Below are 288,358 nucleotides of genomic sequence, written 5' to 3'. Positions count from 1 at the left end.
CAGCACTCGATCTCACTCGCATGCTGTTTGGCTCATCAACACGATCATGTCAGCAGGATCCTCTGCGTTGTGACAGCCAACACTCGTGTGCATGTGTGTGGGTAAATGTGGGTGTTTTCAACACTTACTGTATCTGAAATAACGCCAGAAAACGTTTGCTTATCCACACATCAACAGCTTTTTTGTGAGTATGTGTTAAAGGCATGACATTTGTTATGATGAAAATAAATCTAAATCGCGTTTGTGACAAATATGTTACCAGTTAATGATGCGCACACATCTTTTTTTGATTAAAATGTAGCATTTGAACATAATACTCTTACCTGTGGGAGTTTTCTCATCTGAAATGGAGTGGGTGCTTCTATTTCTGTACAACTGGTATGACTGTTGTTGACTTCTTGATGTCCTTTCCCATGAGGTCATGTAATTGGCTGCCAGGATTAGTGGTAGAGGAAGTATTCAGATCCTTTACTTAATTAAAAATACTAACACCACACTGTAAAAATACTCCATTACAATTAATTGGCCTGCATTGAAGATGTTACTTAAGTAAAAATTAGTATCATCAGGAAAATGTACTTAAAGCATCAAAAGTATCTAATGATATACTATATCATGTACTGATCATGTCAGCTCAGTGCTGAAAGGCGTTCAGGCAGTAGTCATGAGGGTCAACCTTAGCTTGGTTAGAGTTAAAAGCAATGTTGTTATTAGTGTGTGGTGTGTTAAAGGAATAGTTAAACATTTTGGGAAATACACCTATCCAATTAGTTGAATAGTTTTTACACCTCGGAAAGAAGTGACGTGTTTATTAATGAGCTTTAGAGGTGCTGGTGGATGGATTTTTAAGCTTTTGATAGAGTCAGGCTAGCTGTTTCCCCCTGCTTTCAGTCTTTATGCTAAGCTAAGCTAACCATCTCCTGGCTATGGCTTTATATTTACTGTACAGACATAAGAGTGGCATCCATCTTTTCATCTTAACTCCCAGCAAGAAAGTAAAAAGCGTATTTTCCCAGAATGTCAAACTATTCCTTTAAAACATGGCCATAGTAAGCCCGCTTTTTCAGTTATGCAATTCAAGTTGTGGCAGGATGTAGGAAGTATACACTGCACATTTATAATTGTGTGTCCATATTAAGAAAATTTTATTTCAAAATGATTCCCATTTTTCACAAGAAGTGTTTTGCTTCCACGTTGTCAGTGACAAAATTCAAAATTTCTTCAAGTATGGAGGGCACCAGAGAAGGAACAGAAGGGGAGGGTTAGACCGAGCAGAGAGGGAGAAAGCGGCTAGTCATCGAGGAGACATCCGGTCTCTGGTCTGTGAACAAAGCCGTCCAACTGGGGAACAAAGCAGGAGTCTGGAGCTGAGATATTACAGACTGGTTGGCCCCTCCGTCTGGAAGTGTACGTGCCGCAGAGCAGGACTCCGGTTGAGAAGGGACATTGGGGGGCGGGGTGGGCTTTTTTGGCGATCTGTCTGTCAGCTGTCAGTTTGTGTGAGACCTGCATTTCACTGGTAGTATTTACTCACACATGTTTACTGTTCCCGAATGTTTCTGCTCACCTCAAACACACTCATTTGTCTCCTGCGCGTCTCTTCTATCATCTTTTACCTCGTCTCCCTTTTGCTTCTTCCTATTTGCTGTTTCCTTTTTCCTATTCTCTTCTGACCACCATCATTACGCTCCGTCCTCCTCCCTCCTCTCCACATGCCGTCCTTCACTCCTCCCCTCCATCCTTCAAATGTTGGTGGGCAGCAGAACAATATCCAGGGGGTCATGGTGACCGGCAGCCCCCTCCCTGTGGTCTCTTCCTGCTATTGTCCCTGGTCCTACTGCTGCTTGGCTCCTGCACTCCATTAACCGCACACATACTGGCTTAATCACCTCTGCACGCTGTTCTGCTCTGGCCTCGATCATGGGAGGAACGCTGGAGACTTGAGAACATGCATGAAAGCAGGATACCTTGGGAAATTTGTGACTAATTCCACAGAGGTATTCAATAATAGTTCACGAGTGACTTGATCTGTTAAATTTATCACATCCGAATACCAGAATATGTAAACATGCACAGACAAACAAGATTAACCAAATTTATTCTGTTACAAATGCATAATAATGAAATGCACCTTGTAAAACAGTTGATGATGGAAATAAAAAGGCCAAAAAGGAAGATAATTAGATTTTTATGCCCCTTTTTTCTTTAATTATAGAACTGATTTATATACTTGGCATATTACTAGGGTGCTAAATCCCAAGAAACAAGGTAACCTCCAGCCTGTGCCATAATTAAATTCATTTTCTATCCCTATTATCTGCTCATGATAGGTTGACTGCTGCCCACAGTGTCAATTTATGGCAATAATATAGTAGTAAAATCAGCTTGTTTCACTGTAAGGAGCAGCCAAAATGTCCTCACAAGGCTAGGGGTCATGAAATAGTCAGGTCTTCACAAACATAAAGCAAAGCAGAACACACGAAGCATCAGGCGTGATCCTGCAGAGAAGATGAGGTGACAATGTAATGTAACACAGAGAGCACATCTGATTGAAGTTTTTTTTTCCTGCTGCTGCAGCCGTGGTTGTCACATGATTACATTTCTATAGGGTACTACAGCACCCCCCCCCGCCCCCGACCCTTTGATCCCACAATGGCTGCATCTCCTCCTGTAGCTAGACCCCTGAGTTCTTTGATATACCTGTCTATCTGTCTTTGCTGTGGCCCCGGCCTCAGATCACTTATTAAATTAGACATGGATGTCAGGACCTCATATCTTTGCCTCTTATCACAGATCACCCACCATACCTGACTGTGGCGGCCTTAAATCTCTTCTTTTGATACTGTTGGCAGGCATCAGCTGCAGAGTAATATGCTTACATGAAAGGCCTAAAGTAGGGATCACGAAACGCCGAGCAAATCCTCCACTACAGGGATTTTACAGAAATCCTAAATGTTAACTTGATATCTGACATGAGAGAAGTAGGCGCTAGACACATCCAGGATCACGACAGCAGCATGTCAGTGCCAATATCGAATGGTATAGCGCTTCTTGTCACTTAATCCTCAGCGTAGGAGCACACATTTTTTTTTCACAATTTCTTTGATCAATTAATTATTATGAACAAAAAGAAAAACTGATGTTATTACAGCCCCCGTAGTGCTTATGAATCCTAAAATGTCACTTTTAACACATTTCAGATTTGAGCTCTTTACACAGGGTGCTCAGAAGTGTAACTTCCACTTTAGTACACTCCCTACACTCACAAGTACAGCAAAAAAATATTTTTTAGTACACAAAGTTGCCAATTTACTAGCTATACTTGTCACAAATTTAGACAAAGACAAGATAATCTATACATCTTAAATCATCTCTTCCTCCTGGCTGTTTTAAAAATAAATCAGCTTTAACTTAATGCAGCTTTAAATTGTCTTTTAAAACCGTTATAGTTAATGTTACAGCTATGTCTGATAATAAATGAAAGACATTTTATCACGGTTGCAAAACTCCAACATATAAAGAACAGAATAGCTAAAGCTAAATTTTCATACATCTCCTTGCCACATAAATGCCACATTATTCATGCGGGCTTGATAAGTGGGCAAAACGTCCCAATCATTTCAGCTTATGCGTTTGTGCTTCCCTCTCTGTGTTTTACGTGCTTGCTATCTTGTATTTACAGCCTCTCCTTGTCATACTTGCCCTCTCTCTCTCTCGCTATCTTCTGCTCTCAACAACCTGTCCTGTAATGCCACCCCTGGGGCAGTTTTAAAATGTATTGCTTTTGGCTGAGGGCCCGTGCAACATAAATAAGCCGAGAGAAACAATGGACTGACTGAATGAGCATCATACCAGAATTGTTACATATTAGAAGGGACAGGAAGACATGCACTCCACTTTCTATGCTACTGCAGAGAAAGTTCTATAATCGTTATTCTCTGTTTCTATTCTTCACATTTCCATCCCTGTTCGCTTTTCTCATTTCCTTACTTTCCTTCCTTGTTACTTATACCCCTTTCACACTAAAGCAACGTCATTGTTATGAATGGATCAACAATGGTATCTGACCCAGGTCAATGACCCTTCTGGCAAAACCCACGGAAAAATAGAAAAAAAACATTTTAATAAGTCGTAGAATTTGCTGTTTGGGAGTCAGGTCAAAACTTTTAGAAGCTAAATCATGCATTGCTTTCAAAGAAGATATGTTGTTGTTGCTTGGGAGCTACGTGGCTACGTGGAGTGATTGTAAAAAGGCCACATCCTCTCTGTCAGCATCCCAGGTAACCTCTCCCAGTGACCTGTGATTTTCCCTGGAATGCTATGAGGTATGTCAACTTCCTCTCAAAGCAGACGTGCACACCCAAGCACGTAATACAATGCGCACACAAACACACACCTCAATCAGGGCTGTGAAATTTGCTTTTTGGTTGAGCTGTGGGCTGTTGGCACACTGTGTGACACAGCTCCACGTACATGCATATCCGGACTAACCCTCTGTTGCTGTACACCTTCTCTCATTCTTTTTCTGTCGAGATGATCATTTTTAGTTGTCAAGTTACTTAAACACTGTTGTTGTTGTCCATGTCAAAATGATGTCTTTGGACTAAAATTGACATATTTTAGGATAGGCTTTGGTCATAACGAATGCTTCACTCATTAGTCCTGCCTCTACGAACTAACTCATCTGATAGCCAACACCACCCGCTCCATCATCCCCAACTGTCTCATAAAAACCTGAATGAAAACATTTTCTCACATTCAACTGTCATGAATCTGAAGTCATGAAGCACATGTGCTGATTCTCCCTCTGTGTTGACAGTTAGTCACTTTTCCGCTTGCTTTTTGATTCTGTTCTTTACTTCAGACCTTACATGAATCACTTCATCAAAACAATTTTTTCGTCAAAAAAACATCCACATCCATCCCTTTCCTTTTCTGCTCCTACAACTTTCATCCACCCATTAATCTCCGCTATGGTCTTTCTTCTGGACTCATCCAGAATCCTGTTAAGCGATGGCCAATCAAATACGTGCAAACAGGGTAATTCTAGTGTTTTACCTTGTGATGGAGGATAATATGACGGTGGATAACTTTCTGGATTTATATCATGTCACAGTGTTATTAACTGCTGTGCAGTGTTTTACTGTCTGATGGATTACTCAAACTGGACCACCTGGATAACATTTTATATTCTCATCTGTGACACATTCACACCAATTCTTTGAATGCAGCTCTATTTTCAATCTGCGCACCACGTAAAGACAGATCATAGGGTGAAGAGGTATTTTCCTGCCATCCCCAGCTTCTGAATCACTCTCTTCCTTCACTTTAGCAACTCAAACTTCCTCACCTTGTTTAAGAAAGTACTCAAAATACACCTCCACTGGTCTCTTGATAATCTTTATAGTCTTTACTCTTACAATCTCTTAACTCACAAATATAAACAAAACCACGGGCAAAATCTCTCTTTTCTATCTGCGCTCAGTCTCTCTCCCACTTACACAGCCACCCCCTCCCTCGCCATCCTTGTCACGTCCACAGGGCTCGCGCTGCCTGCCACGAGGTGAGAGGTCTTCTGGCTGGGGACCAGGACAGCACACGCCTCTCTTTGATCTACCCCGCGCTGGCTGCTACCTGCAGATAGCATATTCACACACACAGGGCTCTCCCTTTCAACCACAGAGACAAGACTTCATCTCTCGCTTCCTCCCTCTCCGTTTCTGTCGGATGCATTATAAACTGTGCACACAGTTATGGGTCTAGAGCTTTTCTCTATATGCTTTTGTTTTTTGATGTAGATTTGAACACCTCAAAAGAGCCATTTTTTTAATTTACAGATGCTTTAATGCAATCTGAAATAGTGATGGAAAAATACTACAAAGGGTAGTACTTAAAGGGTTTTGGTAAAAATGTGCAGTGTGCATCGTTTGACCCTTTGTGTGTGTGAGTGTGTTTGCTCACTGTCATCTGGTTACCATTTGAAGGCAGAATTACAGCTAATGATATCCTAGAGGAAAACTACAGTAGCTAAACATGCAACAGTTACTCCGTTTTTCTTCTTTCTCCACCTACTTCTTCTCCCCGTCAGACGGGGCCTGTAGTCAAAGTCTGGAAAGAAAAGGAGAATTTCATAGATATTAATACTTCAGAGTTTATACGTGAAGTCTTTTAAATCGCTCTGGTCAGCATGAAACTTTGTACAGACCTTTTAAGTTTGTGTTTGTCTGCCTTTTTTTGTATTACTGTGCCACACACACAGACACAGACACACACACACACACACACACACTTTCTGCCTCGCACATCTGGATTCAATCAGAACCCCCAGCAGCCTCCCTAAGAGAGAAGTAGGTTAGAGCAGCAGTGTCAAATATCAAGCTCTCTCTCAAACTCATTTGAATATCTGCAGTATGTGTTTCTGGAAGTCTGAATGTACAGTATGTTTGCGCAGAAGAGAAAATCAAGAAGATTTAGATATTTTAGACACTTGCTGAAAACAGAGAATCTTTACACTAATGTGTGTTTATGCAAAACTGTGACTATGCTGTGCAGATATGGTGTACGGTCTACATGTACACGTGAATGCTGTCTTTGTGGATCAGTAAAAGACTTGCAGACTTACAGTTTACAACCATTTTCTGTGCCCCTCATTTTCCTCTTTCTTTGCTATATTTAACTGTAAGCCTCAGTGAAAAAAATAATCTAGTTGAAGAATAAATAAGAGAGTTTTGGGGGTATAAAAAGATTGGCATAATCCAAATATGCATTGTGACTATTAGATAATTATATCATTATAGGGTGAAAAATGATTTACTGGTCATGAGACAAGATGCAAGAGATCAAACTCTTTGGTTTCTGTTTTTTTGTCATATAAAAAAAATGGAAGAACTGCACCACGAGTAAACAGTGTGCAGAGCCCCGCCTCCCTCTTACAGACTGTGGTCACCTCTTTGCACAAAGCATTGAGTCGAGAGTTTGGGGAAATGTTTGCATCAGCACAGCGATGACATTGACGTTAACCGACTTTGTTTGTTGATGGCGCAGGCAGATGCTGTCTTCAGGCTCACACAAACTCTTAACATTCACACCTTATATACTGTATATATCTTATACAGTTTCTGCTTGTAACATAATGTCTTGGACTTATACCTTACCTATACACAGCAGTTAGACAACACAGACATACATACATAGTCACATACATTTATGCACCCATCCTTTCCCGACACCATCTACCATTGCATACTGTATGCATACACAACAGCGCAGGTCCTAGGCCACCTGTAACCATGGTAACAGCAGCACATAATGATGCTGAGCAAAGGGGGAGTGTGCTGTTTGATTGACAGGGCTGATGTTTAATGGATGACAACTGGTTTTGTTTCCTTTTCACAGAATAATAATAATATCATATACCACCAACCACATGCCAATAAAATGCCATATGTGATCAAGTTAAGAATATTCGTCTTATGTGGCTTTTCCAGTTTTATCATTAAATATAGTTCCACTACCAAAGAATTGCTGTCACTTGTATTGCTAGACAATGTCTAGTCAGGAGTTTTTATATCCTGGGAAATGTTTTATGGACTGTAAAAAGCTCACTGCCGTTCACTCAGGAGCGCCACTGAAATATGCAAAAGTTAGGAACCGATAAGCAGCATCGAAATGCAGGCGTGTTATCGAATCTACGGTTCTTGGAAATTTTGGAACTGGTTCTTGATAACCAACCCTAGTCCCCTGTCCTTTCTCCTGCTCTCTCTTTTCCCTCATTTCATTAAATGTGAGAAGCACAAGCACAGTATGTATATGTTTTATTTTAAAGGTAATGCAAATAACCGTAGCTCAAAACTCTTCAAATAAGCTTCTTTCACCTAAACTGTAATACAGTGCAGACGCTTTTGTGTCATATGTTCATATGATGAGACCATTTATGACGTGAGATACAGTAGAATTACAACTGAAATTGCGTGGGACTGATGCGATCAAACGACTTCATTCAAAAAATGTTTTATTATTTCTGTCATTGTCCAAATTAAATCCAAACCCACACCATCTGCCTTTGGATGCGGATTTGTGGTGCTGCGTGTTCACATCGTACCGTTGGTGAGCCGTTGTTGTCAGGCCTCACTGTGATTGGCTCAGCTGTTTCAGAGCCATGAGACCAGAGATGTGACTGGCTGAGAGTGTATTTATTAATCGCCACCCCTTCAGATTTACATTCCACTTCACCCTGCATTCATTCACATACTGCAGATATCTTTGGCTGAATGAAATCAATGGAGATATACACTAATTCCACTGCTGACTGTAGGTCTTGAGATGTAGCTTGTTTATTTGCACAAATAACACATTGAATGAAATAAGACACAATTTTGTATAAAAATGTTTCTATTTTCGTATGAGGTCTGGTATTGGTAAATGTCACTGTGAACCGCTTCCTGAAGAAAAAGGCAAGAATTTGTCTGTTCTACTTGAGAAGCAAGCACTTCATGTGCTTTTACTCTTACAGCAGTGAAGAATTCTGTACATGCTTTGTAGTGATCTATATTGCTGGTCTTGACAGCAGCTGTCTCTTACTCTATGATTTGTCTCCAACAGGTCTTCCCACCCCTTCCTAATGAGGCTGAGATTGCGCACACCAAAAAGCTCTTCCGACGCAGGAGGAATGACCGACGGTAATTACGCATGCAAGCATGCACACACACACACACACACACACACACACACACACACACACACACACACACATTCATACCTACCTACCTCAGTGAGAGGGAATGTTTTTTCTGTTGATGTCAGATGTCAGTGCACAGCCAGTCCTATAGCCTTAACATCCCTCTTCAGCCAAAGCAATGTCAAGACAGGAATGTAGGCTCCACACTTTAGACTGCAGACAGGAGAAAAACACACTAAGGAGAAGTTCAATGTTTGTTCATGTTTAATAGGTCACTCAACAAAATTTAAGCCAGTTATTCAGTTGCCCGTGTTTGCTTACAATACACAATGCTTTGCAACATTTAACCTATGGTCCTAATCCTGGCACTAGATTTTGTCCCGGCACATCTGCTCTGATTGTACACACTACTGAAATCTAATTTCACCCAAGTCTGACTTCATTGAAACCAGGTCCTTAAGAGAGAGAGAGAGAGAGAGAGAGAGAAAAACATCCCTCTCTCTCGTTCTCTCGCTCCCTGCCCTGATGTCACTGGAAAACTGCTCTTCAGTTGCTAAGAGACAGGCAAAGAGAAAATATTTGGGTTGTATTTGTAGTTAAAAAGAGGAAATTTTAGCTGTGCCAAATGGACAAAAGCACTTTCATCCTTGTTTTTAAGTGCAGAGTATAATTGGTTCTGTCCAGAGCTATTGTGTTTATGTGCGATGGGCGCATTGCAGGCCTGGCAAAAAGAAAAGAACAAAAATATAAACTTGGACCAACAGCAGTTTGCTTGCTTTGTGAACTGGAAATATTAACAAGAGGCCATCCTGTTTTCTTGTGCACTTCCAAGCACACTTTGTCAGTGCTTTACAATTTGTATTAGAGGGTAGGTTTTACATGTGTGTGTGTGTGTGTGTGTGTGTGTGTGTGTGTGTGTGTGTGTGTGTATGTCTGGTGTATGCATATGTTGAGATTATGACATTTTAAGAGTGTGGCCCAAGAGTCTGAGGCTACTACAAAGAACTGTTTGTTTTTATCATTTCTTATGAAGTGACTGAACACCAACAGTCAAACAGGGTTCATGTGGATGTTTACCTTGTGTCAGAGTTGTGACTCTGACAGGATCAGATACACACCGACCAAAGATTTGGACCACTCTGTTTTACGGAGGCATGGCTTTCATCAAAGCATACCAGACTAATTTAACTTTAACTTTAAAAGAAAGTACTGTCTTACAAGACTTTCCCTCCACAGACACCCCAGCCCTTTTTGAATAATTTGGAACAATAGAAAAGGAAAAATGTTATTGCATAACAAGACACTGTCTAGGATGCTCAAACAGTGCATTCATAAAATGCAGTAAAAGGTTCAGAACTAATGGCAGAAAGATTCAACCTCTGAATAAGACTAAGAATGTATATTTGCACTGCAGGGATAGAGAAAGCAGGAAGAGGGTGGGGATGAAGAAAATCAAAAGAGAGATGAGGTAGAGGATAAGAAGACTGGACAGACATGAAAAGACAATCAGCACAACTCTATAAGCAAACTTTTATAAAGACAAAAGAAATGAAGCAGTGCCAGTTCTCATCGCAATGCAGATGTCAAGAGCTAAATCATTCATCACAGAGATCTATGATTTTTTTAAGTTATGCAACAATTCCAAAGAGAAACGGGTGACAGAAGTGAGGAGAGTAGAACAGAATACAACTTTGTCCACAAAGTTGAAAATGTGTCTTTGGTCCATCTGGAAGAACATTAAAACATTAAAACATACATGTATACACATAAAAACAACACTGACAGTACGAATATTCCAAGTAACAGAATAAGAAAAACGTCCACCATCATAGTTGGTAGTTAGGAAGGCTTTTATGCACGTTTACAAGGACCCAGGGAAAATATAAATGTAATGTGAAAAGGTCATCACGACTGTCCAACCTGGCCAAGTTTAAAGTAAACTCGTTGGAAGCCGATGATGAAATATGGAGATAAATATTGATCATTTGACTAAATGTGCAAAAAGCATGAGGGTTGTCTTGAATAAAGCTCAAGAAAGAGAAACGGAGTGAGACTGAGGGATTGGGTAAAGGAAAAGTGTAGGCTGCCTGTGGCAGGAAGGAAAAGAAAGGGGAGGTAGTGCATGTGTTTCTACTTTAGTATGCACGTCAAGCAGGGCTGAAATTAGTTGTGATTTACTGGAATGTGCTGCTTACCGCTCTGTGCTCCAGAACAGAAAAGGGGGCGCTAATATGCTCCTTCTTCATCCCTTTTTGCTCGTTTTATCTGACGATCTGTTCATTATTGAGGAGCTTTTACCCATCTAGACTTTATTCTGTCTTGCTTGTAAAAGTCTGACTGACCACTGAAGATGATTTTAACACCAAACACTGAGCCTACCTGCCTGGTTGAGCATCCAGTTTCCACACATTGTTGTTATAAAGTGATAAGCTAAGTGCTTATATATCATTTGAGCTGTTGAGTTGAGAGGGATAATTCTTTGTTGAGTGTGTGTGGCACTAAATGTCACCACATGAAGTACCAATTCCGATCTGTTTTATGATCACGATGCTGTCAGCTGTGTGTGTGTGTGTGTGTGTACATGCATTTATGTATAAAGTACAAATCAGATCCGCATGTTTTTCTACACCTACAATGAACTGCCTGCTCTTCTGCTTATATCTTCTGGCTGCGATGACTCAAAGGTATTGACTATAATATCTAATTTATGCATTCATGTATGCACACACATCCAGTATAAGTTTTGATTTTGAATCTTAAAACATGTTTTAAAAAAGAACAGTGTAGAGAGTAATGCAAATGTTCAGCCAGGCAGCCAAAACCTGTCTCCCCACAGTCCATTAAACCAGAGTGTTGTGGCCTGTATGAAGCCTGCAGACTTCTCTTCCTGCGGGCCAATCGATTTGCTAGTCTGGGTCAACCAGTTCTCCATCCACATACCCGTACAACAGCTACAGCCATGATCAATCATCAGTGTCCTACCTCCTCCCATGATCACATCTACCAATTCATTTCACCTTTTTAGTTACATCTTCCTGTAGTCCTATGCATGTTGTTTGAATGACGTAGATATCAACCTGTAGTTTTTTGTTTGTTTCCCTCTATGCTTCCCTGCTCCCTCTCTGTCCTCTATAATCTTATGTCTTCTCCTTCATGGCATCTACAAATATTCCTGGCCGCTTTCTACAAATTGTTCTGCCGCTTAACTCCACTCTTCATCTATCTATTCCTCGTCTCTCTTCCCATCCTTCCATTCACCTGCATTGTGGCACATCCTCCTCTCCTGCTTGTAGAGCGAATGATCAGTTCACCCGAGACCAGTTAACCATACTTCTGCCTACTGGCCCTGGGGGAAAGCGGCAAGTCTCAGCCAGGTTAGTGACAACATGAGCCAGATCCTGGGCACAAAATGGGCCTTGAATACATATGACACAGAGATTTGATTCATTCTACTCGATAAAGCCTACAAAGGTCAGCTGATAATTTGTGAGACAAGAATAAAGTGCTTCTCTTGTTTTTCTTTTTCATTAAATACTCTGAAATAAGAAGTAGGTAGAATGAAAACAGAGAGATTTAAAAAAAAAAAAAAAAAAAAAAGGAAACGCAGTCAAACACTAATTTAAATCTGATTGAGACCATGATGTTACCAGACTCATCACCTCAACCAAAAAAAAGCAGTTTCTCATTTGATTAGATGATTGATCGCGCTAGAGACGACCTGTTTCTAAGTAACAAGATATTGTGAGATAAAATTTCATCAGTGGCCCCCATCATTTATCCTTAATGCAAACATCTCCCTGGACGGTCAATCTGAGCAACACTCAAGCTACTGCAGAGCTCGCAGTCATTAAATATGATTAACATTTTATTACCGTCTCACTTCTCCGGATCTCCAGAAGATCAGGAGAAGGGCTTATTAGAGCTGAGCCTAAACTAACAGCTAGTGTAGAGATCAGATGAGTGAATGTGTGTCTGAGAGGGTGTCTCTGAGCAGTCTACGGGTTTAATCTCAACCTCTGCAGTCATATTAAATTACATCTCACAATGTCTGTCAGTCAGCGTTAAGCTATTATACTTCATTTTATGAATAGGAAAAACATCGGTTAAAAGCAGCTATGTAGTAATTAAAAGTTTGCTGCAGAAAAGAAAATAACAGACATTGAAGGATGCTGATGGGGAGTGCCAGACAAGAGGGTGTTCCCTCATCATTGTGTACTATAGAGCTTAGTTTAGTGATTAAAAATTTGTGCCGGGCTGATGAACATGTGACTGAGAATATTTGCATAGAGTCGGAGGCAGGCTGTTGGGTAGAGGAGTCAGAAGATGAACTGTCTGCCAACCTCCCTGAGAGAGTGGAACAGCAACACACACAAAAGAAATGCTTTAAATACACTTGGACACATTCACTTTCTCTGCTTCTGCCAACACACACACATTCAAATATACAGATAGATGACAATTTAAAGGAAAACCAACAAGGGCTGCCACTAACGACTATTTTCATTACTGATTAATCTGCTGATTATTTTCTCAATTAACCTTTTAGTCTATGAAATATCAAAACAAATGTCAGTCCAACATCTAAAGATATTCACAGAAAATCAGCAAATGCTCACATTGGGGCACTTTGAACCATTAAGTGTTTGGCATTTTGGCTGGAAAAATGACTAAAACGATTATTCAAATATCAAAATAGTTGCAGATAAATTTTCTGCACAGCTGCATCGATCTCATGCATGCTTGGCATCATTTTTCTGTCTGTATTTTTCCAGCCCTCAGAAGGCACAACACCAGACCTATTTGAAAATGGAAAAAATCAGACATGTGAGCGGCGATTCAGAGGTCTGGGACCGGCCTACTGTCCTACACAGCAGTTTAAAATCTCCCATAGGTGTTCTCTTAGGTTGAGATCTGACACTGAGAACGCATCGTCATCCTGGAAGAAGCCACTTCCATCTTTGTATTGATTTATTTCTGCTGGAGTTATATACTGGTTTATCTCTTGGCTCTTTTCATCAGGCCTCAAACTCAACAACTGAAATGTTTGTTGAGCAGAGCCCATGTCCATTTTTAATCCAATTTTGAATATTCTTTTTAATTTCTCCAATAAAATCTATTATCTCTGCCATGGGATGGTGCTGTCTACATTTCTGCAAAAATGTGTTAAACCTGCACACAAGAATATATTTGATTTCTTTAAAGGTCAAAGAACATTTCCAAGGTTGTTCTCATGTTAATTAATTTGGGGTGGAATTAATATTTTTTACAAAGGAGGTTTGCAAACACCTTTTGAGTGTTTTAGTGTCGCACAGTTCTCTTTCAAAAGGTAGAACAGTTTATGTGCTTTTGTAACGCAGTCTCAAAAATGTCTGGCTTGTTCGTTAAGTTTTCATGTTTTGGTCTAAAAATCAAGCTATTGAAGGTTTGCCAAATTTAAAAAGTGCAAGGAAAGGCTTTTGTGAGGAAAGATGAAACCCATATTGGCATTGATTAACTTTTTTTCTTTGCTCGTCAATCCAGCTTCCACAAGGCTTACATAGCTCATTGGCTTTTATGTGTCTTTTCCCTTTTGTGGTACCATCTCTCTATTAAATTAACTTTGTCACTAGTATTCGAAAAAGGGAAAAAAGCTCGACTGCGAGGAACTCTGGAGCAATTTGTGTTGTTTTAGCTTACAAAGACCCCCATCAGCAAAGCATTGTGTTCATGCAAACTATCCATTTACTGACACACCTCATATGATTATTTATGGTATGCAATTAGGATGATTTTATTGCTTAATACTGTGCTTTTTTATTTTGATGTTTCTAGTCATCTCACTGTCTGTGGACGTGAAAGTGATGCACAGTATGTGTGGCTGGAAACTGGTTTGTGTGTGTTTTCATGCACCAATGTCATGTTTCAGGTCAAGTGCTCCGTGTCTAGTGGAAGTGTTCAGGCCTGATTGTTTAAATCTCCTGGCCAGACAGACTAATGTCTGGCATTAAACATTTATATGTATTATAATCACTTAAATTCTGACACAAGTACTGTAGCTGCCTATTGATTTCAAACACAAGTACTGGATTCCTTTCCCCCAGTTTTCGATGGTTCATCTAATTTGTTGTAGCTTATTTAGTGGCTTAACCAGTTATCGGTCTGTCAACAGGCCACCACTTTTACTGTGTTTTTTGTTGCTCCGTTTCATTGAATACATTTGTCAGAGAGTGAATGAAGTTAGTGGTGAACTGCAGTGGAGATATCTGGCTCGACATGTTTGGCTGACAAGGTCTTTCTTTGTTCACCTTTCAGCTTTTGACTGTTCAAGTGGCCTAAAATAAAACTCATTAACCTTGACTGACAAGATATCACTCACTAATTATATACATCCCTATGCCCAAAAGACATCCCTATGCTCAATTTATTTATTTATTTGTTTATTTATTTATTTATTGTTGAAACAGGCCTGGGTTTCCTTAATCTGCAGACCATGTCAGGCTTTTATACACGTCATGTGCAATTTCACGGTGTAAAAAGCACTTCTAGAGTTGAGTGTATCTCAACAAAAGGCATGCTAGCTGCTGCTAGTTCCAATTTTTTGTGAGTTCACAGGCTGAGGCAGATAATAGGTTTCCTCCTCGGTGCCAGGGTGACTAATCCCTTTGACCATATGTCAGCGGCTTGTCAAGTCCAGAGCCAGAGCAGCAACAGGACAGAGCTATGCAGGACAGGAAAACACACTGTGCGTCCACATGTAAGCAGTCATTGGGCTTTTGAATGTTTAGTTACTTGAAGACTGTATCAGTAGATGATAGGTGTGTGTCTGGTTGTGAATTGTCATAGGAGTTTTTACAGAAGAGCATTGGTTAGTCACAGTGACTAGATAAGGAGTTGAAGATGGAACAGAAAATGGAACCTTTTTACTAAACTTTTGAGGGGAGGAAGAGGGGCAGGGAGGACACTGTAGACCATCATGGAGGTCAGAGTGGAGCAGAGCAGTTCAAGGTACAAGCCAGCTGCTGCTACATCACAATGAAGCTAACTGAAACCTGCTCTCATTCCAGGAGACAGCAGCGGCCTCAGGGAGGAGGAGGAGGAGGAGGAGGGGGCGGCGGAGGAGGAGGAGGAGGAGGGAAGAACCAACCTCAGCTGATACAACAACAGTCACCACAGCACCAGAGGGATCAAACCCAACAACAGTCTCCAAACCAACAGCATCAGAATCTAACAGAACTGGGAGATAACAGAAACAGTAGTGCTGGTCGGCCGCCTCGCCAGTATCAAGGAGGACATGGCCAGCGCCAAGGAGGACCGCCACACCACGGATATAGCCAGAACCGGCGTTGGCACCACAATCAGAAAGGTCAGGGGCATGGACAGACAAACGCTACAGGTGATAAAGGAGTACCCCCGAGAACAACCAAAGACAAAGAGACTGAGAATGTAAAACCGGGTGACGTGCAGATAAGACCATCCCAAGACTGGAGCAGTAAGAGTCCCAATGAATCACCCCAATATGAGTCAACACCCAGTACGAATGCTTTCCCAGATCTGACAGTTAATAAGGAATCTCTGCATCCACCAAGAAGTGGAAAGGCAAGCGAGGGCCGGTCGGAGCAGCCCAAAATCAGCTTGCTTCAGTCGTCAAAGGAGAGGCTAAGGAGGAGACTAAAGGACAAGGTACCGAAAAGCTGCTTAGTGCCTGTCAGTCAGTATTAAGGCAATCAGGACTAATGTGTATGTGTACACACACGCTACCATTTAGTCCATAATTACTTCCATTATGTTAACGCACACTCATACACTGTCATTAATATACAGACATATAGACACACACTTTTCTCACACTGCCTTGCTTTAGTCATTCATCTACTTAGTTGTACTTAGCATTCAGATTGACACACCCAGACAGGCAGGGAGGGGAGTACATGTTCTCACTAAGGAGGTGAAGAAACTAAAGAGGCATTAGCGTAACAGTTTTTGATGTTTTCCCACTGTGTGCACTAAACTGGCGAGTCAGCCAACTGTGTTGCTGCTCTCAGCTTCCTCATTCTGCAGCTAACTCTTTACCACCAGGGGTGGTTTGATTTGACAGCACGGGACTCCCCAACAGGCAGCAGGGCAGGAATTAATAAACATATCCTCAGTGACACTAGTGAATCAATGAATCCAGTCTAAGAGCCAGGTTTTGCTTGATTCTGTGGTAATGAACAAGAGCAAATAACATATGAAGTATTTATTTATAGGTATTTTCTAGGTAATTTTTCTTCAAATCTTTGAGCTACCATATTGGTTACATGTCACAAACCATTGATTGGGTTCCTTGTCATGTTCAGAGAGCGAAGTGTCATTTGTCATGTCTGAATACTGTACTATCACCACTCATGTCTTATCCCATCTCCCGCCTCAGGAGGAGGCCCGTGTGGAGGCGTCCGGCTCCGGGTCACAAAGCATGGACCGGCTGGTGGATCTTCTCAACAGCATGAGGAGCAACAGCAGCGGGGTGGAGCAGCAGCTGGCCTCTTTCATGGAGGAGGCTCAGTGCTCGGCGCGGTCCGAGGAGACCCTGGCTCAGGTGGTCAGCACCATCTACTCCAAGGCTGTGTCAGATAGGAGCTTTGCCGCCACCGCCGCCAAGCTCTGCGACAAGATGGCGCTGTTCATGGTGGAGGGGACCAAGTTCAGATCGCTGCTCCTCAACATGCTGCAGGTGAGAGCGATGGGAGGGAATGGGTTAGTTCCAGGTGCAGCGGTGGGGAGATGTCTGTGCTGCTTCAAGCTGTCCTCATCTCTTTTCCAGTATTTTCTTCAGTATTCAGGTGTTTCTAAATCAACATTGACTAGATGTGATGAATGGATACGGTAGGCACCAAGCTAGTGTAGTTGTCTCTTATAAGGATACAGTTTAGATGCTGTTTGAGTAAATATTAAAGCCCAAGCTCGCATATCTGTGACACATATATATCTGTGAGACAGACCTAATTTATGGGATTGTTATCAAAAATATTTGTTTGTGTTACGTGTTTATGTTTAAAAAAGGAATATCAATTTTAGTATCAGCCTTCAAAATTCACTATTGGTTGGGATCTCGTAAATACCCCTCTTTTATCGTAGTGGTGGTACATTTACTCCTGAGAAATCATTGTTTTTTATCTTGTTGCCAAGATACAAACTTGCATGCACAAAATATTATCCTGTGTGCGTATGATTAAAAAAAAAAAAAAAAAATCATGTTAGTACTTCTTCCACCTCTGCTTTATTGCTGACTGGCTACTGATTGAGCGATAAGCTGCGGTGTCGATGATGAGTCTCAGTGATTTTTATATATGTCTCATTCTGCTTTTGGGGAATTCAGTGTGTTGGCTCCATGACAGCTTGATGTGGGATCTTTCACGGGACTAGTCTGCAAGTAAACTATCAGCAGTGGATTCACAATTAGAAACAGTTTTGATATTCGAATCGTTTCGTCATTTATCATGCAAGAAGGTCAAATGGGCTCTTAAATTTTAGGATTTGCTGCCTTTCTCTGTTTTTATATAATTGGAAATTAGATATCTTTGGATTTAGACTGTTAGTTAAAGCTCGTTTTAAGCTAGCAGTGCAGTAGCAAACAAGTCATTTTATATGTTTTAACTAAATCCTCTCTGCAATTTCAGTAGTTTTATTCACCCGTACTTTCATGAGAAAGCACTTTCGGGTGGAGGCCAACTGTGTGTGTGATGTTGTAAATGTCAGTGGGCAAAGTAGCTAATCTAAGCACCCAGGGGAGAGAGACCTGTCCCCCCCTTCACCCTCCATCCCTTCACTTAACTGCACAGTTCCAGTCTCGCACCCATGATGAAAACATCCTCTCAGCCGTTGTATATTTCACTGCCTCTCTCTCTCCCCCCTCGTCCCTCATGAGCTCTCTATTACCGCACTCCCCCATCTTATCGCCTCCCCTCACCCAGAACGACACGGGCCAGTGCCTCGCTTCTCCTCCCTGCACACTTCCACTCTCTCTCTCCCCCTTTCACTCCTTGCCCCATCCTGAGAGTCAGACAGCCTCCAGAGCAGCAGACGGTCTAGAAGTAGGCAAACAAGACATACACGCTTTCTTCAGATGGCATTCAAGGTCTAAATGTTAACCCACGTGCTGCCTGTCCATGTCTCCCTCTTCTCCCTCCCTTCACTCCTACTCCTGTTTCCTTCTCCTGCAGATGCTCTTCTCGACTACACTCCTACACTTTTCTTTTTTCTGCTCCCTTCTGTTTTTGTGTTTTTCCATTGAAACACCTCTTTCTTTAGAGATTTTTATCCCTGACCCATCAGCAGTGAATCCTGCCTTCATTCTTTTACCCCCTTTCTCCGCTTTTTATTTAGTTCCCCTTTTTCACAGCTGTGTGGTCCCTCCTCTTCTTTTATTCCTCACTTTAATTCCCACTTCCCAGCCAGCGTGGACCCCCTCCTTGTCTTTGACATTTTGGCTTTTTGCTTTAAAACATTTTAAATGTCACAAGTGGGCTCATGAAGGCTGTCATTACCGATGTAGTTTCCAGACCCCTGGATCTCAATGTGGGGGCAATTAGTCTGTGACCGCTCTGCTTATTAAAAAGAGGCGTTTGTTGGGGTTTGTTGTTGCTTTCATTAAACGTAGCCAGACTGTTACCTATGAGAGATGCTGTTTATTTATCACGTTTGAGAGGAGCATGTGGTCTTTTTTTTTCTCGCTAATGCTTTTGGCACCTTCCTCCTCGTCTTCTTTTCTTAAGTAAGCTTGTCTTTTCTGTTGCTAACGCTTCAGACATCTTTTTTGTCTGCTTTGCTACATAAGTGTTTCTTGCCATTTTGCTGGCTTGTTGTTTAGGTGTCACATACCGTGGCATCCTTGGAGTTGTATAAGAGATTTGTGTAGTTGTTTTTGAGTGTGTGTGTGTGTGTGTGTGTGTGTTTGTTTTTGACAGTGTGAGGGAGGTTTTTTTTGTTGGATCCATTCAAGGCTGCAGATTCTGTGCATGTCTGTGTACAAGCAGGCTTTCAGTGTAGTTGTACGAGTCTGTGAGGATATAAGCTGCTCGTGTTTCCAGTGCACCCAGTAACAGGCAGGAAAAAAATGAGAAGCAGAGTGAGTTGCTGTGGCTGTTAATAAAGTTTCAGTTTAACCTGCCGTATAACATCTTTACAAGTGCGCATTAAGCATTAACCCATATTAACCCCAACACTTTTACAGCACTGACACAGTTCACTACCCTTCACTTTCAAACCAAATTAACATATTCTCATCTACTTCTGGCAGATAAAAGAAATTCATGAATTTATTTAATGTGTTTTTCAGCTGCTTTTTGGATTTAAGTACTTTAAGCTGCGAGGTTAATACATGTGCCACCTCCAAAAACTCCCATCAGAGAGATAGCAAAGATGTTAATGGTGATTACCACCACTGCTGATGAATTTATTTATGAAACACTTAAATATCCTTTTACCTACCGCCTACTTAGAACTTGCATTGCACATTTACAAAAGCTGGATAGACTGTAGTACTGCAGCGTATTTTCCAAACTTAACCTGCATCTTTTTTCTCGTTCTCCCCACAGAGGGACTTCTCCCGTCGAGAGGAGCTCCAGCAGTCAGATGTGGAGAGGTGGTTAGGTTTCATCACCTTCTTGTGCGAGGTGTTTGGTACCATGAGGAGCAGCTCCGGGGAGCCATTCAGAGTGCTGGTGTGTCCCATCTACACCTGCCTACGGGAGGTCTGTATCCAGATCTACACCTTTTTTTTTTATATCAATGTATGTCAATAACCAACCCCATCCACGCGTTCCAGTAAGAGGACAGCGTCCAGCTGTGTCTGTATATCTTGTTCAGATCGATCCGTGCACCAAGCCAGAGTTTCCTGTTTTTGGCCAGACCTAGTCTAGACTCTACATACCACAGTGGAGTTTGGTTAGTGGTGCAAAAAGCCAGGACACCAGTTTGTTCCAGGAAAGATTCATGACCCCAGGCTCAGTTCTCATCAGCTGATCATGTTCTTTTTTCTTTTACACACACACACACACTCCCTCAGTCACCATGGAAACCATACAGGGTAGCCACAGTAGACGCACGGCGATACAGAAGTGGTTAACGACAGATGGAATATTGAAAGGGGAAGCAAGCGATGTTGGGGGGGGGGGGGGGGGAGGTGAGAGGAAGCAGAGGAGACTGTGGTCAGGTTGACAGTTACTGCAGAGGAAGTTTAGTCATGGCATGACAGGTAGAAGAGAAGGGAGGAGGGAGATGAATTGTTTTTCATTTGTAGTTTAACAGGCAGAGAAAAAAATAATTGCGTGGTTGAGGCACGTGCCAGGTAGTTAGTTTTACCACCCACGTCCACACCTCCACCCGTCTGGCACTCAACACACACACTGCTTCCCGCTAACAAACACAACAATCAACTAACACCATCCGCACCCTGTCTGAGCGTACACCCAGGGCGTTATCTCGGCTTGTTAGAAGGCTCAGCAGCATGACCAAGGGTGTGGACGCACAGTGTAACCTGTCAGAGATACACGCAAACACACCTTCATATTCCAGCATCAGCTGTGTCTCATTTAGCCTGATGAGGCCTGAGGTCGGAACACACCTGGGAATACTGTCAAAATATTTGTATAATCATATGTGTGAATTTGTGTGTGTGTCCTTGTGGTTGCGAGCACATGTGCTTCTTCGACAATCTCTATTTCCCAGAGCCATTGTTCCTGATTTTTATCCATCTGCTGTTTTGTGTTTCCTGTTGTAACATGTAGTTGTCGGATTCCAGCTACAAGCTATGTAGCGATAACGTGTGTTTGCCTGTGTGTGTGTGTGTGTGTGTTTGCATATGAAAACATATGTGCCTGCACGTGTGTGTGTGTGTGTGTGTGTGTGTGTGTGTGTGTGTGGCAGTGCATTTTGCAGCGGCTGTCGTCTGTAGTTGTAGCCTGCAGAACAGGATTAGGTAACAACTGAGGTGTGTTCGGAAGTGTGTTTGGCTATACATGACAGCTGTTCATAAAGACAGAGCAAAGTAATGAACGGTGATCTCACACAACACAATCGTGTGTTTTTTTAAATCCACATAGATGCAGTTATGTTAGATAATCTCCAACAAAGCTGACATTGATGCACACCTTAAAATAATTATAACACACCCCATGCTCAAATGCTCACTTGCCAGAAATGTTAAACCTACATTTATTGATTTTTATTTTAGGCTACTCGTGGGCTGCACAACAAGCTGTAAACTGACATATCATCACTCTTTAAGTTGTTATGGCGAACGTGTTAGCAAACAGAACAAGACTTTAGTCGGTTTGGAGTCATGTTTGTGTCCACCTGATGAATGTAAGTCCAATATCCACTCTACTTTTAGCTCTGTTTTGCTCACCACCATCTGTAGCTACAAAATGCTACACTATGTTCACCAGGTAGTCGCTAACCTTTTTGCTGTTCGGTGGGTTTATCCAACTATTTCTGCTGAAAACAGCTGCGTACTACGTCTGGAAACGACGTTATGCAAGCAATAGGTGTGGATCAAAACAGTAAAGTTGCGAGCTGGACAGCAAAACTATGAGCTGAAACTGAAAATATAGATTATAGCCACTTTAAGTAATTCACATAGATTAAATAGATTAGATATTCCTCACTATACTATATGAAATTTGTGAAACAAAAGTTTTCGTGTCCTTTAAACAGTTTAAATACACCTACTCTGGCAAATCAGACATGAATGTTTACCGAGACCGTAGTATAAAAGTATGTAAAGCACAGCCTGTACTAGGCTGCACAGGCAAGATGAAAAAACATGATTTTTATTATAATACCTTACCTTAAAAAAAGACAAAAGGAACATGACAAACATGTCTTTCCTGCACAGCCTAGTAGTCGTGGAAAGTCAGAAGGCAGGTAGCAGGACACTTGAATTAACAGATGAAACCATCTTTCATATTGAAGCAAATGACCTGCATCCTTCATCAGGATATTGGTTTGCAGTTGCACACTGCAGAAAGCATGCACATACACTGTGTCTGGTGGTGACCTCAGTAGCTATTTATATTGTGCCTTGGTATCCCGCTTTGAAAGTCAGCCTGGGCCTCATAGTCAAAGACAATCAGAACATACAAAAAAAATATGTACCTTAAATCTTCTGAGCATCAAGCACTTGTGTTATATTTTACATTTTGTTTTGTTTATAGGCTTGTTTTATAGGAGTAATATTATGTAATGTAACTAAGGGAAGTGCTGGTCCTGACGCTAGACCTGCTGTTGCTATGCAACTATTGGAAACCTAGTTAAAGTTGAAGTAGTCATAATTTTAACTTTGAGCGCTCTGCGTGTCATTAGTATCCTGATGAAACGTGTTTTTCTCTCAGCGCTCGTACATCCTTTCTTTCTTTTAGCGAGCAGTATGATGACAGGTTTCAACGTGTACAAATATACATCGAGTAGTGAAGTCAAACTGAAAGACAGACGAAGCCTCAGCAGAAAGTGTAAGTGAATAAGGATGTTTTTCTAGTTGACTTCTTTGAGTCATTCAAGGTGCTGTTGTCATGTCAGATGCATTTCTTCCATTCAGTGCTGTAAGAGGATCACGGCTGTCCTAGTTTCTGTTGCTTTTCATGTTCCTGATCAAATGTCCTTTGAATGAAAATACTGTAAATGGAAATCACAAAGAATCCCAAGGTTTCCCAGCCCAGCAAGCTTTTGTTTCTTGATGATGTAACTAACCAGAGATCTGGTAGTTTTCAGCTTCAGCAGAGAGACTGTGTTAAGTTGTTTCTCAGAAACAGTCTTTTCTGCGTGTAATGGTGAGAGCGACAGAGGAGAGCTATCGCATTGAAGGGTTGGGTGGGGGGGGGGGGGGGGGACGCCATTGCAGTGGATAGGAGAACTGATTATAGATTAGACAATTTTAAACGCACTGAGCAAAAACGGCACTCTGGGCTCCCCGGAGAACTCATTATGAGCTAATCCCGCTGTCACATAGCTCTCCTACTCTGGGAACGACGAGACTTGAGTTCCCACATCAAACAGCCTCACTGTCACCACACCCGTCTAAGCATACTGAGGAGCTGACGTCTGCTGGGCCTGAATGATAGGTGGAATACCATTAAGCTTACAGTGTGGAAACAACAGGCCAGCTTGAGTGTGGATCAGAGCATCAGATGGTGGTTACCTTTGTTTCTCTTTCAGTTAGATTCAGATGTCATTTTCATGTTTTTGACATAGCTCTTTCGTAAGGCATACTTCAGTTTTTCTGTGTGTGGACTTCTACTGCAAGCGTTCTACTTTGGTTGAGTTACTGGCTTGTATGCATGCAGTAGGTGGACTCCCATCAGTTGGACACAGCACCGCTATATCACAGCAACTGAAAAACAAACACTCTGAGTTATTCATGTTGATCCTGTTCATTTAAACCTGCAATAACTGATGTTTTGGTTACTTGGATGCATATTTGCATATATCACCTTTTAAGTTAATATGGCGAGCTTGTTAAAAAACAGAAGTAACAGAGCAACTGTATCATTCATTTGGAGTTGTATTTCTGTCTTTACCAACTCCTGAGGGAAATATGTGGCTCTTTAGCTGCTAAATGCTCTACTGTATTCACCAGCTAGTTGCAAGTGGTGTTCAGTGGGTTTTTAGAGCTTTTTCACTGAAAACAGCTGCCTGTTGTGGCCGAAGATGACGCTATGAGTGAACCAAAACAGTTAAGTCGCAGGTCAGACAGATAAACAATGAGCTGAAAGTCGCTATAAAGCTCTGTAAAGCTGAGCTGCAGATCCAGGTGATAATTCTCTGTCAGGTCACCACTACAAGCAAACATCACAATCACAGATCCTTCTAAACAGTCACTCCATGATCTCACTTATATTTTCCCACAACTGTGTGCCTGCCTGTACCCTGCATTTATACCTTTTTTTTTTTTTTGGGGGGGTCTACGCTTCCAAGGTTTAATTAGACATCACTCCAGCAACCTCCCTGTCACTTCCTCTCCCTCCTTCGAGTTAATCAGAGTAGCACTTTGAAAACAGACGTGTGAGGACTAAAACAGCCTTAGAGCTCAAAAAGGGAGTATTTAACAAAATTCCTTTCTGCTGTAATCTGACGCTAGATGCTCAAAGTCTAGCATGGGAGGCTCTCTCTCTCTCTCTCTGTCGTTCTACGTCCCTTTGTCGCCATCCCTCCCTGCATTGTTTGAAGGCACCAGTTGTATGCCCATCTGTGCATGGGGCCAGCGTTGGGGAGAAAGCCAGCTAGCATGTTTACCAGCTCCACAGTTTGTTTTTGGCTACACTGTGTGTGTACAGTATGTGTGTGAGTGTGTGTGTGTGTGTGTGTATGGAGATATATAGTGTGCATAACGCAAGCCTGGATGTGTGATGGTTAGCTAGCTTGCCAGGATGAAAGCCTGGTGTGTTGACTTTCAAGATTTAAAATGTAAATGCAGAAAATATTTACAATCGCGATTAGGTCTTTTTTTCTTTTGTCCTTCTCTTGTGAACTGATTAGCACACACAAACACTTGCATTTGCTTAATCTCCCCACCCATGTGGCCTATATCCAAATATACATATATTTATACACTATATTGCCAAAAGTATTGGCTCACCTGCCTTGACTCGCATATGAATTTAAGTGACATCCCATTCTTAATGCATAGGGATTAATATGACGCCGGTCCACCCTTTGCAGCTATAACAGCTTCAACTCTTCTGAGAAGGATTTCCACAAGGTTTAGGAGTGTGTTTATGGGAATCGCATTTGTGAGGTCACACACTGATGTTGGACGAGAAGGCCTGGCTCTCAGTCTCCGCTCTAATTCATCCCAAAGGTGTTCTATCGGGTTGAGGTCAGGACTCTGTGCAGGCCAGTCAAGTTCATCCACACCAAACTCTCTCGTCCATGTCTTTATGGACCTTGCTTTGTGCACTGGTGCACAGTCATGTTGGAACAGGAAGGGGCCATCCCCAAACTGTTCCCACAAAGTTGGGAGCATGGAATTGTCCAAAATCTCTTGGTATGCTGAAGCGTTCAGAGTTCCTTTCACTGGAACTAAGGGGCCAAGCCCAGCTCCTGAAAAACAACCCCACACCATAATCCCCCCTCCACCAAACTTTACACTTGGCACAATGCAGTCAGACAAGTACCGTTCTCCTGGCAACCGCCAAACCCAGACTCGTCCATCAGATCGCCAGATGGTGAAGCGCGATTCGTCACTCCAGAGAACGCGTCTCCACTGCTCTAGAGTCCAGTGGCGACGTGCTTTACACCACTGCATCCGACGCTTTGCATTGCACTTGGTGATGTATGGCTTGGATGCAGCTGCTCGGCCATGGAAGCCCATTCCATGAAGCTCTCTACGCACTGTTCTTGAGCTACTCTGAAGGCCACATGAAGTTTGGAGGTCTGTAGCGATTGACTCTGCAGAAAGTTGGCGACCTCTGCGCACAATGCGCCTCAGCATCCGCTGACCCCACTCCGTCATTTTACGTGGCCTACCACTTCGTGGCTGAGTTGCTGTCGTTCCCAATCGCTTCCACTTTCTTATAATACCACTGACAGTTGACTGTGGAATATTTAGGAGCGAGGAAATTTCACGACTGGACTTGTTGCACAGGTGGCATCCTATCACAGTACCACGCTGGAATTCACTGAGCTCCTGAGAGCGACCCATTCTTTCACAAATGTTTGTAGAAACAGTCTGCATGCCTTGGTGCATGATTTCATACACCTGTGGCCATGGAAGTGATTGGAACACCTGATTTCAATTATTTGGATGGGTGAGTGAATACTTTTGGCAATATAGTGTATATCTGCTAGCCTTGTTCAGTTTTGCTCACTCACTATGCTGGACGTCTTCATACACTTTGATTTCTCTTGCTTTATTTTATTTTGTGCTGATCTTTCCTTTGCAGTGTTCCAGTCTATTCACATAGTGTCTGTTCTTGTCCTTTTTTAGCTGTTAGAGTCCACAGATGTTAAGGAAGACGCAGTCCTCTGCTGTTCCATGGAGGTATGGACCACACACACACACACACACACACACACACACACACACACACACAGAGACAGTTAATACTTGTGTCTTTGATTGAAGCACAAGGCCGAATTGAAATTTGTGTAAGAGCCAGGAAACCAAATTAAATACAGTAAAATATCTGAACAAATGTAAGAAACACATTATAACAACAGACCTATTGAAACCCATAAAGCCCTTATTTTATTTTAATGGAGTCGTCTCCAGCATTTACTGTAGAAACTGTGTTTATAACAATCTCAAACACACATCTTTGATATATCTAAAGGAGTCTCCTGAGGCTTATGAATAATAAAGCAGTGCAGGTGAAGTAGAATTATGGATGAAATCAGACTTGGGTCATTGTACAGGAGCAGGAAGCTCTCGCCAGCCATTAGAAAATAAGGCAGAGAGGTTAAAAGAACATAGAGCAAAGACAGGTGAGCTCTGGTTGGCAAACAAATCCCAGATGCTCACAAACACAACCACATCCTTTGCAGTCTTGATTACTTACCAACACGCGCACACACACACACACACACACACACACACACACACACACACACACACACACACACACACACACACACACACACAGCTCTATGGCCAGAGGGTGTGTGAACCTCTGCTGTCTGACTGTATCCACACTAACAAGGTGCCAGACGTTGTGTTTCGCTCCCAGTAAGGGACAAACACACACACACACACACACACACACACACTTTCCCTGACCTCCTGCCTCTCTCTATCTCTTTTCTCTCCTCCAGCTGCAGAGCATGGGGCGTCTCCTGGAAGAGCAGCTCCCCGAGATGATGATAGAGCTCCTAGCAGCCGTCAGGGACAAGATGCTTTGTCCGGCCGAATCTCAGCTGACCCGCTCTCTCCTCATGGAGGTCATCGAGCTGCACGCACACCGCTGGAGCCCCCTGGAGGCTCTCACCACCCAATACTACAACCGTACCATCCAAAAGCTCACCACCACTGCCTAGGTGCCAGCTCCACCAGGAGGAGAGGAGACAACCCCACCCCCCACCCCACAAGGAAAACCATTTTCCAGTTGAGCATCTGCTCTTCTAGTTTTACCAAAACATAGGAATTTAATAATGACGTCACTCTCTTACCTAAATAAATACATGCTTTACGTGGGTATTGAACTTAACTGTACAATTCGATAATTTCTCCACGATAGGCGACCACTGCCACAAACCAACCAGACACTATCCACCGAACAGGTGGCCCTGAGCCATCAAGGCAACACTACATGTGGCGTTCAAACAATGAAAAGGCGTATCTGTCACACATTGGAGGGAACAGTAACGTATATATATGGCCAGTAGGGGCGTGCTTGGCCACACAGCTCGCCTGGCTGTGTCTGCTGAGGGATAAAGGAGGGAACAGACAACAGAGGGGTCACACCGGGGAGAGGCGGAGAGGGCAGCAGCCTGCCCGTAGGGAATAGAGAGATCCGTACCCAAAGATGAATGGAGGATGGGGGGTCAGGGTAGTCCGTGTCAGTCTCTTCATTGTGTTCATTTGCCCACCACCCTCCCCTTCTCTCTGTCTCTTTCTCCTCCCCCCTCCTCTGTCTCTCCGTCAGCCCCTGGGGTCTGTGTGGCTGATAAAAGAGAGAGGAGGAGGAGGAGGGGGGAGCAGGCGGCAGGGAGTAGACACGGTGCTGTCTGTCTGGGCCGTCTGCCCCGCCGGGCCAGGGACCAGGTCAAAGGGCCTCGCTGTGGAGCTCCCCAGCTCCTCTCTGCCTTTGTCTCCCCCCTCTCCCCACCACCAACACCCCCCAGCAGGAGGTCTTTTTGTGGGGATGAGACAGCGGGCCTGCTGGGCCTGGCTGGGCTGAGGATAAGGATCAGGCTGGCTAGAGTAGGGTGACAGATGGCTGCTTGAGCCCATGTGAGACGACACACTCCTAACACACCCCTCTGGCACCCCAGCTCCCTGCTCCCCAAGCTCGGGCCGGTGTCACCAATAGAAGCAGTAGAAATATTGCAGTGGTGGTGGGAGGGGGGCAGCATTAGAAAAGCATTAAAATAGACACTGCTGATAATTATTTTGTTTTTGTCCTACAGGGGAATGTCTCTTCTCCTCTGTTAAGCCGTGCATGTCCATGCTTTGTTAACCACATCGTTGATATTATTTTTTTAATCATTTGGTGTTTTCATTGTCTTTGTTTCATGTTGAAGTCTTGTTTTTATGGTAAAATGTATGTATGAGGTATTAGTGGTAGGCCTTATTGCACAGGTTTGATTTGTTTTGCACTGGTTTGAGGCGATTTGCTTTAAAATTCAAAAAAGTTTGGATTTGAATCAGTGCTTGTGGATTAATATTGAAAATCTCAGTAGTGAGAGGAAATGGGTTGAGCATAGTGAAGGATTTTAGGATGTTTTAATGGACTGGTGGCCTTGTCAATTATCCATTTTTATAGGAGCTTTCTTTTGGGGGCCTGAGGCAGCAGAGGGCCTGAACAGTTGGGCTTATTCACATTGTTGCTGAAGATAACACATATTTGAAGAGGAAAAAAAAGTGATGTGACAACAAAAAAAACAAGCATGGCACACAGAGAAAAAGGAAGTGAAATGCTTCTTTAAAATGTTCTCCTTCTCAAGCCATTCTTTGCAGTGGACATTTTGCAAGTGTTTAATATCGACTGTATTTGATCTTGCTTTGTTTTTGAGAAAAAAAAGACAAACTATTAACCTGTGTATTTGAAGATGACAAAGACAAAAAGAAGAAATCTTATTGTATGACCTCATTAGCTAGTCATATGTGACCCTTATTCCAGCTAACGTGTGAACTATGATATTGACGTACCAAGCCAATCATGTACCATTTGTAAATGGGCTCTATATATAATCTGCATACAGTATATTTACAAGTATTTAAAAACATTGAAATAGGGGGGGGTAGTGCAACAGGGATGTTACACACAGGAAAACTGTGGTTGTGTGGCTAGAAGTTCCCATGCATTTCTATCAGGAAGTAGCTCATGGTTTGGGAGTAGTCACACACACACACACACACACATACACGCACACACATACTTAGTTTCCCATTGAATCTCTGTGGGCAGTTTTAAGTGTTTTGATATTATTTTCTCTGTCTTGCATCAAGAATAAAGATCCTGTGTGGTAGAAACACACCCCAGAAGATTAGTTAGACGAGAAGGGTGATTTAAAGCTCACACATGTTTTTGGAAGGTGCAGCCTAATCGTCTGTAAGTGTGTGTCTGCTTAAGAAGTGATTTGTTTTATTGTTTTTTTTGTCTCCTGTTGTCTTTATTTTATTTCTAGGTTTCTATTTAAATTATATTTAGCTCATTTATATATATATATAAAACCCACCAGAAGGGAATATATATATATATATATATATATATATATATATTCCCGTCTGGTGGGTTTTCGAGACATCCGAAACAGTTGTGATACCTAGCTTGCTGGCAAGTGTGTAAGTGTGGTATTACCGTGTTTTAGTTTATGAAAAGAAAAAAAACAAAAACAAAACCCCACCGGTGAGTTTCCATTATGCAAAGAGCGACTCGCTCGCACAGCAGATGGGGGCAGGTGGGGATCACCCCCCCATCCCACCCCGCGTCTGCAGCGCTGGAGCCTCCCCACCCCGCGTGCCCTTAGACCCCTCTGCTCGGGTCACATGACTCACTCGACGATTGAATGAGACGCACCTTCATTTGCATTTCCTCATAAATATTGAAAAACGAGGCTCCGGTCGGCTGATTGGTTATAGTGGGTCATCTGTGAGCTCTTGTTTGTTTTGTTTTTCTAAGCAACTGAAAAATAAACTAACAGGAAAAAAAAAAAAAGATGTGACGGAACAAACTGTGGTGTGTTTTTCTGTCTGCTCACTTTACAGCACCGTCACATGGACGTCAGCGTGGCGTCATAAAGATATTCAGACATCACAAAAGGAAACACAAAGGCGCGCGCACACTATTTCCTCTGCCGTCACCAGACAGACTGCGTAACTAATCTTGGCACCACAGTAGGTCATTATACTAACAATTCATACATGTGCACACTGGAGCTCCTCATCTACACATCTTCGCCTTTACATCGTCACACATTAAACAGACCACACTTCAGTATTTTAACAACCATGTGTGTGTTGCAGCACGTCCTTGGCCAGTGATTTGCCTTTGGTAAGCCCCGACACATGCCTGGGGCTCCCCGACTGCAGGCATCCCAACGGGAGCTCTCAGTGTCGGGGGTTGCCTCCCCACTGAGGGGCCCCATCCCTACAACCTATAGGACGTCCTTCAGCACTCGTCCACATCAGTCAACATAATCCCGTGTGTCAGAATATTTAAATGCATTTGACAGTTTGAAACACACTTTTAAATTTGCCATCAACACCACGAGAAGCTTTGTTTCTGTTTTCTCTGTTGTGTCCTTGGCTACATGGCTTTATGATGATCGTTTCGCTTCATTTAGAATCATAACACGTGTAAGCTCCTCTTTTTAACACTATACACACAGGGACAAAAGGGAAGATATTATACAGTAATAGACCAACTCTGGCAGCAAAAGCAGCAGCAGAATTCATTCAGCTGGTAAAGTGGAAGTGAAGTGAAGAAATAAAGAAATATAGGAGAAGATGTATATATGTGTATATATATATATATATATATATCTGTGTATATACACACACATACACACGTTTCCTCAAGCCATCTCCTATATTTCTTTAAAGACTGAATCTTGGGACAGTATGAGGCGCCTATTGAGGAATAAATGCAAATACTGGAAGAAAGACAGAACCGGCGCTGGCTGACAATTAGCATCACGGTTAATTTGGCTCTGTGCAGTGAAAACAGACAGTTGAACAGGCATGTTAGCCCTGAGGGATCATGGCTCTCTGGCTGGCTATGCTGCTGGAGCCAAAACCGGTAAGATACAGTAGCTTTGTCTCCAATTTAGAATCAGATTGCATTACAACAACATGGTGTTATTTGTCTATAAGCAAAGTGACACAATGAGGGAAAAATAAATTGTGCACTTATAGACTGAGGGATAGAAAGGACTGTAGGCTACATGGATCGATGTAGGTTGTTTCAAGTTTCAAGTTTCAAATCAAAATCTTTGCAAAGGTTAATGATATGGACTAGAGCTGAAACGATTAGTCAGTTAATCAATTAGTCATATTCACTGGTTTCAGCCTCTCAAATGTGAGAATTTGTTGCTTTTCTTTGTTATATATGAGAATAAATTAATATCTTTGAGTTTTGGACTGTAGAGTTGCAAAGTGGGAGGAGCTGCTGAAATTCTCCTTTAAACAACATCATTAATCTTATTATAGAAACATGGGACTACTGAATAATGCAACATGTATATAGGTTTAAGAGAAATCAGATTTTGGCGTCTAAATACGTCAATACCCATGAGCCTCGGCTGCTGTCGCTGTTCTTTCATCAAACAACCAGACATTTTCTAACACTTGTTTATCTTTTTTGTGATGGACATTTTTCACAATATTTTGACTAAACAAGGAAGCGCTTAATCAATAATGAAAATAATCGACTACAGGAGTACATTTAATCATGCGTGCTTCGTGGTGCCATATTATAACTTGAGCTTTGCCTGCTTTCCCTGCTGGCACTGACGGATGAATGGATTTGTGTGTGTGTGTGTGTGTGTGTGTGTGTGTGTGTGTGTGTGTGTGTGACTCACACCAGTACCGTCCCATTGTTTGAGCCAGACAAAAGCAGAGGCTGCATCTCAGTTGGCCTTGATGACGAACCAAAGACGAGGAGGGAGGACACTCGCATTAAGATAACTGCTTACACACTCAAACGCACTCACACACAAACTCAAACAACACAAGCGGCAGCAGATCCTGCGTTCAAGTACCTCCTCGTGGATGCGTCTCGTATCTTCAGTTGTCTGATGGCTCACACGTTGTGTTTTTTAGACCTTTATGTTTTTGTGTGTGCCCTCCCGTCTGCACAGCGCACATCTTTCTGTGTTTGATCAGCACACAAACAAACTAGAGGAGAGTGCTGCAGAATCTATTCTGTTTGGTCCGAGGGACACAGAGGCCAGATATTGTGTAAAACAAAGTGGAGTTAAAACACACAGAAGCATCCCCAGATGTTTTCCTACAGTACGCTTTGCTGTGGGAGAAATCAATAACTGTGGGCTACGAAGTGGTTTTAGCTCGCTCTCTTGACCTTTCCATCTCAGCAGCAGCTACAGCGCTGTAGTTTATTCCACTGCCCAAAAAACAGATTCTATCACAACTATATTTGGATTCAGACATTTTAGTTGGCCATCACGTACTGATTCTGGAGTCTAATGTGGATCTCTGGACTACATGTATTTATTAATAGTACTTTTAGTACCACTATTTCTTTATGGCTGCTTCCAAATTAAATCTTTGTGTCATTTCCACCTATATACCTTTAAATTTTACCATTTACTTATTTATTTAGTATGGAATATTACTCATTTCTCTTTGTTTATAAAATGCATTTACTGTGTCAAACTGAGCCTGACATTATCTGTTGTCCTGGCTAAAGTAACACAGATTCAATCAACAGAAGATATGACGATAAAATCTGCAAGGTGCCACATTTATTATCTGATCTAACCCTTTTTTGTATTTGGCGTCTCTGTAGCTTCTGTGTCTCTGTAGTGGTCTTGTTGCCGTTGTTAACTTGATGTGTTGTTTATTGCCCTCACCCTCGAACAATAAAGTAAAAAAAAACTACTTTTCTCACAATTAGAGAGTGACAGTAAGCAGGGCGTAACATAAAGTGCCTATTGATATGAAAAACAGTCAGCTGCGGCGCAATAAAACAAATATAAAGAAATGGTACAAACTAACTACTAACAACTAGCACAAACCTAAAAATATTAGTGGATACAGCAGCCCACACACACACACATACACACACACTTTTTATATGAAAATTGAGTTTTTCAAGGAAAAGTAAAACGTGATCCCAATCAGAGCGGAAACTGGAAAGCTGTAATCCTGCTTCCTGGACGGGCAGTGGAGGAAATGATGTCATGACCTACCAACTTCCTGAATGAACTGTTTCAGTGGCCCATTTGGTGGAAAAACTGCTGAGTCTGTAAATCAACCAAATTATTGGTTTCCGGGGCTTTGAATGGATCGCAGCACCATTCATTCATTTGCACCATCAAATACTGGGGATGACATTAGTTTTGCAGGTATTTGGTCATAGACCAAAATATTGGATGAGTTAAAAATTTGACCCGACGATCGCGCTAAATGAAAACGTCCGCAGGCTTCATCCTCTGGGGCTCATTAATGCAAGTACAAAGTTTCATGGAAATCCATCCAATGATTGTTGAGATAATTGAGTCTGGACCAAAGCGGTGGCCTGACCCAACAGACCAATACTGTTACTCAATAATGGACAATAATTACTTGATAATATGCAAATTATACACTGTACAGTGCGTTGTGGAAAATGTGTAGTGCCATCAGAATCACTCCACAATTTCATTATACAGAACGGACACAGAGAGAAAAATGGCCATGTATTATTGTAGTAAAACACAAAGACGGACCGAGGGACTCCAGGATGTGTTCTTGTTAAAGGCTCTGTGGTATAATTAACACACATTATATCAATAAGTGTATGTGAGTGACGCACTAGTCATTTCAGCCCAATGAATGCACAACACTCAACACACCTAAAACATTATTTTTGCTGCAGTGATGTGAATTGCACACTTTCATGTGCAGCAGTGACGGGTCTTAAAACAGCTTGCTTGTAGGTGAGGAAACATGACGTCTTTGTTGTTCAGGAGCATGTGTGCCCTTGCAGTGGCCTGGCTGAGAAGTGTGCTGCAGTAGGCTATTCTCACTTTGCTGCTGCCAGCAGCAACACACACGCTGCCAACGCCAACAGACGGATCTTCACACAGGGAGAGGAGAGGAGAGCGAAGGTGAGGGAGAGGGGGAAATAAAGAAAAGAAAGAAACTTCAGAGTTTCAGAGAGGAATCAATAGTTTATGTACAGAGAAAAACAAACAGGAATCATTAGATCATTCTCTCTCTCTGCCTTTATCTCTCTTACAAGGTTCATCTCAGCTAAATGCTATAATTTCTGAGGAATGGTGTGTGTGTGTGAGTGTGTGTGTGTGTGTGTGTCATTTCCGAGCCTGACCAGACCAGCCACCCAGAAGTGTGTCTTCCTTTGTGGCTGACAAGCCGGCGTGAGCAAAGCTTCCGCTGTGAGCTGCACTCAATGATCACTCAAGCAGAAATCAACATACAAACACACACACACACACACCACAATTAGAGACAGGAAAGGGACATGGGTAACATCAGCAGAGCCTCTGTTGCTCACTGGAGCAGAAGTGAACACACACATACTGTACACACACACAAACTGCAGCCGTTGGAGGTCGACAGAAGTGTCCGCAGACAAGCAGTGGGAAGTAACACCTGATGTCTTTGTTGCCAGGCTCCCGCCTAGCGACTGTCATTGTGGCAACCTGCTGCGACAAGCACGACCCTGTTGCTAGGCAACCTGAACTTCTGGGACAGATAGTCAGAAAGTTTTGTGGTGAGAGCGAAACTGAAAGACAGAAAAGGAGAGAGGACTGGATTCAGACCTTCATGAAAAGCAAAAAGGAAAAAAGGAATATAAAACACTAAGAAGTACATGAAGGTCTGTGGGCAGCTTCTCAAAGAACGCAGTGAAGCACAAAAACAGTAAGGACTGACATTTCAACCCGAGTGTGTCTTCACCAAAACTGCTGCATCTGTCTGCCTTCTCCTGGTTGTACGGACCCGCCGCCCTGCGTGCCAGCAGCTGTTTGATTTGTGAGGTGGCATGCTGTGCAAGGCGTGTTCCCAGTATACCGTGTGTGTAAACACACACATGAAAGAGCTCAGCGCACGGCCAGTGGATCAAAACACTGAATACACCTCATCTACACAACCTGCTCCTTCAAATCCTCCATGCTGAACCCTACATCTATATGTTGTGTCAAGTGTGTGTGTGTGTGTGTGTGTGTGTGTGTGTGTGCCTCCCTGTCACCCCAGTTTGTACCATTTTACAGCAACATGACTGGGTGCAGTACAACTCACACACTCACAGCCTTATATTTATGCACAGCAACTGTATATCCAGAAATACTGTGCATGAAAAAGATTTATCTGCATTTCCTAGCTGAAACTAATGACTTTAAACTATTGATTCATTTATTATTAAATCGATTAAATGTTAAGTCTGTTAAATGCCCAGAATAGAGAGAAATGTGAGTCACATTCTCAGTTAAGATGCTGTAAACACCAAATGATATATGTTATTTTCTCAAGGAATCACTTCATTGCTTGATCCATAAAACGTCAGAAAACAGTTTAAAAAAATGATAATCACAACATCCTAGTGCCCAAGGTGACATCCTCAAATGTCTTGTTTTGTCAAACAACAGTGCATAACCCAATGATATTCAATTTACTGCTGTGAAACCTGAAAATAAGTTAGCAAATACAAGCAGCAACAGGTGTGGTTTAGGTGTGACGACGGCGAGAAGCGACTCTTCGTTCAAAAACAACAATGGCGGCTCCTGAAGAGGTTAGCGTGGATGCTGCCACAGCATCAGTTATATAAGAACTGGAGATTATTTCTTCATTGAAAGAAGAGCGAAGAACGGCAGTGAAGGCTTTTCTCGATGGAAACTCCTCCTGACTGGCTCTCCTACTACCCTCCTGAGGGTTCATCCTCTGTGCGTCAGACTCAGATCCAAACCCTGAACAAGTTTTACTAAAAATGCAAATTATCAACCTGTTAGCACTCCATACTTCTGCAGCATCTCCCACAGTTTACCTCACCAGTGCATTCAAAAGCCTTCTCCAGACCCACAAAATACATGAGGACAGGTGGAGCCATTAGACCATTAGTCTAAAATAAGTTGAGATTTGATCCCTCAGTAGCTGATCACACCTCCAGTCAGTCAATTCAAACAGGTTGGTCACAAAATCCACCCGGCATTACAGACATAATGGACAATATACATAGCCTTCAGGATCAGGCAACATCTTGACACAATATAAATGACCTGATGGACCTCAAAGTATCCAAATTCAATAAGAACTACTAAGAACAACATTTCTCTGCCTTGCCTTCTTTTGTGAAGCTGCCAAAGGGTTCTCCAGAATTATCCACACCCAAGAGTCTTAAAAGTTTCTTGCTTTCATTTATATTAGTTGTCAACCATGTTGCTAAACTCACTTTTCATGGCAAGCTGAGAGAATCCAGGAGATCATTACAGTCAAGCCACTCTTTCTCAATATTTAGGGCAGTATGTTGAGGTGGTTTCTGAGGTAGAACATACTTTTCTGACTGGGAGGGTGACCCTCCGGCAGGCCCTGGATACACTGGATAGACTACATCTCCCTGATGGAGGACCTGGAGAAATAGTTTAGAAAAAATCGGAAAAAGAAAAAAAGTCCGGACCACTTTTCTCAGCCAGTTGTCATGGTGAAACACATGCATGTTTTTATATATGGATTTGTGTCCATTGCTACAGTGTATAATTGAATGTGCAGTAGGCCTGAAGCTGCATTGATCATTTTACATATAAACTGACAAATCCAGTGTTTATACAGTCGTGGTAAGTGTGGAGATAGTCACTGACATTTCAGGAGCTAAAACGAGTTGTTTAAAAAAGTCAGAATAACCTGACATGTTTAATAATGGCAGGAGGATGATTCAGAAGGTTAGGCGGTGGCAATGCTACACCCCTAAATATAACCGTTAGTGTCCAAACTCTATCATCAGTATTGGCACAGTGTGAATACTTGTGATGTGTGAGTCAGGGTGATTTTGACTGGTGAGTGTCAAACACCCACCAGTTCCGGGCATCGCTGTTAGTCTCTCTGTCTAAATGATGCTGCCTCACAGGGTGTTGTACTACACAATCCACTACCAGTAAGGATGTATTTATTTGTATTTGTGAGTGCTCACTTTAACAGGACTTTGATTATCATCCTATATATTATATATATTTTAGATGATCGATTCTAAAAAGAGATGGCGGTGAGTCTGTGCAACTTTTGCTTGGACCAAAAGCAGGAAACAACTTCGAGTGAGGTTATTACTTCTTATTTTGCATTTGTTATATTAGAGTGCTGCAGGTATGACATATTTTTGTAGGCCAACCCGGAAGTTAGCATTGCCCTGGTTCCCTCAACAAAAAGTCGATGGGATTTTCCCATTGGATTTTGGATTATTGCAGCAAATAAGCTCAGTGGCAAACTAATGTTTATGATACTCGCATGTTTTGTTCAAGACAATCTTCACAAATGAACACCACCAGATTTTTGAAGCATAAATGCAATCACCAGAACTAAAAAGCTAACATTAGGCAGTTGCATGACTTCAACCACTAAGCTCCCAACTTGTAAGAGAATATAGATAGACAGACAGACAGACAGACAGACAGATAGATAGACGAATTTATTTGTATAAAAGCCTGGTAACAGCAAACCTCATCCACACATCGTCCGCAACAACTTCTTTTTCCAGCATGCAGGAGGCTGCAGCCTATCACAGCATGCAGGGCAGCAACCAGGTAGCCAGTCCATCACAGTGCTAAGTCAGATAAACAGACAACCACTCACTGTCCCCACTGTCTGTCCCTGGCTTTCAGATCAAGAGCACTTCCTGACCTCTCCACCCCGTTTTCTCTTTCAAGATTTGATTATTTTCTATCATCAGCCTGAGACTTTGTAAAACATCATAGTAATATCCAGCAATGTAGAGACTGTTAATGAATGCGCTGTGGCTCAAGGACAATACAAAGAGAATAGGTGGCATAATTAGACTGAGCTGAGAGCTCAGTTAATTCATCTAATTAAGAGTATTGTTGCAAGCGTATCAGTTCACCATATTTTTTGCTTTACTTGTTCTAGCTGAGCTTTGAAGTCTGCTAACAAAAGAACAGTAAAAAGTGAATTAATAAACACAAAGCAATTGGCCAGCATGTGAATTATTCAGAAGGTCTTCATTATTTCTGTCTGTTTCCACTCCAGCAGGTTAATCTCTCTGAGGCCTTTTATCTTACAGTAGATCCAACACTGAAATAGTTGTTCTCTTCTTTTTTTCCCCCTTCATCTTCTCCCCACCCCCTCTTTCTCTTTACATTCCTGTTTCTTTTTCACACACAAACACAAAAGGCACACACAGAGATATTAGGTACAGTAGGCGTCTTTACATGTGTAGTCTTCTGGTCTCCTAGTAACCAAAGTTGGTGCAGCAGTGGAGCAGCTGCTGTTTTGTTAGCCGTCGTCTGTCTGGCGATGAGACCATGACCACTTTAGTGTGAATACATTTGGAAATACATCTCTTTCGAAACAAAGGTGATGTATTGACTGTCATGTGACAAACCTTTCACAAATATGGCTGACATATTAAAGGTGACAAATGAAAGGAAAGACCTGAATAAATGATTGGAAAACCATAAGAAATGCAGACGCTTCCAGTCAGGAATGATCTTACATATAGTAGTTTTTGTTGGTAGTGGTGGAGTCCGCCATTCCCCTGATGGAATTACCTAAACACGACGATGCATACATGTAATCCAGCGCAATTTCATCTAATTGATAACAGCCTAACTGTTTACTATTTGCTCTCGTTACCCTGTAGCAGAGTTAATGAAAACAGAACATCTGAAGCCACTGCTTCACATTAAAAGCGTTGGCTTTTATTGTGAAGCAAACAAATAAATTGATAAAATATATTTATTTGACAGTGCCTGATGAAGATCCCTGTTGCACTGTTAAATTAAATTAGCTGGGAACTTTCAGATCTCTTGTCTGACTTCAGTTTGTATTTTGATCCAGCATTGTAGAAGTTTTTTGGATGTGCATGCTCTGCACTCTTTTATTGTGAAGTAGCCACAGGAAATGCACTGTGTTTGTCTCTGTGGTTAGTGCTGATCGCATTCAGCCATCAAATATGTGTCGTCAAAACAACAGTAATTTTCTGCATTTTGTTCCGCAGCAGATCATTTTGAATTTTTGTAAGGGTGTCATATGGAACAAGAAGGAGCACTTACATAAGGTTATTTGGCTGCACTGTAAACAGATACACCAGCTGTAGTAGCTACTCAACGAGTGTTTGCTGTACTATTCAACCACACTTGCCGTTTCCACAGTAACCTCCGGTGTCACCAAATCAACCAGGACTGAACCGTTAAGGATTACAACAAGGACAATGTCTGTTTTTACAGAACTGCAGAAGTCACCAGCTTGACAGAATGGCGCAAATTCATTAATGAGTCATGGCTGGTGGTAGTTCAGCTGAATTGTGTGGACATTTTTGGACAGTAAAGATTACAGCTTAAAAGCTGTAAAAAAGGCAATAAAATAGATTGTTGGTGGACATCATGGAAATCTGGGGGGAAAAAAACAAGTTTCAATGACCTAAATACGCACACTGCCAATATTTAATGGCAGCTGTATGAAGTGGCATCAGAGCTTACTGATGTTTCATCCCTCTAGAGAGACTCTATGACAAGGAGCACTGAAGCTGTTCTGGTGGCTCATGGTGGCCCAACACCTTACTATGACACTTTATGTTTCGTTAGATTCGTCATCTATCTGTATTGCCAGCAATGATAAGATGCCCACTTCCTGTCTCTTCCTACTCTCTCTGCCGCCCCAGCTTATTTCGCATTTCAGAGCAGCTGAACCAATAATAGGTTTTATGATGATATATTTGTCTGTTTTGTGGTCAAAGCATTTGTTTGCTTGACAACAGAAACCAAGCATCATGTTAATGTGAACTCCATACTGTTACATAACTGTTGACATTCAATACGAACTATACAGGTGTTTTATCCCTCACTTGTATGCCATCGTCTGTGTTCCCCTGAGGCTTCCCGCCATTTTGACATTTTCATCCTCTCCCTGTGTCTCAAAAACAGCCCTGATGCCTTTTGGGAAACCCAGGCAGCACTGGCTCTCCAAATTCTGACTGACCCTGTTTCATGCCCTCCCACACACACATGCTGCACACTGTCCCTGGAGCCCGGCAGGCTGAAGCTCACCTGTCACACACTCTCTAACAGGGAAGGGTCACGGCAGCCACTCGCCTCAACTGGCTTTGTCTGATGTCAGCGAGTGGTCAGTGGGTCACCCTGATAGTCATGTGGTGCCAAAACCAGTCCAGGAGGTAGCAGGCTCAACAACAGCTATCTGGCTAAGTTGCTTTGTGACAGTGAATGCACCATTGTGTCAAAAACAATTTGTGCCTAGAGAGTCGAGATATCCACAACACACACACAGACTGTTGCTTGTCTTCTTTTTTCTCTGTTTATGAATTCCTTCCTTTCTCTGTCTGACGGAGAGAAACAGAGTGTAGCTTTTTTTGTCCCTCCCTGTACTAAGGTGGAGCAGACTTGTCTCTCTTTTTATCATGATGTTTTCAGCACAAGGACACTTGGCGGCGGTGGTGAAGAGACAATCCCCCCCACCGCCTTAAATTTCATTTTCACGGTTTTAAAGCTGGAGGAAAAATAACAGTATATTTTCAACAAGCAAGAATCGCATTTCTTTGTCAACCTGATAACAGGCCAACCTCTAAACCAATGTTAAAAATTTGATTTGTAGTGAAGCGTTGAATTTCCATTACAGCATCTTTATGACTTCCTGAGGTAACGATGTATATTACTGCGCCTTTACGACAATAATAACATGCTTAATGAGATCAGATATGATACACACTCTATACGGCCTGGTACTTTTCATCCAAGAGCCACGCTTTTCATTAAATATGTACCTTTTTTTTGACATTGAGCCATGAGTGAAATGCCAATACAATATATATGATAATTACAATGTGTGGGCTGGAGCATCTCTCACCTCTCTTAAGTCATTCATTATCCATCTCCCCAGGTCTCGTGTGTGTGTGTGTGTGTGTGTGTGTGTGTGTGTGTGTGTGTGTGTGTGTGTGTGTGTGTGAGGAGAGTGTGTGTATGCCAGTAAATGCTTCACTTAATGTAATCTGTATGAAAGACAGATGTAATGTTTCAGTCTGACCTCTACCCCACCAAAAGTATGCAGCAGATGAGTGGATGTTACAACGGTGTGTGTGTGTGTCTTTGTGTGTGTGTGCGTGTCTGTGTCAGAGCCTCCATGGCTGCACTTCAGACACGAGGCCCGCAGACAAAGGACCATTCATTGTCCCATTCAGGCGGTCGCGAAGCCTCTCTTGGAGACACTGGGGCTGACACCGAGATTGCCGGCACCGGTGGCACAACAATGGTGACATTATTTAGTGTCAGCACAACCGTGCCACGCTTCTTGGAAGAATGACTCGAGGCTCCGGCTCCGAATGGGCAAAAAAGACGCGCACGTGTGTAGGATGTGTTTGTGAATCGGTGGTGTGTGTGTGTGTGTGTGTGTGATGCAAACTCTTAGAAACAAAGTAAGACATTTGCCGTTTGGAAAGGGTTCAGCAGTCGTGATGGTGATGCTTGTTTCTCTTCCCAGCAGCAGTAGGTGTTTAGAGGCATGTTGTCTTGGTAACAGCATATTTCCCATCTCACTCAAGGTGATCAGCTTCTCACCTCTTCGCACATTCTCACAAACACTCATTGTTATTTTATGGCGCGCCGGTGAAGAGCACATGGTTCGACTCCCTAGTCTTTCACAGCCTGTGTTGTGTTTCCTGTGTGCTTCCTGTCAACGTGCTTACAAAACTCTGCAACTCTCAAGTTTCTTTTCCCTCACCAAGTGATGACATCAACCACCGATTTTAAAATAGCTGAGGTAGAAAAGGTAACACTTAGCGATAACGGTGCACAAAGTCCCAGGAAGCTAATGAGAAAGGATCAAAAACATCACGTTGCTCTGGGCTCGTTTGATCAAAAAAACAAAACAACCCATGTAGAAGTGTTGCACACAGAACAAACTAATTAGTTTGTAATTGGTTTAGAAAAGTCATTCAACTCACAGCGCCTTTTTATCGATCAATTCAAACTGTAAACCCTCAGCTTAATGACAAATATGAGGAATACCTCAAGTAAAATCAGCTGTGCTGACACACCCTTTAGACCATCAGACAGATGCGATTGATTTTTTTTTTTTTTTTACTGATTTGTGTATTATTGATACAGTCATGCTGCGCTTGTTAAAGTGAGACAGTATTGGACTTGATTGCTCATCATCAATTTGTGCCTCTCCCAGACAGATTGATTAAGTTCTTGATAGAACACAACCAGTGTGGCGAACAGCTCCTCTGGCATGTGTTCTGTCTTCTTCTTATTATTAGTAAAGCACACACCTCACACGTGCATTTTAATGACAAGATCCAAACGTGTGAGATGAAGGAGGCAGAAAGACAAAGAATGAGGGGATATCGATGATGAAGAAATGGGAAACAAAGAACAAATTATTTCACTCCTGATCTCCATGAGTCAGAGAAGGAGAAACGAGGAGAGCCAGAAAGTTGGAGCTGCTTACTTCCATCCACCCTCTCCTCCTGTGTGTGTTTACAGTGCAGTCTAACGTGTATGGGGAGTGACTGCCTGGCCAGTAATTAAACTCTGGTTTGTCTTAACACTCGCCTCTGAGCCAAGGGAAACACCAAAGTGTCAGAATTAACATACAGGTGTAAAAACGTGTTCAGCCCTCTGAGCCACAGGCTTGGCTGATATATCCATGTCAACACACATATCTTAAACTGCGGGCTAACTAACTGAGGCGGAGGTGTATTTGAGTGTGCATTTAGAAACCTTTTAAAGTGGAGTCAAAAGCTACACATTTGAATACCAGATGCAGAAGCAGGTAAATCAAGTGCCACTATTTTCTTTTCTTTGTACAAATACTGGTGGTTTTAGCCCATTAGCTATAAAATGTGTTTACTTTACATCGTTGCAGACCATTTTCAAAAGCATCTCTTGAGTTTTTAGATTTTAAGCAGTCACTGGTTTGCATTTTTACAGAATGAAAATCAACTTGCACCGTTTTTTGTTTACTTAAATGAGACAAGGAACGCATCCTTTAGTTTTAGTAAAAGTAAAAGTTACAATCACCATTTAAAACCCTCCCTGCTGTTGTGTTCAAGGACACTTTGAGCTTCTGAGAACTGGACTCATGGATGCAATGCTTTTTGGCATTTGACGATCAGATCTAAGGCGGCTGATTGTTCAGAGTCATCAGTCAATCAACAGAAAATTAAATCAGCAACTATTTTCGGAATCAATTCAAGCAAAAAAGCCAAACGTTCTCTGGTTGCAGCTTCTCTCTGTTTCATATCATTGTAAACTCAATATTTTTCTGAGGTTTTATAAGCCAAATAATGAATCAGTGACTCTCTGGAAAGTAGGGAATTAATCTAAGATCTTATAGTATGCTTTAAAAAAAGGATGCATGCACAATTTGTAGTTAAAGGGCTAAAACTTGCAATACCACAGGTCTGGTCCTTTAAATAAATCCTTAAGAATTTCAACTGAAAATTGAGTTTTAGATTTTGAATCTGACACAAGAAGAAGAAACTTGTGAAACATGATGACCAAGACAAAGATTTAAAAGATTATGCCAAGCTTCAACTTTCCTTTAAGATGAATTAAGACTTAAACTTTTGGTGGGAGCTTGTATCAAATACACCCAAATGTAATCACAGAGAGCTATGATGGAGCGCAAGCATTTCCCATCAGATGAGAATTTGTGAGAAAGAAAGTCAGACTAATGGGGGGGCGGATCTGTTTACGACGTCGGTGATGAGCTTAGAGATGCTGCTTTTTGGAGGTTAGGTTTCAGGTAGTTACGAGGTTAAGGGGAGAGCAGACGAAGGAGGAGGGGGGTGAGAGGAGAGGAGATTGGATTTAGGAGAGGCAAAGTGTGCAACGTTAGATTTAGATGAGGGAGAACTTGTTCCCTTAATGATAGAGACAGACATGACGGAGAAAGAGGAGACAACTAAAAACATCCTCAGTCACTTAGTTGATGTAGACCTCCGCCTCTTCATCCACCTGAGACACCTCTTTCACGCTTTTATCTTCACGAACACACTCTATCACCCTCACAGACAAAACCAAAACACTGGCCCTACATATGCAAAAAGTCATGGACCTTCCTTGCAATATGCGCGCGCGTGTGTGTGTGTGTGTTTATGTCTGTCTCCTTGCATTATCACCCCTCTTCTGCCTTGCAGGCTTCCTGTTTACGAGCAAAGCAAAAAAATAACTGTGAAGCAGAATGTGAGAGACACGCTGGATGAACTGTTAACTTCCTCAACCCACCCCCCATCCGTCTCACACACACACACACACACACACACACACACACTCCTGCACTCTGCTCTTTGTCCACGCTCTCTCCCCTATCTCCTCTATTCCAACCCTCTCTCCCCCCCCCCCTCTATTCAGCCTCTTTCCTCTCAGTCACTGCCTTTGACCTCGGCACCAGTATAAAAGCTAACCTTACACGTCAGAGGGAGGTCACTCGCACACAGGGAGGTCAAGGAGAGGTTACGTTTGTGCCCCGGGGCGCTGCCTCGGTCCCAAAGGACTGTGGGCAATGTGGCAAGGACGAGGTGGGGTGACAGGGAGGGGGGGTTCCCACTTGACCTCAGGGGGGTTGTGAATGTTCAGTAACAAATATACAGCTGTATGCTTCCAATGGCGGAGCGTGTAAGAGTTTTATTTTGTCACCATGCTGAATATGGATGTGCCATTCACAAGATTATTCAGGTATTTGAAAGAAATTTGAATTTTTGTTCAGTTTAAAGGCAAGAATGGCAGAAAATACAGCTTTCTATTCACATTTAGAGTGGATGTGTTCACTGTTTATTGTGATTTACAGCATCTATACCCAAATAAAAGTACTAACAGTCTTTTCTGCCCACAGGGAGCGGATATTTCTTAGCATATCTACATATTTTAAAACAGCTTGTCATGACGGGTTTATATTTCACATAGAAATATCATCCTTACTTTTCTCCATCCTTCATTTCCTGAATTATTCTCATTCTCTTTTTCTTTCCTCCCGTCTCTGGGGTGTGTGTGTGTGTGCGTGCATGCGTGCGTGCGTGTGTCCAGTGATTGTCTGTCTCCTTCAAACTGATCTGTCTTCCTCAGAGCAGGGTGACAGGTCCTTCTGTGTCTCACAATAGAAAGACAACCCCCCCGACACATACACACACACACACACACACACACACACACACACACACAAACACAAACACACACACAGAGTCACACTTACCATACAGCCAGATGGGCTTGTGTCCCCCATCGCCAGACAAATTAGGTTTGGGCCCCCAGATTAATATTCAGGCAAAGCACTGGCTCTATATAATTGAATCATGGTGCCATGAGTGTACAACAGGGGCTACTTTAGATGCAGCCACCATGTGCACACGCACACACACACACACACACACACACACACACAGACACACACCAACATCAACACTTGGCTGCCAGCTGCGCTCGGTATCCTGTCTGCTGGTTGGGGGCAGGTCATGAATACAGAACCGCAGTTCTCTGTGCACCACACGTTATTTTTTGGTGGATTTCAAGTCAAGATATACCACCACCACATTATGAAGAAAAGAGTATAAACGCGCATCATTTCCTAACCTTTTTCTGTGTCATCATGAGGCATGCCAGCCAAAAATTACACAAAAAATATATACAAAATCAAAAACAAGCTTGTTCGTGCTACTAATTAGAGCTAGACTGATCAATCTGCCAGGCACATATTAGTTTAATACAGATGTATCTGTATCTTTGTATATGTCGGCTGATAGGTTACGATAAATTGTTGTACAGAAATGCCAAAGACATATTTTAGGTATGGAAACAGTGTCAAAAAGCAGTGACAAGTCTATATTTAAAATGTAAAATGTTCCACTCAGTACATATCGGGGTCACAGTTCTTTAAATAAACAAATTTAAACACATTTATCTGGGAAAGGCTTTTCATTTCCTCAAAAGCAAGACCTTAGAATGTATTAAAAACTTACAGTTAATTTTAAATATTTTCTCTTGCCTGCCTTTGGCAGTAATGTTGGTTAAAATGTTTCTGTATTTGATTGCAGACTGGTGTTACACACACCTATAAACTAAAAATGGGACTATTGCAACAGTGGATTGTGTCAATTAGCACCACCAGATCTATAGTAAACGCTGTTACCACTGTTAGCTACAGTAGCAGGAAGCTCATTGTCTGAAAATGGAAAAGTGTTGATTTTAGCAAAAACTTTTAAAGTTTAAAATAATGTATCATTTTTTAATTGGTTAATCCATCCATTTCATGCTGCTTATCCATTTCCAGGCTGCATTCATTTAATTAAGTATATCATGAGGAATTATTGTTATGTACTGCTGGGAAATAATGAAAAAATGTGATAATAATAATAAATATGTTTTGGCCAAATCATGTCTCTCCTAAAAAAAAAAAAAAGGTCTTAAAAAATCTGAAATTTAACTTTGTGAATCTGCAGAAACCCTGGTTTATGTCATGTGTTTATATAAGAAACTCTCAAATATCAATATCTGTATCAGTCTCAAAACTGCAGTATGGGTCAGGCTACACTGCTCATTACTTCTGGCAGGTCGCTGCTCATTCAGTCCCCCCCATCACTGCTGGTATTGACATTGAGCAGCAGACACCAGCATTAGCTTATAGTCAATAATCTTGGCAGTGTTTTGTGTGAACAGGCTCCACTGTGTCCTCCCAGACGTCCTGGCGGGAGGTCAGGGAGCAGAGACAACACACAGAGGATGACTTCTTCTGTGGTGTATTAAAACTTATTTTTTTGTTGTGTTGTGGCTTAAAATGTTCTGTAAACTCAGCCCTGATTGCTGCCGTTCATCTTTATTAGACAAGGAACCAGCTGGCTAGTAGACCTCCAATTATAGGACTTGCAGCTTCAGTTAATGTCCCTGCGTCAATAATGCAATCGTGCCACCTTACGTAAAAAAAAAAAAGAAAAATCCAAACTAAAAAATTCCCTTGAACCTGTGATGTGTCCACGTATGCTGTTCACATATGCTACGTATAGCGAGTGTATGCTGTAGGTAAAAGGTATCAAATATTTAAGTTTCCTTTTCATAAAGATTTCTTTTTGATTATGTATGCTTTTTGAATGAAAGTTTCCTATTGTTTTTTTTGTCCAACACCTTTTAACAAAAATTAGTAATATTTTTAGTGCTGTAAAGAATCACTGAAGCTGAATTAAATCCATCCATACCACCACGATTTTACTTACTCATAAAAACAGTAGTGTGGAGGCTCAACAATGGTTCAGTGGCTCACTTCCTTCAAAGGCTCACATTCGGCTTTAATATTTATCTGGGAACTATAGTTTGGCTCCTCAATGAAAAGCAATTTGGTCCCATAGGGAACAACCAGGCGCTTCAGGGAATCGCTCCTGGACTTTCAAATACACAGCATGTATTGTAGCTATCACCCAATCAATCTGGTCAGTCATGCCTGTCATGGTTTAAAGGAAAGACAGGCTTTCTTAAGATAAAAGAAAAAGGGCATCTTCATGTAAACAACATACTCTTGATAATGGAAAATCCCACTTAAAAATCTACTTTTACTAATAAACTAACAATTACTGTTTAGGGCTGAATATATGACGATATATATCGCGTGACGATAGAAAAACCTCTCGTTTCATATTATGCTCTATCGTTTATTTCATTGTGTCACAAATCACACACTTCACGGCAATATTCTTCGTCATTTGGCTTCCTCTGCACGGCACCGTTGCAGGCAGGAAATATGCATGAAGGCAACACAAACAAACATGGAGGAGAGTGAACTTGACACAGAACGCGGTAATTTCCGAACAGCCAAGACAAAACGAGGAGCTCGTTTCTAAAAGAGGCGCTACTTCTGTTGCATGGACGTGGTTTGGGTATGAATAGCAATTTATGCCGCAGCCCACAACAGACTCAAACACCACTAAATTCGTTGACACAAAGGTTCGAAATAAAAGGAGAAAAATAATCAAATATGAGCAAGAATTCAAAACTGCTCTTAAAACCCATCTTCTTAAACTAGCTTACTCATTTTAACTGCATCAACTATCTTATTCTATACTACAATATTGCTCATTGCTGAGCTGTCTCTGCTCTGTTGCATGCTTTAGTGTTGATTGTACTGGCGTTTTATTACTGGTGCTTTGTTGTTTATTGTATGTTTTATTACTGACGTATATGATGTAAGTGAGTGCCATGAAAGGCACCATTAAATAAAATGTATTATTATTATCATTAAAATATTGATCCTAATAATAGAACAGCGTGCTAGTCTGCTCAGCTAGCTGCTAGATTGCCCACTCATCTTTTACCCTCACACACACACACACACACACACACACACACACTCGCACACTCACACCTCCACAGTCTCCTCTGCTTCCTGTTCTCTCACAGGCTGTCGCCCTCACAAGTTGTGGTGCAGAGAGAGGAGGTGACATGGACACACACACACACACACACCACTTCATTTCTCACCAGGCTTTTTCTGTCGTTCCCACACCACCTCTTCCTCCTCCTCCTCCTCTCTGTCTCTCACACTCTCCGTCACACTCAGGGTTCAGTTGTGGGTTAGCTGGCACAGTCGACACATATTGGATTTCATGTTGACTATCAGACCGATTTTCCACGTTTGTTTTCATCAGCATATTTCGTTAGGGTTTCACATGGTGTAAGAGGCAAACACTATATCGTCTTTCAATACTCTTCATGTACAGATAAGACTGTCAATAAATGCAAATTCTTATCTCTTTCACAAACAAAAACAGATTGAGTGAAAAGATCTGGCCAGTGAAGTGGTACTGATTCCCCATCTGCACCTTTTCGGTCATTTCATGGCTCCTCTTGACATCTCTTATGCCAAAATGAGCAAGGAGAACACTGGAGACGAGGGAAATCAGTGTCGTTTTGGCATAAACACAGCTCCTCCAACTATTCAAACCCGGCCTCAGCACAGACAGTAAGACATGCTAACCAAAGCTGTGAAAACAGCTTTACTTAGCAAAGACACTCCCACATACAGCTCTCCAAAATCACATCAATGCTTCTCTTTGTCAGTGTGATAAAAATTATTCAACTGCTAGACACAACTCCATGCACATCAGTGTGTGATAAAGGCCATAATGCCAGTGAGGCTGCGTCTGTTCTGTGGCAGAGGGGTATCTGACATCCACAGCTGTTTGTATGCAGTGTGAAACCCATCACTTTCACTTGATTAAATCCCCACAGTCATCTTATCTGAAGGCAGCAGGACAGGTAAGTGCGCTCCGCTGGCGACTGTTAATTTGAGGGATGTGCTGCACATTTTCTAAGAACTGCCCCAATTATTTACACCACTTCCCGTGTGGGTGCCTCGGTTAAATCTTGCACAATCAGAACCAGGCTTAACTTCTCTGCTTTTGTCGACACTAAAGAGGTTGTCCTGGTTCAGCACAGCTTATAGTTAATAGAAATTATACACAAGCACAAGATATGATTTTCTAAGAACACACAAATTCACATGGAAGCCAAATGGAGTGTGGGTTTGTCCCAATGCCCACACTTGCGATCTTGAGCACTTAAACCTGCAATAACTGGTATTTTTTGGCCACTCGGGGGGCAGCGGAAACAAGTTGTGAGCACAATATCACCTTTTAAGTTGATATAGCAAACTATTGCTTATTTACTCATCCAGCAGTTACAGAGAAACATTAACATTCATTTGGAGTCGTGTTTGTGGCAACGTGATGACTGTAACTCCAATATTCACTCTCCTTCTACCTCTATTTTGGTCTCCACCGACTCCTGAGGGAAATATCTCACTCTTTAGTTGCTAAATGCTCCACTATGTTCACCAGCTAGTCGCAAACTGTAGCCTACAGTGGGTTTTTAGAGCTTTTTCAGTTAAAATAGCTGCCTGCTGAGGCTGAAAACGACGCTAGGCTGTTGGCCTAAGGTGCGTCCAACCCACAACACACACATACAAACACTGAAGAAGAGCAAGCCCAAATTAACATCAACAACCAAAAAAATAAAAGAGCAGACCACGCTAGTTGCTCCATTTCCATAATAGAAGCCACACACACCCGTATACACAGACCTATGATCACAACAGCAGAGCCACTAATGACATGCTTCATAATGCCACACCTTTATTAACTCACACCACAACATAACTAACCAGAGAAGAGGCCTTTAAACAGCAATACACTCGTCACCCCAGACTCAACCTCTCCCCAAGGCACAGAGCTTTGCCACTGTAATCTACTGTACTCTCCCTGGCCAGATGAGGGTATTAGCAGCATGAATAATTAGGCCAGATGTCCTGTTCTGGGCCAGCGATACCCAGCTACTCCAGAGTTCAACGCAGACACACAGAGGGAGTCCTCACGAGAGGCGAGCACAGCACGGTCAAAGGCAAAGAAAAGAGAGGTGCAGATGAGATGTTGCCATGGCCACGCAAACCACAAATGGTTAAATATCATCAAAGAGAAGAGAAGACCTATATATCACTGCAAGCCCCTGCAGTCATGTTTTTCAATGTCTGAACCACTTAGCGAATGAGAGAGAGCGACAGAGACAGAAAGAGGGAGAGAGAGAGACACACACCACATCTTTCCAACACTAATGCAGCAGGGACAGCGGCAGCTCTGTTGAAAAGCACATGAAGCCCCAAGGCAGCTTTCTGGTCCTTGGTAATCTTCTCCAAATCTCATCCCTAATGCTCACTCACACCCAAACACCCATCTGAAACGTTCCAGAAAAAGGCAGACCAGCCGCCTGGATGGCTGGACGGCAGGCTGGATGACTGACTGGCCGGCTAATTGACTGGGTGAGTGAAATCAATGTTGTGAACTGGATGTGCTTTTCAGCTCCACTGACAGTACACTGGTTCAGTAAGAGTTCAGCATGCCACAGACAGTAGATGGAGGGGGATTTGTAGTGTGGCTCTGCTGGCAGGACACAGAATCACCGCCGTTACCGTAAAGAGTAAAGATGGAAATAACAAATTATACAACACACTTAGAATACATACCAATTATCTGATACCACTTGTTACCAGTCTTTATGCTAAGCTAAGCTAAGCTAACCATCTCCTGGTTGAAGAAATGAGAGTTTAATACAAAACTAGACCTTTACAGTGTAAACACTTCTTATTAACCAGCAACAGTGTTGTCCCATCATGATTGTGTCTGTGGATTTTTTTTCTTTCGGAATGAAGAAATTAAACGTATCACTGCTGAGCTAAAAGGGTGCTTTCAGTCTCCAATTAAATCTACTAATTCAGTCAGTGACACTGATGATTCAATACTCAATTCAGCTTGAGGATTCAGTGGTAAAAATGTGTTCATTCATGCATACAAGGAGGAGGAGGCAACACAAGCCCCACTTGCACAAAAAGGAAATTCCAGCCCTGTTTGCCCATTACTAATCAGATCAACACACAAGCAGTCAAAAAGCTAAAGCAGCTGGAGAGTCGGCTAAGCACTGTCATTCAGTATCTGTCTGTGTGAGGAGTTTGCTTTAATGAAGATCTAACAGCTACGAGTCTTCTGTTTTTCATCCACGCTAATTGGAGAGTCTTACAGTGGTAACAAGGCCACTAGTCTTTGTACAGCTCATACAGTAGTACACACACACACATGCCTGAGCACACAATCACAGACTTGAACACATGGCCTCGCTACATTTGGCCTCCTCTGCCTCACGTTTCAGGGCTGCAGTGGGATTTTCTTTCCCCTCATATACAACCCACCCACACACACACATTAACACACACATCACTGTTCAGCCGGGCTTCCGCTCTTACGTCCAGGGCACCTCTAAGATAGGCGCGAAGTTGAAATCAGTCCCCAGGAAAATTGGATCCCTTCCACTGTTTAAATTCCACGGACTTTGAGGCATGCAGTTGCTTAGCAACAGCCGAGCTGTATCCCCCTCTCTGATATCCATTTTGGTTTAGTTTCTGCATATTCCAGCTCTGACTTGGACCCAAGTTGAGGATCTGAAATAATTCTGGTTTGTGTAAATACACTTCAGAGGCATTAGACAACATTTAGCAAACTCCAAATTAAACAATATCAAGTTATGATTTGTCATGTTTTTATTTATACTACACTTGGAGAACATTTACACTAAATAAACTGATTTGCAGAAGGAAAAGAAGGTTATAAACAACCCCATCTCAGAATACTGAGTTATTAAAATGTACTCAAAACATTTGACTTCCCTGCATGTTAACATATCAAGTGTAAGCCAATATTTTACAGCACTGATATCTGTTTAACTCATTACATAGACTCATAATTAATATTTTGGTATTGTGTCCTTTGCTTTACTGAGCATTTATTTCCTTCCATACTCCAACAATACACAAGAGCACAGTAATCTGACGACAGTGTGTTTCTGCTCTGATGGAAGTCAGTTAATGTTTTGATTTCATGTCTGATGGGACAGTAAAGCTTAAAGAAACTGTGTGTGTGTCTCTCTGTGTGTGCCTTTTGTGCTCACTGCTCTAATCACTATAATAACTTCTGCTGAACATCACAGTCCCCAAGGGTGTTGTGTTTGTGCATGAGAGACTAGCGTACGTAGGCGGTGGCTGAGGACGACAGGACTGCATGATGGTTTCCGTTTGGAGGTCCCTGCGCGTCCCCCTATCCATCCAACAGGTTTTTTCTTCCCTCCAGCTCTCCACATGGTCACACTCAAAGAAGCTCTGTCTGGTGTGTTGCCAAATATTTGAGGCTTCACATTGGCCAGATAGACTCTGGAACCGTGGACAAATTCCTCTGCTAACAAAGGGGATTTAATTACATGAAGAGGATTTGCCATGTGTGTATATGTGCGTGCGCTGTTTAGAGTGAGGGACTGAATCAAGCCGAGAGTGGTCCAGTAAATCCAGTGTATTCTCATCAACACTGCTCACTAATCTCACCATGTCTGCCTCTGCTGTTTAAGTTTTCATGCGTTTCAGACGTCATCAGCATCAGAGGTTTGTTTACAACCAGCCTCATACTACACACTGTGCTCTCACTATCGCAGTGTGTCTGCCCCTGTTACAAATAGGTTTAATCTATACATCTTTCTGTTCTCCGTCTACATCTTCTCCTCCCTTTTCTCTCTCCACTGGATTATAGATAGTTGTTATTATGAAAGCAGTTCCATGCTTGAATTGTGTGTTGGTTATGAGGTGCTGGCAACGCCCACCACTATTCAGACTCAAAAGTCACCCAGTGGCACAACATAGGGAGGTTGAGAATGGTTAATCCTGGAGAAAACCAATCGCGCCTGTCTTGATTGCCTTTGGGAAACGGAAGCAAATAGTTGTTTTCTAATCCAATCAGCTCCGTAAAAGTACCTCAAACTAAATAGAAGAAAACCTGATCATTGCAGTCAATTGCTTGCCGATTCTCCATGGCATAACTTTAATGAGTCACTGTGACTTAAATGAAAACAAAACTAAGAGTCTATCGCCATTTTTCCGGCTCTCTGAGGCTGTACTGGCCCAGCGATGCCTTGAGCTAAGTGCTAATTACAGAATGCTACCATGCTCACAATGACAATGCTTACACTTAGTAAATATAATGTTTACCATGTTAAATCATCTTAGTTTAGCGTGTTAGCATGAGGCAGAGGCTGATGGGAATGTCATTGGCTTGGCAGGTGTTTTGGGTGTTTGGTCAAGAACCAAAGTGTTGGGAGAAGAGAAATTATGATGTGATGATGGTCACCTGAGGGGGACATGAACATCTGTACCAAATTTCATGGTAAGACATTTCACACAAAACCACAAATGTGGAGGAAAAGTCAAGGGTTCAGTGGATACATCATCTGGAAACAATGAATGTCTGTGCAACATTTTGTGCCAATGCACCTGATAGATGTTGAGATATTTCTCAGGGTAAGTGAAAGCTATGACCTGCTGGTGGCACTGGATGAAAAGTCAGGGGATCAGTAAAGACCGTAGGATTCATCCTCTGATCTCATGTCCGTTTAAACTTTCATGGCGATCCATCCAATAGTTGATAGTACATAATACATTGATAGTTGAGATATCAAGCACCAGTATCGCTGCAGCAGCAGAAAATTACGTGATAAATGTTAGAGACACCCATAAGCTTCAGGACTGTGAGAGGCAAGAGACAGCCTGCCACCTGGACCTGGATGGAAAGTTAAACGTTTTCTTTCTTTCACTTTACTGACCAGTTGCTCTAACTCTTCAAATTTCTATTTGATTTCTTTTTTTAATATATACAGTATATATAACCTAATCAGTAAATATAGTCTAGTCCATGCTTATATGGTTAGCAAACAAGAAGCTCCATAAAAAAAGCATTACTTGGAACTGTCTTGTTTTTACTGCCACAGTTTATGCTACATGGTCGCCATCATCCATCAACTCCTCCTGTATTTTCCTCTCAGACTAAATAGAGAGCCACCTGCTACAAGGTCAACAACCAGCCACATATTTCTTACAGCAAAGAATTGCCATCAGTTAATACAGTTCAACAAGGATGCATAAATATTTCAGAAATGAACAAAACCTCAGAACACAGATTATGTGATGTGGACACAAATGATTAAGATTACATTCCTCCATCAAAAACTGCATTGCCAGATGATACGATCACCACACAAAGCAGTTGGACTCGTCATTTTCACCTTTTGGTCAAGTGAGAAATTAAGCTATTGATTTTCTTGAAGGAATACTGACAGAGCTCTGCTTGTTTGCCATCTTACTGGGAGTTAAAAGAGAGGATCAATATCAATTTCGTCTCAGTTGTCAGAGACATGTTTAGCCTAGTTTAGCTCAAAGCAGGACAAAGATGTCTTCTAATATCATCTCTGTTGTTTTTCTAATCAACGCAAGGAGTTATTTGATTGAAAAATATTCCTATATGGAGCTTTACGATAGGAAGTTTCAATAAAAACATCCCCAAAGATTCCGCCAGTCCAAGTCTTGATTCCTCTCTACATCCTTCTGGACATATTTCAGTACTTAAGTTGCTGTAAAACACAATTTGATTGTGTTTTTGCTTTTTAACAGTAGACCTACGTGCTTATCTTATTTGGCTTTTCAATAAAATGTCTACTTTCCTGTAATGTGAGAGCTTGCAGTGAGTAAGAGTGGCAGAAAACTGGAATGAAAAACATTTTCTCAGGCTCTTTGCAGAGGGAGACCTACACATCATCACGCGTATAAAGCTTGTCAGCACACTTCTCTCTCCGTCCGTGATTGTTCTCAATAACCCTTGTTGCCCAGATGAATGATGGCAGGTACTGGATGAAAGCCAGCCTCTGCTTCACTTCAGCTAAAAGTCTCTCTCCGACGTTTCATTCAGTACCATTCAATATCAGGCATCGCTGCACAAACCGGAGAGTGATGTGTAATAGAGAGAAAATAAATGGTTTAAAAGATGAAAGAGCGCCCAGTTTCTCACGTATGATTAGCTCCATCAAGTGTGACCATGGCAGGGTAAAGTGAGGTGTTTGTCAATATGCTGTTCAAAAGCAGAAAAAAGTTTTAGGCAACTTTTAAAGCAGCTTCAGATTCAGCCCCACTTATCTTCAACAATGATCAAAACGGATGACTTTCAAATTCCAACCAAATGTATCAGCAGAGGATTTGTCCTGATCCTCTGTCAAGTAAAGTTGACAAGTAATTTAAAGCTACAATACAGTTAGACAGAAGCACAAAGAGATTCTCTTATGATTTAACATAAGAAAGTTTGGGGTAAAATGTCTATTCATTCTTGCTGATAACGTACCACAATATCCCTATCTACTGTCTGTGTAGCACAGTGCATACAGCACAGCTAAATCAAACTGTCTCAGGACTTTTTTCTTTCTCTGGTATCTCATTTTAACAGTCTCTCCCTGGTGGTAATTCCTTTTCCTCACTATCTTGATCATCTTGCTGCCAGTGTGTCTCTATCAGCCTCACTGTGTTTGTTTGGAGAGCACAGCTCGCCCAGTACGACGTGGAAGTACGTCAGCGCTGTTGGCTTGTGCTTCGAAAAAAAGGCAACAGGAAGAGACGACTCAGAGAGAAAGGAGACAGGAGGGGAGGTGAAGGAGAGAAGGGTGAAGTTGAGAAAAAATATAAAAGGAGGCGGGAGAGGAGGGAGACACAGGTGATGCACATTGATTACTTATTACATCTTAAAGATTTTTGTTTTATGTCTATTGAGTGCTCCTCAAGGCCCCTCTTCAACAGATTCATAGCTCTGAATTCTCTTTATAAACAACCAAAACTGTTATTGTGGGTGACTAAATGTCTTTAAGGGTTGGTTCACAGAAACACTTGCCATATTGGCCCGAATATCAGATGACCCTCTCTTTTTATCACCTACTTCCGTTTAAGCATTTAACCAAACTTTTGTGTAATGTCAGTTACTTACTCACACTCACCTCTCCGAAGCAAGAATAATTTTCTCTGGCTGTTAGCATTTTTCAGTCTTTTTGTCCTTTTGAGCATCTCCTCAAGACGTGCTCTGATTCTTGGCTGCTTGACAGGTAATTCAGTCCCCGGCAGAGATGTTTTCGCTCGTCTGCAATTTGTTTCCTCTGATGATGCAAAACACGTTACACGAGCCGTCAGAAGTTAAACTGGGCTTCATAAAACACTTTTAATGCTGATTAACTCTGAGACTTGAAGAAACCTGCTAGCCTAGCAACATTAAGGCTACAAACAACCCACAATGCAACACTCTCTGAACGAGCCAGTGTGACACCGCTCCTTGCTCCTTTCACAAAGAATATCGGTTGCTGTTATTATGTAAAGGTCTAGTCCTCAAATATATTAAGACCCCCACTTTTTCAAATATGATTTCCAGATAAAGATATCATCTATTTTATCATATCAGTAGCCATGCAGATAGTTTTGGTGTTATTTGCACAGGAAATCTGCCTCCACTGAAATACAATAGAGTCAAATGGAATGTCATTTGTGGTGTTCAAAGCATTGAAACATCTAAAATAGTCAACCATTTAAAAATGACTGTTACTCAATGATCTACAGTTTTCAAAGGAGCTATTTCTTTCAGTAAAAAAGTACCTCCAATGAAAACTGATCACAGTGAGGTCTGTGGATTGTATCAAGGACCGTTTCTGGAAAGAGACGTTGCTTTTGAAATTGCTTAATTGTTAACCGTCAAGGAGATTCGACTCAATTGTATCGGGTTAGCCGAAAGCTAAAAACCAACTGTCTTCATGCCTCGAAACCACAGAGGTAAATCTGTATTGTTACTGTCGGCCAAGTAGATGAAGACTGAGTCAGTAGCACAAGAGAAACTGGATCTTTACCAAGCTCTCAGTCGGGTGTTAAGGATGAATAGACGGCGGTTTCTGTGCAACTTGTGTTCTCCTGGCATTGAGCGAGGAGATAATTAGAGTGAAAGCAGAAAGTTATAGTCGTCGCTCTCTTTGTATGTCCTTCTCTTTATCTCTTTCTCCTGTCTGGATCAGCCCTATTGCTTTGATCTTGCTTTTCACATAACAAGGCCCCAGGGTGTACTATACAAGACAGTAGAAACTACAGTGTGTGTCTGTGTGCACGCGCCCATGCACATGTGTGTATGAGTATACATATAATTTAGGTATGTGTTGAGTATCTTCCTCAGACACTCGCATTTTCCCTCAGGGATTAATTCTTCATGAGGCTTTTTTTTTTCTTAAACGCTCGCTCCACTTTTATTAGTAGAGGATATTGCAGTCTATTAGTGATTTTCTTTGTCAGTTCAGTTCTGTGGATGCTTAATCGTCATGAAAGTGCCAATTAAGCATGTCTTAATTGCCACTGCAGAAGTTAATAAATTGAATGTCATTATGTTTCCTTACATTAACTGTAGAAAAGTAACGATGAAATTGGGGCAGAATTGATAATAGAAAGCAGTCATTGTGTATTTTTTTTTACTAATTTTCATTCCATTGTTGCCATTATCAATGCGTTTTATAAATGTAAACACTATTCTGAGCAAAACAAAGAACCATTTCAGGATTTGGGAGACTCTTAAAGTTGGGGAATGTCGATTAAATGTACAATGTTTTCTATGAATAATGACGAGATGCATAGAAACGTGGAAAGTTGCAAGGCAAGGACAGTATGTTCTCCAGCAATTAGAGCTGGTACTATTTCTGGTATTTGGTCAGATTTTGTTTCTCTTTGCTATTGTAAATAACATCATCTACCCCATCTTGTTTGTATCTCTCTCTCTCTCTCTCTCTGGTCAGACAGGATGTTTTGAGGAGGAAGACAGCCGGGTCATGGTCTGATCCAGAAAGTATGATAAAGATCAACCATTTCCTTTGCATCATATGTGTGTGTGTGTGTGTGTGTGTGTTTCTCTGTGTGTTTGTATCGCGCCTGGTCTTTTAAGTTTAGTAAAATGAGCATTATGTCTTGAAATACAAACACATACCATGTGTAAGTTGTTAATAAATAATTTACTAATGTTTTATAGATATGTAATAAGCCATTAATAAGGACAACTTATGCAGTACAACGTGTTATGAGCAAGCACAACTAATAGGCATTTTTCTAAAGATTATTTTCATTATTAATTACAAGATGACCTGATTATCATTACCCGTCACAACAACGAACAATGAAAATTCAGTTTACTATCACATAAGACAAAGAATAGCGACTGTTGGAATATTTGCTAGAAAAATTACTTTTTCAAAATAAATATAGTCTGTTTTTCTTTCAAGTGACCGATCGATTAATTCACCAACCGTTTCAGCTTGAGAGCAGTATCAATGCATTTTAGGGGCAGTAAACACACCACACAAACAAGGACAAGCAGACACAAATGTGACTTCTGGAGTGAGGGTGGGAGGCTGGACACTAAAAGGGCCAGGTCGGGGTCAAAGGAGGGGGAAGTTTTTAGGTCCCAGCCAAAGTGTCTCCTGCAGGAGGTGGTGTGTCGGCGTGGAGAGATTCCCGCTCCTCTGAAGTCTGGCAGTCGGTATCTGGTTACTGCTGTAGGTCTGCCATGATTACCCTCCACTCACATTCCACAGCCCTCATTTACTCCAGTCTACACAGGAATCTGACAACGTCTGCATTACACACAGACACACACATAAACACAGGGACCAACAAACCCAACAGATCGCCAGTCAAATGTTAAACTCAAAACACTGATGATCTTAAATGACCACATTCGTCGCCTCCACTTCTACAAATTTCCCATTCCTTTTCCTCCCTTCACAAACTCTTTGTCAATCGAAAAATGCAACACAACTTGAGAGTTTAGACAACGACTTTGACTGTAGCCAAGGTTTGTGTTGCCGCTGTGGTGCTAACCTGGTTGTAAATTGCCAGAAATGCTGTAATCCGCATGGAGGCGTTTGTCACCTCACACCAAACTGTGAGGGGAGCAGTGGTAATGTGGTGGTTTAGCCCCCGACCCCTGTCCGTTCCTGCTGGAAGGAATGCCATTAAAGACGGCAGACTGGGCGCCCTATCAGCAGCTCATAGGGCCACATGTTGCACACTTCTTCTGTGATACTGCAACAGGACGTTATGTTCTTTCACAGGGGCCATCCAATTCATGACATCAGTGTACACATATCTGGGTGCTCATGTGTGTGAATGGGAGCAGGGTATCTCTGGTGCATCCTGCCTTGTGTGCCTTGCCGTGCCTTCTGCCTCGATTGGAGAGTCATCTTGTCTCCACACGCTGCTTCCTTCTTTTGAAAATGAATTTCCCATTGCTTTATTAAAGTCAGCTCTCTGTCAGTGAGTCTGACATCAACGTTGTTCCTCTGTGGGGGGTTTTGGCCTCTGGGAGGAAGGCCCGATAGGAGGACAGTGCAATTCATAATCAAGAGGAAGGCAAGGAAATGGCTCTTCTTGTGTAACGTAATTGAAAAAGAAAAGGGAGAGGATATTGTAGTCATCTCAAGCTTGTCTCATGCTGATATTGCACCTATCAATCATATTTCATAGGGTATGTTCTGTGTGTTCACTGACATTTCCCTTGATTTATCATGGTAATAATACGCACATACTACGTGTATAAATATACAGAAGAGAAGGTGAATCGGAGAGGGAGCTGTATGTGATGATTTAATGTGATGTGATGTGTGTGTGGGTGTTGAGGGTATTATAAAATAAGGGCGTCTATGGAAGAATCGTCTTTTTATCAAAATTCATCTAAAGATTCCCGTCAGATTTGAGCCTGTACAACCAACAGAGTGACTCAAAAGAGAGATTTTAGGTGGAGTATCAGTTAACAAGATATTCACTAAAATAAAGATCAACTCTCTTTCATCCATAAAATAAAGAGCCAACTTCATAAAACTTAAGCATCTTTAACACACGGACATTACGCAGAGGACCTGCATGTGACAACGCAAATGTCCGAATCAGATGGACTGGACTGCCCAGCACCCGCTTACAATGTCCATGTAATGTCCGATAGTGCCCATGTGTGAATAGAGCATTAGGTCATTGTCCGGAGAATTCCCAACGAGCATGTGTGCGATGCAGACACGTTTCTATCATGTGACTGCCGGAAAACCAGAAGAATACGAAACATCTGCGGGTGAAGAAGAAGGGTCAGTTACACGAAGACGGCAACGAAAATGTCTCTTAACTGGAGAGACGACGGCAAGGGCAGACACCGAAATCGTCAGACGAATTCAAGGAACAACAAGATACTGCAATTTCTGCTGTGTACTTTTGCGACATTGTCCAGAGTTCCTTTGAGAAAAAGCCTAAAGATTGCTTAAATAAATCACAATCAAATCAGTCAATTATTGAGTTGGCGGGTTGTTTTCCTATTTGAGCTTTGGCAAACACATATGACTTTAACAGCTGTACAGACTTCAAAGTTAATATTGCAAAAGACTGAATGCTGCCAGAAAGATGCTACAGCTGCTTAAATTAACAATGAAATTTAGATATTGTATGAGGTCTCTCCCTAGGGATAGATAAACATTTAACATCTGATGAAGACAGAAGGAGAACGTCTTCGGAACTGGCAGTGATTCTCCACATCACTGTCTACTGTCCAGACCAAAACAACTACTTTTGTTTGAATCGTTCTCTGGTAATTCAGCAATTCTGTCACTTCATGTTTTAGTGTTTTGACTGATGCTGCATAATACATGTAGGGAATCTAGAGAAAATAATCAGCAGATCAATCAAGAATAAAAGCAATTGTTAGCCGCAGCCATATCTGAATGTAAATCTAAGCTATTGTTGAGCTGTTGAAAATGACAACAATGTTAAACTCAATGTTTTTTTTCTTTAGTGCTGATGTTAATAATCTAATGTTAATTACACTAAAAAACAAGGTGGTCACACAGTGGTAAATAAAGAACTTCTTCTTTCCGAACCCAATAAACACATGAAATTCTACTCATATTTTGTGAGTCAAGTAAAATTTGTTATTCTGGCTCTAATAACTGACAAAGATGGTGGAGTAAACTTCAAAACATTCCCTCAGAAACATATTAAAGATGCTGCATCCACGTTTTTCTTCTCTCTGTGTGCAAACCCATGTGGTGGCACACTAGCAGTGTGCATGGAGATGAATAAGTAGTGGCATCGAAACTCACAAACTCTAATTACAACTGCAAACAGTACACAGTCAAGCAGTCTTGTGCGTGACTGATCAATATTGGCTCAAAATTCATTACATGCAGGACTTAATAAACATTTTTAATGATGATCAGCAAGCTGTATTCTTGCTACTGTCAGCTAATTTTGGTTACAGTGGTTAATATAACATCTAAATCTTTTACTTAACCACAATGCAGGTTTGCCTGACAAACTATAAAAACTTTGAAATAAGAGGGCTTGTTTTTTGTAGCAGAGATCAAAGACACACTACTTTGTGTGTTTGTACATATGTTTCAGCCACTAAATGTGTGTGTGTGTGTGTGTGTGTGTGTGTGTGTGTGTGTGTGTGTGTGTGTGTGTGTATTGTGTGAGATTTTTTCTGGGATTCACTGAGGTTGGGAAAAACATGACTGCAGGCCATGCTGGAGCTAAATAAGCATAAGAATGCCAGAAGTGACTGTCCCCTTCTTTAAACCCCCAACTGACACATCCAGCTTGTAAACACGGCTAGACTGTCCCCACCCCACCACCTCCATAACCTCTCATCCTGGGCCCCAGCCCCCCTCCTGCTGGGAGCAGGCAGATAGACAGACTGTCTTATCTACCCCCCCAGGGAAGAGGAAGAGGGGGATGGGGGGTCTGGCTTTGTGTCTACCAGCACAGACGAGGACTTTGTGTCGCATCCACACATGCATGCATGCAGGCACGTGTGCAGGAATACATGGACATATATACACACACACACACACACACACACACACACACACACAAGTATATATTATATGACACAGCACGCAAATGCAAGGACAAAGCATACAGAATCCTTTGATCTATATATACTGCATATGTAGGATGTCTCAAACAATAATGCAGTTTAAGATGACTCACATTCCAGACAAATCCACAACACATTATTCAAACAACCAAGAGGATGTTTACATCAGATTCAATGTCAGCTGACATTCAAATTAGAAAAAATAGTTCCTGAAGTGAAAAGGTCAGGGCTCATTCACACACAAAGAACAGGCAGAAGCAACCCCCACTAACCCCACCTAGATGGGCTTGTAAGGCCCCACCTACAGACCACAACCCTGTTCATCCTCCCAACCCCCCCCCCCCCCCCCCACACACACACACACACACACACACATATATATATATATATATATATATATATATACACACACACACACACACACACATGCACAGTGGCTAACCTGCTGTAGACTGCATGGGTGTGTTCGCCACAGACAAACCGCATGCTGGTTTGACTCTTACAAAGGACTGTCCAGCAAGCGGGCTGATTGTATTTCATTATATTGTGGAATAAGATGGCGGAGCAAGCGTGGCATTTTTCCAACATGATACGGAGAGTTAAATGTTAAAAGGATAACATTCAGGTCTATTTTAATACACTATACATGCCCATACGGACACTGAAGGACTGTAATCATACTTCCTCTACATACTGGCCGTGAAGTGATCCCTTCCTGGGACGACTGCAATGTATGAGATGGGGGTCAAAATCCACAGTACACATTATTTGTAAGTAAAATGCCAAAATTCAGTGGATTCTCAAATATGAATATTTGTTGGGTTTTTTTGTCGTTTATGTTAGTCAACTGAGTATCTTTGGATTGTTTGTTAGACAAAACAAGGAGTTTGAATAGATCAGCAACCAAAATAATCATCTGATTAATCGACCATTTGAACTGCAGCCTTTCTCGTGTGAATATTGCATTAAGATAGACTTAAAATCCTATGATCCTTTAAAGACGCACACTGCAGCTCCACAAGAAAGTCACCTTTAGATTACAAAAGTAATCTGTGAGGCTAGTCTACATTGACTAGCATGTTCCAGTTACTTATTCAAGGTACGTACACAGTATATAACATCACTGAAGGAAAAAACCTCACATGCATCGACCAGACCGTCTGCACTGGCTACAGATAACCACATACAGCCGACAGGTGACTGAACAGTCAGTAAATCCAAGAACAAACTTCCTGCTCAAACAACTGACAGCCACACAGCAAGTAGTTAAATACACACATTTAAGCATCAGCAAAGCCAGCAGCAAGCAAAGACAGACACACTCAGGCAGAGGGTGTTAGCTAATTAGCCCTAGCTGATGATAACACTATCAACACTGGAGAACTAGCTAAGCGCTAACAAGTTAGAAAGCTAACTCTCCCGGTTGTTACACTTGAATGTTGCTAAAGCTTAAAATGTGTTAGTTGTGAGGCCTAAGAGCGGCTGCTTCAAAGTTCATATCGCAGTTATTTTCCCAGACACCTGTCCATTAATAGTCTCACAGTAGCGTGACCGCATCTGATTGTTTGACAGGTAACAGCTAACTGCATTTTTTGAATCAAAGGATGCCACCTTCACCTGGTTGCTGCTCAACGGCAGGCTCGAATGTTTAAGTGTTATACCCTTTTTCACCACTTACACTGATTAACATGAACCAACCGTTATAACCCAGAGGGGCGCTGTTTCCCCAATTTAAAGACACAAGAAAAGGTGTCTGTTTTGTGACAGATTATCATCATATCGCTTTATTAAAACAACAACGATAGTTAGATTAAATAAAAGGGTAGCCTTAGTTCCTGAGAAACAATACTACTGCATTTAAGGAGAACTGTAGCCAGGATTTAAAAAAATACTGCACCCACCAAAAAGCTCTGTATTTTATTCATTACTTAAAGTGTTGAATTATACTGTCTGTAAATGACAGTCAAAACTGTGTTTCAATGTCTTCATCGCACCCACCACAGCCAGAAACGCTTTATTTTCTTGACCTAAAAATGGTCAAATTCAAAGATTTTGAGTCTAATATAACTAGAACCAGCTTATAAAATACTCAAGTGTTTTTCTTAGAAGCTGCTCGCAAAAAAACAGCTGTCGTGTGTACATGCTGCTGAAATCTGTAATAGTTTTAATGGAATTATTGCTGGGCAGAATCAGGGTCACCCTGTCTGAGGGAAGTCATGGATATAAGGCCATTCCTCTCTCTCTCTCTCTCTCTCTCTCTCTCACACACACACACACACACACACACACACACACACACACACACACAAAGCTTCGAGCCGCTTTAGTTGTATTAGCAGGGTTAGGGATTATTGTTGCGAGGGCATGCAGACAGCCATGAGTTTAAAGTGCATGATGTCAAGGAACAGGGTCCCACCATGTGGTCCAACCCCTGTGGTGGTCTGTATTCTAGTAGGTTTTGGTATAATTTATTGATAAAGTTGTCTTTCTGGGTTTTATAAAATAAAACCAAACTAGTGTATAATATAAATACAAAGATACATACAGCAATGTATGTGCAGGGCACAGTCATTAATAAAACAGGAGGGAATGAATATAAACATGTGTCCTCCAAGCGTTTGCTCAGGGAGACGGGAGACGTATTTATCAATGTGGATTTATGTTTATTATCCTTAGTCTGAATTATAATATGTGTCAGCTAATACCATCCAAATATTTATGTATTACATAATGTCTTTTTTCAGTAATGATTTGGCGATTACTGATATACACAAGCAATAAACAATCTGAATTGTGCAGGGCAATATCTATTTCAGGGACAAGAAAAGTCCGACTTTTCTAAAGGTTTCCTTCATTATTAAACTCTTTTATAAAACATGGTTTTATATGGAGAGGGAGGAAGTACACACACGCTCCATTTCACTCCTGCCTCCACCACTGAGTCACTGTCAGTAAATATGTTGTTTTGTCTCCCGTATTCTAAATAAAATTCAAGGTTTTTCAAAGCGCTGTTGAACAGAGCGGAGGGTGGGGGTTGTATGCCGTGGAAAGTGGGTCTTGTGAATGTAGGTCTTTGAGACAGTGTGTGTGGGTAAAGCAGGCTTACAGTAGTAATCCTCTTCACAGACACCCATCTGACTAGAAACAGGACGAGGCCCAGACAGACACACGCAAACACATGCATGTACACACACGCAGAGAGGTTTTGTTAGAAGGAAATCTAGTTTGTTTTGTCTTTAGAAATATAGAAATAGGTGACTAATAGGCCATCGCCTCTAATCGCATGCTCAGGCCATTCCTCTGATATGTAAAATGGCTAAATGGCGTTGTAATCTTCCAGTAAATTTTCCAGTATGTGTTCATTTCCTCAGGAGTGGCACTAAATCCTTTGTGTGATTGTTTGATACATTACATTCCTTTGTTTCATCAGCCATTAAAATAAAGAGGCTCCTCCAGGAAGCCGGACCCTCTGTTGACTTTATTGGTTCCTGAAATTTGTCATTACTGCTTCCTGGCCGTGATGTCATCAACCGGCTAATGACAGAGAGGAAAAAGGACATTCGTCCCAAAATAACTCAGAAAAAAGACAATTTTAAAAGGCGTAATGAGCCTGTACGGACAGGGACAGTGAGTTATGACTCTGTCACAGTCTGACTCGTTTTGTCTCAAAAGGAAATGCTCTTACGATCCACAGCATGACATCAAAGTCCTTCAGTGACACAAAGTTAAGCCAATGTTGACTTTGGCAATAATGAAAATTGAAAAAAACTGAATGAAACCACCACAAACAACCAAGATAAAACAGAGACTGGACGAGAAATGTTATTTGTATTTTTTTTTATTTTGGCATTTCTTTGTTTTGCATTTATATTAAGCAAAGTGCATCTTATTTTCTTTTTCTCATCAACACATTGCACAATACATAAATAATGATGCATATAAAACGTCTTCATATTTACAATTAATAATATATTTATATATAACATAAAATACATTTTTCGCTTCTTATTTCATTTAATTAAATCTTAGTCATTTATTAAACAAAGTCCGTCAGAATCTTATACTTTCTTCTTCTTTTAAAACTTTTTTTTCTCTGTTTGAACCTCCGGAACAAAAAAGGAAAGTAGGTGTAGTCTGTTTGTGGGGGGGCAGAAGAGGCAAGGAGGGTGAAGAAGAGGAAGGCTGCTGCTATCGGGTGTTGAAAATGACTTCCAACCAGCACGGGCAGCTACTGATAAACTGTCTGGTGTAGCACTGTCCCCAGCCTTTCACAAAGCTTATCTGCACCGTGAAGCCCGTGCGAGGCTGCTGCGTGAACTCGTGGTCGTTCGGCCTCTGCAGGCTGCCGGCCTTGTCATAGTCAAAAGCTTTGATGGAGAAACCGGGGAACACCTTGTGCACCAGCAGCGTGCGCGAGTCCGGGTTGTCCAGTGTGGCCGACTTAATGAAGATGGGGTAGCAGCTGCGGTTGTAGACCCACACCCCGTCTGGCTCACGCGTGAGCTGGATGCCATAGCCGATCTTGGCCCGCACCATCTGCACCAGCTGGGACTTGTTGTCAGAGCAGAGCTGACCCAGGCAGAAGCCGTTCCCCTGAGGTAGATCATAGAAGATGTCCAGAGAGGGCTCCTGGACTGAGTAGAGGCGCCCGACACGTGTCTTCTCCTCCCAGTATGCCACCACGCACCAATGGGCCCGATCGCCAGACTCCTGCAACGCCAGGGAATCTGAAGAAGGAAACAGAGAGGCAGAGATGGTTAGACCTGTAGGAAGCCGCACAGCAAAGACATGATGACACTGAAATATTACACAGTAAAATACAAAGAGATCAAAGAATGAAGAAAAAGAGAGGAGAGGAGGAAAAGATGAGTGCATGAGGCTTTTAAATAAAATGCTAAAGGCTACACCAAGCGTCTCAAACATTGCCACTTCTTCACAACTTCTTCCTTATCCCTGTTTTGGGAAATGGAGAATTTGCTTTAGTCGGGAGCCAAAACTAAACCGTCATCCTCAATTTCTGCCAGACAGGAAAACCATGTTGGAATTCCTGGACCTCAGACAAGAGAAGCAACTCAGAGACACTGTCAGGCAAGTGTCCACATGCAGTACAATATTTGTCTAGGCATTAAATGCTTATCTTCTGTCTGGCTCGTATTTTTGTAGCGGCGTGGCCAACAATGTAGTGACGTCAACTGACTGTCCCGATCATCTCTCTACAAGCAACATGCTTCACCCCGCGGGAGGGAATTATAAACTATCTTTTGAATTTGAGTTAAAAGATACGAGGCCGCAGTAACTGAGCAACAGCAACGAGACAAGTTTCACGTAAACACATAAACCATTCCCTGTCTACGCTGAAGCACGTGGTGTTTAGGCCGATAACTCTCATACCCTGGTGTCTGAATTGGTGACAAGCTAGGCCTCTCCAGTCTAAAGTTTCCCCTGAGCGTAAAAGAAGTGTAGCATTGGCCATGCTCCAGTTTCCACCCCCCCCCCCCACCCCTTCCTCCCTCTCACGTCTCCCTTTAGTGTGCCTCCTGCGCCGTCCCTCTCCCCCTTCATATCTCTATTCCACAGAAATCTGGCTCCCAGCTACTCCCAGCTAGAAAAGTGGGAGCCAGTCAGGCGCAAGGGAAATAGAGGGAGACAGAGAGAGAGTGCGAGAGGAAAGAAAGAGGGGGCGGGGTGGGGAAGAGAAGGAATGCTTTTCATATATTTTGACTGTTACTTTTGCAACTTTGTTTCCTCTCCTGATTTTTAAGCGCCCCTTGTGCTTTTTCAGGTCGTCACCTAATTGCTGTGACTTCTATCAACTGCTCCGCAATCTTTTACACTTCCTCTACTCTCACACACACACACACACACACACTCAAATCCAGCCTCCTCGATGAAAGACACATTCAAGGGTTAAGAAAGCTTGAAGAGGGGAAATAAATGTGAGGGAAAAAATTAACAGAGCCCCTCTCAGAGCCATTTCAGTTGCCCCCGTCTTTCCCATCCAACCCCAGCCTCCCCCCGCCCTCCCTTCCTCGTTTCATCTGGCGGTAGCTGTGAATGTAACCGGTAATTTGGAAGGTCCCGTCTGAGACAAACTGCAATGTTAATGCGGCAGGATCTCTGCCGGCCCAAGCAGACTCACCGCGGCCTGTCATTAGCCTTCATTAGACGCAGGGAGAAGGGGGGGAGAAAAAGACAACACTGGGAGAGGAGAGACAGAAACACAGAGGAGGGGAGGGAAGGGAGGGGGGGAGCAAAACTGAAAGCATGCCTTCCATAAAACAAGAGGGGCTGTGTTCTTTGAAGTTGGTCAGAGCCGAGCCTTGGGGAGTTTATCGTAAATCCCTCCTCATGGGGTGCTGGGGGAAACTAAGTACCCAGCTATCTACCTTAGACTAAATGGAGGAGAAAAAGCATTTATCTTTGAGATAAGAGACAGAAAGTGTCTTTTGTGTCTCAGGCTGATGTCAGAGTCTCCGATCGTGGCCGAGCTTTGCTCTCTGGTCTGTTTTACATGTACGTACAGGAACGGCTGGGGGTTGATAAGGAGAAGGATGCTTTGGACTTTCTTAACAGCTGACAGAGGGCCTGCTGGTGGAGCTCACCTGTGGGGCCCTCTGTGTGTTTGTTATTGCTGAGAGAGACAGGGCCTGGCGTCAGAGGTCATTAGAGCGGCTGCCTGTCTGAGCCTGTCATTGCAGCCTGAAAACACCCTGCTATTCAGGACTACACTAACTGCCCCGCTTCCCCTCCCTCGTCGCCTCTCCTCTCCTCTCTTCTCAGAAACTCAGACTGGTAGCAAGTGAGACTCACAGAGGAGAGAAAACGGGGGAAAGATAAAAGCAAAGGGCTTGAAGAGAGACAGAAAAACAACAGAGGGAAATGTGATGGGCAGCAGGAAGGGTCAGCTAGTAAAGCAGTGGTGTATGTAGAAATACTAAAATACTAAAAATACTACATTACAAGTCCCGTCTTGCCAGAGACAGATTTAAAAAGAATGGTTAAAGTCAATAATTGGCTGAGATATCCTCACTTTTAGTCCCCAATATGGGTCAAGCTCCAAAAAGCACTGGATCCTACTTCCCACAACTCAACAACCTCTTTCGTTAGACCTGACTGTCCCTGACTGGTAAATGTCTTTCAAACTCCGTGCCCCCAGTTTGTTACACAGGCTTTCTGTTACAGAAAGTAACAGTAACTTTTTTTTCTGTTCAGTAGGTCAGCGGACAGAAAGCGAGACAGGCAGACTCCTCCATCTGCGGGGCGCAGCCTTGTGAAGACTCTGTTCACAGCTTGTCCTGACAGCAGATGAGCTTACACCTCATGAGTAATGCTGCTGAACACACAACCACACACACACACACACACATATATATATATAAACACACACGCTAGATGTGAGTGGCCCGTATGAAACGCACCTTGTTTTAAGTGCAAGGCTCATTTAACTGAATTTGAATATTTAACACATCGTGTGTTTGCATGCAAAGTGTCTGCTGGTCGCGCTCCTCATGTTACAGTCTGACACTATTTCAGGTGCTCCCCACATAGGTGTGTGTGTGTGTGTGTGTGTGTGTGTGTGTGTGTGTCAGACTGTGTCGTCAGAGTGTCTGCGCTGAGTCCGTCTGTCCTTGGAGCAGCGTGTTTCCATCAGCTCCAGCCCCTGAACACTTACAGAGCTGTCTGTACATCTGTCTGCTTTCTGGATGTCTGCCTATCGAAGCATTAGCTCGTCTATCTGTCTGCCGCCCCCACCTGCTCGTCTGCTCTGCACCCTTTCAGCCTGTGTGTCTCGGGCTTCTCCTCGCTGGAGATAAGCGGGCTAGCTGGCAGCCTGAGGCCATCTGTCACTCCGGCCCTTCCTTTCTGCTCTGCTCCAGTCAGTTGTCTGCTGCTGGTCTGTCCCAGTCTGGTCTGCCCCATGGGGCCCACACGAAAACCCCCATCCAAAAAAAAAAAAACTTTCCCTGCTGGTCCACTATGAAGCAAAACCCATGTTGCTGCTGAAAGATACTGGAGCAGATTGGTGTGGAGTGCGTCATGTGATCATGGATGATAATAATGATAACAGGCCTTGTTAAAAGCAATGTAAGAAAGTGCAAGAAGCAGCTGGTGAGGGCTAATGTGGATGTTAGCCATTAGGAACACTGTGCAAACAAAAACAACATATTGCTCCCATGTTTTCTAGGTATTTGATGGATGATCAGCTTATGGTCTTGTGAGGTGGGGGGCTGTAAATATCTGTGATTAAATAAACCCCATGTGCAATGCAAAATATTTAAACCATAGCACGGGGAGGGCTCGGCAAATAGGCACACACTGCTGGCTCCCCTGTGGATTTTAATGGTCCATGGTTTTAAAGAGTGGACGCCACGCTAGCTGAGACAATTGGACATGGCTGAAGGGAGGAGGGAACGGCTGAGAGGAAGGGGGGGAGGGGCAACGACAGACTGGGTGCTTCTCTCAGGGCCAGAAACACAGTCTGGAAAGGTTAATCATTACCTCTTTCTGACTCCACACACACACACACACACACACACACACACACACACACACACACACACACACACACACACACACACACACACACACACACACACACACACACACACACACACACCAGGTCGCTACTATACTTAGAAGTCAACACAGTCACAGAGTAGCACGCCTACACCCTCATGCACACACACACAATTTTCAACCTTCACTCCTGGACACAACACTATCAACATCGGTAAACAGTGAGGAGGCTCCTGAGAACTGTCTCGTATCGATCCCTGAGAGCCCTATATATGTGTGTGTGTGTGTGTGTGTGTGTGTGTGTGTGTGTGTGTGTGTGTGTGTGTGTGTGTGTGTGTGTGTGTGTGTTTGAGCCTCTCTCAGCTCAGACGTATAATGACCCTGTCGTCATCACACAGCGGCTCAGGAGAGGAATGGGAAAGGCATGAAGGAAACAGCTCAAGGGGGAAGGAAGGACTCTTCATGGTGCCTTATTTTCTAAGTCAACACCTTCTCTCGAGCCGGGGAAAGTCTATTCCAAAGGTCAAGGGTCACCCTGGAGGCATTCCTTTTGTTCTCCCTGCCATGCCGTATACGTTCAGCCCTGTATGCGTGTGTCTGTAAAGAAAGTCTGTGCATGGCTCTCTCTCTCTCTCTCTGTTCACAAAAGTATTTGGTCTCATTGATTTTTTGAGTTAATACAAGTTAGAGTCCTCAACAGCGGGCTTGTTGCTGGTTGTGTTCACTTCACTTTCTTCTGTGGGAAAGAAGAAATTCAATGACGAGCAACCCCTTCAGAAAGAGAAGGGTCAGCCGTTCTGTGCGGTGAAGACAGAGGAGTGTCATTGTCTCACGTCAATACATCAACACAGCCTTGAACGTTTAGGCCGACGACTGTGTGCACAGTCTGGTTCCCCCCACTGTTGAAAGGTAAATGACTCAGTCTGCTCTTAAAATGATTGTAATCGTTTACTTGTCGTGCAGAAGAGCATGCAGCCTGCCACCAAACTGTCATTAAATGTTTGAGATTCAGGTGTGTTATGCTACTAAGCGTCAAGCCTCGAGCAGAGATAAGGAGCGGGCTATAGAGGTCAGATAGCGGCTCACTTCTTTTTAACTCCACAAACCCCACATTTCTTTCATTTTCAAACTTGTAGTCTTCAATCCCAACCCACGAGGAAATTCATGAGACTTTTCGCAGCTTTGTCTGGAGCTACAAACGGCTTAAAACAACTTTTTTCAGTGCGGTTCCCCTTTAAGATAAGTAACAAAGAAGCAGACTTCAGCAGTTTTTATTAACCTGTAAAATGATTTAAAAGGTATGCTATGTGGACCTAATTTGCCGTATTAGTGCGTATTTTTTGCAAAGTGTCAACTTTGAAGAAGAAATAACACATTGCTCAGCCCTGGTAGATAAATAGAAAGACAAATAGTGGGTTCAGTAGCTAACAGAGGAAGCGCCTCTTTAGGGTGGCAGGTTATGTAAGAAGATTTGAAGTCCCCACCCCCCCCTTCAGGAAACCTAAATAAGCCCTGATGGCAGGAAAACCACACAGGGGAGTGGCATAGTTTCACTATCTACAGATCTGACTCCTCACAGAAACACAGATAGAGAGAATGAGTTGCAGACACGCCATCTCTAACATGGACCGTCCGGCCACAGCCGGGACGAGATAAGGAGAAGAAATGGCGCATGTTTTCTTCATGCCTCCCTCTACAGTATAATTTAGTCTGAGTGGAAGTTTTTGCTATAATTACATGGTCCACATGTCTTGATGTCGCTGAGGCACGGCGTTTTTCTCAGTTTGAGATAAAATACAGGAACGTTTCGTAATTAATTGTGCGGCGTCTTCCATTCGGATTATCACAAAACTGCAGCACGATACTTTTTCACTGAAGGACGTTTTATCCCCCTGGAACACCTCCTTCCTGCTCCTGCTGAGTTATTATTCCAACACTTCAACCTGCTGACCCTCACACACACACACACACACACACACACACACACACACACACACGATCCCCTGCAGCCCAGATTTCCCAGGGTGACAGGACAAATAAACACAAGCTAGTTGGATACAGGGTGCCAGGCGGGCTGTAATGATGTCATCAGCTCACTTTTGCAAACACACAAGTCAGAAGATCCCTCAGAAGATATCTCCATTTACATACACACACACACACACACACACACGGTGCTACGGACAGATGGACAGACAAGCCGAACAATCACCACATTGTTGTGGCCCTAAGACACCGTGGGAACTAAATAATACAAACATCACAAACAGACAGGCAGACAACCAACCAGCAGAGCCAGTTGTGTTCAATCTGGGCTTTGTTGTGTTGTGTCGTTACTGTTATTAATAATTATGCACCTCTTTATGTCTGTCATTGTGTGTGTGATTATGCCAGCCCTGTGGTCTGTGATAGAGATGTGGCTACTGACAGGGCTGAGTCTGTCGCTCAGATGAAAAGAGACACGCACCCCTCCGGTCTGAGCGCACAAAAGACAAACTGACTACATGAATGAGCAGGCGGGAGGGTGGAGACAACAGTACTGTGTGTCACACAAGAAATCTAACACACACACACACACACACAGGTTTACAGGAATGTGTCTCCACTTATTTCCATTTCCGTCTTTATCCTGCTAAAGGCTGGGGTTTTCTCCCTCCCTTCCTCTCTCCTTCACACGCTCTCTCTTTCATATCTTCATGCATTGAGGTAATGTCAAAATCCACTTCCACAGAGTGACTGCAAAACCAAAACAATGTTCATCTTGTTCTGGGCTTCCCTCCAGCTCTGGCTCGGAGCCAAATCTGCATAGCCCACCTTTCAATCAACTGGCTATGCTAAAGGTACACTAATGTTTTCAACTGTAAGTGCTATTTTGAAGCTACGCTAAGAACAACACAGCATAAAGCATCTCAGTCTGAGAACATCAAACACATGCAAGCTAGGCACACTGTCCTCTATCCTCTCTTCCCTTTTCCCCCCCCTCTCTCTCCATCCTCCACTGTCTCCGCGCTCTGTTTTTTCGATTTGTGCAGCATAATGACACAGGGTGGGGAACAGAGGACGGCCAAAACCAAAATTAAGTCCCTTGCCAAGAGGCGGCTTGGCTGCCGCGCAAGGAGAGGAAGTGGGGAGTAATGAGAGATCCTGGCCCGGCACGGAGCGGCCCGGCTCTGCTCTGCTCAACTCGCTGGCTGAACACACAGCCTCCAAATTACAGAGAACAGAGCAGAGCTGCCGGCCATCTCTCCCTCCACCCAAAGCCGCCATCTTCTCTCCCTCTCCATTCCTTCCTCTTACTGTTCAAGCAAAAAGGAAAATCAAGATTCAACCAATGCCAAAGCAGCTTTATGGTGAAGAAAGCGTCTCTTGAGCAAGTTTCTGTAGAGAGTCATCTGGCTCTAACAGGCTACATGCATTTCTCTCTTTGTAGATAGAAGAAAACAAATGCTCAATTTCTTTCTTTCTTTCTTTCTTTCTTTCTTGTTTTATTTAACTCCCTCCTCCTTTCTGGTTGGTGCGCTCCAGTGTTTGTTTTCTGTCAAGAAGAGGCCTCGGCTGCCTCCCTGTCCGCTCGCCTTTTCCTCAAAGACATGAGGTCATATCCTGCGCAGCCCTTTCCTTTCCCTGCTAACCCAAACAAGGCAGGAATGCCGAGAGAGAGAGAGAGAGAGAGAGACTGAGGGTGCTCTGTTTCTGACTCGAGCTGTTGATTGCTGGAAGATTGTGTCTCTTAACATTGGTGGTATGTAATTTAAACTCGACTTAATGTAAATAACTCAAGAAAAACAAATTCAAAAACAACACACAGGACTTTTCTCTCACTGGGTTTGCACCAAAAATGGGCCGTTTCTTCGGGCCCTTCCATATGACAGCAGAACTAGTTTGATTTAATGAGCCGAGGTGCCATGACTAAATTTAATCTGTGTCAGAGCCCCTGATGAAGGTTATACCTCCAGCCGATTCACTGGATGACTAATTGACTGACTGAAGGGCTGGCCGACTGTCTGTCGAGCGAGGTGACTGGCTGGTGGTATAAGAATACAACTCAGCCTAAATTTAACCTGCAGTGGGAGGAAGCGCCTGTGTGACAGTCGGCCGTGCGCCAGGGCTCGCACCAGGTCATTCTATCTGCCTGCCTGCGCCTATGTGTTGGTGTGTGTGTGTGTATGTGTGAAAACGCGCGTGTGTGCGTACGCGTCACCGCAGCCCGACTGGATCCTCTTACACACAGGCACTCCGGGTCAGTCCCCGATGGCACCAGCAGGCACGCCACCGACATACACACACACACACACACACACACACACACCAAAGCTACACATCCAATAAGAACCAGGCACAGACGTCTATGAGTTGCCTTTAAAGAAGAGTACATGCACGTACACACTATGGCTGGCTATTGATCCTCAACACTTGAGTGACTGAAATGTGTCCATATCACCAATTATCAAAAACAATGTCTGGTCAGAGTCATAATCCTGTTTACTTACTCTTTGATTATATCAGACTCAATTTAGGCACATAAGTAAAAAGGGGTAACCTGTCTTAATTTATCAAAGTCTTGTAAAACTCTTGAGCTTGACAAGGTGGACATCTGGCTACATGGAGGGGGGCTGCCTAAGCTGCTTCAAGTTTAAATATTACTTAACACTCCACAGATTCATAACCAACAATCCAGCGTCCTCTTAACCCTGACCCGATCTCCCATTTCCAAATCTCTTTCTTGATCTGTCTCTCTTCAGTTCCTGGGTGAACCTAAACCCCTGAGCTAAGCCCTCACCCCAGCTCAAACCAAGATCGGCACCCTGACACCCAGCTCCAGGCCTTCAGCCATCAACCCCCCTCTTCTCTCCTCTTCCCTCCTCTCTGCTCTGTTCCAAGCTGATGACGTGAGCCAGCGAGAGGAGCTTTGGAGCCGGTAGCCTGGCAGGCAGCCTAGTTTGCATTTGCGCTTGTCGTTGTCGCAGCTCACTTAACTCCTTACAGCCTGGATGATCTTGGCTTTTTCCAAGATGGCAGAAGAGGATGTTATCTGTAACCTCATCTCATCTGCTCCATCTGAACTGTGTGTTTTTTTTAGATGAATCATTTCTTTTGTGTAATTTTACGCTCTTGCTGAGGTAAAACGCCATAGCAGGGCTGCTTTACCGATACACTATCTTTTCCTAAAAGTCGACGAGCACTTAATTATTCTACAATACAAAAAACGTTAACAGTACAAGTCTTGCTGACTTCAAATATTTGCGTCCCTCAGAGCCACCCTCCTCTCTCTTCCTTCTTCCTCTCTGTAAATATGTCTGGAGAAGAACATAAAAAGGGCAGAGTGAGTGAATTAGAAGGTCAGCAGCGGGCCTCTGGGAGAGCCATGTTTCTTTTGTCAGGGCCCCAGAGGGAGGGAGGCTAGGGAGAGAAGGAGGGAGTATGAGAGGGGGTGAAGGAGGAACGGAGCAGCCTCTTTCTTTCTTTTTTTCTTTTTTTTTTTGGCTTGCCAGGGAAATCATGAGGGCAGAGCGCTCCGGCCATCCCGCCCCGGCCTTTCTACCTCGACTGCTTTTACTGAGGAGGCCCATTCACTGGAGCGCTGGCCGCCGCTGCCATGTCATCCTCGCCAGGAAGGAAAACAGGGGAGGAGGAGGAGAAGAAGTAGCGTGTACGCCTTGCTGAGGGAGGGAAGGAGTAAGGGAGGCAGCATGGGGGCGCCTGTTAAGACTCCAGTTCTTAGGTTTCACAGTTTGAACTGAGTCTAAAATGTGTCTTTAGTTAATGCACACAGGGAGGACTTTAGTGTCCATCTGAAGGTGTGGAGGAGAGGAGAGACTGATTTTTAGTTCCTCTCCTTCTTGTAAGCACTGCTGCAATCTCTTCCCCCATCTAAGGACACACACACACACACATGCAGGCAGGCTAACCCCCACCACCAAACAAAGGAGGGGGAAAAAATGGGCAGCCAACACCAACTGACATAAAACAGGCTTTAAAGGCCCAGTAATGAGAACCATCTGAGGCAAAGGAAAGCAGAGAGCAGCACAGAGCAATCTCAGGCAGCGGAGAGCAAACTCTCTCTCTCGTGAACACCATCTTATTCTGTAGCCTGCGGACAGGGCACTGGGTAAGGAAGGCAACACTGCCAAAGGGGATTATGGGAGAAAAGCTGAGGAAGCCCGAAACATGTCCTGCATGAGAGATGGAAGAAAGAAAGGCGCCTGTGTCTTGCTCTTATCCACACACAGAGCCCGAGAGGAGAGTTAACTGTCCACAAAAACATCCCCTGTACGTACAAACACACCCAAACAAACACTCGCATGTCAGTTGAAGCCTCTTTTTTGCAGCTATTTTTTTCTCTCTCCACAATACCACACGCACAGAGCATATTCTTCTCCAAACAACGGTTCAGCGTGTTTGTCTTCCATTACAACATAACACGGAAAGGGATGAGAGGGATAGGGGAGAGGAAGAGGAGAAGAGAGGAGCGTTGTTCAAAGAGCCAGGAGGGAGGAATTTATGTGGATGTGGGAGAAATACACCACCCTCCTTCACTTGGCTTTTTTTTTTATTACAGAGGGGAAGCAGGGGCCCCCACAATCACTGCCTCATCATCACAAGTATGGAGGGGAGATGAGTGTGTGTGCTGAGAGGAATGCACAGGAGAAGAAAAAGGAAAACAAAAGAGGAAAATAATATGACTGGAAAAGGGGAGGAAGAGTAGAACAAGAAGAGAAAATGGGTATAAATAAGAAATCTATTTGCAGGAGTATTTACCTGAAAGCCCCACAGGGGCCGAGTATGTCGTTCCCCCAGTATCACTGGATGACGGTCCAGAGTCTGGAGAATCTAATGGAGAGAGAAAGACTTTGAATTAGCACTGTGTGTGTTCCTGTGTGTGTTCCTGTGTGTGTGTTCCTGTGTGTGTGTGTGTGTGTGTGTGTGTGTGTGTGTGTGCGTGTGTGTGTGTGTGTGAGGGGAGAAGGCAAAGCAGCAGCTGTGAGACCGTCAATCACCCCGGTGAAATCAATGCCTAATGAAGACGCTGACGACGAAGCTCACACTCTCACACACACCACAGAGGAGACTTACAGAGGAGACTTTCTTACACCCCCGATAATCCCCCATAATCCACTGCTTCAGGAGGAACGTCAGCCCTGCATAGACAAGCTGCTGATCTGGAAGGAGCTGTATTCTTTCTGCTAATGACTGAGGCAAGGGTTTGGGCCGGAGACTTCTGATCGCTGCTCAATAATCAAATATAGATTGAATATTAGAAGACTGAGATCGGAATGTTTCTACCTCAAAATAAGTCATACATGTGTTTGCGGCTGCCTTGGCAGACAGAGCTTTGAAAGGCCTTGAAAGCTGTTCACCGTAAATTTTCTTAACGGTGCACTAGCAGGCAGACAAAAGAGAAGAACGACTCATTCTCTCTCCCTCTCTTTGCATTTGAATGCTTAACTCCCACTAAGACTTGTAATGTAGACTAGTTTCAACATGACACCTGAATGGAGCTTTAACAAAACCACTGTGTGTGTTGAGCGGAGCAGCGCACCGCTGGGAGCAGGCAAGCTCTGCTGCAGAGCTGCTGCTGGTAGCTTGGTATTCACTAATGATACATTCCTCTTGATGCACGTCAACGCTGCGCTACACCTACTATCCATTGGAACCACAGCGTGTGGTGGTGGTCACCTCCACTCCGACTGGATTATGACTCTAAAGAGCACTTTTTCAGATGGTTACATTGCAAGCCGTGCACACTGCTGTCGCATTAAAGTGGCTGGAAAGAGCAGAAGTTACCATTTAACTGTAGTTGCTCTAATTTGAGGTTTATTGCAACAACTACAGTGGAGGCAAACTGAAGAAATACAGCGAGAGGGGGCATTTAATCCACATATGGCACCGAGGAGGGGGAGGATGATATTTCGGTTGAATACTTCCACTCTCCAGCTAACACATCGTGTCAGTGGCCTCCTGTTTGGCCAAGCAGAGCTGCCATAGCCATAAAGTAATAAAGAAACAGAGTGGTTTCACTGCGAGCCCTCCTCCCTGCCACCCTGCCCCCGTCCGGACGCGGACCGTGCCGCTGTGGTCGCAGTAACGAGATGCACGGGCATGGCCTGGGCCTGCCTCGCTTTCATTGGCTGCCAGCAGCCTTGCCCTGGTCTCCCGGGCAACAGTTCACAGCTGACCACAGGGCTGAAGGGGCATCAGAGAGAAAGAGCTGAAACAGTGTGTGATTTATATCCCCCAGAGCTGAAACAAGGTAGCGTTTTACGTCTCGGCTGCTTTCATATTGACCACTGCTGCTGGAGCGGACAGGCACCCTGACACATATAACCCCACTTCCTGCTCACTGGAATCATAAAACCATCATCATAAAATCCATCGCTCTTCCGCTTCATGCAGATTTTTTACAACGTCTGATTGCCTTCTAAAAGTTAACCATGCAGATTTTCTGATGATTTAACACAGCCTAATATAAAGCAAATACTCAGAGTGTAGAATTGTATGATAGCCTCCTGTAATGGGAAGGAGTTAATGATTGACAGCTCCCCGAGGCCCTGGGGAAAAACCCCTGTCTTTCTGCATGATAAGCTCATCTGTCCTCTGTCTGTGTGTGTGTGTGTGTGTGTGTGTGCCCTCCAGCCTGCTCCATTGTCCTATTAATATTATGTTGTCTTTCACCCTCCTTCACCAACACACAGACAGACAGACAGGCAGACAGACAGAGTCTCCTTTGATTAACCACAACTGCAGCTGCACTGACTGAATGCTACCAAATGAGGAAATAGCAAAACAGATGAGCTAAAGACTGCTGCACTTCAATACTGAAAAAGAAAGGAATATTAAAACTTTTCTTTAAAAAGCATAAAAACCTGGGAGACAGACTAGCAACCTGATGATACTTCCCGTGCCTTGTTCTGTTCTTGCTGGCAACATTTAATTCCCACACAGTCAAACCTCTTCAAGTTATTTCACTTTGCTCTGAGAGGGGAAACAGGGTGGTAACATGAGTTGTATAATCATTTCCTTTGTCTGCATCCAGCGTGCATTTCCTATTTACCTTCTTGTTTCCTTTCATCACGGGAATGTTTCCAACTGAACTCATGCAAAGACGCTACGTGAGCTCTACCCTGACACAGAGCATCGCATCAGGAGAAGGTTGAAGAGGATTTCACTGTTGATCATTTAATTTTTTAGCATTTTAAGTAAATCCTGCTTGCATTTAAAAAGGTAAGGCAGGTAAAACAATATCGCTAACGCCTGGTAAATGAAGACAGACAGAGAGAAGGGGGGGGGCTTTGAAGAACCACTGCTGCAGCTGCAATGACTTCCTATTGTTTCCACTCACTGAAAGCCACTTTCTCCTGACTAACTGGCTGGCTGGTCATTGTTTAACTCTGAGCTTTTCCTGCACTGCATACAACAAGACTGCAAGCGAGCGAAGGAACGATGAGATTGAGAAAATGAAAAACTGAGGCTTTAACAGTCCTGCGCTCAATTGATGCATTTATATCTCTGCGACACGAAGAGAAACTGTTGAACAGAGCTATTCTGGTTATAGCCTGAAATTTAACACACTTCAAAACTGACTTAATAGGCGATGACATAAATTGATGCCACTTTCCCGCACTGAGGAATAGGATGACAACCACAGCGGCATGTGGAGCCTGACACAGGTGGAGGGAGAAAACAATTAAGCCAAAGAGCTTGTTATGGGGGGGGGGGGGGTAGCTGGAAGAAATTTACAGCACTACATACACAAATGCCCTCTCCCAGTCTTTAACACAAACACATCTAAACAGAGATGTGCAACAGTGACAACCCCCCAACACACACACACACACACACACACACAAGTCCTCAACCTTAATCTGTTGATTAATTCAGCTGATAAAGGCTGGCTGGCTCCAGAGACGCTGCTGTCTGTACTGCGATTCACAATAGATAGATGGACACACAAACACCCACACAACCCCCCCCCCATCAGACACACACATACACACACACTGCCCCTGGGTGACATGCCAGTCAGTCTATAGCTGGTATCTCAACTTTGTGCTGCTTTGCCCTGGCTGCCAGCCATGCTAGAACTGCCCAGCCAGCCAGGCGTGCCACTCTACTGCTATCATAAATCACAACATAACATGGAGCCATTTCCTACAAACACACACACACAAATGCACTGCAGGGGTAGTGTGTAAGACTATGCATATGTAATGTCAGATATATAGACAAACATTCATGAATACAAGATGGCCTTTTAGATGTGTATGTTTGCAAAACAAATGTGTTTCAGACAATACAAATATGCATATGCATATATATATATATATATACACATATCAAGCTCACCTGGTGGTTTAAGATAGTCCATGGGATAGCGCGAATATGGAGGAGGAGGGGACTCTGCATGGAGGAAAGAAAAGCAGAGGCAGAGCATGAGAAAAAAACAAGGGAGAGATCTGAACTGTATAATAAGAGTTGTCATTCTTCAGGGAAAAGGTTTTGTGTCTGTCAGCTCAGCCTGGAGAGGCAGGCAGTGAGGCCGGCCGGGCGGCTATTGCCTTTCATTGGCAGGCAGATAAACAGGGGGCCGCCTGGCGCCAGGAGGGCCACTATCAGCGTCTAGGACAAACTGAGATACGGGCCTCTTTTGGCCCGGGACGCCAAGCAAGCACACACATACACACACACACAAACACAGGCCCTGGAAACTGCACCGTGGAAAGACTGTAAAGCCCGGCATGAGTCGCTTTTCACTTTGGAAATGCCAATAGTGAAATGTTGAAATACCAGATGGGTTGTTTGTTTTAAAAAGCGGGGCTTCGGTGAAGTTGAAAATATCCTCCTCAAGTTGGAATAAACAGCTCTTAAGTGCTTTGGCGCCTCTAAAGTGCCAAAAAACAAGATGTTACAGTCGGGATGAAGCCCAATTAAGAAATGAACATATTTAGCATTTAAAAACACAATCAAGACAACAAGATATGTGATGAGACTATTTCAAAGTAACACGCCGGATTCAAATGAAGAGGACCACTTGGCACGCTTTCCACATCGGTCAAGTTTGACCTTATGGAAACTCAACACTAACTGTGCCAAGAGAGGTGATGTCATTTGAATTAGGCTAATTATCCCTTTAAGAGTCTGCTAATTCTCTGACACAATGACACGGTGTCTGAATCTGTGCCTGATTTAAAATTAGGCCCGACCACCAGAGAATTAAACGCCATTTCAGAACTTTTGTTGTGAGGTTATTAGAATAATCCAGCTCACCGAGTTCACAGAGTCTGCTCATGTGGTGCGGGTTGCAGCAAACGAGCTCTGGGTTGATTTTCCCGTAGGATTCACAGCAAGACAGCCTCTTCAGCTCCGAGGAATGCCTGAGGTCCGGCCACCTGAACACTTTGTAGAGCAGCATGGGGAGAGAGTAAGACTGTTGACCCACTTTGGCGTCCACTTTGCTGGGCAGGAGCAAGCAGGGGCTTCGGGCTCCCCCCTTGGACTCCACCGCCTGCAAAAGCACCTCTAATTGTTTCTCTTTGATCTTTTTCAGTATCGAGTGGGTCAACGCCTTCAATTCAGCCTCCGACCCGGCGTTGGACTTGTCCACCTTTGTCGTTTTGCCCATGCAGCAGCCCCCGGAGCCATGCGTCCCTCTATCCGCCTCCCCGTCGCCCTCCACGGGCGCACGGCTCCTCCAGAGTCGCCGGACGAGCCCCGATCGTTTGGTCCTAAACATGCGGGACGAAAAGAGGGTTCCCCGGCTAAAAAACGAGCATGGTGTCCGCAAATCATGAAGATTCCGGGATCCGAGTCCAGGCAATGACAAGCAGCCTGAGAAAATAGAGTGGAAAAGCTGGGAGCTGGAGAAGCAGAGGGAATCTGTAGCATACGCCAGTCTCTGTTGCCGTCTCCTGCAGACTTGATAGACGAAAAGCAGTCGAGGTTCACGGGACAGTCAGCTTGTCCTTCGGGGATAAATCACCATCACCTCCAGGCGTGTGAGACTCGCCTATAATAAAGAATCTAGCAGCTTATGGACCTCTGCTACAACACAGCAGCATGTAGCCTGGATGTGTTACAGTTACTCACTCGGTGATGTGCAGCCTAGCGCTGTGAGCTGACCCCTTTCAAACACCGATTTTCAGCACATAAACATTGTCAAAACATCTTTCTTTCCGTGCGCGTTAGCTGTAGTGGAAATGAGACAAAACCGGGGCCTAATTACGCCTAAACGCTTCCACAATTATCCCATGAAAACCGAAGCTCGCCGCCGTGTCTTCAAGAGCATTAATCCACAAAATCCTTGATCCGACTGCACAGAGCAGGGCTCTCTACCAGGCTCGCGGAGGCTTTTTTTTTTTATCCGTTATCGTCTAAATGTGCCACTCGTCTGCAGAGGATGTGGTCCGCTGGCAAGAATGAGCCTCGTCCTAAGAGCAAGGGAGCAAATCCAGGACTGAATCTGTCACCGGAGTTGAGTTGGGGAAGGAAAAAAAAAAGCCCGAGAGAAAGCGAGAGAGACCCTCGGGTTACGTCCACGCACACGAGCCTTGTAACCTATTTCAGTAGCCGAATCCCTCAAAATAAAATAATCCAACCTCGTATCTCACACGAAGTTTCCGCGTCTGAGAGTGGAAGAAAGCGAGCCGACGAGTGATCTCGAGGGGGGCAGAAGGCTCTCTGTCTGTAAATGAGGCGGATGGTTTGGGTGCCCTTGCTCCGTCTCCAGTCTCCAGTGCGCATTGACGCGCCCGGTCACGTGTGTGTCTAGACACCCTGTCGCTTAAAAGAAATGTGATTGTGTTGCGCAAACAACAGATCAAGCAGAGCCCACAGCGCGCGCACACACACACACACGCGCGCGCACACACAAAAAGTAGTAAAGTAGGAAAGTTAACATTTCACAGAAAAAAAAGTTGAGAAAGTGTAACGTTGAAAATAGGACGAGGTTGAGAAACTACAGCAGTTTGTCCAAAAGACACAAACTCTCAATTCAAGTCATTTCTGTTAAACTTCTGATTGTTTCATTAGTGGTGACATTCAGGAAGATACATCTCGTGGAGGCACTCTGTACATTATCAAAGCTTCTTTTCCACGCGTGTGCTTTATTCAACGGGCTTTAATTAATGGAAATTAAGAAAAAGGCCAAAACCTACAATTTTGCAGCTTTTGGCATTTTTAGTGTTTATAACGTCTGATCTCGTTTTCTCCTCACTCTGTTCATATTAAACAGCACGTATGCCATAAGTGTGTATTGATGGAGCAAGTCATTTTGCTATTGTCATGTTGATCGATCGGGATAGTTTTCCGTGTTTTAAATGAGGGGTATATGCCCTAAAATTGATCTCTCAGGCAGCGCTTGCGCCACCATTAAGCACTAATAACCAAATAGCTGTTAAGGTTTCAGTGGGACCCTTCATGTTAGGATTTAAGGACAGTAGTTGGGGTCTCCTACTAAAAGCGAGGGAGCCGGGAGAGGGGATATGTGCCTGCGAGTCTTTACTTAGGGCAAACAGGCCAAACGTCCCAAACACAGATGAGAGCGCGCTGCTGCCGCCCTCTGGGCGTTTAGCTCTCAGGTGGGACAAACACACACAAGAGTCCTTTGAGTTTGTCTGTCTTAATTATCAACACAACAGTTTCCACTCGTCTTTATTTATCCAGTAAAACGGTCCATCGGCTGAGGATCAATTTCCTTTCTTGCCTGACTGTGGATCTGTAACATGACCTGCCCACTTTATTTACTGTCTTTATAAGCTAAATCCATATTTATTACAATGGTCTGATTGAATCAATTTAAGACATTATGTGCAGTTTAAGAGACAAAGACGCTAACCAACAGTTTAGGCTATATTTAAATATATATTTAGACATAAAACCAACAATAAATGGGCTATATAGACTTGACAAATGGCGACACTGTTCTCATGATAAACTTATTAACTTATCAGCAATTATACATATCGAATTGTACCATAAATCAGACCCGTAAAACCTATAAAACACACCAGACTCAGTTGAAATAATCAAATTTTTACCAACAGAAGAGACCCACAACATCTGCGGCCGCAGCCATTCAGAAGACCTCAGACACATTGAGCTGCATCAGCATGAATGCTTTATTTCTAATACGTATGTGTGTGAGTCTCCTCCGCAGCCTAATTGTGTTCCCTAGACAGACAGTAGTCCAGGGGAGGAGGTGCAGGCAGCAGTATGTTAATGTGCCAGTGAGCCAGTGTCGCTGCAGGGCAGGGGGGTTGGGGGTGGCTGATAATGATGATGGGAGAGATGTGCGGGGACGGAGGGGTGGGGAATGTGTGTGTGTGGATGGGGGTAGTCAATAGCTCATCCCCACATTGTCCTAGGATCCCCCACTGGCGCCGTGCAAGAGCACAACGCAAGAGCCCGACCGGTTCAGAGGACTGCGCCGGTTTTTAAAGCAGTCTGGAAGCAATCAGTCAGGGGAAAAGGTCTGTCAGAGGGATTGTGGAAGTGGCTGCAGACGCACATTGTCCCCTCCCCTCTCTCCCTACATCTCCCCGCCCTTCCGTTGATGTCTGTGTGTGTGTGTGTGTGTGTGTGTGTGTGTGTGTGTGTGACTAGTCTCCAGACTCCAGGAAGTAGCCAATTTTATCTAACCGTTTTCCATTTCAGTGTGGCTGGAATAGTCTGTCTGCATTCTAGCCTTCATAAAGGTGCAGGACATGGTGTTATTCAACATTTTGCATCACCATGTTTGAGCCACCACGCTTGTTTCAAACCCCACCTCGCATTAATTAAATAGCAGAATACTGAATGGTGCATTCAGCAGCTGCTGACCCAAAAGCGGTTGTGGGCCCTTCATTTGTGGGTCTTGATATATAGACATATTAGCGACTGTATGAAAGTTGGTGAGGAGGCTGAACATTATGTTTCACTTTGTAAAAATAAGACCCTCCCCGGAGCTATTAATGTTTTCTTTGAAGCCTCCTCTTGACTGAACTCTCCACAAAACATGTCAGAATAATACAACAGTGATGAATTGGTACAACTTGTTTAATCGTGTACCCCAATTTAAATTGTAATATCTTAATGGAACTTCTAATGTGCGCCTCTCTGCACATTAATAAAACAAAGATGCAGGGACAGAACATCTGCATATGGTAGAGTGCACCTTTAAGAACCATAGTACGAATAAGTGTTGTCTGTGATGTAAATATTAATTATATTGCAAAGGAAAGATGAATGAAGTAGAAATTTAGGATAAGAAAAAAACAACACTCCCCAAAAAGACTACTCTACCTTCAGCCTAAAGAAAAATGACAATACCCTCCCCCTTTTCCGACCCCCTCTCCCCTAATAATTTCCCTCAGGGCTGGATAATATATTCTGTAACATTATATAAATTAGTCAATGGTCAGAGATTGTGTCATAACATTTATATCAAGGTATCTCTCCCTTTAATATCTCTGGTTGTGGGACATTGTTGGGCAATGTACCATGATATACATTGATATCACAGGATAAAACTATACATGTAAACTAATGTTTCAACACTACTGTGTCTTCATCACAGTCAAAATGGACAAAGACAAAGATGCACATACACATCTATAGTCAACCTGGAACAGGTGTACAATTGCCACTGGATGATTGGTTGAAGAGGATTTCAGATCTATTGGATGATGGATCCAAGGGTGGGAGTTGCCTTAGCCAATGTCCAAGTACACTGTACTCACATCAGAAACAAAAGAACACAGATATATCTTAAAGCAACAAAGATAGAAGTACAGAAAGTACAAGTACTGCATCCATCAAATATAATGAATTAGAGGAAACATGACAAATTCAATCCCACCCTTGGATCCATCATCTTCATGTCTTCGTTTATTTTGACTCTGATGAAGACACGGTAGTGTCGTTAGTCTGGTTGCACGATTAGAGGCTGCAAATCAATCAGTTTGCTCCTTTGTTTTTTTCCCTTGGAAAAAGATTGTATCTACATTGTCTCCTCCTAATGTATATATCTATAATTGATTTTGTCATCTATTCATCTATCTTAATAGATTTCAAATGGGGCCCTCCCTTGCACAGGTATCTGCTTATATTGTGTGTTACTGGGACTTTTTTCCTCACAATTTTCCCCTTTCGATAAATAATCTCACAAGGTTTTATATCTGAGATGATGTACTTAATCTCTATGAATATGAATATTTGAGAGTACAAATTTCAATGTTGTGTCCCAGCATAAAAAGTTGGGGTGCCCCTGCTCCAGTCTATCATGTGGCCCACAGAGCAGATTCAAACGAGGACATGCAATAGAATAAAACAGCATGGTAGAGGGAGAAGAATGATTAATATTCTAGATAGCAGTCCTGGCCTTTACTATAATTTATTGACACAGTGACTGCTTCCAGACAAGGGGTCATGCATATGCAATTAAAGAGGCTTATTCTGTCTGAACCACGGTGCTCAGAATAGGGTGAAGATGGCACACAGGGAGCTCCTCATTGCTAAGATAAGCACAATAAAAATAAGACAAGTTTAATTTAAAAGATAGAGGAGACTTTTCTTCTTCACCACTTGCACATTTGATATCTTGTCGGCAAAGAGCAAACATTGGTAAATGTCACTGCATAATTGAAAATTTTAAAAATCCTGGGGTGAAAAGCGAGAAGCTGCTTCTGTTCTCATTTTATTGTGTTAGGGAAAAAAAATCTACCATTTGTCAACATCTCCAGCTGTGGTTCCACCATAATGAAGGAGAGAGAGAGGAGACGATATGTGTCCTGAAACATTCTGTCGAACCAAACTGTGACCCAGATTTTACCCAGAATTACAATATTAGCCGTGGATCTACCTGTTTTACACTCATTTAGTTGACCTTTCAGTGAATAGAGGTAGAGGTCAAAGGTCACTTCACATTTTTAGGTTAATGACTTTTATTTCTAAGTGAGACGATGTAGTTAAGATTTGTGTTACTGAACAGTTTCCCCTCAAAGTGAAAATTTAATCTGACGTCACCTTAATGAGCTGCCACTGACGGCTGGTGATGAAGCCCATGAAGGTCTAAAAGCTCATCTCATGATATCACAGAGTGAAACATCTCGGTGTCGAGTGAACAGAACATATTGGTCTATGATAAGACACCTCAGGGTGCAGTGAGAGACTGATACCACAGCAACAAATCACAGACATTGTCTCAACAGCGGGGGGGCCCTTAAAAGAAAAGCAGCGGGGCAAACGATTACTTTCATCATCGATTCATCGTTTGGTCTATAAAATGTCAGAATTTCTTTTTTTTTTTTTTTTAAATGTCCATTGCAATTTCCAAAAGCCTAAGGGGATGTCATCAATTGACTTATTTTGTCAGATGAACACTTCAATACCAAAAGAAATTCAGTTTCTAATCATATAAGACAATAAAAGTAAAATGTAGTAGGATAAAATGAACATTAATATAACAACAAGAATATAAAAACTGGAGACAAATAAAATACATTTATATTTATAAGCAGAAGAACACAGATCGTAATTGTAAGATCTTAGCGATTTTGAGACAGGAATGTTTTAAATGCAAACTTCTTTAAAGGCTTTAAAATTCTAGTTACTTAAAATAGGAATTTATTCAAATAGCAAAGCACAATCCAAAAGCTATTCTAAGCAAGTGCTGAATGCAAATAAATCCTCGACCTTTATCAAATAAGTCTACATGCTGTCAGCTCCTGTGTTATTTAAACACGAACAGCAAAAGGCTTTATTTCGGAATCAAAAATATATACAGTCACAATCTTTCCCTGTAAGTTAAACGATGTAGAGTAATAAAAACATGTCCCAACAATGATTACCAGGTACATCTGTGAATACAGTATACACACATCACGAGGAAAATTCTTTTGCCTTTACCCTCCAATATGACTTGAAACAAGGGAAATTTGCATTATATTGTAAAATAAAAAATAAAGGAATAAAAATTACATAAAGGAATGTAAATGTAAGTATCATAAGGCAGTGGTTCCCAACCTGGAGGTTGGGACCCCCTAAGAGGTCACAAGATGCATCTGATGATCAATAATATAAGGGTTAAAAAAATATTTCTGCTATGGAAATTATGACTTTGATGACTTTTTACAACAATTGTCCTTACTTCATTGTAAAATGCTGGATAGTTTTAACTCTTCAGGCCTGGAAAAACTTTTCAAATGAAGCAATCCCGGAGGCCACATCACTCTTTGATCAAACTGCCCCAAACTCATAGACATAGGTATGCAACCTGTGACTCATGATGGGGCATTGATTAGCTTTAAAGCTAGACTATGTAAATTTCGAAGGAGGAAATAACACTTACTTCCTCTTAGAAATGAAAATTTGAATTCATAACAAGCAATAAAACGCTCCCTTGCTCAGTTCAATACACGCAGGGGTTTTGCTGCTCCAGTCTAATTTGGTGTGGTATGACCAGTAGCTTATGGTGGCTAATGTTAGCTAACTTTAGGAGAGTATTGCTGTGTAACTGACCTTCCTGAGGAACTTCATGATTCTTCTCTACTAAACGAACTAAACACATAAACTGTATGTGGGTGGGGGTCAGTTCAAAGCTTGAGCTTCAATCAACAGCAGCTCGGTCTGTAGTTCTGTTACATGTGAGATGGAAACACATTGCAGCCTGCAGACAAATGGATCAACCTCCAACTGATACATTTACGTACGTGTTAAAAATGAGCCGACCATCACAAGCAATTATAAAGTACATCGAAGTCGCTGACTGAGGGAGCCATTCAAAATGCCATGAATATACCAAAACCTTGTATCAGAGTCGTCACTAAGGCCTTTTGTTGCTATCCTTATAGCCTATAATTGTTTTTATATAAAAAGTATTTTATTAATGTCATTTCTTAACCTGGGCATCACAGTCTTTGCCTAGTGGAGGACCCTGTAGAGAACAGGTCATTTTACATTCACATTCCTTTAGTCTGGTTTTGTTCAGGGATTCAATTTGTGACACTTTATTTCAAGTAGCTGCAGGCCTCAGTGACCCAGTTCTCTTTATAGGCCATTAATGTGAAACAATTTTGATGATCTGCATACGTGTAATTGGTCTACATACAAGAGTGCCAAGGCCAAATGGTGACAGCAATGTCAGACAGTCTCTCCGTCCATCCAACACTTTTAATGTAATGGTGAGATTGCTTTTAAACGTGAACTGGAAGTTCATGGATCTCATGAGAATGATATCAGTGGTTTTGGTGACCTCTTAAACGTCCCCCTGGCTTCACCGCCATGCCAAAATATCTACTTGTACACAAGAAACATAAAAAATGTACATGGCAGATTGCCATGAAATGTAATGGGCACAGTCATGCTCCTCAGAGGATGAACCCTTTACTTTTCTACAAACTTTCCTCTTACAGCACCCTTTGGCAAAAATGTCAACTTTGCAAAAGACACATAATATAACCCCATTACTGTTAAAGCACAATTTAAAAAATGTTGGTGTGTTGTTTGTTCAGTTTTGGGGTACTAGAATATTTTTATCATGAACATTGAAGTAATGTTGCCTGCTAATGTCTGCATGCTGACATGCTCACATGTAGCAGGTAGAATGATTACCATGTTCCCCATCTTAGTTTGGCGTGTCAGCATGATAAGATTAGCACTTAACACAAGAAGTATTGGACCACATTAAGATTTTGATCTGATGATGGCTCTAGATGAAAAGTGATAGGATCACCAATATTATTACAGTTTGTCCTTATGGGGACATGAATGTACTAAATTTCATGACAATCAATCCAATAGTTTTTGGTATATTTCACTCAAAACCACAAATGTCAACCTAATGATGGCACTTAAGGAAAAGTCGGGGCATCACCAGAGTCAGTAGGATTCATCCTCAGGGGACCATGAATGTATGCACTAAATTACATGACAATTCATCCAACAGTTGTTTAGATATTTCAGTCTGGATCAAAGTGGTGAACTGACTGATGGACAAACCGACATTGCCATCCCTAAAGCCACACCGCTAGCATGGCTAAAAAAGTACTACCTTTCTCTTCACTCAACTTCTGTACCTCTCGTCGTAGACTGCTTTTATCTTGTTATGTGTTAAGCAGCTTCATGGAAAAAAAAAAAAGGTAAATGAGTGGCGACCTAGAAAGAATTTGATAGTAATTTGATAACTCAAAAACAGAAAATAGTTCCAGTGTAAAATATAAACACAAGATAAGCTACAGAAGAGTTATGTGACTTTTAAAGTATGTAAGTACACTTTCTGTAGCAGCTATCTTACAGACATCAAGAGCATTACAAAGTCTGGCTCTTCTTTATATCTCTTTGTGAATTTCGGTTTTGTTTTTCCATTGACGGAAAAACAAAGCTCGTTGAAACTCTATTTTCATTCCACTGAAGATTTGTAGGAAGGAACGTCAGCAGGTGAAACTGAGGGTTATCTGTTTATGTCTAACTCTCAGTGCTATTTGCATGCTGTGAGCGAGCTTCCCTCTTGCTGTGACCTAATCCTAAAACCGTTGAGCCTAACGACCTTCCATCGTTACCGTGGTGATCTGTCATATTAATGAGTTCCGTGTCACTAGGGGCAACCAGTACTTAGTACAGAGCCACTTCAGCAAACTGGTCTCCATTGCCCCACTTTTTACATCACTCAGTAGACGCTGATCTGGGTATGACCTCTGCATCTGGAGCCATGCTGCACCGGCAGACTGAAATGCAATCTTACCTAGACCTTGAGGAAAACGTACCTGCCTCCAAGAGAAATAAACTACCCATCCCAGAATCCCCTGCTCCATCCATCTTCCTGCTGTCATCTGAAACTGGAGCCCATGGTAAGGTGACCCCCCACGCCATGAAGGAACAAGGAGGGCCATGTCACTTTGTGAAAACCTCTCCTCAACCATCTGGAACTGCAATAATAGAGCTGGAAGCAGGTGAGAGTGGGTGCACAGAGAGAAAAGAAAGCGTCAGTCTGGATGGTTTGTCCTCGAGCTGTAACCTATCAACGACCCCATGTTGAAAATGGGCCATTCTTTACATCAAATTGCATCCATTATACTGTCCTTGAGAACGAGAGAATTTCAGGCATGAAAATCAATACAATAGAGACGAAAGGCATGAGATTCTCTTGGGAAGTGGGAGCTCCAGCGACACAGTGGGTACCATTGTGCCATAAACTTTTCCCCTCGAAGTGGTTTCATAACTGGTTTCTGCTGCCTCTGCATCAATGACCACAACAGGCAACAATGAGACATGAGAGACAAATACAGTGCTAAAGATTGTTGACAATCTGGGATGCAGATATTAACAGAATGTGACAGCTGGGGGTTTTGGGCTGATTTTTCTTTTGTGTTATTTGCTGTTCGGATGTAAGAGAGCACTGTCGTTGAAATGAGCAAAGGAGGCACTGATGAAGAGCAAAAAGAAAACAAATTGCTATATGTGCAAACGTACTTTTGCTACGCTACTGCGCTTTTTGGCTGAGAGTTAGATGAGAAGATAGATATTCCTCTCGTGTCTATGCTAAATACAACATTTTGTTGTTTTTACCCTCTTTACCCTTCTTTTATTAAATGAGATACATGTTAATTAGTGAGTTTTAGCGGTGCTATGCTAAGCTAACTGTCTCCTGGCTGTGGCTTCATATCTAAGAGACCTTCTCATCCAACTCTCAGCAAGAGAGCGAATAAGCGTATTTCCCGAAATGTATATTTTACTTTACAGGGTTGTGTGTACAGTGTACTGCTCATATTACTAGGCAGTATGAGAGAGGGGTGTGTTTGCTTCAGCTCAACAACAGGGAGCAGAGGTAGACATCGGTGAAGGACACATAGTATTTACAATAAAAATAGAATAAATAAAAGCTACCCAAAGATGCTAAAAAAGAGAAATCGAATATATTCCCCTTCATGTCCATTTTCTTACCTGAATGGTACAGTATTTCACGTTGTTTAATAACCATGTGACACCTTGGTTGCTTTGATTTCATATTTTTATTTAAACTCCTATTTTCAATGTAATATTCGCCACAAAATGACAGCTGTTGTCATATTATATGTAATAATATAAAGCCAGTTTCCCACCTGGGAAGAATCAAAGTATAGTACCACTGTTTTTCTCTCATTAGTAGTAGTCATTTCAGCACTACTACCGTTTACATTTTGGGGGGCTGAATATATATATATAAAAAAAAAAAACAATATACATGAAAATAAATAATTTAATACAAAGTCTCTAGTTAAACATGCAAAATAAAGTTACAAACCAAAGAGACAAATGTAATTATGCACAACAGGACAGGAGGTTTAATGACTTGTCCTAGTTTAAGTACTTGCCTTGGGTTACCATCAGGAAAAAAATGGAAACGACAAAGACAGGGTAAAGTCAAATAAATGGGCTGGAAGCAACAATGAAATCACAGCGATGTGGACTGCTAATATTATCCAGGGACTGAAATTAAGCATTAATTAAGCTGTAATTCAAGGTGGGTTGTTGGAGGTGGCCACCAAGCAACACTGGTGGACTCAAATCTGAAAACCCTGCATGTTACAACTAAACAGAGGACTTTCTGTTGGTTCTCTTTCTCTGACCTTTTTTTTTTTAGTTTATTTCACAAACAAATCTTGTATACAAACCGACTGTATTCAGAGAACAATGTTGGTCAAAATAAAACGCTGATTTGTGAGATACTTAAAACTCTATATCATATAAGTTATTCATGAAATGAATGTTGTGTTTTCTAAGACATGTGGCCTGTCTTGAATATTAAGTTGGTACTATTTCTTAGCATTCAGTGCAGCGGTAGATGAACGTTCACCAGAGCAGTGTAACACTTGGGTACATGTGTTTTAATTGACCTTTTCTTTATAAGCAAGAAAAACAAAGTAGGATTATCCATTGCCAGTGTCCTGAGCTCCTCACAATAAGAAAATGCTTTACAGCAGAGATGTAACTCGGCATGTGCTGTGGAACCAGGTGAAGCGGCTCAAATGTTAAATAGGTAACTCCCTACAGGACTGACTGTACATGAGTGGGCGCTACCGTGTGAACTGTTAACCAGTACAGATGAAGCTTCACAGTGTAGAAGCAGAGGAGTTATTATGATATGATGAAAAAAAAAGAGGTTGTGCTGCATAAAAAGAAAGAAAAGAAACACCATTCTGTACAAGGTTGAGGCACTTTCAAAGCAGCGTGCACATACTATAAAGGGCAATGCGCACACACCCACCCAAAACACAGACACACACACATGCCACCAGTCTTTTTTTTTTCTTCTCTATACGGAACGAGGATGAAGACACACGCAGGCTGCTGCTGCAGCAGGTGTTTCAGCCAGAGTCCATGCTGAACAGCTCGATGCCATGTGGGCTCCAGTGGAGGCCGACTCCAGAGTTGAAGACCAGGGACCAGACATAAGGGATGAAGAAGTCCTCTGGCTGGTCTTCCTCCACATACTTGAACTTGAGCTCCGGAAACTTCTGCTCACACAGAAAGAGATGCAAAGAAGATTGTTAGGATGCACAAGAAACATCTATTATTTACACCTGCGCATTTCCTACTGTGATGTGTCAAAATATCGTAGACCACAAATCATTATTCCCATTTGAAGTAAGAAAAAAAAAAAAGTAAAGCTCAGTCTCTTGCGTTGTTGTTTGCAACTACAAAATGGAACCATCCATCTGTGTGGTGCTTCAGCAATGTGGGCAGCCAATCACAACCCACCCTGAAATAAAGTCTGGCGTTGTTTTTGAATTTCCAAGTGAAAGTCGTGACAGTTGAATAGTTTTACTTTTAGCCACAGATATCTATATGAAGGGTAAATGGCAGAAAATGGCATTACCGTTAACAGCGGGCGGAAGCCAAAGATTATGCTGTTGAGAGAACTGACTTTAGGATTTTGAATAAGGAACAATTAGAAATGGGAATATACGGAATGGGAAGCATCTCACTGAAATGAAAGGGGCTGCAGTTTTTCCATACAGCGCTATTGTTGGTCTAAACATGGCCTAAGATGTCAACACCAACAAGACATTGGATATTTAGAAAGTGCTGTAACCAACAGGGTGACATTTCTCTCAGATGGACGGAGGTGCTGCTGTACAGGTAGGTTAACGTGTTCAGGCTTTTTCGTAATCACTCTTCATCAGGTACAGTTGCTCGCTGGCAGATGTAATTCCATCTGACTGTGAGGTAAAATTGCTTAAAGCTGCCTGCGGGACAGGTATCATTCTGTGGTCCGACCACTGACCTGTTAAAGGGCTGGTTAATGTGCTAACGTCACCTCCTGACCCCAGCAGGTGACTGGATATCGACAGCTAGTGTTTGGCGAATAAAGCAGCCTGACTGTCACTGTCACGGCTTGTTCAGAAAGTTCTCAGAGATAAATGAGAAAATAGCTCCGTTACAGAAGGGAGTTGATTTGCCTGACCTCAATACACAACAAGTAAATACATAAAGAACAAAAGGTAATGTAATAAACTGAAACCAAACATAAGGGTGTACTTTTACAGTGCAGTCCGTCAGCCATCGTGACCTTATTGTTCAGACCTGTGGAGAAGTGCTGAGTAACCTGATTACTTGGTAATAGCCACGAGTTAATGGACAAAACACTCAGTGAGCTGGACCGGGAGAGGTTATCAAGTTTATACTGTGGGGCCTCAGTGTTGATTATGTCTGAGGGGAGAAAGAGGCAACAAACATATGTGGCTGTGGATGTGGACTGTACTATCTTCTGCATACTTATTATGACGTATATATGAAATTTAGAGCTGAAACTATCAAGCAATTAGTTGATTAACAGAAAATTAATCAGCAAGTATTTTGACAATCAATGAATTGTTCCAGCTTCTCAAATTTGGAAGTGTCTTTTATGATATCAAATATCTTTGGGTTTTGGGCTGCTGGTCAAACAAAAGAAGTGATTTGAACAAGATGACTTCTGGACCCAACAGTTGATGAATCAAGAAAATAATCAACAGATTAATCAATTCTTTTTTTTCCCATCTGGACAGGGACAACGGATGAAAATGAGCCTTCTAGAGCAACCAAAAGTTACCTCTTCAAATGTCTCATTTTGTTCGACAAAGAGTCGAAACCCTCCCCAAAATATTTTCAGTTTACAGTAATATAAAACAAAGAAAAGCAGAAAAATCTTCACGTGAGAAAAATAATCAGATTATGGTTCATATCTTCGCTTGAAAAGTGACTAAAATGATTAATCAACAATCTTTTACAGATATTGAGCTTCTCTCTAAATCGTTTGCATAAGAAGATACTGGATGTTCACGTCTTTTTCCAAACCTGCTTGAAGCAAACACAAGCCCACCTAACAGCAGGTAGGTGGCAGAGGAAGAGCATCAATAATACAGGGGTACCTCATTATATCCTCCTGTCTACACACGCATGTATATGCACACACACGGCCAGTAATCAGTCGGCGGTGAAAGACAGACGCTGAGGGCCTTTATGCGATGGTCCCAGTCCGGTCTATTGAGCCCCGGCTGGCTCTATTCACAGCCGCACTATCGGTATCATAATGACACAGACAGAGGGGCTACGGGGTCACAGGCCATATGCCAGGCTACTGAGGCTAGACCACACACACCACCACCATTGTGATAGCTAGACACAATGCAGGAGCTGTATTATCTGGCTGGTATTTGTGTGTAGGTGACTGTCTCATAGACAAGCTGACCAACTCATCAAAAGTTCATATGACACCGATAGTGACAGTTATTCACTCACTTTTACTTACTAGCTTAAAGTATGTAGTATAATATTTAATTTTTCAGTTTAAGGTGGAAATTATTTTGTTTTTAATTAAGCAGCTTTGTTGACTCATAAGCACAAACAAAATAAAACAGTTGAGCTGATGAATGTCCTGCCATAATCATCCTGACAAATGAAACTAATTATGTCATTCAGATAATTAAAGCATTAATCAGCAAGTACTGCTATGTCAACATACTTGACATACACACTTGGAATTCAAAAGTTTCCCTCATTAATTTGCAAATATATGGAACAGTGCTCCAAACACTAATCAGATCATCAATATGAGGAACATGTGGTGTAAGCAGCAACTGCCACGTAATGTTTTAACGTTATTGTTTTCATAGGAACAAGTCTACAGACAGACATACGCCACTGTGGTAATATAATGTAGCACATTGCAGGTTTCTGTAGTGGCAGGAGAATAAAAGAACTGTATTTCAGTTTATATGCTATACTGGATTGCAGCTGAATATGAAGAGCACATCATGACCTCTGAATGCAGCATTCTCAGTTCACAGGAACAAGTGAAACAAATGCGCACAAGTGATTTTTTTTTCTAGGCCACTACTGCATATATTTGAACGCTTTGTGCCTTTGTAAATACAGATACGATTGATCTAACATCAACAATAAAGGCTGGGAATTCCTTTCAACATTTTGAGTGTTCTTCTCTCAGGCCATCTCTGGTTTATTGTGTCATGGAAAGGTTGTTGTTGGGAGATAAAGAAACATCAAGAATCACATTATTTCTCCAACTCCAACATCTAAAAACCTATCACAAGGTGCTGGTCTGCTGCCCATATTGACACCGTGAAACACAAATATTAACACAACTATGTTCCAAAAATATGGGCACTTCATACAAACATCATTTAGTATTTTACTGAAGCTTAATAAAACTGCCAACAAAAGAACATAAGGCTCCTAAAGCTGGTCCATTAATCACATAGGACTTTCTTTGCATCAAAGGGAAAGTTCTGCATTTTAGGAAATATGTGAATTCACTTTCTTGCCCAAAGTTAGAAGAGAAGATTGATACCACTCCCATGTCTGTGGTGGCCAGTGCTATCCGCTGTTGTATGCTGGGGCAGCAGGCTGAGGGTGGCGGACTCCAACAGACTCAACAAACTGATCCGCAAGGCCAGTGACGTTGTGGGGGTGGAGCTGGCGGATGCTGTCCAAGCTACGGGTCATCTTGGACAATGTCCATGATGTGCCGGTCAGGCACAAGAGCACCTTCAGTGAAAGACTCATTCCATGTGTAATTTCCTCCCGAGGATCAATAAAGTATTTCTGATGCTGATTCTGTGCGATCAATATGAAGCTACAGACAGCAGCCGGTCAGCTTCGCTTAGCTTAGCATAGAGACTGGAAACCGGGGGAAACAGCTAGCCTGGCTTTGTCCGAAGGTAAAATCTGCCTACCAGCATCTCTAAAGCTTATTAATTAAGACGTCATATCTCCCAGGTGAGAAGTCCAGCACATAAACCCTCTTAAAACCACAAATTGTCATTTATGAAATTCATTCTTTTGTACAAACTGAACCAGGATAGCTGTTCTCCCCTTGTTTCCAGTCTCTATGCTAAGCTAAGCGTCTCCTGCTCCAGCTTCATATTTATCATACAGATATGAGAGAGGAATTGATCTTCTCATCTAACTGTAAGCAAGAAAGCGAATAAGCGCATTTCCCAAAATGTCCAACTATTCCTTTAATGATAAAAGCTGTTAGTGTGTTGTCACATCAAAGCAGTGAGTACATAATCTCACAAGCTGTAACGAGACTGAAAAGTAAGTGAAAATGACGCACCTAGTGCTACTAAAACAAACATCTTATATCAAAATGAGAGTTCAATGAGACAAGTGCATACTGGAAGAAGACCTTATCAACTAAACGGCAGAAACACACAGTCCCCCCCGTGACACATCTGACCACCAGATACTGAGCACAAAATGAGAAAAAGAAAAATGATCCTTGAATCACATTTTTCCTCCTACTTCTATATTAGAAAGAACCACCAAGGGATTTGGTGCTGTGGCAAGTCTTGGATATCACTACATGCCTCACAGCAAAAATGTTCCTTCAACGCTCCAGTGCTTTCTGGGAAAAATCAGAGCATCTCCGGACTGCAGCTAATATAATATCTGTCCCTTATTCTGTCTATACTGTGGCTTCCTCTCTGTACATATCTCCTCTGGCTCTCTGTTGCCGTCTCTCTCTCTCTCCCCTCCCTCCCTCCTCTGTTTTGTTCTCAGTCTGGCAGCTGTCTGGGCCCACTTGGCCTGGGCTCATATCAGTTAGTTATGGGTCCTGGCGGGTCAGGCCCTCGCCCCTGAACACAGACTGACTGGCTGGCCTCATATCTTCACTCAGGACTCTGTGTTCCCTTCCCTCCTCTGCACGCTGCTGTGCTTTCAGGGCTCGGCCAGACAGAGAAGAATGCGGCCAGGGAGCAAATATGAACTAAATACACACACAAACACACACACACATTTAGATGCAGGTACATACACAAGCATTGAAAGTTTATATTTCAAAATGCTAAATATTAATCTTTGATAAAACTCATGATTATTATGTAGAAATTCTGTAATTCAAAATATTGTATCATTGTAAACAAAGTGCTTGCAATAGTTACTGTTTCACACAATGGCAATACAGAAAATCCACCCTAATATTTTCAGATGGTTTCATTAAAGTCCAGTCCTCATTTCCTGTCCACACTTGCAGTTATACTGATGTAATGGTGTGGATAAATATCAAGAGAAAATGCAAAAACATCAGAAATTCCAATGTATCAATCCATGTATCAATGTGAATTGAGTATCTATGGGTTTTGAACTGCCTGTCCACCACTTTGGTCCAGACTGAAATATCTTAATAACTATTGGATGAATTGCCATCAAATTTTGACCAGACATTCGTGGCCCCCAGAGGATGAATCCTGCAGACTTTGCTGATCCCCTCACTTTCCCTCTAGCGCCATCATGAGGTTCACATTTGTGGTTTTGAGTGAAATGTCTCAACAAGCACTGAATGGATTGTCATGAAATTTGGTACAGACATTCATGTTACCCTCAGGATAAAATGTCATGACTCTGATCCACTGACTTTTCCTCTAGCGTCATCATCAGGTCAAAAATTAAATTTGTACAATACTTTGGTTTATGACCAAATACCTGTGAAACTAATGACATTCACATCATCCTCAAATGAACTTTGTGCTCAGTGCTAATTAGCAAATGTTAGCATCCTAATAAAGTAATTGTCATTGTGAGCACGTTAGCATGCTGACATTAGCATTTAGCTCTGTGTACTAGCCTCACAGAGCAGTTAGCATGGCCGTAGACTCTTAGTCTTTTAACTTTTTAACATTTTATAGACAAAACAATCAACCCGTTGTGAATAAAAATAGTTCCAGCCCTATTGTTCATAGATAATTTCTTTATTTTTGGTTAATTTATGAAATGTTGATGCAAAAACTCTGAAATCATGTTCATGAGTGAATTTATGGGCTACAAGGTCTCACTAACTTCTACTATATGGCTACAATAATCTTAACCACAGTAACCCTATTATTATTACAGAAGCCTTGTCCACCCTAAATTTGAGTTGTGTCAGATGTTTGTTAAACCGAGGAGTTGTGAAGACAGGTTGTACCCATCGATACCATCTCAAACACAGATTTTTCTAAAGTTACTGCATCGGTCTGAAAGAGGCTTTAGAATGAGAAAATGCATATACCCTGTGTTGTGTGGGAAAGTAGTGCTGACCAGCCATCAGACCTATTAAGGCCCAGGTACTGAGTAAGCTGGCTAACAGCTGGTAAGCCCCCCCACCCACTCCGTCCCGTCCTGAGGAGCCAGAGAGTCTGTAGGCTATCACTGCTCAATAAGGCAGATTTCAGCTGGTCAGGCTAAACAACACATTCCTCAGGCACTGCCCATGAGAGCCACTCAGCCTAACACACCCTGAAACAACATACACACACGCACACACACACACAAAGAATGAGAGAGAGACGGTTGAGTGACGAGGCACTGAGGGTCGACCCTGGGGTATTTACCACCTTCTTTTAACCCTTTCTTTCAGTTGGGACCTCATTTGCATGTCTACGTCTTTGTGTAAATGCTTTTAACTCCTTTAAGTAAACAGGCTCTCTGTAGTCTTGTGTCTACAACGTTTCCCTCACCTAAAACAACATGGTTCTGTTTTGTCAGTAAAATCTAAACAAAATTATTTACTTTACAACTGCCAGCTCCTCCCAACAAACACATTTCAAGGCAACAAAGCCGTGTCCACACTGAAATGCAGAAAGAATAGGAAAAAAGCGAAATGTCTTCTTCTTTATCTTTACATGACAAAACTGTCTATAACAGCCATCATCAGTTGAAGAGTGGGACAGACACAGCATGGTTGCTCTCCTTGGCCTTTTTGCATATTTTTATCTTTTGTCAGACAACTGAAGTTTAAGTAATTTGGTCAAGACCATTGAATGTTATCTCGTTGACGAAGGCTTAGAGTATGTCCACGCTAAGCTGGTTTAATTTGCATTTCAGCCCTCTGTCCAGACTAAAATGGTGTTTTGCTTGGCCAAAATATGAGCTTTGCCAAAACTGTTTCCTGAGTGTATAAATCTTAAAATGCCGACTTGGTGATTCACTGTATACAGGAGAAACAGAGTTTTTGCAAAACCATGACGTAAGCTGGCCAGTGAGGGCCACGGGCTGTGTGGCAGTAAAGTTCAGAAGGACTTTCTGTCACCTCTAACTTTCTTTGTGATCGATCATTTAAAATGTCAATATAGCCAAACACACGGCGCAGCTGTAGTCATTAACCTGTGTGACTTTACATGGCAGCACAGCAGCTTGGAACTGATTGCTGGTTAACAGGTAGTATTTATGAGCAGTGGTTATATCACTATTTCATACTCATTCCACTGTCTGACAACAAATAGAAAATTATGTAAATGAGAACAACTATATTGTGATATTTAAACACAAAGAGCAGGCGGACACTAAATGGAGGGGTAAAGGGCCATCGTCACTAACTGTCTGTAATCATTTAATTTAAAATGCTGATATAACTAGTAATACAACCTGTAGTTATGTGAGTTTATCAGACAACGTCGTGACCATAAAATAATGATTTGGTCAGCTGAGCTGTCTGTCCCACACACATGTTGGCTGTGATGAAGTTTTGTTGTTTTGTCTCAACTGAAAATCAGACGAAGAAGAAGAGATTTAGCTGTTTTTGTGTTTCACTGTGGACAGAAGTCTCTACTATAATGGCCTGGACACAGCAATGTGGACATAAATCTTTTTCACGTGAAAACAGGGTTTTAAAATTTAGACAGCTTAATATAGACGTACTCCTAGCAGTTATGTTGCATACTTGCCTGAAAATGTTGGAACTGGTTGCTGGGTAATTTTATCAATGTGTTAAAGAAGTTTATTGCGTGTGGGCCTAATGTATTTATTTGACCAAGTTATTTTCCGTATTTAGGTATATTTATGTACACACTACAATGCAACACGAGCGTTTTCAGACTTCACTCTGGGGAGTTTCCTCAAAAAGCTCTGGTTTTGGTTGAGAAAGACAGAAAGCCAAAACAGAGAGAGAAGAGGATTTTTAAAATTTATTTAGCCAGCTTAGTGTCGACATGGCCACAACTTCAGGGATTCAAATTTCAACACAGCACTTGTAAGATTAATAATTTGTTATCTTGACAAGCACTGTGCTACTATTAAACGTGAAAATTACCATGGGATAGAATAACTTGAAAAAACAAGCTGATTAAGATGCTCAGACTCGACTTGTGTTTATTTTTTTAGAGAGGAACAAACATCTTTCTTGTCAGCCCTCTCCATGCACACACAACTAATTGAGACACCAATACTTTTTCTAGGAGCTTTTACTGAGTAATTACCGACTTATTGACGATTCCACACAACATTAATCCAACGTATGGATTTTTACATTGGGAGCCGTAGAGCAGAATGAGCTCATAAGATGAAGGGAAGCGAGAGGCAGAGAGACAGCTGTTTGTTTGAGTGATGGTAGCATCGAGCGGCGGGGACTTCTCCCCGAGGAGACATTGCCCAGATATTCTCTATGCTTCGCGTCACCCTGTAGAGCCGGAAAGCATTCAGATGGTGGAGAGTCAATGTGGAGGCTCAACAACACTTTTTGCACAGAAACAAAGACTGGCACACAAATGGCCATTTGCAAACACACACAGACAGAGGAAGACACACCACATACGCACATATTCCAACTGCATGCGTGCTACAGGTACAGCACCGTCGCTGAAGGACGTGGCAGGGTTATCCACATGTGTCCATGTGTAATTCTACGGCTGTATGGTCGACGGCTACATCAACGCTCCAAGGCGCCGAATGAGAGCGAGACTGAGGGAGCACATGGACTCGTGACCACGCACCATCCCTCTTCCACATCGGCAAGCGAGACAAATGCCTTGCAGCCAGCCGCCAAGTATAGAACATGAAACACATGATGAAACATGCAATTAAGAGCTCCAGTGCTGGTGAGGAGCGGAGTGGGGAGACCGCTGGTTACATATTTCCTCACTGATTAATGGAAGAGCACTGGGAAGGGCGGGGGTTAGCGAACTCGCCAGGAGTGTTCGGAGTGTTGGGTAACGAGGCGCGGTGGCAGATTTATGTCCCCGCCGCCCCCTTCCCCCAGATCTTATGTGCCCATGACAAAGTGCCCCCTAGTCCCCCATCCCATCTCCTTGAAATGTCATTACATGTTCGCATGTAGCAGGCCAGCAGAGATGGAATGAAGATAGGCATTAATGCTAATGAGAATTGGGCTTTAGCCTTTTGTCTCATGTCCCAACAGTTCTTTCCATCTTTCCCTCGCCCCCCAGTCCACATCCCTATCCCATACCTCTCCCTCTCTCACCTGTCCAGACAAACTAATTCTCTTTTCTTCATCTCCCCAACACCAATCCACCATAGCTCGCAGCCTTTGACAACACATTGCACCCTCTACACGAACATCTTGATGTCCAATATGTACCACGTCTTTTTTCTTCAGCCAGTCTCATATTTCATTATTCCTCGTCTCCATGGTCTCCCATTTCATCTGTCCCCCTACTATGTGTGTGTGTGTGTGTGTGTGTGTGTGTGTGTGTTTGTGTGTGTGTGTGTGTGTGTGAATGTGTGTGAGAGAGAGATTTACCTTCAGTCTGTCGTTGGGTAGGGCCTGGGCTCCTTTCATGATGACCTCCTGGACCCTCTCCACCGACAGGTCACTTCCAGCCTGCTCCAGACGCTGACTGAAGAAGCCGATCACCTGAAAAGGTCACACGAGAGGAAACAGCCAATCACAATACATGATTTGAAATGCAGACAAAAAGAATGATTATGAAGTTGGTTTGTGTTATTATTTTGAGTGGAAAGAACAATTTATGGAAATATGCTCACTCGTTTTCTTTGCTAAGAGTTAGATGAGAAGATTGAAACCACTCTAATATCTGTGTCAGTTAAAAATATGAAGCTACAGCCAGGAGGCAGTTAGCTTAGCTAAGCATAAAGACTGGGAACTGGGGAAAACAGCTAGCCTGGCTCTGTCTCATGGCTACAACAGTATTTCTATGTAAAAAAGAAATTGCAGAGCCGTAAACTGCAGTAGTAAATGTTTATGTATAGTCAACTGAAATTTTCCTTAACTAAAGTTCAATTTAGTGACATTTTCTGTTCAGAATTAACAGTTATCTTATAATCAGAATCAGAATCAGAAATACTTTATTGATCCCCGGGGGGGAAATTTTACAGTACTGGTGCTCCCATTCAAGATTAGAAAGTAGCATAAATTTAGAAATAAAAGTATGTACAAAATATAAAAATAAGAAATAGAGAATAAAAAATATACACATTTACAATATTTAAGTGAAAAATAAAAGTTAAAAATATATACAGCAGGAATGTATATGTATGTCTATATATATATTATATTCACTGCTACTGTCATCTCTGGCAACAGTTTATTGTTCTGACTGTAAAATATCTTTACTCAAACATATCTTTATAAAATAATGTTTGGTTATGTAAGAAAACAAAGAATATTGGCTGATATATTGTCATCATGTTGCTACTATTCTCAAGTTTCAATATCTGTATTACCCATCCAGTATCGGTCGCGCTCTAGTCTAAATCTTTCACCCTTAAATCCTGTTTCTAAATACACAGGATCTCATGTCGTCTTGATCTCATTGAGGTTTGATATCAACTCCCACTTCTGTCACGAAGCTCTTTGACTCTTCTAATCCCGCTGTTTGGAGCTGTCACATTGATATTGCAGCAGCCACACCCTTTATGATGACACTGGGTGCAATATGGAGATCAAAGTTAGAACAAAGTGGCATCATGAGGGTTTCATGCTGTCAACAATAACACTGGTGAATGTTCCAACCTGTTAGCAACATTATGTTGCTTTGCTACTTTTGCATGAACAGCCAACAAGACCTATCCATGGGTTGCCATGTTTCCTAGCAACAGTAAGTTGCCCCAGAAATGAGTCTATACTATGCAGAGATTCAGAGCTACATATAGTATAATTTATATACCAATTATATAACAAAACTGATTGTGACTCTTTGCGAATAAGTGGATAAATGTTGATGAAATGGCTATAAAACTGCATGAATTCTGCTTTTAGAGAGTGGAAACATGCACAAATTCAAAATGTTACTAACGTAGGCTCAGCTAATATGCCTGTGGGCCACATACTCATACAGACATACATACAGTATTTCAGATTACAAATTCACCATAGGGTTTGAGCATGTTTCATCCGACTTAAAATAAGCACTTCACTGGAGCTCAAATTATCTGATGCCTTCTGGGTTTAAGCCGAAACAAGAGATCAAGGAAACTGCGTTTCCACTGCTGTGCTAGGTTCTTTTCCCTGGAGGAATGTTTGATATTTGATAATTAAAGAACTCTAGGTATTACTGATTCTTTTTAATGCTCTTTTTTGTCAAACCAACAGTGAAAAATGCATCTACAGGCAATGTTTTTTCTGTTCACGTTCTGTGGTTGCTTTAGAGAATTCAAACACACCAGAGCCTACATGAGGACTGTGTGTGTGTGTGTGTGTGTGTGTGTGTGTGTGTGTGTGTGTGTGTGTGTGTGTCTACATCTATCTAATACTAATCTCTTCATTAACTCTGAAGGCCTCCCATATGGGGTTAATTTAGAGGAGCAAAGCAGCCCCTCATCCTGAATCTCATGCTCACACACACGGATTTGCAAGCACAGGGAAGGTTTTGGAGAATAGCCTTAGGGAGACTGACTTAACCGAGGGCTTCTAGATAGCATGCTCTCCTCATATTTATGGATAACAGCAGAGCCCATGGCAATGTATGCAGCAACCCCCAACTCTCACACATACATACCCATACACACACGAAAGCTTCCGTCCTTCTACTATATGACTAATTTAGCTATGAATGACAGCTTTCTCTTGCTCTGTTCCTTCCTCTCCCATACGGCAAACACTCTCAATGAATATTTGACACAGAGACCCTCGACACAAGGGGACTGATTAATTCATCAATACTACTTAAGCTCACAGAGCTCTCAGCATGCGGTACAGTCCAACTGCACACTATGTTAACGATGCAGTTCACATATGTTCCAGCGCTGCATGGCCTTTTGAAACTTTCCCTGCAGACGGGGAGGACATTCAGGGAACATCTACATAACCTTGATCTATGGAATAATTACCACAAATCAGCCAACAGCTTGAGGTATAGCTCTCCCAGGTTAAAGCTTCAGCTAATTCACTTCTGATATTTAAGGCGACTATCAGGGAGAAAGCCGACTGACCGTGTCCAGGTTCTGCATGATGTCCTGGAAGGATGGGTGCGTCCTGAACTGCTCAAAGAGCTCCCTCTTGTAGAGCAGTGCGTACACCAGGTTGGGGTTATGGTGTAGAGAGTTGCACAAGCAAGAGTTGATGATCTCCAGCATCATGCGGATCACCTCCTCAATCACATTCAGGTCCTGGGCCTGGGGGAGAGGGAGGATGTAAAGGTTAATTGGTTTCCCACTACAGTGGTTTCACTTATAATGGTGTTTTCAAATGATTGCTTCCTGATAGGTTGATCAGCAGGGGGGGGAACATAGAGGTGGAAGAAATAGCAAAACGATGGATGAAAGGAAGGATGAAAGATGTTACTAACTTGTCAGTCAAGGTCTTAGTGAGGGACAGAAAGGTGACCTTGTAAGCCACAGATCGTGTCACAGCATGTTTCCTCTCAGGGCAAAGACAACTGTCGCTAGTGACAGGTGACAGTATAGGAAGATAGGGGTGTGGGAACGACGAAGGGAAAGAGGAAGGGGGTGAGTGGCTGACATGATGAGTTATTTACAAAGTTCTTCACACAAAGTCAAATCACAATAAAAAGTGATGAAGTTCAGAAATACAGATATGGAGCAGAGAAAACAACACATCAAAAAGCTGTAAAAGGTAGGAACCTGTGTGTATGAGTGTGTTGTTGTTACGAGAGCTCAAGCTAAAATGTCAAAAGATATATTAAAGTAATAGTTTGACATTTTGGGAAATACGCTTTCGCTTTTCAGCTTTGAGAAGATCAATACCAGTTCCATGTCTGTATGGTAAATATGGAGCTACCACCAGTTAGCTTAGAACAAACACTGGAAACTGGGGGAAACGGCTAGCCTGGCTCTGTCCAAAGGTAACAAAAATCCGCCTCCCATCACCTCTAGCCACTGAGGAACTAAAAATAAAAATAAATGCTGAGTTTTAAATGGAACTTGAGATGCTTTAACAAGAAGGGTGTTGGGAATAGACCTGAGGACAATGTCAGGTCTTGGTAACTAACTAGGAATTGAGTGGACACTGTCAGCCTGTTGGTGCTACGAAAGCTTTAACCTTTGTACCACCAATTGTAGCTCTTAAAATAGTTAACCTACAGCCCGACTTTATTACTTTAAGGAGTTTTGGTAGTTCCAAGAAGATCACTCGTCATTAATATGGAAATCTAAGCAGCAAGGCATTCTAAAATCTCACCAGACCATCTGCTCTATTTGGGGAACCTACGGTTTAACAACAGAGATTCTATCGTTGTTCTTTAGTTACTGTGCTCACAACAATGTGTCTACATAGACAGACAAATAGACAGACAGACAGACGCCACCGTGACGAGATAACGTCCCACATGGCATGTCCCATGGTGGCACAGAAAGGAAACGGCAGAGAGACTGTGGGAAAATGAATAATCTTTAAAGAGATAAAAACCAGGCAGCAATGAATTTATGAATACAGTTCAAGAGATGAGATATGATTTCCCATGGTGTGACAACTGTGGGCAGAGCTCTGCAAAATCTATCATGTACTGATGGTATTATAGATAAGATGCCTAGATGATGCAGACAGTTTCCAAAAATAAAAAACAATGAACAGCACCACGCTTCATCTCAATGAAAAACACTGCTAGCAAAACAGACTTGAGGCACAATGCTGTGTTTTTCATTTGCCAAAAAGAAAAACATTTTGTCCAATTTATTGTAAGGGTATTTGAAAAAGTGTTTGACCTTGAGATATATCTACTCTATAAAACAGTATGCAAAGCAGAGCAAAAAGACCGACAACAGCTAAGAAGAAGCTGAGACAAAAATGCAGACTAAGAGTCAAGAACATTCAAAGCAGCTTAGCTTAATGCGATGGTGTACTAATGAAATAAGTCCAGTGGTAGAATGACCACCGCTGTAACACACACGGCAAAGATTCTCTGACCCTTTCCAGTGCTGATACTGGGTCTGTATGATTACCTGGAATAGCAAGACCGGGTCACATTGAAAAGCTGTATGTGTGTGAGTAAATGTGATCCTTTTAAACTTTTTTACATAAACATTTTTTTTATAAGATTATAAGAATCCCTTAAACTAAAGAATTGAGACCAAGATGCAAACTAGCCCATGCAAGAACTGAAGAAGTTACTTGAGAGTACGAAAAGCAGTCAATGAAATCCTGAAAATTTCTTTGAGGCTTTTAGTTGACTCCACTTTTGAATAAACAGCACTTAGGATCCGAAGACAAGATTTATCAAGTTTTCTTTTGCCTTCCTGGAGACGATGCACCTTTGCCCTCAGCTGTGCATTAGAAGTCCACTCACAAGTGGACATGATGTTTTCTCGACAATGATAAGAAAAAAATTAAAAGATTTAGTCTACATGACCGTTAATACCTGTTCAACACAGATGGATAGGCAGTGTGTGGGCATCACCTTACATACAGACCATACCATCACTCTTCAGCTGCTACAAAAACTGCAGACTGTGAACTATCTATCATGATGTGACAGTAGCTCAGGGACTGAATACCAATCAAGGACTGGGGCATTTAAATGACAACACTGGAACAAGAAAAAAAAGCGAAACATCATAACATCAGTTCAGCCAGTTGGTCCCAAAACTTTAATCGCCATCTTTGCTTTACAGGAAGCCTCGCCTTAGTTTCTTCCTCTGGGGTTACATCCTGCCTCATTTCAGGCTTTAAATGAGAAATGTGTATTCCCCAGGAAGTATTGTAATTCCTGTAAAATACATTAGAAGAAGATGCTGAGCAAGCCAGTATAATCTTTAATGTATAGATTTATAAATCAGTAAAGCTTTATGATAAAAAGCTTGTTTCCTCTGTGCCATGACACACATTTAAAATTTTAGAAAGTGTAATAAAGAACATTCATAAAATCTATTTGTTACCATGGAAAAACAAACAAACAAGAACTTTCATAGAGAAGAAAATGGGCCTTTATATTCTCCATTGCAAGGCTTATCCTAAATGATTCATTTTCATGACAAACATCATTGTTCTGATGATGACCTGTTTTGACCAAGAATTTGCTAATACCGGCTAAGACCAAATTCAAAACAGCAGCTCGGCGAGACTGCGGCGGCAAGCTGATTGGAAGCTGAGATTCCACCTCCAATCTGGGCTAACCATCTGTAACAGAACTGCATGTGGTAGCATTTTATATTCCATCTTCGGTGCCCTGCTTCAGAAACAAGTCCTTATCTTATAAATAACTTTGCTTGCTGTGTGGCCTTTTTTTTTTTTTGCAGTGGCCACACATACGCACAATCACATGCACATGAACACACAGAATCACCGCCTGAAAGTAGGCAGGGGGATTAGGATGATTGTGAAAAACTGTATTCTGTTGTGCGTTGACCATTGATTGATTGATTGATTGATTGATTGATTGATTTCCACAGGCTGGCTGACAAAGGTGCGCAGTGGCGTGGAGCTTTAACAGGCAGACCTGAAGAGACCAGTGGAAGGCAGGGGGAGCCGGCTATAATGAGGATTGATTGTGCGTCTGGAAGCAGAGGTGGCTCTCTGGGCTCAACTCTACTGCCTGCTCCTCTACTCTGTTCTACTGTGGCAGGCCATAATTAGACAGAAACAGGGACAGATATGGGAGACAACTGAGTAGGAGGAAGAGGAGACGGCAAGAAAAATGGAAGCAGAGTATGAAGAAAGTGAACGCGATGAAGAGGAGACAAAAGGAGGAGAGCCAGGTAGAGTAGGAGTGAGGGATGCCTAGTGTGTTTGTTCTCTAGCTCTGCATCCAGCTTAATGAGATTAGCCTGGCAGGGAAAAAAATGCCACACTAGGGAATTCAGGTCACATGAAAATAGGCTAGCTAGACGTCTGCCTGGCCCAGTGTGTATGTTTGTCAAGTGGATGAGATTAAGAGGTCCATGGTCTACTTGAAACCCAGACAGGATTTAAATATATTGGCTCCTCCTCCACTTCCCACTCTGTTCTCTCGCATTTGTTTTCCCCAAAAATATATCCACTAGACAGCCAGAAAACACCTGACATGTGTTTGTATGATTGCATGAAACCATTATTCTTTCTCCAGCTCCCCCTCCCCTCCCCTCCCCTCCTCTATTCTGCTCCTTCTCCTCCAGTCATGTGCTATTTTCCAGCCTCCTGCATTGTCATTTAGTCACAACCACTCATGCTGCTATTTAATGTCTTCTCTCCACCCAGGAAAACATAGGCCTCAGACATGAGCTATATCATTAGTCTCAATGATCCTGCCCCATTTTACTTGTTTCATCATTTACACAAATCTTATAGGAAGCCTGTGTGTGTGTGCGTATATGCCTGTGTGTGTTTGTAAGCTTTTCCATCTGCCTCATTCTGCTGCTAATACCTCAACATGCTGGGCACGAATGTGTTATGTCTGCAGGTATGTTTGACCTTTGATATCCGTCTGACAAGGAAAATTATAGAGTTTAGAGATGCAATCAGCGACTGGGAAGGACACTACACTATCTGTGTGTGTGTCTAGCCGTCCTATCATACCCATGCGTGTTCTTATGCAAGTGATTGTGTGTGTGGACAGGGTGTTTAGAGACACAGACATGTAAATCCCTGTAAAGTAGGAGCTGGCATCATTAAACCAATAGCTTAGTGATTCCCTGGCTGGCCCCGCTGCTCACTGCAGGCTGTTGCAGGGCAGACAAACCAGACATATTAAGAAAGAGTACTGACAAAGACAAGGGCATGGAGATAAACACAGACAGATACACATGAATGAGAGACAAACAGAAAGAGTCAAAAGCCACACCTAAAAGACAGCTTGAATTCTGTTTATACAGTGTCAGAATACAAGATAGAATATTTGCATTTTTATCCCTGAAGCAATATCATAATGGGCTAAAAAAATAGGGAAGGTTTGAATGAGAAAGATAGATGAAGGAAAGCCTGAAGAGAAGAAAAGAACACCACGTGGACAGACAGAGAGGGTCAGACTGGCTGAGTAGCAGCAGCCTGCCGTGTCTTTTGGGAGTTTTTTTAAATAGGTCATTGTCTGACCTGCATTATGGTACCACGGGCATCTCATAATCACACCATTTTGTAGAGCATTGTGCCAAGGTCAGCCTCTTATTACTCCATAGCCTCACAAAACATCCTGTGTTGCACGCACACACACAGAATGAGGCAAAAGACAGTGTTTGCCCCGAGAATTACAGCACCAACAATGTTGCCTGCCAGTCTGTGTCTAGGATCTGTTTCGGAGAGACTGTGTTGGACAATCGCTGCATCACTCTCTGTGTGGAGAGGAAATCCAGCATATTTGCAGACAGACACATTGTTATAAGCACACTAGCTCTCGGAGACTTGGCTAGCACTAACAGCAGGAGGGCTGGGGGGCAAAACAGCAGTGCTGTCGACGATGACGCGAGTGATAATGATAAAAAAGATGACGTCAACGGCGGCAACGGTACTCTGGCAGATAGGTGGGCAGTGCTAATTGATCTGCTGCTAGCTGTGCTCTGCTGTGCTGTGCCTCAGTCAGGAAAAGACCAGGGCACAGCGGGGCTGCCCTAATTACCATTTGGAAGTAGACAATCATTAGGACCCCAGAGCACCTGCTGCCTGCAGGGGTGGCACTCCTACTGCCCGAGAATAAATACAGAAAGAGTCAGAGCAATGAAGGAGAGAAGATAAGAGGCTGACAGATATACAGAGAAACAGGCCAACATGTAACCTAACTAGGCCTAGCATCGTCTTCACTACGCAGGTAAGGAAAAAAATTCAAGAGAGACCAAAAGCTCTCAGCAGGACACAACCTTAATGAGTGGAACACAAGGAGACAGACTTGACATAATGAGCTACATAAAGAGTGGCATCAGTCTAAGAGGTTACTTTAGAATTTGTAAAGCGCAACCTCATTATAGACCATTTTATTCAGTGTTAACTTCTATAAAGACCACCAAAGACATGGCAATTTAAACCTCAAGTTCAGTTCATTGAGTGCGCGTAAAAAAACATGGCTTTGCGAATTCCCCCCAGGGGATAAATGAAATATCTATCTATCTATCGTAATTAAACCTCATTTACTGGGGCTTGCTACTAACAACACCTTAGTGGGTGTGACAAAAAAACAGCCCTGTGTCTAAAAAGGGCAAGGGGGTGCATTGATGGGGGTGTGTTGTTCAGGTACCTGTGAGACAATGAAATATGATTCAGGAAGTCCAGTAGGTCCCTGATTTTCCCTGCACAGTAGTCTGTATCAGGAAGTATTTTTCTACTCTGGAAAACTATCGCAGCAGCCATCATTTTTATCTTCCATCACGACAATCACAAGGTAAACAGTAGAAATATGGAGTTCATGTTACAAAATAATCTACCAGAAATATGTGCTTGCATGTATTTGAGAGACCAACACAGGCAGACAGAGAGTAGCACAATACACTGTAGGCAAATGTTGCACTGATATCTCCCATTGTCTATGCCTGATGAAGATCTCTGTTAGGTAGAAACAATGCTTTGTTAAATAAAATCTACTGGGAACTTCCAGTACAATGTGTGAATCTTCAGTCGTACATTGGCCAACGCAGCGCCTTGCTGGCTTACGTTCCAGCAAAAGTTGAGCCAGGTTCAACTCTCAGTCTTGGCACCCCCACTGCGTCGATGGTCTGGTCCCATTCAAATGAATGAGGGAGCTGCATTTTTTCACACTGCTAATGTCTGTGAGAACAGTAAAAAATGACTACTACATTATTTCCTTCTGGTGTGTGAAAAAGAATGGCTTTGTTGGAAACTGAACTCTATTCAGTTTTTAAGGGATTAAAATGTTTAAATAAAATAATCATTTGTTTGATATCTTTGAATCGGATGTGCTAGTGCTAAAAAAGGAGTAAAAAGCTAGTTTCTCAGGTGCTTCTCACCAGATCATCAACTCAGAGGTACCTGATATAATAACCTAGTTGATAATCCTCATGTCATTATGCTAGACTCCAGACAACAAGCCAAATATATTAGAGGTTTGGTATGGTATGAAATTGAGGAAAGTGACTTATATAGGCAGCCTTTACCTTCCTCATTTTTCTGCTCATCTCTCCCCTGTGGGTATTTTCACATGAAATGACAAGAAGCTCCGTGTGTGTGTGTGTGTGCACTGTGACCTCTGATTTCAGGGGAAGCGGTGTGATAATGTACATCAGTCTTGTGGGGTGATTGAAAAACTTTCAGAAATATGACAGGATAATGTAACATTCACACTTCAATCAATCAATTCCTACTTCCACCTACACCATGTATGAAGGGAGACAATAATTCCTGTCCTTGCACATGATGTTGTCCCAGAGTCTCCATCAGCACCGTGGAATTAGATGAAATGGACATGTCAGCGTAAGGCCAGGCGATGAAACCGCCATATTTAACAATCTCAGAGACTGAGAAGTAAAAGTTGAAAATACATGAGATTCCCATTTGTGATTGAGCCATAGAACATAATCATTTCATATAAAATATGCAGAGGAGGGAAAGACCATGAGAGGATGGAAAAGTATGGAAAAGGAGACTGGAAGTGGGGAATACATTGAACAACAAGTCATTTTACAGTATGGGCAACACTTTACTTTAAGTCATTCATAAGCAGTGAATAAACATTTAGAAATGGTTTACAACACACCATAATGTAGTCGTAAGCAGAAATAAGTGTTTATTAATGTATATGTCAAAAACTATAACTCCTCCTGTATGGAGGCTGGTGGGTAAATAGATAACGAATGACAACACAGCAAAACACAGTAATATAAAACATGGTTTTGATACTGGATTTTTTGAGGCCGATACAAATATCCATATCTGTTGTATGAGTTCAAAAAATCTGATAACAAAATATCAGCTGGATACTAAAAAATTTTGACAAAAACACATAAACGAAAAATCTTGAAAGAGATTGTTAGATTTAAAAACTGAGAAATTAGATGAGAAACTATGCAACACCGTCTCTAAATTACCTCAAACATACTTCGGCATTTGAGTGCTGCAATTTCTTGTTACTTTGGCCAAAATATACTCCGATACAGCTGCAATAAGGAAAATATCTGCCAATTTATCGGTCAAGGTCCACATGGGACCCTTAAGACCGCATGAATCCATTAGCAGAATATGTTTGAGTCATCAACTAACAATGTAAAAGCCACTCAAGGCAATGAAAAATAACATTACAACAAAGCAAAGAAAAAATAATCTGATGAAGGCCACTTCAAATGAACTAAATAATCATTTTCAGCACAAACATGAATGCCACTTGATTAAAAACTCAAACAATAAGTGCTGTTGGTTAAAATGATCTTTTCACCTACATATTATTTCAGACTAGGTTAGGATTATCAACTTTAAAGACACAATTTCTAGTCATCTATGAGCTTGTAACATTAATAGACAACTGTGAATTCTTAAAAACAATCTTGTAGCCTAATAAGAAAGTGGCAAATTCCTGGAAGGCCTGATAACAAACAGAAGGCATAATGTTTATTATCTGTTGATATATCCTCGGGCTCTGCTTTTTCCCTAAACAAGAAGAATGGTGCTACAAAGCTAATGCATGTGTCTACTCTGGCTATTAAAAAGAGATCACAGATTGTGACTCAACCAGTGCACATAAACACATAGACAGGGTGGTCCAACATGCTTCTGGCTCTGTGTGTGTGTGTGTGTGTGCCTGTAGTCTCTTCCCAGAAATGTGCAACGGTAAACAGACTAAGAGGCAGAGAAGTAACATTACCACTACCACTGGCTGGGAGCATAAACAGTGACACACAACGCAATGCAATGCAACCCAGCACATACTTCCTCCTTTGTATGTTGGTTTGTGTGTACGAGTACATGCAGCATGTCACTGCACATATCTCAAAGGGCAAAAAAAAAAAAAAAAATCTGCAATCAGAGGTACAGAGAGCAACCGCGGGCCCCCTTGAGAGCTGCCCTGCTTGGACTGGGAGCCCCTGGCTGTCCCATGGGGGCTCAAGGGGCCCGAGCCCTTCACTCTTTCTTCCCTGACACTAACCAGACACAGCAGCACAAACACATACGAGGATGGGGGTGTGTGTGTGTGCTCTATGTGTGTATATGTGAGAGAGAAACATGGACCAAGAGGCAGACATCAAGAGGGAGAGAGGGGGGAAACGGAGGGGGAGGAAAAAGAGGGAGACATTAACACATAAGCAGAATGCACCCAGCTTTAACCCACAGCTTAGAGAATTTGACAACGTTTTTTCATATCCTCCTCTCAGTCTCCCCCTCTTAAAGAGAGCAATTACATGTCCAGGACAATCCCACATTAAACAAACATTAGTTCTCTCTCCAGAGCCAGACTCAGCCAAATTACATTGTTTCCAGATGCCCATCACAAACCCACCCTCATCTCCTCTCCTCTCCTCCTGCTTGTTTCTCCTCTTTCTATTGTTCTTCTTTTCTCCACATGTTCTGCTCCTCTTTATCTCTCCATATATTTTACTAAACTCCCTCCCTTCCCAATTTAAGAAGTGGATTTATGAATACCACCAGAGCAGGATGCTTTCAATTACATTAGTACTCGAGGAGGAGAGGAGGGCCAGAGACGAAAAAAACAAAGGAGTCGACACAATGAGCAGTGCTTCTCTTAGACGTCACATCTCCGAAACCACTGACAGACCTTAGCCAGTGTGTGAGGTCATTACAGCTGGCCAGATAAGAAAAGCTATGAGTAAGGTTTTATGTAAATTTCAGTTTAATATTCATACTGATGCCAGAGAGTAGAAATAAATGGCTGGTCAGCTAATGTTCCGCTTATAGATAACGTTTGCAACCATTAACTTCAGTTCTATGGAATATCCTTCGTTTCGTATTTGACATTGCATTAAACATTTAACTAGCGGTGTATTTTTTTTAATCTACAATCTCACCCCTCAGTTTATATGAACAAGTAAGCCGGATATTTGCTTAAGATTTAGTCTATATGCAAAGACAGTTTAAGCGCTCATTGTCACACACATTCAGAAATCACACAGCGTTATCATCCATGACAGAATCTGATGAAGATAAACAGTCCTATGTGAAATTCACTGCAGCATAATGGGTCACTTCTGTTGAAATGATCTGATCAGTAGAGCAAAAAATTCTCTAGTTTCCAGCTTCTCAAATGTTTTATGTGATAGTAAACTAAATATCTTTGGGTTTGTGAAGAGCAGCTTGGGAGATGGTGGTGAGTAAACTATTAAGAAAATGCAGATTAATTGAGGAAAATGAATTGTTAGTAGCATCCCTACATTTGGTCATCAGGTCTACATTTGAAAACCTCGATCTATGCCATACTTCAATGCAAATGAGAATTTAAAAAAAGACTAAGAGACACTAGCAGCTCCGTGAGGCAGTACTCAGCTGTGCTTTGAGCTCCTAAAGTGCTCACAATGACAATGCTAACATGTTTAGCAGGTACAATCTACAAAGTTTCACCGCAATCCACCCAATAGCTGTTGAGATATTTCAGCCGGCACCTAAGCGGTGGACTGATCAACAGACCGACAATGCCCTCCATAAAACTAATAAGAATAAAAAAACCCAGGGAGGATTTCACAAAGGCTGAAAATCAATGAAAACAAATGATAAACAGCCATAATCAAGGCCAGGCAGGAAGGTCCCCCTCCCTCAAACACACAAAAACACTGACTAAGACCAAGAAGTTTACTGCCAAATACATGGGAAAAGCTGATTGTGCTCTTGTGTGTGAGCTCACATGAAACTCAACTGCTGTCAAAGACACAATTAAGCTGAATTTATATCTCTAAGTGGGTGTATGTGTGTGCACATGCTCACAAGGTAAACGACACAATATGTTCCTTTTAATCAAGAGATGACAATAAAGCTAAAAGTTGACTTGTAGCTGTGAACAGTAGCCACGGAAACCCTTGTAGACATGGGAACCAATGTCACATTGAGTTAGTATAGTCTAAGCTCAAGGATAACAGCGGTATCAGAAAAGTCCAGACCAGCTCTGTCTTAAAAGTCTATGATCCAGACGGGATGTCAGACACTATTCTAGGAAAGAACACCCTTGTTGTAAAAATCCCATGAAATAATCACACTGAAAATTTGCCTTGTGCCTTTGAGCAACATATTGAAACTCTACTATACTCTACTAGACCTTACACTTTGACCTCTCACAGTGTATTTGTCTTATTATTGTTGTCACTATTATTACATTCACTCTGAGTGCACTCTCTATGGAGAGAACAGCTGGCAGGACTGATATCTTTAACAGAGAAGATTTAATCATGGCAAAGTAATCTCTCTTTATGTTGTTCTCTTCCATTTTACGTCATATGTATTGGGCATTTATGCATGTGTATAAATAAAACAGACCATTAAAATAAACCCTTAAGGAAGGAGGCATCAAAACAAAGCTGGATAATTGCATTTTATATGTTTTTATGAGCGTGTGTGTGTTTATGTGTGTGCATAGATGTCTGTCTGTAAGGGGCCTCATCAGACAGTCACTACACGGTTGAAGGAGCACTCAAAAACTCTCACGTTTCCTAAACACCTAAGGGCATCTATGGGGACCTCCTAATACATCTCCAACCCCCAAAGACACACACACACACACACAAATATGTTTACGCACACGCGCACTTATCTAGGACCATGCAAATCTAATGAGACAGCCAGACTGAGACGTATACAGACAGACCTGAAGGCAGAGATGAACACAAATACAGACAATTATACACAGTCAATAGTCAACAGAGTGCACTCATTGGTCAGGTGTGGCTACTGGTGAGATCCACAGATACTTGATTGCATTGGGACAACATCCTGATTAATCTATTGCTTTAAGCTCCGCCACTTAGTCACAGCAGTGGTGCTGTTAAGATTTCAATTTCAGATTAACGTGTTTCAGAGAAATTTCAATTTTACTGATTCCGACATTCAATTTTATAAACGCTCAATTCTTTCATCAAATATTATTCTACAAGTGGAGACTCCATTTCAGCACCAATTAAATGAGTGGGACGTGGGCTGGGAACCAATGAGAAGAAGAAAAAGGATTGGAGTAGACAGAGCTGCAGACTGCCACTCGACTGTGGGCCTGCAGAAACAGGCCTTAAATGTGATGCTTCCCAGCGGCTGAAAACGTAGAAACAACATCAATCTATGCGCTACATCCTCAGATGAATCCCAGTACTTAAACTGGTCAACATAATTGGTGCCAGGAGCAAAATGTGGAGTTGTCTCAGTCTTTTACAGCAGACAGAGAGACATCAAAAAAATTTAAAAATCCATGATGGAGGAGACGCTACAAGGCAGAAATCAAATAATACCAACACAACAGCTACACTGGCTTATGATGATTATAATTTAGATGATACATTTATTCAATAAAAATACAGTTTGAATTTAAATGCTATGACAATTGCTTGTTTTTCAAACCATTACAAAATGTTAGGGTAAAATAGTTAATTTAGACGAGAAGATCAATACCACTGTCATGTCTGTATGCTATGTATGAAGCTGGTTAGCTTAGCTTAGCATAAAGACTGGAAACAAGGGGAAACAGCTAGCTTGGCTCCATACAAAGGTGAAAAAAATCAGCCTGGCAGCACCTCTAAAGCTCACTAATTAAAATGTTATATCTTGTTTGTTCGATCCGTACAAAAATGGAGGTGTAAAAATGTACAATTTGTGTTTTTATGGGCATCATGCGCGGGACTATTTCTTGGCCAGGAAGTATTTGCTCCCAGCCAAAAAATGTTCCTGTGTATAGGCATAAGCTTGTCGTTTCTCCCCGTTACCAGTCTTAATGCTAAGCTAAGCAAATCGGCTGTAGCTTCATATTTAACGGACAGATTAGTATCAATCTTCTCATCTGGCTCTCAGCTAGAAAGGCAAATAAGTGCATAAGGAGAGAGAGAGAGAGAGAGAGAGAGAGAGAGAGTTACTCACATAGTCAGGCAAGGCCGTGTTGTCTCCCTGTCTGCCTCTCAGAGACTGTGTTGCCTGCTCCAAAACCTTGTTGTGCTTTTTGGAAAGCAAAGCAAATAAACTGCGGGAGAGACACAGAGAGGGGAAAAGGAGTGAGAGCAGCAATGACAGATAAATGATACTTCTACTAGCACCACAGAACACAAATACACAGTCGTCATACTGCACATGTTCACCAGTAATTAATGTGCTGTGTAAATACTCAAATAGTGGCCTTTACTTAGCTTTACTGAAGAGAGAAGCCTTTATGTAAGACAGATTATTATTAGAGAGGGGCCTGTTTTGCTTTCTAAACGAGGCCTTTAAAGTAATGAATAATAATTAGTCTTGGAATAACAAAATAATCATGAAATTGGCAAGAGACAGTTTTAGAAATGATGTGTCAAAATACTAAAAATGATGCTAAATTTACAATCTCAACTCCTTTTTCTAACCTGGCTTTTATTTGCCTAAACAGGTCACAGCCTTGCTTACTTTTCGAAAACATTTCCAGTATTTGTACATGTACGTGTTTGCTGTTGCGACTGTGACGGTCTGCCGTTTGATCTGCTGCTTAACTGACTTGCTTTAACCTTATTGTATGTGTTTGTGTGTGTACGGTTGTCTGGATGAGATTGCATGATTGCATGTGATGGATGGACACAGACACGTACATCAAGAGTCCTAGAGTATGCTTGGGCGACCTTGGGTGGGTCAATAGGCACACACACACACACCATTAATAAATAGTTTTGACGCCATAGTAAACTGACTCACTCAACATGTGTCGTCACACAAGAACTCAATGTCATTTGGAGTTGTTTTTAACTCTAAAAAACAAACAAAATATATATTTTTCTCTGGTTGAGCTCTTTATTAAATCTGATATTATTCATTACAGAGTCTTATTTCTTAGAGTCTCATATCGTATTTATTGCAGTGATTATTATTCTAATTATTAGTCACCTTCTGTTTTAATTACAACTTTTTAATAGTCTTTGTAGGCCCCCAAGGGTGTTGAATATTTAATTTGTGTGTCAATCAAGGAAAAAACTGCAGAATAAATTAAATTAAATGACAGCAAAGGGCTAGGGAAAGTCAGATGCAGGAACAGAGCTCAGCTAAGCCCCTTAGAGCTACACCTGTCCATCTGTCAGCACTGGAAAACACACACACAAAATCTCTCAGCATTCGTTATCCAGGCTAATTGGCCAAATGATAGCTGAAAGGAGATATCTGAGCAACTATGAGGAGGTCTACTTGTTATCTCCAGACCTAATGTCAAAGGCCCTATTAGCCACGACTACTTAATAGGACCTGTCATGCTATCATGTCAGTTTTTTCTATTTCAAATGAGAGACCACCGACCAAGTTCCACCTGGGAAGTTTGTCCACAAGAAAAGTACATTGAATAGTTGCTCTGTCGCTTATGCCGAAGCAGTGACGGACACGGCCCAGGAAACAGCGACAGAAGGATTTCCACACTGCTGGCCTGATCCAAAAATCAGTTATGAGGCTGAAGTAATGACAGACGTGGTCCACCCCAACACATTGAAGATGTAAAGGTGCTCTGTCTCTACCAGTTCAAAGGGTTCTTTCTTTATCTGAACACACACAGTGCATGGTTGTGTGCTGTTCTGTTCTGAAATCTGTACTTGGACATTTGCATGTATGTATTACGTTTCCATTAAAATGCTGCTCATGTTTTAAAAGAATTTCGGAAATGTTGTCAAAGTAAAATGTAAATTGGTGCATCAATCACCTTTATTGGTGTATATATCCAAGGATACGTGACAAGATTATGTAATCAGCTGAGGACCAGTAACTTATACATATGCCATGATACATCATGGCATTTCATTGCTGCTGCTCGCCAAAAATGGTATTTGTGTTTTTAAAATTAATTCATATGTCTCCTCTTTTCTTGTTGTGTCTTATCAGCTGCTATGTTGATGGAGAGGGGGATGACATGCAACAAAGGGCCCTCGTCTGGACTCAAATAAGGGGGGTTGCGGTTATGTATACCCTCAACACCCTAGCTCTTTTTCTTTCTTATTTTGTGTGCTTTCTGCATGCACTGGTGCTGGTGCTTATACTTCCTCTACAGTAGAAGATGCAAACGCAGGTACCGCAGCCTTTATTACACATTCATTAAATAAGCTAATTTTGTAATTTAAATTTTACGCTTTTGTCCAAAACAACAAAATGACAAAACCTTTGTACCTCAACAAGCGTAAAAATGTTTGCAATATTTTGTCATTCCTTTTTTTTGTTCAAATTCAAAACTGAAAACGTTTGCTTAGTTAACTATGGACTACAGTGAACTAGAGTTGAAACAATCAAATGGTGCTGAAATAATAGATTATTAGATCAATAGAAAATTAACAGGCCACTATTTTGATATTTAATTAGTCATTCTCGTCATTTTTAAGAAAAACATCTCTGGTTCCAACTTCTCAAATGTGAATATTTTCTTCTGAATATTTCTGTGTTTTGGACTGTTGGTCAGACCGAACATTTTAAGATGCCACCATCGGCTGATGGAGATTTTTTGCTATTTGCTGACCAAACAATTTATCAATTAAGTGACAGAGTAACTGGTGGATCAATCAATAATGAAAAGAATTGCTACTTGCAGCCGTATTGTGAACTAAACCGTTTGTGTTGAGTCTGCACACATTAGAGTAATCAGTGAATGAATGAGAGAGAGGAATAATAAGGAATAATAAGGAAGGATGCAGGTGGTGGAGGTAGTTCAAATCCACTGCTGCCTGTAAATAAACAGCACCAACTGTGATTCTCTCTGAGAGTCAATTAAGGAGCAGAGTTCAGCGTTGCCTGGCACACATTTGGAAATTCCTGGCGGGAAATTCCCTTTATCTAGCCAGCCAACCAGACAGCAAGCCAGTTTAGCCCAGCCCTGCTCATCATAGTCATCATCATTATCATTATCATCAGACATGGAGTCAGTTGCTCTACATCACTACAGCACAGACATGTACACATTCACAGACAGTGTTCCTCTCTGACTCAAAACACCAGAGAGTCACAGATATGGAGAGAGACATTGGCAGGAAGATAAGAGGATCCTTGAGTATGCGTGAACGTGTGCACATCTTCAGGGAAGGAAACGTTCCTTCCCGTGTGATTTTAACAAACAGACATGAATTACTTGATGTTTGTGTGTGTGTGTGTGTGTGTGTGTGTGTGTGTGTGTGTGTGTGTGCGGTTTGGACCTGGTCCTCTCAAGTCTTCCTTCTCCTCACGGGCCAAACCCTTTCCCTCAGTTACATAATGTTCTTCTCTACACAGGCACACCACTCTCTCAACATTTCATTCCTTAGTCTCTTCTGCTGCGGCCACTGCCAAGTTACTATAATGATAAATATTTCGTGCTGATTCAATGTGACTCATTAAAAATGAATGGGTGTGCTTGTGTGTGAATTAGAACGTCCACCCATGTCTTTGGGCATTTTCTGTCACTCTTTTGAATCAGAATCAGCTTCATTGGCCAAGTATGTGTACACATACAAGGAATTTGACTTTTGTTGCTTTCAGAGTACATGCACACAGTTCCAAGAACATTTTTCAGGAAGATAAAAATAGAGCTAAAAACAAGGACAGCAAAGCTGAACAAAGACATGTAAACATTTAACTATAACATACATACAAGTGGTTGGCTTCTTTGCTTTCCTTACACAGATGAAGATAGAAATACACACCAGCTAAGTGTGAAATACTACTTGTGCTGTTTGATTTCAGTACAAAAATGTCAGAAAGCACATCACTTTTTGTGCAATAGCTCTAGTTTGGGCAGACTTTATTCATATTCATGCTCTAAGGAATGCCTCTGGCTGAAACACATTGCTTTGATGGTGTGCCATCTTTGTCTACTTTATTAACTGATTTATATTTTTGAGGTTGAGCACTCAGTTTCTCAGAAAAGATGCATAGTCAGCACAGTTTAAAGTTGAGACAATATTGACTACTGTCAGGGATTTTGCCGCACCATTTATACTGCAGCAGTCATTTTATATCACCCCTAGGTGTATTATACCATTGTTCGCAATGTTGGATTTTTGTATGCATTTTACATCATTGTGATGAAGTATTTTTGATTTGTCAGGTATTTAATTCACTGAATTATCCATTAACAATTCCTCAATTTATTATATCAAAATATGTATTGGTATTGTAATATTAAACCATATATACTGAGGATTTTGTCCATATCACGCATCCCTAGTTAATTTAGACCAGTAAAGATAACATATTTAATGTGAAACAGGCAAAGTACACCATAAAAATAGATTTGGTCATTTTGCCCCAGTATTTGACACAATACTTGTTTCAAATCACTTTTAATACATTTTCAAAGGATAAATTTACTAGAATAAGACGAGAGCTGGAATAGGTCATATGGAAAATGGATGGATGGAAGAAAGACATCATACTCTGTTCTGTTCTGTCATTTGTACACCTACAGTAAATCCTCACCTGATAATGCGCTGGGCAGCGTACTGGTGGAGACAACGAAATTGGCCCGACATGTTAGCGAGTGCAGCCAGACAGTTGGTGTGGAGGTACTTATCCTAGAAAGGACGCACACAAATATACACGTTACCTGATGTTACTGTTAAACTGCAAATGGCTTTGTTATTTCAATATTTACAGCTGGATCTAGTGTCAATTGATGGATTTCTGAATGCATATCTGTTTGCTTTGCAAGTGCATAAACTGTGTGTGTGAATGAGTGTTAAACTTACCCTTGTCCGGGTCATGTTGAATTGGATGGTGCGGATGACCACCAGGATGAGCAAACTTCCAAGTGAGATCTCTGTCAACGTCCTCTCTGTGTACCATGAGATGTTCTTCAATACCTGTGAGAGGGAGAGGAACACAGAAATGAGACATTCCTGTTGAAAACATCAGGAATGATTCACAATTATCCCAACCACTGCAAGAAATGGAAGGTTGCAGTGGCAATAATAACAATGTGTATTAAACTGTGTCCACCCACCACTTCATGGATGGAGCGATTGAAGGCATCGTCCTCTGTGAGGATGAGCAGAATAATGAGGGCCATGTAGACATGGTGAGAATTTCTGTCCTCCACGTGGTAAAGGATCTCGAGGATGGGCAACACCTGGGAGGAAGAGTGGGAGACCAGGAGGAAGGGCTGAGCATGTGTGTAGATGTTGTCTCAGAAATTACATTGATTAAATCTTAGTTACAAGATCCACCATTGCAGTGTGTACTTCTGAGAATACTGGGGTGTTTAACATTGCTTTTCCTTGAGGAGCTTTGAGGTAGTGTGGGACTTGCCACAGGTCAGTTACATTCCTTATTCCTTGGTTTAACATTTTAACAAATACTAATTAACCACCTCATGTTGGGGCCGATTACTGTGGAATTGTGGATGTTCTAGCAATTTGTGAGGAAGGCCTTGGATGTGGCACAATCAAACAGCATGAGGGGACAAATTGCAGAAGCAACGGTGGAAAAAAATGTAAACTTCAATCTTGCAAAAGATACACATTCAAAAATGTATTATTTGTATTATTCTATTGAGCGAAAGGAAGCTTTTGGTGTCTTGCCAGGGGGCTTTGTCGAAGCTTAATCTGTCAGGTGACATAAGCCCAATAAACTCACATTATTACTTATACTACATAAAGGCCCGTTGTTACAGTAGTGTTTCCACCTGTGGTGTGTGGTGTGTGAGTACCAAGTAAACCAGACAATAGAACAGGAAAAGCAGCACTGCATTTGCTTGTTGAGGAGACTATATTTTACATCATGACTGCTAAACTATAGGGGGAGGCTGATGTTTTATTCAGATGTATGCAGAACAGATGGTAAAAGTGAGCGGCTAATGACAACAGTATGCAAAAGATTTAATTCTCACAATCATACTGTCAGAATGGAAGCAGTTAGTAGCTAGCATTGTGAGCGATGAACACAAACAGTTGCAGCGTTAGCTCATTACTCTGTCGTGCAGCTGTGCTTTATTGCTTGGCAGAGAAAGTGGCTAGACTCATTAGTAGCCCCCCTACATAATAAGCTCAATCTAGATCTGCTAATGATGATATTTTGTTATAGCAGCAATAAATAGGGAGTAACACAGAAATGTCATACTCATATCAGACATAATGGAATTTAATTGACCTTCAGTTTCAGAATATGATGGTAAATTGAGGTCATTTCCTGCGTATGCTTGGTTATTTTCATGAATTTATATTGCAATTAGTTTAGTTTAAATTGTAATTTGTCTCCCTTTAAACCTGGTACAAATGCTTAACAGATATACACGACTTTAACTCCTACTCCTATCCAATAAGACCAAATTATTCTGTGTCCCACTGCGTGAAAGAGCCTCAGATGTGACGTCCACCATACTCCTATGTGATACCATCTGACATGCTGAGCTAAAGATTGATTTTCATTCACTAAATGCCTCAGTACATTCACTCTGCTATAAAGAATAACTGTCCCATATGGACAGAATAGCACCAGCTGCCACTGCATACATCCTCGCTGTTTACTGAGCCATAGCATCGGCCCTAGATGAAGCGATTTCATGGCCATACCCATGTGGGCAAGGAAGGACTGCATAATGTGTTTTGTTGAGGATTAGCCAATCACACTTCATTCATTTTTAACGGTGCTTTTGCCTTGTCAATAAACTACACAAAAAATGTCAGACTGAAAAAGGAATGAATGTGCATGCATTTGTGTAGCACACTCGCTAAATTAACAACGGCCTTCACTGCTATCCTACCCACCAGATTGTCCATGTCGGTTCTGGAGAGCATGTATGTCCTCATGTTGGCGTTCTGGTGAAGAAGGGTGTACAGTAGTAGTGTGGCCTGGTCAGAGCGCTGTTGCTCACACAACGCTGTGTACAGACTGTTGAAATTGATCTGGAAAGTGTGAGGTTGCTCCACGGGAAGCGACGATGTGTCTACATGGGCAGAGGCGAATATAATCAGGGTTATTATTTCATTACATTACTTCTTTGCCGTCTGGTACAGTTCATACACATGAACAACTCTCAAACATGTACAATGGATCAAAATAAACAAATATTATACCTTGTGTGTTTCTGAAACACGTAATAGCCTGGCGGTAGGGGTTGGGCCAGTCAGGCCCATCTGTCAGATTGGCGAGGACAAGCAGTAACAGAAGGCTCTGATTGGACAAAGGTAAGGGGTTGTGTTCCTGGTCTATCCCGGCTTTGCTGCCAGCTCCACCCAATGTGAAGACACTCCACAGCCCACCTGCAGACAGACAGACACACAAATAGTACTTAGATAAAAATACACACACACACACGTAAATATACATTTAGTGTGTTGCACTCAATGCAATAATTGAGTTATATTGGGTTTTCTTTTTAATTTAATACTGCACTGCACTCAGAAACGTGCTTTGCTCATTGTTAGTTTACTTGTATGTTTGAGTATCATTGTGCAGAATTACGTATGTGCAGGGTTTGACTGTTTTCACATTCATCTGCTAAAAGGAGGATCGTTACTCTGTGCTCATCTTAAATCTGAGTTTAAGACATGAATGTACATTGATGTGGCAAAAAGTCACATGTTTACTCATCCAACAGTCATGAGCATCACTTTCATTCATTTGGAGTCATGTTTCAGTCCTACAGTACAGTCAATCTGTTTTAGCTATGTTTTTGGTCTCTACCAACTCATGAGGGAAATATTTTGGCTCTTTAGCTGCTAAATACTCCACTGTGTTCTCTGGTGATGAGCAGGTAGTGTACCGTGGCTTTTTAGAGCTTTTACTCTGAAAACAGCTGGTGTTCTCCAGGTTGTATTTCAGCACAGAGAGTTTCAAGACTGGCCTGAGAACTGCAGCTCACGGTTTCAGTACAACAGATGAGTAATCTGTGCAGGATCCAGTAATGAAGAGCAGTCAGGTTGTGTATGTCAACCTTTTTATAGAAAGCAATAAAGCATTCTCACTAGTTGTAGCTCTTGTGCAGCCAGACTGATGTAATCAAGGCCAAAATGGGCACAATGGAGTCACGCACAATGGTTTGCAGCACCTGAAATTTGAAACAACATAGACGGCGCCACAGAACAAAGAGAAACTGGAACCACTGGCCAACTGGAGTGAGGTTCGTTTTTCTTGTTGGGGGACGAGAGGGAGCTGAATTTCCTAAAGTCACTAAAGTGCTGGTGCTTTCAGGCGTCACGAGAAGCACGAGAAGCATGAACACCAAGGTACACAGATGACAGTCTCTGGCTCCTGCACGTCTAGCCACACAGAATGCACGAACCAAGCACAAGTGAGAGACAGTATGAGTGTGTTGCTGGTCCACACTGATCAAGCTACTGAATTTGAGGAGAAGCCAAATAGATTTGTTGCCATCTGGTGGTGAAGGTCGGAAGAGTGGAACAATTCTCTGACTGAAGTTGCACACACTCTCCTTGCTGCCAGAGTCACTAAGTCATCCAGATCCATCCAACTATGACACACGTAGGTCACCAGTTCACTTGGTTACTGAACCAAGAGAGATTTAAGTCAAGCGGAGAGGGAGGCATTAGTTTAAGACATTAAAAGGGATGAAATGCTTCATGTGCACTGACTGCTACTACATTAAAATGTATTTAAAAATGTATAACGTTTTAAAAGGAAGGAGACAGAACAAAAGGAAGAACTTGTGAATGATGAAGACCCTGTGAGGTTGTTTTAAACCATTATACATGACAAAATACTTTCTTTTCAACAACTTTAAATTTTTTAGTAACATCCATGGTTTATATATTGGTTTGCCTATAAATTCACTAATGGCTAGTAAAGAGCTACTCCAACAGTCAGTCTGACTTTGTGTGTATAAATGTGTGTGCGATCCCAGTGAGGAGGGGAATGAATTTGTTTAGATTTGAGCAAAAAGCACATCAACAAACTGCAGAAATCCCCAAGAGAGAAATTACATCATTTGCACTGGTCAGTCTGTCCCTCTCTCCCCACACACACAGGATACTCTTCTTTCCTCAGAAAAAGGAGTGAATGTGAGAGTGTGAGAGCAAACAAGATCTAGAGAGAGAGGGGGGGCAAGTTGTGACGGAGCCCTGTTCATCTCATCACTGGCACCACAGTGACTAGCCCAACAGTGTCAGAGAGCCCGGTCTGGCAGCCACATTTCCTGCACTCTCTCTCACTCACACTCACACACACACACACACACACACACACACACACACACACACACACACACACAGCTCTATTTTACCTTAGTGGGTGCTGTTTGTTATCCGTCTGGCTCAGTTCCCTCTGCCTGTCTGCCTGCCCACCACATAAACCCAATAATGCTACACTGCTTAGGCTGCTCCGGCCCTGGCCAGCCGCCCAGTGGAAAAAGAGGAGGAGGACATGAAGAGAAGGAAAGGGAAGGGGAAAGTGAGGAAAAGAGAAGGTCACACACGGACACAGAGGCTGGCACACTGAAACCAGAATCTGGGCTTTAGGACTCGGAGGCCGTGAAGGCATCGTACTGCCTGTATCCACAACAACCTTTGAAATTATTCTTTTTTTAGTCTCTCTACCAGTTTCCTCACAATATTTAGACACTGTGGATGCTTATTAAATTAAAACAGGCTCAAAAACAGACCATAAAACAAGTTTCTACAAGAGAACATGAGCTTTTAATGTTTGACTAAGCCTTGGTTTTAGAACAGAAGGCTGTGAGGTCCAAATCGTAGTCTTTCATAATGACCACCACCATCAGACATGGCTGCTGGCACAAAGTCAATTTCTGTATTCAAACTGAAATATCATCACACAATCAAATATCTAGTATAGTCTTTCCAAATGTTCTGACGCACGCTGAAAACCATTTCTTCTAAATCCACATCCGCCCCCTGACATCTACTTCACCAGAACCTGACCCCGTACCAAATACAGATTCATATCATGGGTATCATCAGACTCACACACACATACCATGAATGAAGCAATGAAGCACTTGATGATGCCGCTGTTATTACACTGTTGATTGGGGAAATATTATTACTTTACTTTCCTTAAACAGCGCTGCATTTCAGTCTTAATTAAGTTGGTACATACCCAGTTAATATTTGAGGAATGTTCACTTATTTTTCTGTTGAATTAATTAACTCTATGCAGCTGCTTCAAGTCACAAAATACACTCACTCCTCTATTATTATGATACGCTGTATTACAATGATAGAAAAAGGCAAAATGTATTTGGTCCTATTTCAATATGACATCCACAATAGTAGATAAATCTAGATGTTAGAAATAAGAAAGAGAGTAACTGGAATTACATACAATTATTAAACCTTGTCTACCAAGGGTAAAATAGGTTAAATGTCTGCTTTTCCATTTCACTGCCACATGCAACATACACTTGAACACCATTGTGAACATCTCAGTGGCCTGTGGAGACACAAGAGACGGGAGCTGAGGTGGGAAACAGTTTGTCATAGTTACAACTGAGAACATACGCTTCAGTGCAGACAGAGATGTGAACGCCGGGAGAACAGAGACAGACAGAATGTGCTACTTACTTATTTACTTGCATAACAGTGAATGAAATATGACATCAGGGCTTCAGGCCAATGTCTTGGCCGAGCACTTACACACACACACACACGCACGCACACACACACAACACACAACACACACACACACACACACACAAAACTCGTGATGATTATCCAAAAAGGCACATGGGGAAACATGCTGTACAGACAATAAACAAACACACTATTCTGATAGTCTCACACAAATCAAAATATATGCTCAAAGCACTTCTTCCCAAACCCAATCCAAAACCCTTCTAACATAAACATATACACAATATGAGAACATTCCACAGACTTACAATGATTTTCTAACAAATTATCATAATAAAAATGAGGGTTAAAACGTTAAATGAATCTTCTGCTACCCTTTTCCAGTGTGACTGACATATTTTCCGGTAAGTCAGCTATACTAATGAGGACCTAACCAACATATATGTTGACATAACAAGGTGTCTGTGTTTGTGGGGCTGTCGCCAGTTGACAGAGCTACTGTTAGCTTCTTACTGTTAGCTTCTCCGTGGAAGCAATGTGAAACATGAGGATTGTACAGGAATTATCATTATAATAATTATAATTATTATTATATTATTATATGTGTGTCTGCTTGAAGGCAGAAGAATGGCTCAAATAGTATTGTGCGTGAGAGAGAGCGTTAAAAGTTATAGGAAAACACACAAAAAGTGTGTGTGAGAGGAAAAGTAGAGTGTAGCAGTATAAAGGACAATAGAGGAGAGGAGTAGGAGTGGAGTAGAGTAGAGTAGAGTAAGGAAGAGTCAAGTCAAATAGAGGAGAGTGCAGAAGAGAGAAGAGTAGTGAGAGGAGTAGAGAGGAGAATAGAATAATGAAGAGGAGAGGAGAGGAGAAGAGAGGAGTGGAGGCTAAAAAGTTCTGAGTTGCCAGTCTGGGTGATAATCCCCTCTGCAGACGCTTGCTCAGACTCAGACAGCAGAGTGTGTAAAAGCAAGACAGGGGGAGATGTTTCGGGGGTCAATGATTTATTTTCATGCCGCACAGACATTAATGGAAACCAATGGATACCTAATGATTTGTAAGTGATTTATAATAAATAGGCTAAAACATGCAAAACCTCTGGTATACTCCTTTAAAAAGGATATCCTGACTTTAGTCCTGGTTCAAGCTCCAAAAATACTGGTTCCTACATTTCCCATAATGCAACCGATAGCATCTTTTTCTTACACCTTCACTGCCTGTTAAATGCCGAGTTTGTAACACAGGCTTTTCTGCCAGATAACCAAAATCATATAACAAGCTCCTCCAGAGCCACAGAGGACATTATCCAAGATGCTAACATGACTAGTAAACCTTTAACAAGCTGAATATTTTCTCATGCTGCAACACTAAAGAAATTCAACTAATATTTACTGATACTATAGAACAACACCAGTGCATACAGCCATTTTCAACATTCAGATTACACTTGTTTGTGTACTCTGTCAATCCCCAGTTGACTGGTTGCGTACGAGACAGAGAGACAGGGAAAGAAAACAAGTGTTGTTTCTGAGCTCCGAGTATAAGAGAGCTTGTGTCTTTGTTGGTCTGTGCGTGTGTGTATAAGGGAGGCGGCTGCAGACAGACAGGCTCTAGGGGATTACAGAACAGGACAGGGCACTATAACTCATCGGGCCGATCACTGGCCACAGACAGACAGGCTGGGTCAATGCTGATGGCTCACTGATAGGAATCTGCCACCAACAACCGACAAAGAGCATTTATCTGCGGGGGAAGCCCAGCCCTATTCTCACACTCAAACAAACATGCATTCAACACACACACAGCGCACATTACCAGTCTAATATACACATACTCTGTTCATTTTTGACTCATCACTTTCACCCACTCTGCCACGGCTGTCAGCGTGGCTCGCACTTTCATTTCTCAGCCTGATCATATTTCTCACTCGTTGGTTCCAAGGAAAAAACTGACATTCTCAATTATCTTTTTTACTGTCTGGCTCTTATTTTTGTAATTTGACCGTCATTCCTATAATTTATGATAACATTTCCACTCACAAGCTTAATTTTGATGTGGAGGATGTAGCGACACGAGAGGTCAAATAATGAGCAAACCCAGAGTTGTACCATATTATCTAAGCCAATGGCTCCCAGCCTAGGGGTTGCAACCCTTAAGGGGGTCTAAAATAAACCTAAGGGGTCACAAGATAACAAGGATAAGAAAGAAAAACATATATTTATCTTTCACAATATTACAGTTGATCTTTTCTGACATGGACCCTTTTTTTTCTTGTGAAATATTGGATAATTTCCCATCTTCAAAGCCCCTAAAAACATTTATCATTTAAATGAAACAATCTTCCACAGAGTCCACACTAAGGGCATAACCCATGACTAGAAGTCATAAGTAGCTTCATTTAGGTGGTCACAAGCCAAAATGTTTGGGAACCACTGACCACATAGTTAGAAAACACACATTAACAGCAACCAAAATGCCCATTATAGTCATCCAATGCAGTAAAAGTTAAACCAGGATGTAGCCTTCCAAACTTTTATACTAAGTTTAGACAACCATGTGGGATGTGTCTACTTGCATCCCAAGACCTGAGAAATACGAATGATTGACAAACTTATGATCCATGTGTTTTATCCGTGTGTGGATGTGTGTACTCGTACTTGCCACCCCAGATGCCAGGCCGTAAAGCAGGCCTCCCTCGTCTTTCGGCTCAAAGATGTGGGTTGCTGGAGGTGGACACTTCTCCTGCCTGATGAAGTTATAGAGCAGAGTCTTCACCAGCCGACTGGTTAAAGACAAACTGGGAAAAAGAGAGACAAATGGAAAGAGAAGGAAAGAGGTTTAAAAAGTCAGCTGGAAACCTTCATCAGTGCAACATTATGAAGAATGTTAAATATCTAAGAAGTATATTTCCTGTATGTCTCAGTGCACTTGATCTCAAGGCGTACACAGTTTCACACAGATTACCAAACACAACATTTAGCCAGACAACAAAACAAACACTACAGACACATTTATTACACCAGACATTACAAATAAGCAGCTGCAGTGCAATCCGTTTCATTACTTGCTTTCACATTCAGTGCTTAACCTACACAGATCTTAACAAGAAAGAGCACGTCTGGCCTTCTGAGAATTAGCCTGTAGTTGAACCATGTTTGCCAATAAGAACTCTTCAGTGTTGAATGCAGATGTAAAACCTAAGAAGAGAGCTCTAGCTGTACTTTTAGCTTTACCAAAATGCTTTAATATTGGGTCAATCTGCATCTTCAGTATTACAATTTTTCTTGTGTCCAGTTTGCCAACTTCAGACTTGGAGAGCTGCTGGATCACAACTCTTTCTAAATATTTTCATCAAAATAGGGGTTAATGCTACAGAAAGATAATAACTGGGCTCCTTAGGACATGCTTTCTGTGGACAAGGTATAATATTTCAAAGTCTTCAACATTTCAGGAATTATGTGAGTGTCTACAGTACTGGAAAATAGGCTGCGGCACAGGCACAAGCTCAGCTGCACACGTTTTCAAAATAAAAAGCCCTGAGGTTATCTAGTCCTGTGGCCTTCCTTTGATTTAAATGCTTAAAAGGTGTTCCTCACCTGCTCAACAGAGACATTAATTCTATCTGACTGCATAGGTGCAACTGAATTAAGAATATAAACACAATGATTTGAATTATTCCCTTTTGTTGTGTTCCCAAATGTGCAGTTCATTTGCTGCCTCATTATCTGCCACTAATACTTTCCGAGTGGTTGACAGTCCAGTCATGCCCTTCATAGTGGAATAAAAAGCAAAGCCAAGACACAGGACTTGTTCTTACATGTACATGTAGGAGTGTGTGTGTGTGTGTGTGTGTGTGTGTGTGTGTGTGTGTGTGTGTGTGTGTGTGTGTGTGTGTGTGTGTGTGTGTGCGTGTGTGTGTGTGTGTGCGTGTGTGTGTGCAGCCAGAGAGACTGAGATCCTATTCTCAGTCCACAGGAGTCCATATCAGGTGTCAATTTGAGACTCTACTCTGTCCTCATCCCATCAGCTCTCTCCCATTGAGTTACATACGTGTAAGTGGTCATGTACAATATCCAATATCGCTGCTTTTCTAGTTACACACAACCTTGCTTTCTCAATAGACCAAATGGCAAAACCATTTTAGACAGCCTTCTAATCTGTTTTGCCAACATCAGCTACTTGGAAGCTCAGCTCAATGGCAATTAATCCAAAGTGCTCTCGTTTGGCTCTTATGCTGTGAGAGCCCTAAAAGAAAATTACTTCCATCCTCTGTCCATCCATCTAAACTGCACTACTAGACTTTAAAATTCATTCAGTGTTACAGCATTTATCAGCATTTATTCATATTCAAGATAACAAGGAACTAAGAAGAATTGGGTTCAAACCATTTCATAAACCAAGTACAGGTCGACATCAGAAGGTTAAGTGTTGTTTTTATTCTACTTTTATTAGCATTTAGTAAATTGTCTTATCACCACATTTGAAGTTTATGGTTATTATCATCTTTTTAACAAACAGACTTGCTGGTTCCCTTTCAGTTCACAAGGTGACAAAGGAGACAAATTGGTTTCTTCTTTTTTGCTTTTAGTATCAAGTGAATACATTGTTTGGAACGTGATGAGATTGACTGGAAGCACAGTGAGAGGCTAACTGTATCAGAGTCACATTGGATTGGAGAAGACCCAAAATGATCTGGGCCTGTGTTCAACAGAGTCGTCAACAGATTGTGGACGACCCAGTTACAGAGGCAAGTGAGAGCAACTTGTACAGCAGTTGAAATGTTATTAAATTATTCCACTTGTTCTACATTTTCACTCCTATTTTTATGCAAACGTGACACTTAAATGTCTTGGTTGAGAAAGGCGTTACATTTAGCCATGTATTTTTAATAGTTACAATTACTGCTTATTGCATTAAGTTAATGGAAGTCTTCAGTGGGGTACAAACTGAATGAGTGAGTGTTTTCTCACCATCGTCCCTTCATAATGTGCTGGTAGATTAATCCATCTCGGAGGATGTCTTTGTGGAAGAGCTGATAGGAGAAGAACACCAGCAGCGTGGTCACTGCTTCAAACAGGATGCTATAGGTGATGTCACTACAGGAAAAGACAGATGCATGTAAAGTTAAAGAGAATAAGTTATAACTTCTGGTAACACAACTTCACAATTACAGTTACAATCCAAGTACAGAAGTCTGTTAGGGATTTGGAGGAGCTATACCAAAAGAATGGCAATATTCCCATCCAAACCAGGAGCACGTACAGAGGAAATGGGTCGACAGCCACAAAGTGGCGGAGGGAAGAAAAACAGGTAGTCTTGAAGCTTGGAACAATGAATAATGTTGGAATGCTGAATGCATTTACACAAGAGCCAGGGTTTGATGTGCGGAGACAACAGAAGAGAAGGAGAGAGGAAGAGGAAGAAGGAGAGAGAAAGTAGACTGGCAGCCAGAGAGAGGAGGACATCAACAATGACACAATACAGGCAAGGGAAAAGAGAGGAAAGGTGGAAGATGCTGCGTCAAGCAAACAGAAAATGTCAGTCATGTTTCTGTGAACTTGTTTTGACACTGCAGAGGAGGTTTTGTCTGCAGACACGTACGTACTGTTTCTGTCTCTCTGTGACAGACTGAGTGGCAGGCAGGAGATAAGTCCACCATTAATAAGTAAATACAGTGAAATTTTCACAAATTAAAGCAGTGTGTTAGCATGCACACCGCCCACTGGGAGTAAAGGCTGATAGCATTTTTCAATCATTATGTTCCCTCCACTCCCACTCATTGGCACCACTCCTAATCCAACTTTCATTTCAAGCCTTTTCTCTTCTTCTGAAACAACATTTTCTCTCTTTCAGTCCTATCCCTCCTTTTTATTTTGTCCCTTTGCACATGTTGCCAGCTCAGTGCTCCGGCACGTCAGTCTGGCTGAGGACGCTGGAAGTGAAACATATGGACATCTGAGCCTAACCTTGTTCCCATAATGGATTTCAGCTTCTCTTGGTTAGTGAATCAAGGAGCGAAGTGGAGCACGCAAAGAGAGACACATACAAACGTTTCACAAACTGCTTTTCATTAACTGCTCAATGACTAACATCCTAGACACATTAACAACCAACAAACATGAATAAAAACAAGGAACTAAAAGACAGGCTGGGCTGAGAAACTGCATAAAAGTCACCAATACTTGATGTTTTCATGTGAATATTATTATGTTGATAATATAATGTCAAACAGGTGATCCTGAACAATTAACCCTGTGACATTAACAAATTGCTGTGTGAGGCGGTGTGAACAACCTAAATGTCACTTTACAGTGTTGTATCAGAATCAGTCTTGTATGTCTGACCTTTTCAGTGTATGCAAGACACCATGGGGGTGTCTAATTCAACCTTCCTCTCACACACACGTTCATACATACTCATATATACAAACAAGGGAGATACTTACAGCAGCGGCACTTCAACGATCAGGTGAACAAGGTTGGACAACAGCTCCTCAAGGAGGTCCTGGCTGCCTGTTTCTACACAACACACATTATATGAGACATATATGGCAGCTCCCTGTTGATCATAGTCAGTCTCCGGCTCCCAGTGTACCAATCTCAGTCTCTATCCTTCCCATCATCTGTTCATGCTCACCGTACAGTGGAATGGCATTGAGGGAAATTAGCTAAAAGTATGCAAGAATGATGGACAACCATTAGGAACGATGTGGCCTAGAATGCTAAAGTGTGAATTGCTAAAGATTCACACTTGCCTATTATGGAATGACGAGCTTCCTGCTACTAGAGCTAGCAGTTGTGACAGTGTTTGCTACAGTTCTGATGGTACTGACTGAAACTCCACAAAAAGGATTGAACAGCCTCCAGCGAACACAATCCACTGTTGCAACAACTCCCCTTTTTTTGTTGATAGTGTGTATAACAATCGGACACAAAAACATTTTATAACTATCATTACTGTCTTTAGCAGACAAGAGAAACAATGTAAGACTTTACCTTCTAAGACCTTTTTTTGAGGAAACTGTGCTCAATGCTTTGGAAGAGTTTTCAAGATCTGCAGATGGATTATATTCTCTCTACCACTTTCAACAAGCTGTAATTAGCTCTGTGTCATTTTGCAGGCCAATCACCGAAAGACATTTTTATAACAATCATCTAACACAGCAGATGTAACCCAAGGTTTGTATGGAGCTGTGAGTGAGTGTGTTGCTGTCTTTGTGCAAGTGAATACTGGTGATATATAATGGTATTTTCATTATCTCTGTGAGTGAGCACCACAAAAAGTGTTATTTACATTTATCAAGGTCGTAAAGAGGGCACACATTTGCACAGTGTTTATTGAGGGACTGAGCTCAAACAGGGCGAGTGTTTGAGGCCAAATTCAGATGCAGATTCAGACTTTTATTAACAGAGTCTCTCAGAGACAGCTGATCCAGGTCAGTAACCATGGGTATTTGTGCTCAATTAAAAAGCCAATTTCTTATCTCTCTTTAGGTATGATGGGAAGTGTTACACATTTGACCCTTGTGGCTATATTATAATAACTCACCTTATGAGTCTACAGGGAGCCAAACACTTTCTTGGATGTTTTTCATGAGATTTCTCAGCAGATGATGTGGATTTTTTATGTAAAGTGCACTCACCTCCACAGGAGCCTGGTGCCCTCTCCTGGTAGGAGAACTGTAGGTGCAGCTCCTCTTCACTCATCTCCCTGATGAACACCTTGAGCAGGCAGCGAATCATGAACAATGCATTGTGGGCCTGCCAGATAAACAGCTGACTGCAGAAGAGAAAGAAGAAAAAAGGACACCGCATTCAAGGTCAAACATAGAACTGTGACAGAAATAACTGCCATGAAGGGGCTGGCTATGTGCCATTGGTTTATGTCCTAAATTTAACAAGGACAGCTTGGCTGACTGCGTATGTTCTTCAGTAATATGTTGCATCCCCCTCTGCTTCTAAAATGACACTTCCCCTTTTATATTGTATTTTTATATTGCCTCGTGTTTCTTTTATATCTTTTCTTAATGAAGCCTTGTTGTTGAAAGGTGCTATACAAATGCTAACTTCACTAATGGCTTTTGAGTTACGGTACATCCGTATGCCTATCTGTCTTTAAAATGGTGGTGATGGAAATAAAGAAGAAACTACTTTTCTCATAAGAAAAAAGAACAACCAAGACAACTGTGAGAATGCCTTCACCATAGCATATAATGATACGACACAAGTTACTATATATTCACAGAGAGTCGGTGAGAAACAAATGAAGAGGAAAACAAGAAATGATTGGAACCATACAGTGCAAGCCACAATGTTTCACAACCACTTAACGCCAACACGGGGGTGTCTAATCAGTCCCACAAATTGACAATTTGCACATGCCAATTATGTCAGACCCAGAAAATGTTTGTTTATGGGACAAAATCTGTTCTGAAATGTGAGAGAAATAGATGGGAGTGTATGGGGAGCGATAACTCCAAACCTCTAATGATGTTTAATAGAGGATGAGGAGTTCCCAACCGAAGCATTTGGTGACTTGGGCAGGGTCAATCTCTGTGGAAATGGAGCTTAGCAGTGACTGCAGAATAATGCCACATGTGTGGATGGTTATACCTCAGCAGTTTTCTCATGGGAAACTACAACCACTTCAGCATTTCCCCCCCTGTAAAAAAAGATTCCCTGCCTGCTTGTGATCAAACAATAACTGGCCTGCACTCCCGCACAGTGAACAATGACATGCAGAGGGTCTATCATTACTGACACAGTTCATTCTCCCCTCTGAGGTTCCCATACTCACTCTTGGCATTCTGTAGAGATTTTCAGCTCTTTGGTTCTTCCCAGGAAAATTCTCACAAGAGCGCCAAAGTTCCCCGTTCTGGGATTGTTTTCAACTTGGGAGAAAAAAAAAGGAGGAGAGAACTTATCAGCAGCATTACATAAGCTACAGAAACTTCATAATTTGATAGTTTGGCATGTAAACAACAAGAAATAAATATTTATTTTTTCATCTAAACTCTGGAGAAGTTGATTTTCATTGTGACCAAGGTATGGAACAGCAAAATAAATATATGCTTCATTTATATTATAGGCAACGTACTGAGGATCTTGGCCAGGGGGATGACAGCCTCTTCCAGCAACTTGGAGTCTCCACTGTTTTAAAGGAAAAACAGGGAAGAAGACAGTTAGAAGGAAAAGAAGACGATACCTAAAATATATGCAAGAGAAAATGGATCAGAGGAGCTGACTGCTTGAATCATCTGTTCTCTATTGTTATGCTAGAAAACTGCAGTATAATCAAACACTAATAACATTCAAATAGTTAGAGTCCTGCAGTGCCAGAAAATAGACAATCCAAGTTATATAAATGCCTAAAAAAGTCTGAATGAGACGTACAGGGACATTTTTATCAATGTTTTATGATATCGTTATGACCAATAAATATATTTACTGGTTCATTAGATCAGTTGGAGACATTTGTGATTTATACTAACTAATGTATGCCATCTATACATTTTGATTGGATTTCAGTGTAGAATCTTTCTTTCATTCTTTTCCGGTGGACAGCTCTGTCAAGTGCAACACTCTGTGTTGTAAGTAATTCTTTAAAGCACTCGAATAGTCCACTTTCTCATGTTTCCCCCAATGCATATGTTCACTTTAAGCCTTGTGTGGCCACATTTTTGATTATACCAGTAAAGCACAGCCAGTAATGAGCAGGATCGGTGCATAAGCGCACAAGCTCTGTTAACGTTACAGAGATCGATGAATGAAACGCCCTTATTTGGTGAATATTTAACATCAGTCACAGACCAGCAGCAAGAGGAAATGCAGTGTCTTTACTTATCAACACTATGTACAAAGGAACTAAATGTTAACTAGTCTATCTATTTTCAGCCAAGCAGGACAGTAACCCTGTTGGATCATTACTGAGGTGAGCTCCGCAAACATCCTGCCTACAGTTTAATGTTGGATCCTGGCTGGGAATCTTGAAGGACTTTCTCATTGGAAAGGTTGTGTGGCAAACATCTGTTAATAGCATACTATAACTCTTGAGTTAAATTGAGGAATTTTCAAGAAGTTGTTATAGCTGTCACTCATAGTTTGTTGTTCTCCAAATCTTCTACACCAGTTCCACAACTTTTGCTAATGTCAATCAATTTTATCTCCAATTTGTTTCCCTTCCTGGCTTCTTGTTTGGTTTATGCTGGGCATGTCAGAATTTCATCTAGGAGATGCAACTCTCAGTTATTCATTATTAGTTTTTTTTCAATGTCAAGTTATTCGAAATTAATCTGATTTTTCCTCTGATGATTTGGTCTATACGCTCTTGACAGGATGGCCTGGTAAAACGTATTCAAAGCAAAAACAAATCTTTTTAAATGTACTTAATTAACAGCAAAACACCAAAAGCATAGAATGTGAAAGTTCTTGACCTTGGACATAGTAGTTTGGTCAAAAATCCTTAAAACAAGGTCTACTGACTAGCATTCTCCTGAACTTTCAACTGTATCTTATGTTGTCATCATTGTGAGATGAGGCTGAAAGCTCTGGAGAAAGCTAGTCAGTCTGTCTATTTTTTTGTCTAAGAAAGCATTCACTTCATAATGACACCAAACAGAGAATAGCAACATTTCTGCATCTGTGAATCTGCAACCAGGACGTTTTTGGTGCTCCAATTATCATTATTTGTTGGATTCTGCAATTTCAGATGGTAAATAGTGCTGCAGTCTGAGAGCATTGTACTACAACAATGTGGCACATAATCGGACACATGTCTAACAGAAACTTTCTATGTGTGTGTTTGTGTACCTGCTGGTGGGACTGATGAAGGTGAAGGAGATGAGCTGATTCCAGAAGGGGTCATTCTCCGATATGGACTCCGTGCCCACCAGGGCCTTGAGGCTGGGGTTGTCGGAGAGGTCACTGACTTGGCTGGTGTTGGCACCCATCTCTACTGGCTCCACTCAGCCAGACTCACCGCTCTTCACTGCTTTTTCACCAGGCATATGCCAAATCCTGGGGCAGAGGAAAAGCTTTAATCTGTGGATTAATTATTAACTCAATACACAGCACACACGCCAACTGTATTTCCAGAAAATGTCTAATTAGAACAGTAAAAACAAGCAGTCACTACATCCAATCTAATTCAATGAGCATACACTAATGACTGCCTTACTGGAGAACATGACTTTTCATTCACCTGGCGCCCGGAGTTTAACTTCTCTCTTAAATACAGCAACCTTAGTCCACCAAAATGGCTAAAATAGCCCCTGCAAACAAAAAAGGCCAGTAGGAGATGTAACTGGCACAGAAGCAACATTCATTGTATCACTTGTAAACATAATTACAATTCAGATTAAACATCACCTTTAACTTTTACTACTCCTTGGCAAAGATGCATCACAGGTAGCACAGCTATCAGGTGTGCATTTGGTCTAACTGATAAGCAATACAAGAAGGCATGCTGCCATGGGAACTAAAAATGTGGATCTCTAACCTCCCTATCCATGTATTACAAATCAACTCCAACACATACATTACATACATTCACGAGAGATGCCAAGTTCACTGCAGGATGTCACACAAGGAACTAGGGCATGTGTTTTGTTTACTTGAAATGACACACCTTTGTCACACAGGTGTAGCCAGCGAGCCAAACATTTGCCCAAGTGATTTAGAGCACAGTAGAGATAAACCACAGAGGATAGTGTGTGCCTCTTGTGTATTACTGGAATGAAAGAAACAAACCAGAGTGATAATAAAGTACAGTACATGCCACCAAGACACACTCTTTTCTTATGTTCTTAATGTCACCGGTGAACAGCCTATTATGACCTTGGCAGAGCGAAATATCGTTTCAATATTCAGTGTGCCATCTCATGCGTCTTAAATTAGCTGTATTTGCTCATGATATGATTTGCAACTGCTGCTTCAGTTAACCAACTTGCATGACGTTAGCTAGCTCATCCTGTTTCAAGTACACTGTGCCTCGGCAGTTTTGACTGTCAACACGGTACACTGAGAGTCCCAGGTTAGCATGAAAAGAAAGCTAGGTAAATGACTGATTCGTGACCGTGTCCGGTTAACCGGTGGTTAATAACTCACTGTCCCAAAAAGCAGCTAACGTTCACTGCTTGTTTGCTATCAGCTGACCGCTCGGCTTACCTGTCATAAATGCTTCTCGCAGTTTCCGCGGCTCTCTCGGCTCCCGGGGCAGTTAAGATACGACTGTTTTTTTACACCAATCCGCCGTTTTATCCAATTTGTTTATTAGGTGTAATTTACAAAGGCAAACACTTGAAACGGTGTGGAATTTGAGACAATTAAGTTTACTCTACATACTCCTCGCCTCCATGTTTTCCACGTCGCCACCCCTTGCGTAATGACGATTTGTGGGCGTTGATTACGTATGTGACGTTGCAGATAGAAACAGGGCTTGTAGATCCCGAGCGCCTGATCTAAACTTTAATTTTCTATCTACTTACAAGTTCGTTGAAGTCATTACAACATTTTGTGACCATCTCAGGGTGTATTCATTTCACACAGGGACTGCTATAACATTTACACTGTCTGAATGTAAATATAAATATAAATATGATCATTAATGAACCTTTTAAATAAGCAAACTAGGTGAGCTGGAGCACTTGTTAGTAGGGGGGCAAGATTTACTTTTATTCACTGATTAATTTGACGTCGGAAAACTATTCTCTGTCTGATCTACTTCCAATTTAAATGTGTCTCATCATTATACCATCTACAGATTTAATACTTCCACCTCTCTTTCTCATGGGTCTGCCTCTTTGACAACCATGAATAAAAAAAACACTACCATGAAAGTCAGTGTTGTGTGATTGTAGTCATTTATGTATGTGTCAAACAATAGAAACATACTGTAAGCCAAGGTGCCCATGCCCAAAAATCAATACTAGAATGCAAGTGAATCACACATGACAACAAACAACAAAACTATCAAAAGTGACAACAAAAAACTAAAAATATAAAGGATGAAAAAATAAATAAATGAACTAATCTATGAAGATCAAATAGTTTAATCCAATGTTTGAACATCAAAAACACTACAATATTATTATCCAAACATTTTATATACTATCAGTTATAGTTTATATATTTATATTTTGAAGTATAGCTGATCTTTTCAAGGCCTGGTATGATATTACCATGACCACTGTGCCTACTGAGTCTACTGCTAGCGGCTCTGTGAGGCTCTGTGAATCTTATGAATGAAAGGTGCTATACAAATTAAGTTTATTATTATTATAGATACCCTGCACTTCAGATGCATTGAACTAAAGTAAGGATTAATAGGAATAAGCATTTCAGTGGGCAGAGAAGAGATCGGGACATTGATAATGGATGGTTATCAGTAAACTGTATGCAGTGGTGGAAGAAGTAGCAAGATCTTTTATTTGAATAAAAAGTAACAATACCAGCGTAGAAATACTCTCTAACAAGTAAAACTCCTGCATCGAAATATCAATTTAGGTAAATGTACAAATGTATAAGCATCAAAATATACTTAAAGTGGCAAAAGTAAAAATATTCATTCTGCAAAATGGTCCATTTCATTTATAATTAGCCAACATGCATTAATGTGTGCATCACTTTAATGTTGCAGCTGGTGAAGGTGGGGCTCATTTTATATGCTGCTGGGTGGATGCATGTATAATAATACATTATAATGTGTTTGATTATATTTACTATCTGAATCTGTGAAGTAACTGGTAACTACAGCTATCAAATAAATGTAGTGGAGTAGAAGTATGAAGTAGCACAAAATGGATATATTCAAGTAACGTACAAGTACCTAAAAACTGTACATTAATGTAGTAAATGTACTCAGTTACTTTCCCGCCACTGACGGCCCTCTGACCGAACAGAATATTCGGACCCATGTGTGATGTCATAATGGACATTAGGGTTCTGTTCCACGTTAGAACGTGTGATGTACAACTAGTGAAGCCCTTTAGCTCATTTCTCCAGGAGACCGCATCGTGGGAACACTTGAATCGTCGAGGGAAACTGAAGTCCACATCGCAAGAAACATTCACTGAATTGTTAGAATTGTTGGTAAACTCAACCGTCAGTGAACGCCGTAGAAATAGCTAGCTGTTTAGCTCGGTTTGAACGTCTTTAAACGCAGGTAAACCATCATTCTGCAGACAGAAATGCACTTTTCACTCTCAACACACAAATACATAACTAACATGAGCTGAATGTTTTTTTCTGTGGACTGTTAGTTGTCAATACAAATGTTAAATGTTGCATACTGTCCAGGTAAAACCAATTAACAGCTTTATATATAGTTGGGTAGTTCAACAATGCATCACATTTTATAAACTGATTATACGTTAAATAAGCTACATTATCTGCGAAGTAAGTAGTAACTATAGCTTGTAAAATGTACAGTATTTTCTTCTGAAATGTAATGAAGTAGAAGTAGAAAGTAGCAGAGATGGAAATACCTCATAATTCTACTTTTACAGTCATTACTTTGGCTGATATTTCTAATTCTGTTCTTACCATTATTATAATTATTATTCAGGATTCTCTTATCACTCAGCCAGAGCTCCTGGCTGAATTCATTGGGGACATTTACTGTCCAGCAATGTTTTTGTTTTCAATATATTCGTAGTGCTTCCTATGGCAGCAGTTACACAAACGCTGCTCCTTCTCGTCTTGACTCTAACCAAGAATCTAGTTTGCACCTGGGGCTTTTGTCCCTGATGTTACTCCCTACAAAAGCGTCTCAAAAGCAGTTTCCTATCAATGTGTGTCACAGACAAGAGTCACTCTTCTGCCAAAGAGATGGATCTGTGTGCAGAATTTGAACGTGTCGTAACGGAGATGGATTGGGAAGACGTGCTTTCCACTCTCCGGGAGGTGGTCGGTGAACTTCCTGAGGAAACAGCCAATCCTCCACCTCCATCTCCTCCTCCTGTCCCAGAATATGATGGACGCATCCCCCTGGAAGCAGCTGTTAACCTGTTCACTCAGGCAGATAATAGCCAGATAGAGGTACGATACCAAGTGCAGGTTAGGGATAGGTATCATAAGAGCTTTATCAATACCTGTATCAAAAAAGATAAATGTCAGTTACAGCTGAAAGTGCTTTCCACTCTCCAGGTGACGATCAGGGAACTAATGGGAGACGAACCCAACCCTCCATCTCCTCCTCCTGTCCCTGCTGGGCTGATGGGATTCGAGTCAAGTTACCTCAACAGTCAGGCCGATGATAGCCAGATAGAGGTACGATACCAAGTGCAGGTTAGGGATAGGTATCATAAGAACTTTATCAATACCCGTATCAAAAAAGATAAATGTCAGTCACAGCTCAAAGTGCTTTCCACTCTCCAGGCAGTGATCAGGGAAATACTGGGAGACGCTCCCAACCCTTCACCTCCATCTCCACCTCCTCCTCTTGTCCCTGCTTTGCAACAAAATGTCACGCAGTCGGGTCACCTGAACAGGCAGGGAGGTGTTTATAGCCAGGGACAGGTAAGCTACTAATTAAAGGATAGGGCTAGGTATCATAAGACCTTCATCAATACCTGTACCAAAAAAGATACGTATCAGTTAGAGCTGAAACAATTAGCCGATTAATTGATTAACAGAAAATGAAACTGCAACTCTTTTGATTAATTGCATTATTAAGGATAAATGTCCATAACTCACTGGTTCCAGTTTTTGAAATGTGAATATTTGCTGGCTTTTACTATTATTGAACTGAATATTTTTGGGTCTAGGACACACACACACACACACACACACACACACACACATATATATATATATATATATATACAAAAAGAAAATAGATTGAGCTGGGAATCATATCAGACACAGTCTATTGAACCAGACACAGGTGACAGTGAAACCAGACAAAAATGCATTTGGCGCGCATGGCGAAGATGACTTTCCCATCCCTGTGATACACCTCTAATTATTGCTTTGTACAGTATATTGGTAATACAGTCTACTGCTCCTCCACACCCAGTAAGACCCTGGTTAACCACACAAACTCTGAGCCATCATCACTGTCTGGTTGTAGACGCAGTGCAGTAGACAGCAGGTTTAGTAGCATATTGTTGTGGGAAAATGATAGCAATGCCTGGCCATTTTTGATAGCAAGTCAGAGTTAGAGGTAAAATGTTGTTTTAATGAGGTTGGCGCTCATTAAATGCTGCATTAATAAGGCTCCTGCATAGCTTTTTATAAACACACTCCTGAGCCTATTTACAGCTGCTAGCATGACTCTTAGTCTTGTTTCCCTACTCGCCACTGCAGCTCATTCAAGCAGTTGCTATAACTAAAAGAGAGTGGAAACTCTGACACCTGGTGGACACATGATAGCATTGCATCTTGTCTAATCACATGTTCTGTGTGTGTTTGTGTCTCCAGTATAATGGTGTGCCAGTGGTGGGGATCCCTGAATGCACGGCACAGAACCTGGCTCCTATTGGAGTGCTGTACGTAACTCACGCATAAAAACAAACACACACACACACACACACACACACACACACACACACACACGCACACACGAGAGAACACATCTATTGAGCTTCTGTTTGTTTCTTTAAACTTTCTGTCTAAAATATCTCCGTGTGTCTTTATTTATGAAGGAACGGAGAGGTGGTTTACAGGGTTGCAGGAGATCCATTCGCTCCTTCTTACTCGGTTGCTCCTCCACAGAACATCCTCATGTCAAAGTAAGCGAGCTCTGGACAGTTTGGGTTAAAATGTACATTTCTTTTCTGTGACTGGCTCATGATCTGTGGCAGTGATCAACTGGAAGACCTGTTTCCTTCTAAAGTACTTCTTTCCTGACCGTTTTACGTGTGTCTTTTCATAGAAAGAGAAAGCGTGACAACCAGATGGATGAAGATCGGCTGTATGTAAAGAAGCCGCCAAATGCTTTCATGCTGTTCAGGAAGGAGCAGAGGCCAAACGTTGTGGCCGAACTGAACTTAAAAGATAGTGCAGCGGTCAACACTATCCTGGGACAGAGAGTAAGTATGTTTGCTCTGTTTGTTTTTAGACATTACCTGTAACTCAGTGTTACAGGTAATGGTAAAAGATAGTTTTCTGCAGTCTTGTTGTTTGAAGAAATTATTTTCATTCATTGTCACATGACCAGAGAACATATCTAAATTTAAACTGGGGATTTCCAGCATTTTATAAACAAATGCACTGTGGGACTCAGTTTAGGATGAATGTGGATCTGTCTGCACATTTATGCATCTGTTAGTATGTTTTTACGCTCCTGCATGTGCACTAGCCGGCCTGTAGTTGTTAGTCGGTGTGTGCTGACAGCATGTTACTGTCTGTCCACAGTGGAAGTCGCTGACAAATGAGGAGAAGGCGAAATATTATGAGGAGGCGGACAAGGAGAGGCTGCTCCACTCACAGCGACACCCCGACTGGTCGTCCAGAGACAATTATGTATGTACACTCTGCTCACATACAACTCACACATGTTTACACCACTACACTAGAGCTGATGAAAGAAAGTCACTGAAAAGAGTCTTGTGTTTGTTTTTGTGTAGGGCAAAAAAAGAAAGAGGAACAGGAGCAAGGCCCCCACCAATACTGAAGGTAAGACAATATTTCTACCCCTTGTCAAACTACTTAAATGCTTTGGAAAGCATTGGCGATAGTGGGGATGAAATTAGGACACTTTTAACAAGAAAGTTATGGTTGTCTAAAACAGTGTGGTATGAGACCTCCTTTTATCTTCAACTAAAATTGTGTATTATTACAAAAGAGATCTAAACAGAAACACAAGTTGTAATCTTTTCAAATGAAATGTGACTTTATTCAATATTAGTACCAAAATATGATTATATTTATTGTATTTTTCATCTTGTTTTGAAAGTTATTAAGTGGACTAAGTGGACTGACCGGTGTTTTTGTTTGTTTGTATTGCAGCGTCTGCATCTACACCCGGAGAGGTCACTCAACAAGCCAAGAAGCTGTGTGTGAACCCGGTGGAGACAGTTATGATGGTGCCTTCCACCTCACAGATGGGTGTGACGACGCCGTCAACCTCACAGACAGCAGTGATGCAGCCACATCACACACAGACTCCAGTGACTCTACCTGTGTGCAACATGTGTCACCTGCCACAAGTGTACGAGATCTACTGGCCGGGCTCTCCAATGACAGCGTCCACAGCACTGGTCTCCCCCGCTGCACCAACTGACACACAAACATCAGAGTCCAGCCACTTGTTCTGATGCTGGAGCAGCTTGAGCCCCCTCCCCTCACTGCACTGATGAATGTGTTTACTACCAGTTCTAGGTAGTTTTTAAGCTCATAGCTTTTTATTGTCTGTGTGTAAAAAAAAACCAGTCATAATGAACTGAAATAAACGGAGAATGAAACCCGAACTTCAAGAAGCCATGATTTGTTTTATTATGGTCCATCCACCTTTCATTCACTTTCCACTTTCAGATGTCGACAGCCAAGACAACAGCTAGAAAATGTCGGCTTTCTTAAACGTCTCTGACACAATAAATACCTATACTCTATGTAGATAAAGTGCAACAGATGGACTTTTAGCATATTTTAGTTTTAATAGTCTACCACGTTTTTACAACACTTACGACTTTTTCTCTAATTCATATGAAACAGACTTTGAACAGATTGACTTTGCATAAACTAGATTTTTATAAGTTATTCAAATCAAATTTAAGGGCAGAAATGTTTCTGAAGTTCTAGATTTAACCTGAGCGAATGTATTTAGTGAAGCTTCCATAATAATAAGTTTTGTGATTCCACATTTATTTTTTTCTTGCTTTTTGTACCTTTGTTACCTCACCTATATTATCAAATAATACTAGTATAATACTTATCTTCTGCTCTTTTTATGTATTTTGAAGAGCTCATCAATCTTTCTACATTTTAAAATGTTTTTTGTTTTCATTTTATGAAAATGGTTTAGCGTGTTAGCATGGTATCATTTACTAATAAGCACTTAACACTAAGCACAGCTGTGGTGGATGGGAATATCATTAGTTTTGCAGGTATTTGGTCACAAACCAAAATACTGAATGACCTTTTGACCAGACGTGGATGAAAATTTGGGGAAAAAAACCCATTTAGCTCTATGAGTCATGAGTCATAATGTCAAAATTGTCATGAAACTGCTAATAATGTTTTCTTTCACATTTGTGATAACAAATCGATGAAAATTTTACACAGGTATGATATTGTTTAAAACATAAAATACAAACAAAATTGATTCCTCAATGACTTTATAATATGAAGTGAGCAAACTAGTTGAAGTGGAAGCACAGATTAGTGTGGAAGCAATAAATGAACATTTTTTTATTTGAAGCTAGACTTAGAAAAACTATTACATGAGATAGAACATTCAATAAATGCATGTATCAATTCATGATTAAAATAGATCAACAATAACAATACATTACTGTAATATAACTGAAGAAAATAAAAAACAAGGTACACCCAATATGGAAGGTTATAAAAACCATTCCAAGAAGACTGGTAAGTTAATTAATAGTTTCTCTATATTATATTAATGAAATATTTACAGAGGTTAAGATGCATTACAAACATGTAGAGCTGTCAATCTGTCTTCTTATCTGCTGCTATCGTAGATCCATTGGCAGTGGTGTCACCATTGCTTTCAGCCTGAAACACACATAAAAAACTTGCTGTCAACAATATTCATGAAACCCAACTTAACCGACAAAACTTAATCACTGAGGTCCATGATGTTAAATATGACAAAATACATTAAAAATTTCATTAACTTACCTTGTGACTTCCATTACTCTTTTGACTAAGTTTTTGGTCACTAGTGCCAGTCTCCTGGACCGCTTTTTTGGTCCAGAATGTGTTAATAATCGGTGAAATGAAAGGATAGAGGAAAGGCTCCAGGAACCTCTTGTAGACCCACAACAGGACAGGAATCACAATACAGGGAATGCACACCATGACTGTGGCTCAGATGGGCTGCTGAAAATGAAGAACCTGAAACAGAGAAAGAAGACAGAGAGACACAAGTTCTCAAAAAAATATAATAATGTGTCTTCATCTTACTGACCACAGGTTTGTAAAACGTTTTATGCCCATTTATTAAGAAGGGCAATTTATAGTGTTGTCATTGGAGAACACATGTGACTGAATTGTCAATATGGATGGGTAGGTTAAAAGGTTTGGTTAAACCCCCTACCTATCTATATTACAGCGGGGTGTACACAAAATCATGAACACCTGAACAATCTCAAGAATTCAACACAATACAAAAGGATTTAAATTTAGTGATCCTGCCTGAAAAAGTGTCTTTGTATAAAGTGCTGCTAAATGGTTTGTAGGATATTACTAGATGGTTACGAAGGTTTTGCTGGATGGTTGCTATGTGGCTGTTTCAATGACGTGAGATATTTCTCAGAAGTTTTCATAGGGGTGCTAGGAGGTTGATGCTTGGAGGTTGATAATCATACAATCGTTTTATAAATAAGATCCATGTATTTTTTTCAGCACCGTGAAACAGAATTGAAATCCAGAATTTGATGTCTGACCAAAACATTGTGTTGTGGGAATGTGCATTAGACAACAAAAAACTAAAACTGAATACTACAAACCTGAAGCAATACATTTCAAATAGTGGAGACCCGTTTATAGTTTGTAACAATACAAAATCACGATCAATCAAGATCCAAAATTACAATAAGAGAAATACCATCTGACAATTCTGTTTTAACTGATGCCGTTATGATTTGTTAGTTTCTGAACCAATATATCCACAAGATGAGAGTTAGCATTTATCCAACCACACAATGATAAATCCTATAGGTGATTTGTGTAGTGTCCAGCTGCAATGAAAACCTTCACTGGTCCTAATGATAATCTGGTAGAGCTGTGGTACAAAGATGAATATCAGCCGAATGCACTGTCGAGATCTTCACAGGGGGTCGACAGTACAAGTAAAAGCACAACAAGCAGAATTCAAGTGTAAAGATGAGAACTGTATCTGAAAGTTTATTCTCCATATCACTTTAGCAAGCGCATTTCTGCTTTCCCAAGCAGTGTCACCAGCGAATTTAAATAACAGGCTACTGAAAATCCCCTAACCCCACTATCGTCGACCTGTTGAGGTCATGTATGTTAAAGAGGCCCCTCCTGAGCAACGTGTATGTGCCATTAACCTGTCTCGTTAGCGATCAGCTAACGCTGTAAACACGTCATCAGGGCGACTGTTAGCTAACGCTAGCTTCCTGCCAGGACTCGGTGGTGAACGTAACATATATGATGAATTGTAACTTAAGTACAGACTAAACAATGTTTTTCTAACCACAGCACTTTAACTGAGTAATAATTCTCACCTACGTGGAGCACAACAACAGTGTTGTCACGTACTGCCGATGAAGACAGGATATTTCTCTTGTTTTGGCCCCTGCTGCGAAGTCTCTGGAATGAGATCACACATGCGCAGAACTTACTTCCGTAAGCAAGAAGCGGAAGTTGTGACATACCGGGGCGCCTTTCTTCAAAACAGATCCGCGTGAGTATCTGAATCACAACGTTGTAGGTTAATGACCCATAATCACAGTTGCCTGTTACATTTCTTAATAGTGTATTTACAGGGGATGCTAGATAGTGTAATACATGGTACTGAAATTAGCAATAGTTTGCTATTTATGTTGTTTTCATATCTAATTACATGTGATTCGCTGCTATATAGCCTAGCTTAAAATAGGTCAATAACAAACGGCAAAATTACAGTTTCGTGCGTGTATGGTACAATTTACATGAACCCTTTTTTGCTAACGTTAAGCATTCGCTCTTGATTTAAAAAATGAAAATGGTAGTAGTAATGAAAGAGACATGTCTGTTACGATATTTCGACTTTGAACTTAACTGCTATTTTATATGTTTTGTGCAGTTTGTACCCTCCTGAACATTTGCCGTCCAAACGTCTGCGTGTCTTCATTTCAGTGCTGCCCGCAATGCCTCTGTCAACCCAGTCGCAAGCCGATGATGAACAATACATTTTAGTGGCCAGTTTGGATAATGCTCGCAATCTGTCCAACATACTGAAAGCCATCACCTTCAAAGACCATGCCATCTTCAGCGCCACCCCCAACGGCCTGAAGGTCACCGTGGAGGACTCCAAATGTTTGCAGGCCAATGCCTTTATCCAGGTGGGTTTGCTTCACATATGTGATATTGAGTAAACACAGAGGATCAAATTGAATGCAGCATAGTCCTGATTTCCCAAAAATTTAGTTTCTGTTAAAGGCATCCCCTATAATGGTGATACTTGGAAGAACAGACATGTCCTCTTTTTATTCCAGTCTGAGATCTTCCAAGAGTTCACCATAAGGGAAGATTTGGTGGGTTTTCAGGTCAACCTCACTGTTCTGCTGGACTGTCTCAATATCTTTGGAGGAAGCACAACACCAGGTAAAGATAAAGGAAACCTGAATGGAGAGTGAGCTAAACAAAAAATGAAAGCAGGTATAATTATATTTAAACACAGCTTACTAAACGTGTTAATTTTTAGCCATAGATTATTATCCATCTCAGATGTGACAACGTCTTCATTATCTGCCTCGTGTGATGTTGCAGGAATATCAACAGCCTTGCGGATGTGCTATAGGGGGTACGGTTACCCTCTTACCCTGTTCCTGGAGGAGGGTGGGGTAGTGACTGTGTGCAAGATCAACACACAAGAACCAGAAGAGCCAGTTGACTTTGAGTTCTGCAGCACAAACGTCACAAACAAAGTGGGCTTTCACTATTTCATATAATGGAAGAGATATACATACATTTGGCAGATTGAAAAAAAACAAACTCATATTTACCTCTGGCTCTTTTCAAAGGTGATCCTGCTGTCAGAGAGTCTGAAGGAAGCCTTCTCTGAGCTGGACATGACCAGTGAGGTGCTACAAATCACCATGTCCCCCAGCCAACCATACTTCAGGTGTGTTGTCAAAACTAAAATAGCTTTTTAAAGCATCACTTCTTTGTTCTACAGAATAATGTATAATGTGACTCATGATTATATTGCTAAAATCAAGAGTTCATGTAACCTCCGTTCAATAATTGAACTGTCAAATCTACCAAGGTGAAGGAAGCACACTTGAGTTCTTGAGTTTATTATTTTTATTACCTTTCAGTTACATTGTTCTTTGGTTTGTCTTCAGGTTGTCTACATTTGGGAACTCTGGAAATGCCCACTATGATTATCCCAAAGACTCTGACATGATGGAGCTGTTCCGGTGCACCAAGACACAAACCAACAGGTTAGCACAGAGAAATAAACGATAACTGTTACGACCCTGAGGTGGACTAGGGGAACTGGAGACAGTAACACAACAACCAGAACAAAAGAATGGCAGAGACAAAGCAGTGGATGGATTAACATTAAATGTGTGGTATTTTTTTGATTAATTTAGTTGCCTTATGTTGCTTTGTGAAAGTGGTGGACTGTATTCCCATGCCTGGGAACTGGACATGCTGACTCACTAAATGACATGCAACCATTAGTAGTATTATTAATTACACCTGTGTTTTTTCCGACTCTGTCATGTCAAAATATCTGCTATAAAAAGGCCAATTAGTTCACATGGTCTTACATTATGTCTGCCTTTAGTTAATACCACACACTGAGGAATATTCTTGTGTATATCTTTCAGTAATTTTATTAAAGCTCCACATTCTGTGCTGTCCTCTCTGCTAACTGTGACAGGTACAAGATGTCCCTGCTGAAGCCGTCCACCAAAGCCCTGGCTTTGTCCTGTAAAGTCTCTGTGAGGACAGACAGCAGGGGCTTCCTCTCTCTGCAGTACCTGGTCAGGAACGACGACGGGCAGATCTGCTTTGTAGAGTATTATTGTTGTCCTGACGAAGAGGTAGAGGAGGAGTGATTACAGTCCACTGAACTCCCCTTTAAATAAGCATCTTAACTTCAGTGGTGGTCAGTCGCTTTGAATAAGAATGGCACAGTCTGCCAGAGGAGAAGTACAGCCAGTGGGGTGCACACAGGAAGAGAAAATTATGCGGAAAATGATTGTCTGTACAGTCGGCGCATTTTATATTGTTTGTTACTATGGAGACCAGAAGTACGTCAACATGTAAACACTGCCTGTAACTTCACGAGTCTACATGGATTGTAGTCCAACTGCAGCCATGATCTGTCTGCACTCAGTACTTGGTCTTTCCAGAGCTTCTGAGTTTTTTTCGTTGACTCATGCAGTGAGCTGGTCGATGGCCCATGAAATAAGACAAGGCACATTTTTTTCAAGGTGTCTGATGAAATGTGTCCCTTATGTTGAATGTGTATGCTGACACCTTTGACAACCGTTAGTTTGGAGTATACATCAGATGATACTGACAGTATGGTGGAATTGTTTTATTTCCATGACATAGAAAACAACTGTAGTCACTCAAAAGCAATAAACAATTTTGTTTGTTTGTTTTTTTACACTGTTTGAATATTTACTTTTATCAAAAAGGATGGGCAAATATAGTTTGCAGTATTGTAAAAGCTGAGACCTTTATGGCAGCTACAATCTGCACAATCCTCAAAATATATATTGTGTGAATCCACAAAATATAGCAACAAACACTGAACATAACGTTCATCATTAAGATTTTCTCTCCTATTGTCATATGCGATAATTAAATGATGACGTGTTGCACAAGCTCACAATATTGGACTTAAGGCCTGACTGCACTGCATTATCACATTTTCTTAAGACAACATTGAATCACAGCAGCAGTAGGCCATTCGCTCAGCTTAATCCAGTCCATCCAGTTACCTGCGTGCCATCCTTTGTCTTTTGAAAGCTTTGTGTTTGTTCTTCTTCACCACTTTTGGTGCTGGTGCTTCTGTCTGGATGTGGACAGGCTTCTCCTCAGCTGGTGTTAAGAAGACGTCAGCTGTAACGTCTCTGGCCAAGTCCTCCTTCGCTTCAGCCCTCTTCATTTTCTGCATCTCCTTCACCATCTGCTTCTCACGCACTCTGGCTGCTGCCGCCAGTCGGATCTCTCGCCGGTGCTGTAGGTGTGTGAAGTAAAAAGTTACTGATGATGTAGCATGGTTATGTATCAGGCACATTAAATGTAATTCAGTACCATCACATGCTTACAGTCTACTGTAATCTAGCGTGCACTGGATCTTACCATGTTGGGAGACTGGAAGGTTGGGTTTTCATAGAGTGTTGACCCTCCAAAGCTCCCCTGAAAGATCTTGATGAGGTTGAGAACAAAGCGAGGCCCGATCTCCACTAGAGAGGCATCCTCCTCGATGATCTGAATGTGGCACAGAGAAAGTGTTGAAAATAAACACTACAAACAGAATCTCTGAACACTGAACTCACAACAGAAGAAGAACAATCAAATATTTACTAAAAACACTAATGTAGGCCTAGAAGATTGCAACATTACCTGGTAGTTTCTAAACCATATCCTGTTGTCTGCGATGGTGAATGTGATGACGTGGTCCACAAAAGGCTGACTCTTAGGGTGGTAGCGTGGAGTGGAAAATGTCTGGAACAGGAAAAGGTAATGAGTACTTCCTTTACATTTAACAATGTAGATATGTACATAACATACTCAGCTTTCAAACCAAGTAAAGCTTGCTTACAGATACACTGACTGCTGGATCTAAACAATGAGCACTGTTGACACAGTCCAAATCATATTACATCAAATAAACTTGGAGTTTTAGCAGTTTAATCCAACGGCGTCAAGCTCAGTTTAAATAACACAATGTTAAATTGTCGAATGCTTAGCAACACTGATCAGCTCCGTCTCAGATTTACACATTGTCAATTTCTGGCTACAGTTTAACAGAAGGTCTACTTTGCCAGGATGTTACCAAATGTGTAGCCTGGATAAATGCATCTGGTATACACACACCTGGGTGAAGAGCTCCTTCAGTAAAGCATAGTGGGGCTCCTTGTCGAATTTCTGTAGGAGATAACAAATAGTAGAGGACAGAAAAAAAAGGTTCAGCCCTTGTTCAGGTTCTGACGAGTTCTCACCTTCACTGATCCATCAGCCGTCAACATACATAAATGCATATTCTGGGCAAACTGGAGAATACAAGGCCGCTCATTACTCCAACCAACAATGGGAAATGAATGCGTTTGGTCTTCTCACGTTGTATATGTACTGAATGCAATTACTGCTTACTTGATTAGGCAATCAACAGAAAATGTATTAACAACCTTCTCATTACATAATCAATTAATAATAAGTCATTTATTCTGCAAAAATGCCCAACATTTGCTACTACCAGCCTTTATAACACGACTATCACACTTTAGTTTTATATCACATATCATACCCTTTTAAATTTAATATCTTTAGGTTTTAGAATGACATCACCCTGGCATTGGGCATTTGTGATGGGATGGACATTTTTTAGATCAAGCGATGACTCCAAATCAGTAAATAATGACAAGTTGAAGTCCTATTTGTGCTAATCATTGAAATCATCTGGTGTCATGTTTGGATGGAATTACAGGTCTTTGTGGCACACAACTCCCCATCAGTGAGATATATATATATATATAATTGACAGAATTACTGACAACATGTGCCGGTGCAACTCACGGGATCAAACGAGAGCAGCGGCCGCGATCCTTTGAGGCAATTTCCTGTCATCTTGAGTTCAGCCAGTGTATGAACTGTGGAGGAGACAATAATATAAATCAGTTTTTCCCATGGCACATGAGTTCTTGTGTAGTGCACTTCAGGACTATAGGACAGAAGTAACTCACTGTTCTGAACCAGAAACTTGGCAGAAGGTCCATGAGGGCTGTTTGAGATCCTGTAATGCAAGAACATTATTGAATTTACTTTGAATTTGTTCAACAAAAGCCAGCGTAATGTTTAGAGAATGTAACAAAGATCAAGTACTCACCACATATAGAGGTCCTGCTTCTTCTTGGCCTCAAAAAAGAGGCATTTGTTGCAGTTTTTGATTTCACACACCTGGAAACAAAGCAGATCTTCAGCTATGCTGTAAATGCATGTGATTATGTACAAAGTGTGTCCAAAATGTAAACAACAAACTCACCTCATTAACAACAAACAACTTGTCCTTCCTGTCCATTTTTGTATCTGACAGACAAAAGAAAATAATGACAGTTATCATGACAGTAAATCTGACAAACCTATATATATATATATGCTCAACATAAGTAACACTCAAAAACGTACATGAATGACACACGATACTAACCTGCTTTTGAATGAGGCATCAAGGTCCTCAGGTCTTGCATTAAGTGTCTTGTTCTGAAGTTGATGCCTCTTGAGGAGAAAATGAGAACTCTTTCCTTGTTGGTCCATTTACCCTGTTTAGAGAATTCATTTTCATTACATCAAAACAAACTAAAACACTCATTATTATGTACATTTCCCCAGTTCATCCAGATGGCATCTTCATTTATAATGCTAGTTTTGTGAGTGTTGATCTCAGACTGGGTATGTTGTGATTTAACGACTCTCTTTCCCATGTTACACATTAAATTACACAATGAATGTGTTTGTTATAGCTACATGTTGTTAGCAGTTTTAGGATAACGTTAACAATGGGATTAAATAACATAAATATACCCCAGGTGCATTGGTGAACTGAAGTTAGCTAACTAGCTTCCAGCGTCTGTGGCTAATAACAAGCACGAGCACTTACCAACGAAACCGGTGCTGGAATCGTGACTTCATTTTTCTTCTCCTGTTCGGCTTCAACTGCATCTGCAACAAATTTTACTTTCTTTGCATTTTTACCAACAGCAGCCTGTCCTCCACGTTTTCTCTTGAGCGCCGACATGTTTGCACGCCGACACAAATCTCGCGCAGCCAGAAGTCCAACTGAAACGACACACGTGCGGACGGAGCAGAGGGAGAGACCCCTAGGGGTGCGGAGGAGGTACTACAGGTAACACACGGCGTCACATCCAAAAACACACACGACCAATAATATTTTTAGGGTTTTATGGGTTTTACCACGCAAATTTCATGACTGAACTGTAAATTCCTGCAAGATTTGTGTACTTAGATTGTTGTGTTTTATTATTAATGTTCTTTTTAATTATTAATGAAAATAATTGAAGTGGATTCACCTCCAACTCAATATGAGATGTGATAGATTTTTGTTCTATCGATATATAGGCCTAATGTAACATGTATATAATGTATTACAATGTCCTCGGGGGCGTAGTCAGGATTTTAGAAATACTGAAGTCACAAGTCTGCATATCACACCGCCCCCCACAAATTAACTGTTTGTTTATAACTTCACCACATTTCCTTAACAGATTCTAAGCCTCAAAGCAGCAATAAAATACTGGTGAAGAAATGCTGAAGCCTGTATTTAAAACCTAGATTAGACCTAATTACGATTGAAGGTTGGGCAGCTGGAGGCACCAGTTCAGGAGACGGAAAAATCTAGATGAGAGGTGTGTGAACCTGGAAGATTATAACTGAGATAACTGAATATAGAATAATTTTATTTCACAACATTGGTCTTTTCTGAGTAGAGCCTGATATCGATCGAATAAGATCTTGATTTAATTTCGAACTATAGAGGGCAGCAATACGCGATTATAGCTTCAAGTCTTCCGAAATTATAAACGAAAGAAGAACAATTATCGCGAGATTTAGCGGCACCACACAGTAAAGACACATAACAACCGGTCTTAAATCAACTTATCGTATAGAAGCTGTTTCTCAGCGATAAAGGACATTGCATGGATTTGAATATGTAACGCCAAAACAATACAATATTGTTGCTATCACTTGAGAAGTCTGGATTACGTAAGACATAGACGAGAGATGCTGCCCGGTCGCTAGCATGCTCCAGTCAGCTACAGGCTAAAGCTAGCGTCGCCTGGGACAACGCGAACAACATTTCTATTGAGTATTTATCCTAGAGACACGTTTCTCTTTACAGTTAGCTAACAATGAAGTGTCACTATGAAATCTTGGGTGTGAAACGAGACGCAGGAGACGACGATTTGAAGAAAGCGTATCGAAAATTAGCATTGAAATGGCATCCAGGTAAGTTGTGGTAGAAATCTCTTATCTATATAAGTATAGAAGTATTGTTAGTCCTGGGGGAAGTATCAGAATTGAATAGTAGTCTTTGCTGAGAATGGGGTGACATTTGACACTGTAGTATGATGGTAAGTTATTATATTGGCTGGTGTAATGCCCTAACCCCCCCCTGGGTGACCTAATGTGCCTTTGATACATTTTCTCTGAGAGAATTGTATGCTAGAAACTGCATTTTGCCAAATACATTTTTTCGCTCTAACAACAGCTGTGGTTTCCCCCTGAAATTTCCCAGATAAAAACTTGGACAATGCTGAGGAGGCGGCGGAGCAGTTCAAGCTGATTCAGGCAGCTTATGATGTCCTGAGTGATCTGCAGGAGAGAGCTTGGTGCGTACAAATTTAATTTAAACATCTGGAAAGAGTTCTTCCTGACTCACAATATCTTTACTGTTTTATGTACAAACTGTGTTGGATAAGTACATCTCAGTTTGATGTCTCCGTCTCCTTCTGTGTGGCAGGTATGACAATCACAGGGACGCTCTGCTGAAAGGAGGACTGAGTGGAGATTATGAAGATGACAGCATTGACCTGCTGCAGTACTTCACGGTCACCTGCTACTCTGGCTACGGAGATGACGAGAAGGTGAGTGTTTGCGGTTGTGTGTGAGGATCATGTTGCTCAGTACTCACAAACAGTTACATCAAACCTACAACCAGGTCTTTTCAGTCCTCTTCTTCAGTCAAGGAAAATGCCAATAGAAACAGGATCTCAATCTGACAAAGAAACTTCTTTCAAACATCCCCTGAGTCTCATTTTGTGGAGGATAAATCAATTATGTTATCAAAATAGCCCAATGTCAATGGGGAGGAAAAGAAAACGGTTGAGGTTTTGGAAAGCACTTAAAGTTTTTTTCCTTAAAGATTTCTGTTATGAAATATCCTTGAAGTTGCTTAAATACCAAACAGTACAGGTTTATCCACAATACGCACAGATACGCACAATACTTAAACTCAAAACACAAACCACACAACTTGATTGGATGACTCCTGATTTTAAAACGTCAGTATAACTCAGTAGTTGTGGCACCACTCAAATAAATAACAGGTCAGACTGTCTGTCCTCGTTGGATCAGTATACAACTAAGAGGAAGGACAAATGAGATGATCAAAAGGCAGATATCTATCAACATCTATCTCAGCTGCAGGACTGTGGGCAAGCTGGAAATTATACCCCACTTAAAGAAAACGTTCAGGCTCCTTTTCGGTATGCAAGAACACAGCCAGTCCACCAAAACCACCCACGATTTGATGAAACCCAGTTCGATTTTTTTGCGTTGCCCTTAGAACCACAAGAGTCCACCACCTTAACGACAGCACTTGCTGTTCACATTAGTGGTGGCATCTTCATCCCTCGGGTTGTGGGGACAGAAAGTCTTTGTGCATCACAGAATGTTTATTTTCTCATTTATTATTCCCTCTTGTTTTTATACACTCTCTCTCTCTTTCTCTCTCTCTCTCTCTCTCTCTCTTTCTCTCTCTCTCTCTCTCTCTCTCTCTCTCTCTCTCTCTCTCTCTCTCTCTCTTTCTCTCTCTCTCTCTTTCTCTCTCTCTCTCGCTCTCTTTCTCTCTCTCTCTCGCTCTCTCTCTCTCCCTCCCTAGGGCTTTTACACAGTCTACAGGGATCTCTTTGAGTCCATTGTTAAGGAGGAGATGGAGCACGGCAAGGTGGAAGATGAGGAAGAGGAGGAGGAGTTTCCTCCCTTTGGAGACTCTCAGAGTGATTATGATACAGTAAGCCAGCCCCACACTTAAAACACTTGTCTCGAGGTTGTTCCTCTGTTGGATGATCTAAGAGTTCTTTATACAATTCAATTACATGAATAAAACAGTAAGCAAGTCTTCTTTATTTCTGTGCTGCTTTCTCTGAGTAAAAACAAGACAGGAATGTTGATAGTGAACCAGTAAAGACTTTCAGTAGGCTGGTGTACTTATTCAGTCTCTATTTCCATATAACAGGTAGTGCACGTGTTTTACGGCTACTGGCAGAGCTTCTGCACCCATAAAAACTTTGCCTGGAAGGAGGAGTATGATACGAGGCAGGCCTCCAACCGCTGGGAGAAAAGGGCCATGGAGAAGGAGAACAAGAAGACCAGAGAGAAGGGTCGAAAGGAGCGCAACGAGCTTGTGCGGCAACTCGTGGCTTTTGTTCGCAAACGTGACCGCCGTGTGCAGGCCCACAGAAAGCTGGTGGAGGAGCAGAACGCTGAGAAGATCAAGAAGGTGGAGGAGCTGAGGCGGAAGCAGAAGCTCAGCCAAGCCAAGTAAGTAGTGGATGGATAGTTAGGTAAATGTGACATTTATTTTATCGCTGTTTCTTCCTCATACTCCTAATACTGTACGTCCATTCCAAGACTGGCAGAAGAGTACAAGGAGCAGAGCTGGGCGGCCATGTCTGAACTTGAGAAGGAGCTGCAGCAGATGGAGGCTCAGTACGGAGAGGAGTTTGGAGATGCATCAGAGAGTGAGGACGAAGAGCTGGAGATGGACGCACCGGAGAAGAACAGCGAAGAGGGAGGAGGTCAGTGAGACTGTGTGTTTGAGATTTAAGCTGCATTTATACGTCTGCATTAAGGGAATGTACTTACAGCAGCTACATGTGTCAGCTCCTGTAGCCACAGTTTCTGATGCCAGTAGAGATTGTTGAGAGTGAAGGCAACTATCTTCTTCTTAGTCACACACATCTAGCAAAGCCATCTGCAGTGCAAACCTTCAGCTCACTGTAGCTCTCTATTACGGTGGGTGAAACAACTTACTCAGACTGTACAGAAAAGGCCAATATTCATTAATGAAACAAGGCTATCCATCGTCGCTCGCATTTTCTCGACGTACACCCTCAGGCGAGCCAGTGATGTCAGCAGTTTCCACAGATTTTAATTGGCAAGTGATTTTAAGTGATGTTTAAATAGAAGTTGATTGTCAGTGAGGTATAAAGTACTTCTCTTGTTTTTGTGTGTGTGTGTGTGTGTGTGTGTGCGTGCGCGCGCGTGTGCGCGTGCGCGCACTGCCTGTAATTATTTTTCAACGCATAAATATTCATTCACAGATGCAGAGCAGCCTGATGGAGACGAACTGACAATTGACTATTATGACGATCTGTACTGCCCAGCCTGTGACAAATCCTTCAAATCAGATAAAGCGTGAGTAACCTCCCACCCACTCCACCTACCTGCTATCCTCTGGAGCTACATGCTAATTCACCTCGTAAAGCTATGAGCGATTTTAGCAGCGTGTCATTGGCACAGGATCTAGATGCAGTCGTGACAACCTCAAATGCATTCGCACATTGATTTCCGTGTATTTGGCCAGGGAGAATAATAAAACAGAAGTAAATTCTTGCAGTTGTGGACATGTGTTTCATTGAAAAAGGTTTTTTTTTGTTTCCTCTCTGTGGTGAAGCGATTTTGTTCCTAACAATACGTCTGAATAGTGGAGACAAACTGTAAAAGTCAAACTTGAATGATGAAGGTTAGTCGTTGTCATTGTTTACACGTTAAAAAGGAATTTTCGTTTTGAATTGATTCAGTTCTGACTCATCAACTTGCTCAGAGCTGTTGAAGCTTTTGTTCGTGCATTTTGTGTTTTCTTACTTTTCATTCTCACTGCACACTTCAGACAGAGGACATGGTTTGAAAGGATTCATTGCTGTAGTAATTTAGCATTTCCATGGGGGAGTGTCATTCCTTATTATAAATTATTATGTTAATACTGGTTGGTGATAATTGTACATATCTGCAGAGCTTTTATGCACCTCACACTCTGTTAAGTCTGTGTTGTTAAGGCCTTTTACGTCTCTTTTCATCGTTTCTTTCCTTTCCTCTCTACAGAATGAAAAACCATGAAAAATCCAAAAAGCACCGGGAGATGGTGGCGTTGCTGCGGCAGCAGCTGCAGGAAGAAGAGGATTCACTTGGTTTGAACCCGGACAGAAAGGACGGAAGAGAAGAGGAAAATGAGCAGGAAGGGGAGGAGGAGGAGGAAGAGGAGGAGGAAGACAAGCCAAGGCAAAAGTGTGTAGCTGGATGTGATAATAGAAAATAACTTACTTACTTTTCACCAGGGTTGTTTTATATAACTTCTTAGTTGTTTTTACGGACATTTTTCGTTCCACCTACACAGGCTGTCCAAAAAGCAAAAGAGGAAAAAGAAACAGCAGAAAGTCGTACGTGTGAGTAACATCTTTTACTTTCTTTCAGTGGCTGTGCCTGGTCTAGTGTACTCTGAATGCCTTCTCTATTCATGCTCTCCTCCTCCACAGCAGAGTGCTCCAGATGAGGAGGAGGAGAAACCAGCGCTGACCACCGAGGAAGAAGCCCCTGAGAAGTCAGCGGACCCTACAGAGCCTGAGAAGCAGGATGATCTCCCTCCCACAGAAGTCAAGAGGTCAGTCCAGTCTCCAGATCTGTGAATGGTTCTTCATGATACCAGATACAGTCACTGGTCTGGTTCTCTGGATTTGTTCAAAAGGGAGCATTGTGATGGTTTCAGTGATGCCACAAATGAATTCTTATTAGACCAGACTTAAGCCCTCTCTTGTTTCATGACAAAATTTTTAATTTGGCAATAATGACTGATGATTATACCCCATTCTACTGAGGGGACCAAGAAAATGCCAGTTGGCTGCTGTAGTGCTGAATGTTTAAGCTGCATTGATTAATAATTTTGGCCACTTGGGGGCAGCAGAAGAGGCTGAAAACATCTGACATATTCTGACCTTGGAAAGTTGTTATGGCAAATTGGTTGGCAATCAGTTGCCTTTTTACGCATCCAGCAGACACAGAGATGCATTAGCATTCTTGTGTTTCTGGCAGCCTGATGAATATAAGTCCAATATTTACTCTCCTTTTAGCTCTGAGGAAAACTCCTGAGGAAATACGCAGTTGCCTAGCTTGCTCGGTGCTCCACTATGTTCACCAGTTAGTCTAACTTTGTCTGTTGGCTATTTGGTGCTGGGCAGGTTGTGTACTGTTGGTTTATTAGAGCTGGAAACAGCCTCACTGCATTTAAAAGGTGTTCTCATTCAGTTCTTGATGTAAAATTCAAATCAGAGGAAACAACCTTTTTGGAAAAACAGGAACCTCATCTCGACATTTGTGAAGGACTAACAGTTAATTCCTGAATTGAATTAGACAGGATAACATGAATTATTTGAGAGTTTTAAAATGTATCTTTAATTGCTTTGCACTTTAGAGTCTGATCTTTGTTTATCTGTCATTTAAATGTTGTCTCAGCACCTCTGGGAAGACAAAAGGAAAGAAGGGAGGAGGAAAAGACAAACCGAAGAATGACAAGTCAAACACAGGAGGAGAACAGTTTCCTGAGGTTTGTACAGTAAAGCCCAGAGTTTAATGATATTGTATGTGATTATTATCCATTTAGTCCTTTTTTATTATTACGAATCTCTTCTGCCTCAGTTTGGCACTTTCTGTAAGAATATTATCCATATTTGTATTATTAAATCTCATATCCCCGTTTCCACTTCCAGAATGAAGTAAACCTCCGCTGTGTGACCTGTAACGACGAGTTCCCCACAAGAAACAAGTTGTTTGACCACCTGAAGACCAGCGGCCACGCCTCTGCAATCTCCTCAAACGCTGCTCACAGCTCCATGAGCAAGAGCAAAAAAGACAAGAGGAAGAACAGATAACACATCTTTCATCTGAAAGAGTTTGACTCTGCAGGGACACAGGAGCTGATGCTCTGAGACGACAATAAACGAGAAAAAGCCTTTGAAAGTGGACTTTATTGGAGCAGATAGTTTTAAAAAAAATCACACATTCATGTTTGGGGAGACAGCCGTGTATGTGTGAGAGATTGAGACTCCTGTTGCTGTTATGAGTCTTCCACTGAAACTTTGAGCAGTTTTCTGTACTGATAAACCAGTGGAGAAAATACAGGATGTGCATATGCTTCACCGTTAATATCCCTCCTTTACTGTTTTGGGAATCGTACCTCTTGGTTTGTCATGAAGCGCTCTGTAGTGGTATTACTGCATCATAAAAGTGATACTGCATGTTTGTATTTATACAACAACTCTGGAATATTTGCATTAATGCCTCAAGTAACCATGTTTAACAATAAATTACTATGTTGGATATGTCTATACAAAACATGCGCCTGTACCTATTTGAGCAAATATGTAAAAGCACAAATAATTGTTTCATCAAACATAATTATTACACTCATTTAGTCAGAGCCAACTGACTGCTGATTCAGTTGATCTAAACAGCATAATATATATATGTGTATATATAAGAGCAGTGCTTGCTCAGTGTATTGATTAATTGAGTCCTCACTGTAAAAGAACAAAATGACAGTGTAGGTGTCTTCATAATGATAACGTGCAGATCATAGTTACAATGGAAATAACGCAGTCAGCAAAATTATTAACATTACATATTTAAAGTTTTAAAAGATTTCTAAAAATGCAGTCCACTGCTGATTGGGGTCGGTCCTCGGGCCGTTCATTTTCTGTCCATGTAGCTGCAGATGGCCGTGTTAAAAACTGCCAGGAAGAAATCGGCGTCCTCCTTTGTGATGCACATGGGGGGCTGAATGCGGAAGGCCTGAAGTGGTGAGAAGAAGAGTCTTAATGAGCTTCTGTCTTTTTTTTAAGCATTTTCTGTTATCCTTTCATTTTCACTTGTGGCCACAGTCGCGGCTGTTTAGTGAGTTACACAGTCTGCTTTAAGTGCCGGTAATTGTGCACATACTTAGCGAGATCAATCATTTCTTCTATTTGATAGGACAGTACAGAGAGAGATGACATGCACAAAGGGCCCAGGCTGGATTTGAACCCTGTCCATACCTGTCCATAGACTCCTCCTTTCCCTATCAGGACTCCCATGTCCTTTATGTCCTCAAAGATCTCACTCATGGCCTCAGGAGACAGCGGGTCTCTGCTGGCCTGTGGATGATGAAGAGATAAAAACGGGTGGATGTGTTATATAAACTAACCACTTATACTAAATGGCCTGAGAGGCTAAACATGTGCACAAGCTCCAAGTACACAAACACAAGAACTGGCTGAGCTGTTGTCAATGAAAGCACCTGTATCGAAGTGTTTGCAAGAAAAAGCTTAGTGAACTACATCTATAATTTCCAGGCTAATAATAACCAAGGGGTAGAAAGCAGGCAGTTCAAATGATGATGATGGTAATGGTTCCTCCTCATGGTCAATCAGTTATTAGTTCGAACTGTAAAAAGTACAAAAGGGCAGACAATAGAGTTGTATGTGTATGTCATTAATAGTGTCAGATATTGCATATGATGGATGTGATGGTCAAAGTGGTAACTTCCCCTTATATTACTGTGGGGGGGACACCTATAAGTGCTGGACAAATTAACAGAAACAATTGTAAAATAAAAATGAAGGTACTACTAAATGGATGAAGCGAATAATGTTGTGGACTTAACAATTAAAGTCCAATCAAAACGTCCATAATGTAATGATCAGATAATCATGAAGTAACAAAAGGACCACACTGTAACTACTCAGTATGATGTACCACTTGACTTGAGGGTGCACAAACAGAGTAACTAATTATTAAGTAATTAGTAATGATTACTTGTTCAGAGCTAATCAAGAAGAACTTATGAAGACAGTGGTCATTATTCTGATTGACGGACGAACTAATCCTTACCTAATGATTCATTAATAAAGTATCTCCCAGTCTGTTCTTTAGTAACTCATCATTATCTATTCTATAGTCCTCAATTCGGAGTAATTCAGGAACTACTCATTAACGACTCATTAATTATCAGGTGTTTCCTGATTTGATCTTCTCTCGCTCCTTAGTAACTACTCACATGTTTGTGTACCGTATTGTAAAGTGTAATAATCCTCTTTACTAATGGGGTCATCCAGAGTTTGCTACAAGTGATCCAGATTTTTGAGATCCTTCTGCTTGTTGCTACATTACAATTTTGTACTACTACTGATGCACAAACACTTCTAGCAGAGCATACTGTAAATTACAAATACAAAAGGCAGCTAAGTGAGTGATCTAAATGTTTCCAGGTCAAAATAAAGCAAATAATAGAAATAGACAGGGCAGAAAGCTGCTGCCTAATTCCCACAAAACACAAGAAAACTGTATTAGCAAGAGAGGAAGAGTCTTTCAAATTAGACCCTAACCCACACTGACTTAATGCCTCAGCCGGATATTTGCCAGATGTCTGTTCCCTTTTCAAATAAAATATCTGCCAGATTTGACTGAATAAAAAACATGTCAGAACTCCAGTCAGTAGTACATGTACTGCAGCTGAGATTGTCGTCCTCACAGTTACAGACGGTCACTGCTGCTAATGTTTAACTGGGGCGCTGCTGAACCATGGCCGCGGGCAAGCACGGCGCTGACACACATGCGAGGAGAGGTGAGCGCCACCTCTGTTAAAAACTCAGCACCTTGTCTTTGACCATTTCCACGCCGATCTGCAGGCCTTTTCCACGGACATCACCGATGATCTCATACTTGTCTCTGAGTTTTGCCAGTTCTGTCATTATATAGGTGCCCACATTCAGACTGTTCTGCTGTATGCCATCTTCTTTGATAGTCTGTTGAGTAAAAATATGTCAGTTAATGTTAAAGTCCAAGTGATATCACATTTAATCATTAATAATTTATGCAGTCAAATATAATGTCAGTGTTTATGAATTTATTGTCAATAGTTTTTATTATTAAATGCCAGATGAGGTTATATACTATACTAGGATTAGTTGGTAGCTGGCAGGCTAACTGCTAACTAGCCATCTGGCTTCTCTCTGTTTTCTCTCCACTGTACTGCCCCCCCCCCCCCCCCCGTCAGATTTCTTTCCACACACAGGATGTGATTTATAGAGCAGATACGTTTGCTGTAGCACAAAACAAAAAACATGCAATTTAATTTCAGTTGGACTTTAAACATTATAAATGAATTTGAATTCAGCGTGCTTGAGTGATTATGGACTTTAACCTCAGCTACAGTAATAAAAGACTGGACTGTGTGCTAATGTACAGGACTGATGTAGAAAGAGAAGATTAAATCTTACATCAAGCACTGATGAAGCAACGGCACAAGCAAGAGGACTTCCCCCGAAGGTGTTGAAGTGGTAGGCCTTCCCAAAAGAAGCAGCAATTTCTGGAAAACACATGAACAAACAAGCTCACACCTCCACTCACTGCTGCTTCAAATTAAAACTTAAAATATATTTCCTCAGACTATGTGAATTTTCTGAACATTCATAGAACGGCCACCCAGTAGGATTTTACAGGGACATGAAAAAGAAAACGGTGGGCTCTTTGAGTGAAGTACGTGTTAGAACATCTAAAGTTGATTACTAAGAGACAGCTATGGCAACTAGCTACCTCAACAAATAAACCAAGGTAACACATGTTTTTCTCACGCATGTAGAGAACATTTGAGCAGACCAGGCAGAGATCTTCTTGTGTTACTTGAATCTACCACTCAGCCTTTTTGTTTTTATTGTATTTTATGTTTTAATGAGTTAAGCAGATTTTCTATCAAGGTTTTTATGTCTCACAGTATTATCTCACCTGGTGTAGTAACAATAGCTCCCATTGGGAATCCATTACCAATTCCCTTCGCCATTGTAACCATATCAGGAATGACGTCATGACCTTGGAAACCCCAGAAGTGACTTCCTGTTCGGCCAAATCCAGTCTGGACCTGTCGGGTGAAAAACAGATTAGTGTCTTTACATTTTTTTTTAAATTCAGATTTCATGATATATGATGCAAGCATTAGTGCTAGAGAGATGGAAACTGGCTCCTCCAACTACCTTGCTATCATGTTCTCACATTGACCAATGGGGCCTGATCTTAGCCTTGTTGTATGGTGTTTGCTTTATATGCTTTATTTTTGAGCATAACATAACTTTGTGTGTCTAACCTCATCAGCAATGCAGACCCCTCCTCTCTCTCTCACAAGTTTGTAAGCCTCCTTCAGGTAGTTTTTAGGGTACTGCACAGCTCCTCCCATTCCCTGTACAAAAAAAACACCCATCTTAATTAACTCAAGCAGTTGCATTAAACATGAGAAAACAAGGACTCAACAAAGTTCTGTTTCCAATTATTCAATAAATTCATGTTTTTATTTGCAAATATCACATCCATGACACACAGTGAATCAAGTTAAGTCAATACTCCACTACAGAATACAGTACCTGAATCGGCTCTCCAAAGAAAGCAGCAATTCGACTTGGGACACTCGTAGCAAATGTCTCTTTGAGCTGTCCAATGTATTGTTCATTTGCCATGCAATGACCTGTGGGACCAAAGAAAATTGTTTTGGTGACAAACCAGCAGGTATAAATGGAATATTGCCAAATCAGTGCTTATCACTTTACAGCAGCTAAGGCTGAGTAATTATTATGGTCTTCCCATACAATAGAATACAATAGTATTAACAAATGTCTCATATCACAATACCATGATTCACATTTCTAATCTCTAAATGATAAGTTAAATGTTACTAAAATCTGTTTCAGCATGAGATTTTAAATACTTGAGAACAGGCACTTTCTAAAAGGTATCTAGGATTTAGTTCTAATAAAAACCATTTGACTCCATGGGATGAAGATGAATTCAAGTTCGTCTGATTTCAAAGTAGACAATGACCATTTCCAGCCAGACTCTAGTTGAGACACAGACATACGATACAGCTAAAATTCAATTTCAGGAAGTTTACAGTGGAAGTTGAACAGATTGCATTTGTTGTAGGAATATTGCAGAAGGGATTGTAATGCTCAGACCCACAGACGATGGTGATGAGTTTTGCCTATTTATGAGAGCAGCAAGAGAGATAACCAGAGTGTGTTGAGCCATAGGTTCAGGTGTTAGTGTACCTTGGGCACAGCTACACTCTCTGATGGTCTGCACAGGAGAGTCCCTGCAGTGGCTTCCTCCCCACGGACCTCTGAACACATCAGGACACATGGTCTGTTTATGGGGCAGAAAGCTAGTCAGCTGGATTGACCTCACAGCAACCGTCACTCATAATTAAACACAGCACAAAGAAATAATCATGAAGCTTGGAACGCTGCCACAGCATTAAAAAGTTAGTTAGCGAAAAGTTAGTATTAATGTAGAGCTCATCCTTTTTATTTGTTTTTGTATTATAACTAGTGGTGCAGCCTGTGGCATGCTCTTGTGTAACGCTAATGCTAAGCAGTTTTTGGTAACCGTTAGCTAGCTGGTAAGCTGCATAGATAGTTTCATTAGTGGTGATGTCGTGTTTGTCTGTCTACATCAAGAGAAGAGCGTGCTGGTCAAAGACTGAAGAGTTCTACCAGGTGGAACAGCTACTATCACCACTAGCCTTGCAAGAGGACATCACATCTCGTTAGTGCAACAGTATATTCATTAAAATATCAATTATGATGTGTTTTAATGTTGTGTACTGCTGCATATTGTTGTGGACACTACATTAATGCATACATACGTTTGTGCAGCCTGCACTAGTGGCGATGGGGTATTTATATGTTGAGTTGGAGGTAAGACCCATGGTCTGTTGGCTGCCACCGTGGTATGATCCCCTGGAAGAGAAAAATCAGAAACCCTCTGAACATTTAAAAAATCACAAGGAGTATGCTTAATAAATCCATCATGCTTCTACATACCGAATGAATCATGAGAATATAAAATGTTCACAATGACAGTCAAAAACAAGATTTTTTATAATGGAATCATCAACCTTATGGTCTTCAGTTTACTCAAACAGTGTGCCTCTTCTATCTATGGCCCATGAAAGGATCTATTTTTGTGTAAGTGGAATCTTGAATTCATGGGGAGGAAAAGGCCAATAAAAAAAATCCAGGACAAACAAGGCCTGGAAAACATGCCTGTGAATTTGAGTCTTTTACAGTATTAAAGCTGTGTCACAGAGTACTGTTACTATCAAGCATTGCTAAAAAAAATATTTCATGTAATCATGAAGCAATACGGTCCATTCATAATTCATAAAAAACACCTGAAAGTGATGATGTCAAAGTTGCCTGTGTGAAGTCGAGCCATCAACATAGCCAGGTCATTGGCTTCTGAGCCGCTGTTAGTCAGATATACAACCTGGACAGGGAAACACAGACCAGCAGACATTTTAATTACAGCCTACATATTAATCCAGGCTCCTGCTCTCAGGTGATCAATCCACCACGGTACCTTAAGAGGATCCGGTAAGTGGGAGGCTAGTTTCTCACAATACTCATGGAGAGGAGGATGGACGTAGATGTTAGTAGTATGCCAAAGTTTCTTCAACTGCTGCTCTGCTGCTGCTGTCACCTTCCTGTATCCACAGAGGTCAGAGTCAGAGCAACAAAGAACAGTCATTTTTGACTGAAAACTGTACATCAGAATAAAACATGCTATCACTGTGTGCCACAGTAAAGAAAAAGGACCTTACGGGTGGCAGTGGCCCACACCGACTGTTGCCACACCAGCAAACAGATCCAGATATCGCCTCCCATCCACATCCCACAGCCACTGCATGTGTCCCTGGTGGATGAACATTGGTTTCTTATAGTAGGTAATCTTCATGGTCATGGGGTTGCAGTTCTGTCTGCGGATCTCCAAAATCCGCTCTTTGGACATACCCTGAATAGACATAAATACACAGGAGAAGAGTTACAGTATAGGAGGATCATGTCTTTTTTATTTTAGTACTCTGGACAGACCTTCTCGATAAGATATGGGTTGTGTGTGTTTTTAGTTCTGAGTGAAATGACTGAGAAACTATTGGATGGATTGCTATCACAGTAGTAAAGATGTTCAAAGTCCCCAAAGGATGGATCATTTAGTTGACCCCCTGACTTTTCTTGTCGCGCCTCCAGCAGGTCAAAGTTTTCTCTTAAGGCCTGGTCACTCACTATGTCTGGAGTGACCGGATCTTTAACCAGTAAAATATCTCAACAACTACTGAATAAATGGATTATGACATTCATGGTTCCCAAACAAACTATCCCAACGTCTTTTGCGATCCCTTGACTGTCCCTCTGGAACGACCAGTAGGTTGACATTTTTGGTTCAGAGTGATATTTCTATTGGATGGATTTGCCATGAACTTTGGTACTGACATTATGTTCCTCAAAAGGATGATGACAAATATTAACATGCCAACATGTTAAAATGAAATGGTGTATGTAAACATGTTAAATCAGCTTGCAGTTTTTTTTCTTCCCCTTATTTATTTGTACATTTCTACCTTTTACAGCCACCAGCAGTCCATATGCATTATACCAGCAGTAATGATGCGCCACCCCTGTTTGTGTTTAAATTTTTTGTTTATGATGGTACAACACATGACAAAAAAACACTGCTGTACAGCGCCACCAATTGTCAAAAGCTCCACAGGGTCCCTTTAATTACTATCAAAATATTGTAGTGTGTGCACTGTATTATTGCTGATAATTTAAATTTCTATATTTTAGTGCGCCACCTTTGTGTGACAGAATAACATTTTAGATTTTTTACTAAAGCCATTATACAATATAGAGCCCAACAGTGCAAGACAGACACTGTCTGGATGCCACATCACTCTTACTTTGTATTCCTCTGGTTTGAAGTTGCATGAGGGCATCTCTGGGAGGTCTGCCGGACGGTATTTGAGGGCTGATTTCTGACATACTGCACCTGTGACATGGTTGAAATTTGATTGAAATTCAGAAACAGATAATGGATTGGCATTTGATTTTTGAAGAACTCCATAAACTGATCAAAGCCTTCCTGTGACATTTCTGTGATTTCTTTCTTTCTAATCTAGACCCTATATTGTAGCTCGATAATCAGATTGAACTGCCATTTGTTAGAAGAAGAAAAAAAAACACAGGTTACTTATTATCTACAGAAAAATACACATCTGATGTGAATGTTCATTATGGTTGGACCTTCTATTGTTTATGACTTTCTGAATTATCTGGTCAATATCTAATCTGATTAAAACCTGGTTGATGTTTTAACCATATTACTTTATATTGTGCAACACAGGAAAAACTACTTCCTGTTTTTCCCCGGTTACTGATGGCTGGAAAATGTCAGTTAGAACTGGTTTGACTGGCAGACAGCCTTGAATTGAATGCTGTTACCTGAGGAGACATTTCATTTGAGCACAGAAAAACGTACTAATTATATACAAAACTAAATAGCATGTTCTTAACTCTCACAATGCATGCTCCATTTAACCACTAATGTTTCAAATTAAATATGGCTAAAAGTATTTAATGCTTTAATGTGTGCAGAATGACATCTTTGCAATTTTTTCCGCTGTAATTTAATTTGATGAAATTGCCTTCATTTTCATGTTGTTTCATAGCAGTGAATATATAGCTTAATTTATTCTTTTCTTATTTTATCTATTTCATCTATTTCATTTGAAGTTTCTGTTTATTTGTACTTCTGTCTTTGTGCTGCTGTAACACCTGCATTTCCACTCCGGCAGATCAATAAAGGATTATTGATCAATAAAAAAAAAAGTGTGCGCCAATTTCTACTGCAGCCTATAACGACACAGTTAAACTAATGTTTATCTTTGAGTTCTACAAAGACAGATTATCTTGTCCTAGAATTATATTAGCTAATTAATTCATGAGCTAACAAGCTGATCAGATTTAACAGGAAAAAAATGATGCTCACCTGAATCTCTAAACATGTGACAAACATAAAAATATACCTCCTATACAGGCTGTGTAAGCATCAGCAACATCCATGGTAACTCACCACTTCCCAGGTGAAATTTGGCCAAACCAGGTGAACAGCAGGACTGTCCCATGAGACCTGCACAGCGGCCACTTACAGTGGAAACAACTTTAAACATGTTGAGTAGGTTCAGAGGGCACACAGCTATCCTTCACTGTCTGACTCTCAGCAGCAGACTCACTTCAGGCTTTTCTTTTACTACAAAGTCACAAGGATGGGTGGACAGTGTGCAGCCAATGGTCCCCTGATCCCACCAAGCTACAATGATTTCTCTGCAACGTCACACATAAATATATAACCAGTGGTCACTAGATTTCTGTCACAGCTGGTGCAAACAGGGTAACTGGACCACAGGGGATAGTGGATACAGGTAAGTGAATTTATTAAGAAAAGAGGAGGCAGTCCAAAATGGAAAACAAATCCAACAAGGAACAGGCAAAGTCCAATAACCAGGCAAAGTCCAAAACAGGTGGGTAACGGGTCACAACAGGGTACAGAAGTTGAAGACATGAAGCACACAAATTGACGCAACAATTTGGCCAGGAACAAAGGAGGTGGACAGGTATATGTAGAGAAGGATGATGAGGGAAATGAGAACAGGTGTGTGGGTGAAGTGCAGTTGAAAAGTCTGAGGGCATCTGGTGGACGGCTCGAGGATGGCAGGTCTGGAGAGTGGCCAGGGAGAAGTGAGCTGGGGCTGAAGACAGGGACTGATAGAGAGGGTGTGGCTGCAGGACGGGACTTAGAGGGAAACTGTCAGTTTCCACTACATGCTCATTGATTGGGAGCTGAGTTTAGAAAGAAGGCCAGCTATGTTGGATGGTGGTTCTTTCCTGTTGGAGGCCAGAAAAGACACCGGTCTCACTCTGAAGTGAGTGGGAGTTTGATGTGTGGCAAGTGTGGGTTTTTCACATTTGTATGTCTTTCTCTTATCAACCTTGCTTACCTGTACGCTACATGCCCAGGCACAAATACAGCCATCCTGTTAGGCGTCAGGTTCAGCACAGTAAATAATACGGCCCTGACCTTTGGGAAACCCTAGTTCCACCAAAAGACAAGTAGGGGTCCAAACAAGCAGAGGAAAAACAATTAGAAGCAAGAGTGAAAGGGAATGGGCCAGTATATCTACTGCAAGGCTAACAGGAGTGCAGGAGGGCTGAGGACAGATGGGCATGGCGGGAACAAGGGCTACTGCAGGGCAGGAGGGGGGTGGCAGGACCTGAAACAACAGAAGAGTTAATATATGACAAAGGCAGACAGCGGATAGTAAATGTGGCACAAGAAGTAGGCTGATGTGACACTTTTCCAGGAATCAAGTACATAGAGAACGCTGGCTGAAGCTCAGTGGTTTTCAACCTTGGACTTGACCAGTTAGTATATTCCGGTAGAAATGGCGGAGACAGATAAGGAAAAAACAGCATTTTGCACCCCATTTGGTATACCTGAGTTCAGTTGTATGCTCTTTTGGCTACGCACTCCTACCTGTACTCCTGTATTTGGACAATGTGATCCTCTTTTGTGCAACAGCATGGTGTTTAGTTTTTGCTGAAGGAGTCTCTTATTATTGAAGATTTATTGCTGTTCACTCTGTCAAGTGGTGTCAAAGCTGACCCCCTTTGGTAGAAAATGCAAAATACCTGGAGTCTTCAGACTCCAAGTGTGTGAGGAAGCACCAACTCCCTCACCAGCTATTTGCTAAACCCCCTCTTTGGTTAAGAAAGGTGGAAAGAATTCTCATATACAATTTTCTTAACAATATATTAAGGCATGCTGGCAAAGCCATAACCTGTTTGAGTCCTTTGTGGAGGCCATCTTGAGCTGGTGCTTAAGGAGGAAGCACGCCTCAACTATAGCCCTTTTATGTGGTGTATGAAGTGGGCGGGTTCTCCAATTTGATTGGTCAAAGGATGTGTGATGAATGACGGGTAATTAAGACAAATATTGTATGATGTTCAAATGATTTGCTTACTTTGAAGGTATAGCATTGATGATAAACATATTGAAGAATGAACTGAGGCTTGGTTGGTATGAGCAAGCTAAGAGAAACATTGTATATATTTATTAACCATGTCAACTCTCTATTATGCAGTGCTGACCTGATAGGCCAGTTTGAACTGGCAAGGCGGGCCCTCATACTATATATGATGAGTGCAATGAGAGGAGGGACTGGTTAAGGAAGAGCAGCACCGGAATTGTTTGAGCTGTGGATGAGTATGAAGTGTTTCTGCTAAATCTCTTTTGTTTCATTTTTGTTTGTTTTTCTTTTGTTTTTGGAGACTGAGAATAAAAGTCTACCTAATTTTTTCAGCATAACTCCCTGCCTGTGTGATGTTTTTGTCCACCATGAGTCCCACCATGCTTCCCTGCACCTCACCTTGCAACAAAGTGTAAGGACAGTTTTCAACCCCTGTAATAAGTAGATTTTCTGGAAGTCATTTGTAGCTCTATGAAGCTCGAACTAGTAGCCCTTAAGTGTCCCGTGGTTAGGTCATCCCTGTACAGTCTTCGCAGACTATAACCCATTAAGCCATTTGGACCCTGCAAAGCTCGGCGGTATGGAATTGATCTGCTTTTGATCCAGAACCAAGAGAAAGGGATAATCTTAATAGAAGATTAAGGGATTAAAAAAATAATTAAAACCATAGCCGTTCCCCGGATTCCTTACCACAACAAATAGGTAGGACCTGCAGGGGGCAGTGTGACCAATGTTTAATAGTACGAATGGTAGTTCCTCAACCTCACAGATTCATTATTATTACATTCACATGACATAAAACAATCATAAGTTACATTTGAGCATGATTCAGCAGATCCAAATAGAGCTAAATGAACTTCAAGTCTTCTAATTACAACAACATAGTTAAAAAGGTTCCCTGTTAAAATTTCTGTGTAAATACAATAACAGGGGTGGTCTTCCTCTGAGAATGATTGATTCTGACTTTTTTAACATTTTAAAGGACGTACTAAAAATGCACTCCACTGTCTTTGTGGGTTCCAAGTTTGGTCCTTGACATTGAGCGATCCAGCTGACCTTTAACTGCCTTTCATCGTCTTTCCATGTAGTTGTGGATGGACTTGTTAAAAACTGCCAGGAAGAAATCTGCATCTTCCATCGTGATGCACATGGGGGGTTTGATGCGGAAGGTCTTAAGTGGTGAGAAAAACAGAAGACAAGAGGGGAGGTTATGGAGCGCCAGATATACTGATTACCAGGAAACCATGCGTAACCAGGTCAGGTGCTTTATTCTGTCACATACTGATGGCAGAGCAGGCACTACAGACATTTCTGGAACACATGTTAAGCAGAAGTAATATCAATATTCATAAGTTCAAGATTAAAGGTAAAGTAAATGAACAACCAGTGAAAGTGTTTTTGGAGTGACAGATTATTCCTGAATTCAGCGTGGTTCTTGGGTTTGCACTGGACGTTTTTTGTGTGAAAGTTGGGGCTCATGTCGTTTCTGTGAACTTGACTTTGTTCCAGGAGATACTACAATTTAGAAACAGCCCATATAGCTATTTTACATTACATTTAGTTAGCCGACGCTTTTATCCAAAGTGACTTACAATAAGTGCATTCGACCATGTGGACACAACCCAAGATATGAAAGAAGAAAGTACATCAACTTCATTAAATATGCTGAACTGCTTCAAGTGCTACATTTAGAAACAGTTTTTTTAAAGGAGATGCAGTCTGAACCGATGAGTTTTCAGTCTGCGGAAGATGTGTACAGTTTCTGTTTCCCGATTCCTCGTTAACTTGCTGTTTTCAACAAAACAAGAAGCTTTGTGATGTAGTTGTCAGCTGTGTTTACACAACATGCTGACTCAGCAAAAAATAAACTGACAAGAGGGACAGAAGGTGAGTGCCGTTACCTGTCCGTAGACTCCTCCTTTCCCTATTAGGACTCCCATGTCCTTGACGTCCTCAAAGATCTCACTCATGGCCTCAGGAGACAGCGGGTCTCTGCTGGCCTGTGGACGACAGGGAAGAGGTGACAGGATGAATGAGGCTGGGTGTGTTACAGTAACCATATTCCAACTGCAAGTGTCCAATAATTATCTGATTGTGAGTCAAGCACCTATCGTCTACATGCTAATTAGCTTGAGAGGCTACACATCTGAATACTGACAAGGCCAACCTGTGCTTAAGATTTCTACTATTATTCAGGCACATCTACAATTTTCAGGCTTTTTATAGCTGTTGTGTAAAAAGCAGGCAGTTCAAACTTGGCAGCAGAAAACAGTGTCCTCAAGGGATAATGAATCTCTGCTCAATCTAAGTTACTAATTTGAACTGTAAACTGGTTATATTTTTCACATAGAAAATGGAAAGAACATCCAAGAAACCAAGATAACCTCTCCTTTCTTTGTGAGTAGAAAGTCCATAGTTCTTTTTTAATAGACTTGATGCTCACTTTTGAGGCTGTAGTTTGTAGTTTTAGACTGACTTCCTTTCAGTCAGTCTTGGTGTATGTCTAGATTTAACCTCATTCCTTCTTGCCATTGCAGTTGTCCTGTGTTTACTATGGCTTATAATACGTTTTGAGATCATTCTCCTTGCTACTTTAAATACTTTTGTTGTGTTTACTGTTGATACACCGGCACTTCTAGCAGGGAATACTGTAAGTGTTACCAAGTACAGAAAAAAAGGTTATTATGGAGTTAAAAGAGGGGCCAGACTCCTTCGAAGTCTCACAAACCATGATGACATATGCCAAACACATAAAAAGTGCATCAGCATAGAGGAACATTTGTCAAAATAAGACCCTTAACAATTGTACTGCAGCTGAGATTGTTCTCTTCACAATTACAGATGGTCACTGCTGCTCCGGCTAATGTTTAACTGGGGCACTGCTGAACCATGGCCCCCGGGGGGCACAACACAGACACACACGTTGTTCAAGCATGTGAGCGTCACTTCTGTTACAAACTCAATACCTTGTCTTTGACCATTTCCACACCGATCTGCAGGCCTTTTCCACGGACATCACCGATGATCTCATACTTGTCTCTGAGTTTTGCCAGTTCGGTCATCAGATAGGTGCCCACATTAAGACTGATCTGCTGCGCACCGTCCTCTTTGATAGTCTGTTAGAAAAAATATATTAAATTGTAATTCAGTGTGCAGTCTACAATAATAATGTGCAGAAATACACTGACATTTTGATCAAATTGTCTCTCCTGATGAACAGGATTGATGAATCCTTACATCAAGCACTGATGAAGCAACAGCACAAGCCACAGGATTTCCTCCAAAGGTGTTGAAGTGAACCCCCTTGGCAAATGAGGCCGCAATTTCTGGAAAACACATGAACCCACTATTGCTTCAAATCAAAACCTCCAAAGCCAAAAACACATTTCCTCAAAATTACAAATGATTTGTGGTAATATCAAAGTGTTTTCATGGCGTCCTCGAGGATTAAGTGGTGATAGACAGAGAATCTATAATTTCATTCAACTGAAATGATCAACCCTATAATTACTCAGTTATAAGTAAGTGTATAAAATATACTTGAGGTGGTGATAAATTGCCTGCAACTAGCAAGCGAGGGACTGAATGTGTGACTATTACATGTTTTTTAAATAAGAAACTGCTTCATTTAATCATTCTTCATTATTCATAAATCCGTTGAGCTGTGTCATTGTTGTTTTAAACTTGTTTACTAGAATGAGTCCAAACTCTGAACTCACAAAATGAATCTGTATGATTCATCACAAACCAGACACAACTTGCCTCATGTCTTTCCACGCATCTTGCCAATTCAGTAGTGGAAACAATGAAGAACAACACACCATGCTCACTATTTGTAACTGTAACTTTTTATGAACATACAAGCAGATGTTCAAAGAAGGTTTCACAGTATTATCTCACCTGGTGTTGTAACAACAGCTCCCATTGGGAATCCATTACCAATGCCCTTTGCCATTGTAACCATATCAGGAATGACGTCATGGCCTTGGAAACCCCAGAAGTGGCTTCCTGTCCGCCCAAATCCAGTCTGGACCTGTCGGGTGCAAATTGCAGGGAAATTTCATGTTTTATGTGGATGTCCAATCAGTGCTGATGTGTTGATGCTGTATATGCCTTTTTCTTGGGAATAAAAAAAGCAACTTTGTCATGGACCTGTAAGCTCACGTGCAGAAATCCTTATCTTTCAAGATAAGTAATGCTGTCAAGATAAGCAATAAGCCGACTCAAACATTGACTTGTTGTAACATCGGCAGTCAGTGTTTCACTTTTCTTAAAGCTGCATAATCAATATCTTTATACTAGCAGTGGGTAAAATGACAATGTGTAATGTGAAGTCGAGGAGTCGCTCGTGGTGACAAACCAAGAGTTTCTTTACTCCAAACGTACAATTTAAACAGTGAAAACCTATTATTGTTCACAAAAAATAGAGACACCATTTTTTGAAAGAACATCTGTGGATCTGTTAATTCAGTGCATTTTAATGCACATCGATAGATTAAATTGTAAATAAATCCATCTAAAAAATATATTTAAAATATAAAAAATGTTTATCTAACCTCATCAGCAATGCAGACCCCTCCTCTCTCTCTCACAAGTTTGTAAGCCTCCTTGAGGTAGTTTTTAGGGTACTGCACAGCTCCTCCGACTCCCTGTACAAACCAAACACATTCACATCCCACAATCCCATCTTTAACAACAATAATTAACACAAGCACTCGTCACACTGAACACAAGGAAGCAATGAACACGGATGGCATACTAACTAAGGACTCATTCACTTGCTACTATTACTGTACATTCATGACATACAGTCCATAATGTTAATATTCAATGTTGCAAAGCAACAGATCAGACATGCAAAAGCATTTACAACATGTTGACTCTAAGACTATGTTTGCTGTAATTCTCCACAACAGAATACAGTACCTGAATCGGCTCTCCAAAGAAAGCAGCAATTCGACTTGGGACACTCGTAGCAAATGTCTCTTTGAGCTGTCCAATGTATTGTTCATTTGCCATGCAATGACCTGTGGGACCAAACAAAGAAAAGTCCTTCATATTAAACTAATACAGACATCAGCATGTGTTTACAAATGGGGAAATACCAAATCAATTCCTTGGCACAATTGGAGCAATTGTTGAATATATTGCTTATCATCTTTCCATAAAATAGCATCACATGAAGATTCTCATATTACTATGGTTCACAGTAAATGAATGTTGAAGCTTGAGTTGAGTGAATGAATGAGTTAAAGTCTACCACAATCAGTCACAAATACTTCCTAAATACTTGGGAACATCTTTTGTTTTTATTTGACTCTTTCCATGAGATTTTGAATATTTTTGTTATTATTTTGTATTTGTTTATATTGTTTGTAGCACTAACAACTATATTCATTGACTGATATTGATATTATATTGCAGCATACCGGTTGTTTGTTTTGTGTAAACAGTATGTATGTACAGTGCATCCGGAAAGTATTCACAGCGCTTCACTTTTTCCACATTTTGTTATGTTGCAGCCTTATACCAAAATGGATTAAATTCATTTTTTTCCTCAAAATTCTACACACAACACCCCATAATGACAACGTGAAAAAAGTTTTTGAGATTTTTGCAAATTTATTAAAAATAAAAAACCTGAGAAATCACATGTACATAAGTATTCACAGCCTTTGCTCAATACTTTGTTGATGCACCTTTGGCAGCAATTACAGCCTCAAGTCTTTTTGAATATGATGCCACAAGCTTGGCACACCTATCTTTGGGCAGTTTCACCCATTCCTCTTTGCAGCACCTCTCAAGCTCCATCAGGTTGGATGGGAAGCGTCGGTGCACAGCCATTTTCAGATCTCTCCAGAGATGTTCAATCGGATTCAAGTCTGGGCTCTGGCTGGGCCACTCAAGGACATTCACAGAGTTGTCCTGAAGCCACTCCTTTGATATCTTGGCTGTGTGCTTAGGGTCGTTGTCCTGCTGAAAGATAAACCGTCGCCCCAGTCTGAGGTCAAGAGCGCTCTGGAGCAGGTTTTCATCCAGGATGTCTCTGTACTTTGCTGCATTCATCTTTCCCTCTATCCTGACTAGTCTCCCAGTTCCTGCCGCTGAAAAACATCCCCACAGCATGATGCTGCCACCACCATGCTTCACTGTAGGGATGGTATTGGCCTGGTGATGAGCGGTGCCTGGTTTCCTCCAAACGTGACGCCTGGCATTCACACCAAAGAGTTCAATCTTTGTCTCATCAGACCAGAGAATTTTGTTTCTCATGGTCTGAGAGTCCTTCAGGTGCCTTTTGGCAAACTCCAGGCGGGCTGCTATGTGCCTTTTACTAAGGAGTGGCTTCCGTCTGGCCACTCTACCATACAGGCCTGATTGGTGGATTGCTGCAGAGATGGTTGTCCTTCTGGAAGGTTCTCCTCTCTCCACAGAGGAACTCTGGAGCTCTGACAGAGTGACCATCGGGTTCTTGGTCACCTCCCTGACTAAGGCCCTTCTCCCCCGATTACTCAGTTTAGATGGCCGGCCAGCTCTAGGAAGAGTCCTGGTGGTTCCGAACTTCTTCCACTTACGGATGATGGAGGCCACTGTGCTCATTGGGACCTTCAAAGCAGCAGAAATTTTTCTGTAACCTTCCCCAGATTTGTGCTTCGAGACAATCCTGTCTCGGAGGTCTACAGACAATTCCTTTGACTTCATGCTTGGTTTGTGCTCTGACATGCACTGTCAACTGTGGGACCTTATATAGACAGGTGTGTGCCTTTCCAAATCATGTCCAATCCACTGAATTTACCACAGGTGGACTCCAATTAAGCTGCAGAAACATCTCAAGGATGATCAGTGGAAACAGGATGCACCTGAGCTCAATTTTGAGCTTCATGGCAAAGGCTGTGAATACTTATGTACATGTGATTTCTTAGTTTTTTATTTTTAATAAATTTGCAAAAATTTCAAAAAAACTTTTTTCACATTGTCATTATGGGGTGTTGTGTGTAGAATTTTGAGGAAAAAAATTAATTTAATCCATTTTGGAATAAGGGTGTAACATAACAAAATGTGGAAAAAGTGAAGCGCCGTGAATACTTTCCGGATGCACTGTAGATATGCTAACATTCTGCACTGACCATTTCCCGGTAGACACTCTAGCTGAGATGCAGTCATACTATAGCTAAAATTCCTAAAAATGGTAAAAGGTCAAAAGAGGTAAATGATCAACAGTAGGAGACTTTGAACTCTATACATGCAATTCAATACTTCTTTTGTCTGGATTTTCAGGGTTACAACTGTCCTGTTTTACCCTCGTGATGTTTAGGCACATTTTATAGAAAGAAATCCATTTTGTGAAGTGCAACTACATGCATTCATTAAAATACACATCCCTTTAAGCTATTGCGGAGGTCTGTACAGAAATATAAAACTGGGCAGACACTTTAAAATGTTTTTTCACCTTGGATAAAGACAGAACACTCTCAAAAGTCATTCACTCCAGTAAAAGATGCAGTTTCAGGTTGTGCTGTACATTTTTTATCACTGTGCATGAACGTAACCCATTAAATTACAGTAAGGTTAATGTGTCATAGGAATATTGCAAAATGCTTAATCTCACCGACCACGGTCATGTTTTTTTCCTGTTTTTAAGAGCAGTGTGGGTGTGTGGAGCCACGGGTACATGTGTTTGTGTACCTTGGGCACAGCTACACTCTCTGATGGTCTGCACAGGAGAGTCCCTGCAGTGGCTTCCTCCCCACGGACCTCTGAACACATCAGGACACATGGTCTGTTTATGGGGCAGAAAGCTAGTCAGCTGGATCGACCTCACAGCAACCGTCACTCATAATGAATGCAGCACAAAGAAATCATCATGAAGCTTGGAACGCTGCCACAGCATTGTTCACCTGTATTTCTATTGAATCTACACAAAAACATAAGTCGAGAAGCTGTTTAATGCGAAACGCCCACACAATAAAAATATTCAGAAGCATTTTGCCTGAGTATTGTATGTGTATGCACTCATTTTTAGCACAAGACAGCTTCCCCTCTGTCTTCTGAGAGATGTATATTTATCATACATACATCTGTCCATCGTTAAATTGTGTGCTTTTCTTATGATAAGAAGCATTGTAATACATGAATGCATACATACATTTGTGCAGCCCAAACCATTGGCAATGGGGTATTTATATGCTGCGTTGGAAGTAAGACCCATGGTCTGTGGGCTGCCACCGTGGTACGATCCTCTGGAACCAGAAACATTTAGATTACAGAGAATAATCAAGCTATCTAATGTTTGACCCGCTGAATGAGTATAAGAATATACACACATACACAAAGACCTTTTTTTCATAGGAGCTCTAATTATTAACCTTGTAATCTGTTGTTTATTCAAACTGTGTGCTTCTCCTATCTTTGCTTCATAAAAGGATCTATTTTTTTTCCTTACAGAATCTTGAATTAATGTGGAAAAGGACAAACTACTGCAAAACCAATAATAAAACATATGAACACGGTGGGAAAAAATGTAAAAATGTAAAAACAATCAATTAATCTATTAATAATTTGTAAAGAGATTTGTACCTGAAAGTGATGATGTCAAAGTTGCCTGTGTGAAGTCGAGCCATCAACATAGCCAGGTCATTGGCTTCTGAGCCGCTGTTAGTCAGATATACAACCTGGACAGGAAACACAGACCAGCAGACATTTTAATTACAGCCTACATATTAATCCAGGCTCCTGCTCTCAGGTGATCAAAATGAATAAATAGTCCACCACGATACCTTAAGAGGATCCGGTAAGTGGGAGGCTAGTTTCTCACAATACTCATGGAGAGGAGGATAGACGTAGATGTTAGTAGTATGCCACAGTCTCTTCAACTGCTGCTCTGCTGCTGCTGTCACCTTCCTGTATCAACAGATGTAATTTTGGCATTTTTGACTGAAAACTGTATATCAGAATAAAACATGCTATCACTGTGCGACACAGTAAAGAAAAGGGACCTTACGGGTGGCAGTGGCCCACACTGACAGTAGCCACACCAGCAAACAGATCCAGATATCGTCTGCCGTCCACATCCCACAGCCACTGCATGTGTCCCTGGTGGATGAACACTGGTTTCTTATAGTAGGTAACCTTCATGATCATGGGGTTGCAGTTCTGTCTGCGGATCTCCATCATCCTCTCTTTGGACATACCCTGGACAGAGACAAACACACAGGACAGGAGGATCATCTTTGTTTTTCTTTCGACAGCTTTTCAAAGATCTAGGCTATGTGTATTGATCAGCATATTAATTACTGAGGTGATTACAGAATACAAGGCAAGATAGAGACACTCTGCGCCTGGAGGATATTGCTCTCACCTTGTATTCCTCGGGTTGGAAATTGCATGGGGGCATTTCTGGGACGCCTGTGGGAGGGTATTTGAAGGCTGATTGCTGACATGATGCACCTGTTCAGACAGCGAGATAAAAGATATAAGAGATTATTTCTCCATGAGCTGACTGCGTTCCTTGGCTGAGGATGATCAAAGCTTGACAGTGACATTTGGGAGTCACTTTTGAAACAACCTGTCAGTGACATTTTACCCTGAGGTCTTACAACTCTAAACCTTCTTTCTACACCCTTATGAGTCAGACACACATTAGACATAATATTTTAATTAGCGTTGATGCTTTTATTGTTTTCATAACATTCAGATTTGTCTTTCTAGTATTTAATCAGTATAAAAACCTGGCTTACACTGTAACCACATTAAGTTCACCTTAGACCTCAAATTGTGCAACGCAGGATAAAGCGCTGCCTGTTTACCCTCGGTTGTAAAATGTGAGGTAGACGGAGCAGTGGTCTGGCTGGAAACTCTTCAATTTGTTTGACCAAAGCAAAATTGAATGCTGTATTTCAGCCCCCAGAGAAACATTTAACTTGTGCACAGAGGAGTGAGGATTATGTAAAGGTCTGAATAGTATTCCCTCTTCATATGTAGCTTCAATTTAACCAGTCCTAGTGACATAATATAAATGAATGTCTTGTATCTTGTGTTGCAATTGCTACCTTTATAATGTCACCCTATCAAATATGCCTTGTTTATATTCCTGAGTCAGTTTTACAGTGGATATAGTGTGTTGCACTGATTTCTACTGTTAACATACAACTCAAAACTAATGCAGTGGCCCTGCAATAATGTTAAGTTTTTGTTTAAAAAGAGAAGTGTTAATTCCACTGTGTGGTCATTTTGGAGGCTGTGGTTTGTGGTGCTGTTGAATTATATTACATTATACAGAGGGGTGGTTCTGTTAGACCACACATACACACATGCAGTTGAATCAAAACCTCTCTAACTGATTTACGTTAGATTAAGGTTAATTTGTGCTAAAAACTGGGCAATTTATTACAGTACGTTTACGTTAGCAGAAAAACCGTTTTGCTAATTCAAAGATTTAGCTAAAGCTTATAAACAACTGCTCCGTTTCTACATTAACTTACTATGACAAACATAAAGGCTAACTTAGAGTAAGTTAAATACACCCCACGTTCAGGTTGTGTAAATAGCGTTAACAGACCATAACTACTTCTGGATTTTGTTCGTCTCCATGGTAACTCACCACTTGCCAAGTGGAATTTGGTCAAAACGAGGCGACAGCAGGACTGTCCTGTTAAAACTGCACAGCGGCCACTAAGACTGGATACCAATTTATACATTTCGAGCAGGTACAGAGGGAACACAGCTATCCTACTGACTCCACCGTCTGACACTCAACAGCAGGTTCACTTCGACATTTTCTGCCTCTAAAAAGTTTAGGGGATGGGCCGCCTCTGGGACGTCACAGGATGCGTGCGCACGTACGCAAGTCGCATTTGTAAACAGTGTCACGTGGCCTATATGCTATCTGCATTAGTATAACAATGCATTCTTTGAAAAACATAAGAAAACAACATTTAATTGACAGACAGATCATTAAAGTATAGTATAGTTTAATTCTTATCCCTCCCCGGTTATTCATTAAAACAAAAAAAAGGCACAATTAGCTCCCAATTTACTTTCTGTACTTTTTCCAGTGATATCATTTATGATAACTGGAAGAAGAGAATTTCCCTTTTTACATGTCTTTTGCCCTTTGTTTCTTTTGTTTTCTAGTCATTTTTTGTTAAAGAAAAAACAGTAGAGAAACAGCGGCTGTCTAGATTCAGGGGTTATTGATCAATCACAGGTCAGTAATAATATCACACATGTAATAATAACAGGCATATAATTATCAATTTACAATGTAAATTTATTACGAGCATAATTCATATGGCAAGCTTTCCAAAAAGATCTGACTGCTGTTTCATACTGCATTTAGTATATGGGTGGCTCACTGTTTATAAAGCTATATGTTTACATGCAAAAGAAACAAATATCACTGTTAAACAACAGAGATGGAGTCACTTAAGGTTAGTGTTTTATCATGACACTCTTTTCCCATCCAAAAAAACTAAACATCTTTTTTTTAATTTACCACTTAACCGATCAAAGCAGTATTAAATGTATATACACAAAATAGACTCTGAATGAAAAATAAAGCAATACATTCCCTCAGTTTTCTTCATTTTGACACAAAATGCCATATATGTATGTATATATTATATACGGGACCCAGCAAGCAGCTGTAAGATGTAGTGTTGTACAGGGAGCATACAAAAATGTGATGTTTGAGCTTTCTGCAATTTTGATTTTACACAAATAATTTTAACAGATACTCTCATTATATTACATTCCTCATTACACCAGTAACATCAATATATTTTATGAAATACATTAAAAAAGTTTATGACATAAAACATGTGCCTGTAACGGATAAAAAGATTAGAGAACAGTAATTCTGTGACAGCAAAATGTTGTCTTTGCAACCATTTTTCAAGGAGTCATCCAGGGTTTAATGTTTTTGTTTTTTGTCTCAGTCCCAGCCTAAAACAGGTCTCGCAATGTCCCAGACCTGGCAGTTGGGCTTATGGGAAATCTAGTAAGAGGGCAGTGTGAAAATGGTGGCAGTGGCAACATAATCATTCACTGCCAGGACCATTTCGTCCTGGACCGGCATGGCAGTGTGACTGCAGGCTGTAGGTTTCTGTGCAGCGGTAACAGTGGACGATGTGTAGCAGGTCTCTGTCACTCCATTCGTCTCCAGGCCCTCACAAGGGCATCTGTCTTCTTCCATCACCTCTCTCTGAAGCAGCAGCATGTTGTCACTGTTCACCCCCTTCACCTTGCTGTAGTCCTCCCCCTGGGGCATATGGGGGCAGCCTACAATGCGGCCACGGCCTGACACAACAGGCTGGAGAAGCACCATGTCCTCCTCGATGACCCTCTGGACTTCAACGTACTCAGTGGGCCGGAGAGCCGGCGACTGCAGCCCAGCAGGTGCCTGTTTGCGGCCGATGCTGGAGATGTTGACATCGCTGTGGGCCTGGAGTTGCCGGCGGGCCTGCGTCTGGGGGTGGAGCAGGTGAGGTTGCTTGTTGCTCAAGCAGAACCCCCAGTAGTTTGTTCCAAGAGCCTCCTTGGTGCTGTAGCCAGGCTGGGTGAGGTAGGAGGACGTCGAGCCTGGGGGGAGCAGGCTGTCGGAAAGGCAGTGCTGTTTGGCCATCTCAAGTGAGCTCCTTTGGTCCTGTGGGTTTGAGCTGTACTGGGGCAGTGGAGAAAACACAGACGGCCAGGTTTTCACCCTCCCACTGGACATGTACGGGCTAACCATGCCTTCATGAGAATAGGTCAACACTTCCTCCTCCCAGTCCTTCTGGTGCCTCTGTGCCTCCATCCCCATTCGACTGCTTTCCTGATCTGTTTGCCTCTCTTCTTCTTTTGCCTCTCCACATTTATCCATCAGCAGAACGTGGCTGTCACAGCTGCCCCGGCCGGAGTCGCTGTCAGATGTGGAGCTCTCAGATTTGAGGCAGCCATCATGTAGATCCTTGCTTTCCTCCAGCATCAGCTCCTGCTCTTCGGGAACATACACCTCTAAGTACTCCACCAGCAAGTCCTCGTAGTTAGATGATGTGGTTGGAGGAAAATCAGACACCACCAGTGCACTGAAGACCTCCTTAGACTTGCCATTCTACACACAAGGAGGAAAATTCAGTCTTAGAAAAGTAGTGACACAATCAGTCAGAAGTCTCTTTTGTTATTTAAATATGATTATTTGTAGCAGATTAGGAAAGTTATTATATAAATCAAAACATTGTTCCACATGTTGCTGCTTTACCTTAAGAAGCTGGTTATCAAATCCTTTGATTTTAGGACCAGGGACTGGTGGCAGAATGCAAAGCTTCAGACTTCACACATGAAAAAAAAGAGATCCATGTGAGCAGCAGATAAAATCAGTAAATCTGTGATGATACTAAAAATCAATACAGTTTGCATCAGACAATTTGCATAAGGAATTCATGATCATTGTTTTACCTGTGGCTGTTCATGTGTAGCAACCATGTGAGGATGAGGAAGATGAAGGCAGAAAAGACCGTAATGAGGATCCACACCGACCTCTCCCGATGGAAATCTTTAAGACACAACATAACGTGAGTGCTACAACACAACATACAACCTTATACTGTCTTATTTCTTCCTATGTTGATTAGTATTATATGTATTATAGGAGTTTAATTCATAATTGCATCCTGCTTTTATGCCATTATCATTAATTAAAGGAATAATTCACATTTCCCAAAATGTTGAACTATTCCTTTAATAAATGCAATATCTCTTATAAAAAACTATATGTTATATACTGTATGTACTGTGTAGTGTAGTGTAGTGTAGATAATTGTTGGTTGATGTCTTACAGTCAGGAACTTTGATGTAGGAAGTGGAACTCCATTCACTCCAAAAGCCATGATCGGGCTTACAGCGCACCTGAACCAGGTATGTACCACCTGACCGCAGGCTGAAAATGTTAAACGTCTTCTGCTGGCCTGCAAGGTGCATCTGGAAAGACAACACACACACAATTGACACAACATGAGCAATCATGCACAGTTGCGTCAGTCCTTCAAGTTGTCAACGTATAGATTATAAATGTTGTGTAGTTTGGTACACAAAATAAATTTGATTTTATGAGGAAATTAATCAGAAACATCCTCTGGTGAAAATGCGTCATACTGTTAATATCCACTAAGAGGCCGCAGGTCAAAGTATAATAGCACCTGTTCAATGACTAGTTCACTAACATGAGGCTTGCACGAGTTACGTACCTCCGAGTCATTTTCCCCCTCCAACTTGACGCGGAGCTCGTAGATGAGGGTGATCCAACCGGAGCGGGTGTCAGCCTTATGTGGCGGTTCCCATGACACCCGGAGGAAGGGCCAGCCCTTGTCCTCCATTACAGTCACTGTTACGTTCTCTGGAGGATTAGGCATGACTGGAGAGGGACAGAGAAAATGTGAATCAGAGAGGATGTGTTTTGTGTGTGTGACTGAGAGGAAGGAAGAGGAAAAAATTATTTTAAGTGAATAATAATGTTTCTAACAAAGTTTCCACTGTTTCCGATAGACAGGATTGTGTCCGTGTCTCTTCCTCTATGTAATAGTAAACCAATGCACACCTCCAGCGGATGGACACCGTCATCACAGGAGTGACTAAATATTTGTTGAAGCATGACAACGTGGTTGAGATAAATGTTAATGTTTAGGCTTTAAGTTATCTTCTTGGAGACACATACTTGACAATTGTGAAGTAAGACAGACTTAGGACAGATAACCAAATCAGGTCAACGCAACTATTAGGGACAAGTGGAAGACGAGCAGCCTCAAGGGCAAGGCGGATACTTTAAGTCTTTTAATTCTGTGGGTTTACACTGCCTTTTGGATTATTCATGAACAAAACATGCTTTTGTGTTTAGCAACATGACAGGATGGGACTAATTCCATGCAATATTTATATCATGTTACATAACGACGTACATATACACAGTATTTATATTTAATCAGATGTCAGATAAAAGGAAAAAGCTGGAATTCTTCTGTTGACAACAAATACCATGAAAAGTCCAAAAGCAGCAGTGTGTTAGCTCATCTCCCAATACTTTCAAACTTCCCTACCCTGACTGCGACTCTCGTCCCCAAGCCCCATTTGTACCTACTTTTAAAATGGGTCACAAAGATTTTTTTTTATTTTAAAAAGTAATTTCCTAAAACAGCAGGGAACTGTAGATTTGAAAAAAACATCACTCAAAGAGGAGAGAATAGTGCAGTTTGTCGGGAACTATTTTCAGCCACGGATTAATATGTATTTGGTGCTCTAATGAGTATTTCCGTCAGCAGGACAGTGTATGTGGGACTAACTCAAAATATACAACAGTGTGATCCGTGGTGATCTTAATGATGGAACATGTCACCCAGTGCAACAGTGTGGCACTTTTATCTGTTTTGGACAACAATTGAGGTCTATGGCACAGAGGAATAGGCTATATTAGGCTTGGGATAGACAGGCAATACTATTTAGTATGTCCTTTAAGTCACTCAATTTCTCTTACATTTGGTTTTATCTTAATCAACCTTTATTCAGCAGGCTAACACAATGCTCACTGCTTTAAAATGGTGACCTTCAGCGCGCAGTTGGAGCTCCCTCCACAGCTGGAGGGAGAATAAGTACACTCAGGGAGCATTAGTCCCAGTGTTACCCAGTGTGCCATTGAGCAGCTGTGTGAGTGTGTGTTAAAATACACTGTTTTAATCCTCATGGGGAAATTGTGCCTCGAATGTCACACTAAACCACGAGAACAAATATAACCTCCCAAAAAAGTAGCATGCGTTGCCTTACCAATGTACACCACATCTATATCCACGGGGTCGGAGAAGGTGCTGCCCAGTGTGTTGGTGGCCACCACAGTGATGTTGTAGTTGACCCAGATGGACGTGTCGTTCTTGTTAAAGAAGCAGGAGTTCTCTCCAGCTGTGCGGTAGTCGGGACACTCGTGCACTATCTCAGAGCTGCAAGAGAGGCAGGGTAACAGCATGTAATGGCGTGTGTGTGTTTGCATTGTTACATTTCTGAAGAACAGCATGCATTCTTCATGCTACAAATCCTGAGACTGTATGTGTGTATATGGGGAACAAGATGAGACAAACAAGAGGAGAGGGTGATTGCAAGATAAATGATGGCCATGTTTTTTCTGAATTGCAGACAGAAATGAAAGAAAATGTTCAGAGCCATTAACGAGATGAGTGGATGATACCAGTGGGTTTAATTTCTTTCCTATATCCTCTCAATTCGCCCTTTTGTTATCTGTACTTGTTTTATGCTTTCCTGTTACGCCTGCACCTTGTGTATCGTTTTCTTTCCTACTACAGGTTTGCTTCGTCTCTAGGATGTTCTGTTTTCAAGAAGACATCGAAAAAATGACTGTGATGCTGACATGTTGGCCACCCCCACAGACACTTGAATTCAAATCCCAGTAGACCTGGGTGCTTTAATGAACACAAATGGGAGTGTTAATGATAAGAAACCAGATGATTAGAAATGTGTCGTCGTTGCTGTAGCAGCGACTGGTTAGTCAGAGGACCTGTTCAGTAGCGGGTTGTTCTCTGAAAGATGGTGTGAGAATTTTAACTACAGTGAATTTGTTGTGCAGCTGAAAGCAGAATGGAAGGCAACACACACAAATATGCTAAGCTAAGCTAACTGACTGCTTTCCATAGACAGACATGAGAGTAGTATCTCCTCATCTAACTCTCAAGAGCAAGAAAGCGAATAAGCCTATTTCCAAAAATGTTGAACTACTCCTTTAATACATGCTTTATATTTTATGTAAAGTATATGTTATATATAAGCCAAAACAACAGCCTTTAACATTTTCCCCAGCATTAACTTTGTGCTCCTCTCACTGTATCTGCTCTGCCACCCTCACCTCCATTTCCATCAGCCTCCAGCTTTGTAGGTGAACAAAAATGTTCCAGTCCCCCTCTCCTCTGTCTCTGCATCTGTGTCTGTTTTAACCAATTTTAAAACCCACATCCACGGGCACAACCAGAGCCACATAACTCTCTGCAAGCTTTATCCTCTTATACCTGTCTGCTGCCCTCAATGCTGCCAACCACCAAGTAGGCCGCTCACTGACAACTGTGCCGACCTTGAGAATGTAAAGATGTCCACTAGTGTTTGCTGTGATTGCTGTACTGATGCTATGCTCTATTCTTCTTCCTCATGTATGTTGAGGTGACATCCTCATCTTTGCTGACTCCACAGTCCACAGAAATCAAACCAGGATCCTACATTAGACCTCTCTCTTGATGATGAACATACTGGTGACTGCTAGCAATCCATTCTTGTTTCTCACTGAGCACAACAATCCAATTAAGTGAATGTGTAACTGCATGAAACTGGAAGCCACTCACTTTTCTTTGCGATAGTACAGGGCGTAGGTGGTCGGCAGTCCCCCATCAGAGCCTGGCTCCCACCAGCAGGTGAAGGTCTCTTTTTCGGGAGAGCGACATCTGGTCAGTGCGGGCTTCCCTGGCAGGCTGTAACCTAAAAGACAGACAGGAAAAAGAGGAAATTAAAGCAAATAAAACATTACATACTAAACAGTGTGTATTATGTAACAAAAATAGAGAACAACAGATGTGGCTAGTGAATGATGTGTAATACACCACAAAAATATCCACAGTTAAACAACACTATTACTTATCACCTATTAATTGTGCAGCTGTGGCTCCTGCTTCCTGTGTCAACAGCCTGGCAACCAGACACCTATCAAATATCTTAACTCATTGCCAGAAACTTAAGAAGATACTGAGACTGTGTGTCTGGCTATATCCGAAACACTTACTCATTCCCTTCGCATGCAGCGTGAACAATAGCAGCAACAACAGCGGGACAACTTCCAAGACTTTCTTCATCATGGCACCACAAAGCCTCGGCTGTTGGATGGAGAAAAAAAACAAATGGTGAGTGTGTGTGAACTGTCTGATCTGAGCTCTTGACAAATCACATGGTCCACAATGTTTGATGCTGTCTGCCACAACAGCGGAACTGTAGCACGTCTTATATCGATATTATATATTATATTGTACTGCCCACTGTAGTTGAGATGTTTTCTTATGTTATACCGAAATGAATTTAAAGCATAATTAGGAAGAGACAACATAAAAGGTTGTCATTAGTAGAGGAAAAAAACCATGACGAAATATTGGATACATTACTGCCGAGATAAAGAATAACATATGCATGGAAAATGTATCAGCAGTGACACAGAATAGACTTTAAAAGCAATTTGTTTGATTACTGAATTCAACTCATACCCTAAACAGACATGATAAATATTAAAATGAGACAAAATCTACAAAACTATGATAAATGTGATGAACTGAAAGAGAGAATGTTTGCTCTGTCGCTAAGGATTAAAAAAACATCCTCTCCGTTTCTGTCTACCTCTACCAGCTGGCACATGCGGCGTAACTGATTGCATAACCTGAGTTGGGGCTTTTGCCTCAACAACAGAGTCGCTGCCGGCCAGCCCGGCTCTCGTACACATGACTTGGACATCTGCATTTCCCTCGCCATGTGCAGATGTTTGACTCATTACTCGGCATGACCCTTTCTCTCTGAACTCACAGAGAGGACAGGGAGAGTATGGAGAACCGCAGGAGGGGAGATGATATAGAGGTTAGATAGACGGGAGAGATGATGTTGCATCAGTGAAAACTAAAAGCTGGCAGAAAGCCCTTCCCCTCACATGCTCTCTCACGTGCTCTCTCTCTTTCTTCTGATTACTGATGATGAATAGCTGCCGTCAGTTTAGGATTTGACGTATTGATAGAGAGACCTCTTGACTTGAATCTAGTCCACCAAGGCCAGGAAAAAAGTGTGGACAGATGCATGTTCACATTCTCAGTAGGAATTTTCTTATATGCTACAGCAACACCCCCAAAGCATAATTTTGCCAAAAACAAACATAGAAAAGGGATGCAAAACAAGGTGGTCATCTGACTGAACAATGACATGCTAATGACGTAGGTAACAGGAAATGGAATCCAAGAAATGCATTTACAAACGTTACAAACATTACAACACGATTATGTGACTGGATTTTTGATTTAAGCCAAAATTTTGATTTCTCTCCAAAGAAATAACATATAGCTTGAAGGGAAACTCTTTAATTTGTATCTAATTTGTTATTTTGATTTGGAGCTTTTCTAGTGTGCATGCCCCACCTGCACCTTTGCTCCCGCTGTCCCACAGGCCTGACATGGCTCCTGGCTGGCTACGCTGTTTTCTTGAAAGCTTTGTTTAGTGGAAACATGGGGGAGCTACAGTGAAATCGAGGAGTGCAGGTGGTATTTCCATTTAACACCTTGTGTGAAACACAACAATAGAGACAAGTTTCTGCTTCTCACTAACCATCTGCTTTTGAATTTCTTTGCATTTCAGGAGACGATGTAAGCCTGCAGGTAAGGTCTGCTCAGCGGCCACATGGTGATTAAAAAAACAACATTTTCCCACTTTTGCAGGCAGCTTGTACACTTCCTGTCACAAAGACTTTGGGCAACCGATTGTTATCAACTCTTCTTGATGGTTCTTTAATTTCATCACCGTCACCATGATCTGATAATTGGCATTAAGGTCAAGGCACTGGATTAGCCTTCTGCTGCATATAGCCGTCTTACGTAACCAGCAGCCCAAACTGAATAAGCTGCTAAGCTGAGAAAGTGCTGGCCAACAGTGCAGAACTCCTCCCTCACAGATAATATTGGTCTGAATGTTATGTTTAAAGTAAATTATATCGATTCTCTCGAGTACATTTTCTATTTTGATAAACCTTTTTTAAGTTTTACCTCCTCTTGCCTTGTTTTTTTTAACTTTACTGTATATCTCAACACATTTAGGGTCATCATAGAAAACACATGTACATTTAGCTGCTTGCTCGCTGGCCCACTGCTCCACAGTTGTACATAGGTTCAACACGGTGACCTCATGTACAACACAGTTAAAATGACAGACGTACACTTTAGAAAAGTATATTGAAGCAACCAACTAAGTGTGTTGAAGAGTGCTAAGTAAAGAACACAACATACAACAAATCAGAAGTGAGTCCGCCAGGTCATCGTGAGGCTAAGGCCCAGATCCAGACAAGTGAATATGAATCATTCATGACTTGTGTCCGTCAGTGGCCTCTCAATTTCAAAAGGTGAGGAGGGGATGTGTCAAATGACATGTTGAGGTAAAATGTGAGCAGTGAAGCAAGATGTTCCCCTCGGGCATGTTTGTACGACGGCTCACCTTTGCAAAAGTGATTAATAAGGAATGTTTCTGTCACAGCACTGAGGACCGCAGCAGCAGAACAGTACAGCAGCCCTGTTTGTAAGAACCTGGCCCTCTCTTCTGGAAGTCCACAAAGTACACAGTATATCCTCAGTGATTTACTGCACAGTCACGTATTTCAGTTTTATATTAACTTACATGCAGCGCAAATAAAATAAGCTAACAGGACTGTTAGCTTCTAAATCATACTTGATTTAAAGATAGAAAATATATAATATATATAGACAAGGAAACAGTGACAGTCTCTTCCGACTTTGTATTATGTAGGAACTTTGTATTCACAAAGTGGATCAGCAGGTGTGGCATGACAGAAATGTCAGTTTCCTCGAGTGACACTTTCATATCTGTCTGCTTATTAGAAAATATAGATGGTATACATTACAAAGAAGTGAAGGAATATGTTTCCAGGAATCTGCTTTCATATAAAAACCTTGACCTGTATTCCTGCTCAGACTGGAACACACCAGACACTTCCCAGTACAGTAAAAAAACGGTTTGATCATCAGCACCAAGCATTTTTTTTTCTTATGGTGGTAGTCAAGGGCAGAGAGCCAAAGAAAGGCTAAGTAATTTTGGAACAAATGCAGCAAGAATCAGTAGAGTTAATATTTGTACACTTATAAACTAATTTAAAATGGATACTGTAGACTGACAGGCTCGTACACGCAGGTCTGAAACTGTATAAACCAACATGATAATGATATAAGAGAGAGTTAAATACCAAGGTTCAGTTAAAGCTTGTCATAGACAACGTTCAAAACATAATTCACTGTATAAGCAGCGTTCAAGATACACAGAAACTAAGCCGAAAGAACAATGTGACACAAACAGTACATTTATGACGAGAATAAAACTGTCACAACACCTTTCACTTGACAAACATTAAACCATTTACAGCTCTCACTCTCAACTATAGACATTTAACCATAAAAAAAAAAAAACCAAAGCACAAATCATGCGTCACCTATTTCGGCACCGTTCCAGCTACAGTAACTGCAACACTTCTTACTGTAAAAGTGTTGCCTGTGAAATTGAACTTCCTCTATTGTCTTGGCCAACCTACATCCTGTGCCCTCCTGTATCTCGGAAGCACTCACGCAGTGGAAAAGACATGGCTTAAAAGGACAGCAGGCAACACACCCTATAGTAATAATGATCTGAGTGATCTTCAGCCGTACGGAAGTTAGAAATAGGTTGGTGAGATAAGGGCAACAGCGAGGATACCTGTATTTATAGTAGGCCACGACAGTTTACTGTGGTTCCTGTGTGTAGGAGAGCGAAGCAATATTCCTTCAATACATGTGATTTGGAGAGTGGCTTCTAGTAGTTTAAGTGATTTTTAAGTGTTTTGATGGTGAAATAATTACAGATTTCATTGCAGCTGCAGGCATGTGCTTTCTCTGATGGTGGGCATCATAACATCCTAACTCACCCCCATCTGGTTTGTCCTCATCAAATGGGAACACTGAGTGAAATAGCTTCATCTATGTGCACGTGAGAGGGAAGAATTAATACTTTTTTTTGTCGTTTAAATTATAGAGAGCGCATTAGGAAGCAAATGCCTTACAAAACAGCACTAGTCATGAGGTTGTGAAGTGAATTTTGTATCATGAGTTGCCACTTATTTTGGTTTCTATGTATGGCAAAGCAACACTTTCCACCAAAGCTGCTACATTATAAATGTTAATATAATGTCAATAAAGCATACAGGTTCAATGCTAACACAGATTTGATGTGATATCTGTCATGTGTACATGCGGACCTGTACAGAGAATACTCATATTACAGTACATATTCTGTTATATCAAACAAGCATTTCTTGTTTGTGTTTTCAGTAACAAAAAGGCCAAAGCCAGCGTTCTCTTTCTGATCTGGAGAACTGATCAAACTGACATGCATAACTTTTCAGAATTGTACCCATTAAGCATGAATAACTCGTTACTATTGATAAGTAAGAATTTCAAAATACGGGCACAAGTGATGTACTGCTTTAAAATGACTTTTTTTTAAAACAATCCTAGACAGATTTTATGCTTCAACCAGGCTGAGCTAACAAGTGTGTGTAGTTAGCATGCAATGCCCAGCACTGACTATATAAAGCCCTGGTGCAGGTCTAACAGTGGAAAGAGTCAGTAAGCTGCAGGCATCCAACGTTATAATCCAGTATTGAGTTGATCAGCTTGGTGCTATAAAGGCAGACGGCCTCTTTGCCTTTTCCTAGCCTGACTATAAGGCCAATAGGTACGCGGAGGAGGAGCACATCATGACTATGGAAATCCCATTACACCTCTGACATCCCAGCATCATCATCCTCCTACATTGAAGGACATAACCTGCCAATCAGTCAGCGGTCAACCAAACTGTGGGAGTCATTTTACGGAAGACATTACATATATGTGTAAATTGATTCAGAGTCAAGTTGTCAGTGTTGTGACAAATTAATTTGATGCCTTGCCAGTGAGACAACTGTAGACGTCAAATGTGGAAGTCTGACATAGATTTAATTTCAGCTATGGGCAAAATCACTTGACTGTCTCACATAATCCAAAAACCTTAAATCACTCTCAAAGATGTTCATCCAAGAACCAACCATGCTTCTTCATCTCCATCTCTCAACTGTGAAATTAATAAATAATAATTTAAAGCCCCCTCCACACAAAAACTTGTTTCTTCTTGTTGGGTGTTTGAGCTGCAGGATGGTATATGTACAAATAGTTTGGAAGCCACATCCTGGCCCAATTTGCAACTTATACAAGTGTGATGTAGAAAGTTGAAGCCGCCAATGCACAAACACTTTTTTCATTCAACTTTTTTTTTTTTGTTGGCATGGAAAGAGGAAAGAAGTTACCCTTTTACTACCCCCCACAAACATGTATGTGCACACACACACACACACACACACACACACACACACACATATATACACACACACACACACATGCAAGCAACAGGCAACAAATTATAACGGCAATATAACGATAAGCACACGACGACACGGTCCTCAGGTGTTACCTGCGCCATTAGGCAGCTTGCAGCAGCAATAACCAGATTTGGACTTTACAACATCCTCTGTGACGTTCAAAGTGAGTGATATAAAGTATTCTCAGTGCTGATTTATAGGCTACATGGTTGATACGACCGTCAAACAGTCCACCATCTGCAACTGGACTGAACTGAGTGGAGTGACATCTCCGTGATCCCTCTCTCTGGTCTGGGTTCATTCAGACCGGTCCTGGTACTACAACCTGTCCTGAGAGGTCAATGCATATCTTACCAGCAGCTGACAGGAGTTTTCAGTCTCTCCCTCGGTGCATTGGCCGTGGTGACTCCGCTGCCGGCACCCAGAAGAGCGGGCTTACCGATTTGTGTAACTGGTCACACGCATTACCGACCGACCCGGGCGGCTCAGCTGTCCAGACAGAGAAGAAGTCGCCACATCCACTCTCAGCGCGTCTATGATCCTGGGGAGGGCGGGGCAGAGGAGCCCGCCCCCCCCCCCCCCCCCGCCGTGTAAAACGCCGCCCCCGGCTCTTGTTGCAACAGAACAGGGTTTCGAGGAGGCTGGCCGAGTATGACATCCAGCAGAAGTTCGCCACAGGTGAAAATAAAAGGGAGGATTGGGAGCTTAAAACTGTTCAATGTGAAATCTTGTCTTTTAAATGAACTTAATATTCCATTTCATTATATGTGTGTTTGTGCGAGTGTGTTATGGTAAGAGATTGGGATACACGTCTAGTGGTTGCGGTTAAGGTAACTCTCCAGGAAGTGAATGGCAGGCTTTCCTTGCAAGTGTGTGTGTGTGTGTGTGTGTGTGTGTGTGTGTGTGTGTGTGTGTGCGCGCGCGCGCGCGCGCGCACTGTGAAAATACTCCACTACAAATAAAAGTCCTGCATTCAAAACTTTACCTTATTAAAAGTATGTAAGTATCCTCAGCAAAATGTACACAAGTATCAAAAGTAAAAATACTCATTGTGCAGTAAAATGGTCTCTGCCTGTGTTTTACTATTATATATTATATTACTGGTGCACTAATGTGTATGTTGCATTTTACTGCTAATTGTAACTACTTTATGTACTGTTGGGTTTAATCTACAGCGCTGCATTAACTAAAGCTGTCAGACAAATTTAGTGGAGTAAAAAGTATAATATTTGCCTCTGAGATGTAGTGGAGCAGAAGTTGCATAAAATAGAAATTCTTAAGTAAAGCTACTACTACTACTACTCCTCCACAGAAACCTACTTATCTGTTATACTATCAGAAATGTTGTGAAATGTGGGCTACTAATGTGGTGGGCCTGTGGTACATCAACACACTGTGCCCTTGCTGTAAGTACATTCATTGTGTGTATAAAAAATATCTCCTGTGGTTTTTGCTGCTACCTTAGTGACTTGTACTCACTCTACGTATGAACAAATATTGTAAAACACGTTGTGGCAATCAGAAGGATGTGCGCTGCTAAAACAATGTTTATACTGTCACTGGTTCCTCTTACTGGGAGCTGTAAACATAGTAAGGTCTCCCAGTATTTGACTGACTCACTCTCTTTTATTTATGCATTCATGTGTGTTTATCTATATGCAAAGGATTAATACACTCCTTTTATGTAGGATTTAATTCTCTAAAAGGAAAAAAACAGCATACATTTAGTTCCCACTGAAAAGACTGTATATATGTATCTCTATCTCTACATGTTTCCAGGAATCTGCTTTCATATAAAAATCAAAAACCTTGACCTGTATTCCTGCTCAGACTGGAACACACCAGACACTTCCCAGTACTGTAAAAAAAAAAACTTTTGTTATGGGGGTAGTCAAGGGCAGAGAGACAAAGAAAACAAGGCTTAGAACTTGAAGTAAATTTCAAGGAAATGAAACTGCTAGCACTAAAGAATCATTAGAGTTAATATTTGTACACTTATAAACTAATTTAAAATGGATACTGTAGACTGACAGGCTCGTACACGCAGGTCTGAAACAGTATAAACCAACATGATAACGGTGTAAGATCCCAAGACAGAGTTAAATACCATGGTTCAGGTAAAGCTCTCTGACATACTACATTCTCCATCTTTTGTTCCATAATATAATAATTTCTCCTCATAGACAGACCTCATGTACAGGCAGCGTTCAAGATACACAGAAGTTAAGCTGAAAGAACAACAACATGACACCAATTCTGCATCTCTTCGTCTCTGTCTAAATGGCATAAAAAGGAAGTCTTGATGTGTAGATGAGGTTAACAGTTCTTTTTCTGATATTCTGTATGAACAACAATGAAAGACGCGCTCTTTCTGCAGATACACAACATGTAGGCTGTAAAGGATCAAACATTTCAGCTGTTGGAAATTCACAATGATGAATGAATTTCAGATTTCTTCAGGGAACCTGTCTCTGAATCCGATCATTGTCTCCTGAACCGAACTTCCTCTTCGCTCATTGTGTGTGACTTTGTGGGAAGCCACACCTACAGAGACGTGAGGCAAACACACATATGATGCGTTCGTGTTAAAGATGAGAAATTCCTGGAAAACAATGTGCGCTTGGCATTAAAATGTAAACTATCTTCAGGTTAAATCAGGTAAAGAAATAAAAAACGATGAAGAAACAGTAAAGTAAAGCATTGTTCAGATATTCAGTATAATACTGTATTGGTCTCTATCAAAGTCATAATAGAGGCAAACTTGTTCTCTGCATGCCCTCTAATATATTTTATATATATATATATATACAACATATTTGTCTTGATTTGTTGGGGCTTGCTTATTGATTAGTGATAAGTGCATATTCTTCTTAATGTGTGTAATAAATGTAATTATTTGGGAATAAGCATACAACCATTCTGTGTTGAAACAAGCATTTGGGTGAATGATGGCCTTGTATCAAGGGTGGCCCTCCTCTTTTCAGCTCTACTTAGGAGCAATAATATTATATAACATGGCCATCTGCTCTTCACATTGATTTGAAAGTCCCATTATGCCACATAGCCATGTTGAATGCCAGTGAACGTTTGAACAAGGACGCGCTTGGTGGATGACCTCAACAGGACAAGTTCAAGAGTGCAGATGTAGTGCCCGATTTTAAAAATAATTGTCTCCGTCATTCATAGTGAACGTTTTCGTGTTGGGGGCGTGCGTGTGCGCAGCAGGGGATGAGGTTTCGGTATGACAGCTCGTGTACGTGTGCTTGCTCGCTGATGCTGTTGCACAAGAAGAGGACCGAGGCTCGAGCTGCAGTCAGAGGTGAAGGACCGAGCTTTAACTCTACATCAATAAACACAGTTTACAGCGTGTAAGTGCCATGTCTGTGTGGCATCTCAATCACTGGACATCTGGAATCAGTGGGATACAGAGACAAACCGGGACACACGATGATGATGATGATGATGACGACGATCATGACTATGTAGTGACATCTAGCGGCGCTTTGGGGAACTGGTTAGACATGTCAGTCTGTTGAACGAACCAACCCCAGGCTCTCGGAAATATCAAGGAAATTGGGATCTATCTTTATTGATTGAGTATAGGTGTTTCGCCTACGTGAAGAAAGCCAAATAACTGCAGGCTGGGGTAGATTCCTCTAAGAGTATGATGATGTTATTGATTGGAAAGAAAGAAAGAAAGAAAGAAAGAAAGAAAGAAAGAAAAAATTGAATCTGATGTGACATTTTTGTATGTTTTAAATGTGTTTATGTTGGCTGGTAGAATTGAATTTGGTGCAGAAGACGTCGATAGGCGGCAGTATAGCACCGGCGATTTAAGAAACAAACAAACATCACAACATCACTTGTCTCTCGATATGTTAGCGAGCTATGAATGAATGATGAATGGATGAATGACAAAAGGGCATCATCAGTGTGAGTCATCCCGCATTTGCTGCACATATTATAGCCTATCCATTGCTTAAACTATATAAACAAATAGATTTATTTTAAATAAATTAACAAAATAATTATGTTGTGCAAGAGGATTACCTCTGAGGCTGAGTGTGAATGGGAACTCTTCACATACAGGACCAAGGAGTTGTAAGTGTCTATATGGCCACCTGAGGGCACTGAGTTCATGTCCTGCATATTTTTTCATCAGGTTATGGTAACCTTTATTTTTAGAATAAATAGTGTATTCGGCCTTACAGAAAAGGTACATTTGATTATGTAGTATATGAAACACATATGAATCACATGTAATGAATTCACATTTTAGAAACAGCATTTCACATATGACAATCGAACAAACAAACAAACAAACCCTCGCAACAACAACAACAATGATAATACACATTTAGTGTGTAGTACTTTAATGTTAATCTTCATTATTGCAATATGTTCTTATGGATTAAATGTTCATCCAGTGGGCTACATCTCTGTTATTAATCTATATGCTTTAAGTATTTTCAAATACACTATTTAAATCCATTTTGGTCATTGTTTATATACCATTCATTTAAATCATATGTTTGCTGAGCAAGAGAGAGCTAGATTTGATTTAATTTCCCACGGTGACTTCTCTAACTTTTGCCGCTGCATCGACCTAAATTCGTGATGCGGATCAGTTTGATCTAATCTAGTTCTTTCTGTGCATGTAGCCTGTGATTGGCTGTGGGTTACAAGCCCCGCCCCTAACATGAACGCGCTCAGGGCTGAATGTTAATGCACAGTGCGAGTAACCACATTCACGAGGCCAGTTAGCTGGATATTGTGATATTATATATTATAGAGAAAAATCCTGACAATGTTAAACTTTGTTGCTTTGCGAGACACAGCCTCACACACCCTGAAAGAAGGGGGAAAGCACACACACACACACGCAGACACACACGACACACCCCAGCTCCACGCCCTCTGCATATTTTATTGGCCGGTGAGAGGCTTTGGGGTCTTCACAACGCACTTGATTGGTTGATTTGACAGCAATCACGTCTAACCGGCACACGATTGGCTGTGCTGTTAGGAGGAAGTCAAGTGTCAAAACGTTTCGGAGGATAAGCTCGGAGTTGACAAAAGCGATCTGTCTCAGTTGAAACATTTTGGACACAGTTTTTTTTTAATTTCCAAGTTGTGTCCTGGACGGACCACGCTGGCGAGGATTACGTTATTCGGCTGCAAACCGAACACCCGTGCCGTGCCAAGGACTTGGTCTCACCGTGGACTTGACCACCACCGCACGACAGAGAGGGGAAAGTGGGACTTTATTGTCCAAGGCTAGCTAGCTAGCTTTTTGCCAAGCGGCTTGTTTTTGTGTGTGTAGCGTGGACCGCAGGCTATATGGCTGCGAATTACGAGCCAATATATGGACTTTCAGAAGATGAGGTAAGCTTTAATCTCAACAAAGCTTTGTTATGTAGACTGCAGTCTTGAATAGCTGTCTCAGACAGGGGGTTCAGCCTGAGATGGCTAACACCAACGTTAGCCGATAGTCAAGCTAACAAGCCCTTACACACGGTAACATTCCATAGTAATGTTCAGGCAGCTGTCAGTGTCCTGCCCACTGTCTGCGTGTCCATTAGTGTACTCACCTTAATTTCAGCAACAACTGCACGACTTCAGAGTATTGAAATTAAAGCTGAATAGCCTCGCTGCATCCTTTATTTGAATTAAAGTGTGAACGACTTGTAGCTCCACTAGTACCTCAAAGTGCTATTTTGAAGCCCAGATGTGCAGAGGGGAAATTAATTAAATTTGCAAGCATTACAAGCGAACTACTCTGTCAGACTTAAACACCGCCTCTTGTCAGTAATCAGAGCTGATGCTGAGCTGACCACTAAACTAATTTGAAGACCGAAGCTGAAGCATGTCAACTGAGGTCGATATCCACATTAGTGGTGAACTCTGTGTCGCCTTTTAACATTCAGACTTACATCAATAATGTAGTTTAAAGTAATCCTATAATGCAAACGTTGTCCTAACATTCTAGCACGATAGTCACGAGTCAAACACGATGACTCTACTGAGTGACAAACAAAATAATTTGCTCACCGAGCAGCTGTCATATCAGTCAGCTACCTATCAGACATTACTAATGCAGACAGAAATAGTAAGGCTGGAGATTTCTTTTGGATGATCCAGGTGGATGATTAAAAATAATTATTTCATATGTTTATTAAAGGTCCTCAGAGGAAAATAGGGGCGTGACTCAGATTGTTGAGTTTGTCCTCTGCTTTCATCCGTAGGCTAAACTGTCACTCTATTACCAGGATGCAGGAGAGGATTTGCATGTGGCCTTTTAATGCTGATTTAGTGGACAATGGCAGATACACTGAACATTGAACTGCCCAATATTCAAAACCCAGTAAATTTGTATTTCTGGCATTTAACATATTTTCATTGAGCTCATAACATGTAATGATGAACGTTATTTCACGGGCTATGAACAATCTAACTCAGCCAGTGTTTGCTCTGTGTCTTGACGAGAAACTTTTAACTTTCATAGCTTTGTGGTGCCCTGTCTGTCAGTTATTATGGGAGGGGAGGTGTGCCTGTAACAAAATTCCACACACTGCAACAAAGGGGACTTTGGAAAGGGTTGGCTAGTTTTTGGTTAACATTTACCATATTACAAACTTTTAATCACATCATATAATCTCCACAAGTAAAGGTTTTGAGACAATTGTGTGTCCACATTCCTTGAAACACTGGACTTCCTGTTACCATGAGGTAAACGTTCAGTAATGCTACACCCTCTGAACAAGGCCATGGCCTAAAGTAACAGCTGGGTTGGCCTGGGCTCCCACCCCCACTCCCTCCTTTGCTTTATTCTCCAGCACTTGTTATACAATTGTGATAGAATTTGTTGTCAGGCTTTATGTAAATGTCATTAACTCTACTCAGACAACCCACCAAGAAGCAGCGTGTCAGTGATTTTGCTTTAGACCCCAATTCAAGTTGCAGTGAAGAAGAGAAAAAAAGAGTGTGTGAAGCTGTAAAGCAAGCATGGAGTGAGGTGGTTTAACTCAACCTATAGTTCTGCAGGAGGTGCTGTGGGATTTAGATGCACACATTAACTAACATAATGGTCATAAAACACAGGGATAGTCAAAGTAAAATTGTTGAGCAAACATGCTAGTAAGTCTACATATTTTGGAATGTTGTATTGCTTTATAAATGTTTTCCTCTGCAATATTTCTATAGCTTATGTCATCTTTTAAATGTTGCGGTCACCCAGGACTGAAAGCTTTTCAGATGCAACTCATTCAATTTCTAGGTCAGGGTTATTGGCATAAAAAAGGCAGGTTAGGTGCAGCCAGCAGCTTGAAATGTTTGAAGTGTCTTGATTGTGAGGTTATGTGATCATTTTTTATTAAATGTTTTGATCCATCATCTCTGTCTTCTGCAGCATGAAACGAGAGTGCTGCGGGTTAAGGTCATTGCAGGAATTGATCTGGCAAAGAAGGACATCATTGGAGCCAGGTGAGCATCCCAGGATTTAGGACACACCAGAAGATGCTGTTTTCATCAGAGGTTTCTTAGTAGTTACACTGTTATGCCACTTTCATGTCATCACTGTGAGATCGATGTGTAGGCCTGGTCAGTGTACCTGCTGTGAGCTGTCCCTGGTATTGCACCTCTTTTGGCCAAGCTAGTCTTATATTTTAATATGTTGGCTGGTGTTTGGCTCTCTAAAGATCGCATACGTATTGTCATTTTTTGTAACTATTTAGTAACATACATTATTTAAGCAAGGCACTTCAGTCAGCAATAATGATTTGTCAGGGATATTTATATGAGAAGACCAAGTACAGAACCTGTAGCTATGTCATTGCATATAACATCCTGCTCTTTGATTTGGAGGGGCTTCGTTCAACCGTGGACAGCACAGCATTATGCCCTTTCACTAGATTCCTTTTCCTTGCAAAGACCTTGAACTCCAAGTGTTAATCAATGATTACCTACCTGCCTCTCCTATCCTACTCATAACCCACCTCTATTACAGTTTTTCCAGATAAAAGCGTTTGACTAATAATTATACATACCACATACTTTCTCACATGTCGGAAGACACAGATGTTAAACTTTGAGGGTCCTTGAAGCGTTCTGTCCATCAAGGGGCCTTTGTCTTATGCTGTCTGGCCTCCTTTCCCCATGTGTGATTCTGTGATGAAGTGCAACCCACTGTTATCACAACTTTTATGCGATATTACATAATATCCCTCTGTGGAGTTATATTTGAAGTCTGTGTTTAGTTTTTTTTTTGCATGACTAAGCGCTGTGACTTCTGCCCTGAATTTTAATTACCTACCTCTCTGTACCTGCAGTGCTGGAACACTGTGATTAATTAATGATACACCGAGTGACCATCAATCACTGCTAAATCTATATCATTTTGTTCATGAGCTAAATGGAAGTTCTTATGAACCTGCTCCTTCTTAGTCCAGACAAAATCCATCATTCTGTCAGTCAAGTGCCTAACTTTAAGGATAATACCTGTTTATTTTTAATGGGCTTTGAATTAATGACTGAACACATTCATGTACTTGCTTCAGTCAGAATGACCAACCATCCTTTCTGCTGCAGATTTGTTTTACCTTCACGAAGTCATAGGCTGCCTTTATTTTTAAAGACACATTTAAAACAGTTCAGTCACATACTGCCGGATTTTCCTTGCTAGACTAGTATTGATGTCATACGCCGGTCTATAAATTAAATCAAATGTATAAGTAAAACTAAAGCTTGTCAAAATACAGATTATATCTAGGCATCTGTACATGTAAATATAATGCAAATACATGTAGCAGTACGACAGTAATGCCATCCCAGGAAATGCTCAGAACAGGCTGCCTCATTGAAGATTTGCATGTTATCATTCTTTAACTGCATGCTCATCAGTAACTTCAGCTTAAAATTATAAAAAAAAAAAAAAAATGATAATCTCAGGTACAGTTATTGGGGAAAAAGATCTTTAAACTGCACTCATTATGCGGCTGAAATCTCCATATGACTAATGTAAGCTTCATCTGAATCTGAACACTGTTCCTACTGTTGTTTATAGTAATGCACTGTATCTGAGTTATGAGAAAGCAGACATTGTCCAAGAAAGAGCCTGGCATGTTTAGCACTGTGTGAGTGCTGCTCACATGCCAGAGCGCATGTGTTAGTATCCTGATGCCCTGCTGGCAGTACAGCTCAGCCTGGCTCAGGAGAAATCTGAACTGTAATGAAGAAAAACTGAATGAGGTCTCGATGTGTGGCTAGCTACCACAGGAGACAGTGCTGACTTGGCAGTCTGTCACCTCATAAGATGCTCAAACAGTGCTGGCTTGTTCTTTTCTTCTTTTTGCTCCAAACCCGTTCCTGTTGCTCCTGTGTTCTGTAATACAGCTACTTTGTTCTATTGTGTTCTGCTTTGTTATTTCGGACTAAGTGAAACACCCCTAGGCTTTGTTTTTGTTGTTCTTGTGAGGTGTTGATAGAAACTGGAGGAACTCGCATGCAGTCAAACAACAAGTGGACCGTGCTACCATTTGAATCCAGTGGGCCATGCTAGCTTTCATCTCCCGGTGTTGACCTAAAGTAGCCTGTCTTCACTCAGCAGGATTTTTGTTGATAGAGGGAAGGAGACAAGAAGGAGTCTTAGTGCACTCCAGATACAGTATGCCCATTGTTTTTGTTTAGTCACAGCACATCACAGAACTACACAAACACACAATTATAGGCTGTGGGGTTCCTGGAGTTGTTAATTAGCAATCAAGCTAAGGAGTTACACTTGGGGTACGTTTGCAGCTCATATTAGCAGCTAATATTTCCCATTCCGTCCTGCCCTTGTTCTTTTGCTCCCTCTCAACTACTTCCTTAGAATCAATGTAAGGCTGCGTGCCAACTGGCAGACCTAATCTAATTTTGCGTATTGCCATAATGGAATTATATTGCTGCTTATATCAAGCCTGGAAGGCGAATAATCCCATGGAAACTGATTATAAAACACATTCATAGATGGTTTGAAATGTGATTTGAATCACATTTCATCACACGGTTAGAAATGTGATTTCTAACCGTGTGTGTTAAGTCTAGCCTCTGCAATCAAAATGTCATCAACTACACAGGAAATGCAACACGTATCACCAACTTCCCACCCAGAGCTTGAGGTAAAGAGCGATTTTAACTTCACTACAGACAACAGGAATACATATACATTTGTAAAAATAAAAATAAAATGCAATCCTAAAAAGCAGTTAGACAAGTTTGGTTTTATTGCAAAAAGTTTCATGTAGGGATGTGCCAAGTTACTGATTAAAAAATGTGCACTGTCACCACACACACAGACTTGTGAGAAGTTCTTCTTCAAAGGGAGATTTTGGAAAGGTTATAACCTGACACTGTACCTCGCGTTGCCTGTTGGGACTGAGATCAGTCGAGTAATTGGTCTGCCTGGTGAATTCTGCAGCTCCACCTCTCTATCTAGAACTCGTTGGAGATTTCTACCCTGTCGGCACCTTCAAATAAACCAATTGGCTGTTTTTCAATAGCACAGTCACGTACACTCAGCTTACTATTTGCGCTGCCCACATCAAAATGTTTTGCATTTTCTATTTTTAGCATTCTGCTTTCTCAATAAGACATTATAGCCTTATCTCACAATACCCAAACGCAAGCAGTTTTATATCTGCTGGGTTGTTCGGGGGCAGATTCAGGTTTCAGGTCTGGAAACGAGCAGAGCAATATGGGCTCAGGCACCCGTGTCCACAGTTCATATAATGTTAGATTGGAAATAGAACTAACTAAGGTTAGGCACACTTGGCTGTACGGTATATTGCATTTTTTGTTGTACTAGCTGGGGATCCCTAATTCCCTTTTAAAACCTAAATGTGTGTCTTTGTGTCAAAAATGGCCAAGTTGCCTTTAAATGCTTGGCTTTAAATTACAATTTTGTTACTTTTGTTCATAGTATTTTGGCTTATTTTCTAAAATGGAAAAAAACGTTTATTCTCACTAATTGGAAAAAATATTGTTTTGGTATCTGTACGGAAATGTATGTATTCTGTCAGCAATACCATCTGTGTATATATATATTTGAAATATTACTGGGTAAAGATATGGTGTATTTATACACTGTAAGATTTGTAAATAAGGCTCAAGATCACTTTTTTACCACTAATTTTTGTTTTTATTCCTGTTTTGTTTCTGCAGCGATCCTTATGTCAAACTTTCCCTCTATGTCGCTGATGAAAACAAAGAGCTTGCCTTAGTGCAAACAAAAACCATTAAAAAGGTAGGTCCTAAGGTAAGACGTGTCCTTGATGCATATAGTTGCTCCTTCCTGTGTTCTGCACAGACCTTTGGCTCGTAGTTTCTTACCTAATATGTCTTTGCAGTGTATCAGATTGGCCACTCATGCCACAGTAATCTCCTCCCACACCTGCATCATTTACTGTACAGCCTCTTAATGTGGCTTTGTTTATTTGAGATCACCAGATCCTCCTAATCCCACCCCCAACACTACCACCACCCTTCCTTCAAATCAAGGCAATCTCATATCATCTTAAAAGATGGAAACCACAGGAAGTCTCCAGAAGGCAGTGCTTCCTTTCCTGCTCAGTAGAGCGTAGAGTGAGACATTGGGCAAGCTCTTTTCCCCCAGTGGCCTATTTTGGGGAGGAAATCTATTCACAGCAGGGGGAGCTATTACTTGCTATTAGGTTAAACTCCATTTAGAAGATATCTTAATGTCAATATGGGCTGTGTATGTATTTTGAACCATTTGTCCATATTCATTGCTGACATTGTGGAATGCTCTGGGCTATATGGTTTAAAATTAAGTCTTTATTCACACGTAATTGTGTTATTCTCCATTACGTGTTATTCTCTGGCTAGGATTTGTGAAAATGCATGATATGCAGCATTGAAACATGATGTAGCCTGACTGCACAAGCAGCTTCTTATTTCTTTGCAAATTTCTCCTTTTCTTGGTGAGTTCAGCTACATGTAGCTGCCAGCCAACCCTCTGCTGGAGTCAGGCAGCTCAGGCCTCCATGCAGGCAGACATATGCTGCCAGTGGCCATGGTTGTCTTATTGGATATAAATAGCTGACAATGCACTGCTATGTGGAGCAGAAAAATCACTGCTCGGCTCCTCTATGGGCTCTATGTGTCTTTAAGTGGGACACCTTTGATGGCATCCTTGATGTTGAAGCTAAGAGTTTGGCTTGTGGCAAGATGGCATGAATAATGACAGAAAATGACGACCCAGTCTGAGACTAACATGAGTAACTAGAAGTTATCCTGGGCCTATATCAAACATTTATATTTGACAAACTATTCTGGAAATTTTCATTATTTGATCAATCAGAATTTGACTTTAGAATTTGATTTTAGCATTAGATTGGCTTTTTGTCAAAGGGCAGTGGGTTCATTTGTCACTCTGGTATGTCAGCAGTTTAACAGAGATGTTATTTTATCGCTGCCGTAAAATGTTGCAAAGTGTTTATTAATCAGAGTGACTTGTGAAATTAAGGCTTCATTGACATTCTAGTGTTTAAGTCATTTCAATCACCGAAGGAATTTTAATGAGATGTGTCACATAGTTCCCAGTCCAATAAAATATCAAATGTGTGAGGCAGAAGGAGAGAGTCTGTGCATCCACATACTGAGCTCATCCATCCAGAAAGTGGATGAAAATCCTCATGGCTGTTAATCTAGGGACTAACGTCGATCACTGGGACATGTTGGTAGCTACAAACTTCCTCTGACAACGTAAGAGGATCATTGACGCACAAGATTGAGCCTAATTTCTCACTTGGGCTCTCTTCTCTCAGTCTCAGAGTTGGATAGGTTTCATACATCTGTTCTTTTTTTCTGTGTACACTAATGATGGTGTCTACTCTGCTTTAATGCACAGATAATTAATTATTTGTCTAAACATGACTATACTTTGTGTTTCAGACCCTCAATCCCAAATGGAACGAGGAATTCTACTTCAGAGTGAGTTCACTATGTGTCAGATTCCCTTTCTTCCCAGTATCCTCCACCATGATGGTCTGTTATTGCACTTGTTTACTCTAGAGTGGTAGTGTTAGAGTTGTTAATCTTTGGTTGCAGTTTAACTCAGAGCCGAGTCCCACCTCCACCACTGTAATCAAACAGACCATATTAGACTTTAGAAGCTTCACTACGAGTGTATGATTACTCCTCACTGGTTATTTCTAAAATAATTATAGTTCAGTCCTGTGTTATAACGATTAGAAGACTGGCTGCCTTCTAGTCGCAGTATTTGTGAATTATTGTGACACAAAAGCAAGCAGGCAGTTACCTACAGAGTGTTTGTATGCATGTAAATCTGCATTGGCTTTGCATGCCACATAACCACTGGATGACTGCTGTATTTTCTCATTTTGTTTCCAACACAGGTGTGTCCGCAGAATCACAGGCTGCTCTTTGAGGTGTTCGATGAAAACAGACTGGTAAGATTCATACTTCACTCCTTCTGTTGCTTATATCGCACATTACTTTTAATTTCAGTCTGTCATGTTTTGACAGTTTGCACCAGCAGTTGATTTATTTAGTTCCACCCACTGCAATCCTCATGCCTCTTTTTTAATTTATGTCATGCAATTTGTTTGTACTTCATTTAGACATTGTATTGTATGGCATCTCATTCCATTTCCTGTGGTGATAATGAGCTTTCCAGTAGCACTTTCTTTTATGGCTAAGTCTCAATTATGCCTATGAAACATTGATGTGCCGCCAAATAAAATGTGATGATTGGTGAACTGATATTGCTGCATACGTGTATTGCTTTCTAAGTAATTTTCCCAGAATAGTTCTGCTTTCATTTCACCACAGGGATCATCAACAACCTGGAATGATTTGTATTGACTTTATCTGCACCCCCGTGTCTTCACAAGCTTCTTTTTGTGGACTCCCTGACACATTTCCAGATTTGATATAGCAAGATTTCAACTGTAGGCTCAGTCAAAAGAAATGCATGGCGGTACACATGGAAGAAAAGTGGACAGAGGCAGCGTAATCTGCTGGTGTCATTGCTCTGCTTTAAGGCTGTAGTCCCCTAACAGCTACTACATTCCTCTTATGTCAAATTTCTCAGATTTCCCCCACAGACGAGAACACTAGCTCCCTTGACTTGTGAAATGAAGCCAGTTGTAGGCCCTCAGTTGCCATGACAACCAGATTAAATGTCTGCACAGTGTCGAGTTGCAGCAATTAAAAACGGCACGAGTAGGTCTTGATAATCAATTCATTAATTCATGCTTATGTATAACCTTCACCATGGCGAGCCATCTTCAGAGGAGGCGTGCAGGGAAGTGGCTGTTGACATAATGAAGACGTTGTTCTGTGGAAGAAGCTGAAGGCTTCCCTGAAAAGGGGCTTAAGACTGCAGTGATATTTGTTTCTTGTGACTATTCAGTAACTATGGGGTCTGTATCTTGAGTTTAATGTTTGATAAAACAAACAGCAGATGCAGCCCAACAGAGTATTGATGTTCTTGGCTGGATAAGGCACATTCAGTCTGGGCCTCACAGGTTCAGGGCTACTGCTTTTGTGCATGCAGGACCGACGTGGGCGATTGAAAGATTAGAGCTTGTGGATTGTCTTTTTCTTATACCACATTCTGTAGTTTTCCTGATAACTTAATCAAGAGAAGATATCTCTTTAATGTGCATGTTTCATATTCTGATAAAATCAGTGTATACAACGGCGTGTGTTGTGTGTGAATGTTCTACACGCCCCTGCATGAAGGGGCAGCTCTAATTTTTCCCTCAGTACAGTGGGAGCTCTCTGTTGCCGTATAGAAGAGGATGACACAAGAAAGCACAGCACAGGCAGCCTCAAGCTCAGTCCTCTCCTTATATGTCTGAGGAGGTGCTTTTCTGTCTATCTCTAGGTGCATGCCAAGGCAGCTCCTCCACCACTGGCCAGTAAGGGGCTGCTCGTTCTTTTGCAATTTATGGTTTATTTGTCAGAGGAGATGAAAAGTTTGACTAAGCTTTGTGCTATAGCACGTGTGATAGATTGTGGTTTACTTGTCGTGTACTAGAAATACTAATACTCTAGATACACAAAATGTTAACTGATGTAAGTAAAAATATAGGAGAACTATATATGAGACTGACAGTTAACACAGAATGTAAAGGAAGAGGTTGAATAGGCCTACAGTACAGCGTAGTGCTTTTTTGAAGCAGGCATGTTATGTCATTTGGCAAGCTGGGCTTGCTGCCATTGGACCACACATTGGCATTTTGTTTCTTTTATACAGAACATTCTCCATAACATTTCACACACACATTTATTGACTGTGCCTAACACTGTAGGCAGTGTGTCATCACTAAGTGTAACCGGCTGCCAAGCCAAGATTTCTTCTTGCTCTACAGTCTTTTCCTTTTGGCTGTTTCTTTGCCTCCAGTCAATATCGCCTGTCTCTTTGATGCCCTCTTGTCCACAATGGAGAACTTTCTTTTTTTTGTTTTGTCCTCTCCTTTTTTTTTTCTCTTTCCCACTGTGATGCATCATCAGTGGCTTGGCTGTCAGCTTGTTGCAGCTTGCCTTTTGAGACAGATAAGGTGACGCACTGGAGGGCTAAACCATACAGTTGAGGCCAAAATGATTAGCCCCCCTTGTGAAATCAGACAAAACCCTTGATTTCTCCATGGAAATGACAGTTAACAACAAGTGTTTATAGTTTATTTGTTTCCAAAATATCAAAGACAAAATGTCCACTAAGTTTGATTAGGATATTTTATTGATGCACTGAGTTGAAACAAGAAAAGGCAAAAATTATTAGCCCCCTGGCCATTAATAGTCAATAGTGTACCCTTTCTGAGCCACAACTGACAACAACCTCTTAGAGTAGTTCTTTACAAGGTTGACACATGTCTCTTGAGGGATTTTGGCCCATTCTTCCATTGCATATTGTTCCAGCTGGTCCAAATTGCATGGTTTCTGAGCATGGACTTTCACTTTGAGCACCCGCCACAGATTCTCAATAGGATTGAGATCTGGGCTCTGTGCGGGCCACTCCAGGACCTTGGTTTTGGTGTCCTTTAAGAACTGTTGGACCAATTTTGACGTATGCTTTGGGCCATTGTCTTGTTGGAAGATCCAGCGATGACCTAAGCCTAGACTAAGAGCAGATTTCTTCATATTATCCCTCAAAATGTCAACATAATTTTCTTTTTTCATGATGCCATGCACCCGAAAAAGGTTGAGGCTGCAAAACAGCCCCACAGCATGATGCTCCCACCACCATGTTTAACTGTGGGAACTGGGTTGAAGGCCTCTCCCTTTCTTCGCCAAACATAAGCAACATCCATGTGCCCAAACAGTTCCAGTTTAGTCTCATCAGACCAAAGGACAGACTTCCAAAACTCATCTTTACCTTTCATCCTCTGATGTGCCGCTCTTTGAGTAAAGGGGTTCTTCTGGGGTGATGGCCATGAAGCCCACCACGATGAAGAGCCCTCACAACTGTGTTCCTTGAAACATCAACTCCAGCAGAGGCTAGGTCAGCAACAATCATCTTGGCAGATTTCCGGTGCTTCTTGCTGACATCTCTGACTATTTTCCTCTCCAGAGTTCTTGAAATCTTGCGCTTTTGACCACGCCCAGGTTTGTTTCTTACAGAATTTGTCTCCTTGTACTTAGCAATGATGTAACGTACAGCTGTTCTAGACACTGTACAACGCTTGGAAATGGCAGTATAGCCTTCCCCCTCATTATGAGCCTCCACTATCTTCTTTCTGAAGACTGATTTCCTTTGTCTTTGGCATGGTGAGTAACAGTAGTCCCTCTCAATAATGTGTTCAAGTGCCCTGAGTCCCTTAAGTACAGGGTAAAGCTCAATGCTGATTGAATGCTCAGGTGTTGTTAGGAAGCCAATTGACTGCACAGGTGTGGTTTGATAGCTGATTGGTTGATTAGGTGTGTTTTGAAAGCAAAAATTCACATGGGGGCTAATATTTTTGACCACCCCATTTTTCACTGTATTTGATATAAAGCAAGCCTAAAATTTTATTTCACATTCCAAAATGTACCAAAAGCTACTAAATAGCACTGGTGAATGTTTGATTATATCAAGTTTTATCAATGATGCAAACATTGGGCAGAATTTTAGGAAAATGTTCCATAATTCCTGGGGGGCTAATAATTTTAGCCTCAACTGTAGGTCAAACCAGTCGTAGAATTTGGATGATACAGTTCTGAAAGGCCAAATTATTATAGGGGCTTTGTCAGTTCTGTGCATGGAGGCAGACCGCTCCCCCACTAGCTCTGGCTTAAAGGCAAAGTAGCCTAAAACCCCCATTTTCACATGTTGATCCACTGGTGAATTGCTTTGCTTTCTAGCAGTATAAAGGATGCTCTCATGAATGTACAATATGTTGGAAAACATCTCTCTCTGTTTTACCTTGTTCTGTAGTCAAATAGTATATTACAAGTGCTTAAGCATCATAATGTGTGCGCGCCTAATTTCAGCATTGCAGACTACGATCACAGCTGAGTCGTATCTTGGGTGGTTTTTGGATGCAAACAGAGTGGCCTATAAAACCACCAGACACTTAAGTGTTTGGCTGTGTATGGGAGACAGCGTAGTCTATTCCGTTTGAAGATGACTTGGATATCTATCTCCAGAGAGGACTGTGCTGTTTGTCTTATCAAAGCTGCAATCTGTCAGATATTCTGCTCTTCACTTTGGCTGCTGCCTTTTTTTTGCTGGTCCATTTTTAGCAACAGCTTACTTATGCTTCTTTTTTATGTTTCCAAGCTACAAGAAGGAACGGGGCTCAATTTGTCCTCCAGATTTGTTGGGGAATTTTGCATTTTTAGTGGGACCATTTAACAAGGAAATCTTTACTTCATGTAGTAACCAGTGCACCTGTTGTAAAAGGATATGGGCGTCGTATTATCTGTTTGTATACAACAGATTTATGCATCTATTTCTTCTGTCATTTCACCTTCTCTTTGTCTGTACCTCCCCCCTCCTGGGTTAGGGTTATGGTGGGATGCTCTGGCAGATCAGAAACAGGATAAATTGTGATGTTATGGGTATGAGGAGGGTAGAAGTAATATTTACCAGTGATGTTTTAAGATAAGTTACTTGGTTATCTTTTAATGATAAAGACAGGGTGTTTGAGGAAGATATTTAGTGCTTCGACAAGAAACTGAGCTCAGATAACAGTTTTAGATAAAGGGATGAAGTGGAAGGCAATGGAAAAATTAAGAGGTAATTTATTGGGGTTAAAAACTACCTGCCTGCATCACCTGATGAGTGATGTGGAGGCAGGGAAATGGGCGGGGGTGAAAAAGAGATCATGTAAATGTAGTAAGGGATGGACAGTGGTAAGTAGGATGTGTTTGGGGGGCCAGTTGGCACTTGAGGGCAGCATGGGGTTGCAAGAGAACGCTGTGGGGACATTTGTAGTCACATGACTGACAAGCAACGCACTGTCACCTCGGAAACCAGGATTGCCGGCCACTCTTATCCAATCATGTCTGGAATGCTGGCTGTCACTCGGCTCAGGCTATTTCTGCTGTCTGTCGCTAGTGCTTGGTAGTGGTAAGAGTCCGGCATACAGGGATCCTCACCCCCACCTTCCTCTCTTTAGCCTCCACTTTGCCATTCCTTTGAGTGCGTAGTGTAAAGTTGTCAGCTCTTTTGCAGTGGCAGTTTAGTCTTTGTGGTGTGACTTCTTTCCTCTGTACAGTTTACTGTGAGAAGGAAAGTTGTGGAAGAGACTGGGAGAGGGTGGGAGGGGGGGGGCGAGAGAGAGTGGAAGAAAAAAAAGGGGATCAGTCATCTAGCCAGCCAAAGGAGAGAAGTGGGCGACACTAAGAGACCGGGAGCTAGAGGAGAGAACCAAACAGCCAGTCAGAGAGAAAGGGAGAGGGAACGGGAGCTGTGGGACGTGAGGTGAAAATGGCACAACGTCTGCGTTTGTATTTTGGCTCAGGCCGCAGTAACACAGCCCCGGAGATACTGGAAGGAGACTCCGAGGAGCAGCAGGGAGACAATGATGTGGTCACGGCGCTCCGCATTCAGACGCCTCCGGTATCGAGGCCTTCTCAGGATCCAGTTGCGCAGCATGTCCCATCAAGAGCTTTTGGTTCGCGGCCGGAGCCTTCGCTTAAACGCAGCTCCTCCATGTTCATACCCCAGCTTGCCGCCTACGCTGAGCCGCGGCCCACCAAGAGCTCCTCCATGCACATCTCCCTCCAGCGCTCCAATGGGTCAAGTAATGGAGATTCCCGTGGTCTTACCGATGATGTCCTGCCACCTTGTTATACTCCTCCAGGACCAGCGCCGGCCTATACCGAACCACTGGTCCGCGAAGACGTCCCACGACAACCGCCTCCTCCATACTACAGCCCAGAATCTTTAAACTCACCAACGTTTCTGACAGAGCCAAACCTGCCCAAACGCAGGGTCTTTAGTATTGGTTCCAATGGCCATAGCATGTATAGCAGAGGTCAACCTGGTATCAGTGTTGGTGGTATTTGTATCCAGAGGAACTCTCCTGACTGTTCTGACATCCAGCATTTCAGAATCCTCCCTTATGGAGGTACTAGCTGGTCTGTCCAGCACCCGAGCTCAGACCAGTGCTCTGTTGTTAATGGTGGAACACAGAGACTAGTGTTTCAGCTCCAGCAAAATCAGAACCAGGATCAGAGCCAGGGCAGGCAACAGGCTTCTGCATCCCAGGAAGAATGCACAGATGTTTGCTTTGCCAGCACAAGAGGTAGCGGTATGGTGCGTTACCCCAGAATTCGACTGGAGAGGAGCTCGTCTCATCAGAGGCTGCTGCTGGAGAATCAACACCAGAAAACTGGTGCAGATAGCCAGGCTACAGAGGAGAACCAAACAGACATGGAGACACAGAGAATGGAAGCAAGAAACAGATCTAATGGTTGTACTTTCAAAATCAGTGGGGATTCTTCCAGAAGGCAGCCTCATTTCAAGATATATTTTACCCCAGGCGGAGGTGGAGATCAGGATGTGAGCCTTGGCAATGATTCAACGAGGAATAATCCCAAGGTAAAGATTATTCGAAAACTTTAGTTCCACTGCCTGTCGCTGAAAAACTGTTTAAATGGAAAAATATTTTATAAATAGTATAATGACATTTGACAATTAGACTTGCAGGTTTTTTTTAGATTTAATGATGAAGAAATGAATTTTAGAATGAATAGTAAATAGTCACAGCAAATAGTGGAAGGGTCATCTCGCTCATATGACATTTAGTTGAACACATGATAGCTTGTTTGTAGTGTAGCCAGAAGAAGGGGAGACATTTAGTAGAGCCACGGACATAACAATTGAGAATCAGGGTGAAATTTATGCTCCCTAAATTATGAAAACTTTGTGGGATGTCTTAAATATTTCACATCTAATTTGTGAAGTTGCTAGTATTTCACTTAATTCACTCACCAGCCCAGATGAGGAGAGATCTGTATGGTGCAGGAAGAGGGTGGTGTCATTCTGGGAAGTGAAAAGCACAGACATGGTTGCTGAGCTAAATCACACACACTGGCTTTGTTTCACTTCACAACCACAGGCATTTGAAATTTTACACACATCGGCCAATTCAGTCATGAAGGGAAAACAGGAACAGGGTTATGGATGAATGGATAATTTCTCCCTGTGCACTTGTTGCCTTCTGTTTCACAGAAAGGTGACACTTAAGTTTGGCAATACCCTTAACTGCAGCCAGTGCTCTTTGAGAGTTGGCTGTTTCTATCTTTAGTCTGTTTCGAGCGTGGTTGTTGATTTTGAGAGCGGCCAGACGGCATGTCTTCTTTGGCCCTAGGCTGGTATGGATCCATATCCTCGCAGCTGCTACTTGAGTGATTAAGAACTAAGACGTCTTTATGGCCCCAACGACGATCGAGAAGTTTAACAAGCTATCAGTATATATGTTTCTTGAAAGCCTGAAGTTTTTTTGATGTTGCTGTCTGTTCCCCTTTCATGTATAGCTCAAGCTTTGGAAGCAAAACGGATCTAAAGGTTGCACTTTCATCGGTGTGTCATATTGCCTAATTTATCATTCACAAGCTTCTTCTTAAATCACTTTAGATATTGGACGTTTCAGCAGCAGTATGTTCTGTACCCTTCAATTTTAAATTTAATAATCATAAACTGAAACTTGAAGTTGCAGCTGTAAATAACAGTAGTATTGTATAGTAGATATTTAAATTATAGGGCTGTAATTGACTATATAAGGATTACTTCCAGTGGTTTCTCATGAAGGGTTTGCTGCCAGGAGTCTGCAGGGATTCTTTAAAACAGAAACTTAAATATGGTGCGAGCCTCCCACCTTTTCAATGTATACAACCTGGACATTTGTGGTTCCCAACTTTTTTGGCTTGTGACCCCTAAAAATGAAGCAATGTCTATTTATAACATCTTGTCACAGCTTGTATGTATACAAGTTGTGACCAGTTAGCCAAAGAATCATTTTTGATTATTTTTTGAAGATTATAGCAAAGTCTTTATTTCTGCTTTCCTACCTTGTTAATCATCTCATGACTCTTGCGACCCCTTGGGGTGTCCCGGCCCCCAGGCTGGGAACCACTCTACTACACTAATGAATTATAATGAATCATACTCGAAGGTACTCTGTGGAGGTTTTGACCTGACCTGACCATTAAAGCTAGATAACAAGGATATCTGCAGTATGCTAAGAATTGCTAACCTTGAACCCAAATGTTGTAAATCCAAAAACGTGGTAAGATTTGGAAAAATATTTTCTGGTTTTGTCAAAGTCGAAGAGTTGGAGACCTGAGGTATGATTAGACCTTCAATGTGATTGGCTTGCTAATATTGGCTCTTCTACACTAATGCATCTACAATCTTAAATATATTTTTAGTCATAGTTTTGACAGCGCTTAGGCTATACGTGAATGCATGTTACACACCCTCTCCTTTCCCTTTTTTAAGGCACGTGGTGTTGTGTTACCCCAGGGCATCCCGTTTCTCATGCAACAAGGAAATCCTCATTTAGACCATAATGACAGGTCTTCCCCAACTGGTAGCCTGGAGCTGGAGTGCCCCTTTTTAAAGCCCTGCATGGGATACTACGAGTGTGTGTTTTGTGTGTGCCAGCTAGACTATCTGCAGACAGCTATGCCCCTGCCCTGCCTTGACACCCCCCAGTTGCCATTCACAAAGAGCTCTTGCAGGCCACTGGGTTTGCTATATTTACCTGAGATAGGATTGTGGATGGGGCTCTCTCTTTATTTTGGTCCAGTAGCATGTGAGAGGGATTCATATTGCTATTGTTGTGAAGGGCTTTTCTCTGTCATCTCTGATCTCTCAGAGTTGCATGGCATTGTAATTCAGTTGTGTCAGCACGGAGACTGTTGAGTAGGTGAGACAACCTTTTCACACTTCAGTGCCAGCCTGGACTTGTTCCAGGTTGCTCTATATCACAAACTCTCAGTTCGTTACCACTTCTTCATGTAGCTTCATGGCTAGTTAGCTTTGCCAATTCTTATCACTTTAGCTGCTTTCCTACTATCCTGAAGGATAAGTTCACCCAATTATATATATATTTTTAAATCTCACTTATTTCTTGTGGTAGTTTTGGTTTTATTTGTTCAGGTCTAATATGAATAAATGGAATTTAATTTGTGGTGCTCACAGCATTGAAAAATAACATTGAAAAAATTCAACAGCAATGGAAAACTGTTGATAATGCGTTCTGTGGATTATGGGAGAGTAACAGGGACATTGTTTCTGGAAAGTGAATGTTTTTCAATGCTGTGAGCACCACAAATTAAGTTGCATTCACCTCCACTGTGTTGGGGTTGCGGCAGAAATCAGACAGCTATAGAACACCCAAAACTATCTGTACACGTATTACTTGTTTGTGTTTTATTCTCCAACTTTACAATCCTTCATCTGCCTCATGCCCCCCCCCCCCCCGGAGTGTAACCTGGCCCTGAGAGGCAGCTGCAGGCTCAACTGTGACCCTTTGATGACTGCAATTATATCCCTATGCATACACATACCCACAGCTTAAAATGCTTGTTATTGTTAAGGAAACAAAAAAAAAACATGTGTCCTAGGAGTACATGTGCCATTTCATAGGTTACAAGCTACAGTGCCACTTAATTATTTATGTATTTATAGGTTTAAGCATGACAGCAAATGAGATTTCCAGGTGAAAATGAAATGCTCGTAGTGACTCATCAGTGTTGAAAGTCTTGGGTGGTTTCCGACATTCATTGTAATTCTAAACTTTATTTATAAAGAACTTTTCAACACAAGGTATGTAGGTGACAGATCAACACACGTGAAAGAGTGTAATATGATACTGTCATACTCATGAGTGGTCCAGGTTGCTTTTGTTACTCTCTTCTAGTTCAGATAAATGTCATGACTCACTGTTTTGAATTACTTTGGAGTTAATTTCATTTAGTTGTCTTGTTGGTTTGGGACATGAAAGCAGATACTGCTGTAATTGACACAGTAGCTCTGGATTTTCCAAGAAGAAATTGTTTAAACTGTTCGTGCCTGTGTTTGAGTATAGGTGTGTGAGAGAGAGCGAGAGAGCGAGAGAGCGAGAGAGAGCGAGAGAGCGAGAGAGAGTACTCATGCAGTCACAAGTGTCTGTGGAACGTAACTGTGGATTAATAACTCAGCGTTTTTATGTGACTCATTTGTAACCTTTCACCATTGAATTCCAGGTCTGTTAACTGTGGTGGGAGCCCAGTGCACTCACTTCCCCAACACTGCTTTTACTTTTTCCTTCTGATAATAAGAGTAAACCAGTGTGACTGCTGTATACCTTTAACCATGTATCAGTGTGAAAAACTGGGACTCTGCCAGCATAGTTGTAAAAAATGTCTTGTTTCTTTCTTTGACATAGCAAAACTACATTTGATGAGATTTAAGGAAGCGCTAATGACTAAAGAAGTGTTTCAAATCTTCTTTCACACACTTTTTCTTCAAAGCTCTTCTTTGCTGACTCAAAGTTAGAAGCCACAAATATCATTAAATTTCATTGTCAAGTCAAGTTGATATACAGGGTTCCACACACTTAAAGTTCAATTGGAAATTGTTTCCATAACTGCATACTGAATTTTTATGTGCAGCAGTGACGCAGTTTTTACAGATACCACAGCGTTGAAAATGTCTTCTGTTGTACATTATAGCTTGAAGAATGAATGAACAATCTTCAAAAGAAACTATCAGACTGTCAGGTTGCTCTTTTATTGAGAGGTAGTCTTCACTTGACAACAATTAGTTAATTTTTTTTTTTTATTGTTGACTCCTTGGCAACCAATTAAGTCTTCGACAGCCTACAGGTGGATCATAACTCAAACTGAGAGACACAAGACAAAGAGAAGTACCACACATTGTTTCAACTCAGCCTTTCCTGTCAAACCAGCGTCTAGAAACAAACATCTCTGTTAGTTAATGCCTGTTGTCTAAATCGGTTGTGTCCCACACACAGGCTTCTTCCAAGAATGGCCTTTTCCATCTCACACAGGTAATCGCTGCTCCCACTGGGGGCTGCTGCAGCCCAATCATCCGTCAATCTTCCCCTTTTCCTCTCAGTCTGCATTAGTTATGACAGAAGGATGGACAAATCTGCGGGCCTCTTAAATCTGAAACACAAACCTTCCCTGGTTCTCCCCTGTTGTCACCTCTATCCTTCTCTCCCTGGCTGACTTGGCTTCAATCTGGTGGCAGTGGATGTTATTTTTCCTTGCTGGGTTCACGGGTTCTTCTCCTATGAAATGATACCAAAGGCCCGTCCAAAAATAAAGCCCTAGACTGAGCCTTCTGCCTGGACACTTGTGGAAATCTGTGCTGATTGGTAGAGAATATAAAAGCATTGTTGCCTGATAAGCCGCAACAAACTAGAGCAATTAGTTGTATAATTATTTCAGTAACATGTTTTATAGAAAATGTCCAAACATAATTCTACTTTATGGTTTTGCAACCATCTGAGATTTTCAGACTACTGCAGGTGTTCATTAAAAAGGCTAGAGGTTATTTCTGGATGTGGCTTTCTGTAAAATGAAAATCTTTCACACTGAATGTGACAAATACACACAAAATGCTGCTGAAGCTTACAGTGCGTTTGGTAATTCACCTCAACATTGTGGTTTTTCCCCTCTCTTTCCTTGCTGGAAATTTCGGTATTCCCCAGACACTCTCAAAAAGCTGTTACTTCTAAAACTAAATGCTGAAGGTGACCTTGTTTTCTTTCCTAGACCAGAGATGATTTCCTGGGACAAGTTGATGTTCCTCTCAGTCACTTGCCGGTGAGTTATTTGCATCTGTGTCTGTGTGTGTGTGTGTGTGTGGCCAAACTGACCGTCATAACACTGTTTTGAATACTCAGCTGTTTCTTATCTTCAGTTTTGCTCTGCCTGATTAACCTCTGTGAAGGTCAGACAAAGAGTGTGTTTGTGTGTGTCTGTCTTTGAGTGTGAGAAAGTGCTAGCCACACTAGTAGCGTGTTGTTGTGATCAAACAGCACACTTCTCGTTAGAAATGGAAAGCGGCTGTCTAGAATGTAAACAAGAGGTGACTGTCCTGAGGGCGGGCTACCCTCAGAACCAAGTGGAAAAAGCTACATGATTTCACACACTCGCATGTGCTTGCTTGGAAACTGCAAACTGCTGGGAGATAACAGCGTTTGGCAACAATAACAGAACCAGTGTGTGTGCTGTTTGGGAAATCAAAAGCAGCACCTCCTCTACTCAGTCGAGAGCCCTGCTGTCAGACTGGTTTGGCTCTCTGACGTTCTGTTTAAGTTGTGAACCTTTTTAAAAGCACATCTGTAAAAAGGTGGTGGGGTTAATTATTAATGTCCTATTTGGCTCCCATAGGTCCAGGAAATTAGAAGCAGATAAAAGCCACAGCTGAGTCATGTTGAGAGTTGAAGTCAGTGGACGGGGTAGAGAATATTTGGTCCTGATGCAGCTAATGCTGAAAATCAAAGCTGGTGTGATGTGCGTTTTATGTGTGTTTTGATTCGATTCATTAGTTTTATGCATGACTACATGTTGTAAGAATTATTATTCATAGTTAATGAACTTTATTTTGGTCCTCACCTTTTTTCTGCCTCATTTTACTTTTCATACTGACACATCTGAAGCAATCTGGTAGCTACATTTGACTTGTGGAAGTTTCATGCACCATACAGCATAAAACCTTGTGCCAGCGCATGTACCTAGTCCTGTTTTGTAAGGAGCAGGGAACATGATGCTTTAGGCTTTTAACAGCAATGTTTTCAAAGAATTATTTGGATGCATTATATGCACAAAACTTGATATCAATTCTTAATGTCTAAGATGTTAAGGACAGTTTGGTCCCAAAAGCTTCATCACATCACACACCACTGATATGGAAACTGACAGTCTGATTCAGTGGTACATTACAGAGGTTTATGAACTGGTTTGGCCGAGTCAGAGAGCAGTGGGAGATTGCTGTGAATTACAAAAGACAGCTTTGCTGTTCAGTATGTAACAGGAGAAGCTCACCGTTGCATAATGATCCTAGGATGGCTGTGGAGAGAGGGTTCCAGCCGTGCTATAAACCCATGACTCTGATATTTTGATACTGTCTAACGTGTATTTGCTTGTGCGTTCAATTGATTACTGTCAACAAATGCCTCCTCTTAATTTGCAGACAGAGGACCCTGCCATGGAGCGTCCCTACACATTTAAAGACTTCCTGTTGCGGCCCAGAAGGTTAGTTTCTACCGGACGTGACAAACAGGATGTGACAAGTAAACAATGAAATTGGATACCAGTAATTAAACTTCTTAGGTTAAGTTGTGTTTGGTTTGCCCCCATTAGTAAGTGGAATAGATATTGACAGATTATTAAACTCATAGTGACTTTAATCATGGTTTGCAACACTATGTAGACCCATGTCAAAACACCAGAGAGCAGTAAGTTCATGTGACGGTCAGTTAAACACTGAAGGTGAAAGACCATCTGGTGCTAATAGGCAGTTTGGAAACTCCCCTGCATTTCTAAGCATTAGCCTACTAGGGGCTCTGATGGTGCAGGCCACCTGGTTTTGATGTTCTGTTTTCAAGTGGGTCAATTTTTGCTGATGTTATTCTTCCAGTCACAAGTCCAGGGTGAAGGGTTATCTGCGTCTGAAGATGGCCTATCTGCCCAAACAAGGAGGACAAGAGGAGGAGGCTGGAGAGATGAGGGAGGAGGCTGAGGTAAGGTCTTGGCCACTATTTTTAGTGAGTTTGTTTTAACTGCTGACTTAGCATTACCTAATGCCTCCTTGTGACCGTCTTGTTCATAATAACCTGAAGCCAAACCAGATTCAAATTTTATTCCTTCCTTCCACACAAAGAAAACAATTCTAAGTTTAAAGATTAAAGTGAGTTTCCCAGTTTGGTCCAATAGAAATCTGAGAGTGGTTTTCACTAAGAGTGAGAGAAGAAAGGATGGCTCTTCTTTTTATTATTTTCTCCAAGAATTTGGGCAGCATCTTGCTGCCAGAATCTGGTGAAAGTCTTTTTCAGGCCAGGGTATGGAAAAACCATTTACAATACTGCCTGTTATTTGGAGAAATAGGAGCTTCTCCTCTTTTACCTTATGTGAGTTCTTGCATGTGTATGTGTATGTGTGTTCAAGTGTGGATTTCTTGTGGTGTGAGAGATGCTATGAATTGTCAGACAGTGAAAGGCTTCACAGATAAGGTGCCAAAGCACAAACACTTCGATGCCACTCTACTAACCCCCTTCACCACATGCTCTCACTGTGAAAAATCCCTCATTTTCACTCTCTAGATTTCTTTTTTTAACCTCTGTACACTGACGCTGGTTAGTGATATTGATGCCCATTAGCTCAGTCTTACATCCTGTGGTCGGAGATATCCCACCCAGCCGGCTGCTTGTCAGACAAAAATAAACACCAGTAAATGCTACAAAAACATTTAAAACCACAACACAGCACTCTGAAAACTTTTAACCAGCCACAAGTGAAGCCAACATCTTTAATGTATTTCCATGCTTGAATCACCTCTTAAATTGGACCCATTTGTTGAAGTTCGTGTGTGTCTGACATGCTGTCAGCTCGCTGGGATATCTTTGGCCTGAGCTACCAGGGAGTTCATACTACCTTATGTCAAAAAATCTGAACTTTCTCTTTCAGGGATGGGACGAGTCTGCGGACTCAGGCTCCCAGCGACCACAGCAGCTGCTGCCCCCGTTGCCCCCAGGCTGGGAGGAGAAGGTGGACAACCTCGGACGCACGTACTATGTCAACCACAACAACCGCTCTACACAGTGGAAACGGCCCTCCAACATGTACGCACGAGCACATTTGTTTTTAATGTTAGTCAAATGAGAAAATCTAAGTTCAGCACAAAAGCGGTACCACAGACCTGAACAGTACCCTTTTTAATAGTATACATTTTATTAGATTACTCAAGCTTAGTGTAAGCTTAAGCGTAAAAACAATTTGGGGTTTTACGGGAGGTTGTGTTGGCTGCTGGTTGCCTGACAAGAAGTCCCTCTGCTCCTGGCCAAGAAATAGTCCCACACAACATAACACATAACTCCTGTAAAACCACAACGTTTCCTTTTTACACTTTTTTTTTTTATGTAGTAAGCAAGTAAATGCTAATTGAAGAGTCTAAGAGGCGTTGGCAGGTTGATTTCTTTTAGCTCTATGCTAAACTAAGCTAATCTCCTTCTGGCTTTAGTTTCATATTTAGGAAACAGATATGTGAATAAGCATATTTCTCAATTTGTGAATAGTTTTCGTTAAGAATATGCAGGTATAACAGTAGCTTGACACATAAACCACAGATATTACGTGTCCTCCTTATGTCCTCAAATTCACTTTGCCTCCTTGGTCAGAATGAATCTGTACAAATTAGAATACCAGTCCAGCCCTATGCAAGAATGTCACTGTAATACTACCTAACCTATCAATAGCAATTTGGCTTTCATTTACATAGCAGTAATCCTGGTTAGCAGCATTATGTGACTTACCAACACTTTCTTTCTTTCTTTTTTAGGGATGTGATTTCAGAGACTGAGAGTGATAATCAACAGCGGCAGATCAATCAGGAAGCGCACCGTGTTTTCCGTTCGAGACGCCACATCAGTGAAGACCTAGAGAACGAGCACCTGGAGCCCAGGGACCTGGACAATGTAAGAGAGAAGACTACACACATACGTACAGCATACGCAGACTGAGCCACAGCTGTTTCAAGTGATAAGGTCACTAAAATGTTATCATTTCTTCGTGGCTGTGTTTTTCTGTTGCTCCTGTAGTCCTGGGAGCTCATCACTGAAGAGGATCCTAACGACAGCATGGCCCAGTCTCTGCCCGGCCCCTCCTCCATCTTGACGCCACAACACCCGCCGACGCCCGTCACCCAAGAGTTCTCTGAAGATTTAAATCTGAGGCTGTCACTCACTCCTGATACCAACGGCGAGGTGCCCGGGCCCAGCCCTGCTCTGGTGAGACTGAGTCAAAACCCCAAATCACTCCGCATTTAAATTTGGTGTGACTTAATGGACATTTTTATTTTGTGTCAGACATTTGAGTGACAGGCAGTGCTAGCAATAAAGTTTTTTTTGTCTTTTATCCCTGCTTACTTTTTTGACAGGGCCAGCTGTCAAACAGACTCCGATCCTCAAGTATGACTGATGGTGTCAGTGATCAGACCCCGGCTCCTCCTCTTATGGTACATATTTCTGAACGCACACATTTTCCTCCATCCTGCTCTCTTTCTTCTTTGACTTTCTCCCTTTCCTTGTTATGTTACTTCGAGCATAGTGAACATCCTTTGTTCTCTGAATGCCGTCAACAGGCAGGCATTATTGTGTCATTTACCTCCTCTCTGTTGGCATGTCTCAGTGCTGTGGATGTACCACACATCAAATCACTGTCTTTGCTCCTCCTTGCATTTAAAATTTCCACTTGTTCGTACTAGGCAGGTGTCGCTTCCTCCTCACCTTTCCTTCCTGATTTTACCGTCTGTTTCTTTCTTCTTGCCTCTGTAGGATTACCACGTCTCTTCCTCTTCCTCCTCCTCCTCTCCCACTACTACTCTCTGCTCTTTGTGATTCAGTCGCAGCCATGTTTGATGTATTGCTTTACAGCTGTGTGCCAGCAGTAGAAAACATTAGCAAGTATATTGAATTAGTCTCAAAATCCACGCACATAAAAACCAGGCACTTGCTAGTGATACAGGAGCACAGAACAGTATCTGCGAGCGGAAAAGCATCCTCGCGGGGGAACATTTCTGATCCGCGAGCACAAATACAGTCCAGTGAGCATTTTGGTTATTTACTGGTGTTAAGGGCATTGTAGAGGTGGCTGTTCCTCACTTTACCTTTTTTTTTTCTCTGGAAAAAAAAGGGGTCAGAGACAGGCCGAAGACTGTGGGTGTTGAAAGTGACAAATCAGAGGAGGGGAGACATCAGCCACTGTCTATTCCATCCCCGCCTCCAAAGTCTCAAAAGTCAACTTGACGAGCGAGCGAGGGTTGAGCAGCTGCAAGCGTGAGGGGGGGTTGAGCTTGTCACAGCCCTGTGCACGTGGAAAATGCTCCCTCTGCTCGTGGATACTGTTCGGTGCACTCATATCATGTGCACGTGCCTGGTTTTTATGTGCGCGGGTTTTTGAGACTAATTAAACGCCATACAAGTAAGATTAAGGACAGCAGCGCATCAGATCAAACGTTCCCCAGAGAGTCCTGAGTCATAGCATCAGTGGAGATTCAGTTGAACAAACTGTCAGAAGATCTGAGTCAGATGTTTGTCACAAAGCTGAGTCACAGCAGTGAGCTTGGCTTTGTCAAGCCAAGGAAAAGTACAGGTGCTGATGTCAGCCTTTCCCTTGAATGACAAGTCTCTAAGGACTGGACAACAGTAGGCTCATTAAGAAGCCATCAGAGGAAGCCATATGTTTGAGCAGTTTCCTGTCAGTGTGAGGACAAAGGAAAGGTTAATTACAGTCACACAATTTCTAATGATATTAAACGTGTATGTGGGTGGATGGGTGCTGTTTGTACCGATCAAGGCATATGAGATGTCCTCTTGGCTAAAGGTATCCTTCACTTGTGATTAGAAGTCGTGTGATCAGATTTTTAAAAATGGGTCACAAACGTAGTTTCATTTAAAAAAAAAAAGGCACATTTACTCATTTACTAAAACAGTGGCGCACTATAGTTTTTATTAAGCAGGGTTACGGGTTTACGGAAGCAGGATGATGTGTTTTATTGACTCAAAATAATTTATGGACAACAATGGAGGCCTACGGCACTAAGGACTAAGCCACTGTATATCAGCCTTGTGTCACACAGACAATACTTGTTAGTAGAATCAATTAGTTGTTGGTTTTGGTCTTTCCATGGGATTTATTGACCATATTAAAAGTATAGAATATCATCACACTTTAATAGGAGGTTATAAGGTTGTTTCCTGTTATAGGGTTATTAGTGATGTAGCTGTTTGTAAAGCACTGCTGGCTAAACTACACTGATCTTTCATTTTGCTTGCGGCACTTCTTCTGGATTGCTTGGATGAAACTACAATTTCTATTTTTGTCTCTTTCTGTATTTGATCATTTTCTTCCAGCTCATGTCTGGGATTCAAACTTCTTTTTGTGAACTTTCTTTGAACTTCAGCACAGTAATTCACTTTTCGCTGCTCGAACATTTTCAGGACACAGAACTGTTTTCTCTGACTGGTGTTACTGTAGATGTAACATCATTTTCTAGTTGGATTGAGATTAGAGATGCTGCACTGGCTGGGGATTAAATTTACAGTTCATGGAGAGGAATATGAGTCTTCCCTCCAACAGGGAATGCAAGCCTGATATCTTCTGCTTCTTTCTCTGTCTTAATATTAAAGTTGATCTACTTTATTCAAAAGTTACTGACAGCACAAAGATTTTTTAACCTACATATTGTGTGATCACGTCAACCAATCACAACTGCAGTTACTTTCCTAATTAATTGTGCTCCTTCCTGCTACCCGTCAAACTCACAGCTCGTATGCTTCAGTTCACTTTTTTCTATATTCACAAGAATCTCCTCCCTTTCTGCCACGCCTCACCTCTTTTGAGAAGTAATTCCCCCACTTTTTGTCCATTCAGTTTTTCCTCACTCAACCTGCACTACTACACTCTCCCTTGCCCCATGACTTCCACCCTGGCACTGGAAACGTAACATATTGTGAACTAAAGATCGTCTTCCCTGTTGTCTACCACCAGCAGGGTTCCCAGGCCAGAAGAACAAGAGCTCAAACAGTCTCAGGTGGTGAGGAGTCTATGGTAATATCTCAGTTTATATACAGTTTAAACCCTATCTTAGTTCCCAAACATGTCGTAGGATGGGCTGTATGTGTCCCCTGACTAGTTTTGTGAATCACTTCGATAAAAACCAACACTTGCGTAGAAAGCCATGAGTTATCCTCTGTGTAGCTTTATTATTCAAGAAGGCAACAAACATTTTCATACAATATGACACATTTTACATCTAATGCATAAACAATTATACAGAAACCATTCTTTCTGAAATGGACTGAAGAAGTTTGTGTAAACATTCATTGAAATGTACATCCTTGCTGGCAGGTGATTGATTTGTTGAAGCCAATCATAGCCAAATGAATCCTGTGTTTTTTAGTTCTCTTATCGGTGATGTTATGACGTGCTGTGTATGTGGTATACAGCGGTATGTGTGTTGTCTCTTGATCTGGCAGCCTTGTTGTCAATATTAAGTAGGCCTAATGCCACAATCATCCGTTGATAACAAGCCATAAAGCAGCATTATAAAATGTGTCCAATAGGGATTTCAAGTTATTTTTGGCCCCAATCCCCGCTTTGTACACAACTTATTTTTCACGAGCTACGTGATCCAAATACTGGAGGTCCTGGTTCAAAAATATCAAGTTTATAAGCTTAAATTATTGATATGATATGAATGAAAGGTGAACTGGAGGATTGTGATGCTTCGGATCGTCTCGGGACTTCACTGCCGTCCATTGTTCGAGGGTGCCATCTTCTCATATCTAAAATAACACCATAGTTAATGTTTTGATCGTTTGGTTGACTATTTCAGTAATCTTTATTCTACAAAAGGTTAATAGTTCACTCAGCAAAGTAGTAATGATCCACCACTTTTCCCCATGCTGTGTTTATTTTAGTACTGCTCTGTGTTTCATTGTGTTATGTGTGTGAAGGTTCATGTCAAACGCGGTCGCCCACTTATCCATTAGAGTTAGAAATCTTCTTTTGTTATATGTTGTGCCTAAACTGTTTCTGTCATTGTGCTGCAAGGAAAGGTGATATGTTGGAATAACTATGAACTTTATGAAAACATCAGTTTCTATCCACTTGCACAAACAGTAATTTGTAACCCTTCTTTCCATGCAGAATCGTTTTAAAATATTAAAAGATTCCCTCCACATGTCCCTACGCATATCAGCCTGTACTGATGAGTTGTTTTTGCTTTGCTCTCTCTCTACACTTGGCCAGTCTCCCTCGGCGACTGCTTACACCTTGACCACCCCTGGCCTGCCCCCTGGATGGGAGGAGAGGAAGGACGGCAAGGGAAGAACTTATTACGTCAACCATAACAGCCGCACCACTACCTGGACTAGGCCAATTGTGCAGGTACAGCAGGTCTGAAGGCTGGCTGGACTCTATGCATGGGACTGGACCTTAACTCGGCCCCTGTCAGGGTCTAAAGCCTGTGTGTCGGACCTCTTCCTCTATTCCCTCTGTGTTTCTCCTCTGTGTAGCCTTAAAGAATGACGGAAAGAGACACAGCTTTGCAACCTCAGTCTCTTTTTCTGTCTTTCTCTCTGTCCGGTTTCTTATTCTGTCCAACTTTATTGTATGTCTTCCTTCTCTTCTCTCTCTAGCATTTTGTTTGGTACTCTGGATGAAGTGCAACTCATGTATTGGTCACGCCTTTCTAAACCCTGGCATGGAACTGCAACCACCACTTTTTCCTCCCTTTTTCCCTTTTCTACCCTGTTTTTCCACTTGTCTTCCCCCTGTCTTTCTGTCTGCAAATGAGGCAGCTCCACATAGTTTGAGCTCAGGGAGAGAAAGCTACATGGGACTGGGTGTTTGTTTAATGCTCATGTCTCTCCCCTTTCCACCCTTTCATTTCTGCTTTTATCAGAACACCACCGGTTATATATTATACGTGTTCGTCTGTTGTCTTTCATCAATTAAGTCTTCTCATTCTCTGATTCTCATCTGTTTTTCTTATTACTCAAAAGGAGAGGACACTGCCAAATGATTTACATAACAGTTTCATAGCATTGCTTTGTCTTTGGTACATAGTCATGGCCCATTGTAAATGTGAGTTTACCCATTTTAGCAGCCAATTGGGTTAGGGTTGTAAGTAACACTAACTTTCATTTTCCTAGTACATTATGTTACTGATCCCAAGCCTTCGTCCCTGTTGCATAATCTTAATCAATAATGATATTTTAAACGACATAAATGATGATCTTCTTGGGCGTGTATGACCCACACTTTTGACATTTTAGGAACTCATTTCCCTGAGAGAAAAGCTTGCATCCAGACCTTTCCGGTGGCAGACAATCATCTCTGACCGCATGGCTTATGATAAGAACAAGTTTTGTTTTCGCAAACAGCATCACTTGCCTTATTCCAACCCCGCTTAACCTCAAAAGTGCTATTCTCACCGACAGCTGACTGAAGACGGAGCCAGCACCTCAGCAGCAGCAGCAACAGCAGCAGCAGCAGCAGCAGCAGTAACAGCAGCAGCAACAGGAGGAGCCTCGGCCCTGACACCCGCACCCACCCCCTCCTCCTCTTCTTCCAATGCCTCAAGCAACCACCTTCATGAGCCCCAAGTCCGAAGACCTCGTAGCCTCAGCTCCCCTACTGTCACCCTTTCCACCCCCTTGGAGGTGAGAATTAGCCACCTGTACCGTCCCGCTCTGCCACACCTTTATCCTTTTCTTTTTCACTCCCTAAGGACTACGTATTTCTGTCTCCTCTTCTCCCCAATCTTTACCCTTCCATACTTTCTTGTCATGCAATTCTTCATTGCATCACCCTTTTCATCCTTTAGAAGATGAACAAATCATGATCCTCACACATCTACATCAGCCAATCCTCAATTTCCTTCTTTAGTATTACACCATTCTAATGTTATCTCTCCTTCTCTCAGGGTAACTCTTTCTTGCTGCTGCCTTTCTCTCTTTTCTTCCTTGCCAACCTTATGGAAATCATCTTTTCTTCTCATGTCTTTTTTTTAATCTCTTTATTGAGGAGGATTTCTTCATTTCTTCTTCTTTCTTCATGCTGTTCTTTTTTTCATCTTCAATGGAGCTGATGGCCGAGCGCCAAAACAGCTCTACGTTAAACAGTGATTAGTCACAAGAAATGGCCCGAGCTTTACTCCGGCTCTGTTATTCACCATGATGAGTTTGTTGCGAACAATATGCACTCTTGGCACAGTCAGCATTTCATTCTGCGGCACAGCACGTTTAAAAGTAATAACACCAACAGAATGAAGCTGGTGTGGTAAATTTAATATGGGAGATTCAGTTACTGCTGGATGAATACATTATTTGAATTGATCACAGGTCCCAAACGATTGTCGTAATTTGCTTAAGCAAACCCGGTGATATCCCAATCAATGATATTGATCTTGAAAGTAAGTTTCATTAAATCCAGAGATCATTTTCGTAACACAAAGGCAACCACAAAAGCAAATAAAAATGCTGTTACATCTCATGGGTAGCATTTGAATGGCATCCTTTGTGAATACCTTAAAAGTACATTTAATTATTTCATTTTTGAAGTCGTATTTTTTTGTCTTCATAGTGGCGACACCGACACAGTGTATTGAATTTTTAATCTATTGAGATATAAACTTCCAGTCAACACTTGCAAAGACTGGGATATCAGGCTGTAGCTGATAGCTGCTGTTATTCCTTTGCTGGGCTTTGTTGGAGCTGTAGTGTCTGATTCTTCAACAACAATATGCACAGATATATTTTCAACTTTTATGAAGTGAATAAGTGAGCATTCAGGGCTAGCCTAAACACTTAATGCACCGTAAGTTCTGTACCTGCAGCTGTAAAATCTCTCGAGCTCACATATCATCAGATATCTTAATGAAAGTAAGCAGTGGAGCAAACAGGCCTCAGTGAGGAGGACTTTTACTGTGAAGAAGCTGCTGTACATTTGAAGTGTTTGAATCAGCCATGTGTTGGACAGATTAAATATTGTTAAATCATCCCAAATACTCACCGATCTTAAATAATCTTAATGTGAATGACCAGTAATGGATCGTAGAGTAATTCCTAATCTCTCTACGGTATTTTAGCATCCATCATGTCCTGGCTGTGTTCTACTGTATACGCTTTTCATGAAGCCAGTTTGGTCAGGGGAGTTTGATAATCGGACCGCACAGGTGGTTAATGTGTTAGCCCCTTTTCATTTTGACTTGAGCAGACAAGCTTGTTTAGGCTGTGACATTATACAAATAACTACCGGTTATAATTACAACCAAGACTAAAACTCTTTAATGTTTTTGAGTTGGATTTTGTTGCATCTATTACATGTTATGCTCTCATCAAAACTGTGTGTGTGTGTGTGTGTTTTGGAAATGCTGTTGTTATGTGTGTGAACAAGCACTTGCAGCTTAAAGCAGCTGATGGTCTGACATTTTAGAAAACTTGTGAAACTTTTGATGTAGTAATTAATTGTCTGTGCACATTTGTCATCTATGCAAAATCGATTTGAACTTTGAATCATGCAGTGTAGCTATAAATACACCACACAAACTTGGCTAATTAAGATCAACACAAGGACGGTCTCTTGTTGACCTCCTACTGCATTTAATGGCTTTACTCGGTGGTGAAGATACTGTGCTATTAACAAGGGAACAGACCTGAAGAAGGTTTAATTAAGGTGTGTGTGTGTCTGCATGCGTCTGTGTGTGAACAAGGCCTTGTAGAAGTAAAAGGAAGTGAAACACTAACTGCAGAATGTTGTAATTACAATTTCCAGAGGAGCTGGGATTAATTAATGCAGGCTTTTCTCTTGTTAGAAATCAGATCAGTCAGTGATAATTGCTGCTGAAAGAATAATGAAGGAACACTCATTGGCCTGAGCAACTTTAGTCTGTTTAATGTTGCTTCAGAAGCTTTTAAAATACCAGTAATTGTAGGTTTCCTGTAAAAAAATGGCTTCCAGGGAATCAGTAAAAGCTGAAATCTGTAGAACTTATCAAGCCTTAATGCATTTTCTATTCACATTTTGATTGACAGGTCGATGGAGCATGCAGCATGGATGTTGATTAGCTCCCTCCCTATTCTCATGGGAATCAAACTAATTTACCCCTGGCTTTCTCAGATTGTTTTTACCAAGATCTTTTCTAATCTTATTCAGTTTCAGAATCTTATTCAGTTTTCAGAAAACCAAGGCAACTCTTGGAAGACTCTTGTTATTGTTTGTTGTGTTTCATCCATCCATATTCTGTTTAATGATGATAATATTACACTTCATTTCTTTAATTTTTCCATTTTGGTTCCAGGGAGCCAACAACATCCAGGTGCGGAGGGCAGTAAAGGACACGTTCTCCAACCCGCAGTCTCCCCAGCCGTCCCCCTACAGCTCCCCCAAGTCACAACACAAGACACAGCAGAGCTTCCTGCCCCCGGGCTGGGAGATGAGGATAGCCCCCAATGGACGGCCTTTCTTCATCGACCACAACAGCAGAATCACCACCTGGGTGAGCTTTACACACTGTGGTAACAGGCTGAATTATACTTTAGGCTAGCAGATGATTTTTGGGTAACGCTTTATTTTACAGGTCTGTAATTTCCTAACAATTTCCTGGTACGTCTCCAGGAAAGAACTATGTTCTTTGGTAATAGTTATAGGGAAAATAAGAGACGATTTTCAGTTCCAGGGAATTGCTTGCATAACCTCAGAAACCTAGAAACTCAACGCAAACAACTAAACTGAAATAACAGTCTTGCACCTTTTGCTTTTCTTTATAATTAGTACAAATGTACATTCTTCTTTCCAGGAAACATGTTAGGACCTAAAGTGTTAGCAAATGAAGCAACAAAATTGTTAAGTGGTGTAAATGTTTTGTTTCTGCATGCGACTATGAGCCTTATTTGACAGTTTGAGTTATCAAATAGACTAAAAATGGAGGGCAGTGGTTAGTGTTGATCTTCCAGGATCTTTTAGTGACATCTGGTGGTTTAAGTTCATTTCACATTTACTTTAGCTCTTCAGACCAAGTGAACTTTGGGAAATTGTGTTATATTGAAGAGACGCTGTTTTATCCTTTAAACGAGAGCAAAAGTAAAATGTAGTTTTTACCTTTTTTAAAAAGCAATTTTCTTCATTTTGGAGTAATTCATATGCATTTCTGTATCTCTACCTTCCCTCCCTCTCTCTTTTGACAACCAGGAGGATCCCAGGTTGAAATATCCAGTCCATATGAGGAATAAGAACTCAATGGAGCCTGGCGACCTTGGTCCTCTTCCTGTAAGTACAGTCACAATTAGACCAACTGCGTATTCAACCTTTGGCCCACAAAGCATATTAATAACAACCTCATAGATCCCAATAATTGCTTAGCTTTTGTTCACTCATTCACAAGTGCCATTACCAAGATGATTAGATTAGATTGTCGTAACTGCGTAACCAGTTTCCTAAACTAAACTTTGAAGGTATTTATTCGGCTTGTTGACTCTTCATGTTTTTGTTGTGGTTTTTGTCTGCAGGTCAGCTTAAAAAGCTTGACTTAGTGGTCCACGTTTAAATTTTAACTATGTGGATGAAGTGGCTTTTGCACTAAAAGATGAGACATGATCACGTGAACAGACAGTATTAGACATTTCCTTTTTAGTCCTGTTAGAAAAGAGGGAGAATGTAACTGGCAAGGATGAGGAAGCAGAGTCTGGGGGCTGCGATAATCCCTAATTAGGAGGTGGAGACTGTCTGTCACCTGCACTATTATCTGTTTGACAAACTCCCAACAAGTGGGCCAAACGTTACTGTAGGTAGCTGTTGAATAATCAAAGCTTCATGGGTTTGTACATCTCACAGGCTTGTGTGGTGTGTGCATGTGTTCTCTCTCTCCCTCTTTCTCTTTCTCTTTTCTCTCCATTCTGGTGGATCTAATGTATGCTACTTCTTCTTCTACACCTGGCCATGTCTGTTTGGCAGAACCTACCAGAGGAGGTTGGTTGGTGCCTCCCTCCCTCTGCCTGCCTTACCTACCTGTCTGGTCCGGTCCGGTCTGGTCAAATGCCTGCAGACAGCCTTGCGCTTTCTTTTTTTTTTTTCTTTTTTTTTTGTTTCCCTCTTTCTCTCTCGGTCTCTTTCTATCTTTTCTCTTTCTCATGACCGGCATGGATGGACTGTACCTCTCCCTTCCTTTTCATCAGTATTTTACACCACTTCCTCTCTCTGTGCCCCCCTCCATGCACCACCTCCACCCATCCCCACCTTCTGTTGATGATTTAACATTCGGAGCTCCCCACCATTGTCCCGGGATCCCTCAGACTGCTCCATGTCTGTGTACCTGTGTCAGTGTCTGAGGCACAGATAGACGAGTTGGGAAAGTGGAACGAGGCGAGATGCACCGGACATTTGTTAGAGAGAGGAGGAGGATGAACAGGAAGGAGGAGAACAGGGTTGAATAAGGGGCAGAGGGAGGGACAAAAAGGAGCTATATATGTATGTTAGAGGAAGGAACTGGCTGTATGCTGCATGTGTTATCAGCTATCCCACTCATGCAGTAGCAGCATACTTAGAAACACACATACTGTAGGTACGCCATGTTTGACAGACTGTCAGACTCGGTCCCTTTCCCCACCCCTTTACTCTCAGTCTACTGTAATTCTTTTAATTGCTTGACTGCTGGTGCCGAACGAGTGTGTAAGTGTGTGTGTGTGTGTGGCCTGTGACACTGTACTGAGTGGTCACTGTGTCAGTGGTGGTCTACTGGTTTGGACTAGTGGTGGTGATTAACCTTTTATGTTGTGGTCGTATCCCTGCCTTGCTGACGTCTCAGACATGACTCAAATAGGAGAGAAAATCCCTTCAGTTCCTTTGTGGTGTTTGATTAAGCTTGCCTCGCCTGCGGTGCTGGGCTGTCAGTGTTTGGACCATTTAATGGTCAGTCAAGTTCAATCAAACATAAATTAAAAAAGGAAAAAAAAAAGTGGATGGATTTAAATTACTATTTGAGCATGGCCTGTTTAATAGTGCTGTCTAATGGTGACTGTGTGCTTTCTTTCTCACTCTTCCTCTCTGTTTTTTTCTAGCCTGGATGGGAAGAAAGAGTTCACTCAGACGGACGCACCTTCTACATTGACCACAGTAAGACGTCACCATCTTACCACTTTCTGTCTCTTCCATGCTTGTATTTGGTCATCTGTGTCTTACTTATCTGCCTTTCTCTTACTTTTTATAGTGTGTAGTGGTTTCAATGCGGCTACATATTTTACAGTGTCAGGGACAGCAAAGCACCTCATCCATTACAGCAGAAACTCAGTTGATAGGTCATGCTGTTTAAAATGTATTGTATGATGGCTGATGTAGTGCAACAGTGGTACTTAAGTGAAAGGAGGTGTAGTCATAAGAGTGGAAGTATTTTCATTATCGATTAATCTGTTTCTTTTTTGGAGTCGTTTCATCTGTAAAATGTCAGAATAGGGTGAAAAAATGCCCTTTATGTTTCCTAGAGCCAAAGGTGACCTCTTCAAATTACTTGTTTTGTCTGACTAAGAGTCCAAAACAGAAAGATATCCCATCTCTCGTAAATCTTTGTATTTGAAAAGTTGATTTTTGCTTAATGAATTACTAGATTTCACCCAAGTCTTGGTGAATCCTATTTTTGCCTAAAGGGTTTGTTGTATTTGTTTGTGTCATCCAGATACAAAGAACACGCAGTGGGAGGACCCTCGTCTGCAGAGTCCAGCTATCACAGGACCTGTGAGTAGTTTCCTCTTACTGCCCCCAACTACTACAGAGAGTCTCTGCCACATCAGTGCTGCTACATGGAAACAACAAGTTCTTCTTTCAACATCGTAGTTCTATCTGCCACACGCTTCAGTGTCTTTGTATAACAAAGATAAATCACTTTGTCACTGCGGTTGTCACTTTAACATGCCAACACCTTCGTGTCATTCTGTGTTCCACTTCAGATATTGTTCTCCCTCATTGCCAACACCTCCCCCAGTTACACTCCATGTAGTTTTTGGTGTTTTATCAAGAAATGGAAGCATATTTTGTTTTCCTGTTAAAACATTTACATCACAAGCCAAATGTTTAAAAGGATATTGAGCGCTCTTTGACCATTTTTGTTCTTTGTTGCCTGTGCAGGCTGTTCCCTACTCTAGAGAGTTCAAGCAGAAATACGACTACTTCAGGAAGAAATTGAAGAAACCGGTAAGAAGCGATTTTTAAGATGCAGATCTGTCTTGGGTTTCTGGGTTCCTGGGTTCTTGCTGGGGAACTTTTGCATAACAATGCCAGGGCAAAGCTAAACCTCACAGCTTCTCCTTGCAGTCCTCCTGGCTGTCTAATTTGCTTCTATTTTGATTACACTTGATTGCATACTGTCTCAACTTTCTTGACACTGAGTGACTGAGTTTGATATTTTTAATGCATCTTAAATATTCATTGCAATCATTTGACATTTCTTTGTGATTAACACTCGGTAGGTGGAGTGCAGACTTGCATGTTACTGCCTGTAAACTGTTGTTTCCTAATGCTGGAATCAGATCTTGGGTGAACAGTGACCACAATAATTAAGAGTGTTGTTTTTTATTTATTCCAGGCTGACATCCCCAACCGATTCGAGATGAAGTTGCACAGAAACAACATCTTTGAAGAGTCGTACCGTCGGATCATGTCCCTGAAGAGGCCTGATGTTCTCAAGGCACGGCTGTGGATCGAGTTTGAATCAGAGAAAGGATTGGACTATGGTGGTGTGGCCAGAGAGTGGTTCTTCCTCTTATCTAAGGAGATGTTCAATCCTTACTACGGCCTGTTCGAATACTCTGCCACGTAAGTCTCTGCTTGTTTGTGTGATATAGATTTTAGATTTAACTGAAGAGGGAGGTTTAAACCCATGAGGCATTTAACAGGATTTGACACAGGACGTAGTGTTAAGCAAAGCTGATGTGGTAAATAACCTTGCTTTATGTTTGCAGCCTTGGAAAAATCCACTCAGTTTTGGTTGGCTTTTTCCACAAAGAGGAGTAAGGGGCAGAGCTGCCGTACTGTTTCCCTGTGAGACTTGTTAAAGTTTCCTTTTTCTTTGATTAACTTTTCCTCTCATTCAAAAAGCCATCCTGGAACAAATACAGTACGCGTTAAGATAATTAAAGTGTCGTATGTTTTGTTCCTTTTCTTGGCACCGTCAGCAATAGATGACGACTCAGTTGATTCTCTCTTTTTAGCATGTAGGGCAAAGGCAACAAAAAATAAATAATACAAAGGCAAGGAAATTTAAATGTGAACACATACTTTGATTAAAGTTTGCTTGATTTAATAAAAAGTAAGACTATGATTAAAACTTCAAACCTTTAATATTAGCCACATTGTGATAATTAATCACAGCAACATTTGTTATTTCATTTTAACCTCATCATGCAGCTGCAGTTAAATGAAAAGCCAATGCTTAGCAACCACCTGTCTCCACTTGCTCCTGGGTTCATAGAAACCCTCTTACAAAGAAGTTACCCGTAACCGTGCTTTTGAAGTTTTAATGAAAACAAGAATATAATGTCATATTTAAACAATATTTTGCAATATGAGAGAAGAATAGAAGATGCTCCAAAACAGCAGCAGTGTCTGTGTGAATCATGCAGGGTTTTGTTGCCATGGTGAGAGGGGGAAAAGATGACATGCTGTTTATAATCTGCTATTAAAAACCTTAAGATTTTCCCTCAGCTGCAAACACTATTTGATCAACAATATAGAGGACTGACTAAACAAATCACCAGAATTTGCAGGAGGAACAGCAGAGTTCATGTGCAGTTTGACGTGGCATAAAGCACTGTGGATAGCATAAAAAAAGAAATGTCTGGAAAATTAATTAAATAAATCACAGCCCATTAAATCAAGCTGCAAATACCACTGAAATTACGGTCAGGATTTTATGTTTATTGACTTTTTTTAAAGGTTTTTTTAAGGAGTAATAAACCCATTGCTACTACTGACTGCACAGAGCATTACAGGAGAACCTGGAAATGACTTTCTTTCTCTGTGATCTCGTCTCTGCAGGGACAACTACACTCTCCAAATCAATCCCAACTCTGGCCTGTGCAATGAGGATCACCTCTCTTATTTCAAGTTCATCGGACGGGTGGCAGGAATGGCTGTGTTTCATGGAAAACTACTGGATGGTAAGCTGCTCGATGTCGGACCCTGTCTTTGAAATTATAGATAATAAAATTATCTTTTTGTTGATTGTGTTATTATGTGTATTTTCAGGTTTGTCATGTGTGAGCAACATTTTCATTTAAGTTTTTAAACTTCACACATACTGTTACAGCTCGGTGTTGTTTTATGCTTTCTTAGGTTTTTTCATCCGACCCTTCTACAAGATGATGCTGGGAAAACAGATCTCCCTTAAAGACATGGAGTCTGTGGTAAGATCTCATTGCTACTAAATGATTAAGTGATTATTTTAAAATTCTGCAATTCTTAGCCACTTAGTTTGGCACTGTGCATTATGTATTTAGTCAATATGCTTCCAATATACTAATTAATTGACCACAGGGTTGATTGTTTGATACAACTGGTTCTACATACATGCAGTTTTGAATGAAACCCTCCAATGTCACAAATAAAAGCCAACAAATGACTTAATTATCTTTGTGTTTAATTGTTATCTGCTCTGCGTTGCCTCCCTGCAGGACAGTGAATACTACAACTCTCTGAAGTGGATTCTGGAGAACGATCCCACTGAGCTGGACCTGAGGTTCTGTATTGACGAGGACAACTTTGGACAGGTGTGCAGGCTTAAGTCAATCACATTTTTAATTAATTTTATTTAATTTTTTTATTGACGTAATTAAGTAATGTAGTTTGGGTATCAGGAGTTTCCTGGCCTTTTATTTTTATTGTGGTTTTCTTTCTCAGACATACCAGGTCGACCTGAAGCCCAGCGGCTCAGACATGGTGGTCACCAATGAGAACAAAAAGGAATACATAGAGTAAGAACATTATCAGTATTTCTCCTCTTACTTTATTCTTTGTCTAGCAATGATTATCATGAAACTACTTCATCAAACACGAATCTAAAACTGTCTTAAAACTTGTGTTTGTACTAACATGTGAATAATCTTCCCTCTGATAGCCTGGTCATCCAGTGGAGGTTTGTCAATCGGGTCCAGAAACAGATGAACGCCTTCTTGGAGGTATTTATGTGCAGTAACACAGTCGCCACTTGGGGGCAATGTGACCACAGACTTTGGGTTGGCGAGCCCGAGGCCTTTAGTATAAGAGTTAAATTCAATGTCTGCATCTAAACCTAAACTTCTTCCTTGAATATTGTAGCTTTCAAAAATGATTTAGTGGGATGTTTCTTCAGAATTATGTGTTAATTACCTTTTTTGTTTAATTCTTAGGGCTTCACTGAGCTCATTCTCATAGATCTGATCAAGATCTTTGATGAAAATGAACTGGAGGTATGTCACCGATCTTAACCCCTCTCCTCCGATCATCATATCTGTGTACATTACTCTTCTTGAGCATTTTAACTTAACACAATTCTGTCTTGAGATGGAAAGTGGTAATGGTTGTAAATGCTTTTTTTCTGTTTCTCTCTCGCCCTCTGTCTGTGTGTAGCTGCTCATGTGTGGTCTGGGTGACGTTGACGTCAACGACTGGAGACAACACACTGTTTACAAGAATGGCTACTGTCCCAACCATCCTGTTATACAGTGGTTCTGGAAGGTACGTCTGTGATACATAAGCACACAGACTCATAAATACATGCAACAAAAACATGCACTGCACAACTGATATTTGCAAACACGTACTATGTAAATTGTCAGCCACATGTTGCTACATACTTGTCACGGAGACTGGACATTTCATAACAAACCTTGGTTCCAGTCATCTTCCCCTCTGTCCAGCCTGCGACGGATTGGCTGGCCTCGCTTTTGAAGATCAAAGTCTGTTTGGAAGAACAGGCTTGTTTGCTCTGATGAAAGAGCCTAAAGTAGTACCTGCCCTGGTTATCATCTGTCTTGACTTGAGCTTTAACACACACTCACACACACACACACACACAGTCACACAGTCACACACACACAAATACACTCAGACAGCAAACAACACACACACAAGCCTTAATTTGTGTGTGTGCATGCTTACACACACACACACACACACACACACACACACACATGGACAACAGTGTCATGTCATCCGATGAAGTGAACTGGCTCAAACAGCTTCTGTTTGAATTTGAGCGGCCACAGTTTGATTTTATGGTTTTCTTAAACACACACAAACACACACGCAGGCTTGAATGCAAAATTGTGCAAAAGCTTTGAATGATTTCATCTTCTTTTCTGTGATATAGTTGTGGAAATGAGAAAGTATTATGGGGTGGGATGTGTCAAATTTAAATAGCCTTTTTCAGGGAAGTGATTTAAATAATAAATGAATACATTAACTCTGTTAACCATTTGGTAAATGAAGTGTCAGAGAGATTTGTCCTGTGTCGCCAGGTTGTCCTGTTGATGGATGCTGAAAAGAGGATCCGACTCCTCCAGTTTGTTACGGGGACGTCACGAGTGCCCATGAATGGCTTTGCCGAGCTTTATGGTACGTTAACTCGCCAGATACCTTCAGAGTTCTTGCTTATATAACAGTTCCATTTCTTTAAAATCATATATTATCTGTTTAAACTGCAGGTCCTGAGCTTTATCTAACAGGGACACAAAAATAGTTTTCTAAGAAAAGATGAGTCAGCACTTCCAAGAATTGAATTACTATCACTTTACTGTACACGTACATATAGATGAATGAGGAATGACCAAAAATGTTTTTGTCAAGGAGGCTTTAAATTATTAATATGAAAAATATTTATAATTATTTACTTGCAATTCAATAATTACCCAAATGCCCTCCTTCCTCCTCTTTCTCCAGCAATGATTTAATCTATTGAATTGACTTGGAGGTTAAATTTGCCGTCTAATAAATGTATCCCTACATCACAACTGTCTCATCATCATTAGTGATTTTTTTGTTTGTTTGTTACAGGTTCTAATGGTCCTCAGCTGTTCACAATCGAGCAGTGGGGAACACCAGATAAGTTGCCAAGAGCTCACACATGGTATGTCACTACTACACACACACACACACACACACACACACACACACACACACACACACACACACACACACACACACACACACAAACAACTCGTACAAGCCTACGGCCATGCTAGCAGTTTTGTGGCTGTATTTACTGCTGTGTACGTCACAGCAGTGCTTTGAGCTAAATGCTAACATCAGCATGCTAACATGCTAATGCTAAGCAGGTGTAATGTTTATCATGATCTTAGTTTTGCGTTGTTTGGGTATTTGGTCATAAACAAAGTATTGGGAGAATTAAAAAATGTTACCTGCTGGAGGCGCTAGAGGACAGTCAGGGGATCACAGAGATCATTAGAATTCATCCTCTGGGGACCATTAATGTTTGTGCAAAATTTCCCTGCAATCCATCCAGTAGTTTTTGAGATATTTCAGTCATTGCTGGGGCACTGGAACAGCGTGTAAAGTTTTTGTAATTTGTCAATCAAATGTTTTTTGTCTCCCCAGTTTCAACCGCTTGGATCTGCCCACTTACGACTCATTTGAGGACCTGAGAGAGAAACTCCTCATGGCTGTGGAGAACGCGCAGGGCTTCGAGGGGGTCGACTAAAATGGCAGCCTGTGACTGCATTCAACCAACCAACAATAAAAACAAATAAACAAAACAAAAAGCCACAGGGATGTCAAACCAGCTGCTGTAGCAGTTCTGTGCGAGCATGTTGTACTGAAATGCCTGACTGTGAGCCACCTCCACAGCACGGTGGTTTGAGACTGTACAGCGATTTGTCGAGCCAATATGCCTACATCTTTTTATCTTTTCAGTGTGGGTAGGTCACTCCATAAAGGTGCTGGGGGAAAGAACGGGAGAGTCGCACCTTTAAATGCTGAAATCTATTATCCACAGGCATGAGCGATGAATGACGAGAGCTGGCCCCCCTGATCCGCCGTTTCGTTCCCCTCTACCCTTGTCCTGTGAAAATCTACAGTGCTGGAAAACACTAATGCATTTCAATAGCTCCTTTATGTACACCATAGCACAGTATTTGAGCACCCTTCAATGGAAGGGTCCTAGCATGGCCTTAATCTGGCTCCAACATGCACTATTTCTCTAAGAAACTGCAATGGCACTATGATCACAACTCTCTCAAATCCTTAGACCAACACCAGATTACCTTAGGAATGCTAGCCAATCACATTTCAGGAAATCGGCCACACCCCTCCGTAGAGCCTTTGTCTATATGTTGTGTGATCAGAAATCGCCACTGCAGCCTTTTGTAGAATAATGTTTTGTTTTTTTTAGCCACTGGTAAGGATTAAAGAATGGGGGATGAAATAATCCCCAAAGATGATTTTTATAGTTTTTGTCATCATGGAACAGATTCTTTCTTTCTTTTTTTTTTTTTTAATCATTGGTATAATTCTTGCAGGAAAATACTCTAAATGTATTTGTACTGATGAACAATGTTGTTTACTATTTTGACAATTCTATATGACATGGTGTGTGAAGTGTAAATCTGGCTAGTCTGGGAAATAATTAATCCATATCATTTGTTACCGTGATAGCAAATGTGTTGAATAAAATGTATTTCTTTTTTTATTGTAGTGCTATGAAAGCAGCATGAAACTGTATCTTGTGTTTGCTTTGACTACATGGTAGTAATTTGGATGTGTAATCGGTCGCGAGGTCGAGAAGCGAAAACTAAAACTGATGATAGTTCCTCTTGAGATGTTTGCGTCATGATTATATTAATATTCTCATGCCTGTTGCTGTTCATAATGCTGTAAATCGTTCTTGAGAAAAAACCCCCAACACATTTTAAGTTTTTTCATGATATATAAATATATGTATGAACTACATTTAACAGAAGTATTACTGATCAACAACACTAAAACGAAGCTGTGTGTGCGTGCGCGGGTGTTTGAGAGAAAAGCTGTGATTGCCACTGAATATAAAGCAGCACGTTTCTTACAAAGAAAAAAATGTTTTTTTTTTCTTTTTTATGTTTCTGTTTCTCTCTCCTTTTTCTAACACCATTGAACCTAAAGGGCACTTTATAGATCACTCTGAGGTCATGTCACCTATTGTATGTCTTTTGTCATTAACTTGAATGTGATTCTTTTATTTTTTTTTCCATTCGGAGCACTTACCTGGTGCAATATAAATAGTCTGTAAATCTGGGCTGCTGCTATGGTAGAAAAAGTTGACGGAAGTGAAGCAGAGACTTCACGTCCTTTAGTATTCTCTATTTTCTCTCTTTTCTCTACCTTTTCCTCCCTTGTGTTTCCTCCCTCCTGTGATCCCACCCCTCAAACCGATTCAGTAAAGATTAGTCCTTTTTTAAAGAGGGTTTTGTTTTGTTTTTTAATGAATGACGGGAAATATCACTTTTGTTAAGATTCCACCACTCTCTGCAAGTCTTTGTGGTTCATTTAACTTCAGTCAAATAAAAATGAAACTTCTCAGAGTGTGTTGTTTGACTTAATATAACTGGACTTTAACATTCCTCATACTGGAAGTGGAAACATAGAAGAACTGTAAAAATACACGATATTGATGAAAGTAGATTGGTCCTGTGTAACATTAAGTTTTACAAACCCAACATTTGAAATCACAGACACTTGACTGAACTTTTAAACTATTCATTTCTTTTGAATATTCAGAAATATGAACCAAAATGAAACCTAATTTCACAATTACCCTCTGATGAATAAGTCGTTTGCCCTAGTGCAAAGTAATTAAGTACTTTTAAGTAGTGCACAATCTAAAACATGAACATCTTGCATGCATTGTTGACAAACCTACCAAACCACATGTAAAATATATATATTTAGCTCCACATCGAGTAGCTACATCATTAAAGTGTTGCTTGAAAAAGTACCTAGAGGACTCCTTCACATCTTAAACAGTCATGAGGGATTTTTGATATATATATGTTTTGTATCATAGATTCTATAGTGAAGAATCTGAACATGTTTTAACCGACATATTTCTTCACGGGAGGTCAAAGTTTTCAAAAGAGATGTACTCCCACATGAACAGGTGCTTGTTTTAATTCATCCACATTATAAATGAGTTCTTGAAGTCCAGCTTCCTTCCTGATCCAAATACTGTCTTGAGAAATTAATGAGACTTACAACTCCCCCCCCACCCCCGTCTGTCTTTTTTTTTGTGTGTGTGTGTGTGTGTGTGTGTGTGTGTGCACGTGGTGTGGTGAAGGGACCTCAGTTCATTCACACAATCGCAATCTAGGCGTTATCAGCTCCAAGGACAAGCAAATAAAAGCCACCCTGCCAGTCCGGGGACATTTTATCAAGCCCTCCTACCCTCGATCTGGTCACAAACAAACCAAGAGCCAACTCTTCTCCAGAGCTGCCGTCTAAAACATTCCACTTGCCAGAAAAAGATGTCACAAAGTGCAAATGAGAATAAATCTTAACATGATTGTTAACATAATCATAAGGAAGCACCAACACATTTCTTTGGTTTTCTGTAAAAGACAGTTTTACAGTCCGTCTGTCTCTGCTTCTATGTTACGTCACAGCACTGACCTTAATGAAACCCTGATGGGAAGTTAAAGTAATAACCTGGACCAACAGTGGATGATAATAGTTGAAAACATTAACTATTGTAATAGTTAAAGTTTTCAACTCTATTGTTGCTCATCTGCTAAGTCTCATGTGGGCAAACTTGTAAAATGTTTGATTTTAAAGTCTAGTCATTCATCACGTATAATAAAAAGGAAATTCCTCAGCATTATTCCTCAGTATTCATAACAGAGTTTCAATAACGCTTAATAAAAAGAGCCTAATTGACTTGTTAACTTCTTACTATTAAACACAAAATGCTGTCCTAACATACAGACATTCACTGGATGAAGTATTTTAAATGGAGTGCTGTGGTGATTTGATTTTGTAAATGGAGAAAAGAAAATGCAGGTTTTCCTGAACATTATTTACTTTCAGATAAATACAGTGAAGATTTAACTTATGGAAGTGTGTTGACTTGACTTTGACATGCTTTTACTTCATGAGTGTCTAATTTTACACAACCTCTTCCTGCTGGTTGTGTACCTTGCTGTTTTTTGGCCCCTGGCTCCACCAAACTCTGTATCTTATTACATACATTACATTTTCCAGTTCGTTCTTTTATCAGGAACCATCACCTGAGTCTGTTACATTCAGCTCATGGTGACTTTTAGTGAAACCTTGGTATTAAGGCCCTGTTGCTTCACCAGGACAGTTTTTTGGTCTCCCCCTCCTCCACCCCTCACCCTCTACCTCTGGTCAGGGTCGATCAATACTTCCCCTGTAGCTTATCACTAATGTGGAACTGGCTGTTTGTCCGATCCTTGCTCTGTCTACATAAAGACTTGGATGGGACAGCATCAAACCCAAATGCACCACATATCACCTCGTGAACCTGCAGCTCCGGACGCACTACTGGACTTTTAACTGTTTGGAAAGACTCAGAGACAAAGATACGCTGGTGCGAGAGGGAAGGAGCAGACAGGAGAGAGTAGCTGGGAGACTCAGAAGCAGGAGAGGGTATGAATGAATGAATGAATCTGGAAACAGGATCCACTGTAGAAATTTGAGGTGAGTTGGTTGTTGTCTTGCAATATGTCTGAATCCTTTAATAATGTTTTCATCTCACACTTTTATTAATAAAGCTGGAAGTTCATGAACTATGATACATTTAACAACTCTTGGTGCCATTTTCAGCTCACAAATGTTGTGTAATATAGTTAAAAGTAGAAACAATAAAGATGTATAGAATCTAGAGTGACTTACAGTCTGAACCAACTCTATTTTTCAACCACATTTTTGAAAAATGTATGAAAATATTTTTGTACTGTCGGGATCTCACAGGTGTTCTTTTACTCTCTCACACACTCTCTTATTCACACACACACGCACGCAGCTGCAGTCATCCCCACAATCAGTAGAAAAAGACATGACCGGACTTTGGACACTTTGGATAAGCCTTGTGTATTTACTCAGCATTACTTTCCCTATTTTCTATGGTTTACTAGATTTTTCATTTGTGTTTTATTTTCGGCATATTGATGGTTACAAGATTAAAGTGCCACATGGATAATCATAGATCATAGCTTAGTGTGACTTTCACAGACAGCATCTCACATCAACACCACGTGTACTTTAACGTTATCTTTTGTGTCTTTTCTCACTTTCCCTCACTCCATTGCTTTTTATTGATTCCACACGTCACCAAACCACTTTCTTTTTCTTAAACCAGGTCATCCATCCACCAGTCTGTCTTAACAACCTCTCCGTCTGCAACATCTACAGTAAATGCTGTCCTCCAGAGCTGTGGAGTGTGACAATGGTGTTTGTGTCCTTTGTATCAAACGCCATTATCACACTAAATAGCTACAGTGTGAAAAGGACCTCGATATGTTCCTCAATTTCTTGGTTTGCTTGAATTTTTTTTATTATCAAATTCTTTATTATTTCTTTTTTTTCACTATTTTCTTTTTGTCTTTTGTTTGTTTTGTGGCTTCTGTATAATCTGTATTTCCTTTTTTTCAGAGTTGTAATAGTTTCCTAATTCATACAAAAGTCTAAAAACATGTCTCCATCTCCTGGCAGTGCCTACAGCTCGGGACATATTACACCATGCAGGAGGGGCAGAGATGAAAATAGAAAATAGCACTGTGTTGATACATCATACATGATCTTGAGCCTCTGAGTGTGACCCACTTACTTTAGTGTTTGAGGTGCTAATTTGCTGCTGGAGACCTTCTCCTATAAGTATAGATAAGAATAGATGACCCATTTGTTTGAGGGTGTTGTCATGATTCAAACTTCTTCAACATGTAAACAGAACATATAATTTAGACACTTGTACTACTATATAGAGTGAACCATATCACATTAAGTCATAATGTTAATTTTATAAATATACCTTCAAATGCAGCCCTATGTACAAAGACAAACTGATTTAATTATAATCATATTCACAGACACATGATGCAACACCCCCCCTCCCCCAAAACCTGTAGGTCAGAGGTCCCATACAACAAATGTGAGTTGATAAATCAAATAAAGCATCTTCAACCAGCAACATCTCTTTAATAACAAAGATCGCCTGTTTGCTTACACATTGGCCGCAGATGCAACCCGAGAGCCATGACATCAATTTGGGTCAGGGATTTAAATGGCAGCGATGAGAGCAGGACAGAGAGGCTTATTATATCGAGACCGTTTGAAATTTGCAGTTCAATACCTTACATGCTATTGAGCTCCAATGGACTGTGTATGCAAGTAACTCTGGATGTAAGGTTAGTGTGGTGTGAATACTGGGTCCAGTTTTACATGTCTTTCACTCGGTTTGAGCTGGACCGATACAGTATAGATCCTTTAAATGATGCCAGACATTCGAAACCAATTTAACAAGCAGAATTGACCCAGATAATAAAAACGACAAATCAATAAATCTTCACATTTTTCAGTGAATACATTCAAAGGAGCTTTACGTGTACAAAATGTCTTTGTGTTGTCTCCAGAATAAAAAATATGAGCTCATCCTGAATCAGTGTCTTTACTAAATGAACAAACATCATAATAATGCAACATTAAACTGAATAAATGCAAACCAATCACATTAAAAATGACCCACTCATACTGTGTAACTGAACCCAAAACAATACATGTCCTCCACTGTGTGTATTTTATCATACAACCTACTTGAAAGACATTTCCTCTAATAAGTTAATTAACAAGTTCATTAATTTAATGAACTAATAGTTTGAAAACATCACTGAAGTAGAAAAACAAGAAAAACTCTGCATTGATCTGTAAAGGAAAATCATCAGTCGCACCTCATTAATAAATCAATCTCTAAGACATCACAGTTCAACACTGTCGACAAACTCATCATTCTCATCATCATGTTCAAGTGTTTGTTACATTTGTCACAGTTTTTCCCAAAAAACTAAAAACAAAGCTTCCTCCCATAGATTATAAATCCTCTCTCATACAGAGACCATCTCTGGTGAAATCTTCATTAAAATAAAATATATCAAATGTTCAACATGAGATGAAGCAAAAACTTTTATGAAACAACGGCCGCTGGTTGTGTAACAGTTGCTCCCTTCAGAATTAAAATATGTCTGTTTCCTCCAGGATCTGGCCTGATGGAGCCCAAAACTTTGGGCATCTTTCCTCTTTAACGGGCCAAACTCTGCATGACGAGGTCCAACGTGAGAGAAGCAAATCACCAAAAAACCTCACAATGAAACCCGTAGTCCCATGATTCTCCTCCTATTATGACTTGCCCTTCACTGTTGGCCCAAATGTTTTCTTCTTGGGTGCAGCAGAGGGTTGCGGTTTGGGTTTCGGAGCAGACGTAGGCTTTTTAGGTTTGGGCTGCAGGGATTTGAGGCCCAGGATCTCACAGTACGTGTTGCACTGGTGCAAGGCTTTGAACTGGTCAATGAAGGAGGTGGCACAGTTTCCTTTGAAGCCCTTATATCTAAAAAGAAATTATTATTAATACACCAATTTGCATGTATAAACAATTTGCATCAATTATGGTCTCAAAAACAATACTCACCCTTTCTTACAGGTGGCTATTCCCACATCAGTAAGCTTCATTCCCACCCCTGAAAACCCCAAACATCAGACTGATATTTAGTCCTCTAATTTGTAATTTTAAGTGCAGATAAAAACATTTTGAACACATTTCAAAATTTCAAATTTTCCATGTTTTCCCAACCTTGCATGTCAGTAACCAGCAGGTTGCCCTCAGTCTTGTGGTAGACCCAGTGCTGGAAAGCACAACATTTCTGTCCTGCCTCCGAGTCATGTCTCATCAGGTTGATCTCTTTGCCGTCCTTCACCGAATACTTGACGAAGTCACCGATCAGCTCCTCCTCCAGTGTGGCGTACGGGATGTTGTTGGATGGACGGTGAACCAGGTAGATGGGAATGATCCTAGTGGAAGCATGAAACAAAATGGCTTGAGCTGAGGGCATTTTACATTATTCTAAAATATACTATGAAGGCAAATGTGCTGCTGCAGAGAGTTTTGTTGTGTGTTGAGTTTGCAGCTTGTCGTGTGTGTCACTCACTCTGGGATCTCCCCGAAGGCTTCAACAGACTGGGCTGCCGTGGTGTACGCCTTGATGTACTCTCTTGCTGTGTTCTGGACCTGGCACTCCTACACAGCAAAAAGTCAATTACAATACATTTACTTTGTGTATTAGAGGATATCTGGAGAGGATGATAATTCATCTGAGGAAAGCCAGCTATGCTTTTGTATGCCAGTAATAGAAGAGATCTCATAAAAGCTTGGACTGTGATTGCTAGGTATTTTAACTCAGAGCTGGATGATTAACATATTAAAACATAACCAAATCACAGTGTCACATGTTGGATATTATGTATGTTTTGGGGCACTAATGGTTATACTTTCTGTGCGAATTCACAGAAGGCATTTTAGTGGAACCGGGCAAAAATGTCACAAAAAAAAGTGTTGTTGTGCACAAAAGTCAATACACATTTGTGTCACTTTCTGAGCATTTTATGTGATATTTCAGATTTTGTCATGAAATTAATATAAAAAGATATTGTAAAACCGCTAAAATCATAGTTTAATTATTTCATTTCATTCCATAATTCCATGTAATGTGATACTCACAAATAGGATTTTGTTATACACATAATGCATTTATACTATGCATCAGCACTTATATTATACATCCTGTGACGTTCTTACCTCTACAGCCAAGGTGAAGTTTCTCTGAACGAGCTCGTCGTTGTTCTTGGTCCCGTAGCTGATAGCATTGTGTACTTTGAGCACACAGGAGTGTCCAGGTAGTGACAGGGGTATCTGACCCGCCTGCAGCTTGGTCCGGAAAGCCCGCCGGTGCATCCCCTCCCCAAAGTGAACCTTTTCAGTGATGATGCTGGCAGGTTGGTTCTCTCCAAAGTGTTGGTCAGCCAGGAAATCCTCTTTGAAAATCAGCCTGGAGCAGTGGACATCCTCTTCTTCACTCCCCACCTCTACAGGGGCAGCTAGAAAAAAAAAAGACAGAGACAATGTGTCATCTGTTATCTGTCGTACTCCAAAACAAAAAACTGGGAAGTAATAAATTTTGTTCTGAGATCACAACTCACATGAGATGGTCTTTGGAGATGGAGGGATGACAATCTCACTGAGCACTGTAAAAAAAAGGGTAAAAAAGGATACACATTCTTTAACTGTACATGTTTCTTGTCCACATTCAAGATAGTTGCTACAGTTAAGTCATGTTTTATACCTTCATATGTGAGCAAGTATTCCAGGGTGACTGATCCATATAAACTGGTGAGCTGACACTGGTACTTTCCCAAGTCTTTGTGAGAAGCGTTGGAGATGGTCAGTGACACTCTGCTCTCGTCCCCTGCACTTCACAGAGAGGTACAGTGTCACAAAATGCTCCACACAAAAACAACTAGTCTCTATACAACAACCCTCTGGCATTGGATCTGAACTTAATCTGAAATTTGGATTCACTGTGACATTTAATTATGTACATCATGGCAATCCAGGGTCCTCTCTGAGCCAAAAATATGAATTGTGTCTGCTGATATTTGACTGTTTTGGTTGCTCCTCTTTTTGAAGAATGTTCATGCTGACTAGAGTATTCTGCAATTGAAGCTATAGATAGATATGTGTAGAAGGTACAGGTTACACAACTGACTGCTGTGCAAAAAGTGGTAGATTTAAAGGAGGCAAAATGTAACGCCGTACTTTATCCTTCCTCAAAGTATTGCATAACAGATTTTTCTGCCTACGTTCCTCCTACGTCTTACATGATTTGTCCAAGGACCGTCGGAAATTTGAAACTCTGATGATAATTTCTATTTTTACAGTTTCTGGCTATAAATAATGTGATTTTGGCCATTTTTTAAAAACAACATGCCATTCAAACCCGTCGGCAGGTTTAGAGGATTAAGTGAAAGTATTGTGTAAATATGTCAGTAGAATTTAAGAAAATCCACTGTAAAAATCATGTAAAATTTAACTAAATACCTTCTCTTGATCTCTGCCAGGACAGTACCCCCTCTGCTCCAGGTGACAGTGTAGTGGGAGAAGACAGCCGCAAACTGACACCACAGGCACAGACTCTGGGGGTCCCCGCTCACTGACACCGCCTGGATGGGCTGCACCACCTTGGGTTCTGCTGACATTATCACATGCTTTTATTATGAGGTGAAGAATATGTGTTTAAATGCCATCATGCAGGAGAACAACTGGAAAACTGCTCTTGTGTTGATAATGTGCAGAAAATGGTTTATCCTTTACCTTCTTTAGGTGGGACTTTCTGTTTGACCACTTCACTGTACGCCTTCTTACGAGTTGCCCCGGCATCTACCTTGGGCTCCACTCCCTTCGCCTGGATAGAAACATCTGGTTTCGGTAGTTGAGACTCCAAAGCATTGACAATCTTCCCAAACTTATCCTTGGACAGGCGTCGTCTTTTAATAATATCATCGTTCAGAGGACTGGAGTTTTTCGGCTGGTGGTCTTTATGATCTGAATGATGCGGAGGTTGTTCTACATGGGGAGCTTTAGCCTCTGGTTGCTGGGGCTTTTTCTCAGAACCGTGGGACTGATCACTTTCCTTTTGAGCTTTCCCAGCTTTGGCCCCGAGCTTGGCCTCAAACATATCAATCCGTCCTTTTGCAGTCTTTGGTTTCGCTCCATTCTCCACTTCGACCGCTGACTCTCCAACACTTTTCAGTCCTGTTGCATTCTGAGCATGTTTCTTCTTCTTCTTGCCATGTGGCTTGCTTGGAGCCTTCTCAGTTGCCACACCGGTCTCAGTCACCAATGTATCCTCCTTGTCCTCGAGCCCGGCTGGAGTGTTCTCGCTGGTATGATTTTCTCCAGTAAGAGGATGAGTTTCTTGCTGTTTGCAGACCTGCTGGGCTGAAACATGGTGAGACAAACTGTCCTGTTTCTTGGAAGCTTGTGCACCATGATGATAACCAGCTGACTTGTCCTTTTTGGAGCGTGTTTTGCTCTCTGAGGTGGACTTGTGGGTTTTGTGAGGCATCTTTTCAGCTGTTTTCTCCCTCAACTCGGCCCTCTCAAATTTTACAGTAGAGGGTTTTGCAGCTCTGGAGACAAATGGGTCATTTAAATCTAAAGTGATGAATGCAACACGGTTCTTCTCTGAGATGATGAAATCATCCGCAGGGACCGCAGCCAAGTTTGATAGTTCTCTACTGAGGTCATTGATGTCCTCAATTGTTGTTTTTCTCGCAGTGAGGAAACACTCTGCAGTGTCACCAGTGAAGTCCAGTCGCCCCTCTGGTGAAGATTTCTCAGAAGAATCTATTGTATTTTCCTTTTTATGAATCAACTCTTCATCACCTTCCAAAGATGGTTTGTCAGTAATCCTACCACAAGGTTGTACGTGACCATAACCGAGGTCTCTGTTGTCATTGAGAGACCTTTTGGCACAAGTTTTATCTCCTTGCAAACTTCTGCTTGTCCGACAGACGAGGGAGGAGCCGCTGCCGAGGGGAGCTAAGGGCATAATAAACTTGGGACTTCCCCACTGTGGCTCCAGCTGACATGCTCCTTCGAGGTCTGGTGTGTCCAACGACACGTGAGTGTGAACATTGATATGCTGGCCAGGTTGTGTGTCCACACCTGGCACGTATGAGTTTGTTAGAGTGTGTGTGTTGAGGAAATGAAGCTCCGGTGGAGCTCCGGTTCCTTCACTATCAACCTCAGCTGGCCCACAGCACCTTTTAGCTTCTTGCTCGGCCACTGAGCCCGGCAGGGAGACACTGTGTTCATCCGTCACTTCACACAGTCCATCTCCAGAGGGCTGATGATGAAAATGGACAGATGATAATAAAAATGTGAGCTAATTTTGACTGAGATACTTATTCACAAGACTTTCAATCCTCATACACTTGAGTATAAGACTTTCAGACTCCACTGAGACGGTCATATGATAGTATATATAATAGTATATATAATACTGTTAAAGCGCTGGCATGAATATCACTAACAGGTGCTTATTTTAAAGGCAGATACAAAACATACGATTTCACATCTTTTTAATTCTTCTGTTCAACACGTACCTTTCTATAGAGTCACAAAGCAAAAGTTTATGAAACACCATGCTCCTATATCCAATCCCACAGTCCATACATCCTGCATGCAACTGAAACCTACACTGTGGCTGTTATAAACGAGACCTCCAGCTTTGCCTGGTGCATCTAAGCCAATCAAAAGCAAGTATCCTAGGCCCACGGACCTGTCGGCATCCTGATCCTGGGTTTTTAAAGGAGATGCGGTGGGAATGGGTGTGTTAAAGGGTGCACAAGAAGAGAGAGAGAGAGAGAAAGAGAGAGGGCAAGGGAGGGTCATGTTTCATTCCTCAGCTGTGCTCTCCTCTCACCCCTCCACCCTGACACGCCATGGATGCATGCTATTATCATTGAACTCTCAGCTATTATTAGATGCCATTTCTGTCCATCTGAAGTTTTCCTCTCAGTTTCCTTCAGCACACACACACACACACACACACACACACACACACACACACACACCTGTCAGTCTTTGAGATGGGAGCCAAAGGACTTATCAGAATCGAGCCGGCGTGAAAGTCAAAATGAGTGGCTCCGATCCAAAGCAAGGCGACAATACTGATGTCTGATGTGTGGTGACAAACGTGGACTTCACTCTCAGGACTACTCTACGTACCTCCTGACCGGCTATCAATACTGTAGGTATGAAAACAATGACAAGGGCAGGAGCGGGAATGTCTCTTAATGTTCTGGCCATGTTTCCAATAGAGCATGACTGATTTATGTGTTGGCCAGCACGACTGATGTGAAGGTGATTGCTGTTATTCTCTCTATCGTGAAGGGTGAATCTTTCCACTGCTCTCTCTCTCTCTCTCTCTGCTACACACTTCAGAGAAAGTTGTGTGTGTTTTTAGAATGTGTGGGCAGGCATACGTGTGTGTGTGTGTGTGTGTGTGTGTGTGTGTCTGTATGTGTGGGACCAACACACAGGAAAAAAACATACCGTCCCCAAGTTTAGTTGTAAAATATCCACTCATGTTTCATGCTCTTCACATAAACTTTCCACCTGTCAAACACTTTCTCAATTGTATGTCATAATAAGTCTGCATTTTACAACACACAAGATAATAATAGATAGAGATCTCATCTTACCTGCTCAGTTATTACCTCTGAAGGTGCATTTTCTCCCTCCAAATCTGTATCCTCTGTTATATTCAGTATGATCGGATCTTCTTCATTGCTGATGAAAAAGTCTGCCTCAAAGGCAAATCCACCAAAGTGAGAACAGTCCAGATCAGCAGAAGAAGTAGATCCAGGGATCACATCTCCACCGTATCCTCCAGGAGAGGCCACCGCAGCACAGGATGATCCCAAGTATGAGTGCTGGTGTGTGGGGCATGGAGAGTGCTCAGCCTGGCTGATCTGGATGGTAGGTGTTGAATCACACAGGGATTCAATGCTCTGGGAGCCCTCTCTGTCTTGGAGCTCGGGTCCTGCTGCAGCTTCCAGGCACAAAGAGAGACAGCTCTGCCCAGAGAGGACGTAGCTCTCTGGGATGTTTTGTGCCTCTAGAGGCTGATCCTGGACACCCATGGGTGGCTGCGATTGTGTCTGCAGTGCTGTCTCCTGACCCTTTCCTTCTTTAGATGTCTCTGTGTCTATATGAGTGTTTACCTCCGCGAGTGCCTGTGTCAAAGCATCTATCTCAGCCCCTATCTCTGTGAAGGCAGCTGTGAAGTCCTCTGGTGGAGCTGAGATGATACTAGTCCAGTCTGAGAGTGCACTTGCCCAGCTGTCCACTGAAGACCACCTCTCAACCGGTGGCCCCCAACCTCTAGTGTCATCGCCGGACCAGCCAATCCCCTCGCTGCCATCGGGGTTGTAACCTGACACTTGTGTCTCTCCTGCTGGGAAAGACAAGTCACCGGTGGCCACGAGCCCTCCTTGCATCACTGAATGACCTCTCTTGCCCAAAACATCCCTATCTTCTGTATCCTCACCTGCCAGATACTGGCATGCGTCCAGCCACAGCTCGATGGGGCTGTCGCTTCGCCGTGGTTGGGGGGTTAAGTCAGTGACCTCTGCTTTCCCTTGTCTCGCATCATTTACTGACATCAAGCCTGCCTCATAGGCATCCACAGCAGGTGGTCTTATCCTTGTATGTTGGCTCACGTCTGACTCATAGTCCGCCATAGCTTGTCCCTGACTAGAGCCATGATGACATTGTGCCTCCATGTTTTCTGAATCACACATCAGGACATGTGTATCGGGGTCAGGGTCTGTCTTTTTTGCCCCTGTTTGTGATAGTGGCTGGTGTTCAGGACTTTTAATCTCCTGGAGATCTACGTTCGGGCTCAGGATGACGTCCTGTGTCTCACTTTCAAAGATATAAAGGACTGACTCAGTTGCTGTAGCTGTGTCACTCTCTAAACTATCTGACTGATGTGATAATGGCCTTAATAGATAAGTGGCTTGAGTGTGTTCAGAGCTGAAGCTGGAGAGCGGTTCAGTGACAGGTGGCTCCATCAAACCCTCAGAAGTAGACGACATTGCCCCAAAAGGTTGAAGAGTACTATTTTCTTGTATGAGAGAAAAGGAGAGTTCTGCTTCTTGTTTAACGTAAAACTCTGAAAAAGATCCCGATAGGGGGGAAATAAGGTCATGAGAGAGGTGAGGTAAAAGAGCCTCTGAAAGTGACATGTTACAGCTGGATGATAAAGGCTTCAGACAGACTGAGTCATCGAGGCGTTTGGAAACGTTTGATAAAGGCTCAGTGGATTTGTCAGTGGGGTCTGAGAGACCGGACACAGTCTCTGCTCCTGTCTCGTATGCAGACAGCATGTTTTCTGTGGCACACTGCAGAAGAGAAAGAGAGTCTAAATCCCCAGTTTGACTGTCTGTAAGAGCTGGTGGTGACTGCGTTCGGTCATCCGTGCAATGGAGTGACAGATCCATCGGTGCTTCTAGTTGTGCTGCTCCAGGAGACTGTCAGCAGCAAAGTCTCCCGCTGTCAAACAGCAACTTCAGGCCAAGTTTTGGGACAAATGGCATTAAGTTCTGCGCACACATTGTTTGTGCCTGGCTTCTCTGGTGTAATTTCCTCCTCTGGGTCCAACTGTATCCTTGTGTTTTTAGATTCAGTACCTGCAAAGCAAAGCATTATCAGAGAATTAGAATATTTCACAGTTAAAGTTTCACAGTTAAATTGCAAAACTTGAAATGCCAGTGAAATAATCTCTGATCTCACGTGTATATTCACCTCCTCAGTCTGCATTATTTGAAACGAGACCCACTATCTCCCTCTAGCTGTTTATTTTAGTTGCAGGAGACATCCCTTTAAATGGCATGTTGCATCTATTTTAGAAGCTTTTAAAGGACACTTGACATACCTTATCAACAGGAAGCCTTCCTGTTGTTTTTACTTTGTAGCTGATAAAAGCGTCTGGTGTGTGGTGCAGACTACACTCTCCAATTTCTACTGTCCGAGGGGCAGTAAAGTATGCATAATCTATATTATCAGTATATTATCATACACATTCATATATGAGATCATGCATTTAACAGTGTGATTCACTGAAGTGTTATTGATCTTTTACACAGTCTTGTCTAGTCACTATAACCTATTCACCCTTACTTTAAGCCCTTAGAGCTGAAAGTTATTAGATGTTGATTATTTGTTATCTCTGGCATTACTCATCAGTTCAAGGGCCTACATTTCAGTACATGATATGGTAAGGAAGGTACAATTAATTAATTAATTAATTAATTAATTAATCTCCAGTTTTGTGCAGAATTATGAATGTTTCCGCTTCTCTTTTGTTGGCCTAAAATGGTAATTCAAGTGTTTTTAAACATGGGCCCTATTTTTACATATTTTGGGATCTAAATGACTAGTAGGTACAAAAAGGTTTGCAATTGATCTGGTAGATCACCTCAGCCGGCAGCCGCAAAACGGGCTGCAATGTAATCCTTGGGGGGCAACTGCGCCCATCAAAAGTATGTCCACTAAAAGTGCTTGTTTTTGCCAGTGACAGACTAGGATTGTTGAGTGTGTTTCACCAGAAACAGAAGTCTCGCTCTGAAATCTCGCGAGAGGTGAGTTGTTGCAGGAAGACGAAGGTGAAAACGTGAGTCAGTAAGTAATCTGACTCTTAGATTTCAGCTACAAACATTTAGGATGACTGTAAAAGCATAGCTGTGTCTTAGAAGCACCTCTCTTAAAATCACTAAAATGTTGCCCACTACCTGACGTATGTGCAGATGCCTGATACGAAGTGTTGAAAGGGGACGCTTCAGATCATGCACCCTGATATACAAGACTGCAGGAGGGGAACTGGTGGCACAGACTCCGGAAAAATACCAGTGCATCTTCACCCATGACCTGCATTTGTCACATTCCTGCTGCAGTGAAGGACACCTAGCCGAGCCCTCAAGCCTGAAATGTTTACTACTGAATACAGATCCTAACTGAACATAAACACTTTTCACACAATTTTCAGGCTGCAAAAAACATTAAAACCCAGACAAAATTCAAGTCTTAGAGTTAAAAGTCATTGAACGAATGTTTTATAAACGTGATAATGTAATTGTTGTAAGTGTGTGTCAGTTTCAATAAATTTCTGTTTTCCTTAAATGAATCCTGTTTGGCTCCATATTTAAATTTGATTATGGTGTGCATGATAGGCCATATATCTGAGTTGTAACCTACTTCTAGAGACACTTTGAAGTTTTAAATTGAATAATTGAATAGAAATCAATCTCGTTGGTATGTTTGATTAGCACATTAGATCGGGCTTGATCTGTACTGACATTAAAAAACAACAAAGCTGTCAGCACCTGCGTGACTGAGAGCAAGAACGCGTAATCCAATTTCATCTTGACTGTCTGTGCCAAAATATATCCATCTCTCAGTCACACAACACCCCCCAAAAGCCTGCTGCATCTTTAAAGCTCCTTTATGTGAACAACTTGCTTGAAAGATGTGAGCTCAAGGACCTACTGAGTAAATCTGAACACAGTTTTGAAAATAACAACACAAGTTGCCTCAAAATACACAGGCTTTCTCAACACTGACAGCCACAAATGAGCTAAACTAAACAAATATTTGCCAAAATTCAGTGTACTTGTAAATCACTTTAAGGAATGAACTCTTGTGTTTAAGTGTATCATGCAGCACAGCAGTGTGTGTGTGTGTGTGTGTGTGTGTGTGTGTGTGTGTGTGTGTGTGTGTGTGTGTCAACCTATCAGCAGTGTCATAACAGATGAAGCAGTGTAATTAACAACATTTACCATTCCCAAAGAAAGAAAGCCACAAACAAACGTCTAAGAAGTTACCTCAGCGCTGAATCACACATGATTAAAGTATCATTATTACATGAGGCATTAAAACAGTCGTCTGACTCTGTGAAGGGGATTTTCAGCCATGCATGTCGTACGTACCCTTTTCAAAGCCGTGTGGTTGAGGATATAGACCTATGATGTAGGACTTCAGTATGAGCTCAGGGCAGTGCCGGCGGTCTCGGGGTGTGAGTCTATTTTTAACTGTTGTCCCCCGCAAGTACAAAGTCAGTTACCTGATATTGTGGGCATGTGCCGATCTTGAACATTTAACACTCGATATCTATATTTACAGGCTGTTTCAGTGTCCAAGATTTGGACATGTGGTTGTTTAATGGATGAAATTTAATTAAGGGGAAGTTTTTGACTCTTGCCAGTGATAGAAATAATGAGAAACTTTTAGGCATACACACACTGGAGTAATAATTAAGGTTTAGATAGTCATTTTGCCTAAATTAGACATCCTGTATGCAGAGAAAATTTTTTATTTGTGTTCATATAAATGTTTATTTTACTCTCCAACTCAACACAGTGTGGCATTGACCAGCTTGTTAATTATTTCATTAAGTTATAGAAAAGAAATAAAAGAAAATATTGACAAACCGCTTATACTATAAATATATATATATGTATAGATATGTATATATATATACATGAGGCCGTTTCCCCAAACACACCTCAAAGCTTTGCAAGAACTACTTGAAGACCAAAGAAGACCAAGGAGTCCTGACTGTCATGGACTTTCCTCCACTGACCTCAACCCCTGAACTGCTGAATTAGGGTACTGGCACCTTTTTTGGTCCAATTCAGGCACTGCCTCTAACTGCTCTGGCAGAGCAACAATGAACTGTTGTCAGTGGCCAAAACAACATAATGAGGCCAGATCTTTTCTCACCCTGGCGTGACAGTGATTAAAAGTGACTTTGCCTCTCATTTAGCCAAATTACTCATCTCGTAAGCAGTGAACACAAGCTAATCCCAAATGACATCGACGGCAGGTCAGTTTCCAATAATTTGAATGGTCCAATGATTCTTATTTAGTTGGAAAGTGATAATGACAGTCATGATGACCTGCGCGTCTATTGTGCTATTTATTTGTACTTGAAACAATTATGCTTTGACTTGCCAAGCTCCCAGTGTCCATAGATACTTTATAAGTGTACTTTCAGTGAAGTCACATGATAGTGCTTTGATTCTGAAGGGGATTTAAATGAATAGTTTTGGAAATACGTTTAATTGACACCGCTCTCATGTCTGTACGCTAGTCATGAAGCTACAGCCAAAAGGTGGTTAATTTTGCTTGGCATAAAGCCTGAAAGCAAGGAGCCAGACAAACCGTTTCCTCCTGTTTCCAGTCTTTATGCTAAGCTAAGCTAACCAACTGCTAGCTTAACATACAGATATGAGAGTGGTACTAACCTTCTCATCGTACTCTTGCCAAAAAAGAAAATAAGCGTACTTGCCAAAATGTCAAAACATTTCTTCATGTTTCAGAGCACCAACTTGACTTCAAACCTTGAAAAAGGTAGGAAGCTGTTCAGGAGTTTACAGAGTTGAGTATAAACGGTGAAATACAGTCACTTGATGCACCTTTTTACGACCTAAAGCAGTATCTTGTTACACTTCACTTCTTTTTTAAACACCGCTCATGTCTGTTGCATATAATTACACATTTGGATAAACGTAATAACTTCTTGGAGAGTCTGTTTAATTCTTTTAGGGAATTTTCTCGAGATCATAACATTTTCTCACACCTAGTTACTTCATGCCGTGCTGTTATCCTGCTTCTTGACGACTTTCATTGTCTTATTTCTATACATTGCTGTCTTGCAGCTGTCTTTCTACTTTCGTTCGGGCCTTCTTTCTTGTTCATTCTTCCCCAAGACCAGATGCTTATTGTCACAAAATCACAATTTTCATCACCCTTCAATGCTTTATTAAAAAAATACCTTTTACACTTGAGAAAACTCAAGATGGAAAACTCATTTGTTTGGATCAAAACATTGTTGCTTTGTTTACTTCCTTGTATATCTTTCAGAAAACCGCTCACTAAATGTTGTTTCATAATGACGCTGAGGGACAGTTTTGTAACCCAGAGTAATTTGTGGCTCTTACATCATTGCTCCTGTAACAGGTGAGGGGAACAGATGGTTTTACTGCCTTTCAAATCACCACATTGTAAATAGTGTGTTTAACAACAGAGACCCTCCAATAAAACAGGAATGTCTCAAGGCTGAATTTTAAAGAATAAAAAAATAAAACAGACTATTTATGACTATTCTTAGCTACTACTTCTCTGAGAACACTGACAGCCCTCCAGCTACTTTGACAAAGCACTGTGTGAAGTCACTATTGTTGAGTGTGTGTGTGCGAGAAATCAGTGACAGGTTTTATGAATGAATACCCCCCCCCCCCAAAGGGTTTAATTTATCATTACGAGAACAATAAACAGAGGAGGATGAGGATACAAACCATTAAAACGGTGTCATGTCCATTTGCTCTTTTCATGCCATTATGCAACACTTGTGTCTGCACACCTGTTTCTGTGGTGGCATATAAATCTACTGAGCAACAGATGGAATATTATTGGTCTATTGGTGCATGTGTGAGTGTGTGTGTGGGAGTTACTGTGTATAACTTTGCATTTGATCTTACTGTGTTTTCTTTCAGGGCAGGTTTATTGTAATGAAACTACTTTGTACATTTTATGAATAAATAAAAGAGAGAAATGTAGTTAAACCACTAAAATAAAGCTTAAGTCTCAATGTGTCACATCACCTGACTGACCATCACATTAACTGAGTCACCAAGCACCAGGACAGGGCCTTCATGAGGCGGGGTACAACAGTATGTTATATCTTTTAAATGCAGGTCTAAATATGGAATTGCGCAATGTAAAACTTATCTAGCAGCAGCACTAACAACAGTATGAGTATTTCAAAGTCATTATTTCAGTATAAACTGTGTCGTTGTTGAATAAGTCTCAAACATGTTGCACCATCTTGAGCATGTTGTTGTGGGGTTTTGGATTGGACGTGGCCCCATGGACTCTTGTAGTCATAGTGAGAGAAGTGTCATCTTACCAGAGCAAGATGTATTTTTACACCATGTTGTTGCCCAGTCTGCTTCAGCCTGGCGTCTGGCCTCCTTCCCTAAACTCCCCAGACAGGACCAGGTGGAAAATGGTGCTGCACATGTAAGAAGTGTGCGTCACAACCATGTTTTGTTTGTGTGGGTGCGTGAGAGAGTCAGCTTAAAGGATGCTTTTTCCATAGCCAATTAAGGCAGGAGGGCCATAGCAGGCAAATGAAAGATGTGTCCACCATGACAAAGTGTTATGAAAGAAATAGCAAACCATATTTGGCATTTATCACACCAGTGAACACATAGTGGTCGAGCCTAAACTATGAAATAAAACGGAGGCACATTGAATGCTGAAATTATGGCAAAAATTCTGGGAGAAATCGTATTGTTTTTTGTATTGTATCTCCGTCCTGGTGTCAAACATGATATGTGGAGGAGGTTTGAACGATTTATACGGACATTATCAACAGCTGTCACCCCCCCAGACAGCAATTTACAGTAACAGTGTTCCATCATGCTGATTTTACAACATTACTCCAGTGAAAATCACCACATAAGGAGTTTGTTTCTGTGTCAGCGACGGAGATAAACAGTGGCAGAAGGATCAAGGTACTTCTTTGAGGCTGTTCACCGAGCATCACTCAACTTAATACAACGCACAACAGAGCACATGCTCAGCATAACTCAAGTGCTTGGATGGAAACATGGCTGGGTCTTTTTTTCGTCATCAGAAACCGAAAACCTTTGTAGTGATCTCATCAGCAGAGTCAGTGTCACTTGTAAATTCTGACTCACTGCCATGGAAAGTGCCATGAAAATTTATTTGTGTTGTCTTCGCCAGGACTGTTAATAGGAGAGGGAGGACGGCAGGGGAATACGATGAACTTTGAGTCACAAGGAAGCCAGGAACACTAGTCTTGTCCTCCGCAAGAGGGCAGTAGTTTTTATTATATCTTAGTCCTCTTTTAATTACTCACAAACTGAAATTAGACTATGCAAAGAAACAGGAACAAGTTATATCACGCTATTTTCTTTCTGCATGAACAATTGACATTTCCTTAATGAAGATGGTGATTTAAAGTAATTAGGGAACTTCTCCAGAACAATGTGACACCAGAGATGTTGGAGTAGATGTTGGCAGCATCTATGATCGTAATCCTGGTCTTTCCAAAATCTCGATAAGATCATCTGTCCAGTTAACAAATTACAAAATAAATAAAATAAAAGACTCGAAAGGCCTCATGTCAGAATTTTATTTGGAATTTAAATAACTTCTTGTCATCCCACTGTTGAAAATTCTTGCCACATTTCTCCACAATTATTTGTCCTTGCAATTGTTCCTGTCAGGCTGTCAGCAGAGAATCAGTGGTGAACATATTACATCTGTGAAACCATTTACATGAAAACCAATTCAGTTTTTCAAAATATGGACTTTTTTTCCCTCTCAAACTCTGCACTCCTGATTTGTTGGTGTTATTGCGTCTGGGAGCTGTTAATTACAAATATCATCATTATCACTGTGAAGGTTGATGAATGTGTTAATTCACATTATTTCTGTGTGATATGCAGGATATTATCTTAATCAACACTCTCTTTTTTTAAAGAAAGCGAAATTGAACAAGAGCACTGGCACACACAGAATATAAGATTTGAGGTGTTAACAGGGTAAGTCTTTTGTGTGCTGACTTGTCTCTATGCACTGCTCCATTTCAGGAGGAGGTACGGCTTCTCAACCAGCACAGTAAACACGTAGCTCACCACCAGCGTGAGCACCAGGTGGCCCAGGAACAGGTACATCTGAAGAAGACAGGAGACACACAATACATTAAGTTAAAAAAGGTATGGAGAAACAGCCAAGTAATGGTCAAATCTGCACACAGATTTGATGAAACTGAATGAAATGTGCTGTCTGAAGTAATTACAAAGTTGATGTCTGTGTAGTGGATTGGGGTCTCTTGCAAGCCAATGTAGAGGATGATGAAGACAGGATGTGTCAGATAGCAGGCAAAACTAATGTTGGAGAGAGGAACCCAGAAACTCAACGACAAGAGGCTCTTGATAAAACCTGGAGAAACAGAAGAAAATGTAGCAGATTTTTTATACATATTTCTGCTTTCATGTATAAAAGTATAGCTTTTACTCACATTTCACCTAACAAAGAAGTGTGCAGACATAATACTACTGTATTTGTATCTATATTTGTTAAACCAAATCATTAATTTGGTTTTGTATGCTGTAAAGAGGTAGGTGAGGGTTCAAATCTATTGTTTTAAGTATTGCTTAGGCTATAAATAATTGAACCACACATTACTGTATTATAATGTGGTCAATCATTGACCAACATCAAGAGTTTTGAATGCAGAAGAAACAAATACTTGAATATTTGTTCATATTTGCTTTTCCTGGATATGCTATTTGTTTACCTCCGTAACCCCCCTCACAGGCCAGTATGATCCAGGTCACAGCCAGAGCCCAGAGAGGTCTGTGCAGTCCCTGGTAGAGGGCATGTGGCACAGATGGATAGGCGGGGGTCTCCCTGAGGATGTAGGCCAATCCAACCAACACAGCCATGAGTGACAGACAGCAGAACCAACCAAGTGCTGCCTGCCACTGGAAAAACAGCAAGACACGATAAGCGCATCAGTGTGATGGCAGCTTAATTGCTTGCATTTGTACAGAGTCTGTTTGGCTTGATAATGTGGCAGGGATACCTGTCAATGAAATAAAGATGTTCTCACCTTTCGCTTTAACAGCTGATCTTTCTTTGTTGTCAAGTATATTCCAGTCAAGATCCCTATTAAAAACGGCCCATACCTTGTGTAGGGTTTCACATAGTAGTACAAGACATAATTCTCAGATGTCCTGCAAAATAAAGAAACAAACAATTGTAATGGCTATTTGGCCTTTACTCTCTTTTACACTGGATTTCACAGTATAAAAAGTATAAGCATCTAATTCACTTTACATTTCAGGCATTTGATTCCTAAGCTGTTTGCATTAGTACTAGATCATCATCACTAAGTCTTACAGTGTAGACGGCTGAAAGACTGGCAGCTGCATGAGTGCAGTTATAACAGCACTGGCCACAGTGGTCATCAGCAGAAGGCCTCCAGCAATAACTGCAAACAAACCTCTGTTTCTGATAAAGACAACGAACAAAAATACAGAACTAGAGTGGTTATGGTGTGAAATGGCCCCAGTGGTGGCCATGATTCAAAAATGTATTTTATTCAAGGTAGAAATCTGATTTAACTGAGGACTAAAGTTTTTTGTTTTTATTTAGAATTATATGAAAGGACATACAGTCTGTAGAAATAGACCAACAGAGGAGTGGTGGCGTAACACTGAAAGTCCAGAGACAGGTACCATGTCCAAGGAATACACTGAGGAGAGTTTGGGAGATAAAATGTTAAGAAATAGGTCAGTATAGAGATATGTCCAAAATATCAGGTCTGAATCACTGCTTAAACTTACTATCTCGTGGACTGGGAGGAGATTGCTTATCAACAGTAAGTTAGCCCACCAGTAAGTCTTACAATCCATCACTGTATCTATAAATGGGAACCAGTAAGGTCCCCACTGGACCAGAGAGATGAGGCCAATGGTTAGACACATAATAAACAGATGCAGTGGTTGAATCCTGTAGCAAAGGAAAAGAGACAAAGAGAATTCATATTTACATTAGTTTTAGATCACACATACAACGAAGAGCTTCTAAATCCTTTTTTATTGCCACTGAAAAAAAGACACTGTGACACAGATCGATGACCATAACTTAATTTGGTGAAATGATCAACAAACGGTACCTTTTAATCCTCTTGAAGAGGTAGTTTGCCACCAAACTGGGGCTCAGTTTGTCTTCAGCCCTGTCAATGGAGCCCAGCAGAGACCTTGCACTAAGCAGACCCCTACAACACAAAAACTGATCTTGAAACTTCTCAAACTGGCAACTCACAATACAGTTTTTACAGACACACCGTGGTAAATCTGTCACTGATTAAAACTTTGTGTTGCTTCAGTCTCACCCAAGCAGTAAAAAAGTGTCCACAGCTAGAAAAACAGGTCCACTGATGGTAAGCACATACAGAGGGCTGCTTTCAACTGTGTTCTTCCAGTTTTTGTAGTTATCTGCAATATAGACAATGTAAGAATATGTAAGTAGCTGAATGACTTGCAGACTGAATGAGAAAGTGGCAGTGACAGTGGCATACCCAGGGTGTTTATTACGGGGAACTGTGCGGAGTGTCCACATATGATCCATAATAGGCTGAGAACACGGATGCCATTCAGGGAGGAGTAGCCTCCTCCTGGGATGGATGAGGAGGTGCTGAAGACACCCTGGCTGGTGGTTTGTAGAGAGAACACCTGAAGGCACCGGTACACACAGCTTCGAGGAAAACACAGTGGTGTGTGGCCGGTGCTGTCTACGAAAGACAATGTCTGAATATGAACACAATCTATAGCTTACTTTTGCAGAGTATATTAAACGTTTCGGTGCTCAGTATTTACTTATCATCTGCCCTCTGCAGTTGATCTTCCAACATGTACTCACATGTAAGTACACATTGTACTTACTACCATTTTCCTCCGAAGGGCTGCTATTAATTTCGTTGCTGGAGGAGCCATTGGTTTTCAGGGTCCCATAAAGGTTGAGGCCGGTGTTCAAACAGGAAGACTCTGCTGTCGGTCTGACCTCTCTGTTGCGTTGCCACCTTATCAAAGCTGTAAACAGGGTAGCCGCAAGAGGAATTGCCACCATTACACAACACACAACCCTGCAGGAGAAAAGGTCATTTGTTTTAGGTGAAGACTCACCAATGTGAGGGTAAAAATAAAGAACGTCCAATCATATACTGACAGGCAGGTGAGATCTGATGCATCTGGGGCAATAGTGTTGGATAAACAGTGGGTCATGATCATCTCCTGAGTGGACTGATTGACCAGGATGGGAGGTAACGGAGGAATGAGGGACGTCTGACCAAACTGAAGTCTCCCTGTTAAAAAAGATGAAACAAGTCACAAGTATTGGTATTGGACTGACCGAATGCTATTAAAGTGAGTCCCGAGAAAACTGATTTTAAAATCACTGACCGTACAGCACCAGCATTTGCACCTCCTCTTCCACACAGGAGTCAGGAACACAAATACCCACAAAGTACTGGACTGTTCCCTACGATAGTAAAAACACTTTGTTCAAAATCAAATTTTTGTCACTGGATGACATTTTATCTTCTATAATTATTATTTTTTTGTCGTTACCTGCCTCAGGAACACCTGGCAGTACTGTCCAGAGAAGGTGGGAGCGTGAGCAGAGCGACACTGCTGCAGCAAGCCAGGCTGGTTGGCGTTACCTCCTTCAACGTTGCTACCCATCTTTCCAAAAGCATCATACACTGACAATACAAACAACAATGCAACTTAGTGCAAAGAACAAAACAGCGACTGATTTAAACACCCTCATATAAAAAAGAGACTGAATTCTTAAAATAAAACATGCAAAATGTGATTTTGGTGATTGATTGTGATTGCACAATAATGTTATCTGCTTCCTTGATTCAACAATAAATACTCTTTCCAAAACCTATTTAAAGTTCTAACAAATTTACTTCATATAAGTGAGGTATGGCTTAGTATTTTAGACTATATAATAGTGATATATTGCAGTATAATCAAGTGATAAATGTCATTTGATTCAACACAAGTTTTCTTTGCTATACAATGTAAAAGATAAAACTTTGTAGACATAAAATAAATCTCAAAAACAGAAACAGAAAAAATTCAATAATACAAATCCAAGTAATTCAAACTCAGAACGTTTAACAAATAAATCTTATTATTTCTTATTTATTACTTGAGAAAATGCAATAGGGTTTATATCTTAGAAAAAAAACTACCACTGTCATTTTAATAAAAAGATAAGAAGATTTTATTTGTCTCATAACAGACACGTTACTTCGTTGTCTTCCCCATTATTTATCTAGCTGCCTCAAGTGAGTGAAACAGCGCCCCCCTGGGTTCTAACGGCTGGTCAATGACAGCCGCTCTTTGTGGTCAAAAGTGGCATTGCACCCTTACCGAAGGCAAGACAGGTGTAAGGTGGCATATTTTGATTACCAGTTAAGTATCAAACTATCAGTCGCGGTCAACATAATGCTACTTTAAAACCCTGAAAGGACAGGTCTCTGGAAAGGAAACATAAAAGTAAACTTTGAAGCTAGTCATACTCAGGCCTTGTAAGAAACACCAGAGAGTTCATATTTAAATGAAACAAGAGTTAGCTTGTTTGTCAGTGTTGCTAGCTACCGTGTTTTTGTGAGACTAGTTAGCTAGCAGCTACTGAGAGAGGAGATAAGGAGTTCTGTAAGCAAAACAACTAAAAGACCATCTGAGCAACAAGTGTGAGGACATTTTATGACATAGATGTGGACTACTTCATCGTCATGGTGAGTCAGATACACCCTCTGTCTGTTTGTCTCGGTATCTGTCTGTCTCCCTAATGGTTAAATGTCTCTCTGTGGTTGTCTGTGTGTATTAGTCTATTTGTGTGCTGTGCAGTTGTTATGGGGATCATATTATGGACATTATCCTGTTTGCTTGGACAATGAAGCTGTTGTGTCATTATAGCGTGCTGTCCACATAGACAGCTGGCACAGCTTTAAATTATTGTAATCTCTCAGATATTATATTTACAGGTTGTTCATTCACCAGCTCATGTATGTAATTTGTGAATAGGCCTGAGGAGGAGGTCTGCTAGTTCCTTGTGACAATTCATTCATTCCTGTTTTTTTTTTTTTTTTTAAAGCTGTGCTGTATTATAGTAATACTAATAATAATGATAATATCCTTTATTTGAATAGCACCTTCCATACACAAAATACAGCTCAAAGTGCTGTACAAAATAAAGAAGACGAGCAAACCATTTAAAGAACAATTAAAATTAAAATAAATTTTAAATAAAAAACACTTAAAAACAATCAAATCAAATAAAGTAATATATATATATGGCAACATCATATTAGCAATTGCAATCCTTTGAATATGCTTGGTTAGCATTACTAAGTAACTACAATAATTCTTGTAGGCCTACATCTAGATAAGACACATAGATAAGACTGTTTAAGTCATGTATTTGATACATGCAAAGATACTTTATGATGTGAACGGTAGGCCTACTACAAATCTCACATTGTGGCCTTTCTTGGCCCCAGTCTGGCCTCTCTAGACTCTAATGACTCTACAACATACAGTAAGAAAAAGCCTTTCAAAAGTCAGAAACACTTACTGAAAGCAGCATATTCCTTTGGCCTGTCCTGGTTAATTTCCCATAGGAAAGTGTTGGTATCCTCCATACATCTTTGAGACACAGTCAAGACCTGTGTGTTTTCCAGTGCTACACTACACTCTGCAAACAGAAGGAACGCCACCCAAGTCAAGGCCATTTTTTTTTAGGACTGACTGCATCTTTTTAGTGGAGAACGTGTTTAAATAACATCGGAGGGAACACATCATCATCAAGAAGGTAGCGTGAAATTCATCTTGCATGGGATGGATAGAAAAACTGCTTTGGCAACTGCAGGTCGTCCCCACCTGGTTTTCTATATCAGGTGTGAACAGGATTTGGTTACATGAGGATGAGAGGCTAACAAAAAAGAAGAAAGTGGTAATTATGTCACCACACAGGATCGACATAATTAGAGTGCAAATCTAGTTATGAGGGTCAGTGTCGGGTTGTAGTCACAGGATGGACAGATGTTTCACAGTAGTATCAGTCTCACTTTGTATACTTAGCCTTAGATAACCACAGAGACTGTTCTGTCCTGGTCTGATCTGATCACATATTTTGCTGGTAATTTGTTTTAGGTAATAATAAATGGAAAACCTCAGCCACACATTTACAACCATTACAATACATTTCTCTACTGAGTTTATTTTTACTGGAACCATTTGTCTCAAGCTAAAATATGGGAGAACCAAAACCACAGACAGTCCAGCAATGTAAATAAAGTATTGCAAATAAATCACCAATGGCCACTAGAGGGTGAGATTGTTCTAAAAACCTACATAAAGTGATGGAAACAATTTATACACAGTATAAATCAGTATGATGCAGCGTCACTCTAATCAATTCTAGTTTTTGTCATGGTCAAGAGAGATGATGTACATTAGCCATTTTACTCCATCGAGTGAACAACATTTTCTACATTTTGCCTCTGTCTTACAGAGCGGCATCATATTAGAAAGGAAGGAAAGAGGTAGAAGTTTTATCATTATTGGAACTTCTTCATTTACCAGTTGATGGAGTTAAAACATGCAAAAAGTAACAGGAACTTTAACTGCCCACGTCCTGCTGTCGAGACAAACGGAATAAATAGCTGCTCCTAGAAATTACATTCATTTACTAAGTTATGTTGTTGTGAAGGACACACAGAAGTAGTGGGAAGGTGGTTGAGGTGGATGGTGGGTGTACAAAAAGCAATTTGACACTGGAGTCTGAGATGTGCCCTGTGTCCTATGTGTGGTTAAGTTTAGGGAACTATTGTAAAACACTTTAGTTAAACAGGCATTAATTGATTTTTTGGCCACTTCGGGGCACACAAGTGGATCAATATGTGTATCATGTCTGTATGTTCAGATCTGCTGTTTGGTGCTGGCCAGGTAGCGGACAGTGGGTTGATCAGAGCTTTTTTGGGTCAGTGAGAGCAGTTATTAGTAGTTAGAAGAATGAAAACAATTTTTTTAGGAGACACGGTTGGCATTTAGGATTTGGGTAAAATCAGGTATAATTTAACATCACTGCCAATGATTGAATTAAAATGTTCCAACAGATAGCAGGACATTTAGATGCCAAACACCTGTTCTCAAAATCCAGCATTTAGACTTTTAGACCATTTAGACCATGATACGAACAGTGCCATACAAACATGAGTATGAATGATCAGGAGAGGATTTCTGACATATTTCCCAAAGAGAAGAGCTGATGTCTCGTGTGCAGTCGACATCAGATCTTGCCCCTGGCACGTTTCATTATTTATTGACATAAAGAACAGCTTTGTACACAAGCATCAGAAATGTCTAAAAACAGCAGCAGCAGCAGCAAAACACATTCTAATAATCAACAAACGATTCACAGACTGCTTCTCACATGCAGTTTTACAGCGCGAGACAGTTAAAGTCTTATTGTCAGAGTAGAAACACTACTGTCCACAACTGAATGTTTTTGAAAATGCTTGGAACAAAGAAAGCAATGGAAAACAATCATGAGTTAACATTCTCACAGCACTCTCTTTCAGCTATTGTTCATTTAATTGAACTGGTTGTCCTGTATGAATAATTCACAGCTCAGTTACATTCGTAGAAGTTTTTCTTCAGTTTAGATCTTTTTCCCAGTGTTATTCCTGTCGATGACCATTCATTATGATTTCACATTAAACCAAAGAACCACAAACTGAAGAAAAAAGACAGAAAATGATCATGTTTTATGAAATACAGGGTCATCACAATTTTATTTTTATTGTGTAACAACAGATGAGCTATGATGTAAAGAAGACTGCTGTTAAATAATAATGTTTTATATCTCATAGTTTAAATATTCAGGTAAATAAACTGTTTTTTAAAGTGAGTTGTAATCACGAAGAGCTGCCATATATATATATATTAAGACAGGAATGAAACATAAAAAAGTTTGACAATTTTTTACAAAATGTTATAATGTAAGAAATGTATAATTTGGCCCAAATATTTGCCTTTAAAAGACTCCTGTTTCTGATGTTAAATGCTTGACATAATCATGAAAAATTGCTTTAAACAAATTTTTTCTGTGTATGCATTTGATAAGATTGTCTGAAATCTTTTAATATTTCACGTAAATTCAGCTCAAAATTAATGCAGAGATTTGTTTTAGGATCAGTAGTTTCTGGATGTATTATAAGTAGTCCAGAGCCATGGCTTTATGGTAGAAGAGAGAAATATTAGTTATCCATGAAATTAAAACATAAAGAGTGTTTGATGCCAATCTTCTACTCAACTTTTAAGTTGAAACTGAAGACCTCAGCTAAGGATTACATGTACTGTACTGGGGAAAGCTGAAGCTCCCAAAGATTTGAAATACTTTTATGTATATTTTGTAATTTCTCAGACATTCGTTGGACATTAGCAGCTTTGAAAATTCATAACACTGCTGACTGTATGAGGATTAATCCCATTACAACAATATATTCATACATTATCTAATCCTAATGAGAAGACAACAATGGAAACATTTAAAATAAAAAAGCTCTTCTATAAAAAAGATCTATTCAAGGCCCATAAAAACATCTATGTGTGTACAAAAAAACTATCTTGTTCAGTTTACTTAAAGACACATAAAGTGACTTTGACATATATTACATATTTTTGTGTGTATACTGTATACATATTGTAGTACCCTACATGTATATTATGTATATGCAGCATAAACCACAGCCAATTGAGATACTGTAGGTTGTCTGCAACAGCTGTATAAGTTTAAAACAACAGTGTTTGCTTTAGTTGGAATGGTTTAAAAGTGTTCGTCTCACTTCTCAGCTAGTCTCTTTGACTTTATGAACGCCATCCCGTGTGTCCTCATGTGAGTATTCAGGTTTCCCTCCGTTTCAAACATCTTCCCACACACTTTGCATTTGGTATTCGGTGTCCCATCATTGTTCTCGTCTGTAACATCCAGTTGGTTCTCCCTTTGACTCTCGTCGTCGCCCTTGCCCCGTCCGTTGTAACGGGCAAGACCCTGCGGCTCCTTCAGCCGATGGACGATAAAGAGGTGTCGGGCCAGCGAGCGGTGGGAGGTGTAGCACAGGCCGCACTCCTGACACTGGTACGACGAGCCATCAGACTTGTGCTGGGGAATGTGCTCTTGGAAAACAGTGATGTCCTCCGTGGTGAAGCCGCAGACGGCACACTTGTGAACTTTAAGGATGTTCACCTTGAGCCTCTTCAACGGCTGTGAGCTGGAGCCCCTGGAGTTCAAGCCTGCAGACCCTTCATCCTCTTCTGGCTTCCTTTTGGGGCTGAGGGTCTATAGAGGAGATGATCGGTTAGGAATGACGGGAGAACCATGAAATTCACTTCACAACTTCTAATGAATGTATGTCCACAAATTTGTGCCACAGTACCGTTTTCTTGTCAGGTGAAGCCTCCATATTATCGGAGTTCACAGTCTTCCCCTCTGGGTCTTTGACTCCATGCATCAGCTGAATGTGCTGATCCAGCAGCACTCTTTTAGTGAACGGCTGACTGAGAGCTGGGCAGTGCCTGTCAAAGTACAACAAAATAACAATTATAACGTTCCTTGACATTAAATTTGGAGGACTTGTTGTCACAAAGACAGTCAGTGTGTGTACTCACGGGCAGGTGTAGACCTTCCGCAGTCCCTTGTGTTTGAGACGGTTGTGTCGGCAAAGACTGTGGGAGGAGCTGAAGGACTTGTCGCACTGTCGACATGGGTGTTTCTTCAGTATCTGCAATATAAGGAGAATGCATGATACCTTTTTGAAATATATGGATCATGTTTCTGAGGTACTTGTACTTAAAGTCGCTCAAATTTTTATGTCAGCCCACTGTTTACTCCACTACAATTATTTGACTGCTATGGCTATTAGTAACTTTACAAATTAAGATTTTAAATGAACTTATGAAGAGATTATACAATATGATGCTGCTATGATGTTATAAATGAAACTATCCAACAGTATATACAAGTAGAGCTAAAACGATTAGTTGATTAATCAGTTAGTTGATTGACAGAAAATTGACGGTCAAGGGGCAATTTTTCTGCTTTTGATACTTTCAGTACATTTTCGTGTTTATACTTAAATACTTTTACTCAAGTAATATTTTTAATGCAGAACTTTTACTTGTAATGGAGTATTTGTACAGTGTGGTATTAGTAATTTTACTAATTACTTCTTCCACCACTGTTGGACTTCCAGCATCAACTCTCACGTTCTTCCTAATGTGTCTCAAATGTAATCTCTAGACCATGTGACAAATCGGAAACTTCTTTATGAGAAGGGTTCACCTTGCCATGTTCGCGCCTCATGTGAGCCACGAAGACCTCCCTGGAGCTGAAGAGGGTATTGCAGTCTCCACATGTGTATCCTGAGCTGGGGGGGTTCTTGAGGTCCGCTGAGACGTTATTTGTTTTCTTTAGCGGTGAAGGTGAAGGCTTCTTTTCTCCCTTGTCTTGACCATTGGCATGTCCTCCATCTTTGTTATTATTATTACTGGGGGTGTTGCTGTTGGTACTGTTAGAATTAGTGGGCTTGGTGCTGAGGGGGAGGTTGATGCCCAAGTTTGGTGGACCCTCGATGGTCTTCAGAGTTCCATGGATGGCCTGGAAAACATCCACACATGTAGCTTGATAACTAAGAATTTATAAAGCACTGGTATGTGAAACGTTTCTACACTAAAATTATTAGTGTTACTCATAGGATTGGCCATTCAAATTTAAATAAAGATAGTCGAGACACATAAAAAGTGGATATTATTTATTATCAAACATGCCCTAAAATAACTGCTTTTTATGCCTACCTTGATGTGGTCCAACATGAGCTGTTTCTGTGCGTAGTGCAAGGAGCAGTCAGGGCATTTGAACACTGAAACTTTATGATTGAAGAGGTGCTGGTCGAAGTGCGAGTAGAGCAGGGACTGCAAAGTGAACACGGTATCACACATGGAGCACTTATAGATCACCCTGAAAGACAAAGAAAAACTGACCTTAAAAAAGCATTGGGAGTTCACTGCAAAATGTATGAGACTCAATTTATATACAAAGAAAAGCAAAAACCAAATGTTATCTTAACTTTCACATAGTTATTAAACATTCAGTTGTAGTTGTAGTTGTTCTTGCACCTAATACCTTTTTATGAGCAGATAATTAAACATACTGAAATAGAAGGTTCAGTACATTGACTGTTGTTTCACATCAGATGTTTATTTAGCCTTAAGCTTAAGGCACAGCCAGGGCCAAACCCACCCAATGGTACAAGAACACCTGCTCATGAGCACCTGTATCATCGGTAGTGCTGATGATGGGCAGTGTGTAAGTCTGTGAAAGGTTGCCATGTGGAAAAAACAAACCCATGTTAAGCCTCCATGTCTAAAATCCACAAATCCTGCTACTGATGAAGCAGCAAGGATAATGTTCCTTAGAAAAATGAATTGGACATAGGTATTAGGTTATATTGGTGTCTGCCTGTGTGAAAGGAAGAGCGTGTAGATGTGTATGTGTGCGGTTCACAATTCTTTGAGGAAAAAGCCTCTGCATAATTATGTGTGTACTGCATACTGTTTTCATTTAAATGTTTAGATATTAGATTTAATTTAGCAGTTAAATTTAGAGTTTAATGTTGTATACTAAATGTACACTTACAACAACTGCAATATACTTTGCTGACTACCTTTTTGTCTTTAACAGAATATAAAACTGATATATATTTGGTTTAGATAAGCTTTTTATATAAAGTGTTCTCAGTGTTTTTAATCGTAGATGCAGCATGTTAAGACCTACTTGGGCTCTCCTGTCTTCATTCCTGGATGCTGTGTGTTCGCATGAGAGTGCGTTCCAGGCGCAGACTTGAAGGCCATGGGGCAGAGAGGACATTTATAGAAGACCTCACAGTGAGTACTCTGGATGTGGGATTTTACAGTTGTAACATCAGCAAAGATCACACTACAGTGGTGACAGCTGGAGGGAGAAGGAATAAGAGTTTGCAAAAGTCAGATTTAAACAAGATTTTAACAGAGTGAAAGTCAGTTTAACTCGGGCAGAAGCACTTTGGTGTTTCTAATTTAAGATCTTTTCTGTCTTTTTTTAATTTACTTGCTTGGTGAGTCTCTGTTCAGCACACGACTCACGGGATCAAAACTTAGAAAAATACACATATTCACTTTCCTGTCAGGAGTTGGATAAGAAGATTGATACCACTCTTGTATCTGTCCATTAAATATCAAACTACAGCCAGGATATGCTTAGCTTAGCTTAGCATAAAGACCGTAAACAAGGGGAAAACGCTAGTCTGGCTCTGTCCAAAGAGCAGAACCAGTAAAGCTCACTAATTAGCATGTTATATCTTGTTTGTGGATGGATTTTTACCTTCGGACAGAGCCAGGCAAGTTGTTATGCTAAGCTAAACGTCTGCTGAGAGTGGTATCAATCTCATGTAACTCTCTACAAGAAATTTATTAACCAATTTCTTTAAAAAGAACATATAGGTTTTCATACACACAGAAGCAGTTTTGCATGACTAATCTCTCGTTTCAGGGAGAGGAAAACAACTTTCTTTCATTTCTTTGTGCACCTATCACAGATTTGAATTTCAAATTCAAATTACAGCTAAGAAAGATAAGGGTGGCATATACTGTATGTCACATTTGTGAAGTTGTTGTGACTCATTATTGATAAGTAAGGAAAATATCATTACCTGACAGGAAAGCAAATATATTAAAACATTGCAGATTTAAACTTTGAGACAAAATGTTCATTTCATAATATTTTGATAGACCAGACTCATAATTGAACCGTAATTGGTCAGATACTGAGTTTTCAGTTTCAATGGTTTGTATTTTGCGTGAGTCCACATGAAAATTGTGACTGTCCAATTTTTTCAGCATAAGTTTCATAATATCACTTTCGGTGATATGGAATTGTCAATCTGGGGAAAACATAATGTAATAATAACTGTAATTAGAAATGACATTATAAGTAGCCCTTTGAAAAAAAGAAAGAACAAGAGACATTTAAGTCAGAGTGTAGCCACTTACAAAGGAAGGACACTGCTCAACGGTAAAAACCATGAGTTTGTCTTCCATCAGATTTGACTATCCAAAAAATCTTACTCGAATTTCCAACGCAATTTAATTTTGAATTAGCTCAAACTTTGAAAACCATATCTCAGCATAAGAGAAGATGACAATGCAAATGAATAATGTTAGGATTTTAGTTGAGGTGGACTGACCGGTAGCCGACTCTTCGGGTGTAATGCAGGCAGTTCTTGGTGACATGTGACTGGAAGTGGACAGAACGGCAGCTGGCGCCACACTCGGGGCAGATGTAAGGAGACTTGTGCTGGTGGATTCGCTGGTGTGACAGAAAGCTGCACTGATTTGGGAGAAGCATTTGGCAGATGGTGCATGTTTTCTGAAAAGAGGAGATAATGCAATGGTCATATAGGTCTGCGTTTTAACCTGCAGTTTTAATTATTTCAACATTGTTTCTGAGAAATCATGTTTTGTCCGTTAATTTATCATGGTGGACGAGTCTAAATACTATAATACCCATGAGCCTCTTCTGCCCTTGCTATGGAGAAGAAGGTGCGAATATGAATGGTAGCGAAGTCAAAATGCTTCGTTGTTGAATTTTTTAACAAAACAAGGCACTATAGTCGCTGAATTCATCCAAAATGTACCGCAAGTTTAAAAGTTAATTGATTTAAACTGCAGACTAAAATCAGTTTTCTTGACATCATAATCTTTAACTTTCACTCGATAATAGTGGAGCACGTAACAGAATTTTAAGCTCAGTGATTGGATGTTTCTTGATGAAATGCACCTTGGGAGTTGGGAGTAAACATCTACCTCAAAGTATTTATGTACACAAGCTTGTACCTTCAACTTTGTATCAAAGAACCAGATAATTTCTTCCGCAGTTGTTCATCTTTTGTACTAATCATTCATCTGTTTGAGTTTCTTGTCAATCTAAGCTGTAGAAGTGCTGTGGGTCAGGTAACATTGTCAATGGGGAAAAATTAATGGGGCTTTAACTTCTGTAACCAGAGGCACCCAAAATATCTGTTTTTATCAATAAACTTAGCAAAAGTCAGAACTCTTTCACATTCATGAATCTGATGTTGAACCATATTATGTAGCAGTTCACACATTGCATGCACACACCTGCCCATTGGACTCTGGTGCCTGTTGATAGTGCATAGCTAGCGAGTTGTCATCCTGGAACATTTCGTTGCACTCCAAGCACTTTAGGCTGTGCCTGCAGAGCTTTGATGCATCATCCTCCAAGGGCATGGCTGCCACAAGAGGAGCACTGCTTGGAGCCGAAATCACTGCAGTTTGGGACCCACCTCCAGCAACTCTCACTGGGATTTGACTGGGTGCTTGTGCTTGAGAGGTGGAGTTGGTGCCAGTAATCTTGGGTGGGCCTGAAGAGGGCAATGTAGTTATCATCTGATCTGCAGGGATGGGTTTTAGGATTAGATGCGAGCACTGCATGACAACCCCCTTGTCCTTGTGGCCCCTGGCATGAGACAATAGGCTGCATTTGTTGTAAAACACTAGACTTTTGGCACAGTGGTTGCAGGTGACCTCAATCCGCACACTGCGACGCTCGTAGTGCTGTGCCAGACTCTTCTCAAGAGCAAATGAATCTCCACACTCCAGGCACTTGTAGCCACGTGAGGGTAGAGAGATACAAGCTGAGGTTGGTGGGGAGAGGTTTGGGATGTACACAGGGACAGGATTTATGCTACTCAGGACTTTATTGAAGGCGTCCACTACAGAGCTTTGAGAGCTGGTGAACACTTGAACTCTAGAGACTTTCTTTGAGGCCCGGCCAGCGAGAATTGTCTTCTGTTTGACTTGTTGTGATTGTTGATGCTGTGGTTGTTTGGAGGAGGATAGGGCCTGTTGGAGATCACAGACAGCAGAGGACACAGTCTGAGGCAGGAGATTGAGGTTACTAAGATGGACTGTCTTTGGCACTCGTTTGGCTTTAGCCAGACTGGAGGCAGGTACCATGACAGTCTGTTGCTGGATGGCGTTAGCAGCTTTCAAGATGGCACTGCTGGCACTTTGCACTGACGCAGCAGGGATGACTGTTGCTTTGACTGTGGTGTTGTTAGCTAGCTTCAGGTTGATGACTTGGGAACCAGCTGTCTTGACTGCTGAGACAGGCAGGAAAGCTGTCGCTACAGGTTTAATAGTCATTTGCTTGGTTATTTCAATTGAAGGGCCTCCAGTGGTGGCTACTACCGTGGTTGGCAGAGAGGGCCTTGTAGAAGATGAGAAAATTGCGCTGGTGGTTGCTGTGACAGATGAGCTATTCTCTCCTATTCTCAGACCCTCAGGATCAAACCGTGGTAGAACGCGGGAGACAGTACGCTTGATCTGGCCGGATGAGGTCTTGATTGTTTTGATCCTGACTTTTGGGATGACTGGGGTGTTGTCTGTGCTTGAGGCTGGGGAACCTTTGCTGCTACCCTCACTGGTGACACTAGAGGGGCTGTCTGGTTGTCTTGTTAGCAGCCTCTTTGCAAATTCTAGGGCTGACTCCTGCTCTTGTGGTTTCTCTGGAGCTCTGGGATTTTTATTGGTCTGGATGGATTCTTTCTGTGTTGTAGGAGAATCCAAAATGCTCAAGTCGGTAGCACTAGCCTTCTTGGCACTAAGGGCTGCTATGGCTGCTATACAAGATGAAAGTTTTGTAGAGGACTTGGCTTTGACTTGAGACACATTTACAAGCCCTGATGGCTCTCCAGCCTCCTTGCACTCCTGAACTTGAGGCTTAACGACAATTTCTTTGAGTTCTTCCTCAGGCAAACTTGATTGAGGGGGATTGTTAGACTTGGAACCTCCTGGAGTGCCATTGTTGTTCTTGTTTTGATCAGGTTTTTTGTCTCCATTTGCTCTGGGCTTAGAAACATTGTCCACTGATACAGGAGATCTGGGATTGTGGTCCTCTGTCTTAGTTGTGGACCTAAAGAATGACTGACCTCCCTGCTTGTCCATGGGGTCATCTACCTCAATTTTATCATCATCATCAAACTCTTCAGCACTAGAGATGGGGCTGAACTGATTGAAGGTAGATGATTGGTTGTTAACTGGCTGCCCCCCCTCCCTAGAAGCTGTCCATCCATTCTTGGTGTAACGAGTACCCGGTGGTGTTGCAGGCACAAGGCCATTATGAAGTCCATTGCCAGTGCCAACAGAATGGGGTTGGGGATGGCAGTGGAAATGTCCATCCTTCTCTGATATGGTTCCACTAGTGTCCGTGTTTCGGATGTTCTTGACAATGACACTAACGCCAACATCATGTCCTGTTGAGGGGTTGTGGGCCTCGTCTTCATTGGTAGTCACCACACCACTAGGTTGCTTGAGCTGTCCATCATGGTCATCGTGGTGGCCAGATTCAATAGCCGCTTTAGGATCCACCATGTCAGGGATGTCGAAGGCCGCCAGCAGGTCATCGAAGTCTGGCGTCTTCATATCTCCCATGGTCCTGCTCCTGCTCAGAAGAGGAGGTCACCTGGGGAACACAGATAAAATGGAAGAATAATTAGTAACATAAGCCATGTTCACTACGGATTTATACGGAACTATATCTAATGATATGAGTTCTTCAACATCCTATATCACATTTTGCAATGAAACACTGTTTATTAGATTATGAGATGTCTTGTTTGTGAAGCTGATACTTCTAGAGTTATGCAAGACAAAAGCTAATAATATCCATAGGTCATAGTTTACATAATGGATTGAGGCCTTGGTGATGGGAAATAACTACACAATTCATATTGAGAGCAGAATTTGCTGAGGTTTAAAAGTGATACATTGGTGATATTTTACAGGGCAATTCCATGCAATTCCCTCCCAATTTGGAAGCACACTTTTTCATACTGAATTTATCAAGAGTTACACAATAAAGACTGTAATATGATTGTGTTCATAATTATTTCAGCTTTTGAATTTTGATCAAGTTGAAGGACATCCGTATCTGACATCAGATAGACACGGCGGTTGAAAAAAGTTGGAAACGGAGCGTTCAGAGCAGTCTGAAGCCTGAGCTTTTGGCTCACAGGAATTACTTTTACATACATACATTAGTTATTTGGCAACTTTGGCAACGTTTAGTATGAAAATCCAACATTGTAACTGTATATATAACAGAAAATAAAGAAAAGTATAATAGGTCCCCTTCAATGCATTAGCAGACTGAGCTTAGCACTCCCTCCGCCTACATCTTCAAATCGATCTGTGCAAGTCCAGCTGACGTACATATTTATGCCTCATTCATTTTTATATTGGGTAGCTTCAGAGAGAAACACCGGGGAACCACATGCTGGTCCACACTGGGGGTAGATATGACATTTGGATGACATTAAATGGGATGCTCAGGAAAACGGTTTTCTCGTCAATCACTACATGCTCATGATTGCCATAATTAGACAAATTAAACAAAGAAAAAAACCATTCCAGTGTGAAATCCATTTTACTTTTCTTGAAAAGCTGCTGGTGGAACAAGACAAGGACCTGCATCATCTCCAGACTACATCACAGAGTTCCTCCTTTGAAATATATGTTTTCTGATATATAATCAGGAGGTGGATGGATCTGGTCCAAGTAATTAATACAATTTAGAAGATGAGTGTAATTTTAGTAATTTTCCTATCAGTGGACTGGCACTCGTCAGCTGGTTTAGGGGGTGAACAAAACATGTAAACAGTGATTTAGCTGAATGAAATATGAAGTGTAAATATGAACATGGTGACAGGAGAAAATACAAATACTTTCAATCAAACAACTTGTTTATTTATCAGAAACAACTAATGTTCATAGAATATGTTAATGTTTTGTTAGTGAATTCTGCAAACAAAATCTCTTACACAGTATTATTAAACACTAAAAACATTCTTTTTTTTTTTAAATAGTGAACACTGCAAATAAAATGTGATGGGACTGAGATGTCTGTTTGTATTATAGGGTGTTGGGGACAAAAGGCACAGCCATGGAGCTGCTCTGCTTGCACAGTACGTGCAGTTAAAGCAGTACTGCTCTTTGATCAAAATGCATGGCAAAGACATCTGCACTCACACACAGACCCATATCTTGTCTTGCCTCGTCTTTGGCTTTAAAAAGCAACAATTCTCAATTCAATCCAGATGATGGGATGGTTGTAATATTGAGGAAAACATAAATGACAGAGAGAGGGAGAGGGCAGGCGAGAAATGCAGTGAGGGGGGAAAAAAATGGCTGCTGAGCTGTGTGAAGCTGCAGCAGAGAGAGAGAAAGGCCGTGTGGAAAGAACAGCTAGTCACAGCCATGACAGCAAGAGCAGCTTGACATAGAAAGTAAATGAAGGCTAAACACAGACAAATATGAAAAATACACAACACAGAACGCCGCTCAACAACAGCAGTTTAATACACATGCATCATTACCACCTGAAATCCACACACTGTTAAAGACAATCTCAGTAAAGTGAATGTAGAACAACAATGGTGGAAACATGCAAGTGAATCAGCCACTCCTCACCCTCTTGCCTCCGTCCCTCTCCAGCCACTAGCCAAACCTTCTTTCCTTCCTTCCATCCTGCAACAAACACAGTCACAACACTACTAACCCACAAAGAAGCCATCCACCCCACCCTGCCTGGAGGAAAAAAAAAAGTCCTGTTTCTTCCCAACCAGGCAAAGGCCCAGAATACAGGGTCAGGTTACATCCAGGGATCTGGTGAGTGGTGGTGGTCCTGGTAAGGATTCTCCTTAGTCATTCTCTGCACCACTAGCAGCACACAGACATATAGATCATACTTCTGTGTATATATATGTGTGTGTGTGTGTTTGTGTTTGTGTGTGTGCGTGTGTGTGTGTGAGGCAGGCTCTAGGCTGCAGATTCACAGACTCCCAGCCAGCCACGTCCCCCTGCCCTCGTCCCTTCCCAAATCTCCCTGCCCCCCGTCGCTATGAGTCTTGCTGCGTAGCACACCAACATCCAGCCAGCAGCGAGCAACAGCAGCAGCAGGGTCTGTGCCTGTGCCATGGTAGCCAGTGGCTGAGCTGTGAAGGGCTGCCATGGAGTAGCCTGGGCTATCGCTATCCCTCAGTGGAGCACAGAGTCTGTATTGTTCCTGTCAGCCCTCCCGTCTGCCTCAAACCGGTTTCAGCTGGTTCCGGTCACCCAACATAAAGCCCTGCGCTGCAATACGGCCTCAGAAACACAGGCAGAAGCAGTGTGCCCACATCCCAGGAAACACTGCAACATTTTTCACCAATCCACATGTATGTTGTACAGATTTAGTGAAACAAAAACACTATTTTATAGACAGGTGGCGACATGGTTGGAGGAGATTCACTACTCTGGTTGTTTGCACTGCCCTAAAACTAGGTCGCAAAAATGCAAACAATAACAATGGAAAAGAAAAGATGATGTTTGGTTGAGCACAGGTACCTGGACACAGAATAAAACAGGACAACTGTAATGAAAATTCATACAATGTAAACAACAACATGAGGTAAGATGTAAAAAAATGTACGGTACTGATATTCAACTTAACACATAGGAGAAGACTAGAAGAAGCATATTTAGGTAACCATGATGGTAGTAGAAGCTCAGTCGGGTACCGTGGCCTGTTTCTCAACCAGATCCAGTGTTTCACCCCCAGACACACTGGTAATCTCTCTGAAAACTAAAAACTTTGCCCCCAGCAGCATTATACCCAGCACTGTGATATAAAGACAATGAAGGTAAAAAGCCCAGCACAGACAATCTGACATAGGCAAACACAGGCCATTCATACACCTCCCTCCCCAGATTTCCATCAAACACATGCCACCCCTGCCCACATATTCCCTCACAGAGACACACATACACATAAACATGCACGTTCATGCATATATACAGGTAAATGTGGCATACCCTTGTCAGATTTTTTTTCCTTTCTGAGTGATTTTCAGGAAAAAATCAGTCTTCCTGTAGAGGCCTCAGCACCTGCCTTTACTCAGCCCCAACCATTCCAGCCCCCATCCTCCTCCTCCTCCTCCTCCTCCTCCCCTCCCCCTCTTCCCACTCTCCTTCACTGGGTCAGTCCTAGATTTTAGTCCCAGTCCAGGCCTCGTTTTCTCTTGAAGCCCCTGCCACCACCAC

General features: G+C 41.4%; 14 protein-coding genes across 21 annotated transcripts in view; 4 read left to right on the top strand and 10 right to left on the bottom strand.

The window, feature by feature from the left end:
- Positions 1–28,184, top strand: part of ctif (CBP80/20-dependent translation initiation factor) — a 38,581-nt gene extending 10,397 nt beyond the window's left edge. The window contains exons 7-13 of the mRNA XM_070924898.1: positions 8,602–8,678; positions 11,971–12,051; positions 15,721–16,336; positions 17,067–17,366; positions 20,230–20,385; positions 26,616–26,669; positions 27,440–28,184. Of these exons, the coding sequence (XP_070780999.1) occupies positions 8,602–8,678; positions 11,971–12,051; positions 15,721–16,336; positions 17,067–17,366; positions 20,230–20,385; positions 26,616–26,669; positions 27,440–27,661 (1,506 nt within the window). The 3' untranslated portion in view covers positions 27,662–28,184. The remainder of the gene's footprint in view (positions 1–8,601; positions 8,679–11,970; positions 12,052–15,720; positions 16,337–17,066; positions 17,367–20,229; positions 20,386–26,615; positions 26,670–27,439) is intronic.
- A 38,688-nt stretch (positions 28,185–66,872) lies between these two features.
- Positions 66,873–84,204, bottom strand: smad7 (SMAD family member 7). Its single transcript, XM_070924732.1, has 4 exons — positions 82,804–84,204; positions 81,883–81,936; positions 78,298–78,369; positions 66,873–67,748 (listed from the first exon to the last, which is right to left on the bottom strand). Exons 1-4 carry the CDS (start codon positions 83,267–83,269, stop codon positions 67,210–67,212), a joined length of 1,131 nt encoding a protein of 376 aa, XP_070780833.1. The 5' UTR covers positions 83,270–84,204; the 3' UTR covers positions 66,873–67,209.
- Positions 84,205–93,499: 9,295 nt separating this feature from the next.
- Positions 93,500–142,861, bottom strand: dym (dymeclin). Its single transcript, XM_070924158.1, has 18 exons — positions 142,833–142,861; positions 141,868–141,937; positions 141,477–141,683; positions 139,765–139,817; positions 139,465–139,558; positions 138,311–138,447; positions 137,114–137,186; positions 135,639–135,764; positions 133,326–133,465; positions 127,198–127,383; positions 126,889–127,067; positions 125,127–125,252; positions 124,873–124,986; positions 124,604–124,698; positions 120,089–120,188; positions 107,158–107,340; positions 104,507–104,620; positions 93,500–95,003 (listed from the first exon to the last, which is right to left on the bottom strand). The coding sequence occupies exons 3-18, from the start codon at positions 141,614–141,616 to the stop codon at positions 94,854–94,856; spliced, it is 2,010 nt and encodes a 669-aa protein (XP_070780259.1). The 5' UTR covers positions 141,617–141,683; positions 141,868–141,937; positions 142,833–142,861; the 3' UTR covers positions 93,500–94,853.
- A 7,156-nt stretch (positions 142,862–150,017) lies between these two features.
- LOC139301597 (UPF0729 protein C18orf32 homolog) lies at positions 150,018–152,149 on the bottom strand. The gene is made up of 3 exons (XM_070925033.1): positions 152,042–152,149; positions 150,471–150,686; positions 150,018–150,344 (listed from the first exon to the last, which is right to left on the bottom strand). The coding sequence occupies exons 2-3, from the start codon at positions 150,648–150,650 to the stop codon at positions 150,279–150,281; spliced, it is 246 nt and encodes an 81-aa protein (XP_070781134.1). The 5' UTR covers positions 150,651–150,686; positions 152,042–152,149; the 3' UTR covers positions 150,018–150,278.
- A 516-nt stretch (positions 152,150–152,665) lies between these two features.
- Positions 152,666–155,145, top strand: rad1 (RAD1 homolog (S. pombe)). The gene is made up of 6 exons (XM_070924383.1): positions 152,666–152,860; positions 153,014–153,122; positions 153,288–153,445; positions 153,542–153,642; positions 153,866–153,964; positions 154,411–155,145. The coding sequence occupies exons 1-6, from the start codon at positions 152,666–152,668 to the stop codon at positions 154,586–154,588; spliced, it is 840 nt and encodes a 279-aa protein (XP_070780484.1). The 3' UTR covers positions 154,589–155,145.
- Positions 155,086–158,502, bottom strand: bxdc2 (brix domain containing 2). The gene is made up of 10 exons (XM_070924382.1): positions 158,365–158,502; positions 157,915–158,026; positions 157,750–157,793; positions 157,594–157,664; positions 157,451–157,500; positions 157,284–157,357; positions 156,585–156,635; positions 156,111–156,212; positions 155,847–155,975; positions 155,086–155,721 (listed from the first exon to the last, which is right to left on the bottom strand). The coding sequence occupies exons 1-10, from the start codon at positions 158,500–158,502 to the stop codon at positions 155,479–155,481; spliced, it is 1,014 nt and encodes a 337-aa protein (XP_070780483.1). The 3' UTR covers positions 155,086–155,478.
- A 943-nt stretch (positions 158,503–159,445) lies between these two features.
- On the top strand, positions 159,446–165,843 carry dnajc21 (DnaJ heat shock protein family (Hsp40) member C21). 3 transcript variants are annotated; one of them, XM_070924729.1, is made up of 12 exons: positions 159,446–159,731; positions 160,021–160,114; positions 160,246–160,369; positions 161,386–161,517; positions 161,743–162,047; positions 162,138–162,304; positions 162,830–162,923; positions 163,611–163,793; positions 163,903–163,951; positions 164,045–164,166; positions 165,015–165,105; positions 165,269–165,843. In XM_070924729.1, the coding sequence occupies exons 1-12, from the start codon at positions 159,635–159,637 to the stop codon at positions 165,428–165,430; spliced, it is 1,620 nt and encodes a 539-aa protein (XP_070780830.1). In that variant the 5' UTR covers positions 159,446–159,634; the 3' UTR covers positions 165,431–165,843. The 3 variants fall into 3 exon arrangements, with proteins under 3 accessions (XP_070780830.1, XP_070780829.1, XP_070780828.1); XM_070924728.1 differs by having other exon boundaries at positions 164,042–164,166; XM_070924727.1 differs by having other exon boundaries at positions 163,903–164,166.
- A 404-nt stretch (positions 165,844–166,247) lies between these two features.
- Positions 166,248–174,588, bottom strand: LOC139301333 (alanine--glyoxylate aminotransferase 2, mitochondrial-like). 2 transcript variants are annotated; one of them, XM_070924694.1, is made up of 14 exons: positions 174,492–174,588; positions 173,320–173,408; positions 172,183–172,373; positions 171,942–172,065; positions 171,754–171,848; positions 171,226–171,319; positions 170,630–170,723; positions 169,949–170,049; positions 169,675–169,767; positions 169,320–169,452; positions 168,815–168,903; positions 168,191–168,340; positions 166,592–166,690; positions 166,248–166,349 (listed from the first exon to the last, which is right to left on the bottom strand). In XM_070924694.1, the coding sequence occupies exons 1-14, from the start codon at positions 174,586–174,588 to the stop codon at positions 166,248–166,250; spliced, it is 1,551 nt and encodes a 516-aa protein (XP_070780795.1). The 2 variants fall into 2 exon arrangements, with proteins under 2 accessions (XP_070780795.1, XP_070780796.1); XM_070924695.1 differs by having other exon boundaries at positions 173,320–173,402.
- Positions 174,589–177,213: 2,625 nt separating this feature from the next.
- Positions 177,214–187,139, bottom strand: LOC139301183 (alanine--glyoxylate aminotransferase 2, mitochondrial-like). The gene is made up of 14 exons (XM_070924503.1): positions 187,043–187,139; positions 185,801–185,889; positions 185,444–185,634; positions 185,220–185,343; positions 185,020–185,114; positions 184,589–184,682; positions 184,129–184,222; positions 181,372–181,472; positions 181,002–181,094; positions 180,346–180,478; positions 179,683–179,771; positions 179,412–179,561; positions 178,347–178,445; positions 177,214–177,616 (listed from the first exon to the last, which is right to left on the bottom strand). The coding sequence occupies exons 1-14, from the start codon at positions 187,137–187,139 to the stop codon at positions 177,515–177,517; spliced, it is 1,551 nt and encodes a 516-aa protein (XP_070780604.1). The 3' UTR covers positions 177,214–177,514.
- A 1,298-nt stretch (positions 187,140–188,437) lies between these two features.
- Positions 188,438–194,312, bottom strand: prlra (prolactin receptor a). Its single transcript, XM_070924461.1, has 8 exons — positions 194,240–194,312; positions 193,806–193,938; positions 192,232–192,401; positions 190,665–190,831; positions 190,257–190,398; positions 189,877–189,973; positions 189,680–189,749; positions 188,438–189,532 (listed from the first exon to the last, which is right to left on the bottom strand). Exons 1-8 carry the CDS (start codon positions 194,310–194,312, stop codon positions 188,438–188,440), a joined length of 1,947 nt encoding a protein of 648 aa, XP_070780562.1.
- Positions 194,313–224,890: 30,578 nt separating this feature from the next.
- Positions 224,891–247,292, top strand: nedd4l (NEDD4 like E3 ubiquitin protein ligase). Of its 2 annotated transcripts, XM_070925027.1 has the most exons (27): positions 224,891–224,941; positions 226,314–226,375; positions 226,761–226,863; positions 227,807–227,961; positions 228,678–228,813; positions 228,937–229,132; positions 229,276–229,352; positions 231,887–231,946; positions 233,150–233,287; positions 234,343–234,370; positions 234,473–234,564; positions 237,204–237,401; positions 238,094–238,171; positions 239,959–240,013; positions 240,570–240,628; positions 241,019–241,084; positions 241,476–241,705; positions 242,927–243,048; positions 243,224–243,294; positions 243,562–243,657; positions 243,788–243,861; positions 244,005–244,065; positions 244,276–244,335; positions 244,496–244,603; positions 245,386–245,482; positions 245,921–245,993; positions 246,482–247,292. In XM_070925027.1, the coding sequence occupies exons 2-27, from the start codon at positions 226,329–226,331 to the stop codon at positions 246,582–246,584; spliced, it is 2,583 nt and encodes an 860-aa protein (XP_070781128.1). In that variant the 5' UTR covers positions 224,891–224,941; positions 226,314–226,328; the 3' UTR covers positions 246,585–247,292. The 2 variants fall into 2 exon arrangements, with proteins under 2 accessions (XP_070781128.1, XP_070781126.1); XM_070925025.1 differs by having other exon boundaries at positions 228,937–229,125; positions 229,275–229,352; positions 234,343–234,564.
- A 5,820-nt stretch (positions 247,293–253,112) lies between these two features.
- alpk2 (alpha-kinase 2) lies at positions 253,113–260,986 on the bottom strand. The gene is made up of 10 exons (XM_070925249.1): positions 259,184–260,986; positions 256,287–257,823; positions 256,014–256,161; positions 255,259–255,386; positions 255,116–255,160; positions 254,715–255,013; positions 254,068–254,156; positions 253,713–253,930; positions 253,551–253,599; positions 253,113–253,469 (listed from the first exon to the last, which is right to left on the bottom strand). The coding sequence occupies exons 1-10, from the start codon at positions 260,984–260,986 to the stop codon at positions 253,262–253,264; spliced, it is 4,524 nt and encodes a 1,507-aa protein (XP_070781350.1). The 3' UTR covers positions 253,113–253,261.
- A 7,158-nt stretch (positions 260,987–268,144) lies between these two features.
- Positions 268,145–273,801, bottom strand: oacyl (O-acyltransferase like). The gene is made up of 15 exons (XM_070925085.1): positions 273,735–273,801; positions 271,712–271,845; positions 271,544–271,622; positions 271,311–271,446; positions 271,031–271,227; positions 270,664–270,876; positions 270,478–270,580; positions 270,259–270,360; positions 269,927–270,092; positions 269,756–269,835; positions 269,481–269,591; positions 269,191–269,314; positions 268,876–269,062; positions 268,375–268,517; positions 268,145–268,249 (listed from the first exon to the last, which is right to left on the bottom strand). The coding sequence occupies exons 1-15, from the start codon at positions 273,799–273,801 to the stop codon at positions 268,145–268,147; spliced, it is 1,947 nt and encodes a 648-aa protein (XP_070781186.1).
- A 3,203-nt stretch (positions 273,802–277,004) lies between these two features.
- On the bottom strand, positions 277,005–284,710 carry znf532 (zinc finger protein 532). 4 transcript variants are annotated; one of them, XM_070924617.1, is made up of 8 exons: positions 282,377–284,710; positions 281,443–281,624; positions 279,996–280,172; positions 279,017–279,179; positions 278,505–278,819; positions 277,832–277,944; positions 277,595–277,738; positions 277,005–277,494 (listed from the first exon to the last, which is right to left on the bottom strand). In XM_070924617.1, the coding sequence occupies exons 1-8, from the start codon at positions 284,708–284,710 to the stop codon at positions 277,005–277,007; spliced, it is 3,918 nt and encodes a 1,305-aa protein (XP_070780718.1). The 4 variants fall into 4 exon arrangements, with proteins under 4 accessions (XP_070780718.1, XP_070780719.1, XP_070780720.1 ...); XM_070924618.1 differs by lacking the exon at positions 279,996–280,172; XM_070924619.1 differs by lacking the exons at positions 279,017–279,179; positions 279,996–280,172; positions 281,443–281,624.
- Between the last annotated feature and the right edge of the window lie 3,648 nt (positions 284,711–288,358).

This window comes from Enoplosus armatus, chromosome 18, assembly GCF_043641665.1.
Source record: "Enoplosus armatus isolate fEnoArm2 chromosome 18, fEnoArm2.hap1, whole genome shotgun sequence".
Lineage (NCBI taxonomy): Eukaryota > Metazoa > Chordata > Actinopteri > Centrarchiformes > Enoplosidae > Enoplosus > Enoplosus armatus.
Note: the sequence above shows the minus strand (reverse complement) of the source record. Positions and strands in the feature narration are given on the sequence as shown.

Coding starts and splice junctions, on each gene's coding strand:
- smad7 (XM_070924732.1), bottom strand. CDS start 83,269: ATGTTTAGGACCAAACGATCGGGGCTCGTCCGGCGACTCTGGAGGAGC. Junction 81,937..82,803: donor GAGCAGACTCTGTGAACTCG/GTGAGCTGGATT, acceptor TCCTCCATGCAG/AGTCCCCTCCTCCTCCATAT. Junction 67,749..78,297: donor GGCCCCTGTGGGGCTTTCAG/GTAAATACTCCT, acceptor TTCCTTCTTCAG/ATTCCCTGGCGTTGCAGGAG.
- dym (XM_070924158.1), bottom strand. CDS start 141,616: ATGGGTGCCAACACCAGCCAAGTCAGTGACCTCTCCGACAACCCCAGC. Junction 124,987..125,126: donor ATCGCTCCATCCATGAAGTG/GTGGGTGGACAC, acceptor TCCCTCTCACAG/GTATTGAAGAACATCTCATG. Junction 124,699..124,872: donor TCAACATGACCCGGACAAGG/GTAAGTTTAACA, acceptor CGTCCTTTCTAG/GATAAGTACCTCCACACCAA.
- LOC139301597 (XM_070925033.1), bottom strand. CDS start 150,650: ATGGTGTGCATTCCCTGTATTGTGATTCCTGTCCTGTTGTGGGTCTAC. Junction 150,345..150,470: donor AGAGTAATGGAAGTCACAAG/GTAAGTTAATGA, acceptor TGTGTGTTTCAG/GCTGAAAGCAATGGTGACAC.
- rad1 (XM_070924383.1), top strand. CDS start 152,666: ATGCCTCTGTCAACCCAGTCGCAAGCCGATGATGAACAATACATTTTA. Junction 152,861..153,013: donor AGGCCAATGCCTTTATCCAG/GTGGGTTTGCTT, acceptor TTTTTATTCCAG/TCTGAGATCTTCCAAGAGTT. Junction 153,643..153,865: donor CCCAGCCAACCATACTTCAG/GTGTGTTGTCAA, acceptor GTTTGTCTTCAG/GTTGTCTACATTTGGGAACT.
- bxdc2 (XM_070924382.1), bottom strand. CDS start 158,502: ATGTCGGCGCTCAAGAGAAAACGTGGAGGACAGGCTGCTGTTGGTAAA. Junction 157,501..157,593: donor AAGCAGGACCTCTATATGTG/GTGAGTACTTGA, acceptor CTTGCATTACAG/GATCTCAAACAGCCCTCATG. Junction 156,213..156,584: donor TGAAGGAGCTCTTCACCCAG/GTGTGTGTATAC, acceptor TTCCTGTTCCAG/ACATTTTCCACTCCACGCTA.
- dnajc21 (XM_070924727.1), top strand. CDS start 159,635: ATGAAGTGTCACTATGAAATCTTGGGTGTGAAACGAGACGCAGGAGAC. Junction 162,048..162,137: donor CAGAAGCTCAGCCAAGCCAA/GTAAGTAGTGGA, acceptor GTCCATTCCAAG/ACTGGCAGAAGAGTACAAGG. Junction 163,794..163,902: donor GAAGACAAGCCAAGGCAAAA/GTGTGTAGCTGG, acceptor CCACCTACACAG/GCTGTCCAAAAAGCAAAAGA.
- LOC139301333 (XM_070924694.1), bottom strand. CDS start 174,588: ATGTTTAAAGTTGTTTCCACTGTAAGTGGCCGCTGTGCAGGTCTCATG. Junction 172,374..173,319: donor TCAAACCAGAGGAATACAAA/GTAAGAGTGATG, acceptor ATGTCTATTCAG/GGTATGTCCAAAGAGCGGAT. Junction 169,768..169,948: donor TCTTTGGAGAGCCGATTCAG/GTACTGTATTCT, acceptor TTTTTTGTACAG/GGAATGGGAGGAGCTGTGCA.
- LOC139301183 (XM_070924503.1), bottom strand. CDS start 187,139: ATGTATAAATTGGTATCCAGTCTTAGTGGCCGCTGTGCAGTTTTAACA. Junction 185,344..185,443: donor AGTGTGGGCCACTGCCACCC/GTAAGGTCCCTT, acceptor CTGTTGATACAG/GAAGGTGACAGCAGCAGCAG. Junction 184,223..184,588: donor ATGGTTTGGGCTGCACAAAT/GTATGTATGCAT, acceptor CCCCATAAACAG/ACCATGTGTCCTGATGTGTT.
- prlra (XM_070924461.1), bottom strand. CDS start 194,312: ATGATGAAGAAAGTCTTGGAAGTTGTCCCGCTGTTGTTGCTGCTATTG. Junction 190,399..190,664: donor AGGGGGAAAATGACTCGGAG/GTACGTAACTCG, acceptor TTGTCTTTCCAG/ATGCACCTTGCAGGCCAGCA. Junction 189,974..190,256: donor CTACATCAAAGTTCCTGACT/GTAAGACATCAA, acceptor TGTGTCTTAAAG/ATTTCCATCGGGAGAGGTCG.
- nedd4l (XM_070925025.1), top strand. CDS start 226,329: ATGGAGCGTCCCTACACATTTAAAGACTTCCTGTTGCGGCCCAGAAG. Junction 226,376..226,760: donor TTCCTGTTGCGGCCCAGAAG/GTTAGTTTCTAC, acceptor TTATTCTTCCAG/TCACAAGTCCAGGGTGAAGG. Junction 241,706..242,926: donor CTGTTCGAATACTCTGCCAC/GTAAGTCTCTGC, acceptor TCGTCTCTGCAG/GGACAACTACACTCTCCAAA.
- alpk2 (XM_070925249.1), bottom strand. CDS start 260,986: ATGGATCTGTCACTCCATTGCACGGATGACCGAACGCAGTCACCACCA. Junction 257,824..259,183: donor CAGAGGTAATAACTGAGCAG/GTAAGATGAGAT, acceptor TTTCATCATCAG/CCCTCTGGAGATGGACTGTG. Junction 255,387..256,013: donor CTGGCAGAGATCAAGAGAAG/GTATTTAGTTAA, acceptor CTCTCTGTGAAG/TGCAGGGGACGAGAGCAGAG.
- oacyl (XM_070925085.1), bottom strand. CDS start 273,801: ATGGAGGATACCAACACTTTCCTATGGGAAATTAACCAGGACAGGCCA. Junction 271,623..271,711: donor GCCAGGTGTTCCTGAGGCAG/GTAACGACAAAA, acceptor TTACTATCGTAG/GGAACAGTCCAGTACTTTGT. Junction 269,063..269,190: donor ATCAGCTGTTAAAGCGAAAG/GTGAGAACATCT, acceptor CTGTTTTTCCAG/TGGCAGGCAGCACTTGGTTG.
- znf532 (XM_070924617.1), bottom strand. CDS start 284,710: ATGGGAGATATGAAGACGCCAGACTTCGATGACCTGCTGGCGGCCTTC. Junction 280,173..281,442: donor ACCCGAAGAGTCGGCTACCG/GTCAGTCCACCT, acceptor TTCTCCCTCCAG/CTGTCACCACTGTAGTGTGA. Junction 277,945..278,504: donor TGAGGCGCGAACATGGCAAG/GTGAACCCTTCT, acceptor CTTATATTGCAG/ATACTGAAGAAACACCCATG.